The sequence below is a fragment of the Pipra filicauda genome, unplaced genomic scaffold (assembly GCF_003945595.2).
Source record: "Pipra filicauda isolate LSUMZ 115617 unplaced genomic scaffold, ASM394559v2 scaffold130_size2058158_pilon, whole genome shotgun sequence".
Classification (NCBI taxonomy): domain Eukaryota; kingdom Metazoa; phylum Chordata; class Aves; order Passeriformes; family Pipridae; genus Pipra; species Pipra filicauda.
Genome location: NW_024103774.1, coordinates 1,731,629 through 2,019,986, shown reverse-complemented (window position 1 = coordinate 2,019,986; position 288,358 = coordinate 1,731,629). Strand labels below are relative to the sequence as shown.

General features: G+C 39.6%; 6 protein-coding genes across 10 annotated transcripts; all 6 read left to right on the top strand.

Moving 5' to 3' along the window:
* Positions 1 to 27,224: 27,224 nt before the first annotated feature.
* Positions 27,225 to 40,744, top strand: LOC113999652 (myosin-7). Of its 2 annotated transcripts, none has more exons than XM_039378197.1 (39): positions 27,225 to 27,611; positions 28,040 to 28,183; positions 28,622 to 28,778; positions 28,911 to 28,938; positions 29,176 to 29,287; positions 29,610 to 29,702; positions 29,798 to 29,861; positions 30,075 to 30,173; positions 30,266 to 30,369; positions 30,454 to 30,592; positions 30,677 to 30,795; positions 30,907 to 31,056; positions 31,238 to 31,408; positions 31,552 to 31,861; positions 31,942 to 32,009; positions 32,146 to 32,233; positions 32,347 to 32,464; positions 32,552 to 32,675; positions 32,868 to 33,004; positions 33,085 to 33,211; positions 33,325 to 33,453; positions 33,525 to 33,767; positions 34,091 to 34,267; positions 34,382 to 34,527; positions 34,623 to 34,713; positions 35,384 to 35,773; positions 35,863 to 35,989; positions 36,092 to 36,210; positions 36,553 to 36,749; positions 36,957 to 37,140; positions 37,377 to 37,542; positions 37,632 to 37,756; positions 37,839 to 38,147; positions 38,282 to 38,485; positions 38,678 to 38,803; positions 38,892 to 39,167; positions 39,610 to 39,705; positions 40,398 to 40,532; positions 40,636 to 40,744. In XM_039378197.1, exons 1-39 carry the CDS (start codon positions 27,411 to 27,413, stop codon positions 40,651 to 40,653), a joined length of 5,811 nt encoding a protein of 1,936 aa, XP_039234131.1. In that variant the 5' UTR covers positions 27,225 to 27,410; the 3' UTR covers positions 40,654 to 40,744. The 2 variants fall into 2 exon arrangements, with proteins under 2 accessions (XP_039234131.1, XP_027599051.1); XM_027743250.2 differs by having other exon boundaries at positions 40,633 to 40,744.
* A 3,266-nt stretch (positions 40,745 to 44,010) lies between these two features.
* Positions 44,011 to 57,930, top strand: LOC113999653 (myosin-6). Of its 3 annotated transcripts, none has more exons than XM_039378194.1 (38): positions 44,011 to 44,211; positions 44,693 to 44,836; positions 45,394 to 45,550; positions 45,719 to 45,746; positions 45,842 to 45,962; positions 46,030 to 46,122; positions 46,224 to 46,287; positions 46,841 to 46,939; positions 47,087 to 47,190; positions 47,768 to 47,906; positions 47,992 to 48,260; positions 48,559 to 48,729; positions 48,873 to 49,182; positions 49,289 to 49,362; positions 49,499 to 49,586; positions 49,671 to 49,788; positions 49,876 to 49,999; positions 50,209 to 50,345; positions 50,433 to 50,559; positions 50,673 to 50,801; positions 50,890 to 51,132; positions 51,363 to 51,539; positions 51,641 to 51,786; positions 51,869 to 51,959; positions 52,234 to 52,623; positions 52,713 to 52,839; positions 52,942 to 53,060; positions 53,477 to 53,673; positions 53,884 to 54,067; positions 54,142 to 54,307; positions 54,385 to 54,509; positions 54,592 to 54,900; positions 54,980 to 55,183; positions 55,390 to 55,515; positions 55,604 to 55,879; positions 56,285 to 56,380; positions 56,859 to 56,987; positions 57,821 to 57,930. In XM_039378194.1, exons 1-38 carry the CDS (start codon positions 44,011 to 44,013, stop codon positions 57,923 to 57,925), a joined length of 5,907 nt encoding a protein of 1,968 aa, XP_039234128.1. In that variant the 3' UTR covers positions 57,926 to 57,930. The 3 variants fall into 3 exon arrangements, with proteins under 3 accessions (XP_039234128.1, XP_027599053.1, XP_027599052.1); XM_027743252.2 differs by lacking the exon at positions 57,821 to 57,930 and adding an exon at positions 57,081 to 57,190 and having other exon boundaries at positions 45,842 to 45,950; positions 49,301 to 49,362; positions 56,859 to 56,993; XM_027743251.2 differs by lacking the exon at positions 57,821 to 57,930 and adding an exon at positions 57,081 to 57,190 and having other exon boundaries at positions 45,842 to 45,950; positions 56,859 to 56,993.
* A 17-nt stretch (positions 57,931 to 57,947) lies between these two features.
* On the top strand, positions 57,948 to 70,528 carry CUNH7orf57 (chromosome unknown C7orf57 homolog). Its single transcript, XM_039378196.1, is given in 8 exon segments — positions 57,948 to 58,470; positions 59,029 to 59,208; positions 59,995 to 60,103; positions 60,233 to 60,395; positions 65,614 to 65,714; positions 66,804 to 66,940; positions 67,939 to 67,953; positions 69,105 to 70,528. Coding segments are annotated over 7 exon segments (765 nt in total). The 5' UTR covers positions 57,948 to 58,470; positions 59,029 to 59,042; the 3' UTR covers positions 69,179 to 70,528.
* Positions 70,529 to 74,301: 3,773 nt separating this feature from the next.
* UPP1 (uridine phosphorylase 1) lies at positions 74,302 to 86,069 on the top strand. Of its 2 annotated transcripts, none has more exons than XM_027743257.2 (8): positions 74,302 to 74,491; positions 77,161 to 77,225; positions 80,101 to 80,218; positions 80,724 to 80,882; positions 81,924 to 82,038; positions 82,499 to 82,708; positions 83,786 to 83,932; positions 85,396 to 86,069. In XM_027743257.2, exons 2-8 carry the CDS (start codon positions 77,173 to 77,175, stop codon positions 85,533 to 85,535), a joined length of 942 nt encoding a protein of 313 aa, XP_027599058.1. In that variant the 5' UTR covers positions 74,302 to 74,491; positions 77,161 to 77,172; the 3' UTR covers positions 85,536 to 86,069. The 2 variants fall into 2 exon arrangements, with proteins under 2 accessions (XP_027599058.1, XP_027599056.1); XM_027743255.2 differs by lacking the exon at positions 74,302 to 74,491 and adding an exon at positions 74,536 to 74,629.
* A 9,851-nt stretch (positions 86,070 to 95,920) lies between these two features.
* LOC120322560 (ATP-binding cassette sub-family A member 13-like) lies at positions 95,921 to 101,512 on the top strand. The gene is made up of 5 exons (XM_039378183.1): positions 95,921 to 96,078; positions 96,470 to 96,527; positions 97,908 to 98,001; positions 98,903 to 99,026; positions 101,416 to 101,512. Exons 1-5 carry the CDS (start codon positions 95,921 to 95,923, stop codon positions 101,432 to 101,434), a joined length of 453 nt encoding a protein of 150 aa, XP_039234117.1. The 3' UTR covers positions 101,435 to 101,512.
* A 5,644-nt stretch (positions 101,513 to 107,156) lies between these two features.
* On the top strand, positions 107,157 to 268,575 carry ABCA13 (ATP binding cassette subfamily A member 13). Its single transcript, XM_027743247.2, has 53 exons — positions 107,157 to 107,244; positions 108,098 to 108,126; positions 109,739 to 109,902; positions 111,476 to 111,591; positions 112,625 to 112,758; positions 114,546 to 114,710; positions 115,719 to 115,921; positions 117,876 to 122,582; positions 123,787 to 123,893; positions 125,657 to 125,775; positions 127,071 to 127,243; positions 128,382 to 128,458; positions 128,996 to 129,117; positions 131,706 to 131,900; positions 133,737 to 133,901; positions 141,672 to 141,849; positions 144,027 to 144,166; positions 148,753 to 148,866; positions 149,481 to 149,571; positions 153,774 to 153,950; positions 156,001 to 156,301; positions 157,141 to 157,255; positions 158,499 to 158,828; positions 161,350 to 161,419; positions 162,459 to 162,593; positions 163,944 to 164,081; positions 166,846 to 167,032; positions 167,944 to 168,162; positions 170,427 to 170,623; positions 171,403 to 171,560; positions 171,953 to 172,183; positions 176,595 to 176,685; positions 190,608 to 190,854; positions 191,775 to 191,864; positions 192,483 to 192,555; positions 194,117 to 194,235; positions 195,202 to 195,289; positions 201,252 to 201,360; positions 212,489 to 212,543; positions 213,170 to 213,347; positions 217,233 to 217,348; positions 221,276 to 221,432; positions 222,391 to 222,644; positions 222,925 to 223,117; positions 224,398 to 224,507; positions 234,427 to 234,577; positions 247,357 to 247,491; positions 250,009 to 250,112; positions 252,717 to 252,809; positions 264,485 to 264,590; positions 265,480 to 265,617; positions 267,114 to 267,235; positions 268,168 to 268,575. The coding sequence occupies exons 1-52, from the start codon at positions 107,202 to 107,204 to the stop codon at positions 267,201 to 267,203; spliced, it is 11,997 nt and encodes a 3,998-aa protein (XP_027599048.2). The 5' UTR covers positions 107,157 to 107,201; the 3' UTR covers positions 267,204 to 267,235; positions 268,168 to 268,575.
* Positions 268,576 to 288,358: the final 19,783 nt, after the last annotated feature.

Here is a 288,358-nt window from a genome sequence, read left to right as displayed (position 1 = left end):
GCAGAATACATTGGGGTGTCATCCATCTTGAACACATCTCAGACTTTTTTGCTGCCTGGAAGCCCCTGAGTAATAACCAGCAAAAGTTTTTTGAAAACCATTTGGTCAAACCTTGGGTTTTGGCCCTGCTAATAGTTTTGCATCTGTGCAGCCCCCAGTGGGCATGAAGTTAATTGCAGAACACGTTATTGCCTACATCATCCTCACCTAAAATTATAAATATGCAGACCTCTAGCCTGTGTAGCTTAACTGCATGCCCACCGTATCTGCATGTGTTTGCTATAGGAACCAGAGAGGGAAAAAAATGGATTCTAAACAAGAAGCCTGGACAGGGACTTTTTACAAGGGTATGTAGTGATAGGACAAGGTGTAATGACTTTAAATGGAAAGAGAGTGGGTTTAGATTACATATTAGGAAGAAATTCTTCACTGTGAGTGTGGTGAGGCACTGGAACAGATTGCCCAGAGAGGCTGTAGGTGCTCTATCCCTGGAAGTGTTCAAGGTCAAATTGGATGGGCTTTGAGTGACCTGGTTTAGTGGAAGGTGCCCCTGCCCATGACAAGGGAGTTGGAACTGGATATCTTCAAGATCCTTTCCTACCCAAACCATTCTGTGATTCTGTGATATGGGATTCAGGACAATCCTCCTTCCTGCTTTGTGAGGGCAGGGACCCTGGGTGTTCCTCCTGCCCCAGGTGGTGTTGCCGGACCGAGGTGGTTCACTCTTTATAAGTGCACCTCATTGCAAGGTTGGGTGCAAGTTCTCAATACAGACCCAGACAGCCCCCACAGCCCCAAAACCTTTCACATAAGTTCCCTCATGTACTCTGTCCCTCACAGTGCTATCTGCAAGTTTTGTCTGCTTCTCACTCTGATACTTATTAAGCCCATCTCACTTTCAGCAGTTTACCATATTCAGTTCAACTACTTCAGCTCAGGCCAGGGCTCTGGCATTTGCACACATACTTCAGGAGGAAAGGTCCAGATGACTGAACTGATTTAAAATGTAGTCATTGGCAGACAGATAACCCCAATTCCTCCATTTGAAGTGCAAAGTATCAATCACATCACAGTCCTGTAAACTTTCACATATATCCTTCCCCACACCACTGCACCCTGCCAAAGACCTAGCAAGGACTCCTGAAAAGCTGACATATCCTAATGGATATTCTCCCTTCTTAAGATCCAGGATGTCTTGAATTCATCACATTTATGTCACACACATTCCAGGCAGAGCTCTTTTTGACCTTAGGTTTACTAATCAAACAGAAACTCTCATTTCCCCTTCTTTAGCCCTGTCCCCAGCCATGATTCTGCAGACTCAGTCTAGGGTATAAATACTAATGAGTGGCATATATCAAAATCATGTGGACACAGGCTAAAAATCCAAAGTTAATATCAAGATGACTTGATTATGCAAACAGTTATCTAATAGAAATAATCACAGGTTGAAAAAAAAATGCTTTGAACCAAAGAAGTTCCAGATAAATTCCTGGTCTGCTTGAGAGAAAGCTCTCAGTAAGGATAGAAATTTCCACACCTTCTCCATAGGTCTGTTGATCTCAGATAAAAGAAAAAAAAAGAAAGAATGTAAATTAAGGAAAGAATTATCATATCCATTATACTTTGAATATAAACTTCAGATTCACAATTCTACCAGAAGCTAGAGGGACATCCCAACCTGAGTTCAGTTAGCTGTCTATAAGCTCTATAGACTACTGCTTTGGTGAAGGACTTTCCCTTTCAAATATTAGAGATTAAGAAGTTCTAAACATGCCCTGGAGAATATAGTTATCAGACATATTACAACCAACTAGAGAGATGAGGAATTCTTCACTGCAGAAGTCAGTATGTTTGAATGTACATGCTACAGTCAATATACTCTGTTGAAGTGTTGCACTGAAATATATTGACAGGAACATGGTGGGAAAATTTAGAACCCCAAATGCTCACCCACAAAAACTACTTGTTTTCATGTTCAAGCTATTAGCAGGCATTAAAATATCTCAGTAAGCAAGGATTTTGTGGTTTATTGAAAGTAATTAACATATGGAATACAAAAGTTTTCTAATGACTGAAGATATGAGTTTCAAAAGCATAGATTTTCTGGAATGGTATTAAATTAGGGTTGTGGATGAGAAGAAAGAAGTGCTAGTTATGTGGACAGTTGCTACTTTTGGTAAGGATTTTCTGAGATCAGAGGAAGCAAAATAATCAATCTTTAGAATCCCTTGAGAAGTGTGATCATGTAAGTCCTCAAAATGTTCTCTCGTACAATTATCATTGAAAGGAAAGGAGACCTATCAAACTGTGAAACACCTTATGTTAGTCTGGCAAAATTACTCTAATAAATGTTAATCAGAAAATGTAATGAAATTCTGCACAGCACTGCCTAATTTTATTGCAAGGCATTGATGTAGGCATCGGTTCCCCTACTGGCCAGTCAAAGACCATAAAGTGATGATGATCCACGCTAATAATAACACAGAGATCATTAAGAGGCAGCACGGTTTTAATACAAATGGGGAATAATGTAATACTTGCCTATAGCATGTCTTCCAAGAGAAAAAAAAGAGCACCCACTCATCATCATGCGAGGTATCTCTTGCATTATAATGTTAGCACTGACAATCTCATTCTAGAAACACACCCATTTGGTAGGTTCATATTCCTTATTTCCTCTATAACTAAAAGCAGGATTCTCTCATGATACGTATGTTATCCTCTCCTTCTGGTCAACATAGGTATTTCCCAACACCTGACCTTAAAGAATGTGCCCACCAGATAGTCTCTTTAAGCTACACAAAAACTAAACTTAGTTGGGGTTTAGGTTGGAGGTTTGGTCCAAAATGACTTCTGACCTGTTCAGATTAATTTATTCTTTTGGCATTATTATACTTCTCTCTTTTTTCTCCCTTCCTTTTTCCTCCTATGTAATAGCCTGCTCTTATGATGTATTTTGAAAGAACCTCTGTACCCAATTATCTGTCTAAATAAACCAAACCCTGCTCCTCTGAACGGCTTACTATCTGTTCTCTGTTTTGTGGGACATAATGTATGGTAATATCACTTTGCTATTTTATCATAAAATTTGAATAATTTTCCGAATTCCACTTGGAATTCAGAAATTAGAGTGGCTGAATCCAGCATGTATTCCCAGCAATCACGCACACACACACATACGCAGAGAGTATGTACTTCTGTACATACATACATGGCTGCCAAACAAATCAGCACAAACACTCAGCACACACACAAACACAAATGGCACCAACAGCCTCATGCTCCTGCCCTCTCTGGCTGAGCAGGAGAGTCTCTTAGTGGGATATACATAGAGACAGACTGTGTGTGATTTAAGCCAAACTCTACAATTAGATTTTAATTTTTACTTTCATTCATAACAAGATGACTTGATTCTGATGTCTGCTTTGGATAGAGTGAGGAGACAAGGGCTATGGAGGGGACTTTTGTTTCTTTGTGTCATCCTAGACTTGCACGTGACATTACAGAGATCAAATGGAGAAGTCAGAGTATTGTGCAGGTTTAGGTTCTCACCGAACAAAGGAGGAGGAAGAACCCTTTCCACGTTAAGCCTGTAAGAACCATGCTATCACTGGGTGTTAACTAATGGCATGGAGTAACAACTGAATAAGCTCTGCAATGAACTGTAATTTATAAAGCAATTTTAAATACTGTATACTTCCCATTATAAAGTGAAACAGAAACGTGCAGTGAAATTTAGGAAAAATTTGCTTAACAGCTGGTTCACACATCAATTTTTCTATGTAGTAGTGGTCTGAAGTGACTTTTTGTTAGCTTATTTATTTCTGTAGAACAGGGAGAAAAAAATCACAGTGTACAAAATATATTCATATCAAGTTATCTCAGATTTTTTCCTTGTGATACTCATTTTTCTCTGAGCAGTCTTGAATGTTCAGAATACCAGGTAGGACAGATTTGTTTAAACTTAGAAGCTACTAGAATTGTAGTAGTTAAATTCTGCTTACAATTGAAAGAGGCAGTAGGGACTGTCTTTTGGGTATGAGAGGATGCAGTAGGAACAGACAGAGGACAAATAGCCTCCTTTCAGTATCTAAAATGCTCAAGGCAGAATATTCTGCTCCTGATGGATAGTTGACTTCATTTCAAAAATGCATTGTTTAAACTTTGAGTCTGGTAGGGAGATTTTTTTAAAATAGAAGGGGCTTCCAATTTCTACTCATTCATTATGAAACCCTATCAAAATCTGAAATCTAGACTACTTTCTGAGAATTGTTGCAGCATCTAAAAGGCATTCTTAGAGTTCACACAAAATCCAGCATAAGCTATTCCTAACTGTAACTTGTTACAGGAGAGTGAACACTAATAACAGCAACATGAAAGCACTTGGACAGAGCACGTGGGGCAAAAGAAAAGAGCCTGGAGGGAAAATGCAACTCTCCATCTTGCATACACTCTGAATAGTATCTTTTCACAAGAAAATTCAGGTAGACTGTTTTCAAACAACAAAATTGCTTTGCAGTGCTTAGTCAGAAAAAATGCTTCCTCTCTTGTGCTTCTCCTACTTATCTTCCACTATGAGCCACAGCCACCTCTTCCATATTACCTTCCATCTTCCATGAGGCCAAGATGCATTTGGGATCTACCATATTGCCACAAGTCATTGAAGATTCTGTCCTTGAATTTGTTGTCTCCTTGGCTGTCTTGTGCTCAGGGGCCAAATGGAGGCATTTAGCATTTAGCATTTCAATCATCCTGAATTTTTCAGCACTTCAGGACAAATGAGCATTCAATGACATCAAGTAAAAAGGGCGGATGACAGGAGAACCCTGCTCAGAAAGGAGAAATCTTGACATATGACATATGACATTCAGTAACTGGACATTCAGTAACAATAACAGCAATCTTTTGTGCAAACAATGAGAAAAGGATAGGGAAGAAACAATCAAAGAGATGTGAGTATTTCACGTATGGATCAGTAAATACCTATATTTATGAAGCCATTTAACTGGTTACATTTTCAGACTGTACCCAACTCTATTTTTAAGGAAGCCAAGGTATAACAACTATTTTGCAACTGGAAGGACAAACTACAAGCTTTTCTGTAACCTTTCAGGAACGAAAAGGGTCTGGGAGCTTGAGCTCTTAAGGAAAGGCAGTCAAAGCATTTGACATTGTGTTTTCATAACAGATGATTTTAAGATGATTTTAAGAACATTTTCCGTCTTACTGCCAAGACCTACCAAATATAAGTGATTTAAAAAATTGACAGAGATACTGTTCTTCCCCACCTTTTATAATTTAAAAAGCAGAACTCTGTACATAGGTTTACAGTATCTGGTTGGGCAAGAATTTTCCCCTTGAGATGTCACACTAAAGATGGCACACATCAACGTTACTATACATTTTCCATACTCTTAACCCACAGCTCAAAACTGTTTACAGTACAAAAATGAACTGAAGAGGGCAGTCCAGTCACAATCTTCATAATTTCCAATGTGACCAGTTTAGCAGTTCAGAATGCCAATGGAGGAAGGAGAAGCAGAAATGTTATTTCTCTCTCTGCCTTTGATTTTTTTTACAGCTCAAATAAAACGTAGACCAAAATGAGAAAAAAGTTTTTATGTATGACTAGTTCAGTGATCAATTCAAAGGATATATAGGCAACTGGCTTCTATCCTTGCTCCAGTGAACGACTTCATATTTCATGACAAAATATCTAGATGGGTATGATGTGCTGCTGATGAGGACTTAATGGACCTCTGTCCAAAATCAAGAAAAAAAGGCGTCTAAAACTGTGTGTTCTGTAACCAAACTCAGGTCTTCTAACAGCGGCGTATTGCAGACTGACAGCAACCCCCCTCAGACTGGTTTTTATAAAGGTGGGAGGCTTAGGCACTATCTCTGAACCAATTTTCTTGTGTTGAGTCACCTGTATGAATTAACAAGATGAATCCCAAAGGTGTATTGGCATTCCTCCAGTTTTGCACAGCCCATACACAAGTGATCCTGCACATGCCTGCCAACAAATGTATAGAGAGCGAGGAAGATCCATTTGTTTTATTGAATACTACTTTGAATACTAAGGCAGTCAGATATACAAATCCACTTATATATAAATCTAGACTTCACTTCCAGAAACATAAACTTAGAACATGTTACCTAGTACTTGTTTCATGAACTTGAGAGGAAGAGATTTCACTGACATGATGTTAAGTGTCTCTGATGTGTTTGCTCCAAGATAGCTTTATTTAAGAATAATTCACTAGAATAGGGCACTCACTCATGTCTTATATCTTCCTGATGTACTTTATTCAAGCAGAGGCTTGGCTGTGTAAGCTATTTTAATTAACACTTTAAGCTAAGCCTTCACCATCTGCTCTCCTGTATAATTACAAATGTAGAGGGAATCTCATTCTCAGTAGTATCATTAAAATTCAAGATAATAAAGAAAATACATAAATGCATGCCATTTTATTCATTCCAAGGGCACTCATTTGCTTTGTTCCTTTTTACTGGTTTTGGCTCATCTAGGACTCAAAGGATGGAGCAGCACTAAATGATACCCAAATATTTCCTTGACTGAGCCCTTGGGACTGCCTTTGAAATAATGGATGACTCACATGAGCTTCTGAATCACAGAAGAGAAACTTTTACTGTACCAATATTGTACCAGACCAATGAAAATTTGCTTTAAAGAAATTTCATAGAATTTTGCTATATTAAGTTCCCTAACTTTATCTGTTATAGGGCAAAAGGGTATTCATCAAGAACATAAAAATGAAAACAGGAGTCATACTAGCAAAAGATGTAAAAAATTAATGACAGAAGTAAAGAAGTTTCCTTGAAGTATAGTAGTACATAAAGTACTTATAATTTCCATTCTCCAGATACTTGGAAACCTGCTTAGTTACGGTTTCCTGTGTCCTGCACTGACCCAGCAATGTGCAGAGCAATCTAACCATCCTTTCCATCAGCATGGTCAGCAGGAAGAATGCTCTCAATCAGCTGACCCAAAAGTGTCCCAGTGCAGTACCAAACAGCCATGAGCACTTGTCATCAGCAAGGACAAAGCTAAGGCAACAGCCAACAAACTGCTGGAACTGTGGGGAAAGAGCTCTTTCAGTGGCACTGAACAAGAATATTTTGTATAATAAACAAGGAAACTCTTAGTGTTAGTTCCCAGTATATTCAGGAAAAGTTTAGCTCTTGAACTGTCTTTACTGAAAAAGAGGAGTGTATGAAAGAAGTGATTCTATAATCAGTTTCTTTGCTAATGGAAGGAAACCCAGCACAGGACTGTGTGTACTTGTTAGGCTCTTGGCTCCCCAAAGTCCATCTGAAAGACCCTTTCTCCAACTTCTACACCCAAAGAGACCGTCTAGATACTTTTTCTACTGTTCAAGTACAAAGACAGATAAGGTTCCTTTGCAGAAAGGGCATAATTGATATTTTGAATGAAAATAGTTATACTGGCTATTGAATTACTAGTACTATTTTTAGATGTAAACAAAGAAGATGTCATTCTATAAATTACTGAACAGCTGTTAAATAGTAACATTAGAACTCACAGAGGTTTTAACTTACCCAGAACTAGAGTCTTATTTGTTCCCAAATGCAGATTTTGTTCCAAAAGAATATTTTTGAAATTAATTCAGGTACAAAATTATTCAAATAATATATTAATCTTAGATTTAAAGCTCATAATCCCAGAAGTTTCTTCATTATTTCAACATTCCATTTTTAGCTAGACTTTTATCTGTAGTTATTTTATCTTGGTAGTTAATATTAAGTTAATATTAAGTATTCTTAATTTATAATGTCTCTAATACTTAGACTCAGCTGAAATATTTCAGCTTCTTTGTTGGCCCATATTTCCATTAGAATTGATCATTCCTGATATAGATACATTCCATTAATCGAACTAGAAATGAGACCTATCAAATGTCAGTAATAACTTAGATATGATCTATTATGTCATTAGTCACAGAGAGTGATTTCTAGTCAGTTACTCAATATTTATTTGTATTTTTTCACAGAATCACAGAATATGCTGAGTTGCAAGGGACCCTCAAGGATCATCAAGTCCAGCTCCTGGCCCTGCACAGGACCATCCCCAAGAGTCACACCATGTGCCTGAGAGTATCGTCCAAATGCTTCTTGAACTCTGGCAGGCTTGGTGCTGTGACAATTTCAGTGTGCTAGGGTAAGTAGCAAAATACGTGGAGCCATTCTAAATTTCATTGCAACATTTAAAGATAAGAGATGAATACCGCTTCTGATTTTCTGCCTTTTAATTTGAGGATCTCCTTCATATAAAACACATTGAAGTTACATGAAACTTAACTCTGAAATTCTTCTGCTCACAGCAGGGCTTGGGGCAAGATGAATTTCAGAAGTACCCTCCAAATGTCTGGTTTCACCACTTATATGAGTGGAATCATTCTGATATGATACTCAAAGTTTTGCAGATATAATACATCAACACCAGCAGCAGCAGACAGGCCTCAGGTCTTGCTCCTGCCCACCCAGCTGCCTTGATAGAAACTAGTTGCCATCCAGGAGTATTATCTTAAGATAGCTTAAAATGATCCAGAAGGAGCTCAGGACCATCACTTTGTTCTCACTGGTACAAAATCTTTTGCCTATTCTTCTGTTCCACCAGGTTGTTATGCTGGTCGAGAAGTTCATAAAACAATAATTCTTGGAAGGGATGTCTGGAGGTCATCTATTTCTCCACTGCTAGCCTCCCCAAGTTGGGTCAGCTTAGATCAAGTTGCTCAGGATCTTCTCCAGTTATGTTTTGAATATTTTCAAAATTGGAAATTCCACATCCCCTTTGAGCAACCTGTTCCAACTGTGTATCTGTTTTTGACAGATGCAGCTGATGTAACCCAATCACTACTTTGCACAGGAGGTGGTCTTTCAATACAATTCTAGTTTATTGTAAAACACTTGTACAGTACTACAGATGAATGACCATTTCATAAGTCTGAGGTTCAATCTTTCAGACTTTGCCATATATATCATGATTATTCCTTCAAGCCAAAGCAGGAACAGCACTGCCTAAATATGAGCAACAGAACATGCATGTTTATTCAACATCTCAACACAGCCATTTCCTTAGCTCCTGTCCATGGATCTAAACTATGCTGATGTATCAGAGGCCCTCCTTAATTAAGGCTCCAGGGCTGTGTGGAAAAGGTAAAGTACAGATTTTCATTTTTTGGAGTCAGTGCAATCATTTTATTGAAAATATTTTACTTGAACATGATAAAAGAAAAGCAGGATCTGAAGAATTTCTAAAAACCTTCCCAATTGTGAGTCACCACAGAGAATTTACTGGCATCTTTTTGTTCTCCATTTTTTTTACCAGCTCTTACAGGATGCTATTTTAGAAGCAGTTGGACATTTTACAATGTGTTTTATTTCCCCTTCTTGTTTGCCTGGGAGTACACAAACATTTTGAAGATAATACAGGGATGCTGTATACTCAGATCTTTAATGTTACTAAATGATGCATTCCATACTCTGAAGGTTACAAAAAGGCAACAAAATGAGACTATGGCTATAGGAGTTTGGATTTAGATGCAATAAACCTCCCTAGGAATATAAACTGCCAAACTTGCATACGTGTAATTACTGTGCATTGCATGAGGGCAATTAGACACTTCACCAAATAGCCCCAAATCAAGCACATTGACCAGGAAACTGAAGTTAATGATAGAATGAACAACTTATCTTTCTCCATGAATAGCATAAGGCACCTGACTGGTTGCAGAAGAGCAATGCATTTTTTTCCCCATTTTTTTTTCCAGAGGATTTACTGAAAATGCCAGCACTGCTCCTGCACACCTCTTCCGTAGCTGCAGTTAGAGCATTGATTCAGTGGGTCTGAAACAAACAAGGCTGAAGGCCTGCAACTTCCTCCCAAGGTCATTTGCCCATTAGTGGGACTTCTCGTTTCTGATCTCTGCTAAAGCAGAAATAAAATTATCTTAGAGATCCGCAGAATCAGTGCTATTCTTACTTGTTGTTCTCTTGTCTCCATGAATTTGGCATTATTGTCTGGTAGAATCATAGACTCATAGAATATGCTGAGTTGGAAATGACCCATCAGGATCGTCGAGTTCAACTCCTGGCCTTGTACAGGACACCCCAAGAATCACACTATGTGCCTAAGAGTGTTGTCCAAATGCTTTTTGAACTCAGACTTAGTGATGTGACCACTTCCCTGGGGAGCCTGTTCCAGTGCCCAACCACCCTCTGGGTGAAAAACCTTTTCCTGTAATTTAATCTAACCTCCCCTGACTCAGCTTTGTGCCATTCCCTTGGGTCCTGTCACTGGTCATGAGAGTGAAGAGATCAGTACCTGACCCTCTGCTTCTCCTTGTGAGGATGTTGAGGACTGCAAGAAGGCCTCCTCTCAGTTTCCTCTTCTCCAGGCTGAACAGACCAAGTGACCTCAGCCATTCCTCATACGGCTTCTCCTCAAGGCCTTTCACCATCTTCATTAACCTCCTTTAGATGGTCTCTTAGAGTTTAATATCTTTTTTTATATTGTGGTGCCCAAAACCGCACACAATATTCAAGGTGAAGCCACACCAGTGAAGAGCAGAGCAGGACAATCCCATCCCTCAACCAGCTGGTGATGCTTTGCCTGATGCCCCCCAGGACACGGTTGGCCCTCCTGGTTGCTTTGAAGATTACACAGGGTAATCTATATGTAGCTACTTTTACGGACAAAGTGAACCCTCAACAGACAAAATGAGTGTGCAAGCCACAGCTTCATAAGAGAGGGATGGACACTGACATCTCTGTCCAAGGGAAAACTGGGCATAGCTTGGGACTTCACTGCTGTTAGGTCCAGTTTCAACATCCCAGTTCAGGAAAGATATACTTTAGCACATGCAGAACTTCAGTTGTAGCATATATAGAACTTACAAGTGTCTCTGGGAGATGACTAGTGAATTTCAAATGTTTTCAAGTTCAGTTAGCAACTGAGCAGATGTTTTCTCATCTGTAATTTTGAACCCTGACACCTGAGATTTATCCTTATATTGTACCTGGCACTGAGGGCCTTTCCTCTATGTTCTCATTATTGCAATTACCGCTGGAGCTGATGATAGTTACCCTTTTCTTATCGCCAAATTCAGTTCCTGTTAGCAGCCCTTTAATTAGTTCTCATGTTCAGTAGACCAGTCATCAGAGAAAGGAGAAAGGAGCTCATAAAATTTCATTTTTGCCCATGCTTACTCCTACTGAAAATTATGACTCAGTGAGAGAAGAGGAGGCCAATATGTAGCACTGAATGATTCATTACAAATATTTCAGAACTCTGACAGCAGTTATCATTAAAGCTTTTATAAATGTGTTTCCTGGATAGAATCCCATGATCCAGATCTTCTGGTGTGGGCAGGCTCAGTTTCACCAAAAAAAGAGTGGGCAACAGCAGCTTCAAGAAAGCTTTATAGTCTTCCTAATTCCTACCTTACTTTGAGATAATTTTGAGAAATTTTGGATTTATGTCCATTTCCCCCAAGCTTTTGCAGTTGGCAACTAAAGACCGTATGTGTTTTGTAAATGCAACCCAAACACAATTCCCGGGGAACTTGTTAGTTGGGTGTTGGTCGAAAAACTGAACAGTTCCAGACAACTAAGAGAAGGTAGTTTATTTTTTATTAGACTAACTTACATAGACAGAAAAAATAGGAAAATGTTAGTATACAGAAACTGTGTGTATTGAACAGAAGGCACAGGTTTTAAAGCTGAAGAGAAAGCTGAGTTCTTGCTCTTGCTCAAACCAAAAATAAATATATCCTTATACCTGATAATTTTGCTATGTCAGCTGAAACTTTTGTGCTTGAATCTTTTAACCAAAGAGCAGTAGACCTTCTCCAGATGATTTCATTTGTACAAATGAAAATCTGCAGCAGCTGAAACAAAGGAGTGATGGAGTACCTTCATTTAAAGAAAAAAATGAAGCAGAATGCAATTAATCTTGGGTCACAAAAAGTGTAGTTGAGGTATAATCTGAATACTGACAAGCATTGTAGTGTTCCAGGTACCATCTGCAACTTCTTTACAGATAACAAAGTGCTTACAAGCAGCTGCTGCCAGGGAGCTCACCCAGCAAAAGCTGCCTCTGCTCTGTGTTAGCTTAATTTCAACATCCACACTACTCAACAAAGTTGTCTTCAAAAACGTGGTCACGGTGGAGGGGTCCCAACTGTTCAGTCCTCCCACTCTGGGCCATCACAGCTGAGCGTTGCCTAATCCTTCATCACCAATACTGTTCAGTGTGATCTTCCTCATGCCCAGGTGTGCCTTTGGAGAAAAAACCCTGTGACACAGCCTGTAGGCGTTCCACCACAGGCTTCCAACACCTTAGCAAGTTGTATTGCTATGACTTCTACCTGCAAGTTGGTGGCCTTTTGACATTCAGAGCTGTGGAACCCTTTGCTCAGCTGCTCAGATAATACTTCCCCTTGCACTCCTCATGCTGCCACTTTCATGCTGTCACCCTCATGCTGTCGCTCTAATGCTGCTGTGGGCAAGGCCTTGTGTCTGTAAAACCTAATAACATTGTTATGGTGGGTTCTCATGGAAAATGGTTGCCACCAGTGTGAGAATTACCCCTTCTTCCCCACTTTTCCTACTCCTTGACTATAGTTTCAGTTTACAATATAGGGGAAATACTACCTGGGGTGATGAATGGAACAGGTCACCTTTTTTCTGTGTTTTCCATTTCTTTTGCACTTCTTAGCACAGATTGTTGTTGTTCATCCTGTCCTGACCAGGCTGCTGTCCTATGCCATCCTTCATTTCTCTTTCAAAAGGCTGGGGGGGGGGGGAACCTTGCCTCTGTGAAGGCAATGTGTTTATAGTCTATTAAAAGACTTTTCTTTGAATAAAGACACAGTCCTCCTGCCCTGTCAGCATTTCTGACTTGTCCAGGACGATCTGAAAAAAGTGTCTGACCACAATGTGGTCAGATATGTGGTCACATTTTGCAATGTGAGAGGTGCTTATGATGTGGGGCCTAATTATTTCCAAACCTTTTTTCGAAAGTGGCATAGACTTTTGTGACCAGCACCCTCTGTAGTATGGTTGGCATAACTAACACATTTTTATAGAATCAAGAGCCATGCTCTGTGATCAAGATGGTCAAGTATCAGTCACCTTTTCCCTCCTTATCAGGCCTTCAAAGTCCTGTGCACCAGCCAGATTTCTTCTTCCCCTCCCTACTGACCTCAGGATTCCTGGAACAGCAATGCCTTATGGTGGGACCACACTCAGCATGTACACAGGGTTCGCATGGGGAGGGATATTTCTGAAATGGGGGTGGCTGTACCTGAGCAAGGAAGGAGAGCTGGTGTGGAGTGCTGTGCTGCTGCGTCTTACTTTGGAGTCTTCTGTCCCCTGATGTGTCCTGGTCACAAAATCTATAATAGGCAAAGCTGTGGTGGAGGTTGCTCCCCCAGAGAAGTCACCCCTGACTGGGGCACTTTGCCAAGTGAAACTTTGTGATGGGAACAGATGGACCTTACAGTTATTATATGGACTTTACTATTATTATGTGGTTTCACTGCATTCACACTACACAGTGCACAGCCTGGACATGCCCAGGCTTGCCATGAGTTTGCCTGCTCCCTGCTTCCCCCACTCCTCCCCCTTTTGCCTGTGTCCCTATCCTGGTTTGTCGCCCCGCTTGTCTGTCTCATGCTCCGCCCTATGTTCTGGCCCTTTCTCCTCCCGAGCTGATAAAAGACTGCGTGCACGCGTGAATAAAGGATTCTACTTGCACCCTCCCTTGTGTCCCGGACCCGTGCTCTGCCACGGTCCCATTCCCCCTTCGGACCGCGGCAAAACTTCACCAATTTTTTACATGTTTGATAGACTAACACTTATTCTGTAACTCTGAGGCTCCCTTTAAGAGCAGAACTGAACTCACGCACAATCACACAGCCCTAGAAACCTCACCATCAATGGCAATGAGGGCGGCTGTTTCCTCAAGTCTGTAGGTGGCTCCTTTTGAGCTGTCAACCATTTCTTGCATGAGAAGACACTGGAAAGAATTACGTTGCTGCTTCACTTGCCCCAGGTGTGTAATTTTTTCACCATAATGCAGGTAATGAGATCAGCATGACTCTCAGGGATGGTATGAGAGCATGGCAGGCCTCTTGGCATCATTCTGAAGGGCTACATCAGAGGCAGCATGCTGAAATGCTGTGGCCTTCCTTTTGTGGAGAATGGGAAATTTCCAGTGACAATTTCCAAGTGGTAGGAAGGGAAATACTGTAACATTAGTAAAGAGTTATTGTCAGTTACAGTTAACACAGAATGTAGACCAAAGTCAAATCATAGAATCACAGAACCATAGAATGGCTTGGGTTGAAGGGACCTCTAGTTCTGACCCCAATACCGGGGCAGGGTACCTTCCACTAGACCAGATTGCTCAAAGCCCCCTCCAACCTGGCCTTGAACACTTCTGGTAATGCCAGTTAATAGGTTCCAAGGTCACTCTTTCATATGGTTTAGATTATTCACATCAGAACAGCCATAGGGCTGTTGCAGAGGTACCGATCCAGGGCTCCCTTCCAGCTGTGTCCAGTATGGCTGTACTGTTTACTCCGGCAATGAATAATAGGAAGAAAAACTGGCTCAGGAGCAATCGTTCTGGCACAAACCCCAGTGATACTCTAGAATTAACTCTAAGAAAAAAAAATGCTTGTTGCAAATAAGCAATGGGATGAAGTTCAATAAAGCCAAGTGCCGGGTCCTGCACTTTGGCCACAACAACCCCATGCAGCGCTACAGGCTGGGCACAGAGTGGCTGGAAAGCAGCCAGGCAGAAAGGGACCTGGGGGTACTAATTGACAGGAAGCTCAACATGAGCCAACAGTGTCCCCAGGTGGCCAAGAAGGTCAATGGGATCTTGTCCTGTATCAAAAATAGCGTGGCCAGCAGGAGCAGGGAAGTGATCCTTCCCCTGTACTCTGCGTTGGTGAGGCCACACCTTGAGTATTGTGTTCAGTGCTGGGCCCCTCAGTTCAGAAAGGATATTGAGGTGCTGGAGCGGGTCCAGAGAAGAGCAACAAGGCTGGTGAAGGGACTGGAGCATAAGTCCTATGGGGAGAGGCTGAGGGAGCTGGGGTTGTTTAGCGTGGAGAAGAGGAGGCTCAGAGGTGACCTCATCACCGTCTATAACTACCTGAAGGGAAGTTCTAGCCAGGTGGGGGTTGGTCTCTTCTCTCGGGCACTCAGCAATAGGACAAGGGGGCACGGGCTTAAGCTACGCCAGGGGAAATTTAAGTTGGATATCAGGAGAAAATTCTTTACAGAGAGAGTAATCAGGCATTGGAATGGGCTGCCCAGAGAGGTGGTGGATTCACCATCCCTGGAGATCTTTAAACGCAGATTGGACGTGGCACTGAGTGCCATGATCTAGTAAATGGACTGGATTTGGACCAAGGGTTGGACTCGATGATCTCGGAGGTCTTTTCCAACCCAATCGATTCTATGATTCTATGATTCTAAGGTGATAAGTTATATAATTTCTCTCAGAAAAATTATTCTACACAGAAAACTGACATGCTTTCATTCACCTAACTGTAAAAAAACCCCATTTTTTAAAGAAGAGAAACATTAATTATGAATGGCTTAGGCTATTGCAGAAAAAAAAGATATACACTTATGGGAAGTGAAGAGTTTGCTTTTATGCAGTGTTTCTATTGAGATGAAGTATGCTGGTTAGCATACGACTAACTCATTCTTTTGGTAGGGAAAAAAAGTGTAGAAATTATATACCTTATTACCATACAATATGTCTGTGATCATGACTTTTAAAGCTGGCATAAAATAGAAAAGAGGCCTTTCTTAATCATCACTTGGTGTTAATACAAAGACACCATAAGGAGAAGATGAAACAAACCATTTAAGTTAATATACTCTTGTCAAGCAAGAAGCAGTATGATGGCATGACTCCAGTCTCTCAGAGGAAGGAATTTTTTTGTTCAGTGAAAGCTGATACCTCAGTGAGCCACCCAGCACAAAAATAGGAAATGAAGTTAAGAAATGCAAAGCTCTTCCATTCCTCTCATCTTTTCTCCCTGCATCAATAAATTATGATCTTTAATTTTATGGGAGTATAGAGAGGAGAAAACAAGCCATAGCTTGTCATCAGAGCTTGACAAAACTAGAAATAAGTTTTCTTTTGCTGTCAACGTACAATGACAATTTTCACAGTACTATTTCAGGTATCAACTCCCTTGTAAATACTTCTGTCCTATTATAGCTATGCAATACTTCGGGGTCAGAAAGCAATTGAATGAAAACCTATCCCTTGCTAAAGGAACAAACAGTCAGTGGAGTGCCAGCAATGTCACGTAGCAGATTCTGGATGCCATGCATGCCACAGTTCATTTGGATCTCTCAAATTTAAAGGACAATGCACTCTGTGTACTACTCTGTATTTCATTACCTCATTAGGTAAAAATCAAACAAGGGCTCAGTCCTCTCTCAGCAGACTGGTCTAGTTGATAACTCCCTAATTCGTACCTTCATTAATTCACAAATTCATTAGCTGACAAAGGCAGTAACTCACGAATTCACACTCTCAGCCAGTGTACATGTTGCTCTCACTTTAGCTTAATTGTTCTGCTACCACTGAACAGGATTTAGCGTGAGCTGTTTCATAGGCCAAAACCTGGGCAGGAGTCAAGTGGTCACCCACACTCCACCACTTGGTACAGGCTACAAGTCTAGTAAGTCCCACAGTGCAGGGAGGTACTGTTACTCTTCCTGCCTCACTGTGAGTGAAGGTAGAGGAAAGGTTTGAGCGCTTCCATGGGAAAGTTTAGCATCACAGTTTATTATTAGGCAACATGCTTTCAGTGTGGAGATGTTAGCACTAGATCTGGATGTATAAACATGTTAATGGAAAACAAATAAAATATAGAAAAACAATACAATGATCCTGAGTTGCAACCTAAGATGCAATAAGCCAGTTGCAGATGGTGCATAATCCATAAAAACGTCTAGCAGTTTGTTCAATTCCTGTTACAATCTTGACAGTCTGGTCAGTATCATGCCTGATAGCAAAAGTCATCTGCTTTTGATAAGAAATTGCTTTCTTATACTTGTTGATTAAAATTTCTGCTTCTTCAGTTTGAGAATGAACTGTGTCCCATAATGGTCCTAAGGGTCCTGTCCAAGTTGTAAGCCAATATTCCATCAGCAAAAAAATTAATTAGATTTTTAGCTTCTCTGAAGTTATTTTGTCATTACAGAGACCATCACAGATCAAACCAAATACATATACAACCCAGTTTTCACTGAAGTACAACTATGCAGTTACCACACAGTTAGCCTAAATAGCAGGCACCTGAAAACACATCACTCATACAAAGGCCTTGAATTACTAAATGTTCAGGGCAGTACTGTTTGTGGTTTCCTCGTTCTACATCCATGATTAGGTTACCTTTGTTATCCATGCATTTGGTCCCTTGAACTAGCAGTCATATTAGGTACAATAATGGGGAGTGGGTTGTATTGGTAAATGAGTTCCTTTTGGCTTTCCCTATTTATAGTGCAGTGATAAACAGATCCACCCAACAGACTACTTTTGCCTGCTATCCTTAACTTTTCATGAACGGAGTTTATGATACTTGCACCAATCCAAATAACTGCATCCCGAAACATCACAGGATTCCCACTGTGGATCCAATGGGCTTGCAGTTCATATTCATTTATAATAAAGGTTTGCATGGTAACACCAGCAATGGCACTGCTGGTATTTAAAACCAATTTTTGAACACCAGCATACATTTCCCTGAAAATCTTCTGGAGTTTTGTCCAAGAGTTTAGGCTAATTATCAAGGTGTCAATACTTGCATCCTTTCAATTTATTATATCCCCAAGTCATGGAAGAGTTCACCATCATCCAGAGATGTGCTTGATTTTCACACAGTGTATCATTTATCAAACAGTATCCCAGAATTCCCAGTGCAAGGGTCAGGGTTGTTTGATGTATCCTGACTTTATACATTTCAACATTCTCTCTGGTGATAAAACCTTACCACAGGGAATCTTAACAAAGGTCAAGGGAATATTTGGTCTACCTGCTAGAGGGACACTTTCCATAGCATGCATGTCAAATGGCATCTTTCACTCATTTGTCCAGGATGCCAGTGGTTCCTATGGAGTGAGTAAGAAAACTTATTACTTGGATTGTATCCAAGCCTCCACAATGATAAATTTCACTCCCATAGTAGTTTCCATTGCTGTTTCCTATGTTCCATTCTCTCAAAAGCACTGCAAAGTAACCCAGAGTTTCCCAGCTGATGGATGTTGAATTCTCACCTGATCCCTGGATGCCACACTGAGGTGTTCAAAGCATCCTGCTGGTGCTGGTTCAGTACAGAAGATTGTTCAAAACTTTTAAACAGTGGGCTACCAGTTGCTGTCTGTCAGGATTTTAAGAATTGCATGGCCACTTCCACAATTAGTGCCACCATTGTGCCATTTGATTTTTTAAGCAGTGTGCTTTATCTTTCTCCTATAACATAACTTGGAGTCGCTGCAAAGTCCACTTAACTCCATGGACAAGACACCATTCCTGTAACTAACTTATTTTAAAAATGTGCCCTGTTACCTGATTGTACCTGTTGTGACATTGACTGTGGATGCAGCCCATGCGAGGTAAACATTATCCAAACTGCTCACTACTTCAGTTGTGATAGTAATAACTTTCCACCCCACGGAGGTACATGTTTGAGTATGACACAGTCTACTTGCCCAATATTTCCAAAGGACTTTTCCTTCCTTAAGGTTTGCTTGTTGTTGACCTTGGACAATAGAAACCTTATTTTCAACATCAAATTTACTAGTTGTCACTATATGAGCTGCTTGTTTCTTAGTAATCAGACACCCTCATCTTCTGGCATGCTGATGCAGAAGAAATGCCTTGAGTGCCGAATGGTTACATGAACACCATCATTTTCTGGTGGGCTGCTATATGACCTGTAGTAATAGGATCACAGCTGGCAATACCTTATATTTGCTGCCAATATTTGTTTCCCTATATATTGAGATATGAGGATAGTTTACCCAATTTCCTAACCATTGTGTAGTACTAGCCCATACAGCATAGGAATCGGTGTATATGGCCTGTTCACCATTTCTGAGACTTAATACAAGAGCACAGAGCTCTGCTAATTGAAAAAAAAACACAACCTTTTATTTGCTCAGTTACTACAGGTTCTTCAGCTCTAAATACAGCAGCAGCCATTCCTTACCATTCACACTATGTTTAGTTCCTTTCAGTAAACCAGACATCATCTGGGTGACTGGAGTTGAATTCAGGGACATCCTGGACAGAAGTGCGAGGAGGCTCCATGTATGTATCAAGGCCAGTCTTCGCAAACGAAGATTTGGGAAAGGTCTCTACCCACGTTTGTTACAAGTGCGCTGCTGATACAGGGCTTTGCAAATGCGGGTAAGGCCTTGGATTTTTTAGGTGAGACACAGTATGCACTGAACTGAGCCCACCCTTTAATCCTAAGGTTCATCTGCCGGGGCCGAGCGAGCTTGGACGGTGGCAGTGAGGTCCTCAGGACGTAGGTTTGTTTTGAGTAACCTTCTCTTAGATGGATGGCCTTACAGGGCTGACAAGTTCCATCTGCCCGGGTTTAGAGTTGTCCTTCTCTTCTGTGTGTTCCGGGGCTCCCCTCTCATCTCCCACGATGGCACTGTCCACACAGGCGAAGCTCCCATTTTCTCGCTCCTTTCTGCGCCTGGGGCCGGGCTGCCGCACACACACCCAGGGCCGGCCCGGGCCCACGCCGCAGGCTCCATGTATTCCATGGGCATTCCTTTATGCAGCACATTTTCAGTAACTTTACTCTCCTTAGCTAAGCCAGCTATAGTTTCACAATGATAGACATACAGTCCTCACCTCTCTACAGGGGTCTTACATGCCACATCCAAAGGTACTGGTTTACCTGCAAGCATAGCTTTAAGAACAGGTATTGGCAGTGTAATTTTATGTTCCTTCCCTGGGTCAAAGGTTCAGTCACCGCCAGTCCTTTGCAAGCTAAGCTGGTAACAGCTTTTCAAAAGTGAAATGATAGTGCTTATCACTGCCACATGCACACATATACTGCCCAACAGTGACCTCGTGTGGCAATGGAAATGTCTCCAGTTCTTTAGACAGTACAGCAATGGTCAGGTTGATTAAAATGAGCACTAAGGGAGTAAATGTATATAGTGGAGTACCTGCCAGGTGGAAGCAAATAGGACCCTATCTGCTTCTGGTACATATCATAGAATCATAGAACCAGAGAATATCAGGCTGGAAGGGACCTCAAGAATCATCTGGTCCAACCTTTCTTGGCAAAAGCACAGTACAGACAAGAGGGCTCAGGCACTCTGTCCATCTTAAGTGTCCAATGTTGGAGAATCCACCACTTTCCTAGAGAGATGATTCCAATTGTTCTCACTGGGAAAAATTTTCCTCTTGGGGTGAACCAGAATCTCCCCAGGAGTAACTTGTACCCATTATCCCTCATCTTTTCCATGTGATTCCTTGTAAAAACAGACTCTTCATCTTCTTTGTGGCCATCCTTTAGATACTAGACCATGGTGATAAAGTGTCCTCTAAGCCTTTTTTTCACAAGGCTTCTCTCACACACTTCTCTCAGACTTTCCTCATATGTCAGGCTTCCCAGACCTTGGGCCATCTTTGTGGCCCTTCTCCAAACTCTCTCCAACCCATTTTTGCATATTGGGGACCAAAATTGAACACAGTATTCCAGATGTGGCCTGATGAGTGCTGAATAGAATGGGATAATGACTGTCTCTGCTGGTGATGTCCTTCTTGATGTAATCCAGCATCCCGTTGGCTTTCTCTGCTGCAGCAGCACACTATTCACTCAGATTGAGCTGCTTGTCCACCAGAAACCCCAGATCTCTTTCCACAGAGCTGCTCCCTGTTTGGGTAGATTCTAGCCTGTGCTGCACTTCTGGATTATGTTTTCCCAGACGCAAGACCTTACACTTGTCCTTGTTAAACTTCATAAGGTTCTTGGTAGCCCATTTTCCCAGCCTACCCAGGTGTTCCTCCAGGGCATCTCCTTTCCAAAGGGTCCACTTCCCCATTCAGTTTGGTGTCATTGGCAAAATTCAATGGGGTAAAGAAATGCTTCTGGAGGGGAGACACACAATCCCTGTGGCTTGCTGGCTGTTGAACTGTAAGGGCACAGGCTGAACCTTCTCTCGAGAGGGAGTAAAGAACAACATTAGCACAAGTACCAATGAGATGGTGGACAGGAGGAATGGGCATTCATTTTGTCCCTTCCACTTCCAAAGAATTCCTCTCCACTCCCACAGATCTGAGGTCTGGACACAGCTTTTGTTGCAGCTCCTTATCTGGCTCTGGAGCCAGAGCCCTTTGTGCCTAACAAAATGGTGCCAAATGCTGCCCTTCCAGGTGGCCCCTGGTGCACTTGGCGAAAACTCTACAACCAACTCAAGCTTGTGCAGGACCAAGCTGATCCTCTAGCCAGGAATGCCATGTTCAAGACCTGCAGTCCTGGCTGCTGCTCTTGAATCTGCTGCTGAACTGCACAGGTACGGCCAGCTTCAACATCCTTTTCCTCCTTGCTGTGCTGTAGGAAAACAAAGGCTCTCAAGACAGAGACCCTGGTGCTGTTTGTCAGTCTGTTCTCTTTTGATGTTTCTCTCTACAGCTCACACCTGGGGGTGTGCTTTAGGAGATCCCCAGGGCTCTGTTCTGCCTTGGCCCACTTCCCCTGCTTTGGCCAGAGGAGCCCAGCCAAGAGCAGAAAGCTGCTGGCAGGGGTATTCCAGTGCCTCAGAGGAAGTGGGTGTGGGGCAACAAAGGGGGGGCTATCCTCCCCAGGAGGGCTAAGCCTTCTCTGAAGCTGAAGGAGAAGCAATGGCCAACCTCACCTGCCCCAGGGAGTTGAGGAGCTTCTGCAGGACCAGGAGCATGTTGCAGGGAGAGGAATGTCCATTTTCTGCAGCATCTGTAGCACCACCCTGACTACAGAAAGGGGAGTGGGCACCCTGAGGCCTGACCCTGTCTTAGACTGAGTTCCAAGCATAATGAGAGCTTTGGCATGTGTCTGATAGGTGTTTACCACGTGGGACAACTTGGTGGAGAAAACCTCCAGAGGACAGCAGCGTGTGCTGGGCCTGTGTATACTCCTGTGTTCAACCCCTCCAACAGCAGGGGATGTTAGGGTTTCTTCAGGTCAAGGCTGGTTCTGCCAGCATAACTCCAGAGCACACAGTGCTGCTCATTCACAGCCTGTGGCCAGGGCTGGGTATAGTGGCCACCCTAAACGTTCAGGTGAAGGTCAGCTGGACCCAGCACCAGTGTCTCCACAGCCCGTGGTGTTGCACAGCTGGCAGAGAACTGCGTCAGCTCCAGGAAGAGTCTTGTCACCTGTGATGGAGCTGTGAGGCGTGCTCCCCCTGCCACAACCTGACCTTTATTTCCCAGTGAGAAGGGGGAGTAAACCAGTGACACGAGTGGCAGTTGTTTGTCATGGACACATCTGGTGGTGATGGCTGTATCTACCCAAAGTGGATTCAAGGGAGATAGAGAACAACACCATGGCCAGCGGCCAATCTGAACAACACACCGCCCTAACCACAGTGCCGCTCCAGGTCTGACTGCACCAAGGCTGGAAGAAAAAACATTTGTAGTCGGTGTGCATATATGACCATGAGTCATCCTATTCCATAAATAGTGGGCAGCCCTGGGCCTGTTGAGCTCTCCTGCACAGCGGTGGGCTGCATGCCAGGATCTTCCCTTGAGTAGGGACAGCTCTAAAGGGGACTCCTCAAGGTCAAAGAAATTTTGTCTGTCCTCTCTGCAGTAAACACTCAAGTGTACTGAGTGTTTTTTTGTTAAGTCACTGTCACGCTTGCCATTGAACTTTGTTAACTCATTCTTGTATCAATAAAATCCATTGTCCCTTCTTTGGAGAGTGAAGTATAGGACTCCATCCATGATGGCAGCATAAAGGCCATTGCCAAGCGTGCCCTCCAGGAAGCTGAGGTCCCAGGCATTACTGGAGGTGTAAGGAAGGGCACACTGCAGAAGGCTTGACACAGAGATTTCTCTCCTCCCTCGATCGTGTATTGTCCTCTAGTTCCCTGTCACAGCCATCCAAAAGGCTGGTGCTGCTAGAATAGGCCCTGTGTATGGCCACACTTCCTTTTCCTGTTGTCTCACACTTCCTGGTAGGGGAAGAGAGTACCTGTGGCAGGAATTAGAGTTGCCTTAGTCATACCTTTCTCTCCATCCAGGTCTTGGGCCCTCCTCAAGGGTGTAATGTAAAGAAAGAACTGTCTCAGCAGTCTGTATTTACACCTGCTACTGCAGATCTGGTCTCTGCAGCAGTGCTCTGTCAGGAGCCTCATGGCAGAGAGGAAAAAGCCATTCATCTCATCTTCTTGTTTCAGAAGGAGGCCTCTGGGTTCCAGAACTACCTCAGGCCGCAGGTGCTGGGCCATTGAGGAACCCGAGCCATGGTTCCTGCCTGTATCGAGTCAGGTCCCATAGGGATCCTGCCAAAGAAGGGGGGAAGGGGTCAGATCAGTTTTATCTGGCAATAAATCCTATTCATTTTCCCCACATTGAGTGTGAGCCTTTTGTGCCTGGGATGCAAACAGGCAGGGGAGCACGGCTGGGGTGGGTGGGAGGTGGCTCTGATGGCAGCTGGCAGCACTTGGAGGGAAGCACGTATGGAAGGCAGGATGGCAGATGGGGCAGCACAGAAACAGCTTGGTATGATGGTCAGGAACACAAATAGTCAAAGGGAAGAGATGAGAGTGCTCTTGGCACCAAAGAGAAGCACCAGGAAAGGAAGCTCATTACAGAGGAAGGTCATTACAGAGTGGGTGGGGGCGAGAGGGGGTTGGAAGCCCAGAGAGGTTTTGTCTGGAGAGACACGAAAAGCCCAATTGTCAAAAGTAAAGTCAAGGGAAGTTCCAGCTCCGTCAGTCAAAACCAAGCTCAATTCAAGCACTCTTCAGCCAAGGGAGAAGCAGTGGCTGACCTTGCCTGTCCCAGGAGATTGAGGAGCTTCTGCAAGACCAGGGAAGGAAATAGCTGGGAGCAAAGTGCCTGGGCAGCACAGCCCTTGGGTTATGGGGACTTTGTTCTGCTTCCCACCCCTGTCTTCCAGCTAATGGTCCTGGGTATCCTGGGAACAACTGGTCTTACTATTGAGACAGGCCAAGGAAGTATGAAGTAACTCAGCCTTTTTCTCATCCTTGTCACTATGTTTTCCCCCCATCTAATAAAGAATTGGAGTGAATTATGAAAAATTTGGAGAAAATAAGAAAATCTGTGGAAATACTGGGGAAAATCAGGGGGAATTAGGGTGAAAGAGAGGAAATAAAGGGAAAAATCAGGGAAATTGGGGAAAATTAAGGGATATTGGGGCAAATTATTGGTGGAATAAGAGGAAATTTGGGTAAAGTAGTACAAATGATGGGAAAAAGATAAAAAATTGGGTAAATTAGGAAATAAATTTCAGTTAGGGGGAATTAGAAACATATTCAGGGAAAATAAGGAGAAACTGGGGATTTTGGGGAAAATTAGAGCGAATTGGGGCTAATTTGGGGAAATAAGATACTTTAGGGGAATCAGAAAATGTATAAAAATTTAGGGAAGCGTAGGAGAAATAACAGAAAAATTAGGGAAACTGGGGCAAACTGAGGGAGAATAAGGGGAAATTTAGGTGAAAAAAGGGCAGAGTAAGAAAAATCTGGGGAAATCTGGGGATAATTAGGAGAAATTAGGGGAAATTGAGGGAAAGTTAGCAAAATAGGGGAAATTAGAGGGAAGTTGGGTTAAACAAATTTGGTGGAAACTTGAGGAAATCAGAGGGAAACAGGAAATTTAGGAAAATCAGGGGGAAGACAAGGAAATTTGGGGCAAATTGCAGGAAAAATGAGGAAATTTGGAGAAACCTCAGGGGACACCAAGGAAATTTGTGGCAGATTGGGAGACATTTAGGAAAATCAAAGGAAAACGAGGAAATCTGGGGAAAAATCAAAAAACTTTGGGGGAAATTGGGAAAATTAGGGGAAATTCAGACACCTGAGTCCCCTATATGGGGTCTAATGGCATCTATGGGGCCTGGATGTCTGGGTCCCCCTAGCTATTCTTAGGTGAGTTATGGGGGTCGAGAGGGGGGAAGGGGGACCTATAGGGCCAGGCCCATATATGGTTATGAGGTGAAGGTGCCCCACAGCCCCATTGGCGTCACAAACTGATCAGATGTCAGGGGTTGGGGGGGGCATGTCCCAAAAATATCCCATTGTGGGGGGAGGGGGAGGGAACAAAGGGATGGGAGGAGGGGCCCAGATTCTTGAGTTCCCTCGAGGGGGAAGGGGGGTCACACCTGTCCTTTGTCTGTCTGTCCCCTCCTCCACCCAGGGGGGACTCAGGCATCTGGGCAAGCCTTTTGGTTTGCCTCATTCATCCCATAATAAACCACGGCGGGGGGGGGCTACAGGGGGCCCCTACAGGGCTGAGAGGGGGGTGTCCTATGGGTTTGGGGAAGCCCTATGGTGATTCTGTGGGGCTGGAAGTGGATGTTATGGGGGAAGCTATAAGGATTCTATAGGGGAACATATAGGGGTCCTATGGGGCTGGGAGTGGGTCCTATAGGACCATGGAACTGGGGGCGGGGGTGTCCAATAGGACTGAGAGTGAGCCCTATGAGGCTGGAGGGAATTACAGGGGTCAAATGGAGAGAAATATGGGAACCCTGAGGAGAGTCCTATGGACTTCTTATAGTGCTAAAGAGGTGTCCTGTGGGACTGGGGGAGACCTATGGAGCTGAAAGTGTGTCCTGTGAGGTAAGGGGGAACTGTGGGGATGAGATATGTAGGGGTGAGATACGTGGGGGCTTCTGTGGGGCTGGAGGAGCTCTATAGGTCCAAAGGGGTCACTGGACCCTTTGGGGCAGTGAGGGTCCTATAGGATGACAAAGCAGAGGGGGGGCCCTATGGAAGTGGGGAGTGCCCTGTAGATCCATAGGGGTCACCGTGTCCCCATGGGGCAGTAGGGTGGCCTTGAGGTCACCTGTCTGTCCATGCCCGCCCTCCCCCCTTCCCAGTGACGCAGCTGGGGGGGGAGGGGGGATATAAGGGGGATCCCCCAGCCAGTGCCTGCAGATCCAGGGGCAGGTGGGGCAGGGGGCACCGGGAGCACTGTGAGGGTCTGGGAGGGGGCTATAGGGGGACTGGTGTCAATTGTAAGGGACTGGGAAAGAACTGGGCCAATGTGGGAACTGGGAGGGACTGGGAGGAAACTGGGAGGGTCTATGGGGGAACTGGGAGGGACTGGGAGGGTCTATAGGAGAACTGGGAGGGTCTATGGGGAAACTGGGAGGGACTGGGATGATACTGGGAGGGTCTATAGGGGAACTGGGAGGGACTGGGAGGATCTATGGGGAAACTGGGAGGGTCTATGGGGGAACTGGGAGGGACAGGGATGATACTGGGACAGTCTGTAGGGGAACTGGGAGGGACTGGGATGATGCTGGGAGGGTCTATGGGATAACCAGGAGGGACTGAAATGATATTGGGGGAGGGTACTGGATAAATCCTAGGGGGATATTGAAACTCACTAGGCAGTACTGGGGTGGGGGGCTGGGGGGGTGAGTGGGATGGTGTGTGCTGGTGTACTGGAGAATTATTGGTGGGGCTTGGGGGGATGCTGGGATATACTGGGACATACTAAGACATACTGAGGGGGAGTTGCTGTGTTCTGGACCAGGACCAGAGCCCCCCTGAGTCTGCACTATCATCCCCTGACTCGGAGACCACTGAGAGAGGTGGGACTGGGCACTGGGAGCACTGGAAGGAACTGAGGGGTGTCTGGGGGAACTGGGAGGGACTGGGAGGGATGGAGAAGTACTGGGGCATACTGGGAGGTGCTGGGGTGGGGTAAAGGGTAGGCAGTGTGAGGCACTGGGGAAACTCAGCTTAACTGAAAGGAACTGGGAGCACTAGGGTGGGTACTGGGACTGCCAAGGAGGAATTGGGATGGAGATAGGGACAACTGGGAGGAACTGGGAGCACTAGAAAGTAACTGGGAGCAGTGGAGAAGAATGGGGGAGGATGAGACCACCAAGGACGGACCTCAGATGCGGCTGACTGGGAGGACTGGGAGCTCTGTAGAGGAACTGGGAGCACTGGGGAGGAACAGAGGAATCAGATCAACCATTAGGAACTGGGGCATCTGGAGAACAGTGGATGATGAAACAAGGAAGGAGTTGGGATGGGGTCTACTGGGAGGAACTGGCAGCACTGGGAGGGTCTGACCCCTTCTGCCCCACACAGCCTCACCCAGCGCCACCATGCCTGACGTGGAGATGGCTGAATTTGGGGAGGCCGCCCCCTATCTCCGCAAGTCGGAGAAGGAGAGAGTGGCCGCCCAGACCCGCCCCTTTGACCTGAAGAAGGACATCTTTGTTCCTGATGAGAAGGAGGAATACGTTAAGGCCACCATTGTCAGCCGTGAGGGCTCCAAGATCACTGCTGAGACCGAGCATGGCAAGGTGGGGGGACCCCAGCCACACACGGGACATCAGGACCTCAAAATAGTAACTCCATCCCACATGGGACACAAAGAACCCAACTCACCTTCACTAGAACCCAAGAAACATCTAGACCTCAACATACCTTTACCAGCACCCACTGGATTCTCAGACCCCACAATATCTTCTCTAGAACCCAGGAAATATCTAGACCCTGACCCCCCTTCCCCAGCACCCACTGGACACCTAGACTCCCTCCTACCCTCTCCATCAACCAAGGGACACCCAGACCCCAAACCATCTTCTCTATCACTTGAGGGACACCTACACCTTCTCCAGCTCCCAAGGCAATACCCAGATGCCCAGGTCCCAGCCCTATGGGAGGAAAAACCTGGGGCAACTCCTTGTCCTGTCCTCCCAACCCATGGTGTTCTCCTTACCTTGAGCAGACAGTGACAGTCAAGGAGGACCAGATCATGCAGCAGAACCCTCCCAAGTTCGACAAGATCGAGGACATGGCCATGCTGACCTTCCTCCATGAGCCTGCCGTCCTCTACAACCTCAAGGACCGCTACGCCTCTTGGATGATCTATGTGAGTTGGGAGCCCATGAGGTTCTCCAGACCCCATCTGGAACTTGGACAACCCTTCTCTAGACCCCTTGGGCCAAATAGACCTAGGATACCCTTTCTCCAGATCTCATGGGCCACCCATAAATGGGATGGCCCTTTTTCACACCTCTTGAGGCACCCAGACCAAGATGTCCCAAACCCTTTGGGACACTTGAAACCAGGATGTCCCTTCTCCAGATTCTGTGGGCCATTCAGAACTGGGATATCCTCTCTCCAGGCTTCTTGGGTCACTCAGACCCAAGATGTCCCATCTCCAGATCACATGGGCCACCTAAACCCAAGACATCCCTTCTCCAGACCCCTTGGGCCACCTATATACAAGATATCACTTCTGCAGACCCCTTGGACCACCTGGTGGGGTGGCACCTCCAGGCTCTGACCCACCTACTTCTTTCTCCAGACCTACTCAGGACTCTTCTGCGTGACAGTCAACCCCTACAAGTGGTTGCCCGTCTACAATGCTGAGGTGGTGGCTGCCTACCGGGGAAAGAAGCGGAGTGAAGCTCCACCCCACATCTTCTCCATCTCTGACAATGCCTACCAGAACATGCTGACAGGTAGGGACTTCCTGCAGGGACCCCAAGACCGTATCCACTGATCCTTTTTGGGGAGCAGAAGATGTGGGGCAGATGTGGGGCAGAGCCAAGGTGGACTTCAGAACCTCATGCTTCTTCTCCTTGTTCCACCAGATCGGGAGAACCAGTCCATCCTCATCACGTAAGTGACCTCATATCTAAACACATTCTTAGCCCTGCTCACCTGGCACATAGCCCCTCTCCTTCTCCCTCTGAAGCCATGCCCACTGGCACGGCCAACCCTTTCTCACCACCTGGGCTTGCCTGTGGATATCCATCGTCCACCTACTGCAAGTGCCACTCCCCTAGTGAGTCCCCACCCCTAGCACCATAGCCCTGCCCACAGCACTCAGCCCTTGCTTTCCTTGGCTGCCCTCAGCGGAGAATCTGGGGCGGGGAAGACAGTGAACACCAAGAGGGTCATCCAGTACTTCGCCGTCATTGCTGCCATCGGTGACCGTGGCAAGAAGGAGACAGGGGCCCCAGGCAAGGTGAGGACACTGGATGGGGAATGACAATGTCTGGCCAACATTCTGCTGCCTCTCTATCCAACCAACAACACAATGTATCACCCAACCAATCACCCTACCAACCACCCAAACAATCCAACCAACCATCCAGCCAAGCAACCATCTATCCAACCTTCCATTCATCTGCCCCAGTTCAATCCCTCCACCCATGGCATCAACCCACCTCCCTGCCTATGCAAACCTACATGGACCTCTGTGTTCTCCCATCCATCCATCTCAACCTCACAACCCCAGCTCCTGCCCCTCCCTGTGACAGTCCACCCACATTGTCCTACTCTACCAGGGCACTCTGGAAGACCAGATCATCCAGGCCAACCCTGCCTTGGAGGCCTTTGGCAACGCCAAGACTGTTCGCAATGACAACTCATCGCGATTCGTGAGTGTTGGGCTGAAGCCTATGGAGTAGGGTCTGTGGGTTAGGGTTATCTGGGAAAAGGTGGCCACCTCCACCTCCTGCCACTGCTTTCCCAGGGGAAGTTCATCCGGATCCATTTTGGAGCCACTGGGAAATTAGCATCAGCTGACATCGAGACCTGTGAGTAGGTTGTGGGCTTCATGAGAGGACATCTGGTTGTCCATCACCCATCCATCCATCCATCCATTCCTCCACCCACATGCCCATCCTTCTCGTCATCCTACCATCCATCTACACTTCCATCTCCTCAAACCTCCATCCATCCATTCATCCATCTGACCCTCCATCTCCTCATCCCAACTTCCACTCATCTTCTCTCCATTCCCATCTCAGACCTTCTGGAGAAATCCCGCGTCATCTTCCAGCTGAAGGCTGAAAGAAACTACCACATCTACTACCAGATCCTCTCCAATAAGAAGCCAGAGCTGCTAGGTAAGCCATGCTCCCACCCCACCTACAAACACCTGACCCCAACTCCTTTCTGAAGGACTCCTGCCTGTCCCAACCCCACCTTCTCCTTGCAGATATGATGCTGGTGACCAACAACCCCTACGACTATGCCTTCATCTCCCAAGGAGAGACCACAGTGCCATCCATTGATGATGGAGAAGAGCTCCTGGCTACAGATGTGAGATGAGGGGCCACTAGGCAGTGTGTGTGTGTGTTTCTGTGTGGGCTGAAGAAGACCTTCATCCACATTTTTGCCCCACAGAGCGCTTTCGATGTCTTGGGCTTCACCCAAGAGGAGAAGAACTCCATCTACAAACTGACGGGTGCCATTATGCACTTTGGCAACATGAAGTTCAAGCAGAAGCAACGGGAAGAGCAGGCAGAACCAGATGGCACTGAAGGTTGGGTCCAATCAAGGTCAAGGTGGGAACTAGGGTGAACCCCATGGTCCTTCCAGGTTCATGTTTTCTCCTCTGCATCCTCAGAGGCGGACAAGTCAGCTTACCTAATGGGGCTGAACTCAGCTGATCTTCTCAAGGGGTTGTGCCACCCTCGGGTCAAGGTGGGCAATGAGTACGTCACCAAGGGGCAGAATGTCCAGCAGGTGAGTAGGACATCCCCAAAACCTCCTCCCTTTGGGGTGGCATGGTGCCATCTCCAGCAAGGAGGAGAGCACTGAGAGCCCCCTCTCACCGGTGGAACATTCCTCTTCCAGGTGATTTACGCTGTTGGGGCCTTGGCCAAGGCTGTGTATGAGAAGATGTTCAACTGGATGGTGACCAGGATCAACAACTCGCTGGAGACCAAGCAGCCACGGCAGTACTTCATCGGTGTGCTGGACATCGCTGGCTTCGAGATCTTTGATGTGAGCCTTGGTTGACCCTGTTGTGTTGACCCCATCGGGTGTTGAGTTAATCCTATTGGATGGTCAGGTGGCCCTGTTTTCACTGGTTGTTCTGTTAAGTTCATTGGGTCTCAGGTTGACCCCGCAAATCTTATTAGGTGTTCTGTTGACCCCATTGGTCATCTCCTCTCTCCTTCCCCAGTTCAACAGCTTTGAGCAGCTCTGCATTAACTTCACCAATGAGAAGTTGCAGCAGTTCTTCAACCACCACATGTTCGTGCTGGAGCAGGAGGAGTACAAGAAGGAGGGGATTGAGTGGGAGTTCATTGACTTCGGCATGGACCTCCAGGCCTGCATTGACCTCATTGAGAAGGTGCCACCTCCCCCCAGGGCTTCTGGGGCTGAAGGGGCTGCTGGGGAAGGGCCCTTCCAGTTGGAGCTTGCCAGGGACCCCAAAGTTGGGCAGTTGGGTTGTGCTTGGTGTTCACTATGACCAACAAGGTCTTCTCTTCCCAGCCCATGGGGATCATGTCCATCCTGGAGGAGGAATGCATGTTCCCCAAGGCCACGGACATGACCTTCAAGGCTAAGCTCTTTGATAATCACTTGGGCAAGTCGGCCAACTTTGGGAAGCCACGCAATGTCAAAGGAAAGCAAGAGGCCCACTTTGCCCTCATCCACTACGCTGGCACGGTAGACTACAATATCATTGGATGGCTGCAGAAGAACAAAGACCCTCTCAATGAGACAGTGGTGGGGCTCTACCAGAAATCAGCCCTGAAGCTCTTGGCCAACCTCTTCGCCAACTATGCTGGAGCTGATGCACGTAAGGGGCACCCCCTTCCTGAACATCTGGGGCTCTCCCCACCCTGCCCATCACCTATCTCATAACTTCTTCTCCAACAGCCATGGAGAAGGGGAAAGGAGCCAAGAAGAAAGGTTCCTCCTTTCAGACTGTCTCTGCACTGCATCGGGTAAGAGTTCAGGGGTTAGTGGTAGAACCTAGGGTATTTGGGCATTGAAATCATGTCCGAGGGCAGGTAGTGATTCTTGCTGGGACAGGTTGGAGGGGTCTTCCTTTTCTTCATTATCTCCTCCTCCATCCTCCAGGAGAACCTCAACAAGTTGATGACCAACCTGCGGTCCACCCACCCTCATTTTGTCCGCTGCATCATCCCCAATGAGACCAAGTCTCCTGGTGAGCCAATTCATGAGGGTTTATCCAGGGAACAGTGGTGGTCCCTGGCCAAAGGTGGTGGAAAGCAGTGCTGTGGGGCAGGCCTTGACTCACCCGTCATGATGACCCACCAGGTGTGATGAACAACCCCCTGGTAATGCACCAGCTCCGCTGTAACGGGGTGCTGGAGGGCATCCGCATCTGCCGCAAGGGCTTCCCAAACCGCATCCTCTATGGGGACTTCCGCCAGAGGTAGGCACAGAGGAGGAGATGTGGGGAGGGGGTTGACAACTCCACTGGGTCTGATCTCAGGATTTTCCTGTCCTCTCTGACTACTAGGTATCGCATCCTGAACCCTGCTGCCATCCCTGAGGGGCAGTTCATCGACAGCCGCAAGGGTGCTGAGAAGCTCCTGGGATCCCTTGATATTGACCACAACCAATACAAGTTTGGGCACACCAAGGTGAGGTCACATGGTCTCCATTCCCTGTGGTCCCATCATCCACAAGGCCTCCATGGTGGGACCAGGTTGACTCCATGGTCCCACCATCTACTTGTTCACCTGCACATCTGAGCTCACCCCATCCACCCTACCACCCATTCCTCCACCAAGCCTCCAGACCCCAACAGCACTTAGCTTCATCTCCCCTCGTAGGTCTTCTTCAAGGCCGGGCTGCTGGGGCTACTTGAGGAAATGCGGGATGAGCGCTTGGCCAGGATCATGACCCGCTTGCAGGCCCAAGTTCGTGGTTTCCTCTCCCGTCAGGAGTTCAAGAAGATCCTGGAGCGGAGGTGGGTAGAGATCGAAATGGTGTTGAGTCTAGGTTGAGCTGAAGTTCCTGGTGACCTGCATCCTGCTGTGCCTTCTCCAGGGACTCACTGCTGGTGATCCAGTGGAACATCAGGGCTTTCATGGGGGTGAAAAACTGGCCTTGGATGAAGCTCTACTTCAAGATCAAGCCCTTGTTGAAGAGCGCTGAGACTGAGAAGGAGATGCAGGTAAGACAAAGCCATAGGTGGGGCAGGTGGATGGGTGGATGGGGAGAGGGAAGGGTATGTGGGGACATAGAGGAAGCAATGAGACTTACAGGTGACCTTCGTGCCTCCTGCAGAACATGAAGGAAGAGTTTGGGCGGCTGAAGGAGGCCCTGGAGAAGTCAGAGGCCCGGAGGAAGGAGCTGGAGGAGAAGATGGTCTCCATGCTGCAGGAGAAGAATGACCTTCAGCTCCAAGTGCAGGCTGTAAGTGACCTAGATGCCTCAGCCCCTCCCTCCTTTTTCCTTCACCCTCCCACCAATCTTCCCTCTTCCAGGAGCAAGATAATCTCGCTGATGCTGAGGAACGTTGTGACCAGCTGATCAAGAACAAGATCCAGCTGGAGGCCAAGGTGAAGGAGATGACAGAGCGAATGGAGGATGAGGAAGAGATGAATGCTGAGCTGACGGCTAAGAAGAGGAAGCTGGAGGATGAGTGCTCAGAGCTGAAGAAGGACATTGATGACCTGGAGTTGTCTTTGGCCAAGGTGGAGAAGGAGAAACACGCCACAGAGAACAAGGTAAGGGTGGGGAGAGATCTTGATTTCAAACTGTGAGGACTTGAGATGTCTCGAGCCAAAGTGAATACGTTTTGAGAAGACCCAAGGGTGGTTGGATTGAGTTGCCAAAACCCAAAGCTGTTTAGGCTGCTAAAATTCAAGGGTGGTTGAGTTGGGTCATGAAGACCCAAAACTGCTTTGGTCAGGTTGTGACAACCCAAGGCTGGTTGTGTTCTCCTGTGTCCCCTGACTTAGGCCCAGCTCAACCAAGAGCAAGAACAACCTCCTGTCTCTTGTCCTACCTCTGGTACCAAACCGGAGGCTTGATATTTCTCTTCCTGCAGGTCAAGAACCTCACAGAGGAGATGGCCGGGCTGGATGAGATTATTGTCAAGCTAACAAAGGAGAAGAAGGCTCTGCAAGAATCTCACCAGCAAGCGCTGGATGACCTGCAGGCGGAGGAAGACAAGGTCAACACCCTGACGAAGGCCAAAGTCAAGCTGGAACAGCAAGTGGATGATGTGAGTGTGGGTCAGTCCTGCCACGGGCACATAGCTGGTGCCTTGGGGTGTGAAGGTCCTTCTGGGGTTGGTGTTTGTGGGGGGCTGATGGGTGTATCTCTGCCTCACTCACAGCTGGAGAGCTCACTGGAGCAGGAGAAGAAGATCCGGATGGACCTGGAACGGGCCAAAAGGAAGCTGGAAGGTGACTTGAAGCTGGCTCAGGAGAATATTATGGACCTGGAGAATGACAAGCAGCAACTGGATGAGAGGCTGAAAAAGTAGGGGCCCATCCACCTGCTTGTGCTTTACCTATAATGACCCTCTCTGCTGAGCAGGCAGGAATATGATTGCCTGGCATTTCTCCCCACACCAGGAAGGACTTTGAGCTCAATGCACTCAATGCAAGAATTGAGGATGAACAAGCAATTGCAGCCCAGCTCCAGAAGAAGCTCAAAGAGCTTCAGGTGAGGTGGACTTCAGCTTGGGGTTCAACTAGGAGGAGGAACTGGTTCTCCTCATTTATTTCACACCTTTTTGAGAAGGACCTAGACCAGCATGCCACAAACCTGGGGCCTGAAGCCCATGGCTTGTCCCTTGGCCTAGAACCTCCCTGTCACTTATCATCTCGAAATGACTCATGGGCTCCTGGGCAGGTTGGCTTTGGGGTAGCTTAAGCTGAACCAGTGGGTGTGGAGTACTCAAGGTAGTGGGGGCACCTTGGGTAGGATCGTCTGAGCTGAGCAGACCATCTGTTTTGGATCATGTTATCTCTGATGTCCTTAGAGAAGGTTGTGTGGAGCTGTCTGATCCAGGCAGCTCTAGGGTTGGTTGAGCTAAATGTCTTCAAGACCAGTGAGTTGAAGAATCTCAAGGTAATTTGAGAAGGTGGAGTGTCTTCAGATAAGGTTGGGTTGATCTGGAGAACTCGAATCTTGACTGGGTTGCAGAGAACTGAATGAGATCAAGTCTGGTTGAGATGAAGGATCTCCAGTTGTCTGGGTTGAGCTGAAGAGTCCACATGTGGTTGGATTGACTTGAATTGACTTAAAGACTCTCCAGCTGGATTGGTTGAATTGAGTGGAGGAGCTGGGTGAAACCAAGTCTGCTGACAGCATGTCCATCCCCTGAGCACAGGCACGGATTGAGGAGCTGGAGGAGGAGCTGGAAGCAGAGCGAACAGGCAGGGCCAAGGTGGAGAAGCTGCGCTCAGACCTGTCACGGGAGTTGGAGGAGATCAGTGAGCGTCTGGAGGAGGCAGGTGGTGCCACATCAGTGCAGATTGAGCTCAACAAGAAGCGGGAGGCAGAATTCCAGAAGATGCGGAGGGACCTGGAGGAGGCCACACTGCAGCATGAGGCCACGGCTGCTGCGCTGCGCAAGAAGCACGCCGACAGCGTGGCCGAGCTCAGCGAGCAGATTGACAACCTACAGCGTGTCAAGCAGAAGCTGGAGAAGGAGAAGAGTGAGCTCAAGCTGGAGTTAGATGATGTTGGCTCCAACATGGAGCAGCTGATCAAGGCCAAGGTAGGAAATAGGTCTCCAGCCATTAAAGAACAACTCTTCCATTGCCCTCTCAAGGTTCTCTTTCAATCTTCTGCCCTTCCTGTCTCCAGGCCAACCTGGAGAAGATGTGCCGTACCATGGAAGATCAGATGAATGAGCACCGGACCAAGTCCGAGGAGGCTCAACGCATGGTCAATGACCTCACCACTCAACGAGCGAAGCTCCAAACAGAAAATGGTGAGGGGCTTGTTCTTCCCTAACCCAATTGACTATCCCTTGCCCAGTGAGGTGGCTTTGTGGTGTGTCCAGCGAGTCACTGTCCACCATTCCACCCCACAGGTGAGCTCTCCAGGCAGCTGGAGGAAAAGGAAGCCTTTATCAACCAGATGACGCGAGGGAAACTCACCTACACCCAGCAGCTGGAGGACCTCAAGAGGCAGCTAGAGGAAGAGGCCAAGGTAGGGCTTTGTTCAGGAGGTCAGTGGGGCTAAAAAACACCTCCAGTGTCAAGGGTGAAGTTGATTTGGGACTCAGAGGGGCAGTTGGAGAAAATGAGTTGAGGGTCTTCAGGGAGTTCAGTAGGGTTGGTGGGTGTCAAGGAGGTTGGGTTGGATTGGTAGTAAGGATGTTGGTTGGGTTGGTCTAGAGGAGGTTGGGACAGGTTGGATTGGTCTACGGGAGTTCTGGTCAGCTTGCAGTGATGAAAACAAAATCTTGCTGAGTTGGAGAACTCTAAGCTCAAGTTGATGTGGACCCAATGGTTCACCTTTTCTTCACTTGCTCTTTCTCCACCCTCCCAGGCCAAGAATGCACTGGCCCACGCCCTCCAGTCGGCCCGGCATGACTGTGACCTGCTGCGGGAGCAGTATGAGGAGGAGACAGAGGCCAAGGCTGAGCTCCAGCGCTCGCTCTCCAAAGCCAACTCTGAGGTGGCACAATGGAGGACCAAGTATGAGACAGATGCCATCCAGCGCACCGAGGAACTCGAGGAAGCCAAGTAAGTCATCCCCCCATGAAGGGAGCTTCTAGGGGGCAGGGGAGAGCAGAGACTCTTCCACTGGAGAAGGATCTGGAGAATGTAGAGGGACTTGGAGATAGCAGAGGAGATCCAGAGCAGAGCCTTGGCCAACTGATGGGTGGAAGAAGGTTTGAGTTGGTGCACTTGGTCCATGGGTCACCACAGCCAGGTTGTCCCCCGGGACAGGAAGAAGCTGGCCCAACGGCTGCAGGAGGCTGAAGAGGCGGTGGAGGCAGTCAATGCCAAGTGTTCCTCTCTAGAGAAGACCAAGCACCGGCTGCAGAATGAGATTGAAGATCTCATGGCTGACCTTGAGCGGTCGAATGCAGCAGCTGCTGCCTTGGACAAGAAGCAAAGGAACTTTGACAAGGTGGGAGAACCAAGAAATGGTGGAAGGAGAATGGTGGGAAGAGGGTGGAGAGATGTGGGTCCCACCAATCACAGAAAGGCAGGAGAAAAAGTCCAGAAGAAAGGTGAACAACTGTCAAGGTCTAGGTTTCAGCAGAGCTTCAAGTCCCTACCAAAAGAGTGTTGGGGAGAGGAGGAGGACAATGAAAAGAGTTTTTTGTGGGCAAAGCAGCTTCTGAGCAGGTTATGTCCCTATAGATCTTGTCTGAGTGGAAGCAGAAGTTTGAAGAGTCACAGATGGAGCTGGAGGCATCGCAGAAAGAGGCCAGATCCCTCAGCACTGAGCTCTTCAAACTGAAGAATGCCTACGAGGAGTCACTTGATCACCTGGAGACCTTAAAGAGGGAAAACAAGAACCTCCAAGGTGAGACCATGGTCCTTTGTCTACCCACCATGATGTTATGATGTTTTCCACTACTTTCCACATATTCTGATGTGTTCTCACCTGAGCAGAGGAGATTTCGGACCTCACGGAGCAGCTGGGTGGCAGCCACAAGACCATCCATGAGTTGGAGAAGGTCCGGAAGCAGCTGGATGCTGAGAAGCTGGAACTTCAAGCAGCGCTGGAGGAGGCTGAGGTGAGCCAAATCACATCCCCATGAATCTCCATGTTGTTCTGGTCTTCTTTGTGGTTCTCAGTTTTCCCTCTGTCTCTTCCAGGCCTCTCTGGAGCATGAAGAGGGAAAGATCCTGAGGGCCCAACTGGAGTTCAACCAAGTCAAGGCAGACTACGAGCGCAAGCTGGCCGAGAAGGACGAGGAGATGGAGCAGGCCAAGCGCAACCATCTGCGGGTGGTGGACTCGCTGCAGACCTCACTGGATGCTGAGACCCGGAGTCGCAATGAGGCCCTGCGGCTGAAGAAGAAGATGGAGGGTGACCTCAATGAGATGGAGATCCAGCTCAGCCATGCCAACCGCATAGCTGCTGAGGCCCAGAAGCAAGTCAAGACATTGCAGGGCTACCTCAAGGTACCAATAAAACTTCTGTTTCATAAGAATGTTGAGATGTAGTAGATTACACCACCCCACAGTAGAAGAAGAGTGGACCTTCAGCCCCTTCCCCCCCATCCACATTCACCCTGTTCCCCTATGCCATCTTGTAGGACACTCAACTGCAGCTAGATGACGTAGTCAGGGCCAATGAGGACCTGAAGGAGAACATTGCCATCGTGGAGAGGAGGAACAACCTCCTTCAGTCAGAACTGGAGGAGCTGCGGGCGGTGGTGGAGCAGACTGAGAGAGCCCGCAAATTGGCTGAGCAGGAGCTGATTGAGGCCAGCGAGAGGGTCCAGCTTCTCCACTCACAGGTGAGACCTCATGCACTTTCAAGGAAAGAGGTCACCTGCATCCACAGGTGTGGGATTCTAATGAGTTGAGTTACCAAGATGTCCAGATCCTTGAAGCCTCCAGAGTTGGCAGGGGTGGGGGCATTAAGTACTGAAGAAGGATGGGTCAGCAGTTCCACAGACACCTCATGAGATCCTCTTCTCCATCTCCAGAACACCAGCCTCATCAACCAAAAGAAGAAGATGGAGGCTGACATCTCCCAGCTGCAGACGGAGGTGGAAGAGGCCATCCAGGAGTGCAGAAATGCTGAGGAGAAGGCCAAGAAGGCCATCACTGACGTGAGTGCCGTGGTGGGAACGACAGCTAGGATATCTTCCAGTGGAGGGTAATGAACCTCCTTTTCTGCATGCTTCTCTCCTTGAGTAGGCAGCCATGATGGCAGAGGAGCTGAAGAAGGAGCAGGACACCAGCGCCCACCTGGAGCGGATGAAGAAGAACATGGAGCAGACCATCAAGGACCTGCAGATGAGGTTGGATGAGGCCGAGCAGTTGGCCCTCAAAGGGGGCAAGAAGCAGCTGCAGAAGCTGGAGGCCCGTGTGAGGGAGCTGGAGAATGAGCTGGAGGGTGAGCAGAAGCGCCATGCCGAGAGTGTCAAGGGTCTCCGCAAGTCCGAGCGTCGTGTCAAGGAGCTCAGCTACCAGGTGGGTTGCCTGAGGTGGCCCTGGATGTTATCTACTGGCCCTGTGTCCACAGGGCCTTATGTCTGATGCTGTATGTGACTTGCAACATGGCTGACCTGGTAGCCAGAGAAACACAGGTGAACTAGACCACCCACTGCCTCTATGTCCAATACTGTAGTGGGACCCAGAACATGGTAGGCCTGGTGGTCATGAGCCACCCAGTCCACCCCCCAGCATCCATGGGGTCTTTGCATGACCCAGAATCTCAGGTGAAACCTTATCAAGGACAAAAAAGACACCTTCACCCAAGAGGATATCCCACCTTCTGCCCCACAGCTGAGGCCACCAGGGAGCCTCCACTTCCCAAGATCATCTCTAACTGTCTCCTGACCCTCGTGGCTCTGGTGATGATCCCAAGCATGGATGGGGTCAGGTCCTGATTCACACGTGTCTCACCCCACAGACAGAGGAGGACCGCAAGAACTTGGTCCGGCTCCAGGACCTGGTGGACAAGCTCCAGCTGAAGGTCAAGGCCTACAAGCGACAGGCGGAGGAGGCGGTGAGCAGTGGAGGGCAGCTTTGGGACCACTCTCCAGGAGGGACCAGTGTGGGGTTGGGGTGTGAGACAGGATGTAGGGAGTAGCAGGGAACCTTAGTGTCATTAAGGAGTGGGGTGTCAGGGGCTGAGGAAGGTGGGCAAAGGGAGAGGTGGGGGGGGTGGAATGGCTGTGGGACAGGTGACTAGAAAGTTGAGTGGATGTTTGGATGGATGGAAGGTTGGATAGATGATGGTGGGTTGAATGGCTGGCTGGCTGGAAGGTGGAGTGATTGCATAGATGAAAGGTTGGACAGGTGGGTGGAAGGTTGGTTGGGTGGATGGAAGGTCGAATGGTGGAAGGATGGATGAAATGTTGGCTGGCTGACTGAATGGATGTACAGAAGGAAGGCTGAACGGTGGAATGTTAGATGGATGGATGGATGGATGGATGGATGGATGGATGGATGAAAGGATGAAAGGATGAAAGGAAGGAAGGTAGGTTTAGTGGGTGGAAGGTTGCACGGATGGGATATTAGAGGGTTGGTTGGTTGAGTAGATGGTTGGGTAGCTGGAGATGGAATTGCTGAAGGGACAGGTGGGTCCATGGTAGGCCAGATGGAGCAATAAGAAAGTCAGATGGAGGGACAGCTGGCAGGGTGGCAGGAGGCCACATGGAATTGAGGTGGAGCCCCACTGATGCCCCTGTCTCCCAGGAGGAACAAGCCAACTCCAACCTGGCCAAGTTCCGCAAGGCACAGCATGAGCTGGACGAGGCAGAGGAGCGTGCCGACATCGCTGAGTCCCAGGTCAACAAGTTGCGGGCCAAGAGCCGTGACATTGGAGCCAAGGTGGGACCTCTCCCTGCCCCACAGCTGCCCCATGGCTGCCACATGGCTGCCCCCACAAATCCCTCATGTTTACACTCCAATTTTTTTCCTTCTCTATCAGAAGGGACTCAACGAGGAGTGAAGCTCTGGATTCCCAGCTGTATTCCCTGGACCTCTAAATGCCCCACCCCTGCTCCCAGCCCCCTAACCTTGGTCAGCCAATAAAAAGCATTGAGCAGCAGCAGTTTGTGTGGGGCTGGGTTTGTGTTGGGCTGGGTTTGTGTGGGGAGGGTGGAGTTGTCTCATGACATGGCACCCAGAAGGTGGATGCAGCCCACTAGTGTGCAACATAGCACACCCCACAGCATGATGCAACCAGACGCACAGTGCAACATGATGTGACTGATGGGGTGCACCTTAACCTCAACCTGCCCCACAGTGTAACTCGGCCTGCCCCATGGTGCTCCGCAACCTCAACCTGCCCCACACCAACCCATGTCCATGTGGGAAGAGACATGTCCAGGGGCAGATGTGGGGCTGGGGAGGGAGGGGCCCAGGAGGTGGGGGGAAGCATCTGAGTCCCCCACATATGGAGCAGAGCCTGAGTGAACCCCTCAAGGATGTCTTGGCTCCTGCGGCTGCAGCTTCTCCTGCTGCAGGTGCTGATGTCCCTCCAACTTGGCATCAGTGTTCCCCTGGCCACCAGCTGCTCTGTCCCACTGCACACCATGTCCCACCATCCCCCATGCCCTGCTGAGACTCTGTCCCGTGTCCCTCCATCCCTCTGTCCTTTCCATCCATCATCCCACAACCTCCTGGCCCACCAGCCCTGTCTATCTCCCACGGTCCCTCCACCTCCTCTATGGCCTCCTAGTCCCTCCAGGTTCTCAATGTCCCACCAGGTCCCGCTGTCCCTCTCTCCCCTGCCTGTTCCTCCCCTTCTCAAATCCTCTGTCCCACTGCCCTCCCCCTCTCCTCCCCCCGCCCTGCCTTCCCCGTCCATCTGTCGCCCCATCCCTCCTCCAGTCCTGGTGGCGCCGCGTGATGGACCCCAGGGGACCCTGGCGTCCGGGCGGCTCCCCTCCCCCGCCAAACTCGGGCCAAGGAGGAGGAGGCGTGTCTCTATGGGGCTTTATGTGGAGTCTGTGGGGCTCTATAGGGACTCTGTGGGGCTCTGTGGAGACTCTCTGCAGCTCTGTGGGGTTCCTGTGGGGCTCTATAGGAGATCTATAGGGCAGAGGAAAGGATCTGTGGGGCAGGGAAGGGGATCTGTGGGGCACAATGGGGAGGTGGGGACCTTCCCACCCGTAGGAATGTGTCACCTCGCAGGGACTCTTGTCACCTCCTCGATAACAAAGTGGACATCGTGTTCGAGGACTGTTGCCAGCCCCCCCCCCCCACCCCCCAGACCCCTGCCGGCCCAACGGTGCCTCACAGGGGGGGACGAGATAACAATCTGCCCCCCCCTCCCTGCCGTGTCCAGATATAGACCTGGCAGGGTTGAGCTGTCACCACCCCATGGGTGACAGGACATTGGCCAGGGACCCAGGCATCCAGGCCCCATAGACACCCCCTACACAAAGGACCTGGGCATCCTAGCCCCACAGATCCCCTCCATGCACAAGGGACCCAGGGGTCTGGGCTCCATAGATCCCCCCCAACAGGTGACCGGGAGTCTGGGCCCCATAGAATCACCACATCCCCCACCAAGGGACCCAGGCATCCAGTCCCCATAGATCACCCACACACACAAGGGACCCAGGCACCTGGGCTCCATAGTTTCCCCCCACACAGAAGGTACCCATGTGTTTGGGCTCCATAGACACCTCCTACGCAAGGGACCCAGGCATTCATGCCCCATAGATCACCCCACATTCCCCCCGCCCCACAAGGGATCCGGGCAGCCCTTGCTCTTCCTTAATAGCTCTGACCCATAGATCATCCTGTGGGGTGAATGTGGGGTCCTGGTCGTCTCGGTCACTGGAGAGATACCACTGTGGGGCTGGGGAAGGGGGGGAGCTGCCCCCTCCCTCTCCCTTATCAGCCACCCCCTCCCCAGGAATGCTCCTCCCCTCCCCACCCCATTATGGCCTATAAAGGCTGTGGGGCTGCGGGGCTGGCATAGGTGTTGGCGTGGGATAGAGAGCGAGCTGGTGTGGGGCACAGAAGGGATGTGGGATGTGGATATGAGGGGTTGAAGGGGGGTATGGGGAGCTATGGGGTGCACAGGATGGCTATGGGGCACATGGGGATCTATGGGGCACAGGAATCTCTGGGGGCTATGGGGCACAGGGGGGCTATGTGGCACACGGGGTTTCTCTGGGGCGCGGGGATATGTGGGATACATGCGGGGTTATGGGGCACAGACTATCTAAGAAGCACCAAGAGGAACTGTGAGGCACAGAGATCTATGGGGGCACAGGGATCTATGGGACACCAGTGGTCTACGGGGCACCCAGGGGGCCTATGCGGAACACAGCAGAGCTATGGGACACATGGGATCGTCTATGTGGCAAAGGGATCTATGGGGCATAAACAGGTCTATGGGGCAAAGAGTGTCTATAGGGGCTATGGGGTTCAGGGATCTATGGAGTGCAGCCCCTCACTCTCTGCATGTCCCTCCAGCTCCTTTCATCGTACCTGCTAGATCCACGGACTCCAGGTGAGGGTGGTGTCCTGGCGCAGTATGGGGATTGGCACTTTGGGGCGGTGTTGCTATAGGGTGCATGTGTCCCTATAGGGTCTGTGCATCACTGCAGGGGGTCCATGCATTGCTATGGGGTTCTGCATGGGGGGCTGTGCATGACTGTAGAGCTCCCTGTATTGTTATAGGGGTCCCTGCACTGCTATGTGTCTCCATGCATCACCATAGGGATCCCTGAATCACTACAGGGCTCTGTGCGTGGCTATAGGAGTCTGTGCCTTGCTATGGGTGTCCGTGCATCACTACAGGGGTTGGTGGGTGGCTGTGGAGACCCCTGCATCACTATAGGAGTCTGTACATGCGGGGTGCATGGGTACTGGGGTCCTTGCATGACTGTAGGGGTCTGCCCATAGCTATAGGGGGTCTGTGCACTGCCATAGGGCTCAATACATGGGGAGATGCATGGCTACAGGGTTCTGTGCATGGGGCCATACACCACTATGACGGTCTGTACTTTGCTATTGGGGTCCCTGCATGGCTACAGGGGTTCCTGAATTACTACAGTGGTCTGTGCATGGGGCAGTGTGTGACTATATGGGTCTGCAGTGGGCTACATGGCTCACTGCACATCTGTAGGGTCCAACCCATGGGGCTGTGCACAGCCATAGGGCTTTGTGTCTGGCTATAGTGTCTGCCACAGCTATAGAGATCTGGGCACAGGTATGGGAGTCCATGCATGGCAATGGGGCTGTGGTCAATGGGGTTGTGTGGGGCCACAGGGTGGGGGGTGAGACCCCACAGCCAGAGTCCCACAGCCCCTCAGGTGATGTGAGGCCCCTGTCTGTGTGGGGCAGGATGGGAGATGCAGTGCTGGCGGCACTGGGGGCGGCAGCTCCCTTCCTGCGGCCAGGGGAGCGGGAGCGGCTGGCATCGCAGACCAGGCCCTTCGACCCTCGCAGCGAGTGCTTCGTCCCCCACCCCCGTGAGGAGTTTGTGCGGGGGCGGGTGATGGGGCGCCAAGGCGGGGAGGTCACCGTCCAGACCGAGCTGGGAGAGGTGGGCAACTGAGAGGGTAGAGGAGGGTGAGGGCAGGGGGACAAGGGGTCACAGGGAACAAAGGGTTAATCGGGGTGAGGGGATAATGAAGTTAAAGATGGGAGGGTTTGATGGGGGTGTAGGCATGAGGGGTGATTGGTGGTGGGGGATGAAAGGGGGTTGGGCTTCATGGAGGGTGAGGGGTTGGTGGGAAGCTGGGGGGCGAAGGGTTAAGGAGGGAGGGGTTAATGGGGTGAAGTTAATGGGGAATGGGTTAAAGGAGGGAGAGGGGTTGAAGGTTTTTGGGGGTGTAAAGCGAGGAGGGGGAGACTAGGCCCATTGAAGACCTTCCAACTCATGAGAGGTGCCCCAAAACCCATAGAAGATTCCCCCACAACCCATGGAAGACCCCTCACGCACAGAGCATCCCCAACCTACAGGGTGCCCCCAAACCATGGGACATCCCACAACTCCGACCCCCTTGTCCTCCCATTCCCCCTAGACGATGACGGTCAAGGATGCCGACGTCCACCAGCAGAATCCTCCCAAGTTCGACAAGATCGAGGACATGGCCATGCTGACCTTCCTCCATGAGCCTGCCGTCCTCTACAACCTCAAGGAGCGCTATGCCTCTTGGTTGATCTATGTGAGTCCTCCCACAAGCACCTGGGGCACCTGGGAACTGGGCATGGTCTTCCCCACAGCCTAAGGTGTGGATGGAAGCTAGTGACCCTTCCCTAAAACTCTTGGGGTACCTAGAATCAGGTGGGCTTTCCAAAGAGCCTATGGGCCACCTAGAACCTGGTGGTGTATCTTCTCCATGGACTTTGGGACACCAAGAACCTGGTGAACCTTCTCCAGCCCCCTTGGGCCACCCAGACCCAAGATGTTGCACTCCTGAACCATTTTGGCCACCTAGACCTGAGATGTCCCATCCCCTGATCTAGATCCAAGATATCCCTTCAATAGCCCCCTCGATGTGACACACAAGATGTCCCACCCCTGGATCCTTTGGTCCACACAAGATGTCCCATCTCTGGATATTGTGGGCCACCCAGACCCAAGATGTCCCATCTCCATCCCCTTTTGGCCCCCCAAAATCATGATGCCCCTTCCCCACATCCCTTGGGCCACCTAGACCTAGGATGTCCTCATCTGGTGGGGTGGCACCTCCAGGCTCTGACCCACCTGACCCTTCTCCAGACCTACTCAGGACTCTTCTGCGTGACGGTCAACCCCTACAAGTGGTTGCCTGTTTACAACGCTGAGGTGGTGGCTGCCTATCGGGGAAAGAAGCGGAGTGAAGCTCCACCCCACATCTTCTCCATCTCTGACAATGCCTACCAGAACATGCTGACAGGTAGGGACCTCCTCTGGGGACCTCAAACTAGAAGACCCCACCCCAAACACTGGATCCTGACCTAGACCTCGCCCTCACCTGGAAGGATGGAGAACCTCAATCCCAACCCCAAGACCCCAAAGATGCCTCCTAACTTCTTCCCACCTGACTCCTTTCATCTCTTGGCAGATCGAGAGAACCAGTCCATCCTCATCACGTAAGTCTGTCCCCGCCTGATGCTGCCCCATAGTGTTGAGGTGTGATAAAGGAGCCACCATGATATTCTCCAACATCTCACTGTTGCCACCCTAGTGGAGAATCTGGGGCGGGGAAAACAGTCAACACCAAGAGGGTCATCCAGTACTTTGCCAGCATTGCTGCCATCGGCGACCGCAAGAAGGAGGCAACCAACAGCAGCAAGGTGGGGCCTCAGGTCACGCACCCCCAGCATTGAGTGTCCTCCAATGGCATGCACACCCAGGATTGTTCCATCCCACCAGGGCACCCTGGAGGACCAGATCATCCAGGCCAACCCTGCCTTGGAGGCCTTTGGCAATGCCAAGACCCTCCGCAATGACAACTCATCTCGATTCGTGAGTGTTGGGGGTGGGATCTATGGGGCAGAGTCTGTGGGATGGGGTCTATAGTGTGGGGTCTGCTGGGAGGCTTCCACCTCCTGCCACTGCTTTTCCAGGGGAAGTTCATCCGAATCCATTTTGGGGCCACCGGGAAGTTGGCATCAGCTGACATTGAGACCTGTGAGTGGGTTGAGAGGCTCCATGAAAGAATGTCGGCAGTCCTTCATCCATCCCTCCATGGACTCATCTATTCATGGATTTATTCATCCATGCTAGGACTTATCCATCTATGGACTCATCCATCCATCCATGAACTCCATCTGTCCATTCATCCATCCCTCACTCCATCCAGTCAGCTCTCCATCTCCAACTCTTCAACCCACCATCCATCGGATCCTCTGTCTCCCATTTTTTTGTCCTTCCATCTTGTGTCTCCCTCTCTCCTTCCTTCCCTCCCTCTCCACATGTCCCTTGATGGATGCCCTCTCTTGATGGATTCGTAAGACACTGTCCTGTTGTCCATCCATCCATCTATCTTCTCATCCCACCATCCATCTGACCTTTCACCTCCACCTCCTCATCCCTCTGTCTCCTCATCCTACCATCCAGCCATCCCTTCTCCATCTCCTCATTCTATCATCCATCTCTCCATGTCTCCATCCATCTCTCCATGTCTCAATCCATCACCTCCTAATCCCAACCTCTACTGTCTTTCTCTCCATTCCCACCCCAGATCTCCTGGAAAAGTCCCGTGTAATTTTCCAACTGAAGGCTGAGAGGAACTACCACATCTTCTACCAGATCCTCTCCAACAAGAAGCCAGAGCTGCTGGGTGAGTTGGGCGCTTGGCCTTGGTCTTCTCCTTCCTCCCCTCCTAAATTTCTCTGCTCCTTCTTGGGGCAATTGAGGGTGATTTGGGGCTGTTTGGCCACTGGAAGTGCTTAATTTTTTGTCTCCATCCTGGGCCACCACGGAGCAGAGATGCTTCTCATCACCAACAACCCCTATGACTACAGTTATGTCTCCCAAGGAGAGGTGACTGTGGCCTCCATTGATGACTCTGAAGAGCTATTGGCAACTGATGTAAGTGGTGGGGCGGGCAGGTGGACATCCCCTGGCTGAGGAGAAGGCGAAGCGCCAGGTGGATGGTTGAGATGGTAGAAGAGGGATGGATGGAGGAGAGGAGGGATGTAGGGATAAGAGGTGGAGGATGGGAAGGGTGGAGGGCAAGGGAGATGGTGGGTTGGTCACATGGGATGATGCAGGATGAGGGACAGAAGGTAGGAGAGGAGAGTGGTGTGGGTGGAGGAGGTTGTGGGTGGAGATAAAAACAGGTGGGAGAGTCCTTGGGTGGACAGATGAGTCCACAGGTGGACAAGTCCTCAAATGGATGGATAAGCCCATGAATGGATGGATGGAGTTCATGGTGGATGAATGAGTCCATGGATGGATGAGTCTGTGGATGGGTGGGTGGATGGATGGATGCAGTACTCAGATGGGTGGATGGATGAGTCCATGGATGGATGAGTCCTTGGATGGACAGACTGACAAGTTGGAAGGGCAGAGGGACACACAAATGCTGGCCAGCAGACGGCTGTGACCTCAGCTGGATAGAGTGGGTGGCAAGGCCCTCTCCAACCTGCCTCCACCCGCCTACCAGAGCGCTTTTGATGTCTTGGGCTTCACTGCCGAGGAGAAGGCTGGTGTCTACAAACTGACAGGTGCCATTATGCACTTTGGCAACATGAAGTTCAAGCAGAAGCAAAGGGAAGAGCAGGCAGAACCAGACGGCACTGAAGGTGAAGCAGGTGGGGGGAATGACATAGGTTTTGGGGTCTCCAAGTGAGGTGGGACCTGACAGCATGTTTTCTTCACACTCTGCAGATGCCGACAAGTCAGCCTACCTGATGGGGCTGAACTCAGCTGATCTTCTCAAGGGGTTGTGTCACCCCCGTGTGAAGGTGGGCAATGAGTACGTCACCAAGGGGCAGAATGTCCAGCAGGTGTACTACTCCATCGGGGCTTTGGCCAAGGCTGTGTATGAGAAGATGTTCAACTGGATGGTGGTGAGGATCAACAACTCTCTGGACACCAAGCAGCCACGGCAGTACTTCATTGGTGTGCTGGACATTGCTGGCTTCGAGATTTTTGATGTGAGGACTGAGGGGGTGGCAGGGCAGTGGCATTGCTCCTCTTGGGGTTTGGGTTGATCCAACTGGGTGTTGAGCCGATCTTCTAAAGCTTCAGGGGGAACTCCAGTGGAGACTTACCCTCTTTGGGCCTTGTTTTGACCCTGCTGGGTGTTGAGTTGACTTCATTGATACTACTGGGCATTGTGTTGATCCTGTTGGGTCTCAGGTTGACCCACTAATCTTGGGTGTTCTATTGACCCTGTTGGGTGTTGAGCTGACCCAGCTGACCCCATTGGTCATCTCCTCTTTCCTTCCCCAGTTCAACAGCTTTGAGCAGCTCTGCATTAACTTCACCAATGAGAAGTTGCAGCAGTTCTTCAACCACCACATGTTCGTGCTGGAGCAGGAGGAGTACAAGAAGGAGGGGATTGAGTGGGAGTTCATTGACTTCGGCATGGACCTCCAGGCCTGCATTGACCTCATTGAGAAGGTGCCACCTCCCCCCAGGGCTTCTGGGGCTGAAGGAGCTGCTGGGGAAGGGCCCTTCCAGTTGGAGCTTGCCAGGGACCCCAAAGTTGGGCAGTTGGGTTGTGCTTGGTGTTCACTATGACCAACAAGGTCTTCTCTTCCCAGCCCATGGGGATCATGTCCATCCTGGAGGAGGAATGCATGTTCCCCAAGGCCTCGGATATGACCTTCAAGGCTAAGCTCTTTGATAATCACTTGGGCAAGTCGGCCAACTTTGGGAAGCCACGCAATGTCAAAGGGAAGCCAGAGGCCCACTTCTCCCTCATCCACTACGCTGGCACGGTAGACTACAATATCATTGGATGGCTGGAGAAGAACAAGGATCCTCTCAATGAGACAGTGGTGGGGCTCTACCAGAAATCAGCCCTGAAGCTCTTGGCCAACCTCTTCTCCAACTATGCTGGGGCAGACGCTGGTGGGTGGATGGATGGTTGGGTGATGGAGGGATAGGTGGACAGAGAAGACCATTGTCCATCAGAGTTGCCCTGTTTCCTGTCTCACCCCACCCTTCTTCTCCCCAGGTGGTGATGGAGGGAAGGGGAAAGGAGCCAAGAAGAAAGGTTCCTCCTTTCAGACTGTCTCAGCCCTGCACCGGGTGAGGAATCTACATAGTGGACCCAATGTGGGGCAACACAAGGACAAGCTCCCACATGGTGGATCACCCCTCCAGCACTCCAGCTTCTCCCCTGCTCTCCCATTGGTCAGCCTCTTCTCTCCTCCCTTCTCACCAGGAGAACCTTAACAAGCTGATGGCCAACCTTAAGACCACCCACCCTCATTTTGTTCGCTGCATCATCCCCAATGAGCGGAAGGAACCAGGTGAACAAAGAGTGGGGCTGAGGGCAGGGAAAGGGGTGGTAGGTATGGCTTGTGGCTGACCTCACCTCTCTAACCCATCACCAGGTGTGATGGACAACCCCCTGGTAATGCACCAGCTCCGCTGTAACGGGGTGCTGGAGGGCATCCGCATCTGCCGCAAGGGCTTCCCAAACCGCATCCTCTATGGGGACTTCCGCCAGCGGTAGGCACAGAGGAGAAGATGTGGGGAGGGGATGCACAACCCCACTAGGGCTGATCTCAGGGTTTTCCTCTCCTCTCTGACCACCAGGTACCGCATCCTGAACCCCGCTGCTATCCCCGAGGGGCAGTTCATCGACAGCCGCAAGGGTGCTGAGAAGCTCCTGGGATCCATCGACATTGACCACAACCAGTATAAGTTTGGACACACCAAGGTGAGATCTCATGGTCCTTCCATGGTTCCATGACCCATGAGGTCACATGGACCCATGGTCCCACCATCGATGTGTCTACCTGCCCGTCCACCCCACCATCCATCCCTCTGTCCACTCATCAACTCATCAACCCATCCATCTGTCTACCAACTCTTCCACCAACCCTTCCCAACCAACCCACCCTCTCACTTGCCTCATTCCTCCACCAGGTCTTCTTCAAGGCTGGGCTGCTGGGGCTCCTGGAGGAGATGAGGGATGAGCGTCTCTCCCGCATCATCACCCGCATCCAGGCTCAGGCCCGAGGTCAGCTCATGCGCATTGAGTTCAAGAAGATCCTGGAGCGTCGGTGAGAGGGGAAGGGTCTCTCTCCTTGAGGAGGAAACTGGCGGGTCACCAGGCTTGTGGTGTAGTGGCATCGGTCTCCCCATTCTAGGGACTCACTGCTGGTGATCCAGTGGAACATCAGGGCCTTCATGGGGGTGAAGAACTGGCCTTGGATGAAGCTCTACTTCAAGATCAAGCCCTTGTTGAAGAGCGCTGAAACAGAGAAGGAGATGCAGGTGGGAGGAGGTGGTGAGGCAGGCGGGTTGAGACCCAACATGCATTGGGTGGGGTTGATGGATGGAGGGGATTGGATATGCTATTGGTCTCCTGGGCTTTGTGCCTCCTTCAGAACATGAAGGAGGAGTTTGGGCGGCTGAAGGAGGCTCTGGAGAAGTCAGAGACCCGGCGGAAGGAGTTGGAGGAGAAGATGGTCTCCATGCTGCAGGAGAAGAATGACCTTCAGCTCCAAGTGCAGGCTGTGAGTGAGGCTGCCCCCCAAAACCATGTCAGGTGTGTGACTACCACCCTCCCATGGCCATTCTACTTCACCTGCCACTCCAATACAGGAGCAGGACAACCTCAATGACGCTGAAGAGCGCTGTGACCAGCTGATCAAGAACAAAATCCAGCTGGAGGCCAAGGTGAAGGAGCTGACAGAGCGACTGGAGGATGAGGAAGAGATGAATGCAGAACTGACAGCTAAAAAGAGGAAGCTGGAGGATGAGTGCTCAGAGCTGAAAAAGGACATTGATGACCTAGAGCTGACTCTGGCCAAGGTGGAGAAGGAGAAACATGCCACAGAAAACAAGGTAAGGTGGGGAGGGGCCTTGACTTCAAGCTGTGGGGATTTGAGTCAACTCAGCCTGGTTGTGTTCAGTTGAGGAGACCCAAGGCTAGTTGATCTGGGCTACATCAAGACTCAGAGTTCTTTGGGTTCTCCACCACTGAAGCGGTCTCATTAGCCAAGGACAACAGCAAGGTCCCCCAGCTCTTATTTTACTCTTGGTACCAAGCTGGAGGCCTGATGTTTCTTCTGCAGGTCAAGAACCTCACAGAGGAGATGGCTGGGCTGGATGAGACCATTGCCAAGTTAACAAAGGAGAAGAAGGCACTGCAAGAATCTCACCAGCAAACACTCGATGACCTGCAGGCGGAGGAAGACAAGGTCAACACCCTGACGAAGGCCAAACTCAAGATGGAACAGCAAGTGGATGATGTGAGTGTGGGCTGCTCCCAACATGGGTACTGCTGAAGAGGTTACTGGGGAAGAGATGATGAAAAACTGAGGTCTCTCCCCATTTCCATGTTTCCACGCAGCTTGAAGGCTCCCTGGAACAGGAGAAAAAGATCCGGATGGACCTGGAACGCGCCAAAAGGAAGCTGGAAGGCGACTTGAAGCTGACCCAGGAGAACATCATGGACCTGGAGAATGACAAGCAGCAGCTGGAGGAGAAGCTCAAGAAGTAAGGCTGGACCTCCTTCCCCAGCTTAAACTGGTCAGGGGGAGAAGGCAAGGACCTCACTGCTAACTGTCTTCATCTGCAGGAAAGAGTTTGAGATCAACCAGCAGAACAGCAAGGTTGAGGATGAGCAGGCACTGGCCCTGCAGCTCCAGAAGAAGCTGAAAGAGCTGCAGGTGAGGGATCTATTCTCTGCTTAGTTGCGTTGGGCTGGAGAGCCTCCAACTGGTTGTGTTGAGGTGAAGAGTCTACATCTGGTTGGGTAGAGGTAAGGAGCTCCCAGCTGGTTGATCTGAGTTAAGTTTACAAGTCTCCAGCTGGTTGGGTTGAGTTGAAGACTTTTCAGCTTGTTGGGTTGAGTTGAGTTAAAGGCACTTCAGCTGGATTGGTTGAGTGGAGAAGCCAGGTGGAACCAAGTCTGCTGACAGCATGTCCATCCCCTGAGCACAGGCACGGATTGAGGAGCTGGAGGAGGAGCTGGAAGCAGAACGAACGGGTAGGGCCAAGGTGGAGAAGCTGCGCTCAGACCTGTCACGGGAGTTGGAGGAGATCAGTGAGCGTCTGGAGGAGGCAGGTGGTGCCACATCAGTGCAGATTGAGCTCAACAAGAAGCGGGAGGCAGAATTCCAGAAGATGCGGAGGGACCTGGAGGAGGCCACACTGCAGCATGAGGCCACGGCTGCTGCGCTGCGCAAGAAGCACGCCGACAGCGTGGCCGAGCTCAGCGAGCAGATTGACAACCTACAGCGTGTCAAGCAGAAGCTGGAGAAGGAGAAGAGTGAGCTCAAGCTGGAGCTGGATGACCTCAGCTCCAACATGGAACAGCTGATCAAGGCCAAGGTAGAAGGAGGCCAAGGTGGACACCTCATCTCCACCATGGGCATCATCCTCCTGCTTCATCACTCCCCTCCATCCTTTCCTCCTCCAAGGTGGGTATGGAGAAGGTCTCTCGCACCATGGAGGACCAGGCAGCTGAACACCGGGCCAAGCTGGAGGAGACCCAACGAGTCCTCAATGATACCAGCACCCAACGGGCTAAGCTCCAGACCGAGAATGGTGGGAACTCTGACCCACCACACCACCCATCCCACATCTTCAGCCCCTGACTTGCATCTTCACTCCCTTCCACACACCTGAAAACCTCCCCTACCTCTGCAGGAGAGCTGTCCCGCCAACTGGAGGAGAAGGAGGCCCTTGTCTCCCAACTAACCAGGGGCAAGCAGTCATACACCCAGCAGCTGGAGGACCTGAAGAGGCAGCTGGAGGAGGAGATGAAGGTGAGGTTCGTGGGGTGGCTGAGAGGGTCTCCAGGAGGGTGACAAGACAAGGTGTCCTTCACCCTCATGGTGGTAGCACCAAAAAAAAGCAAGTTCAGGCTGGTTCAGTTGGGTGGTTCCATCTATGGTTCCATGGTTGAGTTGGGTTACATTTGTTCTAATAGCTGATAGGGTGGACTGAGCATGCCAGTTGTGAGGCACCTGGGTTGGTCTATGGGTGGTTGGGTGCCACTGGACCAGGTAAAGTTGAACTGGGCCAAACTAGAGATACCCATCTTTAGATCTCTATGGGCCTAGAGGTGCTGAATTTGGTTGGGATGGTCTAGAGAAGGTTGGGCTGAGAAAAACCACTGCTTACACAGTTTGAGGACCTAGATGTAGCTTAAGCTCACTTTCTCCTCACTTCTCTCTCCCAGGCCAAGAATGCACTGGCCCACACCCTCCAGTCGGCCCGGCATGACTGTGATCTGCTGCGGGAGCAGTATGAGGAGGAGACAGAAGCCAAGGCTGAGCTCCAGCGCTCGCTCTCCAAAGCCAACTCTGAGGTGGCACAATGGAGGACCAAGTATGAGACAGATGCCATCCAGCGCACCGAGGAACTCGAGGAAGCCAAGTAAGTCATCCCCCCATGAAGGGAGCTTCTAGGGGGCAGGGGAGAGCAGAGACTCTTCCACTGGAGAAGAAGGATCTGGAGAATGTAGAGGGACTTGGAGATAGCAGAGGAGATCCAGAGCAGAGCCTTGGCCAACTGATGGGTGGAAGAAGGTTTGAGTTGGTGCACTTGGTCCATGGGTCACCACAGCCAGGTTGTCCCCCGGGACAGGAAGAAGCTGGCCCAACGGCTGCAGGAGGCTGAGGAGGCGGTGGAGGCAGTCAATGCCAAGTGTTCCTCTCTAGAGAAGACCAAGCACCGGCTGCAGAATGAGATTGAGGACCTGATGGCAGATGTGGAGCGGTCGAATGCAGCAGCTGCTGCCTTGGACAAGAAGCAGAGGAACTTCGACAAGGTGAGAGGACATGGTGGTGAGACACAGCAGATGGGGGACATGGGGACAGAGGGTGACCACTTGCTTGGGCCCAGATATTGGCTGAGTGGAAGCAGAAGTTCGAAGAGTCACAGATGGAGCTGGAGGCATCGCAGAAAGAGGCCAGATCCCTTAGCACTGAGCTCTTCAAACTGAAGAATGCCTACGAGGAGTCGCTTGAGCACCTGGAGACCTTCAAAAGGGAGAACAAGAACCTCCAAGGTAAGACCATGGTCCTCCCCATGCCCAACTTGTTCTCCAACATCTTTACAAAGTCTGACGGGATCTCACCTGAGCAGAGGAGATTTCGGACCTCACGGAGCAGCTGGGTGGCAGCCACAAGACCATCCATGAGTTGGAGAAGGTCCGGAAGCAGCTGGATGCTGAGAAGCTGGAACTTCAAGCAGCGCTAGAAGAGGCTGAGGTGTGACAAGCCACGTTGCTGTGCATCCCCATGTTCTCCTGGTCTCCTTTGAGGTTCTCAATTTTCCCTCTGTCCCTTCCAGGCCTCTCTGGAGCATGAAGAGGGAAAGATCCTGAGGGCCCAACTGGAGTTCAACCAAGTCAAGGCAGACTACGAGCGCAAGCTGGCCGAGAAGGACGAGGAGATGGAGCAGGCCAAGCGCAACCATCTGCGGGTGGTGGACTCGCTGCAGACCTCACTGGATGCTGAGACCCGGAGTCGCAATGAGGCCCTGCGGCTGAAGAAGAAGATGGAGGGTGACCTCAATGAGATGGAGATCCAGCTCAGCCATGCCAACCGTGTGGCTGCTGAAGCCCAGTCCCACTTGAAGGCAGCCCAGGCTCATCTCAAGGTGGGATCACTGACCTCTAAGGAGATCCTCCCAGACCCTTGGAACTGCTGGCTGACATCCATCCCATTTGTCCCAACAGGACACCCAACTGCAGTTGGATGATGTGGTCAGGGCCAATGAGGACCTGAAGGAGAACATTGCCATCGTGGAAAGGAGGAACAACCTCCTCCAGTCTGAGCTGGAGGAGCTGCAGGCAGTGGTGGAGCAGACTGAGAGAGCCCGCAAATTGGCCGAGCAGGAGCTGATTGAGGCCAGCGAGAGGGTCCAGCTTCTCCACTCACAGGTGAGACCTCATGCACTTTCAAGGAAAGAGGTCACCTGCATCCACAGGTGTGGGATTCTAATGAGTTGAGTTACCAAGATGTCCAGATCCTTGAAGCCTCCAGAGTTTGCACGAGGGGGGGAATGGCCTCTATGTCCTGGGGGGCTTAAGAAAGATGGGTCAGCAGTTCCACAGACACCTCATGAGATCCTCTTCTCCATCTCCAGAACACCAGCCTCATCAACCAAAAGAAGAAGATGGAGGCTGACATCTCCCAGCTGCAGACGGAGGTGGAAGAGGCCATCCAGGAGTGCAGAAATGCTGAGGAGAAGGCCAAGAAGGCCATCACTGATGTGAGTGCCGTGGTGGGAATGACAGCTAGGATATCTTCCAGTGGAGGGTAATGAACCTCCTTTTCTGCTTGCTTCTCTCCTTGAGTAGGCAGCCATGATGGCAGAGGAGCTGAAGAAGGAGCAGGACACCAGCGCCCACCTGGAGCGGATGAAGAAGAACATGGAGCAGACCATCAAGGACCTGCAGATGAGGTTGGATGAGGCCGAGCAGTTGGCCCTCAAGGGGGGCAAGAAGCAGCTGCAGAAGCTGGAGGCCCGTGTGAGGGAGCTGGAGAATGAGCTGGAGGGTGAGCAGAAGCGCAACGCTGAGAGCATTAAGGGTCTCCGCAAGTCTGAGCGTCGTGTCAAGGAGCTCAGCTACCAGGTAGGGTACCTGGGCTGGCCCTTTGTCCACAGGGCCTTATGTCTGATGCTGTACATGACATATAACACGGCTGACCTGGTAGCCAGAGAGACACTGGGGAACTAGACCACCCACTGCCTCTATGTCCAATACTGTGGTGCGACCCAGAACATGGTAGGCCCAGAGGCTACAAGCCACCCAAGCCACTTCCCACTGTTCCAGTATAAATGGGGTCTTTGCATGACCCAGAACCTCAGGTGGGACCTCATCAGGGCAAAAAAGACACCTTCACCCAGGGAGACATCATACCTTCTGTCCCACAGCTGAGGCCACTCACAGATCTAGAGGGGCTCCACTCCCCAAGATTATCTCTGTCTCCTGACCCTCACTGCTTTGGCAGTGACACATACATGTCTCACCCCACAGACAGAGGAGGACCGCAAGAATATGGTCCGGCTCCAGGACCTGGTGGACAAGCTCCAGCTGAAGGTCAAGGCCTACAAGCGACAGGCAGAGGAGGCGGTGAGCAGTGGGGGGGCAGCTTTGGGACCACCCCCAGGAGGGAATGGCATCAGGTTGAGGTGAGGAACAGGATGTAGGGAGTAGCAGGTGACCTCAGAATGAGGTGGTCAAGAGGTGTGGTGTCAGGGGTTGAGGAAGGTGGGTGGTAATGGGATGGAGAGACCATGGTGGGACATGTGAAGGTTGGAATAATGGACGGATGGAAAGAAGATTGGAAAAAAGGTGAGACAGAAGGATGACTGACTGGATGGCTGGAGAAGTGGTTGGAAGTTTAAGCAGGTTGGATGGATGGATGGAAGGATGAATGGATGGTTGAGTAGATGGTTGGATGGCTGGAAGATGGGATTGCTGGAGGGACAGGTGGGTCCATTGTGGACCAGATGGAGCAATTAGAATTTTGGATGGACAGAGAGCAGAGGGGGTGGCAGGAGGACAGATGAAGCTGTGGGGCAGCCCTGCTGACGCCCCTGTCTCCCAGGAGGAACAGGCCAACACCAACCTGGCCAAGTTCCGCAAGGCACAGCATGAGCTGGACGAGGCAGAGGAGCGTGCCGACATCGCTGAGTCCCAGGTCAACAAGTTGCGGGCCAAGAGCCGTGACATTGGAGCCAAGGTGGGACTTCCCCTTGCCCCACAGCTGCCCCACGGCCATCTGACCACTGCTCCATGCTCACACTCCCTTTTTCTCCTTCTCTATCAGAAAGGACTCAATGAGGAGTGAAGCTCTGGACTCCCAACCATCCCATCTGAACTCCCAGCTGTCCCCTGTAGACTCCCAAGAGCCCCACCCCTGCTTCTAGCCCCCCAAGCTTGGTCAACCAATAAAAAGCATTAAGCAGCAGCAGTTTGTGTGGGGATGGGTTTGTTTGTGAAGGGTGAGATTGCCACACGGCACAGAAGATACATGGAACATACACAAGTTAACCAACCAGTGTGCAACCTGGCACGCCCCACAGCATGATGCAAATAGCCCTGAGCAACAACAAGCCTTTGAACTAATCAAACAGGAAACAGTTCATGTAGTAACCCTTGGGCCAGTCCAGGCAGGGCAAGACTTAAAAAATGTGCTCTCTACTGCAGCCGGGGAGAATGGTCCTACCTGGAGCCTCTGGCAGAAAGTACCAGCAGACACTTGGGGTCTCCCCCTAGGTTTCTGGAGTTGGGGATACAGAGGATCTGAAGTCCACTCTACTCCAACTTAAAAAGAGATATTGGTAGCTTATGAAGGGGTTTGAGCTGCTTTGGAAGCGATTTGTACTGAAGCATAGGTCCTGGCATCCCGGTTACTCGTGTTGGGTTGGCCGTTCTAAGGGAGAGTCTCCTCTACACAGCTGCAACCGATGCTACACGCAGTAAGTGGGTCGGACTGATCAGAGACAGAGCTCCAATAGGAAACCCCCAGTCGTCCAGGAATCCTGGAAGCGATCACGAACTGTCCAGAAAGCAAAGACTAAACAGTATAGAATGGTAAAGGGCATGGAAAAGGGGATGGGTTTTGTACGGGTTTCAGCTGGGATGGAGTTAATTTCTTTTTCTTCCCAGTAGCGGCGCGATCCGGGTGGGCGCCTCTCGCGTCGTCTCCGGGCTCCTACCGCCGCGAGTAGCGGGCATCGCACCGCCCTCGGCCGCCCGTGGAGGGAGGGAGGAAGGAAGAGAGGAAAGAAGGGAGGAAGGAAGGGAGGGAGGAAGGGCCCTCATCTCGGCGGGGTCCGACTCCTCCCGCGACTCACCCTCGGGGCCCGTCCCGCCCGTTCCCTGGGGGACGTCGGTCCCCGGTCGGGTAACCGCGGTTCGGTCTCTGAGCTGCGGTAGCGGGGGGACCCTGGGCAGCACCAGCGGGAGAGCGCCGGGGCGACGGGGTGGCGTAGCCTTAGACAGACCTGCCGTGGGGCCGGCAGCGGGCGCCGGCTGGTGCCTCCGCGCCCCTGACGCCGGCGAGAGGCAGCGCTTTGGGTTGTTGTTGTTCGTTGGGGCTGAGTTTGGGCACAGGCAACGCGTGTGTGTGCCCAGAGGCTGCTCAGCGGGCTGCAGCCTGGAAGCGGTCGCCTTACACCGACGGAACGGCATCAGCTGCACCTGGAATAGCTTCGGTAAGTGTCTGTTAACCTTCCATGGCACAGTGCCTTCGACTGGCTTTTTCTTGTTTGCTTTCTGTCCGTTTTACCATTATGAAGGATTTATTTGTATTTTCTTTTGCTCACTAGAAGTTGAGAAAGTAATGTATGGAGACGAAGGGTGTTGAGTGTTGGTTTTTAAAATGATTTTTATTTGAGGATCGGGTTTGGTTGTTTTACACATAAAGACCTGCAAACGGACAGGTGCTGTTTTTGTTAATGCATGAAAAGGAAAGGAAACCAAAGGCTTTAGTGTTTCTTGCTGTCTCCAGTGCCTCTTGCTGCTTTTGGTGCCCTTGGAAATAGTTTTCTGATTGAAGTGAATTAGAACATTTTACAGGAAAACTTGAATGCTGTTTCAAAACTGAAACAAAAATGCTATATCCCCTGGAATAAGCAAGCCTGGTCTTTTGTCTCCAAGCTGAAATGTAGCACCTCATTCATGTTCCAGGTGGGCTCAATTTGTCAGTTGCCTGAAAAAGGGATGCTAGTAGTTAACTTTTACTATAAATATTTTCTTTTCCATTATCACAGGACGGTAATACCCCATGCCACCAAAACAACCAGAGAAGAGCCCACTTCCCCCAATATCCCAGAGGCTCAGTGACCTTTCAAAAGCTCCCCATGAAGTGCCACCTTCTGGGTGCCTCAAGAAGTGGATCAAAGACACTGATTCAGCTTATGTGAGGCTGGCAAAGCAAGGAGGCCAACCTGGTGAGCATCTGTCTTGCTTCTTTGGTCTTCCTTAATTTTCTTTGGCTTTGCTTGAGTGTCGTATAAAGTACTTGTAGATGCTACAGAAGGATCCTCTGGACTTTTGAAATTAACCTGTGGAAAAAATGAGCGAATGAAAGTGTAGAGGTCACCTTGTCAAGGCATCCTTGCTGTCTGTTGTGTATGGGTACCCTTTAGCAAAACATACGGTCTTGACCTGTGTTTGGTCTAAATGGATGATGATGGTCTGGCTGCATTTGAGTGAGGTCTCTGCAATTTATGCTTGGGCTACTTAAATAGTGGCCTAGTGAAAATAATTTCACAAAGAAACATAATCAGAAAATGTAGTAGAGGTTAATAAAGCATTTTTTTGTAATTACTTCATTTTGTTACAGTGCTGTACATATTCTGTTCTTGTACCAGGGTGATGTGTGGGTTTATTAATTCCTTTTTTATTGAAGAAGGAAGCTTGAGGAACTTGAGCAGATGCACATTCAGAGAAACAAATCCAGAAATATGAATTAACTGAGCAGCAGAAACATGTCAAAGCATTTAGAGCAAGACAAACAAGGTACAGTTGGAACACAGTGCTACAAGGTTCTGTCTGTATTATCAAGGGACACAGTGCTGCAAGGTTCTGACTGTATTATCAAGGGACACAAATGCTCCTTACTGAAGAAAGCAAGCATTTCTTCCTGACAAAACAGCAACCTGAAAACAAAGGTAATGCTTCTGCAACCAGAGAAGAAGTCAGAAAAGTAGCGACTTTTGTCTTTTTCTCTCCAGACCTACTGAAGCACTACACTCCCGTGATAATGAAGTCCCCTTCAGCAGCATATGCTGCACCCGACTGGTACTTACACCACACCAGTCCCCCAGCGATGGATGAGCCATGGTAAGCCTGCTGAAGCCCCACATAGCATCTTGGGTTCTGTCTTCACTTATTAACATTTCAGAATACTTCTGTACTAAAGTGCAAGATTTGTATCCCTGGCGCAAACAGGTGTTAAATCTTTGCCTGCAGGAGCTCTGTTTCCTCTCTACCAGAATATATGATTCACAGAGAATTTAAGGCTGATGACCATCGTGGTAACACTTATGAGGCAAGAAGAGGGCCTTTTGATTTTGATACAAAAAGTGTTTGGCAGCGGGATGCTGAGGACAAAGAAAATGCAGAGAAAAAGAAGGTAGGATCGAGAGGCACTCTATGACGATGCTTTGTAGAGCTTGTGAACATAGCTCTGTCTGGGCCTGTTGCTTCTTCTAGAAGGGAAGCTGTAATCCACACAAGTTTCTGTATTCCAGAAGCAATTTTTGTATTGCTGTTAGAGAATGAGAAGAAAGCCATGTTTCTCTTAAATGCTGCAGATGTAGCATAAGAACCAGAAACACGGTGTCCAATCACATATGGTGCATATACTTCAGTATGAATGAAAGCCACTAGTTAGTTTCTATCTTCTTATGCCTTATTGCCCCTGCAATTCATTCTTGGTGAAGAGACTTCTTGTTAAGTAATCTTGAGTGAAGAAGAAAGAAGAAGGAGATAAGAACAGAAGATTGTTCTGAAAAAGGAGTTTGGTTTAGTTTAAAATGCAAGAGAGTGCCCAAAGATACTGCACTAGCTGTCTTTGAATGAAAGATGTATCCAAGACAAAGCAGGCATAGCTATGTCCAGAACAAACATTTCTGTGCTGATATTTGTATTTTGTCCTGGAAACCTCTCTGCCATCCTCCCTCTTTCATCCTCCCTGCCCCTGTCTATTTTAGATGCTGAAGCCTTGTTTTTTAAATATCCTCCATAATCTTGGTTACCACATTTCCATAGGTCTTTGGAGTATACATGGAAAGGCATTTGATGTACTTGGACACTAGTACCTCTCTTCTTGAACAGAAGGGCAGATTTTGCACATTTTAGGAAAAAAAAGTCCTGAGCCTTTGCTGAGATGAGTAATTAGTGCAAGTTCAGAATGATGACTTGTGTAAATGGGACCACCTCATTACTGAATAGGCTCAAGAATGTTTACTTAATCTGTGTCAATAGGCAAACAAGCAATGTATGTTTAAACTGTAATTTGCCTGATTCTTGTTGGTGAAGCTTTTTTTCAGTCATAGATTTAAGGCACTGAAAATAAAAACTTGGCCTGCTGCAGAGCCTCTTAAAGGATTGAATTAGGACAGACAGGAAGTGCTGTCCCTCACTCCCTTACTTAAGAACCAATTATCTTAAGTGTTTTAAGGGTCAAACTCAACTTTGATAACAGTAAGAGTAATTAAAATCCATGTGGTGACTTGTAAGTGAGACTGAGGTCCATTTCAGTTTGGATGGAGCTTGACTGAGATCCAGTTTTATTCACTCATGCGATTGAAAGCTCCCGTGTGTTTTATTTGTCACTAAATACAAAGTGAGTATATGTTGTATATTCAGCTCAGATTCCAAATCTGCCGAGGCCTTGATATATAATTTACACTATTCTTCCAAAAGCTGAAGTTGAGTTTTGTCTAAAGTTCTAAATCTACCAAATGTTTCTGTTTAAGGTTAGGTGCCTGAGAATCAGATTCTGTGTTGCTAGGTTTAGCTCTACCTTCACACCACCATCTCTGATATGGCTGTCCTTCACAGAATCTTTGTTGTACCCTGAAAAGTGTATTGTGTATCTTGAAACATCACATGGTGCTTCTTTCACATCTATTTCTTGTATATCCTCTTTTGGGAGGTTTCTATCCTGTACTCTTAGAGTACCTTCCCAAAGAGTCTTCCAAGTGAGGCAATGAAACAAGCCCTCCCAAACAGTCTCAATTTTAGTTTTTTCACTGTGCATCTTCTAAGAGATGTATTCCAAAACAACACAGGCAAATTTTTAAGGAATATTCAATTTATTTATTTGACTACATGATGATAGTGCAGCAGCAAACTAACTCAAATATTGAGATTGAATGTATTGAAAACGTTTCTCAGTCCAGTCTGACTAAGTATTTATTCAAAAGAGAGATACATGATGCAGTCATGGAGTTAAATCCCAAAGGATGCCCCTAGGGACAAATGCAAAACCATTTTAACCTCTAAAGGTACCTCTTCAGCTGGAAGAAGAAAACAATGGAAACACTGTTCCCAAGTGGGTCCCTGCTCTGGAGATTTAAACCTTTATGATGCTTTGTTATGAAGTATTAATATCTCCAGTGTTCCTCATGGTTGTTGCTGTGTAGAGGACTGGAGATCAGGGGGACTATTACATGGTTTCTCCCTGCCTCAGGATGGATCTTGTAGTTCCTCCTTAACACCTTAATCACAGTGGTAATTTTCATTCTGCTGGGAATTTTGCAAAGCAGCAAAGATGTGCTAGTGCATGAAGGACTTAGCCTTTGTGCTCGTGGCAAAGTGATGGACTTCTGACCCAGGAAGAAGCAGCCCATGGGAATCTCATGGAGTTTAATAAGACCAAGTGTAAGGTCCTGCATCTGAGTTGGGGCAACCCTGGTATCAACACAGGCTGGGGGATGAACAGATTGAGAGCCGCCCTGCTGAGAAGGACTTGGGAGTGCTGCTGGATGAGAGGCTGGACATGACCCAACAATGTGTGCTCACAGCCCAGAAAGTCAATTGTATCCTGGGCTGCATCAAAAGCAGCACAGCCAGCAAGTCAAGGGAGGTGATTCTGCCCCTCTACTCCGCTCTGGTGAGATCCCACCTGGAGCACTGCATCCAGCTCTGGAAGGACAGGAAGGACATCGACCTCTTGGAGTGAGTCCAGAGGAGCCCATCAACATAATTAGAGGAATGGAGCACCTTTCCTATGAGGACAGGCTGAAAGAATTGTGATTGTTCAGCCTGGAAAAGAGAAGGGTTCAGGGTGACCTAATTGCGTCCTTCTAGTACCTGAAGGATGAAAGAAAGACGGAGAGGGACTTTTACAAGAGCATGCAGTGACAGGACAAGGGGCAATGGCTTCAAACTGAAAGAAAATAGGTTTAGATTAGATTTTGGGAAGAAATTCTTTATTATGAGGGTGGTGAGGCACTGGAATAGGTTACCCAAAGAAGTTGTGTATGCCCAGTCCTTGGAAGTGTTCAAGGCCAGGCTGGATGGAGCTCTGAGCAACCTGGTCTAGTGAAAAGTCTCCCTGCCTATGGCTGAGGGTGTTTGGAATTAGATGATTTTTAAGGTCCCTTCCAACCCAAACCATTCTGTGATTCTGTGGTCCTTTTGCCTGTGCATCATCTGTCCCAGCTGGGTTGGGTTGAAAATGCTGTGACCTTAAGAAGGAAGGAGGCCTGTATATGGGTGGGAGATCAGTTGGAGGTGGTATCAGGGTTTGCATTTGCATTGCTGCAGGAAATCTCCCTGCAGCACTGGTAAGATTACTACTTCATCTATGAAGGAGGTGTTTCAGGCACTTGCCTGAAATGTCTGTGTATATATGCATACATATATAGGTGTGTGTGTGCTGTAGCAAAAGGATCGCTCATCTGGGGTCAGGATTTTACCTCAGGGAGAGATTTGAAATCTAATCTAGAATTTTGTCCTTGATCACAGGGAAGCCAGGATTTCATCTGTGAGCTTTTACCTTTCCATGCTGGCTGCAGGTATCCATTGTTCTTCATATACCAGCCAGGCACAATACATACTACATTTCATGTTTCTTGAATCTGAGACTAATAAATGTGTATGTATAATAAACACAGTAATTTTTAAAGTATGTTGTTGCTATCTCTTCGTAAAGGAAGAAAACACTTTAAACCAAGAACATGTAAAAAAAGTAATTAACTCTTTAATTACTAGACTTCCTTTCCTAGTGCTTCTCTTCAGTGCTAAGAGGAAAGTCTCATCTCTTTTCCATCTGCTATTTGTATATCCTGACTCTCAAACTGAGTTATGTTTCTGTGATGCCCTGTGTGCCATTCTGCCTTCAGTATGTGACAAATGTCACCTGAGATTGTTTTTGGTTGTTTTGTTGAAACTGTGGGTAATTGTGTCCAGGATCTGAAACTTCCATTGCGTGCCAGGTCTGAAATGGTTCAGTCTAATGATAACAGAAGACAGCACTAGCAATTTTGCACAATAGGATAGCATTTTTATAATGTAAAGCACAAATAGGCTGCTTCAGCAGAGAATAGTGTTAATGGACTTGAAAATCAGTTCTAAGCAGCTGCTGCATTTTTTAACCTCTAGGCTGGACAACAGACCCCTCCCTTTTTATCTCATGTAGCTGCGCCTGATGTCACTGCATGCTCTTGCTAGTATCATCTCTTCTTTGACAAATATCCCAGTTTTTCATTTCTTTAAGCTTCAACATAACGTCGTTCAGGCTGAAATCTAGTAGCCCATCCACTTAGTCTTTATCAGATTCCGAAACTTCTTCTAGAGAAACTCTGACTCCACTGAAGTCTGTAGGGGTATCAGCACTGACTTTACACATGTATTTGCACTGATGTCCTTGTTCAGAATCAGTGGAACTGTCTGTCCTAGCTTCACTTCCTTCGGATACTAAGAAAACTTGCACTCTCTGAACGTTTGGATCTGCTGTTTTTTTAGAGGCTTCTTAATTAGTTCATTGATTAGATGTATTCAAATACAATTATACTTTTCTTTGCATTTTCCGTACTCAGTGTGCACAGGCTCCCTGAGGGAAGTAAGTTGACCCTTTAGAAGCTGTTGATTTTGAACTAAGATAAAAATAAACAGCTTTGATATGTGTTGCTAATGTTTCTCCATTTCTTTTCGGTTTTCCCACTTTCAGTTCTAGAATATGTGAAGTCTTTTCACTGGCTTTCTAGATGTCATCTTATCTTTCTGTCTTTTCAATCAAGACTGAGTTTCTTTAACTGTCATTGGCAATCGAAAGATGATAAAAGTAAAATACACTTTTCTGTTGTAGGCTTTCCCCAATATATGTGCATTTGTTTGAATTTCAAACCTCTAATTAATGTACCAAAAGAGTTTTCTTATTATATGGGATGTTTTATGCTTTTTATTAATTTAAAAAAAAATTAGTAATTAAGCTGGAAGTTAGTTGCTGGTCCCCCTGCCATTAGTAAAACCGGGCTGTTTTCATACACTGCATACAGAGAAATGGACCAAAATGAGAGGTTGCAATGGGTAAGTTTGAATTTGAAGCTTAATTTTGTGTGGAAATGTACTGTAAGGGAAAGGGTTGTGTAGAGCACATTATGGAGAGAACAAACAGCTAATCTTGTAGAACAACTAACTAAGGGATTGCTTTATCTTCTGCTGTTCCTCTATTCTCCGTTACTATTACTTATGGAAATAATATAGGTAAGACATTGAAATATGAAGATGTTTAGAGGCTGTTAATATCACCCTCACTTTTAAATGCTGTACTATCATACAATCTTCTTGGTTATTTTTTTCATAACTCCTTTTGTTAAGCTAAGATTTCTCTAACACAGGTGAAGCTCCCAGCTATAAACCCTAAATATCCAAGCAGAATGCCAAATGTTTCTACAAGCAAGGAATTTAGTGGGGCAAATAAGCTTTCCTTTCCACCTGTGTAAGTAGTACACTTATGAAATTCATTAAACACCTAAGCCTGCAACTCTTTATGTATGCAAGTAATATTACTTCTCATGAAATTGCAGAGATTAGTGGATATGTGTACAGACATTGTGGATCCTTGCTGCTACTAAATTTGCCATCATATGTGGTGCTAAAATAGTTTAAAAGCAACTAAAATAATAGTACTTTAACTAATATAGGAAAGTTATTCAATGTAACTTTGCTTTAGGAAAACGAAGCATACAGTTGCATGTCTTTATGTAGCACACTTTTATGGTATTCTAAATTGTCTGCGTTTTTTTTCACAATACCAGTGAACAGATGAAAACAATAATGCACGTTGTTAGTTTTGTAAGCACAGGTTACAGACACAAGTAGGACTGACATATTAAGGAAAGACATAAACCGCAGTCTATGCAAGGTCAGACACAGCAAAAATACTGTCATGAACTCATAGAAGAGCTGTTTTAAGCAAACTATTCTATCATATGTGATGTGATGTAATCAAATCATCAACTGTGTGTGCAGCTGAACTGTTTCTGCATACTTTGTCTTAGAAATTTATTACTTGGTCATCAGTAATCCCAGTATGTTTTAGAACTATGTTATTGATGCAAAATCAGTAATTAAACCATCAAATGAATTTAAGAGCAAATCTGTGACAAAATTCCACCTTTGTGCAGCACAGAGTGAGTACTGTCAGCCTTTTTACTTACACATTCTTTGTGGGATTTCCCTTTTGCATGTCTTTGTCTCTACAACCAGTATTATACATGTAAAATTCCAATAAAATAGATAGGTCTTCTCATGTAAAGTTATACAGCACTTAATCAGGCACAGTTGTATGGTTTTTTTGTTTGGTTGGTTGGTTTTGGTTTTTTTCTTAGATGATTACACGTAGACTATATGTTTTTTGTTATTTAGATACAAATGATAAGGCTATAAATGGTTATAAATTTTGAAATAATGTTATAATTAGAAATAAATTATAAGGCCTTTTCTGTGCAAAATAAATTTTTTCCACCTAATTACCACTTTTGTTTACTTATGCTTTTGTTTTCCTTTAATATACTTGTACTTACAGGCCTGCTCAGAGAAAAATTTAAGCAGTAAACTTTAGCAAATTAATTAACAATGGTTATGGGACTGACTGGTTTCAGCAGTGTACTGGATGGGAAAAAAAGATTCGAGAACCATCAGAAAATAGCGAACAGTCCAAAGGTAACATTGAAAGCTATTTCTTTTAAAATGGGTTGGGCTCTCAAGGTAACAGCAGAGGGCAGCCTGAATAATTTGTGCGGTTCTCTGGATGTGGTGAGACGCACTGAATTGCTGTGCTTACTTTACAATACCTTATGACCAGCTAAAGAAAGAGTGCTCCTGTTTGTAGTCAGCGAAGGCAGGTGCTTTCATGGAGTTTTTTCATCTCTATAATTGCAGTTTGCTCTGTTCCAATCCAGGGGTTTCTGTGTACTGATACAGGGGATTCTGTGTGATGTGTTTCTGTAAAATGCTGCAGGGACAAAGCCATCCTGGATAAATTTAAGCAGACTGTAAAATATTTGTTGCCTGTTTGTTATGAATATTCTTTTGCCCCTAATATTTTTCTGGAAACTTCTGTCACAAGTATCATTAATACTCGTGTTTAAGAAATAGATCACTGTTCATAAAAATTTGTCAAAATAAATATATGCACATTGTTGAAGAGAGTGGAATTGCAACAGTTTAAGAGAAAAAAGTTATCCAATACTTACCTATGATTTCAAACCTTACTTTGTCAAGCACAGTGATAATAGCTATGAAAGACATCACTTGAAGACACATATATAAAGGTTATGTATATAAAGGTTAAAGGGGAGGAAAATTCCCATTACTTCTGTCAAAGACCTTTTACTTACACTTTTTACACTGACTTGGTAACCATGGTTGCTATATCACTTTTGTATAGCAATCTTTTGAAATGCTATTGAACATACACATCGCATGCACCAGATTTTTTTTTTATTTTATTAGTATCAGGGATTCATTTTATATACAGTGGGAATTATCATGATTCCCTTGATTCCCTTGACCTTGATATTTTAATGTGTGAAAGTCTTAGAGGCCAAGTATTTTAATATCTCTGACATTTTATATCTTTCTAAATTCATCTTTGTGTCTTCTATTAATATATTTACAGTATTTTTTTTTGTTTATTTGTTTTTTATTTTTGTGTGCAGAACCTCTTCCTCCAGGTGAATATCAGAATAAAGCAGGCAAACAGAGAACTAGAAGTTGTGTGGTTTTGTTCAGAATAAAAACTGCTATAAAACTAAGGGATGAAGCCAGATCTCGGTCTGGACCTGAAGGAGGGAGCATAACCTGAGAAGCCACTCTTCAAAGTCAACTTACCTATCTAAACTCTGATCACGCAGAGGATGCTGCTTTGGGAGGCACAGTGACCCAACAATTCAACTGTGGAGTCTAAAAGTGCTCTTCCTCAGCCTGAAAGAGAGCCTCGAATATTATTTTCTTTTTCAGATTCTCTTTAACTTTCTTGTGCACTGACATTTTTCTTTCCCGTTACTGTGAGGAAAATGAAAGGATTTTGGATTTCAAAATCTCAAAGTCATTAATTTGGTGACAGTTGATTTCTTTAATGTGTGCCTCTAATGAGACATTTGCAATATAAAGAAAGCTGAAGATTTTTCAGAGTAATCATGACATTGATTTGGTTATACCACTTATGCATAGAGAAAAAAATTATGGGTACACCATAAAGGCTGCTGAAAAGTCAGTGTGCTGCACAGATTGATATATAGATACATATTATTTTTTAGTTCCTTTTTCCAGTTTTTAGATAACATTACACCTGCTTTGCATTACCCTCCTTTGCAATCATAGCTATTCCAGTTGATTCTGTATTTCAGTGTAAAAGGAGATATTTTTTAACGCTTTTAACAGTTTTGTGCAGACATGTACCTTGATTCAGTTTTGACCTTGTCCTTTTCATTCTTTTAGGTGATAGCTGAAGGTAGACTTGTATTTTTTTCCCTCTTGTGTACTTTTGTCTGCTCATCCAAAACAATTGTCAGCATGAGCACCTTGCAACTCCCTTTTGAGACAGAGCTTTCTCTGTTTTCACTTACACAGAATAAGTCCTAGACACATCAGGCAGGAGATACAACCCATTCTATACGTAAATCTATAACCCCTTTGTGTTAGGTTATAGATTTGCATCATACTGCAAATTTCACAGGTAGCTTGTCTATCTTGTTAATTCAAAATTAAAACTACTGTAATTTCCATGCATTTTGGTGTGAGGGAGAAAAAAAAGTTTTAGTTGACTTTTTTATTCTTATGGTTGAAGTTATTCTGTGAACATTAATCTTTTTTTCTATTTCAGATTCAGAGCCATCTCAGTCTGAGCCACCACCTGCAAGCAACTTAAAGCCACCATTTCAGGGATGTAATAAGTAACTTGAAAGACTGTTAGGGAAAGTAAACCCTTGTATGGCCTATGTAGTGCACTATTTACATGTCTGTTAGATTACTTTTGTGGTTGAACTCATCCCTGATTGAGAAGTTCATTTCGTTTATAAGATGGATGAACTTCATTGTGCTTGATTACAGCAAATTTTAAAGTACAAGCAACAGCTGTTAGTGCTTATTCCTAGACTTTTTGTTAATATAATAAACAAAGCAAAACTGCATTTTTGTCCTCCACAACTCGGGCTGCTTTGCTGATGTCAAATAAGATTACCATATTGCTGCTGACTTGAACAGACACAGGTGTGCTATCGATGTTTAAAAATCATCAAGTTTCTTTAGTATACTTATGATTTATGCCACAAAGAAAGGTGAAGGGCAACTGTGTGGTATGGGATGAAATGTAAATAGAAAGAACTGAACTGGTATGGATACTTGCAGTAAAAAAGTCAAAGCTTCATTGGAAAGACTGCTTCTTAATCCCCAAAATGCATTTTTTTAGTCCAGGTACTCAGCTTTCTATGACAATTCTGTTGCTATGCCTGCTGCAGAACTAGATGATCATAGTGTTCAAACACATAATTAAGTTAAGACCTGATGGCATTTTTTGTTATAGTCTTGTTATATAGAAGCTGAATCATTGGTTAACAGTGATGTGGATTCAGCAAATATGGTATCTGCACTTTCAGCTGTTAAATAAAAAAATTATTTATCCTGAAGTCTTGACTGCAACAAAAATATTATATGCTAGATCTCCATGTTTATTCACACTAGTAAAAGTTTGTACTTTGAAATAACAATGTATAGAAGTTGTATTTGAATATTCTGAAAAAGTTAAGACACACTGGTATTTTAACACTTGCTTTTTTATCTACTTGGATTAGGATATATCCCTGAAATCTTATTAATAATTAAATATTTATTATAAAGTCCATTAGAAAGGATGCAATTTTATTTTCATATTTTTTGCTAGTACTGCGAAAAGTGGAATTTTTAATAAACCGATAATTTTCCGAATTTCCTCTTCAGAGTACATTCAGTACATTTGACACCCTTGAATCCAAGGGCTGAAGATTCCAAAATGTATTACGAAATATACATTTCTTCGAACAGAATGTTTAGAGGATTTGGCTTAATATTGCTTTTCTTTAGAACTTTGATGTGAAAGTTGATTGGAAATAGGTAAAACTATTGCTAATCTGAACCCTCGAAATTTTCAGCAAACATAGGTGGAAGTTTTGCTGTTGATGTTGCTAGATCCAGCACTCAAGTCCATCTTTACTGTTCATTTGGAATTCAACTGTCCAAGTTGTATTTACAAAAATAAAAGGCTAAAACATATGCAAATGCCTAAATGTATGGTTATTGGCTAGTCAGAAAATTTTTCTGAAGATAGTAAAGCTTACATCAAGCTGTAACTGGGGGGGGGTGTTTGGAATTACTTCCCTTGTGTCTATTTTCACTTACAATTTGTGTTGTGGATTACATCCAGATATATTGAAACCATTGATTCTGCTGTGACAATAGAGCTTTTGGGGAAGTCTCCTTTTCTAGGCTAGAGTATCAGGGGTTGCCAGACCCAGAGCTCATAGCATTCAAACCTGACCAATTGTGGTGGGTTGATCCTGGCTGGATGCCATGTTCCCACCCAGCCTCTCTATCACTCCCCTTTCTCAGATGGACAAAATAAGATCTCTAGGTTGAGATAAGGCATTTTACTACAGCAAAAGTGAAAGTTTGTGCATGCAAGCAAAAGGGGGAAAAAATTAATTTTATTCTCCAGTTCACATCAGCAAGTGATGTCTGGCCACTTCCCAGGAAGCAGAGCTCCAGCACATGTAGCGGCTGCTCCAGAAGGCAAGTGTTGTAAATAAAGAATGCTTCTACTTCCTCCTCCTTGTCTTAGCTTTCATATCCAAGCTGACATCATATGGCCATTTTGGGTCAGCTGACCTGGTTGTGTCCCCTCCTAAGGTCTTGCCTTTGTGATTCTATGATTCTTAGAAGTTTGCTAATGTACCATTAATGTATATTCAGCTTTCCTTAGTCAACCTAAGGAGATTTTGACCTGAATTGTTGGTCGACTGAGTCTGGATGGATCACAGTGTGAATACCACGGGTTAGAATATTAACAGCCTGAGATTTTTCTTCATAAGAACAGGGGGACAATCCTGGAATACATGTTTGTGAGTTTAGAATAATGGAGAGCTGCAGCAGAATCATAACCTTCCTGTTCTCCAAGGGACATGAAATCAAAGTGGTGTAACAAATTAAGCTCCAGCTGAACACAAGGATGGAAGTGAGTTCACCTTATCGCAGTAATCACGTTGTTCGATTTACTTCTGAGTCAATGCAGTCATGCAGCTGGCAGTTTTCAAAGTCATCAGCAGTTCCATGTAGAAGCAGTGGAAAGTTCTGGTTTTCCATGTTTGTTTTTCAGAGAAACACCAAAGTCAAAAGCTGGGTGTTTATTACAAAATCTAGTCTTGTTGTTTTAAATGCTGAAACATTTGTTTCTTTGTGTTGTGCTCCACCTCTGCCCTGAATGCCTCTAAGTAGTAAAAGAGAGAATTTTTTTTGGAATACTGATTGCTTTGCAAGCCCAAAGATAAAAGTGCAGTTACATTTTATTAATTGCACCCAAGTATAATGAGTATGTGAATGGTTTTAAAAGAGAATTCCAGATAAAGATTTAACAATAACTTGGCAGTTTAGCAACTGCAGAGTAATTTTCCTTTTATATACTACCATTTCAGTGTAATGAAGTCTAATGGCTGTTTTCATTTTAATGAGTCCTGATATATACCTAATATATAAATCTTACTGCTACTGTCTTTTTAGAGTAAAATATAAACATATTTCAGAGATCAAGGGTATGTATGCATTAACTTTGCAATACAAACAAAAATTCAATTGACTCGTGCTTCTCAAGCATGTCATATTCCATTGTCTTCAGCATATCTATTTCTTAAATACTTGTATCCGTGCTGAATACGCAGACTTAGTTGTAAAAGATGTAGGATGAAGCCCAATTTATTTTTGTAAACAAATAGCTTAATATTCTGCTTTTGCTGTTCTCTGCAGATAATTTTTCAGAATGTAATTACATATTATGCTACAGTCTGGGAAAAAAAAAGCTAGAAATAGAAGTACAAAAGTTCAGTCTTGGCACATTTTTTCCTCCTATTAATAGTTTTAATGATACAAAACATCCAGTGACTGAGGAATCAAAATGCAGTGAATAAAACAGCTGCACTGAATTATTTGACAAATTGACTATAAAAATGGTATATGGTAGGCAGAAAGGAGAATATGTTTGATAATTAAAGGACAGACAGCCTTACTTTCCAAAGATGCAAATTTTCATCATGCAATATATAAAAATCTGAGGCCAATTACATATTGTTGTTATAACCCCAGCACGTAGCTGTGTATTTTTCACCCTTCTAAAACAACATTAACATATTGTATTTGTACTTAGGAGGTATCTTTCCCACTAAATCTAAATAGAATGAAAACCTAAACACTACAAAAACCAGGAGACTAAAAGGACATTTAAAGTTTTCTAGAGGTGACTGAGAGCAAAGGTTACTATCAATTATTAGACTCATCGAAATGCATAATTTATTGAATGTTTCACACAAGATAACTATAGTAACCTGATTATTTACAAAAGAAGCCATTTACATTGTTTATTCTCTTGATATATAGCTAAATGGAAAACGTCCTTAAAGCTAAAGCAGATTTTTCAGTGGACCCTGAGATGAAAGGGTAGGTAATATTCCTGTTTAAAGGAAAGGTTTCTTCCACAAAATTAAAACACTCTTCTAAGGTGCTTGTCCATTACCATAGCTTGAAAGTCTTGACATATATTCAAGGAACGGGAAAATGGAAGATGGATTAGAAGGCTTTGCTTCTGTTTTACCCACTGGAAATATAAACAAGTTGAACAGGTTATGTTTTTCTGACTTTGTTCAGCAATTCCTCTTGCATGTTGTTCATGCCTAGAAATGCATCTGTGTGCAGGGGATTTCTCTCTTTTGTATTCCCATACGAAGTCCTTTGGTGTGAGACAGAATATTAAATTTTACTCTAAACGCGCCGTATGTGATTTTGCAATAAATACATCCCAGCAATGCCTTGTGCCCAATGTTTTTACCATCCTCAGGCACAGAAGATTCTGCACCAAGCAGGTTTTAGTTGCTCTGTATCCCAAGAATTCCCTACTGTGACAAACTACAGAGTGGTTGTGGTATAAAAAAATATTTTTAAAATTGTGTTGTAGAATTGTGGGGTTTGTGTCTTCAGTTACTGTATGAATAAATTAAATTTACACTTACAGTGTGATTTATGATTTTTTTTTTTTTTTTTTTCTATGTTAACCTTTGATCAACCCTGAAGTGGTCAGGCAGCTGGACTAAATGGTCACTGTGTTAGCTAAAATAGAGAAACCTCTGAGATTCAGTTTGTGAATTTTAGCAGGTAGGCATTCTTTATTATGATGTACTGCATGATCACAGCACGCTGGGTGCCCTGGGAATCAGCTCACCGAAGTGCACACAAAGGTAGCTCCACTGCAGCTTATATGTCAGCATTACTTGCTTATTCATTCTTTGTTCCCCGTATTCCTGTTACATATTCATGACAGTTCTAAGACTTATTAGCATATATACGTATCCTTATAATGTCTCTGAGGGGCTTCATTGGGGGTCTCTGGTGGTCATCTATGTCTGGAGGCCCCAAAGTTCTAAGCAACTGCCTTATGAACTTCTTTAAGACAATACCCTTGGTTATAAAGTAACTTGGTGCTGTTTGGCTGGCTGCCTCAGTTCCCTTCTTCGCTGTTTCCTTACTTTGCTTGGTTAGTCCTTTTAAATCATTTGGCTCAGCTATTTGCAGTTTCTAGGGCACATTCCGCTGCAAAAGCTATTAGTTCTTGTGACAACTCAAAACTCAGCTATGAGTTGTAGGTCCCTTCCAACTCAATAGTCAGTTCCAAGCAGCCGAAGCCATCCCTGCCGTGAAAGCGGCCAGCGCGGTTACAGCCGGTACGTACCGACACACGGGGAGACACAGGCACCGACGCCCGCACAGCCCGACCCCACTCCACCATCCCTGGCGTGCCCACACCTGCGTGCATATCTGTATCTCTGGGATAAGGTCCTTCCGAACCCCCGTGCCCTGGCAGCAGCTCTCCTGGCGGCAGAGCTGCACTCTTCCCGCACACCGGCTGCGTTGCTCCCGCTCGCTGTGCCCGCCCCGGAACACGACGGTTCCCGCACAGTCGGGCCGCCCTCCCGCACGGTGAGCAGGGGGTTAACCGGGCCCTGGGTGGGGCGGTGCCGCCGCCAGCGGGAGGTGGCTCAGCCGAGTGCCCCGCACCTCTCCCGGCAGCAGCGAGCGGCTCTCCTCGTTTCCCAGCAGCGGCTCCCGTCGCCCCCGGTGAGAGCCACGTCCCGCTGGGCGCCGCGCAGTTGGAGCGGCGGGGTGGGGGTGCTCGGGGTGTCTCTCAACCTTCGGGGGGGCGGTGGCGGGGAGCGCGTGGGAAAGGGCGGAGTGGCGGGCGCAGGGGTCGGTCCCGGCGAGCGCTGTTTTCGGCAGTGTCCGGGCGGACGGGGCCGGTTGCCTTGTCTGCGGGGCCGGGGCAGCGCTCCGGCAGCAGCGAGAAGCGGCGGGGCGGCCTCCGGAGGGGACCCGCGGGGTAAAATCAGTTTTGCAGAGACTTCATCTTTTCCTGATGATGGATCAACACCGAACCAGAGCTTTTCCGTACAGAAGCTGTTGGCTGTTGACTTTCTTCAAAAATGACGGGTGTGGGGAGGATGTGAAAGATGGCAATTGTAATGAATCCTGCATGGTTTTAAAACACCAGTCTGAGGATTTAGAGGTTTAGATGAGATGAGAATTCTTCACTCTTGAGGATACTAGGAATTTTCAGTATGAGGGTGGTGAGACACTGGAGTAGGTTGCCCAGAGAAGTTGTGTGATGCCCCGTCCCTGGAAGTGTTCAAGTCCAGGCTGGATGGAGCTCTGAGCACTCTGGTTTAGTGAAAGGTGTCCCTGCCCGTGGAGGAGGGGTTGGAACTAGATGATCTTTAGGGTGCCTTCTGACCCAAACCATCCTATGATGTGCATACATGTTAAAGCAGACCATGCCCTTTCTTGAGCTGAATCAGGAGCATATTGTCGAATGTCAGTTTTAACTTAGGCTGAGGCAGACTACAGAAACTTTTGACGTGGCTGTAAAAGTTTCCATCTGTTCAGACAGTGTGAGAGTTTTGTGGCTTTACATTAACTCGCTGCTTGTCAGCTACTACCTGATTACTGGCAAGGTCTGCCATGGGAAAGCTGCTTTATGTTTGCTCCTTACTTTCCATTCTTGCCAAGGCACCTGCAGCCAAGTGCTGTTGGAGAGGGTATGCTGGACCTTTGGACCATCAGAACTTTGTTCTCAGTTTTTTGAAGTATATCATTATTTGAGGGATCACAGAACAAAGAACACTGTTAAAAATCACATGGATGCTAAATACTGTGAACAACAGCTGAATTAATATCCTCGGTTTGTTTGCAACCCTATGTCATCCCAGTACATAAAAATCACTTTGCTGTTTCTTCTTCTCGACTTCCAACTCCTCTATATAACTTCCAACTCCTCTTTAGTAGGGCTCATGGCACTGTAGTTTTCTTGGAAGAAATGATGCATTTTTCCTGTAATTTCCTGTAGTAGCTGACTCTAATCATACCACCGTAAGGATGGGTAATTGATTCTGAATGCGACTTTTATGCTCAACCTCCTTGAGCACAGGTGGTTGTACACAGTTAGTATATCTAGTACATGTGAAGTTTAGGTCTGTTTAATAAAGCTTAATATTTTAAATGAAGAAAACTAATTGTCTATATAATTTTTAATACATTTCCATTATTCAGTGGCTTTTAACAGGCAAGCCTGTGGTTTATTTTGTTTGTTTTTTTACTTCTCTCAAAATTCACATATGATGTAATTCTGTTGCAAGACCAATTTCTTTCTGTTTCCTTGTGATCCTGGCATTTTTAAGGATTACAGGTCCTACCTCTATTATAATCTCTGTGCTGTCACACCCTTCTTAGGGAAGGATAGAGCAAAACTTTGTGATTCAGTACTTCCCAGAAGGGCATTCCCAGAAAGTATCAACTTCGGCACGTAGCCTTAGTCACTTCTGAAAATAATAACAAATGAGTCGTTCTATAATTATAATTCTGTCTTTGTATCAGCACCAAAGCCTTAGTGATGCATTTGCCTGTTTAAATATAAAGAAGAATGCAGAAAGGAGAAGGTTTTGGGTATAGGTTAGGGCAATGGATCAGCAAAAGAGATTTTCAGGATGGATGATAAGCTGAAGCGCTGTGCCTTTTTGGAGTCATGTTTTACTTTGGTGTTCCTTGCCTTTATGCTGTGGCAGACAAAAGGGTTCTTAAGGTCAGTAGGAAGAGTTTAATGAAGAGGATATTATGAGTAAGATGCTTCCTGGACTTGGGTTTCGGGCGTCTGACAGTTAGAGCTGAACTCTGTAGACTTTCTGGAGCCAGACGTGGAAGGGGGCTGAAGCTGGTTCAGAAGTTCCTGTTGCTGTGGGAGGTACGGAAAAAAGAGGGTTAGTTAGCAATGAGACTTGCCTCTCTCTGTCCCATGAGCCTGCTGCTGCTTATAGCACAGAACAGAGGCAGTTGTGAGGTGGGGGTTATGTTAGCAAGGGATTAGTTTAGGCTTGAGGGTTTTGAAAGTGGTGATGAATTATGGTGATGCTCAGCCATAAAAATTGTAGATACTCTTTTTGCTACAGTTATAAAAGCTGTAGTGTGGCTGGATTATTTGGGGGATTTAATATTCATGAGAGTTATAGATACAGAAGGTTTCTTTCACTATTAATGCTTCTAGGTTTACAGATGGGACTATTCTGATGTGCTTATATCTATTTTTTTTAATACAATTCTAGGTATAAACACACATGGCTCCTGGTGCCTCAAATGAGAAGAAAACTGATGATGAACAGGCTTCAAAGTAAGACTCAGAAATTAATTACTTTGTCCAAGTTTACACTTAACCTTCCTCCCCAAACTCATTACACACTCATTAAGTTAAGGTACGATGCAAATATTGATTATAACATCAAGTATCCAATAGGAGCTGTTTTGACAAATGGACGCTTTATTGCTTTACCACACCTACACAGAGCAAGCCATTTTCCTTTATCTGAACAGTGATTTTTTCCAAGCCTGAGTGATGTTTTTATTTATTAATTTATTTTAATCCGGTGAGCTACTGAAATATTGACTTTGGTTGCTGCATATGGCCAGACCTACCTGCTTCAAGAGTTGAAACAAATATTTCAATGTGTTTCTCTAATCCTTACTGTAAGCTTATTTTACTAATACCGTACATGCGTGTTTAGTCTTCAGATACTTGTATTTTGCTTAAAACCTCAGAAGTTGTAGATGCTTTACAATAGCTGGAGGGAAATAAATTTTCTTCTCCTGAGATTTTCATGCCAAAGATTTTTATCAAGCAAACTTTGCCTCTACTGTAAATCCATGGCATTGGTCCTATGTACACATAAAAATATGCTTGTTTTTATTGCCCATTTTACCTTAGGGTCCAAGTCTACAATTGGATGTGCAGATAAGCTGTGCAAATTGGTAATGGCCCAGCGCTGCAGTGAGGGGGGGGCTCGGAGAGTGTTGTTGGTGGAGTGTGAGATGAAAAAGGTGGAATATAGCCATGGCTGAGGAAGGAGGCTGTGTTTTGCCAGGCATGAGGATAGTGGTGTTGGCACACACCACATGAGTTTCCCTGTAGTTTCAATAGAGGCCTCGCCTTTTCCCAGTTTATTTCCTGAAGAGAAGCTTTTATTGCTGGTGTTCTCATAAAGAAGGAAATATTTTTTTTGCTTGCCTGAGAACAAATTGTAAAGTGATTTCAAATCATATCCTATTTGTATGTAAAAGCCATTCCAATGAACATCAACACAGCTGGATATTGGATCTGCATTAGTGAGTGACCCAGTAAATAAGGGTAGGGAGTCCCACAAAAATGAACAGGAATAATTCAGGGAAGGCAGCCTGGGAATTCTGCTCACATGAGCTGGCAGACTCCAAGGCTGTCTTTGCCTTCCTGATGAGCCATAAACCTGCTCTTTAGTTCTTCCAGAGTCAAACAGGTCTCTTGGAAGGAAGAACAAAGGCAGCCAGTCTTTGGTTCCACCTCAGGCAGGATTTGTATGAAGAGAGGCAAATGGGGCCTATCAGAGATGGAAACAAATTCCTACTGAAGGGGTGAATGGACCAGCTGCCTGAGTGGGCAGCTCCTTCAGTTGCTGAAGGTGGTTGTCTGTGGTGGGCAAGAACAGATAGAGTGGGTTGGGATGACACCTCTTTCCTTGGTTGTGCAGTTGTTACTGGATAGTTAGTGATATTGGAAGGAGAATGCCAAGAACAGAAGCAATTGCTGTACTCAGAATGTTTGGGTTGTAACTATTTGCTTTCTGAGGAATAGTTCAGTGACCTCATCTTGGCCACTGTAGGCTTTCTAAGGTAACCCATACATCCTGCGCAGGACTGGCAGATAGGACCTACATAGGACCTACAGGAAGGTTTTTCTAGGGAGGCATTAGAAGGCAGACAAGATAACCTAAACCATCAAAAATAGCACTAAATGCCTCTGTTCAGAGTTGTTCCTGCAAAGTCTTAATGCTTTTTTGCATAAAATTCAGGTGAACGTTTTGTTTGTCTCCTCTGACAAAGCAGTTTGAATTTGCTGAGCCGTGTTGTGCCTGAAGTGAGCCTCCATTAAGCCATTAATTAAGCTAACCCATCTTCTTGTGTCTGAAAGCTATTTACTACTTGATTCCATCTCTCAGAAATTACTTTGAAGTACTGGCCAGGGTTCTGCTTAAGCTTGTGATTATTGACTAGTCTTTCCTACCTGTTTCAATTGAACTTAAAACATCAAGCACAGAAGGCAGTTTATGAATCATGCAGCTTGTTTAGGTAGTCCACTGTTGAATTTTCCACGAAGGTGATCCCATGTGCCAAGTAGTTCAGGTTTCCCTCTTTGGCCTGTCATTTCCTGGCTCTTCAGACAGATCAATTTTTATTTTTCTTTTAAGCTGTATCACTTCCTTACAAGAAGCAACTTAAGAAGAAATTAATTCTTTTTACCTCTTCCTCTCTTTTCCCTTTTTGTTGATTTTTTTTTCCCCTCCTATCGTTTTTTCTTTGCTTCAGATTTCCATTTTCCTCTTTCCTCTCCTATTTCAGATTCTCTGTACCCTTATCAGTCTCATGCTGTAGGATATTTTTCCTCCTGTGTTTATGACACAGGGAGACAAACTGACAGAAAACCACTTCATGCCTGTCTATAAAGCCCAAATTATCCCCTCCTTCTCAGGTAGCTGGTGGTGGTGGTGGGGAGTTTCAGTCAAAACAGGTTGTTTACTTTTCAGCTTTGCTATAGATTGTCTTTGTAGTAGTCTATTGAATCTTTGAGTCTTTGTAGTCTATTGAATATTCCCTGGTCCTGCTCCTGTTGTTTTGTTCACCATAAAGACCCACTGTGGTTCACAGCTTTAATATTGTTTAAGGTGAATGTTGCACAGTTGCAAATGCATCCTAGCAGCTGGACTTTTCTTCAGCAATTTCATTCTGTGCAATGAATGGAATATTAAATGTCATATGTGATTTATTACAGGATGTATGGCAGTTACCAAATTTTGGATTTCCTTAACGCAATGCATGAGGAACCAAAATTACGTAGTGCGGGCATACATATGGGTGTGGTATTTCCCAACTCTGACTGGTTGACTTTGAAGAATTGGCATCTGTTCAACATGTGGGTTTGTATACACTCTATATGTTTCACAATGCTGCTGTCTTGGCAGAGAGAATTTTATTCATCTGTGCAACCCTCACCTGGAGAAAATGAAAGAAGACATCCTGTACCATTTTGCTCTTGGGACTGGTACCCATGATTTTCCGGCACTGTTTGGAGATGTAAAGGTAAGATGCTTTGCTCTGTGCAGCAAGCCTTATCTTTTCTGCAGAAAATGAAAGAGTAGCTGTCTTCAAAATAGGACTAAATGTGTCAGCGTACCACTGATTGAGGAGTGAATGCAAAGTGGAAAAGTTTTTGTGGGTTCTTGTCACTTTCTGTATCTAAAAAAGTTGGAGATAATAGTTTTTGACTGTCTCTTTCCATTCAGTAAAAAGGCAAATGCTGTAGGCTCTATTCAGTTAGAACTCCTGTTTATTGGGTCTTCATGCCAATATTTGTCTTTTACTAGTTTAAACAGGATGAAGGCACTTGAGTGCTATGTAGACAGGTGAGGGTTTTTTCCATGATTTTTCTTCATGATGTTTTAGAATGATTACGAGAAGAACTATATCTGGGGGTAACTTAGTGTTTACTGAAAGTGTTTGCATATACTCATGTTGTTCTTTGGATGTTCTTTGACTTACTGAATTACGCAACTGGTTTTGCTTTGTTGAATACTGTCCACCGCAGTTTGTGTGTGTTGGAGGAAGCCCTTCACGGATGAAAGCTTTTATTGCCTACATAGCGGAGGAGCTGGGGCTTGGAAGCACCGGTTGTGACTACCCCAACATCTGCGCGGGCACTGACCGCTACGCCATGTACAAAGTGGGACCTGTTCTGTCTGTCAGTGTAAGTACCTCATGTCCTCTGATACGGGACACAGTTCAGCGATGCTGTTCAAAGTAGAAAATATGAATGCACGTTTCTTTTAAACACTTAATAGACTGAGTAAGGCTGTTAAGTTTGTATCAGCCATGATCAAAATAATGTAGCCAGCTAATTAAGACGTCCTTTTCAGCCCTTTCTCATAAGAGGGAAAGCCTCCAGCACCTTCCTTCCTTCTTGCATCCTTTTTTCTCAGTGAACCTCTGAGGTGTTGCAGGAATGGTGTTATCGATTTTTTAAGAAGACTTACTGTTTCCTCATCCCTGTTCTGTACCCTGTGTAATGGGGGAAAAATGTCACTTGAGATATGTGGGGTACTGGAGAAAATGGCTATATCACATCCAGAGCTGCATCTCTACAATGGCACTGTCAAATATGCTACTGTAGCTTAAGACTAGCATGTCGTGGGACTGGTGCTGCCAACTCATATATGCATTTTAAAACTTCATACCTTTAATTTGTAAATACAATTACATATTTCAATTGCAATTGCAAGACTGTAATATTGCTCTGCACCCTTTCTTTCGATCTGTAATTATCATAGTGTTGTGCAAGTTAAGGTGGACTTCTATTTGCTGAACATTGAGACTAAACCATGATGTCTTTTTTGTGAAAATAATTTAGCTTAACTATTCACTAGCACTTCAGGTTGGTGAAAAAGTCAGAGTGGGGTTTTTCTTGTGTTTAGGAAATGTTCCATGATGAAGTGCATTAGTCAGTGATTGGGAAAGGGCACTGATTGTGCTTTTGAAAATGTAAATGTTTTATAAGTCATGATTTTTAGAAATATTGTATTTCATCCACAATCTACCAAAGCCAGTGGGAGTCTCTCTGTTTATCTGTAATAGCCTCTCAGTAGGCCCAGAGACTGGGGATTTTGTGGGAGTGAGTTAGGTGGCATTTGGAAAAAAATACCAGAAAGGAGAAAATGTTCAGCTCCTTTTTCCATATATATTTTGCATTATCTATATGAGTGTGGAGTATGAATTTCTGCTTTTTTTTCAGCATGGTATGGGCATTCCTTCTATTTCAATCATGTTGCATGAGCTGATCAAATTGTTGTATCATGCCAAGTGTTCCAACATAACCATCATTCGCATTGGCACCTCTGGTGGAATAGGTATTTTCCCTCTTGATTTCTGTTTTATTTCTGTAAACATAAGTATCTTTGTAGGAAAGTTGGGCATCTCTCTTTGTGTAAGTGATTGATGGTCAGAACAGTTTTCCACAGCAGATGAATAATTTTTCTTCTGTAATTTTGAAAGTAAAGGCAAAACCTGCTTTTTGATAGAGAAGATGCACTTAAGAGATCTGGATGTGAGAAGGACCTTCTTGTCCTCTATGTAAATATGATATAAGAAAGAACATGTAGTGAAAAAGAAAAAATTCAATTATTTCAGAAATTATTTGTAATAATAAATGGAAGCAGATAGGCATGGGCAGAAAATTCTCCTGATGAATTCAGGGGTAAAATTACCACCTATAAAAGAAGCAGCATTGAGTCAAGATATATGTTTTATGTGTGTGGAAACAAAGTGTTAACTGCATTGTGAAGTTGTATCTATTTCTTTTTACTGCAGGTCTGGAGCCAGGCTCAGTGGTTATAACTAGGCAGTCTGTAGATGCCACCTTCAAACCTCAGTTGGAACAGGTTGTTCTGGGAAAGACAGTAATTCGCAGTACTAACCTAGATGAACAGCTGGCTAAGGAGCTGATGCAGTGCAGTAAAGAAATCGGTCAGTTCAACACAGTCATTGGGAACACCATGTGCACTTTGGATTTCTATGAAGGTAAGGCTGGTGACAGACTAACAGAAAATTATTGGTAAGAAGCAAGAGATAAATATTGGATAATATATTAACATTAAGCTTCCAGTTCACTGAACAGAACGCATTCCTTACTGTGGGTTGTCTCACCAATCGTAATGAACCAGTTCTTCATCTACATAAAATTAAGCATTGTACTTACCAGTTTGCTGTATTAAACTTTTAATTTTGTGGAGATGCTCCTCCAGCTTTAATAGATTCTCTGAAGTACATATAGTCTACTATACACTTCTCATGTACTTGTCAGGTATATTTGTCACAAATAGAGGAATGAGAATTATTTGTGACTGGTTTGGGGTTGGTTTTCTTTGATTAAATACCTAAAGTAAATATTTTCTAAAAGAATTGTTGTAACTTGTTTCATTTTGAGCAAAGCAGTGATCAGACAATTGAAGACAATATTTTACCGAGTTGTGTCAGTGCTTCTTCGTAGGAGGCACAAACCTCCAAGGCTTACTTTGGATAAACATACAGACATTCAGGTGTTTTTCTGATCTCCTAAATCTAGATATTTATAAATGGCACCTGATCCCACTTTCTCAAAAAATTATAATAATATTGCCTAGTTAGCTTAAGAGACTCTTCATCTCTTACCTTAGAGAGTCTGTAACTAATAAAGTATTCATCCTTTCAAAGGATGAATGAAAAAACATTTTCAAACCTGGCAGTTTTTCTAGATAGTGATTAAACATATTAAAAATGCAGCACTTCCATACAACTTAAGATTTGTTGCTGAATTCTGATGCTTGCTGCACATATGCTGCACATAAACAGTTTCCTGTTTATGAATTTGAGAATTTAAGCTGAAGAAGACCAGTTAAATTGCCATGATTCACATTATAAAAAATACAACTATTATGTGGAACCTCTAGCAATAGCTAAGAATCATTTTTTCCTATTTGTCTTGTGCGCAAAAATAAAGAGTAGTAGTAGTAGAAGCTGAACACTGCATAGGGGAAACTGTAATAACTGGGTGTTTTCGAAACTGAATTTGCTCTGTGACTTCATCACTCTGAAATTTTCCACAAAATTAATTTCTAGGACAGGGCAGGTTGGATGGTGCAATCTGCTTATATGATGAAGAAGAAAAACTCCAATATTTGAAGAAAGCTTATGATTCTGGTGTCAGAAACATTGAGATGGAGTCTTCCGTATTTGCTGCAATGTGTAATCTCAGCGGTGTCAAAGGTAAACCAACTTAGTCACTTTATCCAACCTACAGGAATTTTTCTGCAGGGAGTTTGTGGTTAAAAACTGCAAATGAAATGTTAATGTACCTTCTGCATATAAAAAAAAACCCCAATGGTTCTGCTTATAATTTTGTTGCTGCGATTGCTTGATTTGTATCAGATGTGTCACAACTTATCAAGCTTCTTCACATAGTTTTTACAGAGTTTGCTACTGAAATTCACTATTCCAGCCCCTGGCAACCATGTAAATCATTTAAATGCCTAATTACCCCTATCATTCATTTGTTATCTTCAGTTAGCTTTTGAAGTTCACAGAGAACAACTGGTTAGTTTAAGCAATCAGGTGATTCTCATATATATAGAACTATACTAACTTTCTATACTTTCATATCAAGTTGAAAATATAAGTATTCTGTGTAGATGTAAGAGTTTGATTCTTAAACAGTTCAGGAGTTTTAGTAGCATCATGAATAAACCATTCCCAATCATAAAATGAATTTTCAAATATTTTACACAAGCTAACTAATTTTCATCAAAGATCAGGGGAAAAAAAAGCAATTACAAATAATGTCATAGAGTGTCTTTCTTCTTACTGTCTAAACTGTCTTCTCTCAGTTTCCTTAGCAAGGGATTTGCCAATTTAAAACAGTGATGTTTCTCAAAGTTCTTAAACTTAAGGAGGATGAAATGAAGAAGTATAAACAAAAAGACCAACAATTATATCAAACATCCTTAGTTCTTACTGATTTGAGTGATTAAAAACCCAACCAGTGGTATCCCTGAGCCATTAGGGAGCCTGGTCCTTTTTGCTGTCTCTGCCTTGTAGGTCTGTAATGTGTATTTACTGCTCGTGCTCTGCAAATTCCCCCTGTCAGAAACCCCAAACAGAGCACAGTGATAGGGTTGAGTGATAGAGCTCAGCTGGAGTGAAAGGAGGGATTTTGCCTTTGGGGCTGAAAGGCAGCAGATGAACCTGAGATGGTCCATGGGGTCCTCATGTGCTTGCAGTGCTCCCTGTCTATGAATGTGGAAGGGGCTTATCTGCTGCTTCCTGAGGGATGGCACCTACAGCACAGGCACTTCGGCTGGGGTTAAGGGAGATGGCTGTAACTACATCTGCTAGAACAGTGTGTCTAGTCACTTCCTAGCAGTCAAGTCCTGGGTACTTGTGAAATATCCTTCTTATCCAGAAAAACATAAGAATCATGATATAACAATAAGTGTCTTACAGCTGCCTGAGAGCTCTGGCTTCATTAATGTAGCAATCTCTTAAGCTATTTCTAACTTATATCCCTCACAGCATGCTAGTACACTAGCATCTTATGGTACTGCACACCCTTTTTTGGGGTTTGTTTTCTCTTGTAATTCTTGTCTTCTAGCTGTTCGTTCAAATGCTTATGCTTTTGGACTGTACGAGTTCCAGAATATTATTCCTAACTAATCCTGTCTTTTAATTTCTAGCTGCTGTAGTGTGTGTCACTCTTCTGAATCGACTCGAAGGAGATCAAATCAGCAGCTCACATGATGTCCTTGTGGAGTATCAGCAGAGGCCGCAGAAGTTAGTGGGATATTTCATTAAGAAATGTCTTGGGAAAGCATGAAATATCCATCTTTGTTTTCAAGAAGGAGAAGGCCTTTGTACAGATGAACTCACGGTTACAACTTCTGTGCATTACAAGTCTTTTGCCTCAGGATGACTTACAGCATTCCGTGTGTCTTGGAAGTTAATCATTTATGTCACTGTTCTTTGGGAACTGAATGTGCTGAATGGACTTCAGTTAAGCTTTGCTTAGTTATGTGTTGCTGGATATAAAACTCACTTTTCCATGAATTGGAAAGTGGATCTGTTGTAAAGGACAAGCCAGCTATAATATATAAAAAGGCTTTATTTATCCCTGCTGTAAAAGAAAAAACTAGGAAAGAAATCAAACTTTATTGCCAAATACTTGCAAACCACCAAATTAACTTAAAAATGTTAATCCCTTCCTCATTGTTATAAAAATTATGTAAGTTATAATTGTCTTTGTTGCTTCACTTGTAAAGAAAACTTAAAGTGAATGCAGTTTATTTTTTTTGCAAACTTTGACAAATAAACAATACTATTTTCCTATATTAAAATTAAATGAAATTGCAAAGTGTTGGGACTGAATTTTCTAAGCCTCAAGGACTTGACACTGAGCTGTTGAATATCTGTACTTCTTAGATGTTCATCCAACCATACTTTAACTATACAATTAAATTAATATCCAGGAAACATTTATGCATTGAAGAACTTGCAATCTTTTGCTGAAGCAAGGCTCCTTCTGCTTATGAAGAGGAATCGGCATTCAGGTGTACGGCATGTTCACAGGCCTGTATTATGGTAGCTTTTTCTTTTCTTTTTTAATTGTTTTTCATCTCCATGTTTTCAGGACAAAACATTCACTGTTGCAATGGTTTCTAGTTCTTCTGAAGAACTGGAGAATATCTATTGACTGTACATACCATCAAAACCCCTTCTGCAGTTGCAGTTTTTTCCATTATTATTGGCCTAAGCGTTTGGAATTTTTTTAGAAATCATACTCATTGCTACTTTGCTGCTCTGATTAGAATATAAATATGTGGTCAGCTAAAGAAAATGTGTTGGAGTTTTTTATTTTCTTCTTTCTACTGGCGTGGGGTGTTCAGTCCTAGAAAAGGCCACAGGTCAAAAGGGTCTGAATAAGCTCTCAGAACAGCTGTTGCTGATCCAGCAAAATGAGATTTGCTTTTTGAGGATTGTAGTCTGCACGCTATTAACAAGCACAAGAGTTAGAACTATGAGGGTGTGATGTTTGTAGTCGGCACGTTCAGCAAGTGACAGAGACTGGAAGCAATGTGATGGAAACATTCAAAAAGGAAGGGTAACTCTCGTGAACAGAAAACTGCCAATGAATATCAACCTCCTTAAATTTGATGAATATTCAGCTGGAGAACAGATTAGTAACTTTTTAAATGTTACTGATTTAATCTTCTTTTAATTTTAAAACCACACTTTCTCATTTAGGATGAGTATGTACAGTGCATGTAAGTTTTCACAGGAAACCTTTTTTCCCTAAGCTTAAAGGAAGGAGATAGGTGGAAATGGCTCCACATTTTGTTTAAACTGTTTATGCCTTGTTTTAAAAAAATTATAATAATTAACAAAAAAAAAAATCTGTGTTTAACCATACCTAGTGCTTACCTAGTCATTGACAAAGCTTGTGAGGTCCTTTGGGAAACCTGCAATGAAGCACATCTTTTCTCTGCAACGTCCTGTTCTCAAAACAGTAATGAGATAAAAAGGACATCACTGGAAACAGCGTGCTGCACTCTAGTGTGAAGAAAAGCTTATACCAAATTGACCAGTATGGGTTTGGAGGAGAAAGTTTGCTGTTGTACAAGAAATAGTTACTAAGAAGCACCTAAAGAGAAGTAAAAATGCTTTACCTAGAAAACAAACACCTAATGTGGCTCTTTGGCTGGGGAAGCATATTACTGCAGTTGTCTTGGGAGTATGAATCTGAAATGGTGTGATTGTCTTTTTAAAAGAAGGACAACAAGAATCTAGAAACAGGTTAAAAAGAGGTTCTTGAGTCATTTTAACAGCATGTGCTGTCAATTGAAACTACAAAGCTTTTGTGTTTACAGTCATATAAAGTAAGCACTTCTATCTTGAGGACTAATACAAAAACTCTTATGTGCTGCGTGCTGATGGTCTTGTGGCCTGGCTGAGCTGGAGCTAAGGGTCAGGCATTCATGGGGTGATGCAACTACTGTATTAAATCAATGCCCAAGACCCTGGCAGAAGTCCCTTGAAGATGATCCATTCACCTTTTGCCAATATGTCCTTTCTCCTTCTCACTGTTCCTTAGGACACTGTACATTTTTTTCTGCTAAAATATTTTTCTTCTGTGCTTCCTACCAAGTGGAATAAAGGGGTTTATGACAGCTTAAAATTAGAATTCAAAAGAGACCAAGTATCCTCCTGTTTCCTGTGATCACCGTCCTCTGATGCTGTTATCCTAATGCAAGAAGGGGCTCTACAAACACATCTGAAATAAATAAAATACCTCTCCTAGCTTCAGAGGAAACTTGCCAGAATGTTACCCTGATAAGAACAATTGTATTTCCCCTTGTGACTGCAACTGGACAGGGAGATAAAGAAATGAGTCAGCTGTGTGCATCCGGCTGTGAAGTTACATTCCTGTAGGTTTTACAGAGACATCCATAGAGAGTTATATAATAGTTACAGGTTTTATAAGCAATTCAGTTATTTAATATTAGCCATTCACATTCTTTCTGTAGAACATAAATCAGGATTTAAAGTGGTGATATTTTAAAAAACGTATGTGATATTACATATATGTTCAATATTACATAGTGCAGTGTCTTGTGGTAGGTTTAAAAATCCTTCAAACACCAGAAACCTCTGTTTCAAATCAAGAGCCTGATATGGTTCTATGTGCCACCCTGTCCCTACCAATACACTACAGAATCAATTTAATCCAGGGATCAGAAGGAATAAAAGCAAAGAAAGGTAGAAGGTATGAATAGGGTGGAAGAGTGAAGGGAGAAAACAGTGTTTTCTACCAATGGTTTGTTCCGTGATTTATGGTGTTCTGACCCATTCCTACCATTTTGTTAAAGAAATGCCTCAGGCTACAATGAAGACATGCTATAATGCAGTGGTTTCACATTTGCAAGAGACTGAGAAAGTGCAGTAATTCAGTTAGTGACTTGAAGGAGTAGATTTTTACTTCTGGCATTTTACTTTTGCATTTTTCTTTAATGGAAGGTATGAGAAATCCTGTAAAGGAACATTTTGGAATGACCTATGTCCAGAATGGTTAGACTACAAATTTTCTTATCTGTCCTTTAAAAGCCCAAGCAAAATAATTCAGTACTTTCAGTATTTCTTGAAAATATATTTTTTTTTTTTTTTTTAACATTATTCCTTGAAAAGAAATTTCAGTGAATTGTGTTACGGAACTGGGTTTTCATCTCAAGTCTGGATCTCAATATATATTCCTAAATAAAATGCTTATATGGTTGAATCAGGGATGTTTTTCATTTCCATTGACAAGTGACAGGTGAATGCTTTCAGACCTGCCCATGAGCAGCCAGCTATATTCTGACTGCAGTGCACAGCAGTGCAAGCAGCAAACTGGGCTTTGGGAACTGAATCTGCATGCAACAACTGAGTAGAAAAAAACACAGCAGTGTGATTTGATGACACTGTTACAGTTTGATACAAGATGCAGAGGTTTGGTTTCCCTGAAAGTTCATCAGTCTTTGAGTGACTAAAATGCATGTTTTATCTTTAAAATAATTACCATTAAATATTATACTCTTGAGTATGGATTAAATTACAGTTCAAAAAATCTTCTGCTTGAAGAGAAAGGAGATCACTGAACAGAGCAACGTTAAATCTGAAACTCCATGGTACAATAATGGAAGAAAGAGTAATGCTGACAGGGACAGTGCTTTTGCTCAGGCTACAAACAAAGTGAAGCAGCAGCAAAAGACAGAGTCTGTTTTCACAACACAGAAACCTGATTCTAGATGCTTCTTGTTGGTGCTGAGCTTATAACTATGAGAAAAATTTTCAATTTAATGGCATAGTATTTGTATGTCATTTTACAAGAGTAAAATTCCTAGTGCTTCCCAGAAGCTCAAACAAACCACCATCCTCCTTGAGAGATTGGGTCTGTTTAGTCGGTTAATGTATAGCTCCATTTTAATCAGCCCTATTATTTAACCTTGCCCACAACTAACATTTTTCATCATGCCCTAACTTTGCACCCAGGAAGTGTCTCCAAGGAAAGATGCTACTATTGATGTCAACCTGCAGACACTTTGTCTGGGACACAGGTCTGGGAGTACTACAAGTAGTACTCCTATTAATGTTAGAGTAAAAGCCTTGTGATCACTCAATAAACCTTGTTAAAGAAATGGTGGGTGGTGATAGGAAAATAGGCTAGTTTGCCAGATTTCCATCCATATTCTCACAAGATTTGACTGCATTCCTGTCTACCAGACAGTATTTTTGGCTCCTGGGCTTTAACCTATTTAACAGATGAAATTATGTTTCTTTGAATGCGCTTCCCAGCCTACTCTAATTACATTGTATTAAAACTGCAGGCTAGACGTGGAGTGTTGATGGTATGCTATTATGATGCAGTCAAGTTTTAAAATCAGAGCTGAATGCTTGCAGGAGGTTTTCTGCCTTTTCTGCACCAGTGGTTTTGAATAACTTGCATATTATAAGAGTAAAGTTTTAAGTTAAAACTGAGACAAAGCCTGCCAAAGCTAAGCAAAAGCAGAAAAGGGCAGGTCATTCTGTCTTTTCCTTACTGTAGGATCCAATTCTAACCCTGTTTGGTTTTTTTTTCATTCCGTAAGGAGTGGAGCACATGATGAAATCCCTTTCTAATTTGCCCTGCAATATTCAAGATGCTGCTGTTGATTACAGACACTCTGTTAATAAGCTCTGAAAACATACAGTTAATATAGCTATTAGCTGTTCCTTATAATGAAATAATTATATAGTTAATATAGCTATTTAAGGCTGGTACTTGCACAGGATACTGCTTGATGCTGTACTGATGAAACCTAGGGCATTCAAATGAGCTTCCAGGGTGGCAGCAATACAGGTGACACATCTCTCCAAAAATATTCCGAACCGATTTACTTTTCCTGCCTATGTGCATTATTTTTATTATTAACATGTTTTCTGTGCCAAGAGTTTGGTTTGGTGAGGGAGTGAGGCAGGTGGTGATCATTTGATTCAATAATTGTCATATTTCTATGACATTGAAAATAATGCAATCAAGCTCATACAACTTTTAGAAGTAATGTCTCAGAATGTCAGTGCAGGGATTGTTCTTGGTGGAATGTTCATGGGGTACCTTTTACTTTCCTAAATTTTGTTCTAGAAAAAACGAGTCTGCTACTGGAGGACACCATACTAGGCAAGAAGGAATTTCTATAGGAAAGGACTATGAGATAGGAGGACAAATGAAGTCAACAGAACTGAATGGTGAAAGGTGTTTGTCTGTTGAGTGCTTTATATAGTAAAATGAGGAGTCAGTAGTTCATTAGTACTGGACACTAATTCCATACAAAATAATTGTTTCCTGTATCCATGAAAAGCTGTTTAGCATTTAAAAATAGAATACCACATTTATGAGTATGTAATTATATAGAGCGTAATAAATTTTACAGATCACACAGTCAGATGAGCAGAGATTTTGCAGAATGACTTGTTCAAAACCATTTGGCAAACGGTTCATGTGAGCTGTTTTGGCTCACACAGTCAGGAACTCTCTTCCATATCAGTTGCTTTGTTAAGTAACTTTTTGTAATTCATTATGTTGAGTAGTTTATAATTTTCTTCAAATCACATGCTATAGATTCTTCTTCCCAGCTTTCCATAAAGACTGTGTAAAACCACACAAATTAAAACACACATTTCAATTTCAGTTATTGAAAAATATTTGTTTAAAAATGCATACTTCAACTGTGTGCAGAATTTTCATCCGAGCTATCTCAGAATTTTGCCTTTGATCCTAGTGAGAAAAATTACTGTCCATACTCTGAAATAGCAGAGATTTTAGTATTACTTGACTAAAAGCAGAAGTGCCTTCCAGGTGTGAAGTGGAACTCCTTGGTGAGGTATTAATTAATCCTGCCTCAGAGGTACAGATATGCTTAACAACAGTCAGGTAAACACTAAACTACTTAGTTTTTTAGTATGTTCTGAGGACTTTCACATTTCTGTTTAAAGCTAAATGATTACTTCAGTATTTTTTCAGTCTCAGAGTAAAGAGAATAAAAGGAAATCCCACCATATTTGAGGAATAAAGGTGTTTAACTAGCTGTGTTCTGCCATGGCTGCATCTGTGATTTCTGCTTTGCTAGGAGATGATTTTGACCAATATGTAAAAATTTATGAATTCATGACACCTACTTAGTCTGTTTTTTCTCTACTCCTTGAACCCATTGCAAAGGTAAAAATTAAAACAGTAGCTTGCACCATTTCAAATACAAAGATTTTAACAGACTAATCAGTCAGTTTACCATGAAGTGGAGTAACAAAACTTCTCAATGTGCTCTGGAGGGCCAAAAACTGCTGCTGGGTGACCCAAACCCAGAGCTTGGGAAAGGCAAGCTAAGGCACTGGACACTAGCTGATCCTCATCCTATATGGAAACTGGCATAACTCAATAGACCTGCAGATGTGCAGTTGTTCATTGCAGAATATCAGGCTTATTCACTTTTTAAATTGCTGCCTTGGCTTATGGAAGTTGAATTACTCTGTGGTGTCTCTGTATCCAAAACCTTTTTACATTTTGGGGGGATTTTACTCTTAATGTGGAAAAACAGCTGTGAATGTAAGATGTGTCTTTCATTCAATAGTAATACATTTTGCAAAAAGTGTAATGATGCAATTTACTTGTCAATAATGACAAATAAAAAATATTTGTTCAGGCATCATGCTGTCCTATGTCTGTGTGATTCATGATTCAGATTCTAGGCAGTCTGAATTACCTTCTATAATGGCTGTGTTAGGTGTCTCTATTGACCACAGAGAGAACTTTTGGGCATCAGATTCTACCTCAGGCAATTCATTTGGGTAGACCAAAACATACAGAAAGTTTAGTGCTCTGTTCACAATGGCACTCCTGATGGGTAAGGTAGCCATCCTCTGCACCATCAAACTCCTGCTGTGTCTCCCAGTGGCCCTGCTACCACAGATCTGCATAGGCTCCCCTCCTGAAGATCCCCTCACACAGCTCCAGGAATAGCTTCCTCTTTGCTAAAGGAACTGCTGCTATAAAACTGATTTTCATCCTGGGTGGCATCTGGAAGTTTAACATAGTTTTCTGACTTGTCAGAATATTCTGCCTCTATGTAGGTTTTGTATAGTGGAGAATGTCAAACATACATCCTTTACAAGAAAAAATTCAACAGTCATATGATGATGCAATGGGTCCACTACAGTGCTAGATGTGTACTCATAAGGGTGTTCAAGAAGCATACTGACATTTTTAGGACTATGTGGTTAAACAGTGTACTTATTTTTCTACTGTTCTTTTTTTTTTCAAAATCTAAGCATATGCAAACAAAGTGACATAAACACTGAAGTGACAGAAAGTCGCCCAACTTTAGAAAAAGACAAATGTATGTTACATATTCTTTTTTTCCCCCTGTCATTTGCATTTATTTTATTCCAGAAAAGTCGAAACAAGTGCCGAATGTATGCTGGAGTAAAGCCCCCCAAGGGCATTTATACAAACCCGTCCCCTTACTGTTCATTGCACTGAGAAGCAAACGGAAAGATGAGATTCCTCAACGAATGAAAAACAAGAGGCAGAAACATAATCTCATCTTTTCTCAGGAAGCAGGCAAATCTCTTGCACTATTCTCTAGTGCTGGAATTAATCAGCTTCTGAATAATACGGAACTTTTTGGACTGCTTTGTGAGATGATTCTGAGTTAGAAAGTCCCTAAGAAGCCACTCAGCAAGTGGATGAAGGAAAGAAAAGAGAATATGGGGCACATTGTACACCAATTCAAGGCTCTGTTTTGGAAAAATTGGCTCTGCCGTGTGAGGCAACCGGTGAGTGCTTAAAAATGATTAAAAAAGGAATATTTTAAATCTTTTAGTATCTGTTGGAAAAAGCGTATCTTTCAATTTTCCCTTTTTACTGCAGATTGCTACGGACAGGGTGGCTGCAAGTGGTTCTTGTTTTGCCTTTGGTCATCTAATTGTTGAAAATACAAGTACAACAACGGGTTGTTTTAGTTCTAAAATGGCTGAATACAGCAATGCACTCCACTTTGCAAATGTGATAGAAAATCTCATAGAAGTTTCTAAGAGCCACAGCTTATCTTTTAATTAACATTAGATACTAGCAGTGCTGGTAGTAGTGGCAAGGGTGAAAATCAATTTTCTTCACCTTACAGGTACTCATTGGTAATATAAGAAAGCTTGCATGACTGTGATCAAAATCTAGATACAGGGAATGTGCATTAAAATTGCATATACTTCTAAATTTCCTTTTTTGTCCACTCTACAAGGCTTAATTGAACCTTTCAAATTCCAATATGCTGAAGAATGTGACAGCCACTTCTACGGCAAAGTTAAAATGATACCTAAATATGACATGTCATTCACCTTTACTGTGATTGAAATGATTTTTTTAATTTAAGATAGAAGGAAGTGAATTTTCTCAAGTGAAGCAACATTTTTTGGGGAAAAAAAAGAGTCACTTCAATTAATAGTTTGACATTGATTTCACTTGTCTGTGATGATCTAGGGCTTTACAATGAAGCATGTTGGCTGTTTGGATAAGATTATCTCAATTAAATAAACACACAGTTTTTAGTTCCAGAAATATTTATGCTAAATAAAATTGTGATTTAGAGAAAATTTCTTCACCAAATTATTACAAGTGATGTCTTTTAATATAAAAGACTTTTTTGGGGGAAGGATGCTGTTGATCATATTCTTCTTCATTTCTAAACACTTCTGTATGTTCAATCAGTGTGCATCAATTGGCTCCTCAGTATCTCCTGCTCTCCTCCATGTGGATCTATTTGTCTTCTTCTGTGTAGTTTTCCCTCATGTAAGTTTTAAGTTTGCCTAATTGGTAGCTTTCCTGAATAGAGAGCTCACTGAGATGTAGACTTCTCCAAACCAAGAATTGCAAACCCAAAGCAAACTTAATTCTACCTGTTGAGAGCCAAGACCTGCCCTGGGGGAACTTGCAAACCCTCCTTATGTGCCTGTTGTGCAATCATTGAGCTGTGAAGGTGTTCCATCTGCAGTTACCTGAGGAGAAATCCAGGTGGATCATCCACCTGTGCAAAGGGCAGGTCAGACCCTTGTGAATCTGAAAAGTAGAGAAAGATCTGATGTGCTTCAGCTCTGTTTCATATCATGTAGAACTGCCTGTATAAAGCAATAGTCTCCTCATGGTTATTTATCAATAGTTAGGGCTAGAAGAAAAATGAGCTCTGTTGAATTAACAATGTGTCATAAATATCATGTGGCATTAGTTGATATTACACAGTGAAAAATGAAGGGTGTGTGACTGATATAAGCGTTCTATAAGGAACAGGTGTTTTGAATGAAATTCATATTGGCATAAGCACCTCCTATTAACATGGTTCAAAGACAGCACAAGTTATTATGTATATTTGGGCATCAGCTGGAGCTTGAAATTGCAGTTGTGCTGAAGACACGGTCTCATTTCTGTTTCAGAAACTTTTGCTTCAGAATTACAGATTTTAGAAGCTCAGGAGATACACACTACCAGGCAAATGTACTACTTTAGTTTTCTATCTATGCATTTCTTAACTATTGTTTAAATAGTTATAATAAATAATAAATGATCTATTACCATCCAAATTTGTATCTAGGTAAAGGATGAAAGGTGGTTCCTAAATTCTCTTGTTCTGATACCCTAATTTAGAGGACCCTTGGAATTTAAAATCAGGCTGTGAAATCCTTGGAGTGTGTAGTCACTGATATGGTTATTAGAACAAAACAGAAACATAGCCTACTCTAAAACTATGCCTTTTTTAAAAAAGTTATTATTAGTAGTAGTTTTCATTTTGGATTAATGTTAAGCATGGCAGAAAATGCAGGTATAATTCTTGTTCTTTATCTGCCCCTACACCGAGAGTCATCTTTGCCCTCCTTCTGTCTTTTATAGTTTACACTCCTTTATTTCTTCCACACTTTAAGAGTTATAAACATCCCCTGAGAGTTGCTGACCAATGAGTGTCCTCTGTTTTGTGCACGTATGTTTTTGCATCCCTGCAAAAAAACCTAAAACAAAACAAAAAACCACATACACACACAAACCTCCAAAACCCTGAGTGAACAATTACAAAGTTGTCTGCTTTTATCAGCTAGGCCCTAAGGCTCCATTACAAAACCTCACTATTCCTCCCAGGTACAGCTCCTCAGAATAACATGAGCTCTCAGACTCCAGTTCCTCCCAGTACCTGGGCAAAGCAGCTGTGCAAGGACTGCAATCCTGTAATCTCACAAATGCCTTTCTTTGGACATTCTGTGGATGCTTTTCTCATTCAAGCACAAATATATCTTATACAGTGGCATTACTTTCCCACGTATGCCACAAATAACTTACTCATTGAGATCAATTTTGCATGCTTAATGTCTGCAGCATGCTGATGATTCATTGAGTCCTCCAACCTGTTGTTGTTGCCTCTGCAGCTGCCTTCTTTGTTCTTATATTTATCCCAAATTCCTGTCAGCAGACGCAGCAGTCTCTGTCCTAGCTGTCCCATCCTCCTATTGGCTCTGCCAGAGATGGCAGGGCTGTGTTTGATGCTGAATGCTGTCACTACAGGCTGGCTTCCTGGCTCAGCCATAGCCCTGGCTCACCTGGTGATCCAGGCTCCCAGCGGAGCTTGTTGTCCTGCCCGGGCACAGCAGGGCAGGCCCTCCCTGACAAGAGCCCTGCTGTCCCAGCATCCCCTCTGGCTCCCTGCCCTTCAGGGAGCAGCTGCCTGGTGCTCTGTCCTGGCTGCCATCTGGGATTGCCCTGAGCCCTGAGGTGAGCTTCCTGAGGGAGCCCAGCCTGTGGCTGTCCAGGGCCTCCCCCTATAAGCTCCCCCCAGCTCTGGTCTCCCACTGCCCTGATCCCCCACCCGAACTTCTCATGGGACCTTCCTGCAGCCCTGGCTGTGGTGGTGTGTGCCCCCAGGGGCAGCCTGCTCCCTTTCCAGCCCCTCCTGGGCAGCCTGGTGACATTCCCTCCAAATCTCTTCTGCAGTGCCCCTTTCCTCAGCTGCTGCACCTGGCTCCATTCCCCACAGACAGCCCATGGATACCCTACAGCCATGGTTCTGTTCCACAGCAAGGGATGAACATGCCAAGGAGGGGAGGATGCCACTGAGGCCCTGCAGCTCTGCTAAGCTTTAGCGGCCGTAAGCAGCCTCACCAGGGCCCAGGATCCAGACAAAGTGAGGTTTCTGTGCCTTCTGCACCCACCTGGGTGAAGTCAGAGGAACACTGCTTTCCAGCTCAGCCCTTGCGCTTGGCCACTGTCTTTCTGGCTTGACCATGGCTCTGCCATGACACTGACTGAGGATCTGGACTCTGGTGGAGGCTGGCTGCAATGGCGGGGCCTGCCCTGCTCCCCTTGGGAGTTCCTGGGGTGGGTCCCTTGCCCCACTGGCTGGTGTTGCCATGCACGGATCCCTGCCCCTTGGGGAGCAGTCAGCTCTTGCTGATCCCTAAAAATTTTTAAGCACCAGCCTTGCTTTTCTTTTGTTGTCTTCTTGCCCCATGTTCAGCAGAGAAGTCCTTCTCCACAAGGAAGACTCTGACACTGGATTTTGTTCTTAAGCATTATGTTACTGTTCTCAGGCATTTTTCCAACATACCCAAGTTCAGGAATCACTTCCTCCATGGGATTTGGTTTAACTCTGGCAGTTTAGAAATAAAATCCTCAGTATGCTTCAGGGAAGTTAACAGCTACTAATGGGAGATCTTCAGCCTGGCTGTCATTTCGACTGTGTTTCTGTTACTGAGTTTGCTGTTTGCACTTTCCTAACACTGTTATCAGTGAGTCTAGAAGTCTTTTAAAACTTGGCTAAATGGCAGTTTCTTCGTTTCTGTTGCTGAAAATAGAGACAACTGGTCTCTGTGCTTTTTATTTCTGTTCAGTCTATTTGGGCGTTTGTGTCCTACTAACACTATAAATAGAAGAGAAAACTACTTTTTCATTCTGTGACCAAGTGTATTTCACAAAGTTATAAGGATTTTAAATAGAAGTATCTATTATTAATTTACTTCAATGATCTTACTTTCCCTTAAGTAGTTGTAAAAGAGATATTTAATTTTTTTATTATTAAAAGATATAAAATTTTTAGTGATTTGTTCCCAAATCCTGCTTTCTATAGGCTTATGATGTTTTGATTTGCCTTTTCAGGTCCTATCTCTCGCTGAAATACTGTGGCCATGTGTGCTGTTCTTGATTCTAGCTGCAATCCGCTTCCAGGAGCCCCCAAAATACAAGGAAAACTGTATGTTTTGTTTCACTTGTGTTCTATTTTGGTTGCCTCTACTTGTAAAAAGATTTAGCAAATACTAATGATATCCTAAAATGGGGGACTTAAATGTAGTGGAGTCACTGGAAAGAGTCCTAAAGTGGGGTTCAATCTTGTCTAGCTGTGGACCTGAGCAAGCTGTTTTTAGGTGGGAGAGATACAAAGTTTAAGCTCTGATTTTTCAGAACAGTTTTAGAGATCAATTTTGGATATAAGGTGGATTACTTGGGTTTTAGTTGTATTTATTTCTTTCAATTGAGTAATGGATTTTAGATGACTGGTTCAGAGGTAGATAATTCTCCAGTAGATATTAACAATTAGACAAGATAAATCATCTTTAGCTACATTAAAAATCAATTTGGTAAAACAATTCTAGATCTGTACAGTGAAATGGCTGGAGAGAACATAGCCTGTATGTTCTTTATGGAGAGATGTGGATAATTCCAGAGGTGTGGAAAAGCTGCTGTTTAGACCGTCTTGATGGATATATGTTCAGACATTGCTGAATACCAGTTCCTTCATCTTATGAAAGCCTGTGAGAAGATACTGTTTTGTGAAGAAGTCTATATTCTTTTCCAAGTCACACATGATTTTGGGCTAGCAAGTACCTGATATTGCAATAGTGTTACTACCAGGAAATTCAGCTTTTCAAAGATCGCTCTTAAATGTCATATATACCCTGTTGTCACAGTCTGACATAGAGGTTACTCTGTGGTTTCTGTGGTGACAGAGTTTTTCTTAAATGGGACACCTACCATTGATACAACTTCATCACTCAGGTGACAAAGATGCTATTTAGGAGAAGGGAACACAGTGTGGTGGTACAGTCTGCAACTGCCATGTCACTGGCCTTGATTCTGCCTCTGCTTGGTTTTAGGTTACTTAGAAGCTCGTGATTTACCAGGTCGGGGCCTTTATCCTTTCATGCGAACCCTTTTCTGTAACGTTGGTTCAAGATGCAAGAATACTAGTTACAGAGCACAGGAAAACAACCACTTTCGGTAAGTTACATGAATTCGACAGAGTTGTAGGTATCACAGTGCGTCCTTTTCTGCAGCAAAGGTTGTTCCCGCCTCATAGACAGGGAAAATAGGAACATTGTTACTCTGTGCTAAAAATTTCCTTCAGTGTCTTAATGCAAAAGATGTGAGGCGTTAGATGGTCTTACTGAATAATGAACACTGTTTTGGGGTAAAATTGTAGCGGTACCTTGTCATATTCTTGCCCTTCACTGCTGCCGTAGGAAAGCGTACTTTTATCCTTCCTTAGAAAGTCCTTTATTACATGAGCACCAAAAGTATATCATATGTGGATTTAAACTTTGGATAGTTTGGGAGCATACATGGTGGGAGAAGTGAACACAGAAAAGCAAAACAAGGACAACTTTCAAGCAATACTCACAAAGAACCAAAAAGGAACAGCAGAAGCTCTGTAATAAAAAAGAACTTGAAAAAAGTTATCCATATCCTCGAACGAGGATCCCAGAATGCAGAAAAAAAAAGAAATTAATTTGAATTTGGAATTTTTCTTTAAGAAGAAATTTATTCAGTGATTTTATTCACTTCAGAAATGTCGAAAAACATTAAAATACAAAGACATTTAGGCAAATTTTCTGAAGGATGTAGTCACAAACAAACTTTTAAAATATATAACAATAAAGTTAATTTAGGGTGAGCTAATCAGAATATGTGCATTTTTATATGTATATTATTCTTAGAAAATTGAGAATATCTGCCAAAAGATCTTGGAGGTCTGAGCCAGGTAAGCATGTGAGACCATTAAATATTTATGGTTTAATATTGTAGAGGTTTATGGGTAGCAATAAATTCAGCATGCAGCAAGTTGGAAAGCTTCAGTATCACAGTAATAGGCCATAATACTTATAGGTTGATCTCAATGATGTGTTCTAGTTATTTGTTTATGTAGAGAACTGTTGATTTAGCATAAGACTGTGCAAAATAAATCCTGCTTATGGGCAAACACCTTTTGCATAAAGCAATAATTTGTTAGTAGAATTGAAATCTTAACAGTTTAAGCCACAAATCACCATTAGTCAAGATGTGTTACTACACAAAATACTTTCGGACAGAAATACCAGTGTTATGGTAATACCCCTTGCCAAAAATTTTCCTAATAATAATAGTAATACATTTAAAATTGTTACACGACCACTAGTTTCTAGTTCTTTCCCTGGGGTTATGCTCACCTTTCCACTGCAGCTCTGGATCATAATGTCGGTGGCCGCAGCTGGGTGGTGATGTGGTTGTTACGGCAAGTCTGTAGCCCTTTGCTTGGAGGAATGTGGTGTTGATGGTTTCTTTTTCCCTCTAGGGTGTATTTGGGGTCACTTATGTTTTCTGATGTGCTTTTATACCTTGCTTGTTCTCCATTTGTTTTCATCTCTATGATACATCTAAATTTATGTGGTACACCTGAATGTATGGTATCTTTTACATTTGTTAGCTACCTTGGCTTTTTTAACTTCATAAGTATAAATTTGTGTTGTCCAGTTACAGTTCTGCATTTTAAATGAACACTGGTGAATTGTTTATAGTCATGGGGTTCTCAGAACCAGCCTGTGCCCCTTTTCTTATCATCCCAGACTTGTATTCCAGTACAGTGCATCCCATGTCCCCGCTTCTCAAGGCGTTTGCTATTATACTGAGCCTGTGTTCTTCTGCACTGTTTTGTTAATCATAAATATCTCATTCTGCACTAAATGGTCACTTGTTACTTCTATCTGTGTAAAACTATAGTGGCACTATACAATGACGAATGAAAGTAAAGCAAATAGCCGTAGTCATATGGCCAGAAAAAAAAACAAAAACAAAAGGTAAAACTAATCCAAGTCAAAAACAAAACTGAAGGCTTATTAAGACAAGTTTAGACAAAGCAAAGGTGGCAAAACTCTGTGCTATGGTCTTGCAAACTCAGTACTAAGCCTAGAGCCTGTTACTTGTAGTGGCAGCACTATATTACTGGGTTATGGAGTTACAAAAATTGTTGGCTTTTTAAAAAATAGTTTCTTGAAAGGATACTTTTTATTTATATCAGTGGTCCAGATGCCATCTAAGTGTGTTAAACCTCTGGAAACTGTGAACTATATTGACTGCTCTGCATGATTATTTACACTGCTTTGACTGAACTGCCCAAATTATATTTCAGCTCAAAAGAGAAGCAGGAAAGAATTTCCTGGGGGCAGTCTTAGACCTACTTAAGAATTTGGGAAATTACTCAGTGGCTTTCAATTTTTCAGCTGAAAAATAAAATGCATGCATGTATCCATATTTATACACTCAATAAGCTACACTGAGTAGCATATAGCCTAGGTAAGGAAAAAGGCTAAAAAGGTAGGATGAAGTTCATTCTGAGGTCAGTCTGTTCCACCAGGTCCATCAGTATAAATTAAATCAACCTCAGGGCTGCTCTGACTTATGCTGGCTGCCGACAGCCTTAGGAAAACAGACTGTCAGCTTGATCAGCCGAATCCTACAATGCCTCTGTTGACTGGAAAGATGGGATGGCATAGAAACAGTAATATCAATTATCTTCCCTTTGAGGATTTCTATCAAACAATAAATTTTATATAGGACCTTTTTTGTGTCAACAATGTTGTGTTTATTAAGGGTAAATCAGACTGTGCATAGTTTGCGTGGACGCTTAAGCCATTTGTTTTCACAATGTGTACCACATTGGTGCTATCAATTTGAAATGCAGTAGTTGTCTTTGGGAGAAAGTAGTTCTGTGACTACTGTTGGAACCTCCAAGGAAGCCATAAACCACCAAAATAACTATTTGTCAGTGAGAAACCTGAGCAGGGCTGCTCCAAGAGGGTGGCTGAGGCCAGGGGTGAAAGTCATCGTGGTGCAGGCCATGCCCTCATTGTGCCTTCAAGAAACAGCCTGTGATGTGGTGAAAAGATGAGCCAGGTGAAGGCTACAACTACCTCATTAACTTTGATTTGCAGAAAGTTCTGCCACCTCCTCTGATACCTCAGAAGGCATCCATTTTTCAACAGTTCCGTGGCTTTGCTCTTTGCTCCTCTCTTAAGCCGCTGAAAAGGCTGCTGACTGGCAGCTCACCGATGTGATTCCCTAGCTTGATACATCCAGTGGTACCTCAGAGCAGAGGAGTAAGGAACTATTAGGAGCTGTCATGGCAAAGGACTTTTTTCCCCTGCTCTTTCCAGAATGTTCGACTCCCCACCTCATCTTAGTGGAGCACAGCATAAAACGGAGAAAATGCAAATAAGATAAAAGCCATGCAGCACAGAATCCTATGGCTGTACACCCACATTTCTGTGCATGTGCATGGAAACATAATGTCTTCCTAGTACTCTGAATTCCACTGCAAATCTTGAGGAATGTGGTGGGGCTTTGTCCCTGCATCAAGAACTCCTAGATCTATGTTAGACTTCTCAATACCCAAAAGAAGATTAAGCTCATGCTTTCTCAGACTTAGAAGTACAAAGATCATGAAAACAAGACTCTAAAATATTATTTCTAAGCAATCTAGAATTAATTTTATTTCTCTTTATTTAACTACAAGTAGCAGCAGCCTGAGCAGGCTCACCCAGCAGGTGTGGTGGAGCCCTGGGTCTGTCTCTGGCTCTTCTGCTGGATGGGCCACTCATAACTATATGGTAGCTCTATCTCTTTTTGCACCAGACTGGGCTCCTGGGCTCATCCTGCTGTGTTGGGGCTGTCTCTGGAGTCTGTAACACTCCCAGGTCTGCCTGCTGGCTGCAATCCTGGGGAAGGGTGCCCTGTTGGTGAGGGCATGAACTCTTCTAGAGTTGCCTCAGCTTGGCCCCCCATCCTGAAGCAGCCCTGCTTACACCAGTCCCTTTCTTCTTACTGGTCTAAAACTTTAATTTGATCAATACCCAGTCTTCTGTGGTTCTTCAGTGGAGTAGCATTAGAAGACCTCATGTACGAGAACCAGTGTGGGAAAACAAAATCAAGGAAAGTCTAAGCATCAGTGATAGTATTCACGTAAGACTTGCTTAAAGGGTCAGATTTTTACTTAATGATGTGTATCTTCCAATGAGAAAATAAATAATTCTGCAAGATAGCTGTATGTCTGCAGCAACTTATTAGAATAGTAGCTCTATGTGGTCTGGGCCAGCTTTTGTAGTCTTGCGCTGTGTAACTGCAAAACAGAAACAGAAGAAAATTTTGTGATCTTTCTTAAAGACTGTCAGAGAGTTAGGGAGAAAAGGAAACTTAAACATGAATTTTCTCTGTTTTATAGCCAATTAAGAAGAACACTTTTTTTTTGTTTCTTTATATATTTTTGTCCACTGCATTTTACAAAGGTTGTAACTGTATGCAACATGGAGGGGAAAGATCTTTCTGTGACAGACATGCAGTTTGTCATTGTCCAGCGTGTGTATTGGTGTTGATGGAGATGTCATGTCTCCAGGCTGTTCTGAGATGGTGCAGAATGGCACAGCTGGGGCTTTGCAATTTGAGAGGAATTTTTAATGTGGTGACAGGGATGAGGTTGAGACAAGAGTTTGCTGAGAGGCTTATGAAAATCATCAGTCTAAATGGCATTTCATATCATAGCTGAGATTTCAGATAATCTCTGAAAAGTTCTTATTGTCATCCTGAGTAACTTAGTAATTTGGACAGAATTAGCATTTCTGAGTCATGGCTTTTGGAAATGACAGTTGCTCTTACATGCTCAAAGAGATTGCAGAGTCTTTTTGCTCTTTTGCAGAATTTTGTCATGTTCAAAACTTGTACCAATGTATGTCTTTAGTTTGATTTCTGTACTCATGAAATTTGCGGAAATGCACAATTAAGGGACGAGTTAGAATGGACGATAACGAAATTATATATATACACACACATTTTCTCCTAACATCTCACTTCTAACTATGTATGTCCTCTTATACAAATTACGGGCTTCCTCCTTTTGTTCTTTTTGTCATCCCTTGCTTCTCCTCTTTATCATTCCTAGCAACTGCTGCTAGGAACTTCCTGGGAACTGCTGCTTGACTTCCTTTACACATGGACACACAAGGGAGTAAATGTCGCCTTCTGCTCCAGAAAGCACACATTGAAGACTCTTTGGGAGAGCAGCAGTACAACAATTAAGTATTTTTGTTGACACAGTCTCTGAAAATTGTTTGCCTTGACAGCCCCTGCATCTGGTCTTGAAGTCTAATTTCTTACCTTTCTGGCAAGATGGTGAAATAAAAATCTCTGTAATATTCTCATCTGTTTCATAAAACTGAGCCTGATAACCGATATCATGCCCTTTGCCAATTCCCCTTCCAAAGGAGTTGTGGTCATCTCCAAGGGTAACCAGAGGAAGAGCTGTGGATGACTGCAAAAGAGGGGCATGGCAGCTGCTGACATCGCTGCTGCCCTGTAAATCCCCATGAAGCTAATAGCTCACTAACAGCTGCTCTTGTCCTGCTGAGGGGCTTGTGCTTGGGAGTGTGGTGTTTCGATGGGTCTTTTAGCCTGCACGTCCTCTTCTGTAATAGCCGGTTCTTATGCCTGGGGTTTGGTCCTTCTGCCATACCCTAGATATCTACAGCCCCCTACTGTTTCCTAGATCCCTCTCCACTTTCACCATCAACTTGCTTTTCCCTGCATTTCACCCTGTAACTCGTCAGAGCCACCAAGTGCTGCCACCTGTTTTTTTTCATGTTCCTAGACTGTGTATCTTCCTCAGTCTGATTTCCTCTGCCCCATGTACTCCATGGGACCTCTCACAGGGCAGTAGCTTGTTTTGCTAGTCCTCAAGCCTGGGAACACCGAAAGGACAGCCCAGCTGACTGTCGGTTCAGCCGGTGTGTCTGTTGTGTTCTGCTATGTCTCAAACAGGTGGCTAAAGCACATAAAATTAGATGCCAAGAGGATGGGGTTTTTTGTTTCCCTGATCTTTATCAAACCAAGAATTGCAGATCCAATGTGCAGCAGAGTCAGTGATTGAAGAAGGGAGGTGGGGGAAGGGAGTTTTTAACTCCCCTGTCACTGCTGCTGAAAGGGAGGCCGGCAGCACCAGCAACCCTGGAGACAGCACTGAGTTCAGCTGTGTGTTCCTATGTAAGGTGGCCTTTTCCCCCCAGAGCATTGTTGTTTGCAATGCTTCTAAAACAGGGAGATTTGTAGATAGGGATACAAGGCTTGTGTCTAGCTTGGAGGGAGAACAATGTGGTTTGAAATACTGCTGTTATGCTTCACTTCTCTGAATACTTTATTTTAGATGACCTTGTTAAGAGAGTTTAGTTGTCAATTTTAAGTTCAGCAAGTATAAAAAACCCACACAAACAGACTGCAACACACCTCCTCCTGCCCCAAACCCCACAAAAAAACCTCAACCAAAACTTGTGGAAAATTCTGTGGAAACTGAGCTAGAGTTCTGGTTTTTTAAAGTTCTGACTGGTGGTTGTTGTTATTCTGATCAAGTGCTGGCCACCTGCTCATGCTCAAAAAGTAGAGTGGTAGGAAATTTTCAGTATACAGTTAATGTTCCAGCTCTTTGCTAAACATCAGTGTTCTTAACTGTCTAAAATTTCAGGCAGTGGGATTGTTCGTAATATTGGAATTTATATGGTAGTTTTTGAAAGCAATAGCTAAAGTGCAGCTTTTAATCACCATAACAGCCACTTTCTGAACTGAAGAAATCTGCTTTTTAAAACTCAATTTAAAAGGGAAAAAAATGTAGTAAAGAATTGTTCTGCCTTTAATCCACTGAAATTTGAGGATGCTGAAACTATTTTCCAAAACCCTACTGGCTGTCAGTCAAGTTGGGATAAAAATAAGCTGTACTGAAACAATCAAGAACTTGATTGTTTTAAGATTAATTTTTCTTTGTATTCCTTAGTCTAAAGTTACAGACACTTCTGTGGGTGTCTGATCAAATGAAGATCAAGAAAAGAAAGAAAGAGAAATGAGAGAATCAGAAAGTTGTTGCTGATAGTTTGCTTTGGTTTGTGAATCTATCTCATTAGGCTTTTCTTTCAGTAAGTAAAAGTTGTGCTGAAAGCAAATGTTGACATACAAGCTTTACAAGAAAGGAATGTAAGTCATTATTATATTTTTGTAAGTGGAGTAGGACAAGAGGCAATGGGCAGAAACTGAGGCACAAGAAGTTCCACCTGAATATGAGGAAGAACTCTTTTACTCTGTGGGTAATCAAGTGCTGGAGCAGACTGCCCAGAGATGCTGTGGAGTCTCCCTCACTGGAGATATTCACGAACTGACTGGACACAATCCTGTGCCATGTGCATGAGCAGGGAGGTTGGACCAGATGACCCACTGTGGTCCTTTCCAACCTTACCCATTCTGTGTAATAGTACTTCTAATGAAAAATAGCAATATTTTTGCTAGACAGGATTTAACTCTTGAAATTATTTGAATTTCCTATTAGAGAATACAGAATTCAACTCCCTAGTAAGTGGCTAAATATAATTATTCCATTGTTTATGGTGTCTTAGGACAGTCTAAGTAATTTTGTCCCGTAAAGAGGTGTTTAAATGACTCTGACGTCTGATTTCATTTGAAAGTATTGTTAGAAAGTTGTTGTGCTATGAAGTTAGCCACCAGATAGTAGTGTGGCAGAGATAACATTTACCAGGACTATGGCTGTAAGCTAAAATCAGGGAAAAGCCAACAGTGAGAATAAGATACTGTTTTTATAGCTTGCTGTATATATTTGAAAAAAAACAAATTGTTGTCTTAGATGCAATAGGAAAGCTTGAACTTTCTCATCAGAGAACCATCACCTGGAAGCGTGACAAACTAGAGAAGAAAAGTTGAGCGTGTTCAGAAACATTAAAGACTTGTTTGTATGTGTCTGTCCTTGGCTGCTGTCAGAATTGGATTACTGGCATAAGTGAGCTCAGCAATTTTTCATTGCCCTCTTTCCTGAGGTTTTGAGACTCACTACAGCAACTTGCATGCTAATGAATCAAACTAAATAGAAGTTGTATAAATGCATAAGAGTTTAAAAAATCAGAATACTGCTGTGATTGTATACACATTTATCAGCTACTTGCTTTCAGTTTGTGATTATCTCACCTATCCCTCTTCTTTCTGTCAAAAACTACTGCAAGCACTCAAAGTGGTCCAGAGAAAGTCACTGGACCTGATCTAGACTTCATGAGAGAGATAGAAGAACTTGCAAAGGAATTTATTGATACTACAGAGAAAACCATGGCTTTAGAAAAACTGTGGGAAGCAAACTCAAGGTTTTCAGGTAAGGTGTAATCCTTCTAAAAATTAATTTCTTTTCCTATCAGGTAAACTGTCAAAAAAAAAAAAAGAATACTGTTATATTAAAAATAAAATTAGCAAACTAATTAGCTGGTCTGAACCCCCCCACACTTTTATCATTGACATAATTGTGGTCATCAAAATTATCAGAAAAAAAAAGTTAACTTTCTAAAATTGTGCCCTTGTACTACTTGAAAGTTAAGAAAATAGTGTGAGGGGAAAGGCTTAAAAATAAGGATTAATAATCCGAGTACAAGGTTACTTGGTCTAACTGTATTGAAAAGTAGTTTATTAGGCTATATTTCTATTATACTAAATAGTATAGGGATGGAGAACCTCAGTAGCTCTCACCTGGTGATCCTCGGTGACCTTCAGTCTTGTATTGAAACAGTGAAACTGGAAATACCAGGGTACGATGCTCTTGTTCTATTCCCACCCATACTGTGCAGCATCGCTGCTGTAGCAGGCGGGCATTTAAGGCCCAACACTATCTTGCCTTTCTGGCTGGTTTTCAAGCAGTTAGATTTAGGTGAAATGGTAATTTTCATGCCTGGCTGTCTGGCAGCTAGTACATCCACCTAGAGCTGATGTGACGATTTCGTCTCACTGAAAAGTGAATGGTAAGCAATGTCTTTTAAATTGTTTTTGTGATAATAGTATAAGTATTGGGAAGCACAGAAAATCCAATGGATCACTACCTTTCTGGGATATTAGTTGCTTCACATGCCTTTACTTCTGTAGAAATACCCTTTTTGCACTGCTTGCTGTTGCTTATAATATTGATTCTTCTGAAGTTAATAATGCCTCTCTGTAAAGGAAAATATTTGATTTTACAGGACTCCATAACATCACCACTTTTCTTTCTGTAAGTATTTTTACAATCTATTTCTAAATTACAGTTCTGGGTTTTGAGGTATCTTTATTATAATGGTTAGAAATTTGTGTCCTGTCAAATTTAAGTAAACTATCCTTAAAAGAAATTGACATATGGCTGAAGGAAACAATAACATCTTGAAATTTGATAGAGGTTTGGTGGATTCTAAATTACTGGTTTAAGCCAGTCTAGGTTGTTAGTAGCTAAAATCCACAACTATTTGAAGACTAACCATTCATTAGGAGCAATTTAAAAGTGCATTTGCCAGACCATGTACAGCTGTATAAAATAATTTTACAAAATGTCTTGCAAGGAACTCTTATCCTAAATAAGAAACATTATTATTTAAGAAACAAACAAGCAAAACCAACCAAAAAAAGCACAACAATAGAAATCCAACCCAAAACGTAAAAAAGGACTGAGTGAGATTGAAGAGATGAGGCTCTTGCTTGGATGGGATTACTTTGAATTCAGGTTTGTGATCCAATAAATAGGGCAAGCAGACTCAAGCTGGGGATGAAGAAGGAGAGACGTAGCATAATTCCTTCCAGAATCTCTTTGGCAGTTAATGTGAAATGAATTTGGTCTTTGTGCTGTCCCTAATGCATTAGGCCTTCACCCTTGCATTCTCAACAACTAAAGGAAGGCTGAATGGACGCTGTAATAGATCTTCATTACTGTCAATTGTCTACCTTTTTGTAGACCACTGGTTTCCTTTAAAAATATTTTAAATTTTTTTTCCCATATTTAATTGACTATAACAGCTACTTCATGAAACCTGGATTTCCAGTTTATGACTTGAAATTAGATGGCATTTTTATAGTAACATTTTTAATTGCTCATAAGATACTTGACTGAAAGGAGACATATCAATATCAAATTTCATTTTGGGAATATAAAACAGAGAGCATGTATTCCTCAACATTAAGAAAATATTTAGTTAACAGCAGCCAATCACTACTAGTAACAGAGTTTGTATGCACAAGCTTCTTTTTTGTATAAACTATGTTCATGCCACCATTATCCAAATAAGCCCTATTGAAATATTAATTTAGATAAGCAAAGACATCATAGTAAACAAGTGTGATAAACCCTGTTTTGCAGAGCCATCTTATTGTGTAGTCCTATAAAAGAAGGATTTTTATCTCAGTTAATCTTTAATTTTTATAAATCATTATTTGAGACCCCTGCAAACCCTGCAAGGATGGCTTGTCCTGGGCAGTCCCCCGGTCTTCATATCCTAGACTTAGAAATTCATTACAGGGCTAAAGAGTTCCTTGTGCTTGAGATCTAAAAGACAATCCTTCTCATTGGGGAAGAGTTACTTCTGAAAAGAAAGAGATTCCTTAGCTGTTCTCCCAGGTCCATTTTTCCATCAGAGCAAAGAAACACATTTGAAACATAGCTGCCATAAGTTCAAAGTACGACCAAAATGATGTGGTATATTACCAAAGCTAGAGGTATGTTTCCACTCAGGAAAAATATTTGAATGGTTTAAAATTCAAGAGGGTTGGGGAAATAACAGGCACTCGTTTTTTTGATTTTTTTTTCCTGTTAATGGAAGTGTTGCATGTAATTGTTTTTTTTTTTTTTTCACCTTAAGATGGATTTGAATGAAGCAGAGAAAATGATTTCTAGAGCAGAAAATCTGTACAAGCAACCATATTTCTGGAACTTTCTGCATTCACTCCCTCGTCTTGAACTGAACAGCTTTTTTACAGAAGATGAGTTAGCCTCCATAGCAGAGTTTCTAAAGATTATTCAAAAGTAAGTACTTCGACGTTCTTGAAGGTCCTCTGTTTTAAAATTTTATTGGCAATTCTTGTTCTTCTCACTGGCTACTTAATAAAATAAACAACTTCCAGCATCTGAGTATTCATGAGATAAAACAGGAACTTGATTGTAGGTTTATGGTTACTTCTTTTCTTCTTCAGCAACAGTATGCACAGACTACAGTAACCACTGACTGCTGTGCTGAGTGAAGTTATGAATCTGTAAATACAATCTCGGTAGAAAATTCTCTACCCTGAGCCTCTAGCATGGAGAGAGTGACAAGAGGACAAAAGTGAAGGGTGTTCACGGTTATGATGTTTGTCTTCCCATGTAACTGCTAGGCATGTGGAGACCCTGATTCCCAGAAAACATCTGGCTGTTGATGAAAAGTGGAGAATGAATTTTTGGTTTTGTGTCACTTGCATGCACAGCTTTTGCATTACTTATTAAACTATTTCTAGGTTGACCCATGAGTCTTTATGCCTTCCTTTTATTTTCTTCCTGTCCTATGGGAGAAGGGAGTAAATGAACAGCTGTGTAGGTGCTTGGCTATGTGAGCGATTAATATAAGGCAACTCCGATGTTTACATATGGGTCTTTGTGCCTTGTTCATTTGGGGTTTTTTAAGACTCTGGTGCCCTTCAATGACCAAATTTTCCATCACTAATGCAATTTGGAAAGCAAGCCACAAACCCCAATGCTTACTTTGTGACTAGTTTTGTATTGCTATCTTACATTCTTATCTAAGGCAGGATTTAGCCAGCAGGAAGGTTCCTAAATTTGTATCTCCCATGTTCTGAGCTGCACCATGCTTGCTATGTCTCTCAGAGGTACATAGAAGAGACTTTTCACACTTATGTGACCATGTTATTTTTTTTCTTTTTTTTTTTTTCCTTTCTTGAATATGTTGGAAACTGCTGATCCACTCTGGAAAACTGGATTCTTATTTGCATAATGAGAAAGGATAAGTCTGTAGGAAATAACTGGTAAATTTGACATAAACTTTAAGCAGTAAATTACAGCTACAGCTACATTAACAAAGAATGTGTTTCACAAATAAGTTGACTGAGGCTGGAACTTGTAAGAAATTCACTAGATATACTTTTATCAATGCATTCTGTTATTGTGCTTTGTTTAACTTCTTGTGAGTATAAATGTTCTGTTGCTTTAAAAATACTTTTTGTTTCCTTGCAGATTGACTGGAAGTAAAATCTAAGTATTCTGTGCTGATCTTGCCTTGTTGTGGGGATAACTGGGAGACTGTGGTGGTTTTGCTCTTATTTTTCCTCACATACTAACATGTTTTCTCTCTCTCTCTCTTTTTTTTAGAGGACATTAGTCTCTTAGGAGACATTTCTTTGATGAAAGTTGAGAGAAACTCTAACTGTAAAATCTCAACTTGTGTTTTGTTCATGAAAAGTCTAATTTGATAAAACAACAGTGTTTTTTCAACAGTAAAAAAAGTGTTTCATTTTTCACTTGCTTGAAGGCCATCTCTTTCTAGCAAGTCCTTTCAGGATTTTGGTTGTATAGAGAGATTGATTTTTGTTTTATTTTTCTCTTTCAGTACCTTAGCATCATTGAAGGATTTAACAATGATGCCGTTAGGCCAAGATTTCTATGAAGTGGTGAAAATAGCACTGAATTTAACTGTTGCATCAGTACAAGATAGGAGCTTAGAAGGTAAGAAATTTGCTGAAGATTTTCTTTGAAGTATCTAGTTAGCATGCTGGGAATATGCAAAATTAGTAACTGTCAGATCCTCTGCTCAGTTTCTGGTGTCTAAGAACTGAATAGCTCATTTCTTTATTGATCTACTTTTAAAGTGCTAATAACTAAATTTTATCAGACTCTGGCAAGTGTTTGATAAACAAAGCACATTAGTCTAATACATCATGTTTAGAATGGCCTTTCAGTGGTGAATTTCAGAGAAAAAATAAATCAATACAAAGGACAATTTCTTTCATTTGATAGAGAGATAGCATCTTGTTTTGGACATGCATGTTAAGCATTATGACTGGCTTACTTTAAACTTCATTCTTCTGTTCTCATAACTTCTGCTCTCAGCTGAAGGGCTACATATCTCCATCTGCTGCTTCACTATGGGAGATGAGTTTAATTGGAGAAGGTAGGCTGGCCCCAGGACAACTCCTCAAGAAAAGGTCAGGAACAAGTTTCACTGGCAAACTGGAGCACACAATTAGATTCTAGGTGCAGCTGTGTTCTCAGCACTGAAGGTCAGGCTAAGAGTAATATGCTATCTAAATCCCACTTCACCTGCCAAAACAAAGGCTGAAGTGGTATAAGGGTGATGTGCTGGAGCCCTTGCACAGAGGATGAACTTGAATTCTCTGGGACTTCTGGTATTACCCTGGTGCTCTCCTTCTTGGCAAAGATTCATATCCAGTCCATACACATTTGCATGACTATGTGCAGTTTAGAATGGCACCATGCCGGGTCTGCTGGCAATCACTGTGCAAGGACATCTCACCATCATCATATCAACTATTGAAATACCATCAGATTAAGTGACCTTACCACTAGTGCAATCACGGATTTTATCCTAGTGAAATTGGTGTTCAGATACATGCTTTCTGCCCCCAAGCCACTGAAAAGCTGGGAACGTGGTACTTGAATCTCATCAAGTATGAATCATCAAGAAACAACATGAACAAAAAGAAGGAATTATGTAAATATAAGGTTTCCTTTCTTTCAGGTTTTCAATACAATCTTTCTTTTGGAGATGTTTTGTGGAATCCACTTGCGGTGAAAGCAGAACTTGAATCCAGGTTTGGTTTTGACAGTCCTCATGTTGAGAAGCTGCTAAGTTATACAGCACAATTAACAAAGGTAAATTGGTTGAAAATTTTGGTGTCTTCTCTTTAATATTTTGTTTTATTTGTACCCTAAAGGGGTTTTACGTGCCTTTCAGAAACTGTGGTCGTATCTTAGATTTGTGAAGCAGCTACAAGACTGTTAAGTATTCTGGCTTCATTCCCATCAAAAGAAATGTATTTAGCTTCAGCTGAAATTTTTGCACATGAAGATGCTGATAGGTCTAGTTGTTTACATTAATTAATTTATACTTCTCTAAAGTCACAGCTGAGTATGGCAGAGTCCCAGGTTTATTACCCAATCCTGTAGAGAATTCTGAGGGTTGCTCCACTAAGCTTTCAAACCAAATTCTAGATTTGAATCTACCAGGATTACCTTGGCTAGTTGCATTTTTCATCTGGTTTGCTGAACAAAGAATACCTGTGTCTTCTGTGTGTAAATTAAAGCATATCAAAAATCTTTTCTTCTCAGTTGTGCAGTCTTGATATGAATATACTTGACTGAATTGTCTCAGTGGGGCTTAATCAAGAAGCTTTATCTGCTTATTGCTCAGTGGACCTTAATCAAATATACTGGTTGCGTATCAACTTAGAAGAAAATCTCTTTCCTCAGAGAGGAGTTTCTAACCTATCTTCTAGACTAAAGTGAACTGTTGTGGTAGTCTGGTTTTTGAACTGCAGAAATCTTGAAACTTCTTTTGCAATTCTACTTAAGTCCGCAGTTTTTTCTAGTAAAACATGTTAATATTTATGTGAAATCTGTTTGTTCTTTGCAAGATAGAGCTTAGAGTTATATTCCAAAAGAGCTTATTGTAAAAATAGTAGATTTAAACAAAAGAATAAATTATAAAAATTCCTTGACTTTTGAATGGCCTTTAAATGAAATATCAGTAATGGTTTATTTGATCAACTGAACTGAATTCAACTGCAGCTTGGTAGCCATGATTGACTGTGAAATTCCAGGCTACTCACTTACTAGCTATTTAAGCTAATATCTTAATATTTTGTCCTTGTGTTAGAGCATTGAAGACCATCAAAAAGTATGAAGGGAAAGGTGGAAGTCTGTATAATGTCTGTTTTGAGCACTTCAATTCTGCATCTACTGCCCCATTTTGTTTGGTGTCAAAACATCCGTGAAAATTTTTATAAATTCTCTGGTCAAAATTGAAAGGAGTTAGGATGAAGTACCTCAGAATGACAATGATAATAATAATTAAAATGTATGGAACTATTTTTGTATGCTTTAATAATATTTATATGATTGGGAATAATAAATATTTCATCACAGAATTTAAAAATCAGTCCATGGGGAAAAAATTCTGCTCTCTTGGCCACTCTGTTGAAACACGCCAACCTCAATTTAAAACTACTCTGCTGCATGTAGTCTTTGGTTGAGGTGTATCGTTGTACTAAATGCTTTTTATATCCATAATTTTTATATTTGTAAAGTTGTTCCAATATAGTTATTCTACTGTCGGTGTACTGTATCGTGGTCAAGTTAGTTCAGCACCAGTCTGCAAATTACTGTAGAAGTAGCAACACTGGTGTAGCTACACGGTGAAAATTCCTTGCATATAAAAGTCCCCTCATTCTGCCTATTTTATGGGGCCACTGATATTTTGTACAACAATTTGCTGCATGTGGAGTACTTTGAAGTATATGCCTCCAGAATATGAGGGGGCTTTGTTCTCACTGAAGAAGGCTATGTGATATTCTTATTTTTGCTAGATAAGTAAACTGATAGCAGAGATAACACTCAGCAGCTCTCTTGAGATACTCATTAATTTCATATGTCCCTGCCAGATTCCCACAGGAGAGACACTGGAGCAGTTTGTATGCTCTGCTCTGTCCAGTGTGCCAGAAGATGAAGCAAACAAAGAGAATAATGGACAGGGCTGCATTTCTGCACGGCATGAGGCCAAACTGTATCTTGTTCATGCTGTCAGTAAGCTCAGACTTTATACACAGGTACATTTTAATAAGATAATAGATTGAATCTGTAATTTTTGCATGTAGGCTGTCAGCAGTAACTTAGTTAAAAGATCTGTTATTTTCATGAATTCTTATCATCTTGCTGATAAGATGAAGTAATCCTTATAAAGAATCATTACAGTGGAAGTATAATCTATCACCGTGTGTCCACTTAATCAAATTTTCTCATTAACTGAGATTCAGATTTGCAATCTTACAGGGAATATAGTGAAATATACTGCACTGCAGAGACCTGTCAGACGGAAGATCTGTCCCACCTGAGACTGAATGTTGGGCAAAACTAAAAGATGACTGGAGGTCTCCACTTATAATTAATGAATGATTAATTTATTTTTAATTCCCCTTGACTAGCTCTGGCAATAGCGGCAAAAGAAGGTTGAAAGAGATGAAAGCAAACCTCCACTACAGCATTCTGATCTAGCAGAACAGCTTGGCATACAGTCTCTATAATGACATGCGTGTAGTTGCATGGAGGAAAAGATAAAACACCCAGATGTTTCCTAAGGAAAACACCTAGTTGCCTTAACATTGATATTTGTTTTTATACTAAAATATGGGGCTTTTTTCCATCTCTTTGTGAGATGGACCCCAAAAAATGTTAGGGTTGCTGGCTTCCATTGTGTTGGCAGTATAGGCAGAATTCTGGTATAGGAAGCCTGAGACTGTGGAGGTCAGCTTTTGATTGGTTTCAGTCTCAGGCCATCTTTTTACAGTTCTTGGGTCTTTGGACAGGGACACCAATACATAGGAGGTTAGTTCTCTGTATGAACAAGCATTGCCAATTTGCAGGTCAGTCAAAACTGTACTGAAAATCAACCTTCGTAAGGTCAGTCATTTCAGAGTCTAGAGGGTTGTTAGGGAGAAATTTTACTGTCACTGTTAATTGTGTGATTTTTTTAAAAGACATGCAAATTCTGTGTACTGTATGAATAGGAAAGCTTTGACTCTGTAACTAGGTGTTCTATTTTGCATTCAATCTGCCAGATAATTGAGCAATGGCTTAGCAGCAGCAGTCTCCCTCAGAATCTCCTTTTGGAACTTAGAAGACTCATAGCTGATTTAGTATCTCAGTTTCTAGATGAAAGGGAAGCCAGGAAACTTTTTTCAGTCATAAATACCCTGATCCAGCAATGGAATGAGAAATCAGATGCCTACTTTTCAGAAGGATATACTGCATCTCATGATTGGTAAGTTATACTTATCTTTCTGCAACTTGTTTTATGAAGTTCAGATCAACCTGAATATTCATTTTCACATTGCATTTAATTAATTTCTGTTTTGTGGTGTTATTTTTTATTCTGCAATTCAAAACCTCATATACAGTCAAATAATTGTGCTGATGCTTACACATTCTGAAAAAAGAAATTAAGTCTGTGCTTCAGAGTATAGCTACTTACAGGTTCAGCAGAGGACCTGGCTACTACACGATCAGGACTCACAGGAATCAGCATTTGGGCATTTTGAATTAGGACCTGAATTCTTTATCTTGTTCTGCAAACAAAGTTTAATTCCCATAAAGAGTTGCTGTGACTCAGTAATGCTTCTTATGTACAGCAAGTCCAGTGCATCTGAAACATTTTGGATTTTTATTGTAGAAGTCAAACTCATGTTAATTGTGCAGAAGATCTTGTAGCAGAAGCCTGCTACAGAATTTTAAACACTTAGCATTAATTGTATGTATGTAGTTTCCAATCTCATCTAGGGCACCCTGAGGCTATGGTTTCTTTTGATGTTTTTAAACTTTTCTTACTATTCCAAGTTCTCCATTTGGTTTATCACTCAAGGCAAATGTAAGCAGTTTATATGAAGATATGGCTGTAAGTTCTATACTTAGAATGATACGTTTTGTCAAGCTATTAAAATATTCCTGATGCGGAAGGTTCTACAGAGGACTTGAGCTGTATATGAAAGGAGTTAACGTTTTTCAGAATTGGCAAGCCTCAAGAAAGGTATACAGCACAGCACAGGATCTGATACTTTCCTCTTTCTAAATGCACACTGGATGACTTGCATTGCTTCTGGGAGCTATAATGTTGGCCTCAATTTGCCATTGCTTGTAATAACTCTACTTGTTCATATAAAGTACTACCACTGGAGGACATATGATTCATGCTATACAAATCAACATCTGAGGATAAATCTGAAAGATACATTCCATTGTATACTGATAAGAGAGAGATTGCAGTCAAGTTATTCAATAATTTAGTAGTGCATTTTGGAATTTGGTTCTTATTTATAGAAGGAAACTGCTGTTGTAATGAAACTACAAAGTAGATGATATAGTGACTGCACAAGAAAAAAACCATATTTTTTCAGCAGTTTTACCTTTTTGTTTGCACTGCACAATGTTTTTGTGCTTTACCTCTTTGACTGCAGAGTCCTGAATCTGGAGAGAAAGAAAATATATTTAAGGATAAGGTATCTTTAACTTTGAGACCCTTGCATTGGAAGGCTGTTTTTCACTGTGCACCTCCTCTTGACCAATCTTACAGAGCTAGTAAATGGTTTTTCTTTTGATAAATACACAGACATAATGGAGATGTCCATTGGAGCATTCTAATTTTCACTATGATTTCATGTTTGGGGGGTTTTTTGGTAGGTATTAAAATAGCATTCTTCAGGTATCAGCCAGTCAGTAGGAATATTTTAGCATTCAATAATTATGGGAAAACAAAAATTCTTCAGAATTCATAGAAAATCAGAGGTTTTGATCAAATACATTGATATATTCCTTTCTGTAAAATAATTAGTCTGTGGAACATAAGAGCTTTGCTCTTTTCAGCAGCTGAAAATGTGACATACTCGAAGGTGTTTGACTCTTTGTGGCTCACAAGCTTGATTATAATTACTGGTAAATGCACATTTCCTTAACCTAACTGCCTACATTCAGGTTTTGATTTGAATGAAGTTGTGAGTTTTCAGTGAGTTTTTTTCACGTTTTTGAAAACCAAAGCAATTGTCAATTTGTGCTATTTCAGATTTTGTGGTGGTTAATTTGTGACTGCTATTTAAATTATATTTGGAATTTCTTCAAGTTAAATAAAGAGACCTAGATTCAAAAATTATAAATTATATATATAACCAATTCCTGTCTGTCTATTAGGTAACTAACAAGAAAAAAACTTATGATTAATTTTTCAGGACTTTGACATCTTTCAAAGAGTTTTTGAAGAGAGAAGAAAACTTAAGGATTTCTGGTGAAAAGGAAACAGATCATCTTTTTCGTCTTGTAGAAGTCATAGAAGAAATTATAATGTTTGATTTCTCAGCTTCTTCAAACCAGTCTCTAATTGAAAACGCCTTGAATAATATAATAATATGGATGAAAAATTTTACTCAGGGGGAGGAATCTGTCACCAGTTTCTCACTTGCAGTTGCTGAACTCCATAATGAGCTACAAAAAGAATTCCAGCCTCTTCAGAGTTTCTGGTCAAAAAAGAAGACAGAAGTTTTGTGGCATATAGTTGAAATTTTCTTCTCTGAACTTGGTTCTAGGCTTTCTCATATGAGTCAAGTGGAAGAGGAGGAGGTAATTGAGAACTTATCTAGAATTATATCTTCCATTGCAGAAAATAAAATCCATAGTAGAAGTATGGTGTCGCTACAAAATATCCTGACTGACTGGTCAGAGTTTAATGTTACTGCTTTGAACCATTTAAAACATTTAAGTGAAAACTTCCTAAGAAATCTCTATGAAGTTGGATCATTGTCTAGTGATCATGTCAATGTGTCTTTCACCACAATTCCTGGATTGAGTAATACCTCCTCTTTATTTCTCTCAAATGCAACTTTTATGTCTAAGATACAAGAATTAGGAGATATTGTGCATGATTTCCTCAAAAACATCCAAAAGTTAAACAATACTAATGTGGCCTCACTTGTTCCAATAATTTTCTCTCTGTATCAGAATGATGAGCTGGTCTTAAATATTCATAACAATAGCACTCTGTTAACATTTCTTTATGAGACTTCAAAAAATATGTTATCTTTTCAAGTATGGCATGATTTCCAAAATAAGGATCTAGTTTTTGATTTTCTGTCCGAAACTTTTGACCTTCTCTGGAACCTCACCAGTAAGTCTCTGTGTGAAAAGTTACTATTATTTTACAACTACACAGAGTTTCAGGCCCAGTTTGTTGCACAGAACGGAAAAAAAGAGATGCAAGTGGTCTATGGCACTCTGAGCAGCCTTAAAATTTTATTTATAGATGAAGAGCTCCAAACAGCGACCTTTTGTTATTTGGCTGAGTTTCTTGATATCTCTCAAGAATGCCTGGTCAATAATGGGTGCACTGATTTTTATCTAGCAAATATTACTTCTGCAGATCATTCAGCAGAGGTTTATGACTTACTTCTGCTTCCATTGGACAGTGTCCTGTCTAATCTAACAAACTTGGGAGATAACATCAGTGTGCCTTCTGCTTTGCACTGCACTTTTGCATGGCTTCAAATGTGGACAGAGATTTTTGAAGAAGCATCTAAAATCTTAAATTTGAATTCAACCTTTTTTGTGTGTCTAAGAAATGATTTGGCAAATCTCTCCCAAAGTCTTCTAAATGCAACTCATGACCAGCTATGCAATAATACAGCTATGGATATTCTTGAGTCTACAAGACAAGCAATGAAGATATTGAAAGTTGTATTTCAAGAAGGTGGCAATTTAAATGACTGGAAAGATTTTGAGGCTTTCCTTGCTAGTCTTCAAAATGTATTTAACAATGCATTTGATGTCACAAGCTTGCTTAAAGGCAACAGTTTAGAAAGTGTTTTAGAAATGATGGGAGTTGTGATAACTGAATTGCAGAAATCTATACTGAAGGTTGTTAATGGAGAGTTTTTGAATTCTTGGCTTGATATTTTCATCTCAGGAGAATCTGAGGGTGAAGATAGGGGTGTTGGTGTATTTTCCATTGGAAATTCCCTTTCTACTATTCTCAAGCTCTCACAAAAGGAACTTGAAATTATTCTTACTGAGATAAATGACACAACTGCTTTTTTTAAAAGTGTACCTCGAGACAAATATATAGTTTGTATCAGCATTTTCCAGAATATTACCAAATTAATTTTGAACAGTGGTCTGAAAAACGTAAGCTATTTGCAAACAAATTTTTCACCTCATCTTAATTCCTTTCTAAACTTCTATAGTACAGTGGATGAAGCAGAGGATTGTAACAGATGGATACATGGATTAAGTAATCTCAGTGAAAAATACAAGTCATCTTCCCACCTTGAAAGTGCAAAACATATTTTATTTCTTCTGCAATCTCTGGGAAACACTGAGACAGATGCTAAGCTAATGAATGTGATGGACTTTGTTAATTTCATTTTTAATTTGATACTTCCTGAATGTTCCCTATCCGGTTCTGATGTTATTTGTGTAAATGTTTATTTCAATGTCATAACACAACCTTTAAAATTTATTCTCCCTGATTTTTATGTAAAAGATGAAATTAGTAGACTTGAATTTATTTTTAGACTTTTAAATAAATCTGGGGGGCAAATGGAAATGGTTATCAGGGATTTAGTGGGGCGCTCATTGTATATGTCAAATAAGACCAATTTTAGTCAGTCAATCCATGGATTTAACAGTACTTCGAGAATGCTCCTTAATCCTTTTCATCGCATTCAGCGTTTATCAGTGGAACTTTTGTCAGAAATTCAAACTCTTCTGAAAAATAGAACTTCTGAAGTTGAAGAAAACAGCTCCTCTCATTCAGACATTGAGATTGAACCTTTCTTACATGAGAAAAATATCAATTTGGTGATGGAGTTCTTTCAAAATGTGATTAGAAAACTTGACTCAAACTTGCAGAGTGAACACAAAACATTTCCGCAGAAACTGATAGAAACAGCAGCTCTAAATATTGAACTGGTAAGAAAGGCACTTAAAATTTTCAAGTCTCTCACTTTTACTGACTTTCCATTAAGAGATGAAAAGGACTTTCTAAAGCATATGGTAGCCTTGGTGCAAAACATGAGAAACATGGATGTTGAGTTCCTGACAAGTAGATTCAAACAAGTCCAGAGGAATATAGATAGTTTCTTTAAAAATATCAAACCTTTTTATATTGAGAACTCTGAGTTAGGAACTTTAACAGACTGGTGGGATGCATTTGAGAACATTTCCTGTCATTTGAACCTGACTGGCTTATGGCAAATAACACAATTTTTTGAACAGGATGAACTCTATGATGTAGAAGATGTGTTCAACCTCTTCTTTGATGTCATCAGCCTTATGGAAAGATTAGCCCATGAAAACACTACAGAAGCACTACCTGAAATATATGCTTTCATACTGACTCAGGAAGAAAAAATGCCAATGTTTACTGATGAGGAGTTCTCTAATCAAGTAGAAGGTCTTCTAATGTTATTGGAGACACTGACAGACATATCTGACAAACCTGCAGAGGTCTCTGATTGTTTTTCTGCAGCATTCTGCTGGACTCTGACAACAACAGCACCTCAGAATGATCCCACTGTCAAACCTTGTGACTTTGTGCATAGCAATTCTACTCTTAGTTATAATGCAGTCATTGAAGTCATTAAGGAGCTTAAACTCATCACTCTGGAGGACAGTTTCTCTTGCTCTAGGGAAGACTTTCTGATGGATATTTCTCTCAATCTGACTTGCTTTTTTCATCAGATCAAAGAATGGAACTCTATTCTTTTGAAGTTTTCTGAGCTCCATCATGTAAATTGCTCAGTTCTCAAAGAGCTGCTAGATTTTTGGAACGACCTATCCCTTTATGCTGTGCCACTGCATGTGAATAATACATATACAATCAATTGTTCCTCCACACCAAAGAGCCAAGTAGCTTTACAAATCATTGAAATACTGGGCAGTGTTTCAGTGGTAGAAATGGAGATGGCCAAAGATCTTCTGGAACATCTTTATAGTGGCCTAAGTTGGAACAGACATTCAAGAACATCACTTAAGGGTGTTCTTACTAATGTTAAGAATATGACCAGTGACGTTTCTCGACTCCTGAATACAGATGCTGTCATTTCTTTTCTTTCTGTAATTCAGCCTCTAATGACACTGTCATCTGTTGGAAACCAGACATACTCAATGCTCATGGTAATATCTGCTTTAAATGAAAATAGCAATATATCTGATAACTTTGAGAACTTCTGGTTTCCTGTAGTTACAAGCATAGAAAATTTATTGGTGAATTTTAGCATTAAAGAGTTACTTGTGGTGGCAGACCAAGGGTTTCAATTACTAAAGTTAGCGACTGGACGGTCCTCTTCAGTGGCTCCTGATGTTTTAATACAGTGGTTTAAGACATCATCTGTAGATGCTATATTAAGAAATTTTGAAGATATGCAAGGCATTGTGAAGAGCTTTCTATGCGAGTGTAACAATAAAAATTATACTAAAATAATACATGCTCTAATTCTCCTTATGACTAATGAAAGTTCATCAAATGACCTACTGCTGGCTGTCAAAGACATTATTCACTTTCTGGAACTTTTCCAAAATAAGTCTAAGGAAGACTACACTGGTATGTTGTTTGGTGATGGTCATCTCAGTGGAGAAAAACTGAATCATAGTCACTCTGCTACTTCAGTTTTGTTAAATGGTCTCCTTCATATGATTGCTGATCTTGCTGTTATAAAAGAAGAAGCCTCGCATACAAACAATATTGAGCTTCAGATAGTTGACTTCATTGACTCATTTTTTTATAACGCACAATATGGAGAAGCTTCTACTCAGTCCCAAAACAGAACTCTGGAGATCATGCAAGAGATTTTGCAAGTGATATTTCAGTCTACTGCAGAGCATGACAGGAACAAAATAAGACTATTACTAAAGGATTTGGATAAGGATTTAATGGCAGAAATGAGGTGAGAGTTTTCTACGTGCTCATTTTCACAAGTGCACTAAAGACAGAAGGGCTCTCTGTTTATGAACAGCTTAGTCAAAACTTTTATTAAGTTAACTACTGTTTCATTTCTGATTTTTGCCAACTTATATTGTTGAGGCCAGTGGTACTGAGTATCAAATTATATTGTGTGAACCACATTATCGATGTGGTTAGTCATCTATATTGTTATTTAAATTGGTTTCTTTAGAATTATTATAAAAGCAAATATTTGAAGATACTTGTATTTTAAAATTCTTACAGATCTGAATATTGAACCCACAGTTATTGGTGGGCAACAGCCATTTTTGGCTATGGTACTAAACATTAAGGAATGGTTGGAACTAATGCTTTGTGGTGTGTGAGTTCTTTTTTTTTTTTCCTATATCCAAATGTATGTATGTGAAATTTCTTCAGCTTAAATTTGTTGATGTCTTATGCTATGGTTATAGTGTAAGTTGTTCAGTTTAACAAATGCAGTTTCTGAAAAAATCTTGAACCCAAATCATTTTTTGTCTGATTACTCAGATCAAATGCAATCCAGCAGCAGAGGAAACTCTTCTTCAGGAAAATGTTTACTGACATTTATATGAAAGTGCTCTTTGATTGGAGTTGCTGCATTTGAACAATACTGAATGAGCCCACAAGATGATTGCTCCACACAGCTCTAGGGTGTCTTGCTGGTGGAGCTACTGGTCTACTGACATAGACCAGCTGAGAAATGGCATACTGAAGTTGATGCATGGCTCTAATGCGGTATTGGGACCTTTATGGTTGATTTTATGCAAATATGTGAAACCAGTGGTCAACAGGGCCAGGTATTAGCCAAATCTGTTGAAAAATCAAAAGCAAATAGTAGAAAAGTGGTTTATTTTCCCCACATGATGATTATCAGAGTTTTGTATATTCTGCTCTTTGCCTTTAAGTCAGCGTATTCTGTGAGTTCTCAGTATTTCTGAAGCTATTACAATTTTTCTTACTTTGCAAAGGTACTTTCTAGCACTCCTAAGGTATTTTTTTAATGTGGAAATATTATGTTCTGTTTTTGAAATAGTTTGGACAAATGTGATAGTATTGAAACCCTTAAGTGGTTCATTGAACTGTGCAATTGTGCACAGTCACCTGTTGAAAATTTTCTGTGGTACTCTTGTTATGAAAATAATATTTTCTTATTAATGTTTCTACAGAGCATCTAAAATCTGCAAGATTCTTCAGGAACATTTATACCCTGATAGTGTTCTACTATTGCAGAAATTGCAGTTTACCATTTTGAGTATTCTCAAAATCTTTTCAGGTTGGTTACCCAGTAGTGACTCCGTAGGTCACCATATGTGTTAGTGCTGTAAAGTTAAGGCTTTACTTTAAGCAAACTTGTGTACAAATAAGTTAATTTGGGTGATACCATGAAAGGTAAGCATATTGATGCCTGGAAATTAAACCAACAAAGGCACATGACAAAAATTGATGCAGATCAAACAAAGGGATGATTTCTTTCTGGAGCGTGCATGCTGATTCAAATCTCTGTGGAGGCAGGAGGTCTTGCTGCTCCTCTTCAGCTAGTGAGCAGAGTCAAGTCACAGGTTTTTTTTTTAATGAGCCAGAGTTGCTGCAAGGCAGCATGTAGCTGACAGTAAGGAAAAATGGGGCAAGTATTTAAAGGAAGTAACACCTCCCACTTCTGGCCATGTTGAACCAGTGAATTGGCTACCTGTAGCTGAATGACTTTATCTTCAACATATTGTTCAATTTTAACGTTTTATTCCTTATGTATAGACCCCAAGTCGTGCACTTTAAGAAAGGTTCTATATTGACCTGAGAATTGTTTCATATCATGTTTTCTTTGGAAAACAAAAGCCTGTGCTTTTCAAACATCACATTTTAACTAGCCATGCCCAGAATTGCTTGTAATGTTTTATGCCCAATTAATTTCCAAAAAACCCATAAAATGTGATTATGTGATTGTCACCCAGTTCTGACTGTCTTCTCCACTCTCCTGTGACCGATGTAGTTTCAAAGAGTAAAACAGTGTGATGTTGTGTGTTGTGAATAGGTGATACTGAAAGTACTTGGGTTCTGTATCTGACCTCTGAAGAACAGCCTATTGAGAGAACCGAGATTCAGCAACTACATTCTTGTATTTTTTATTTCAATACTCTGGTCATTAGAGTGTTTCATAATGTTTCATTTGTTACAGAAAACTTTGAAACCTAATGAGAAAAGATGAAAACTACTTGACTTGGTTTGATTTGCTGAGTTATACTGTATTTCTTCTATGAGCAAGATCAAGATTTCCTTGTTTTGGAAGCAGTGGGGAATGTTTATTATTCTTCCTACTTGACTTATGAACCAAACATAAGGGAAAAGACCCCAACCCACACGGCTGAAAAAACTAACTCAATCCTGGTTATAAATCAGAATTCAGCAGTCAAACCAAATTCCGTCACTGCTATCCCACTTACAAACCCACTACAGATAGGGGAATGGAGCTTTTTTCCAGGGACATGGGGGCTGCAATATTGGGTAGAAACTGCCTCCATGGATGATCAGGTGATAAATTTCCCTATAGGGATTCATTATCCCTAGATATGGAAAATGTCCAAGTAATGCTGTTTCCCTCTCCTTGCAGTTAGGGTTTGAAAGTTACTGTGCACTGAAGGGTTAGTAACATCCTGATGTCTCCATGTGGAAACAGGATCAGGGGAGCCTGACTGAGGAGAAGGTGGATGCGTTTGATATACTCAGTTTCTCACAGTTATGCTCACGAAGACCAAATATGAAATTTTTCTTCTCTAGTTCTGTAGCAAGTATTGATGTTCTTATTATTGACCAGGAAAGTGTAATGGAGAAGAGTAATTGAAATTGAATCAAATCAGCCTTTCTTGCCCTCTGCAATGATACCTAAATTTAGCTAGACCTATTTCTTTATGTCTTTAACTCATCAGATTTTCTTTGCTTTTAAAAACTTTGTTGTCCTTTATTATTTGGCTAACTTTTAATTTGAGTCCAGCATTTTTATGAGGTTTTTAACTGATTAAACCTGGACATTTTCTCTTACAGAAGAACCAGTTGTCTTTGGCAACATTTTCTGTGTCATTACAAAGTGTAAAGATGGATTAACAAGTCACTTGCTCCCTGCTATCATTGAAGGGATCACTGTGGTTCAAGATCATTATCAGGTTTGAGTGGTTCCCACACCTACCAGTGTGCTTTACAACATGCATTAAACTCTGGAAACTAATGGGAGTTTCCTTTTTTCCCACACTCTGAATGACGAGTCCCCTTGGTGACTATAGAAAGCTGAGGTTTATATGGGTATAGCTCTGATGATTTTGATAGTGATATTCAGGAGAAATTCCTTAAGTAAACAATGGTGAACTTTGCAAGCTGTAAGTATGACTAAAATTATTAGAATTCCTACAACTAGAATAACTGGATTGTCAATCAATATCAAACAGCAGCTCATTTTTAATATTTCTTTAAATTATGTCATACTGATGATTTAGTGAATTAGAGTACATTTATAGTTTTAAATCTTCACAGGAACAGTTGTGAAATCAAACTAGATATGAATACACTTCTAAGGCAGATTAATTCCAGATAAAATAGTAGTTGTGATTACCAGTTGGGGTCAGTCTGTTTTTCTTTAACAGTACAGAAATTACCAGCTGGAGAAAGTAATATTTGACATATAGAAACTCATCCAAAGCTGGAAGCAGGCTTTTTGATAGCACACACATACCCAATACTGAAGTCATGCTTTTTAGTATAGAATTTACCTCCTTTTTATGAAATAGCTCTGCTACTTTATTCACCTGGACACTTTGCTGATATGAACACCAACGTTTTAAAACAAACAGATGACAAGAGGTATAATTAATATGTCAAAGTGGAATTTTGAGGACCAAATGCATTTCTGTAGTCGCTACCATTCTATGACCTACTCCTGCAAATATTAAAACAGCCTTGCAAAATCAAAAACATGCATATTCCGGTGAAAATATAAAAGTGCATATTAGACAGAGCATAATGCATGAAAAATTTTGGATATGAGTATCCAGATATTTTGGTTTGTTGAATGGAAACTGATGTTCAAAACAATTTTTTGGGAAAAAGATAAAAATTGTCAACCTAAAATAAATAAATAAAAAAAAAGAAAAAAGAAAGAAAAGCTTATTTCATTTTGAAATAAATTTGAAATTAAAATGTTTGCATTTATAGTAGCGGATGAATCTCCTTGACAGGCTAGTTCAAATTCCCAATTTGGCTGTTTCCAAAACTCAAATATTTGAAAATTCCTTGGTTCTTGAAAACTTCTCACCCACTTTCAATTACTCATACAATCAGTAAGAGAGTATTACTTTACCCTTATTCTCATTTGAAAATCTGTATCATCTAGTTGCCAAGAGCTGCTACTTCAAGCAATAACACAATCTCATGAATTTACTAACTGTATGACCACTGCGTTTTGCAGGATGTTGAAAGATTGTGGCCTACTTTCAACAAGGGGGATTGCAAGAGTATGGCATATATAAACCAAAAACTTTCCCATACTTTGGAGACCTTCCAGGAAGCCTTGCAGAATACCAGAAATGACAGCTGTGAATGTCAGCTAATGTTGGGGAACATACAGAGACAACTGCAAATGTAAAACTTTTTACATTTTGGTACCCCAAACAGTTCTGTATTTTTAGCAATGTTATTCTGTACACATCTGTGTTCTAAATTATGTAATTGCGGGAGAAATATTGTCATTTTAAGCTTTGTTCATTTGACTGAAAATTGAGTGGATAAAATGTACAAATTATTTAAGTAAATTAGAAAAATTCTGAATATTTCTAAAAACCCTTAAATTTTTGCTGAGCACTTGCAGAAAATCTTGCTGCTTCATCAGGTAAATGCTTTGAATAGCAACTAAGAAAGTTTTCAGTTTCCTATGACTTGAGTTAGGTCAAAATTTTGATATCTAAATTTTTTGTTTAAAGCTGTTTTGATATGGCTTGTCCTCTCAGTAGCTGGATATCTTTTTGCAAAATAGAAAGCATTCACATCAGTTCAGCAGTTCAAACAGTCAGAAACGTGGGATGGTGTTTGTAAACTGATGGGATTAAACTCCAAATAACATCTGATATTTTCTATTCACTTGAAGAAAAATAGTAAACGAATAAAACTGCTACTACAGACAATTTCAAACTTGCTATCACCTAGAACCGGTCATTGTTATAATTGTTGCTATACTAGTTTGGCTGTTGGGTTGTTTTCATAAAGAGCTTGAATTGTGTCTGTGAATTACAGTAATAATACAAAAGAACTTGAGCTTAGATGCTGCTCTAAGCCATGCACTAATGTCCAGTTTTTGAAGAATAAATAATATCTGATGTGTGCATACTCCTTCTTACTTAAATTATAATTAGATAGACTTTATTCATCCTGAACTTCAGTGATTTGTATCTCTAGATTTTAAAAATGTGTGTTCAGTAAGAAACCTGGAGGTGAGACATTGCTAAATCTGTCCTTCTACATAAACTACTGTTTGCTAAAGCACTTAGCCATTATGGGAAGACCCTACATTTGCAGTCTCATCTAGTCACAGAATATAAATAATCCCTGCACCATATAAATACAGTGTGAGAAGGTTTGTAGAGGTGCTAGTGTGTGCACATAGAGAATAATGTGACCTTTTTGCCTCATTTAGTGTCCGTTTCACTATTCATGTTAGTCTTCATGCATAGAAATACCAATGACTTTGTTCTGATAACTTGTGAAATTAAGCCTATCATTTCAGGTTGGCTGAAAATTTGGAGCTACAATTGTCAGAAAATCCAGCAGCTGCTCTTCTCAGCAATTTAAATCTTTTGAATGGTGGGTTCCAGTTTTCTTCACTTTTTTGTAAACTACTGTTATGTAATTTTGTAGGACAATAACTGTTTCTTTATTCTTCAAAATTCAAAGGTACACTGCCTATGTAGACCACTGACGTAATGCGATGTATTTTCATTGTACACATACACTCATACATGCACCTTGAGTTGGCACAGGACAGCATAGTACATTCAGCTAGAACATTTCCAGTAAGATGTAGGGATTAATTAGAAAGAAGAGAGGACTTAAATTAGTGTAAGGAGAAAACCAGAGTGGACTAAAAGCTGTTATACTAATTTCAGACATTTTTGTAGTACAGGGATGTGGGATAACAAGTGCTTTTGTAGAATAACGCAAACAGATGCAGAAGCCCTTTAAGTCTGCCAGAAGAGTGACCTTTAATTTGAAGTGAATTACATGATATGAAGTTTTTGTCCTTTATCACTGTTCACAGTAAATTGAATGAAAAGGATACAATCTGTGAGAAATCTAATCAAGCAGATTTGTACTTTTGGCACTATTTCCCTTTTCTTCCAGATGTGAAAGTCAAAGAGTATGTGCAGAATCTTACTCAGCTGAGGCTAGACATTGGTTCTTCTGTCAATATTTCAGAAGAAACTGTCAATACCATCTTGGAAGCCAGTGTCTCTCATTCAAAGGTAAAAGATAAAAAAAAGGTGTCAGATTAATAGGTCAACCTGTAGCCTGATGCGCCAGCTGAAACAAAACAAGCCATATTGTTTGTGTGGAATCTTATATTTTCACTTATAATTTCTATGTGGAATATCTATGTGAATTTTAGGACTTAAAAATAATAATGTGACGCATTAAGAGATCAATTTATATTAGCACTTGTCTTCTGGTCCAAATGGCAGTGCTTCATTACCTTCAGCAGTGTTTTACCCCCTTGTACTGATACAGAAATTGAGCTTTGCTGTCTTGGTATTGTAGAAAAGATGGGGATTTCTGAAGATATCATTTGGTATCTTACCATCTCTACTCCTTGCAGTAGGGGGTTGTCTTCTGCATTTTTTTTTTATTTCTTTGTGTGTTCCTCACTCTTCTTACACTATATTACCAGTATCTTACTTTACTTTCACTTTATCTGTTGTCTCTTGAGTATTGTAAGTTTTCTGAGTGTAAGACTTTGTGTTATCGTTGCTGTTTTCTGTGATCCCTGTGATCAGTAGAAATCATGAAAAATGCCACCTACTTAACAGATTCTCTCTCTGGTTAGTGTTTGCGTGACTGGTAAGAGTTGTGGGTGCATTTGGTGTAAACTCTTCAGGTCAATCAAGTAGCCACCGGGTGTCAGTGATGCTCCACTTGCAGAAACAGTCACAAGTCTTTTCATGAAAAGTGCAGCTATTAAAAAGGCAGTTCAGACCATCATAACTACTTATAGATGATTTGTTCTTCTGCTTCTCTGGCATTGTGACTGCCTTTATTGTTAGCTTGTTATTGTGATACCAGTAAATGATAATGAGAGAAGTCATCTGAAAGCAATTCAGTTAAATGGGATTCGGTGCACCTTTGATCCTTTGAAATAATAATGCTAATTGACTGAAATGTCAAATTACTTTCCATCCTTACTTTTTGCCAGTCATATAGAGCTTAGATATATGCACGTCTCACATTCACATATTTATATAGAATTTTTTTTTGCTTAAGTATTTAAATCCTCCCCCAGTCCAACTGGAGCATTAAAATGTCTGTGTTTCCTACTGATTATGCAAGCTGCACAAGTACTTTTTAAAGCCATAATTTAGGCATGCCTGTTATGTTTATGGTCTATATAGCCACTGTCTGATAGCCCTAATGATAGCTGCAGGCCCATTGTAGTCCTGTATTTCTGTGATTGTATACTGTACTGTGCTTGCCTCTGTAATGGTAAGAGTAAGCCTGAGAATTATTTCTGCTTATTGCATTTACCCGTAATTTGTGCCACGATATTGTATGCTGGCCATGCTCATTGACATATGATTAAGTGATTTGAAATAGCTCAACACCTATAAGCTGAAGACTATAAGCATTCATTTACTGACTATAAGAGTTTGGATTAGGTCTGGTACTCACAAAGCTGGAAGGAAGTTCAGAGAAACTTGCCCTAGTGAATAAAACCCAGAATGGGTTACAGCTGCACCGAAATGGTGATATTCATGTGGGGCACGAGGAAATAAATTTCAAATTGTGTCATGCTCAATTTTCCTTCACAGAAAGAAGTCCAGATCAGTATATTCATATACCATTCCTTGTATGCACACACAAAAAGTGAATATTTAAATATATAGGAAATCCTGTAGAATCACAAGGGCAAAATTCTGTTCTGGAAAAAAATTTGAAAAGTCAAATTATGAGTTGGAAAACAAAATATTTATAGGAATTAAAGAGTTAAATCGCATATCCTGACCAATTTTGGCTCCTAATTGGATTTTCTTGCAGATTCTCTCCCTTGCTGGGTACTGTTACCAGCAACAGATGCATTCAGTGGAGGCAGTAGGGGTGGGTTCTAGGCAGGACAATGGAGCCCTATATGTTGACTCTTATAGTCTCCTACAAAAACTTGTAAGTTTTCTGGGCTTGTCAAGATTGGGTAGCTAAGAACTCCTGAGATATCTGGACTACAAGCACTTGTCTTTTGATGCGACATTTTTGTAGGAAGAAACAAACCATCATTATCCAAGGTTTTACTCCAGTCTCACCTGAGGTCTGCTTAGTCATTTATTTGTCCCTTCACCCACTATGAAATGACATTTTAAAGGACTGTTTAAGTGAGAAATGTGAGCTGACTCAGAGTGAACACTGTGCCATATAGGCATCACCAAGTGTTAATCTTGTGTGTCCTTTGAAATAAGGAAGTACCACATTGTTTGATTTTAGTGATTCATAACACTTGGATTTTGATCTTTAGATGTTGCTGTAACAAAGGTGTATATCTGCTAGAAGGAGTGTGTTCAACATTGTAAATATGCCTGCTTATGGAATGAATGCTCATAGAATGAATGATCTATCTGTGAACAAATGAAAGTAAATCTTTATAAGAAATATATTTCATCTTTTTATATGTACGTAGAGTATAAAGTAAGAACACACCAATCTGATATAAAGCTGTATAGTGTATTATTTCAGGTCTGTTGGTGACTGCAAATAGTCATGTTACTGTGACAAAAATTTTCACCTTATTGACTATAAAAAAAGATGGTGCAGTTCAGGGAGAAAAAAATGTAATACACATACATTCTGATAGTTTTTTTACAGTGCCTTTGTGGTAGCTTTAACTAGAAGATGTGATGAAGAAGTACTTAGCCTGCTGCTAAAGCTGCCTGAAAACAGTAAAACTTCCCTGGTAGTGGAAGAATTATGTTCCTTACCAGCACTGGACTTGTATACCATGTTTGTGCTGATTATACAGAATTTAAACTTACGTCACATCATTTACAAGGTAAGATGGAAAAAACCCATTTGATTCCTATGTTTTTCTTCTGAAGGTGGTGTAAAGAACACAGGTAGATAGATTGATAATTCGATTATTTCTTCAGATGTTCTTTCTCTGTGGAATTAAACAGTGGACATATGGCGTTTTTTGTCTTCATTTAGCTCCACAGAACAAACACAGTTGAAGAATGGGGTTGATAGATGCTACTGCATTCCATTTCATGCTTCCTCAGAAAGATTATCGCTTGGGAGTTAGTTATGAAAGCTTTACAGAAAATATAGGAAGTCAAAGACATAGTTTTATTACTCTTTAGCAGAGTTTGCACTTCATGCAATTAGTCACTTCTTTATGTGTAAGTGTGGGAGACTGAGCTGGCATCATGGGAATTATAACCATAAAAGCTCAAATCACAAGAATGACAAAATTATTTTTAGGAAGAATTCACAGCACTAAGTATGCAAAACTCTGTAGCATGTCTGTATTATATGTAGATAATATGTAGAAGTGTAGATAATCTGCAATCTGGTGTGGGTATTCAGTGAGATAATGTTTTTACTTATAAGAGCAAAATTATTGAGTGTGATTTCTGATAGTTAAAAAACATTAATTTCAGTTATTATGGGGTAATTTATTGACAGAACATAAAGTGTTGTAAGTATGAATAGCTGAAATAAAGTTATAGCATCAGGAGAAAGAATATTTTGTTCTAAAGCCAGGTTATATTCTGGATGCTGCATGCTCGGTAAAACAGGTCAACTACAGACTTTTAAAATCAAGACCACTTCCCAGAATAGGTAAAGATACCAGAGATAAAAGGAAAGATTTCTACTTTCTGAATTATCTGCAAACCTAGAGGGAAAAAAAAAAGAAGAAAAGAAACCAGCGCTTATTCTGATGGGTATTTGTACTAAGCCCTATTGAAACAAGGAATTCCTAGCAAAGAATAAACAATGTTGTCAGCTCATCCTAAATTATAATGGAAGTTCTGCTAATTTGTTGGCTGAATAAGATTTTTCTACAGTTTCTCCTTCTTCTTTTTTTTAAACTGTGTAAAAGCAGGTGAAGGCTGAGATGAAAATTAGGCACAGACATTATAATAGCAAGTCCAATAAAGGTGCATAAAGTAATCAGAAGACGCAACTGAAAGCATGTGATGAGATGATAGTATTTTTAGTATTTTGCATAGACAGGTAACAATGAATTGTTTTGTGCTAAATAAACCTCAAAAGCAAAGGGAATAGAGAGAAAATCCATAATGCCAAAATTTGCATGATGGAAACAGCAAACAGCCAATTGAACTTAGGTCAAGTACGGAATGAAGTGCATGCAATCATTTTGGGTATGAAAAATGCAAAGGCAGGAGAAGTGCGAAATGAAAGTTAGTTGCTTTAGGAGTCATATTACACAATAAAAGTGGTTACTAGACTTAATTTAACTTACAAATTATTTTTGAACCATTAAATTCCTGCATTGGACATCTTTAACCTGGTAAGAGAAAAGTTCTCATTTACACTGAATTCCAAGGGGACAGAATGTTGCAGATCCCATTAGCATCTTGGGTTGGAGAGCTCTCTTCAGCCTGGCAAGTGTAAACATGTTCTCTGAATTTTAATTCATGATTTGTCATAGGCCACTTCTAACATTACCAGGGAACTTTTCTTCAGCTTAATTTGAGAGTGACTGGGGAGTTATAATAAAAGGAGTTTCGTTAAACATGGTTTGTAGGAATATTATATAGTCAGTTTTAGAAAAAAGGTAAATAATTTTGAATGTTTCATTGAAAGGTTAAAATTTGTTCCTAACGGGAATTTATGGTTGTGATTTTTTTCCTTCTTGTCCAAGATCCAGATACCACCTGAGATAGGCAATGTGCTAAATATGCTACTGGATGTGGTTTCTAGTATCAGCTCACTTCTTGATAAAGTCCACCATGTCATGGAAAAGCTTCCAGTGTTCCTCCAAGGAATTAAAAATATTGGTGTGCTTGACATCTCTGCACTGCAGCAGGTATGTGTATGATTTCAATATACCAAATTAATTCCCATTATGAGGTGCTTACTTAGGGATATATGCTTAGTAAGGAGGCACACTAATAGAAATGGTATCCTAGAAAGTTGGGAACTTAGAGAAGAGAGTCCACAGACCCTAGGAAGATTCACTTGGTCTCTTTCAAGCACTCTGGTAATTCTGAGACTATTGATGTGTTGTTTCTGTCATCTCTTTTTCTGTTAACTTATGAGATCATAGGCTAAGTTACTACAGTGTTGGTCTACCGATTAACAACACTGTATTATCTGTGATTTGGAGATAGCCACGCCTTTTCTGCTAATGCTGTATTTTTTTTATGAGGAGACCATTATAAGTTTATAAGAAATAACTTTGCTTTTTTAAAGGATAAGATTTTAAGATAGCACGTGCAGTTCTTTTATTTGCCATGTGTTTCTGTTTGAGTCATGTGAGGGGTTTGTGTGATAGTTCTGCTCAACATTCAAAAAAAGGGACATGAGGTGTGAGTGAGGATATTTTCTTTGTCTCTGCTTTTAAGGGCAGTTGCTGTATGCACACCTACACAGCTAGCAAAGTGGTGAGCCTAGTATTAAATAAATCAGAAAAAGGATTTCTATTTCTAAGCAGGTTCCATAGGAAGACCTGCTGACCCCTATGACATTACCTTATGGGTTTACTATCCTGTGTGGAAACTTGAAGATTGAATCTGGTTCTAAAATTGCAAACCTCTAAAAGATCCCTCAGTGGTAAACCAAGCAATCTTGTTTATTACTACAGTACAGAGTAAACACTGCCTTAAGGACTATTTTCCTTAGTGATATGAATCTTTTTGAAGATCTTCTAATCTGTGTGATAGAGACATGTTGAAAAATGTTTTTCTAGTGCATATTAGTTTTAGTTTTGAGCCTCTCTTTCTGGGGCAACTCTTTGGCTGTTACACTGAATGGCGACTTTCATCGGATCTTTTCTGCTTTCCTGAAACTAGTTCTGTTTGTGTCAGACTTTCTTTCCAACAAATGAAATATTCCTTTTAGACTGAAATTCCAAAGTTGCTTATTTGATAGAAGAATGTTCTCAAAAGGTTTTAAAAAAATTTGCAAAGAAACAAATGGAACAGCAGAGGGCCATCTACTCACAGTTGTAAACTTTGCTTCATGGCCATCCCCACTATCCTGTAATATACCATAGATTTAACCTTGGAATTTTTGTCTGGTTTTAGATCTTACCTTTTTTGATCACTCTTTTTGACAAAATCTTTATTTTGTAACATCTTGTTAAATCCCTTTGTCTTGAGAAATTGCTGGTTTTTTTGGTTGTTGAGGTTGTTTGGTTGTTGTTTAATAATTTGTTGAGGATTAAAATAATCAGTGTCTATTTCTTTTACTAATAAATTAGATGTTTGATTTCAAGGGCTCTTCTGTCTCTGTAATTTTTTTTTCCTTTTTTGGACTAGTAAAAGTTGTTTAGGTATCCTTTCTTTTTCAGATTTTACTGGATTTTTTTCTACTTTCCAGTAATACTATTAATTATTTTTTGCCTCTTTTCTATGGTGGCCAAACTTGTGCCACTGTGTTCTACTAAAGTGCAGATATTGCTTATACACTTCCCTCCTTAAATGTTTTCTTCTATTTCCAAAGAGTCCATCTTTCCAGATTTTTGTTTCATGATAACAAAGACCAAAGTAGTTCAGTGACCTAGAAAGATTACCAAATAAAGAATGTGTTTTTAAAGTAAAAATATGTCAACCTTCAGCACAGAGCAAGACAGATTGACAATTTTGAAGTTAGTTTAAAAAAATTAGTTACTTCTGTAGTAAAAGATATAATAAAGTGATTGTCAGTTATGCATGTGGATTCCTGTCTGAAAGAAAAAACAAAAATGAAGAAATAACTTTAATATATATGTGAAATATGAAGTTGAATTGATATTTTACACATGGTCTAATAAAAATGATGTAAAAACGTTCTATCTGCCAGTCAGTAGTAATTGGAATATGGAGCCAAATTCTACTGTTAACAACCTTGAGTGAATGGATAACTCCCTGAGGAAAAACACTGATGATTTCAATCATGATTTTTGCTTTTTTATTTACTGTTTCAAATTATTCACTTATATTTCCATGCCTAATTTTTGTGATGCTTGTCACTCATGTCAACAAGCTGGAGGGGACTTCTTGAATTGCTGAATGCTGTCAGTTGTGAGAGGTGGCCTCACTCTGTAATCCTTCCACTAACATGAATATATTCTCTGTTTAACCTATCATTGCTGAGAAGTCTGGACTTCAGCAAAGCCTTTGACACCACCTCCAATAGCATTCTCCTGGAAAAGCTGGCAGCCCACAGCTTGGACAGGGGCACTCTCTGCTGGGTTAAGAACTGGTTGGAGGGCCGGGCCCAGAGAGTGGTGGTGAACGGTGCTGCATCCAGTTGGTGGCCGGTCACTAGTGGTGTCCCCCAGGATCAGTGTGGGGCCCAGTTCTATTTAATCTATATTGATGGTTTAGATTAAGGGATTGAGTCTACCATTAGCAAATTTGCAGATGACACTAAGTTGGGGGAGAGTGTTGATCAGCTGGAAGGGCTCTGCAGAGGGACCTGGACAGGGACAACTGGAGAGTTGGGCTGATTCCAACAGGATAAAGTTCAACAAGGCCACAACAACCCCCTGCAGCGCTACAGGCTGGGGGCAGAGTAGCTGGAGAGCAATCAGGCAGAAAGGCATCTGGGAGTTTGGATTGACAGGAAGCTGAATATGAGCCAGCAGTGTGCCCAGGTGGCCAAGAAGGCCAATGGCATCCTGGCCTGGATCAGGAACAGTGTGGCCAGCAGGACCAGGGAAGTGATTCTTCCCTTGTACTCAGTGCTGGTGAGGCCACACCTGGAGTACTGTGTCCAGTTCTGGGCCCCTCAGTTCAGGAAGGATATTGAGGTGCTGGAACAGGTCCAGAGAAGAGCAATGATGTTGGTCAAGGGACTCGAGCACAAGTCCTATGAGGAGAGGCTGAGGGAGCTGGGGTTGTTCAGCCTGGAGAAGAGGAGGCTCAGGGGAGACCTCATCACTCTCTACAACTCCCTGAATGGAGGTTGTAGCCAGGTGGGGGTTGGTCTCTTCTCCCAGGCAACTATCAGTAAGACAAGAGGGCATGGTCTTAAGCTGTGCCAGGGCAGGTTTAGGTTGGATATTAGGAAGAAATTCTTTACAGAGAGGGTAATTAGGCAATGGAATGGGCTGCCCAGGGAGGTGGTGGGTGGTAGTGGATCAAGAATTGGACTTGATGATCTCAGAGGTCTTTTCCAACCCAGCTGATTCTATGATTCTATGATTCTCTTGAGGTTATAAATGTATAAGATTCTGACTTAAGTTTATTCATTGCTAGTGTGTTTATTCTTGTGTCAAAAATGTTCTGTAGTATTTTTAACTTCTCTGACTTGCCCATATGTTTGTGGAAGGCCTGTCACAGTACTTTTCTGTTTTGATAGGTTAAATAGACTTATTTTAGTATTTGTTTTGTTTGTTTTAGTTTTTTTCTTTTATTACAGGCTCTCAGTTGTCTCAGACAAACTAGCATCATTTCTTCATGCTGGGTTAAGGCTAAACTTGACTATTTGGAAGAAGTAATGTATACAGTGTTTGAGGGGAATTATGACTGATGACTCTTGTAGTTCTACTCGTTCATGTCTATACCTACTAAAATGACTTTCCTAATCTTGCATTCCACTTTTTCATGACTTCAGGTGATAACTAATGTTTTGCACTGGTAATCTTTGTATGCAATTTACCTTAAATTAATAATTGGTTTCTTGCTGCATTGCAATCTGATCTCTCCTGAAATGCCTTCTGGTATTAAATGATAGGCAGTAATTTTTTTTCTTTCAGGGCTAAATAACTTATCACAGCGGACCCATTTTGGGTCTCACAGGAATAACACTAATAACTTCTCTGTGATCCAGTGTTTTATTTCCTGTTACCAGGCTTTCTGCAATACCTTTTTAGCACCACTTTTTACCCACCCTATAGCTATTGCATTAATGCTGATTAATATTTTTTAGAACAAGAATATTAATTGATATTAGAGATAGCATATGTCTTTTTGGGGGGAAAAGGACCTGGCCTCCCATATAAATATGCTGTGTTGGTCAGGAGTGATAATTTGAGAATGTGTTAAATTCTACTCCTTAAATACTGTTTGTCTTTAATGATCTTCACTTTAAAACTTAGTGCATATCTTGCCCTGTTGAACATCAGAATCAGATATCCATTATTTCCCAGAGCATTATGCCACTCCTTCCTGAGTATAAATGATTTTTCTACTTTTCAAATAGTGCCATCTAAATTTGATAAGCTTCTGAAAAACCGTTTAATCAAATCATCAATTTTGCTGTTTAACTTGTGATTCTGCCAATTTCAGGACAATAAAGACTTTGTTCTCTTTATGTTTTTTCCCAGAATTAAGAATATCTATTTGTAGTGGTTTGAACCTTGTTTTCCCCAGAGGCTAAGAGAAGTGGTAGACCCCAAGGGGTGGAAACCCCTGGAAGTTTTGAAGTTCTGCCCAATGGACGCTCCTGCAGAAATGTAAACATACCACAACCAGACCGGAAAAGATGAGTTGTAGTTTTGGTTGTAGAAGAGGTGGCCATGTTGTAGAGCCACGAGGAAGGGGCTCTGAGCCCCTTGGGCCCTCTGGGGCCTCCCAGCCCCTGGCTGGGGCTACAGGGACCTGGAACAGCATAAAGCTGGGCTAGGTGCCTGTAGTTATGCCGGGAGATGTTTTCTCCATGGGCGCAGAGCAGCAGCCGACGCTGACCAGAGAAACGGTGACAGAGAGCCAGAGATAAGGACCTGAACTGGAGGAGCAGCAGAAGCAACATGCAGCACCGCAGAGAAGACTCCTGGAAGGAGAGTCGAGGAAAGGAGAGCCAGCAGCCTGAGAGCTACAGAGTTCTTGGGGGTAAGACCGTACCACACTCCCCCAAAACTCCCTTGAGACCCCTCTTGGAGAAGAGGGACATGGACTCCTATTTTAGAGAGCAGTTTTGGACATGCAGCACCGGAGAGAGAGAGAAGCTGAGAAGCTCAGAGCGTCCCGGAGCTGGATCGGGATGGCCAGATGAAATGCAGGGGGAGTTGACCTTGGCTCCCCCCCCTCACACTGCTGCCACGGTGGCAGCCTGAGAGACAGGGCACAGAGGCCCTGCAAGAGATACCAGACTGTCACGAAGACCCCCCTGTGTCTTCGTGATATGACGTGGTGAAACGACCTTGTCTGGGGTTACGAAGCCCACGGAAGACCCCTCGGTTGTGAGGCGATGGGGCCGAGAGAGAGGCTTGGATACCTCCCTCGTGGATGCTGGCAGAAAAGCCAGCCACAGCTGCTGCATGCATGAGAAGAAACCTGCTGCCTTAGAAGATGCTGCTGTTCAGAGACTGGAAGGGATCTGTCCTTCTTTCCCTCCTGGACTTTTATTTGGAGGGGAAAAGAGATCTGATCCATTGTAAATATAAATGTCATGGTAGAGATAGTCTGTGATCATGTGTATAATGTGATATGGTATTTATTTGTACAGTCATTGTAATATATTTCCCTTTTCCCCACTTTGAGTCTGGTGTGTTTTGTCTGGAAAAACCCATCTCACGTTAGGTTGAGATGTGGGAGGGGGAATGGAGCTAGGGAATTGGATTTTGAGACTATCTCAAACCATGACACTATTTGTCTGCATTTGATTCCTTTAGTCCTTCTGATTCATCAAATTTTGAATTATCTTCAACCTCCTCGTAGTTTTCCAGGAAAATTGTATTAGTTTTTCCCTTTTTAATGTAATGCTTCTGAATGTATTTTCGTTTTATGTGCAAACTGTAGCCCAATTTGACTTTCAGGTTCTTTTGTTGCATAGCTGATATTTGTATTCCATATGAATTTGTTTTTATTCATAATATTTTTTTAGGTATATGGCTGTTTAGTTAGTTCAGAAGCCTCTGTTCTATGAGGTTTTTGCCTCCATTTGACAATCCAGTTCCAGATACCTTTTGATCTTCAATACTAGCTTTCCTCTTCCATGAATTTGTTAGAGTGACTTGCTTGTCAGTAGGAACCAGTAGGAAGCTGGTTGTTTGGATTCATCAGTCTTGATTGCAGTCCTACTTTATGTAGTTTAAAGTAGAACAACTGGATCAAAGATAACTTTTTTTGGTGAACATCCATTCCATATAGTTCTCCTATTTCTTCAAAGCCAAATTTTAGGAAACATATCTTTCTGAGTCAGTGGATATTTAGCTGAAAGACAGTAAGTAGATTCAGCCTGTTAGTGGCAGCTTACTGCATAAATATTCATTATTTGAATTCCAAGTCATTTTGATTGGAACTGGAATTAATTAGCAAGTTTGTGCTCTTTGACTGAAATAAGCCTCATTTATCCCTCTAGCTCAAATAATCACTAATAAACATTCAAAACCACTTTTATACAGCATTGTGCATAAAGTTTATTTCTCCAGTGAAATCCATGCCAGCAGATTCATTCAAGGGCTGTAGATGATGGTTTTATGAAATCTGGATGCCATTTATTTACTATGCTCTGTGCTGAAATTGTGTGCTAAAAGTAAGATTTTGGGAGCAGCTAACTCTAAGTTTCAAACAACACTTACTAATATTCCTCCAGGATTACTAAAGAAGCACCTGGCACTTCAGTAAATGCATTGATCAGGATAAACTGTTTCTAACGGCTCAATCTCTAAACTGTCTGTGATTAAATCTTTATGTAAAGTGCTGTACTACTTTGAAAATTGACTCTTCTGTTTAAAAAAATCCAATGATAAAATGCTAATTTATTTCAGTGTTGAATGTGTGTGTTTGACATATCACAATGTTTTTTCTGTTTGCCAGTTATGGAGTCTTCAAATGATGTCTGATAGTCTAGTTATGTCTTTCCTGACACGCATCTGCAAAAATAATGGGTATGAGGTGAGCCAGTGCACCCCTCAGTTATACTCTAGCAGCATGCTGCCTTGCAGTTGTATCCTCTTAGAACTGTGTGCCTGTACAGCCTTCCACAGATACCAGTTAAAACTGAGCACATTACTTGAAAAGTGAAGCTGCACAGAGGATGAGGCTGTTGATATTTTTTTTTTTTTTAATGTGGTGAATGATGGTGCTTAAGCCATAAGAGCAGTCAGATTGCTCTCTTTCCTCATTAGATGTATGCTAGTTATGAGCAAATGGCAATAATAAATGCTGGTATGACTCAAGATGTGCAAAAACTAGAAGCACATGTAACAAGTTAAAAGATGTACTTGAAAAATAGGCTTTTAGGGCATGTGCGCTTGAATACTTTTTTTTCTTCTTAGCAACTGTCTTCACTGCAAACATTCATTGCAAAATGGATTTGGTTGTTTCTGCTGCCTTAGCGACACAGGAGTAATCTGCCAGAAGAGCACACTCTGTGAAAACTAACAATGGAATCAGGGTATCTGTAGCCCAGTTGTCTTGATATTTTCATTCCTTTTCTGCCTAACTGATATATAGAATTTTTCAAAGTTTAATGTATTACTGTCTTTCATTGAGTATCCTGATAATTAAAACTACTTTACCTTTCACCATGATAAAGGTGATCAGAAGAACAGAAGAGCACAGCAGGTCCTCATTCTTAAAAGCAGTTTCAACAGCCTAATTTTGTCAATCTCCTTGGGTGCCAATATTGACAGAACACCAGAGCTACTCCCTGAAGCTACTAAAAGCTAGTTTGATACATTTGTATTTCTGTTCATTTGTTCTAGTTTTTGCAAGGTGGGCAGTTCAGAAGTTCAGCTGTTGGATCCCTGGAGTCTGTAATCAAGGCAGTCTGTAAAGAAGAATCTTCATTTTTCAGCAATGCAAACCTGTTCATTGACATGCCCAGAGACATGGGACTCTTGGAAGACTATATGGCAAAATATGGCATTCCTGAAGATTCAAGTAAGAAAAAATATGAATCACAAGTTGCAGTATGCACTCAGAGTTTAGAGAAGTTTTTCCCTCTTAAACAGAAATATTTATATACCAGCTGACATCTTAGTTGACACTGTCATCTTGAACACAAGGCATTGATCAATAGAAGTTTTATGGCTATGAGATAATTGTGGATGAGACAAAAATGATTCTGGTTGTTTTCTATCTTTGCAAATAATAAATAGGAATATTCCTGTCTTTGAGACATATTTATTACAATTTTTAAAGCAGTTGTTATTAAAAATATGTCTTTGAGATACAAGACTGAGAATGCATTACTCCTTGCTTCTCCTCTGTGAACGCAAACTCTCTATGCAGTAAAATATGCAAACCTTCTGGATAAAATGAGTTTTTTAGTAGCTGATATTTCTATTCTCTTTGTCAAGTGCTCAGAAAAATCTCTTGGCTCTTAAGTAATTTCACCTTTGCTCTCTTTCCTGAGTACACATTTGACTTACCCTGATTAATTTTAATATTGTTAATAACCTTGTTAGTGCCTCAGTGACTCTGTGCAAGAGAAGAATACAGTGACAGAGTGTCACTAGGGAAGATTCTGTTGTCTGTTGGTTTCTACAGCTAGAAATTGCCCCTGGCTGGGCTGGGACCCTTGGGAGGTAGTCAGAGCTCTGCCCTGGCCTTCTCACTTATGTGTGTGGGATATAGTGGTAAGAAAGCAGCTCTGCTTTTTTTTCCTCTCTGAAGAATGAATTTAGCAGGATGGCTGATTAGACAGACTGTTTAGAGCTTAGTCTCTTTCAAAGCTCTGTAGGTCAGAAGCACTGTTTCTTGATGATATTTTTTTCGCAAGGTGTCACAGCTCTGGAGTGTTGCGAGACCTTTTATCATAGGACCCTGAAATATCTTTAAAACATCAGTTAGTTTCAGCTTCCTATAAGTGAATTAATACTGTTGCCTATATTTTGCAAATTTGCAAATGAGGCAATGGAAAATGAAAATTAAAAAAAAATTGAGGCCACAGAAATTTGATTCATACTCCTCCACAGTGATTAACTTGTATGTGTTTCGTGTATACCACACACTTCCTAATGACTTCCTGAAAATGACAGCAAACTCATATCGGCAAATCTTTTGTGCCTTTAGCATATTGATGTTTCTGACTGGCCAACTTGCAGTCTCTTAATCCTTTGCTGTTATTTAGCAATGACTGTGTTTACTAATGATTGTTTCATTCAAGAAAGTAAAAATTTGGGCAAAGAACTGACTGTTCCTAATCTAACATTTCTGACACTTCTTTCTTTAACTTTTGTCAGGAGTTTAAAAGTTTTTGGCCTAGTTTTTTATTATGTAGAATGATTTGTCTTCCTTGAGGAGTTAATGACATTATTTATTTATTTATTCATAGTACTAGAAAAGACACATTTCTAAATCCACTCATAATAAATAATAAAACCCTCAAAACACATGAACTGGGCATAAAAATCTAAATGCTTCTCATAGAAAACTCCTTGCCTTTACATGAGTATGAATGCAGTGGTGGATCTTGGAAACTATTCCTTACATCCTAGTTTTGAAGGATGTATTGATAGCCCCATGTGATGTAGGAATATGTCTTTTTAATTAAGGAATGGAAAAGTGAATTGATAGATTTTTCAAATCAAGAAGTTAAGTGTCATGAGAATTTTTTTCTGATCTTTTTGGTAGGTTCTTCTGATATTATACAAATAGAAAAATCTGTATTTGTGAAGGAATTTTTGTATTCCTACTTCTTTCTTATGTAGGAATACAGAGCTGCAGAACAACGAAGGTTGTGGAGGGGGGTTCCCTCTGCATTCATTTTGTGGGAAGAGGTTTTGCATATGTCCTTCTGCTCTAAATGCACTAATGTAACTTGTAGTATAGATAGGGTTCACAGGTTGCTTTTCACAAATGTGAGGAGCTCTTTGGATTCTGATTATTTTTTTCATATTTAGCATTCAGAGTTCTGCATCCTCAACACTATCATAGACTGTGGTTAAACAATTTCTATTCAGAGACCTATACTGATTGCTTAGTGGCAGTTGAATAGTGTTTAGCATGGTGCTGTGGCAGACTCAAAATATGACTCTAGCTTTTGTTTGAATAAAAAAAAACCACAGGCACCTGTGTTGTCTGTCTTAAATGCAAGTTTGTCTTTCTTTTCCCAGCTCCTTTTTGCTTGAAGCTTTATCAAGAGATTTTGCAGTCTCCTAATGGGGCTTTACTATGGACTTTCCTGAAACCTTTGTTACATGGGAAGTTACTATACAATTCAAATATCAACATGATTGACCTGGTGATAGAGAAGGTGAGTATCAAAAAATCCTACCATTTCTGTTTATTGATTTTTGTCTTTGTAATTCATTTTAAAGGTCCGGTTCTTTCAGGGTAGGTAGTTGCAGTCGTATAATTGCCCTTCAGAAAATTAGATCCACCTTGCCCCCTGAGGTCTCACCTGTTTCCCACTTTAAGCTTAATGCTTCCCTTAACTTTTATTCTACTTGTTATAGTGGTTTCACCTCAGTGTGAAAAGCAGAATTTTTTTCAAAGTCCTTTAAACCTTGTATAGAAAGGTTAAAAAGAACACATTAGGAGAACTGTCATGTGAATCATGCTGAATCAAGGTGTAGGATTCATGTATTCTAAAGCAGATTTTGCCTTCAACATTTTCTTGTGAAAATGCCCCAGGAACAAAAGCCTGTTCTGAGGGAGTCACTGAGCTGCATTTCTAAACAAAACCCCAAGATACCTACAGTGCATCCTTCCTGATTATATTTCTAACACCAGTAGCATGAATGACCAGTCGTAGCTGAGGTGCTGTATGTGTGGATGCTGATGAGTTGGTATCATTCAACAGTTTTATTGTCTCTGCAGTTCTGGTATGGTCGGTGCTCTGTCTGGAGCGTGATTATTGATAATAACATGTTTCTTCATAACTAGCTTAGAAGCATCTCTGTAAAAGAAAGGTTGACTTTTTTAAGTATGCGTTAGATTTCTGTGCAAATTTTGCATTGACCTTCCAAAGATATGATTTTTATCCTGCAATATTAGTTTTTCAAAAACAGCAATTTGTCTTAATTTAAAATCTGGAAAAAAATAATTGCTGTTTTTAAGTGATGACTTTAAATGTGATGGTAACTATATTCTCCGTAAATGGACAACTTTGTGGTATTCTGAGTTGTGCTTTAAAAAGATAATAAAAAATCTAAGTCAAAAAGCCCATTCTAGATAGCAGATACTAGGTAACTTTATAGTTTCTGTTCTGAATTGAAAAAAAAGATTTAGCCATTTCATATTTTGTAGTTAAATAACTTAATTTGGGGAACAGGCTATTGGTTTGGACCTCAGCATAATTAATTTAAAAATTTTAGTCAGTTAAAAATGAAGTTGCTCTTGATGTTCATACATGGAAATTCTATTAAGAATGAATTGTAAGTGATAAAATTACAGAATTTTTTGAATACTTAATTATATTCTATGTTACAAAGACATTTAGAATAATGCACTTAATATATTTCCACATTATTTTGCCAATAATTATGCCAAACCTCCATTCTTAAAAGCATCTGTAAGAAAGATAAATATCTTGACATACAGTATGTTCCCCTAGATATCTTTGAGTGAAATCTGGACTGAGTAATACAGTTCAGAAAGAAGTTTGTATGTGGGTTTGTTTTTTGGGTTGGTTGGTTGGGGTTTTTTTGTGGGGGGTTAGTGCTCTGGAACAATACAAAGATTCTGGTAGACACCTGTAGCACAAGCTCTCCTTCTCATTATATATTCTTAGGCTCACAAAAGTTCCATCAGCTTATTCAGATATCTGTGTAAATACACACCTGTCCCTTTCCCCAATCCTTTAACAAGCAGTTATGAATGTGTACCTGTTTATCTGTAAATATGAATATAATGGGAAAGTTTCTTCAACAACTTTTTCTTTGGTTTTATTACAGAAGTCTATCAGCTACTGCTTGAACAGAAAGAAAATTTAAATGCAAAATATTGTCTCAGGTGTCTCAAATATAGCTACTAAAAACCAACCCTGTAGACCTTACACAGCCTCATCTCCTACTGAAATTGGAATAGAAGCTTTAATTTCCTTTAGAGTGCGTGACCACATGACAGCTATTTACTAGAATAAAAAAGTAGAGGATTAAAGCTTCAAAGAACATTGATGTTTGTATACTAGGATATATTCTGTAATTTTTCCACATGAACTATTTCGTTCCAAGACCATATAATTGATCAGTCTTCCATAAATTGTGGGGTTATTGCTTTTTATCTTCAGAGAAATCAACAGTTCTATTGTTTAGAATAATAGTGACTGTCAGAGACACAGGATGTGGTGCTGACTGAGGGCAAAACAGTTCTGTGCCAGCTGGCATCCAGGAGTTCAAAGGCTACATGTGATGTTTTTGATCTTTACTTTCACAACTAAACTTTTTGCCATCGATGAACTGATCTTATGGAAGTATTTCTTATTTCAGAATTTCTTAAAGGTGATCTTATATTCAGGCAATCACATTAGAAGAACTCTGCTATTTCCCAAAACTTTGGGGTCAGTCTTGCCAGGACTTTACTGCTGTAATTGTACAGATGTACAAATGTACACTTGCTTTCTGGGTTATATAATCTCTTAGTATTCATTGTGCCTGTGTTCAGTTGTTCTGCATCAACCGCCTCTTCCTCACTTCCTTGTTCTTCCACTTCAATCTCAGACAACTTCTATTTCAAAATTCTGTGTTTTTATCTCCCAACTGTATTTATTTATATTCTCTATTTACTAGTGCTCTTTATTGTAATTTATTACTAGTATAAAAAAATTTAAACTTATTTAGATTTCAGAATTATTAGTTTGCAGTCCTCTCTTAGCATCTTTATACATTTGCATTGTTATTTTCCACTTCCCTGATAACAAGGGAATTTTAATCAGGAGGTTACACTACAGTGAGTACTTCAATTATTTAATCCTTGAGTGCTTTTGGAATTCTTGGCTGGACATTATCTTGTTCCGGAAACTACCTATTGTTCATTTTGTTAAATTGTATAATCTTTTTTTATACTGCTGCTTTAATTTGAAACAGATTCTCCAAAATGTTCCACATGTAGAAGGCTTTTGACACAAGGCACTTCCCAAAGGCCTACTGTGGTGAATGAATAAGCAAAAACATTGTTAAACTAACACCTTCTTTTTTTATTCTCTAGACTTCTTTTATTTGTTTCTTATTTGGATGTAACCTTCTTTTTAAAGGAAGTTTTCTAATAGCTTCCTGCTTTGTAGTGTGTGTGTATGTATGCATAAGGTCTTTCTCAAATCTTTTTTTGATAGGCAATAGGTTTTTGTTCAGTTTCTTGGATACTGCCTTAGTCTCCATAGCTCCTGTACACAACTTACCACTTTGGTCTTTTAATTTCTTTCAAATGAGTGCCTGCATTATATAAAGGTCATCTTTTCCAAAAATCCATGCTGCTGCAGTAATTTGGGACATTTTATTGTTTGTATAAGGAGGTTGAATACAAGCACATTATAGTTACTGTAGCCCTTTGAAAGCAATTTCAGCACAAAAATTAATCCTTTGTGCTGTTCAGAATCAAGTCAAGAAGAACCGAGCCCAGATCTTACAAGCTGCTTGATATAAAAATCTCTAGTGATGTCTGAAAATTTGATCTCCTTGTATTATGGTGTGACCTGTGCTTGTTCTGTCCTGAGGAGATAGTAGACACCCATATTGACTGTTTTTCACCCTTGGAACCTTGCTGGTCTTCATCTTGTCACCGTTGTGCCTGGTCTGGGATTTCAGTCCATGAGGTTTCTGTGTTGCTTCTGGTCAGAAGAACTTGTTTAGTTCATTTGACACCAGATTTAGTTTAACATTCGGGATCACTTTCACTTTAATCCTAATGAATGATGGCTCTTTCAAGTGAAATGGGGATTCTCATAGAAGTTAGATGCATAATGTTTTTTGGGAAAACAAAATTACATGTAAGGCCTCTTTGAGGCCTTCTGTGCTAAAAAGAAGAAGAAAGAGCCACAACAAATTGTTTTCTCATGTTGTGCTAAGAGTGGGATTTTGAAAAAGGCACTTAAAATACAATGTAGAAATTGTATACTTTCAATAGGAATTATTGTAAAAAGTGTGGTCCCAAATTGGAGTTTACAACTCACTGCAGACACTCTTTGCTGGGAAATGTCACAATTTCTACCATAACAACAGAGCTGGATTGTTCTTAAATGCGCTTCTGTGACTGATAACACCAATTTAAACAAACAGATACTGCAATATTTTCTGATCTTGAGTACACTTGGATCTGTTTAAAACAGGGTGGAAAAAAATTGCTGGTTGTTTGCTAAGAGAGAAATTGCAGCCTATGTTTGACTGGGCCAGAAAATATTTGGCTTTACTCAAGACGTTCCCTGCGGGAGTATGTTGAAATAGACTGATTTTATGTTTCTAGTTGAATTTATGGTCCAGACCATGCTTCCAGCTTTCATTTTTATTATATATTCTGGTGAATAGTTTGAATAAAAGACCTGCAACTGCAAAGGCTTCCTTTCGAATATGTCCTGACTGTATTTCTTTCTCTGTCTTTCTGAAGCACCATGATACTCTGTATGAAAGAGACATTATAAAAATAAAGAGGTCTTTATGATACGTCAGGTGGGAGACAGGAAAACACAGTGCAGGAAAACCTTTCTTTGATTTGCTTGGTATTGCGAAAAAATACTTTCGATTTCTTAAGGAGAAAAAAAGAAAACATGGATGTTCTTACTGCTGACTATCAAAGTGAAATGAAAAGGAATTGCAGAGGCTCTGAAGCATGGCAGTTTTTTCTGTTTCTTAAGATTTACTGTGCACATTTTTAGCTTCATTTGTTTCCATGTATTCTTTTTCCCAGGCTAATTTCACTTTTGGTTTTGTGGAACACTTGAAGACTTATTCTGAGACATGGCTTAGGATGTCTGAGATTTTTAAAACCAGTGGAAATGTCCTCACAGTCTCACGACTGCAGGTTGGTGAACTGTGGAGAAGTTTCTATTTTTCAACTTTTTGCTGTGTGATCTATACAGTATTTCTAAACATGTAATACTGTCCATATATGACTTCAGATTTAAAAAGAGCTGAGAAAGATGCAGACTAGCTTTAGGTTATGAGCCTACAGTCTGATGCTGAGAAAATTCTGAGGTGAAAATACTTAAAAGCGATGTTACCTCACTATTTCCAATATCACTACAGTATCACTGAACAATAAGGGAAATAAAATATTTTTTGAACCTCCTTGCATTTCCCAGCAAAATGTGGAACTGATGAAAAAACTGATGGGGGAAATATTGACTTAAAAAAAAAAACATTCTTGTTACTGGGATTTTTTCATTCTACATATTTGTCTTCCCCTGTCACCTCCTCTTCCCCCTTTTCTCCCCTCCCCTATTCCTCCAATTATTTGAACTGTGTGTGGAGTTAACCTGTTAAGAGGGTAAGATTAAAGCCATGGAGAGGCTAAATGACTTCTCCAGTGTTATGCAGGAAATCTTGGTAATGGAATTGAACATAAATGCATATTTATACTTTGTATTTCCTTAGAGCAGATAAACCTGATGTAACAGCTATCACTTTTTATTTTAGGAAGCATTGCAAAGCAATTTCATAAAGCACTTCATAGAAAGTAATTTGGATATTGACATGGAAAAACTGCTAAAAAAAATGCAAACATATGGTACGTACATAAAAGTGCATGTACTGATTAGCCTTATCAGACTTGAACTTCAACTTAGAACTACATTAAGTTGAAATTGAATGTTCTACCTACTTCAATGATACTAAAGTAATGTAATAAGAGATTTTACTCCCTTGAGTTAGTCTCAAATCTTTCTAATTGTCTTTTTTCTTTTGCGTGGATAATTTGAATTTCAAAATATTGAAACAATATTGGTAACAAATCAGAATGTGGGCTCTGTGTCCCCCTTAAGTGAGAGACTCGAATTTGAATCTGCTCTCTCTCAGAATGATTTTCTTAACCAGTGAACTACTGCCTAGTCTGTGCACACCTCACCCTCATGGTGAAGATGGATCATAATACAAGCCCACAGAATCATTTCCACTATTGGAAAGATAGAAGGGAGGAAAGAATAAGTCTCTTAAGCTCAGGGCCTGCTGGAAATTTAGCTGTCTCAATACATTTGTTGAGTAACAGAGGAATTTTGTTTGGGTGCAACTCTGGGAACTACATGATAGGTTATGGACAAACAATACTTCATTAAATAGATATTATGATCTCTGTAGTCATCAGATCCACCATCACCACTGCAGACAACATCATGGAAATCTCTGCCTGTGTTTCTCAAGATGTAGCTTTTTAACAGAATTAAGGACATTTGATAAATGGTTAATAGTCTTGGATGCTCAATACAGAATATGATTTAAGTAAAGTAGTTTATGAAAGTAGAATTTCTTTATTTTAAGGGAATATAGTTGATAAAATTGACATCATATAAAAAGTGAAAGTAAATATGGGCTATAGATCACAAGAGCATTTATGCCTTTGTGAAACTCCTCTCTCCTCTTCTGCATTTACACTTTGATTACACTTCTTTTTACAGATTCACTTTGTCATTTTACTTCTTGAAAAATGACTATGCAGTCCTATTTTTATGTTAGCTTGTGTATTTTTTGTTTATTTTATTAGTCCAAAATTCTGTATAACTGTTACTGTAAATCTCTATTCTTATGTTTGTTTTTTAAAATTTCATTAATCTTACATTGTATCAGCTATTTAGACCTGTAATTACCTTACTTGATCCAATTAAAGCCTTAAATGTATCCATATATGTTACTGGTTGTACCACTCACAATCTGTTCTTTTTCCATCCAAAGCTCAAGTTTTCTAAAATCACCTATCTGTGTGATTATGTATTTTGTCTTCTAACTAAAGAAAATATTCCCTTGTTTGATCACACCTACTCTCACATTCAGATGACTTCTAGTTATTCTCAAATCCAAGAGATTTGCTTTGCTTGTGTTTGTATCTTTTCTTCTCTACAATGCTATAAAAATTGTTAACAGACTTAGTGACAAGTTATTCACCTCGCTATTCCTGCTGGAAAGTGTTGTGTACAGAGTGGATAGACACAGAACTCTTCCAACCTCTCTAAAAAATCATCATGCTGTAAGACCCTACAAAGTTATCAATTTCTAAAGCTGTTTTACGCAGTCGTTGAGTCAGATTTACTCACCTGGATCAAAGTAAGTATTAAGCTGAGTGCTGAAAAGATTATGGTTTTCTTTATAAACCCTTTGTTACTTTCTAAGCTAGGTGTGTGTGGGCAAGGCGACTCTTTTCCTCTATACTTGCTTTCCAGCCCAGCGATTTGCAATCATTTCCTACCAATTATATATAAACCCTGTCCCATTACAGCTTGTGAGTTCCTTGCTGGGCACAGTCCTTACAAACCTCTCAGGAGGCACTGGGAGGCAGTTGTGCTGCAGGCTCCTCTTTTAAATTCTTGCTTGCTGAGTCTCTCTCTTGTCCATCTTCTGTTATTTCTCCCAAATGTGTTTTTTTGCTATTATGGAATCTCCCTTACACAGGGCTACATGTGACTCATAGTGTAACAGCCTGGGTGATAAAAAAACAACTAAAAACAAAACAGCCAGCTTTCCTTCATGCTACCCCTCTACTGTCTTCATTGTAATGAAGTTTTATGTGTATTTAGAAAGCTGGAAACAAACAGCTCTAATGTCATCACTGAAAACTGTACCACCACCCAAATTTCCTGATACCTAGAAACTTTCTTCCAGTTTCTGACCTCAATTTATTTATGCCTGATTTATTCTAATTTATTCTTCTATCATTTTTTAATCTTAAATAGCACTTGTATGAGTGGATTTACAAAAATCAGGGACAGGTTAAACAAGCTGAGTGGAAGATGAAGGCTGACTTGGTTTGTAACAAAGGATGAAGATAACAGCAAACACAGATTCACCAAGCTTTTTATTCATAATTGCTACATTTATAAATGGAAAAATACAAGATTGGCAACTCTGTAGATCTCAATTCTAAACCTTTCCTGTGGATTGTATCTGTTCATATATATGTCTTATTTCTGTGATGGAATACAGAAGTTCATGCACGTTGCGAAAGAAAATATATTCTTCCAGAAAACTTAAAGTATGACATACTCCAAGGAAACAGCAAGCTAGAAGATGTTTCTTATGCTAAAATATTCAATAACTTAATTAACAAGAGAAGCTTTTTTTAGTTAATTGTTGATTTCTAATTAAGGTCTTGTGTGTGTATATTTCACAGAATGATAGAGTGGTTTGGGTAGGAAGGGGCTTTAAAGATCATCTAGTTCCAACTCTTCTGCCATGGGGCCACCTTCCACTAGGCTGGGTTGCTCACTTTAGGGATGAAGCTGCAAATACAGCTTCTCTGGGCAACCTGTTCCAGTGTCTCACCACCCTCACAGTAAAGAATTTCCTCCTAATATCCCATCTAAACCTATCCTCTTTCACTTTAAAGCCATTCCTTCTTGTCCTGTGCCGTTTTAAAAAGTCTCTTTCCAGTATTTCTGTAGGCCCCTTTCAGGTACTGGAAGGCCACAAAAAGGTCTGGAAGGCTTCTATAAGGTCTCCCTGGAGCCTTCTCTTCTCCAGGCTGAACAACCCCAATACTCTTAGTTTGTCTTTATAGGGGAGAATATGTGTAGGGCTATATATGATAACATAAAGATATATATGAAAGCTTAACCCTACCACTAGGGCTTAATGTTAGGAATATTCTGTTCTTTCTAATGCCATAAAAAAGTAGCATCAAAAGTGTTTCCTTTACTGTCTTCCTCAAGGATAGTCATAAATAAGACATATAGGATCTATATTTGGTACTGGTTTCTCTCAACCTATGAATTCACCCTGTCATTGTTTGCCTATCTTATGAATTCTAGACTGTCAGTTCCTCTACTTTTTCTCCGTGTGCTCCTTATCCTTTCTCACTGTTAATCATGTCTCTTCTTCAGATTGCTTCATAGATTTTTTTACTTATCTGCCTTCCTATTGTAATATTTCCTGTGCTGATGCTAAATAATATCTATGCTCCAGAATTTGTCTGTCACCACTGTTATCAAATGATGTCATCACCTACCCTTTTTAAAGCCTATATCCTCAAGTGAACCTTGAAAATTTGTGTTGGATGTTTTACAACATTATTTTTTCCCTGAGAAATTCAAATGTTTTCATTAAATCGAGATGAGTTAAGGTTGTTTCTAGATCCTGCTGTCCTTCTATTTATTTTCTCAAATATAAGGATATAGCACTATCCCTACATTCTATACCAATGGATGAAGATTTGAATTTCTCCAAAGGTTCAGTTTTTTTGGAAATGAGGCTTTGCTGGAGGTATACATTCATCCTGGATCCATAGATAAAATCAAAGTAAAAATACAGGGGTTGTAGGCTTTTTTTCAGATGTTTTTAAATGTGGGGCTCCAGTCAAAATACTTATGCTCTATATTTAAAGTTCTTGAAATATTCACAGTGTCAGGTAGAAACGAATCGGCCAATACATTATTAAACGACAGATTAGTCTTTACTGTGATGTTTGAAGTACAGCAATTCCCTTTATATTTGTGGGAGGAGTTATGGAGACAAGAAAATGTTAGAAGTCCTGCAGCTTCAAAGGCCTGATGTCTTTCTAAAACTTTGCTCTAGTTTGTTACATTTTTGTTCCTTTGAAATTGAAGGAAAATGTAGCTCAGGCTTGTAAAAGCCACTGAAACATGAATGGCACTTCCACAAGCTCACACTAAAATTCCTATGCTTTTTAAAACAAAGGGTATTTACTCTTACAGGATGTGCAAGTGACGACACACCTTCTGTTCCAATCATTAAAACTAAGGAGTCCAATTTGTTTCCTCATTTTAGAAACCATGATGAACAAGATGCTTAACAGCTCAGCAAGTAAACAGATTGACCTGTTGTCACAGCTTGTAGTAAATATCTCTTCCTGTGTGTTACTGGACCGTTTCCAGCCTTTTGACTCTGTGGAAAAATTGCAGGAGAAGGCTCATGAACTCATGCAGCAAAATAATCTTTTGGCTAGTAAGTCCGTTATGTAAAAGGCATATTGACAGAATAGTTCAGAGTTTGTAGTTGTTGTCTATGTTTATCGATAAGATAGGTTAAGCTTATGCAGTTTCAAAATGTGTATTGAAACACATATAATACAGGCAAAATAAAGTAATATATACTGTAAAGAAAAACTATATTGTTTTAACTGTGGAATAGCCAAATGAATACTTGTAGCCTGTTATTTATAACAAAATATTTAAAAGAATGGTCATAAATGTTTAAAGTAGAAAAAACTGAAAAAATGTAGAATGCTGAGGAAACTGACTACTTATTATGACAAAATCATCTAGTTAATCTAGTTTACATCCTTTCAAAATTTAATTATTATATTCTTGACTTTGTAAAAAGGAGGAAAGAAATGGGTTTTGGTAAGGTTTATTCTTAAAGCAACATCTCAGAGAAATTCTCTTGTTTATTCAGAGTAAATAAATTCTTAAGAAATGGGTATATTTTTTGTTTTCCTTGGGATTACGCTCTCTATCCTTTCCCCACGTTATATGCTTAGAGAATCAATTAATTGTACAAAAAAGTTTAAAAGGCAAGTGTGTTTTTCTTAATACACACACTTTCTCATCTCTCAGAAAATGCTGTAAGTTGCATGTAGCCTTTCCAAAAAAGAGACCCATTTAAGTCCACATGAAGTGTGCCACATTTTCCCACTGTTGTTTTGGTTTTTATTGTCTCCTTGGACTCCTGTAAGTATACAACAGAAGGCATAAGAAACAAGTTGTAGAGACTGAAACTACTCAATCTGGAATCCTATGCTTTTTCTGTAACCTGCACAGTACCCCCCATTTACAGAATGTCAGTGGCTATACTCCATCAATATGAGACTAACAGGTCATACCATGAGATAAGGAGAATTGCTAAAGAGTACTTTATATGAGCAAAATTGTTTGTCCCTTCAAGGGTTGAAATGAACAGATAAATCTTGGCGCTCAGAAAATTGAATTGTCAAGTTCTAGATCAATTTTTTTCTTCCACTTACCTGGAGAAAGGTCATATGGTACCATAAGCCAAGACATTTCTTGAGATTTTTTTTTTTTTTTCGGTACTCTGGCCTTATAATCACTTCAAACTATTAGAGAGAGAAAGGGACCTAATGTGTCCAACATGTCAATGTTACATGCTCAGACGTAGGCATACATTCCTTTCCAAAGCAAGATATTAAACTAGAGTGGAATTTTCCTTGCTCCATTTGTAGTCTTCAGAGCCTTCATTGCCTCATGGAATGTCTTAGGAAATCAACTGTTTGCATAAATGGGAAAATGAGATTGACCAGTTGAAAGAAATAAGCTTTGCAGCCGACTATTTTATATCTTAGTCTCTTTCAGAAAATCAGATGGTAGGTAAGACACCTTTCCCCTTTCCTAAGGAAAAATAGGGCAACATTTCACATTCGTCAAAAAGTCCTAAAAAGTCTGAGTCATCCAGACTGAAAATACAACCATTTCCATATATGTGGCTTCATCTTTACATCTTGTATTAAGCTTTCATCTGCCTTTTTTTTTTCTTTATACAGAGCTAGAGAAAATAAACATAAAAATTCTGCTGCGCTAAAGTAGAAGTTTTGTAATTGAGTTGAAAATTAATATCAGGGTAAATTTTAGTGAGTTGGTACTGTTTAATTTTTCACCCACTTCCAGAGGTTGCTATCTTTTGATGGACAAATTTTATGGCTGCTACTTTCACTGTGGAATTGAGAACAATTCCCAAAAAAGAGTTAAGTCTGGATGCAAAGAGAAATTGCAGTTTAAAAAGGAAAATCACAGAATAAATTTTCTCAGATAAAAATGATTGTTTCAAACTCATGTATCATGTGAATAATTTTTTACATTTCAAATTCATGAACGCAAAAAATGAAAACTACCATTATTGTGTTGGATGTCAAGAAAGTTTAGAGACCTCCCCTGACAGGTGAATGTATCCCATATTGTATGGTAATTAGCCATGAGTTAGCTATAGAAATAGCATAGATCATATAAGCTTGGTTATGAAGCTTCCTTTCTTCCTGTGCCAGGTATCATCTTTGATACACCGAAGAACAAGAGGCAAGATTCTAGTGATGGCCTTCCAAGACACATTTCATACACAATTAGAACCAGTGTTCTCTATAGCATGAGAACAGATTTGATTAAAAACCCAACATGGAAATCCCATCCCCAGAAGTTACCAGCTGATGGGTTTAAATACAACCATGTCTTTATTCCTCTTCAAGACATGATTGAAAGGGCAATTATTTCAGCACAGACTGGGATAGATACCTCAGAGACAGCCATTCAGGTGCAAGCCATGCCTTACCCTTGTCATACCAGTGATCTGTAAGTAAACTGTCATCTTTTTAATTCAATGCATTATCCTTATTAGACCAGTGCTAGAGAACTTCAGAACCTATTAGGTTCCCACTTTTTAGTGGGTGAATGTATATCTTGGCACAGGGTTGAACCAGTATATCCAATACTACTCCAGTATTACAGCATAGCAAATGTTGTCCAACAGCTGTGTTTAATATAACATGTTATCTAACATCTGCCTGGTAAATGACCCCTTACAAGCTGTTTCCGGGTATACTGTGGAGTAGTCTGCTGGACAGAGGCTGTGTCAATATACTGTGCAACTAACTTAGAGTATTCTAAGAGATCCCTTTTCTATCCTTAGTTGTCCTGTACACAAACTGTAAATTGGTCCCTCGTGTGTGTTGAAATACAGTGTGAAGTTGATGAAGGAAAAGTGTAGGGTTGTTGTTTGTAAAAGCATGAAAACATCCTGACTATTAGATTTTAAAATTAGTCAGTGGTAATAAATCTATTAAAGTGGAGTAAAAGTTGACTGAGTCATGTTATTCCTTACTGTCCAAATATGTTACTTTGCCATAGACACAAATCTGAATTCTGTCGGACTTCAAATGGAATCCTAAAGAGTAATTATATAGTTGTATTTTTGGAAATACTAATATAATAATGTAGTACCAATATGTATATTTAGCCCGTTACATAAAAAATAAGTGGTTCTAACCAGAACAGGAATAAGTGTTAGAGTTCATATCAGATCTTATTTTGTGCATACATTGAGAATAGTCCCAATATTAACCTAGTAACATTCCGCTAGAAAATATTTTACCTTTGAGGGCTGACAATTCTGCATCTATGTTTTCTCATAGATTCTTGAACAATATAGGGTTTTTCTTCCCACTTATGATGATGCTAACATGGATGGTTTCAGTTGCTGGTATGGTTCGCAAGTTGGTTTATGAAAGAGAAATTCATCTTGAAGAGGTAAGAGGCAGATTAATCTCTGAAAAGAAAGTTCATTTATTATGGTGCACTGAAATGCAAAAGTTACGAAGACCTTTTAAGTACTCATAATGTTGTACTCAGATGGTTTGTTTTCATTTGTTTTCATTTGTTTCCTCCGGGCAGAAGGTTCTAATTCTAGCTTCTAACTCAGATTCACAACATTGTTTGAGCACTAGCATGCAAATATTATCCCTGAGACAAAAAAACAAAAAGCAAAAGAACCATAAAAGTTGAAGCTGGAAATTGTTATTTGGAAAAGGTCCTTGTGAATAGAACGGGGTTTTTTTGGATTCTTTTTCATGTTTTGCTCTATGGTCTGTAATGATAACACTAACTTAACCAATTTAAAAATTTGTCATGCATTGTCATGCATCAGAAATATTAGGAAAGACAACACATAAGAAAAGGGACAATTATTTGCTTATATCAGCAGCTAGTCTTTACAGGTGCTAATCATATGGAAGGACAGGGGGGTTTGTGGTACATTTTCTATGTAAAAATATAATTTTACATAGAATTTAAGAATTATGCTGGTCTCAGTGATCAGCAGAATCACTGCTTGAGTAAACTTTTTAATTTGGGGAATTACAGGAAACTTATCTAATTTCTCTACTCTTTGTATTGTAAGATAGATTTTTTTAATGCTTCAAAATATTAAATTATTTTCATATCATATCATAAAGTTAATTTTGATCCTCTTAGGAAAAATGTTTCAGAGGTTGTATTAGATTGTATCCAAGAGCGTTTTTTAAAAAAAGATGGGTGATACTAAATTATTATTTGCCAGGTATCGTTATTATGTCAATATGTAAAGGTTTACAGACATATCTGTATGGTACTTTTAGTAGAGCAAGAGGCTGCAAAAAAACCCATTTGTTTATACAATGCTGTGCATATACTCCGAATTTTTAGTGTATAAATGGCAAACTCACTGGAGGAGCCAGTAATCTGACATCTGGTCCTGCAACCTTTGCAAAAGAGAGTTGTGCTGAGCATTATAATCTCTTGTGTTTTGTATGTAATCCTGGAGAATGCCCTGCTCAATACTGTGTTTGATCCTGGAGATAGCACAGGAAAAGGGAAAAGAAACAAGCAATTTCAGGAGAAGATGACTTCCTTTGGGGAGGTGCTAGTGTCTTGGTGGCAATATTTTGTTTAAAAAAGAAAAAAAAAAGAAAATTTGTTTCCTAACTTTAACTCTCTTTGCTGTGTTGTCTTGCAGTATATGAAGACAATGGGTGTACATCCAGCCATTCATTTCTTTGCTTGGTTTCTTGAGAATGTCATTGTACTCACAATAAGCAGCTGTGCTCTGGCCATCATTTTAAAAGCAAGTGGTATCTTTGCTTATAGCAATGGCTTCCTTATCTTCCTTTTTCTCCTGGAATTTGGAGTCACAGTTATTATGCTAAGCTATTTCTTGGGAGTGTTTTTTAGCAGTGCCGATACAGCAGCTCTGTGTGCCAGCCTTGTCTATATGATCAGTTTTTTACCCTACATAGTTTTGTTGGTCTTGCAGAACCAGCTGAGTTTCATCAGCAAGATTATAATGGTAAATATTTGTTTTCCTTTTCTAATTTTTCTCCTCCAACCTTGCTGTGGATTTCCGTAGTTTAGAAACTTTAGATTATAATTCACTTATTTTTTCCTAGGTTTCTGTTTGCTTTTGTGTTCACTAGAAATAAATCACATTAATAACTATCCAATTAAGAAAATATTTAGAATGTAGAAAGGAACCAAAAATAAATTGTCAGGGAAATTTTGTAAACCTACAGAAAGTATCAGGAAGTTGCATTCCTCATGCCCATGAGTTCTCTTAATATTTTGACCTCAAAATATTTGTAATGTTAGATCAGCTGATGACATGCCAATTCTGAAAGTCATTTTTTGTTTGGAGGAAAACTAGTGATTGATTCTCTGTTGAGTAAAATTGGAGATTAGATCAGAAATTTGTCTAGCTATACAGTCTGAGGTATATGATTCTTTGACGTAGGTTCTTCAGGGTCCTTTCCTGTTTTGTGTATGCCACAGGCTGTTTCATGTCTTTGTACTGTCTTAACATACTGTATCCCCGAATGTGACATCAAATATCATCATCATACATTGCAAACCATTTTTCACACATAGCTTGACTCTTTCAGAATAACTCATGTATCAAATTAAACTAGTGGAATAATTCATACACTATTAAAAAAAAAAAGCTCACTTTTTCAGTGTCAACCAGTCAGATAAAATATACAAGTTCTTTGCATACAAGTAAACATGGATGTAAGACTGCAGAATTCAGGCATAAATAGGCAAAGTGGATTTTTTGTTTTCTGTTGCTTTTTTTTGTGTGCATCAGAGAACTTGCACACCTTAAAATCAGTTATTTCGAAACAATGTTTCAGATATCCTGCTGTTACGACCAGCCCCAGAAGGAAAGGGTAACCCTTGTTCTTGTTAATAAATCCCTTGGGGTGGATCAGAGTCAAACAGCATTGAATAATCAGTGTTTATAAATAAATATATATAGGGTTTATTTTAGAACAATTTTGTTTCAAAGGTAAACAGGTAAACAAATTGTTGCCATTTTGGGTGTTATCATCTATAGTAATACAGCAATATTAAAGCATAGCAATTTTAAAGCATAAAAATAACACTTAAGGAAATGTATAAGGGAGAGAAAGGGAAAGAAAGGATAAGAGTCCTAAGATATGTATATATAGTCACCACCCGCTGGATCCAGCAATGAAACTTCGTAGTTGCGGCTTCCATGTCTGTTGGTTGAAGTGGTGATTATAGTTCTGTCTAAGTTATGGTCTTGATTTGTTGGGACTGGGGGAAGGCCCCCCCAAAACTCAAAGATTATAGACTTCAAACTCAGGAACTCCTTGTGGGAAGGTGGGAACTCTTTGTACCTCTCCTGGGGCAGTGGTTTTTCAATGGATAATGTCACGGGACATGTCACGAGTCTTCAAGCCTTTGATGCTTCCCAGAGGGGTCTTCACAGCAGAGTCATCATATAAGGGAGGACATTGGCATGATAAGAAGGATTATCCCACTTTGCAGGATTTGCAGGAAATCCAGGGTTGTAGCTTCAGGTGTGCATGCCCTTCTGCACCTGGGATAGTTATCTAACTTATCTAACCTGAAGGTCCTTTCACAGTGGGCATGTTCACGGAGGGGCAGGCTTTGCTGGGTGAACAGCTGCTTCTTTTCAGTTTGCTACAGTGGCCAAAAGTGTTTTGGTGATTTTACAACGTTTAAGCCATTAACCATTTCAGTCTCTGACACTTGCCTTTGCTGAAAATCAGAGACAGAAGCATGTGAAAAAAGCAGTAATTACTAACAGAAGAGAGGGCCCATCATGTGGTGAAACCCTGGAAACGTAAGAGACAGGAACTCAGGTGATGGGAATTAGCACAAAATTCTCTGTACAAATACATAAACCATACCAGTGATGATTTTGATTTTTTTTTCCTAAGAAACAGCCTATATCATACTTCTTTCTTTAGAGAGCTGTCAGGATGGGTTCCGTCACACTTTCTTGCTATACTACATCACTAACTTGCTATTTTCCATTCCATACTTTCGTGATCCAGCACAACTGCATTTCTTCTTGAAATTCAAATGTTATTTCCTTGCACAAAAATGCTGTCTCAGCATATAGTACCTAATGTGCATGTTCTTTTTGCTTTTGTCTTTTCTTGAGTTCTGGTCTTGCAAAATTGAGTAGGACCACTGCTCTTATCACAAAAAGTAAATTCCTTTGCATACTTTTACATCATAAGTTTTCAGTACGTGGTAGATTTATGATAGTCTAGGTCCTGTTATAAAATTAAATAACACTTCTCAATATTAATAACTGGGTCAGTGCAGCCCTTTAAGGTGGAGCAAATACTACTGAAGTTTGTGGGGGAGTGTTGTTAAAACATAAAAAGAAATAGCTATCATTAGCCTAAGTGAAAAGAAAAAAAAGTTTGTTTATTTTATGCTTGCTTTCATTATCACAATTTATTTTATTTCATGGAACTTGTTGATAACATGTTTTTATTTGATGTTCACATCCTCTTTCTCCTCTGGTATTGTAGTGTCTTCTTTCTACAACTGCCTTTGGGCAAGGAATATTTTTCATTACACACTTTGAGGGCCAAGAAATAGGTAAGCTCTCCAGAAGAAGAAGCATTGTAATTATTTCAAAAAATAACGTTGGAAATGTTTTTCACTTTGTTTTGAAAAAAATCTCTAATGAGTTAATAGGATAAATGAAGTCCAGGTATGTAAATGGATGTAATCCTTTTTTTTTTTACTAATATGGCAAGATCAGTATTAATAACAGTGGATGTTTTAAACTACTAGGTATTGAAAAAGTACCATAGTGGTACAAGAGTTGGTAAGAGTGGAAGAGATAGTTTCAGAAAACATTACTTAAAATTGTAACCAGACACTTTGTCAAAAGGACTCATCTTTACTGAAGGAATGGCAAAATGTGTTTTGGGAAAAAGTACTTTTTTTAACAATCATAGAAAAAGAAATGTAGAAGCAATATCATGACCAACTTTACTGCAAAAAAAAAGTAGCATTTTCGGTAAAAAAATACAATGCTTTCAATAAATCTACAACTTGGTTACTTTTGTTTTCCATTTAGCAATATGGTAGCTTTCTGTAGTACTAGTGTTTTGCACCTTCTTTCTTCCTTTCATGTCCTCTGCAATATAATAAATTTATGATGCAATTACTCAGTGAGTTTGCTCATGGTTATCTCTAAATGCAGTCGATGCACACAAATGCTTCTAAGTTAGAATTCACAGATTTAAATTTTCAGATTTAGCATTATAGAAATGGCATTAAACTTTGTGTAATCCTTTTCTTTATATCAGCAGAATGGCTTAAAGCCTGATTCATTTGTCAGTGCCCCATCTTGTCAGTGTTGCAGTTCTTTTTCTTTTGCCAAATAAACAGCCCTTTCTAGAACAACTTCCCTGCATTTTCCCAACAGCAGTTTCACCTGCTGTTCTAAACAGAGGCATGTAGAGGCATAGCAATTCATTTCTATTCATTAGGATTACTGTTATTAACTATGATTTGTTTTGTACTAGTGCTTAAATACCCAGAAGTGTGTGGTGTTGATGTATTTGTGATCTTTAATGCTGTACTGATTTAGCTTTGACCTTTAAAAAATTGTTATTATTACTCCCAGGAATTCAGTGGAATAATATGCACCAGTCAATGGCACAAGGAGGATGCATGACCTTTGGATGGATGTGCTGGATGATGTTCTTTGACTCCATTTTGTATTCTATAGGTGGCTGGTATTTCAGCAATATTATTCCTGGTAAGATCTTGGACTTGTTCTTATTTTGTGTTTTTGAAGAAGTTATTGAATAAAATAGATAGAATAGGCTTTCCTCATTTTATGCAACTAAAACAAAAGTCTTTTTCTGAGTTAGGGTTTTGATGTGACAAACTGTCTGACTGCCTTTAGGGACTGGGAAATAAAGTTTTCTAAGATACACAAATATTGAGTAATGCTAATACATGGAATATAATTTGTAGCAAGGCATGAAATATGTTTTATTTGCTCATAGGGATGACTAATATCTGATAGAATTAGAAATTTATTGGAAATTCACAGTAACAGAGCTCAGTCTAATAGCAAAACTTCCTGTGAAAATGACAAGTTTTCTGAGTCAGTACTTAGGCTGAAACATGAGGCATGTTTTCAGATCGTAAAGGCTTCAGACAGCCGGGTAATTGTATCTTGCTCCCAGTCAGTCCACAGTCCAATGCATAAAGAAAACTAACTTTCAAGTATATTTTCAGAAGGCAGTGGTTTGGGTTTTTAATTTTTTTTCCCTTAACCAAGTTTTATGAGTATTATTGAATTGGTCGATGTATTTTCAATCATAGCCTCATGCCTCACTAGCTGTTTAAATTTACCTTTCCTCTGATTTGGATATGTCACCTTTTCTTCCAGTCACTTTGTATTTGTTTAAAAAAAAAATAAATTTTGCCTTGAAAGATAGGGCTGGGTGGAATATACAACTGAATTTAAAAAAACTTTATCTTAAATTGACACCTGCCCTTTGGTGTCAGTGAAATGTAACTCTAAACACACAGAGTGTGTACTGTGTGATGGGTAAGTGATGCCTGGAAAGATTGGGCAATGCCAAAGTTTAGGTTGTGTATAGAAGCATGTTTTTGCCCTTTCTGTTTGTGTGCCACTATAAATGTTTCTTATGGCAGCTGATTTGTTTACATTGTGTTGATAGTAATTTCAGAGTAATATTTATTGGCTGATGCTATGGATTATGTTTATAACAAAAAATAAGATTCTTTACCTTGGCAGGCCATTTGGTACACTTTCTTTCCTGTAGGTTAGATAATGTTAGGCTGTGCCTACATACTGTTAAGTCTATGATCCTGTTACACTTTGAAGCTGATTTGGAGACAGGGTAAAGCACAGTATCACTGAAGTTTGATTATTCTAGGGCAGTACCTGGTGTTATGAACAAATGACTTTTTTTGCACTTTATTATAAAGTTTGTTGAGTGCAGCCAAGGATTTGAGCTAATTAAATGGTCTAACCAGGTCTTTGTAAGTAGCGATAGGACATTAGTAGCCTATAAACAGATACAAAATGACTATAAATTTTTCAACAGTTTATATCATAATTCTAATCTAGGAAAATTTGGATCAAAACACCGATGGTACTTTCCCTTTACTGTTTCCTACTGGAAGAACCTGTGTGGTGCAGAGAGGAGGAAGAGACATTATCTGAATTCTAATATGTTTTTCTTCAATGAAAACTTCCAAGAAAAAGGTCTGTAGTAATAGTATTTTAATAATGTTGGGTTTTTTTCTGAAAGGTGGGCTGATTGTGATCAATCTGCTTTTATCATTGCTTGGCCCTATATTATGTGTTTTGATCTTGTCACTTTCTCTCTTTCATTATATAGTATATACTATGAACGTTATATACTAACTTATATTGTGCTGTCACCTGTAATGCTTGATTCATTCAGTGAAAACTGTTGTGTACGAATATTTAAGAAAACTCTTTAAAGCTGTAAAACAAGTATCTCTTTTGTTCATTGTGTCCCAGTGTATTGCCTCTCTGCTTGGTTAGGAGCTTTTGGAGTTCAGTGAAGCCTTTTGTACTCTTACTGAATCTGAAGAGTGTTGGGCTTTATTAACTTTTTTTAAAACTGGCTTCTTATTTCAGTGAAAAAATTAATTTGTTCATTTTTTCCCTTCTATTTCTTATTTTTTCTCTTCTGTAATCACTGTTCTTTCTGTCTCTGCTTCTTAGCCTTTTGTTTGAAAAGCAACTGTTATAACTAATTTTTATCTGCTTCCAGATACTTTCACTTCTCTTCTGTGTGTTTACTTGCTTACAATTAATTTAGGCAGGTTTTTTTGTTTGTTTGTGGTTTTTTGTTTGTTTGTTTTATTGTTTGGGGTTTTTTTTCCCCTCTGCCTCTCAGTTCTCTGTGAGGACATTTAATTTAGATTTTTGGAATGAAGGAATAAGTCACTCTCACCTATATTCCATCTTGCACCTTAGAATAACATTGTGGGTTGTGCTTCTTTGAAAGTTAAAATAGCTTGGAAATGATCCATTTGTCTGTAGCACAGGTGAAGAAGCTTAACAACTCAGCAGTTTTACATACTGGTATCTCCTGGAGAAGGGCAGACTTCAGAATGTCTTGAGGTTCATTTAAACACTTGTGGGAAAACTATTTGTATGAATTTTGCTGGAATTTCTGCAATTTGGAACAACTCCATTTTGTTGAGATGATTGCCTTTGGTCCTTACCTGAAACAAAGATTTCCAGTATTTCTCTCTGATTTCACCACATTGCCTAAGCTTGGTGTATTGCTTCTCCTCTGTTTGACTGATTCATGTCATGTGGCTGATAGCGAATCCCCTTTCTGGGAATGCTAAAGCAAAGGAGCTTGCTGTCTTCCATAAGAATTGGGTGTCACTGTACCAAATATGGGGTAAATGCATTCATGGAGAATTTTCTTGGAACTTGCTCCCTGGTGATTTCTGCACTTGTTCCGTACAACCCAGGTAAGGGGTGGTTCCATGGGGGTGGAGAGCACTTAGGAAATCAGAGGTGTGTCAGGGAATGGCTGGCATGTAAGTCCTACCAGTTGGAAATACAACTAGAGCAGGGCTGGCAGAGGCCTGGGTGCTGAGTATCTACTTGGAACTCTTCTTCGGAGAAGTCCTAAGGTGATCAGTTTAGTGGTTGCAAGTAACTTGAAGCTCTTCCTCTGAGTCTTACCTAAGATACATCGCCTGAGGCTCACTCTGCACTTCAATGTTTTTTTGTTAAGATCCAGGATGCAAATTTAGGAAACAGTGGAAAGGGCATAAAGAATGTTTGTTGATGGTTTTAGTCTGCAGACCGAAAGACAGAGAAGGTAACTGGGAGAGGTTCGTGGGTAGGAAGACCTCAGAAATGTCACAATAGCTGGTAGTGCCTTTCTTGAAGTGACCTCAAGTTTAGAAAGAACTTTTGCCAGAAGCTTAAAATTGATTGTGAAAAGAGCAAAGCAGCTTTTTCATTCACAACATAAACAAACCTATCGTTGAAAAAATTATATAATTTTTTATTTATAATTTGATTTATGTAATTTGGTTCTTATATAAAACATAATTCTCTGTTATTGCAATGTTTACATTTTATTTATTTAAAAGTATTAAATACAATGTAAATATAAACAATAAATATTTTATGTAAATGTATATTTCATATATATTGAAAAGGATAATTCTCTCTTCTCATAATTCTCATCCATAGCAGTTTCTTTTTTTTGGGCATTCTACTTTGGCTTGCCCTTTTTAAAAAGAAAAAAATAAATTCCACTAACAGATTTCTCAGTTGTAATGAGTCGATAATACATGTTAATAATGTATTTCTGGGGCTGCTGATTGACTGTGCCTCTGTTTGGAAACCCTTCCTCCTGACAAAGAAGGGAAAGTAACTTTATTAGAGTCATATGGTCATCTCGGTTTCCTCAATTGGTTAACACAGTCAGAAAACTGCTGGATATCTACTTGCTTTGAGCACCTTGAATCATGTTTAGACTAGGCTGCTGCTCTGAATCACTTTCCAGAGATCTGCTTTGCTTTGTCGACTGAGGAGAATTGAGAAGATTAACTGGCTATGCCTGTGAAATGTATGTCAATGTTGTTTGCCTGAAACTGAACAGCATATGTGAAGTAGCTCACACAGTTAGAATTTTCTCATACTTAGGGGCATAAAACAATTATTCAAATAATGTTATTCAAATATGTTAGTTTTTTCTGCTAGAAATAAAATATAGCCACTGTTTTATGACCTTATGGAGGCATAACTTGGCATAACTACAAATAGGCCAAATTCTTAGCAAATATTAACTGACCTTGTATCTTTGATTTCAGTGGAGCTTGTGTCAGTTCAGACCATCTGAACATCTGTTCCAGGCCTTGGTAAATGGCAACAGGGATTAAATTAGTTTGTTATTCCCTTTGTACACACGCACATATGTTTAGATTCAGCAACCCTGCTTGTTTTGCTGCCCTTTCCCACACAGAACCAGCACCTCAAAATTGGAAAGGCCCTTGCACTGAAGGAGCCACCATTGGTGTTGTGCTGCTGTCTCTCACCAAAGAGCACATGGATGGCCAGAAGGCGGCTGTTAAAGATCTCAGCCTCACTTTCCACAGAGGGCAGATAACAGCGCTCTTGGGACCTAATGGAGCTGGCAAGACAACAGTTATGTAAGTCTGACATTTAATGCTATTACTCTTCCCTCTGATCTCTGCTACACTTTTTCACTTCAAAATGTTGTGAATTCTTTGCTATGCCTTTCCCCCACCCCAAATAAATATTTGATAAACTCCCCAAAGCACATGGAAAGTGAAGGCTGTATATCTATGACACAGGCAATGTAATGAGTAGAGAACTGAGTCTTCTGTGTCACTTAAACCATAATGTAACAGTTCAGGAGCAGCTTAAGTAGGAGCTGGGAATGTCTGGCTGCGGAGTTGAGCACACCTTGGGGGAGTATTCTTTTCTGGCATTCTATATGTACTCATCACATAGAGAGTGCAGAGTTTTATGGGGTTTTGTGCTTTGCCCCTAGAGGCTGTAAGGGTCTTCTTTTTTTCTTGGCAGTTGACCAGAAATGAAAATAATGAAATGAAAATGACCTTTAAAAATGTCTCAAGTAAGAAGTCTACATTTCTACATTTATGTTAGCTATGATCAGCTTTTGTCAAACTAGCCATGCAGCGTGGGACCTAATTGAGAAATACTCTTCACAGAATACCCTTGTGAAAAGAGAAACAATCACCTGTTATTTTTGTTTGGGAAAAAAATGGATTTTGTTCTGGAAGGAACAATGGATTTTGTTCTAGAAAATGAAGGACTGTTGAGACCATAAAAAACAAAATAAAGAAAAAACCAAACAACCAACCAAAAAAAACCCCCAAAAAACCTCCCTCCCCAAAAACCCCCAAAACCAAAACAATAAAATTGAAACCCAAAACATTAGTGATGTATCTATAACTGTACTCAACTGAGTTGGTGTTGCTCTAAGGATGCCAGGACACGCCTCAGGAAATCCAAGTAATGAGCTATGTAATACAATCATTGCATATTATCTTGAGGAATAATTTTTTTTTCTTAGATCACTGTTAACCGGTCTGTATCCACCGAGCTCTGGTACCATTATTATTGATGGAAAGGACATACGTACTGATTTGGCTGCCATCAGGACAGAGCTGGGTGTTTGCCCCCAGTATGATGTGCTGTTTAACACACTTACGGTGCGAGAGCATCTACTGCTTTACGGATCAGTGAAGGCACCCAGATGGACGAAAGAACAGTTGAATGAGCAAGTCAGTGGGTAAGTTTTTCTTTCATTTGTTGAAATATGCCAAGTAAATCAGTAATGGCTATTGCAAACCACTCAAATAAAAAAGTGCAAATGCAAAAACTATGAGCAAAAGCTAATGGAAACCTCAGGGATTTGTGAACTTTTAATCACATTTCGTGTTCTGAAGTCATGCCTTGAAAGTATATTTCCTAGTGTCTAACCCTTACTTGAATATATTTGTAGTGGAACTGCCAATGTTTAAAGACCTGGTATACAGGACCATCAAATAATGATGTTTTGACTGGAGTGAATGGTTAGGATTGTAGCAGCTGCAGTGGTTCCTGCCTCATACTGTTTGCCTTGCCTCCCCCCTTGCTGGAGAGGAGGGTAGAAAGTAAACTGCTGTGCTTGCCCCAAATTTTTACATAAATCAACACTGGCTTTATATATTTATTATCCTGTATTCCCTCACCTGCAGTGGAAGGAAGGTTAGAAAACAAGAAAAGGTAGGCAAAGGCAGTCTTCATTACAATCTTTCTAAATAGACCATGTTTTCCATTGCCAAATCCAGCCTTGAAATGTTTTTAGTAAATCAAGAGGTTTAAAACCAAACAATCCAATAGAAAAACCAAATCAGAGCTCTTACATTACCTCAGAGGATTTGTCACTTCTCAGGTTGAAAATTTTTGCTAGTGTTTTTGTGCTAATACTTCTTTGATATAGGACTAAATCTTATTTTTGCATCATGTATATTAAACTACTTGTAAACTGTACAAGCTGAGATCTTGTTCACTAGTAGCAAACTGCATTTTCTCTACCTCAGGAATGAAATGGAGCTTTTCTAACAGTGTGGCAGTGCAGATATTTTCTTTTTTACCTCCTAATTCATGATAGACTCTGTGAAGTGCTGTGAAGCTTCCATGCTTCAACGCAAATAAACGCCAAGTTGATGGGACTCCTTAAGTGTACAATTAGGCATGTGCAGAGGCATTTGTGGCAAAGTAGCTTTCCTTTTTGGTAGCTGTCATAAAAACCTGTTATTTTAAAATTTTGATCTGGACAAACTCTGATGTGGGACACTACGTTCTCTCTAGAAAAAATAGAAACAATTCTTTAGAATAACAGAGAAAAACCAAACCCAGTACTTGCAAAATAATATTCTGTATTTTATGGTACTTAGACTGCTGAATTGTAATTTCAGCAGCAGTCTGTCATACTAACGGCACATAAGAACACTCAGGACTCTGCAGGCCTTGCTACTAAGAAAAATTGCATTATTTTTAAAGGCAACAAGTGCTTTAAAAGACTTCAGAGAAACTAGAAAAGCGACAAAAGAATGAAACAAAATTCTCCTTTTATTAGCAAAAGAAGCAGACTTCTAAAGAGATTAATTTTCCTCAATATATATCTATAGAACAATTATAGAAACCTGTTGTCTTAAAGATGAGAAAATCTCTAAGGGTAAATGGCATGGCTTACAGATATGCATATTCACTCAAATGATTCAGGAGATTAGTTTAGCACTGTTGAGCCTTTTATGTCTTGTTTGCCAGGCTGATAGCAGCTGAAAGCTCTTAGGTCAGTGACTAGATGTTCAGAGTGATGAACAATAAATTAATGGTGTTATAGTGCTGCCTTTATTTAGAATATTTCCACACAGATGCCAGATCATCATCAGAGGGCAAGGGCTGAAGTGGTAACGTCTTGTAAGGTATCTCCCAGTCCTTAACAGAGGAATTAGATTAGGTTAGATTAGGTAGTTTTATCTACCTAGGGATCACTAATCTGTTTATTTCACAGAAACGTATCTTCTAAGAGAAAAAGAAAAAAAACTGCAGTGTTACCTTATTTACCTCAAATAACTACACATTTCCTAAAAACTCAGGCATTCTCTATGGTTCTTGATGTAGTTGCAAAATCTGAAGCGCTGCTTGAGTTATGAAACTAACAGTCTTTACTGTCATTTAAAGGGGCTATAATCTGGAGTTTGCTAAAGTTTTTGGACAAATTGGTACTTATTTTATTTGCCTTAATTTAAAAATTGTTGGTTCTTATCTTACAAAATACTTATCCAGAATTTTTGCATCAGATGATGATGAGCATTTATGCTTTGTAGGTAAAGAGATATTTGTTTTCCTATTTGTTTTTGACACCGAAGTGTATAATCAATCAGACATAGTGATTTTATCGCTTTCCATTTGGAGTGACTTTTCAGTAATTCTTCTCTAAGTGGACATGATGTGACCAGAAAAAACTTTCTCAAAATTAGTCTTGTTTCTGTGCTTGTATTTCAGAGCTCTGGAAGATGTGAATTTATCCCAACATCAGTACAAACCTGTTGGAGAGCTTTCTGGGGGAATGAAAAGGAGACTGTCAATTGCCATCTCCTTTATTGGAAACTCAAAGACAGTTGTTCTAGATGAGCCCACCAGTGGAGTAGATCCATGTTCTCGCCGTGGTATCTGGGATGTTCTTCTGAAGTACAAAGCTGGTACAAAGTTTATGCACATAATTTGCTTCCTATTTTCCTTTCTGGAATTTTGTCTCAATTTAAACTGGATAGTCAAAATATAACCGAAATATTATCAGAAATTAGATACATTAATTTCTGAGGAAACACTTAATTGAATTTGAAAACTTTAAGGCAGCCAAATGAGATTACAAGAATTATTTGTTATCACACAGAAAGATGCCCAATCTAAAAGAAGATTGAACCTAGTTCTAAGACCTGTCCTGAAGTTTTTCCCCTCTCTCCAACTTCTCAAAATTACTTTCTGGTTTCCATTTCCCATCTTGCATATATCTGTATGCACTTCCATTTTGCATATATCGGTATATAGTGCATATATACTTCTAATGAAAATAGACTCATCATAAGTCTGCCACATTAATTTTTTAGGTACCAAAAAGTCAAAAATTGATTGTGGGAAGCAAACTCTTCAGCTAGTGAGCACTCAGTTGGCTGTAATAATTAACAGTGAATGATCCATTGAAACAGACACTGACGTTATGTCGTTTTAAGGGATTTCTTATGCTCTTAAAACAGCTGGAGCTTTTAATGTCTTGATACTGCTTGCTATGTATAATACAGGGCAAAGGATGTTTAGAGCTGAATCTAACTCAAATTGTAAATCTGACTGCAGGTTTTGTTTGTGTCCTGTTTTGAAAACTCCTAAACACGTTCCCTTAACGTTAAAGACCCTTGTGAAAGCAAGAGGTGTTTCTCTAGAAACCAGGTTTTGTAAACATGTACCAATCTTTCTGATGTAGGTGTCACACTGATCTTTACCACTCACCACCTCGATGAGGCAGAGGTGCTCAGTGATCACATTGCCATTCTGCAGCATGGCCAGCTGAGGTGCTGTGGTTCTCCCTCTCATCTGAGAGAAACATACGGCCAGGGACACAGTCTAACGCTCATAAAAAAGGTATATTAAAAATGTAGTATACAGAATTTAACCGTGCCTGCCAAGTAACAGCTGTGCATATTCTAAGGGAGGTGTATGTCTCTGCTGGGAAGTAATACATGATATAGATTATTAGAGAGCCAGCAAAACCTGTTTTTATTGGCTTTCTTGGTTGTTTTGGGTGGGTGTTATTATTATTTAGATGAACATAATAACATCTTTGAAAATTATGAATATCAGTAATTAGCTGAAAAGGGTTTTGTCTCACTGTTCTTCATTCATGGGAAATAGTCTCTGCATCCCAAGTGTGACACAGTTTCCTCAGTGGAAATTTTCCTGCATGAATTCTACTATCAAGTCCAATAATTCTGGTAATATTTTTTATGCACAACTATCTTTTTTTCCCCTCATAGCCCTCTATGTTTGAAATCCAGGATCCTAAGCATATTGTTCGGGTCACATCTCTGGTACAGACCCATATTCCAGAAGCCTTCTTGAAAGAGAACAGTGGGACTGAGCTGACCTATGTGATTCCAGAAAGGGCAGATAAGGCCTCTTTTAAAGGTCTTTTTCAAGCTTTAGATCAAAGCCTTCAGCATCTACATGTGACTGGCTATGGCATTTCTGACACAACTTTGGAAGAGGTACTTGTAGTTTTTCTGTGTAATCATATTTTCTTGCTTAGAGAATTTTGTGATAGCTTCCAGCTACTCTTGATTGTATCTTTCATATTCTACAACAATTTCTTGTGAGAAGCATGTTTTCTAAAAAAAAAAAGCAAGCAGTAAGCACAAAAAACCAAAAAACCCAAATCAAGCAAAATCTATACTTTATAGTTTTGCTTTGCTATTAATTTCAGCACCGACTCTACTATGACATATTTCTTATTTCAAGAATCTGATTTGAAGACTGATGTAACCTGTGTAACTCTTAAATGTTTGTTTCTGCATTAACCTAAAGGAAATTTCAAGTGTCATTGATTTAGTGAGAAAAACTGTTGTCCTAAACCTGTAGCATCAGTTCAGTTCAGGTGGCTCTTTGGGTAGAAAAAACATTGCTGAGAATAGTTTCTGGTTTACAAGTTTTAAAGCTTAGGACTTAGCCAAACTGTGGTGAAATATCCAAAGAATATTTTCTGTGTATACTGAGAGATAGAGACTTTCATATATGTATACATACTTACATATTATACACATGTATGTGTGTGTTTGTGTACCAAATGCACAGAGGAAGAGACTCTGTTATACATCTTTATCACTTCTGAATTTACCCCTGTGTAAATTACCACATCAGTGTGAGGTTGTTTCCCTTGGACTGTATTTATCCCATCATCTGTAACTTCTAAATATCAAGATTCCCTAAACAACCACTGTTCAAGTACTCTATTACAGATCTGTAAAAAAAAATCACTTATTCATGTGATGATAGGAGATTAATGTCAGTTTTCATAGTTTACAAGTTTAATAAACATTTTACATAATGCTATGAAGTAAAATACATTCCTGCTATACAATTCTATGGGGAAAGTCAAAAGTTTATCGAAAAGTTGGTTTTTTCTTATATAGGGTGATTAACATGCAGTATGAAAGAATGCTGTTCACTGCCAAACTTTATAGATTTGGAGACAATGTAGATACTGAGAATACTTTTGGATTACATCTTCATGCAATAACATAGGACTTTCCAGAACTGACACGTATAAAGTAAATATGAAATTGTCATTGATATGAGGAAGCTTCCAAGTGTGCTCAATCTATTGCTCAGTTGAGAACTTGCTTTCAGCTCTCTTGTGAAGGGGACATTTAAAAACTGCTTTAAATGTTGTATTAGATATTAATGTATCACTCTTCAGCTTGAAGATTTAATGAATTAGTTTGGGTTGATTTCTGTCATCTTTGCATCTCATCATTAGTTGTTGTTACAACCTCAATTCTCCATTCCCTTATCAAAAGCCTCTTTGCGTTGGGAACTAAATGGATGGCATATAATAGCACTATTCATTCTATTCAAGGAATTCAATCTGGAAAAAAAGAACCCTGACTTCAAAGGAAGAAATATGTTATAAATTTTATTTTATCCTTTCTTTTTGTTCTTTTATGCACTCACCATTATTCTTTTTCAGTCTAAGGGACACTCACACTCTCTAAAAATCATACTCTCCGAGGGAAACTGGACTTCCATTCATATTTCAAAGGATCAGTTCTGACACTTTCAAATCTTACTAGTATTATATTTGCTTCATTTTAGGCTTTAGATATCTTTTCCAACCATTTGTATCTGTGTATTTTATAATGTTTGTAATCCAAAATGTTAACAGAACCAAAAGAAGGATAGAGGGGTGGATAATTAAATTAAGTGCACATTAAGAGCTGTCTGGAGGATGCTGTTTCACTTTCTGGCAGCTCTGGAGATTTCGAAGGTTATTGCTTTCTTGCTTTTCTTTGAGGAGAGAACAAAATGATTGAATATCTTCACAAAATAAGATGCGTTAAAATTTGTTAACTGAGTACTACTTTAATTTCTTTTCTTTGAAATGACTTCAGAGTTTACCTCAAAACTTTCCAGGGAAAGCCATATAGCTCCTTGAAATATTTCTGCCCTGCTGAGGACTTTGGCGTGCTGGTGGATGAGAGGCTGGACATGATCCATCAATGTGTGCCTGCAGCCCAGAAAGCCAGTTGTACCCTTGGGCTGCATCAAAAGCAGCATAGGCAGGAGGTCGAGGGAGGGGATTCTGCCGCTCTACTCTTCTCCTGTCAGACCCACCTAGGGTACTGTATCCAGCTCTGGGGTCCTCAGCACAGGAAGGACATCAGCGTGTTGGAGCGAGTCCAGAGGAGGCACACCAAGATGATTAGGGGGATGGAGCACCTCTCCTGCGAGGAAAGCCTGAGAGAGTTGGATTTGTTCAGCCTGCAGAGAAGAGTTTGAGGTGACCGAACTGTGGCCTTCCACTACCTGAAGGGAGCCTACAAGAAAGAAGGAGAGGGACTTTTTACAAGAGCATATAGTGACAGAACAAGGGGGAATGTCTTCTAACTGAAAGAGAGTAGGTTTAGATTGGATATTAGGAAGAAATTCTATTCTGTGCTGGTGGTGAGGCACTGGAATGGGTTGCCTAGAAAAGTTGTGGATGCCCTATCCTAGGAAATGTTCAAGGCTAGGCTGGATGGAGCTCTGAGCAACCTGGTCTAGTGAAAGCTATACTTGTCCATGGTAGTGGTGTTGAAATTATATGGTCTTTAAGGTCCCTTCCAATCCAGGCTATTCAGTGATTCATATTCTGTGATTCGGTTGGTTCAGTTTGGTTTGGTTTGCTTGACAGAATTGGTCTGCAGAGCCATCAGCAAATGGCTCCAAGGCAACAAATTAGAATGTGGCTTTAGGTTGTCAGGACCTGCCTCCAGGGTCTAATACAGAAATGTTGGTCCAGAAATTTCTGGCCTTGCAGTTGTTAATGGCCAAAAGTGTGCCCTGAAAGTTCGCAAGTAACAAACACAATCAATAACCACTGTTAAATGGCAATTATATTGACTAAGCAAAATATGGTTTATGTAACAGTCAGACCTTAGCAAGCGAAGAAATATCTTTCAACAGCTATAAAGTACTTCACATTGACTGGTTTTTATTGTCTATTGTGTGAGCTCCTTGGAAACAAGGAGTATTTTGTTATAGCTGATATCAGGTTCTTTTGTGGGAAGAAATAAATGGTTTCTTAATGATTTCTGAAAGTTGCACTGTGGGTATAATCTAAGTCTTGCAGCTCAACTCAAACAGAGAGAAAAAGCAAGACTTTCATCAAGACAAAGAAAAACTTGGTTGTGCTTTTGCTGTTCAATTGGAGATGCTCACGGTACCTGTACTTTCTGTTAATTTTTCTTTTCTTTCTTTTCATATGAAATTTTTAGTTCACTATTTAAATTGTAGTTCAGGTTAAGATGAGAAAGGTTTAATTTTGTTTTTCATTTGAGCTTACAAGAAGTGGGGGTGTGTGAATAAGGCTCACTCTGAAAGCTGTTCTAAGTTTCTGCAAGGCTAAGGGACTGAAAATGAAATGTCTGTCTATGCAGTTCAAAGGGCTTTAAGTGGACAGAACTGTGAAATAGGATTAGGCAAGAAATAGTAGCTAGAACACAAATCTGTTTGGCAAAGTATATATACCATTTAAATAGATCTCATGATTATAAAGTTGGTGAATTCTGCTGGGTTTTTATAATGTCAACTATGACTACCTTCTGATGTGTGTTCCCCTGCTTAGGAAGATTCAATCCATTGAATTTTAATATAGTGCAGATTTTTAGATTGTTGCTTTCATAAAAAAACAATTTCAGTTTTATCCATGGTGATTTTAGGTAACAGGATTGTATCATCTTCACCCAGTTTGGGGTATGCATGCTTATTGTTTTGCTACAAAACACACATTGTTGACCAATCCTCTCTATAGTATTAGTTTTACAGGACTTTGTTCATGTTAGCTGTGCCCGATGATTGTATTGTCCTTTAAATGTCTTTCAATAACATTATTGCCCATGTGCTTGTGAGTGTCCCTAGACACTACGTCTTCCCCAGGTTCTGTAGATTCTCACTTCTGTAGGATTTTGTACATTAGATTTAGTTGTACTATCATAATTAGAACTCTACGGTAGGAGTTCTGGTTGTGCCCACAGATTTCTAGCTGGAGCATCAGAAGAGAGTTGAAGCTGTTGATACGTCCTTGGTAAAAACTGCAGTAACTGAGTTCTAAGACGTACCACAGATTAGGAGCATAAAAAGTCAATCAAGGGCAGACAGCCTATTGAAAAATCTTTGCAGATAATAGTGCGTATGGGTCAGCAATTCTTTGCCTAGGTGCTTTTGTATCTATAGGCATTTATTTCATTCCCCTTATCCCCAGGATCTCCAGCTTGACTAATTTTATAGTTGTATTCCATCAGGGTGGCTAGAGCAGTCACTACGAGTTTCTGACAGTCTGGATGGTTTGGGATATATATATATATAGGGAAAATAGTTTTTAGAAAATGGATTCTAAATTACTTTTTTCTTGTTTCATGAAAGGTGTTTCTGAAGCTTCTGCAAGACTCAGAGAGGATGCCCTACATTCCACAGGCAGCACACCAGGACCATAAAAATGGTATTGAATCAGTCTGTAAGTAAAAAATTACTTCTGAAGCAACTGCATTTAAAAAGATCACAAATGCAAATATAAACATGCACGACTTTCCTAAAGTTGAGGAATGCACAAGCAAAGGGAGAATACTGCCTGCTACCATATGGTAGTTCCATTTTTGTGTGTGTGACCTGCCTTGGGTAGTAGGTTTTTTATACATCTGCTGTGATTTACCTCTATCACTTCACAGTCATCTTCCTACCCTTCTGTGTACACATGAACACTAGTATTTCTTCACTACATCAGCATTAACTTACGGCTTCATACCAGTCCCTGGCAATTAATTACTCTCTTTGTTTCATGCTGACAATGGATAAACATTGCTGAGACATACCACAGATATAAAATCTATAAGCTACTAGAAAGGTGCATTTGTGTTCATCTGCGTGCAAATGAAAAAAAAAAAAAAAAGAGCTGGTTCCCGTATAGCAGAAGATCATTTGTCCTCTCCAGTGGCGTGCTATTTTAGGTTCCCATATGTGTTTGTTTTAAAACAAATTCCTTCATTCTATTTTCCTGCCCTGCAAGCCTGGGAGGAGGTCCTTGCTAACATTTCTGAAAACTCAGGAAGTTTGTTCTTCTTTAAAAACTCTTCTATAAGTCACTAATGTGATGCCATTGCTCAGCACAAGACTCATGTTCTCTTATGTCAGTACCCATCAAGCTGCTGAATACTTTCTTATCGTTCATGGGGTTTTCGTGCTTCTGTACTCATCATATTTCTTTCCACTTGAAGATCAATGTCTAGATTATAGTTTTCTTTTGTTAGATGTCACACATTCTGTTCTATATGCAGTCCTTTTTGTTTTCTTTCTAGAGAACACAGGCACAGGCATAGAGAAATCCTGTTCTGTGGACCTTCAATGTTGCAGTAACAGAAATAACAATTTTGAGCCAAGCTTGCATTATTTATTAAGATAAATTCAATTGGATCTGCCAGTAATAAGTAATCATTGCCAAGAATCATGGCCTAAGGTGACACCTTTTCTCACAAAGTGCAAATTTGACTGGATGACTTTTTTGGAGAGTCTTTTCGCTGGGCTACTTCAGTCCCTGTTGAATCAGTGAAGATATAACTGCATCAAACTAAAACAAAACCTCACTAAGCAAATGAAATTGCCACTCCTGTCAGTGGCGAGAATGAGACTTACATTCAAAATAATTTTGAATATTCCTTTCTTTTATAACAGTTTCTTGTTTATTTCTTCTAGGTACAGCTAGGACATCTGAACTAATTTCAAATTAAAACAGTCTGTCTTCTCCTCATTGAATTTTCATTAAAGAGTAAGATTTACAGTTCCTAAAGTAATGAAGACAGAGTATATTCTACCTAAGAACTTGATATACTTCCAGTCTGTATTTCAAAACACATAAAATGGTATTTGTTTAAGTTATTACATTAATAAAGAACCCAGTAATCAGAGACTGTATTTTTTCAGTCTGATAAATTATACCAAGAAAATGTGATGATAATGCCATTTTTTTTGGGATGGAGTACTGAAAAATTGTCATTCATTGCAGATGAGTGTCATTCATCATTAAGGACAGTTGTGAAGTATAGGCATAAGGGATCTGGGAAATGGTCATGAAGAGTATCCGTCATTGTCAAACTAACCAGAATACTCCATGGGCAATAGCTTGACCTGTATAACTTTGTCTTTGAAAGCAGATTCAAAGGCAGTCAAACTTTCTGTTGTCAAAGTAGTCAAATGAATTTTCAAAACCCCCTAGAGCAAACAGCTGGGATTATTGAGGAGATCAGAGGATGCTGCTATTTTATTTGTAAAGGAATTTGGACCTGAGAGATGCTTTGACAAAGCACATATCTGAGCACAAGTGGGGGTGTTAGCTATCCTTTACTGTTGCTGAGCCCTTGAGATTTCAGCATTGTGTAAAAACCAAAACATTATCTCTTGTCTCCCAGTCTAGGAGATGTAGTCAAGAGGCATGTATGTTCTTCTTAATGAAACCGCAGAAACAGGCAAGAGACATCATTTCAGCAAAATATGACAGTATCTCACTGAAGTCAGAGCTTTGATAATTTCTAGTTATATTTTACAGTGTCTTTATGTATTGTGTCTGACTGGAATTAATTAAATTCCTTCATAGCAGCAGTAAACATAACCTTGCTGATGAAAAAAAAAGACAACTGTGAAAAGGTGATAAGACCAGTCCTAAAGACAGTTAGATCACTTGAAAAGTTGAATCCATTCTAAATAAAGTCTGTTTTAATGAAGCCAAATCATGGGCAAATCTGTGTAATGGGGAGTAATATCCTGGAAAACACTGACTCTGAGTTATCTACTAATCTTGGTGGAGAAGCACTTTAAGACAGCTAAGATGATTTATATTTGAGTTTAATGTACAAAAGGACACAAAGAGGTCATTTTGACTATCAGTTCAAAATTGATGAGACCAATGATACACTACTCTCTACAATTTTTTGGACATATTTTTAAGTTTGAATGTCTTTAAGGAGAAACTGAGAACTTGGAAAGTGAACAGAGAAGAATTAATATTGTAGGTTGGCAGTGAAGTCCTTATAAAGACACCATCAGGGCTCAGTTAGAATAGTTTATCAAAAAGAAGATAGAGAAGTGGTTTGTTTAAAGAGCCTAATTTTTTTTTAGTGCATGTAGAATGCTGCCTGTTAAGGTATAGATCTAACTTTTATACAGGCAGAGGTCATAAACGGGATAAAGGAAGAAGTAAGTAAACAAATAACTGGAATCTCAAGGCAGGTACTTCTCCTAGAGGTTAATTAATAATTAGAGTTAGTCTACCCAGGGAAGTGTGTTGCGTCTCCTGGGGCCTTTGCAGAAAATATGCTACAGTAAAGTGTGTTGTTGATTTCTGCACATGGGTAGCAGAGTAGAATTTGGTGTCTGTGGATAGGTGGTCAAGTGGTTTCTTCTATTCTTACAGAGTATTTTTTAATCTAGTATAACAAATTGAGCTCCCTGTAACTGCAAAATAAGTGTTGTCAGAGTTTTTGTTATAGTGTACTTGAAGTTATATTTTAGCATCAGCTTTTAAACAGAACCCCCTTCTTTCAATTCCCTGTAAAATTTGCATAAAAAGACCTAAAATTATTTCAATGCTCCACCTTGCGAAGTATAACAATTTCTGAGAAGAAAACTGTGGACATAAAGCATCAGTGTCTCTCTTCAGAAATGGCTGCTGACATGAAGACTGATGTTAAAATTTTCAAACTTTTGCTACCTACTGATAAGGATAAGATGCATCATACATTTCAGTCTTCTGGTAGTCTAACAGTATAGATAACACTACCACTTAAATTCAGCACCAAACCCTGAAAAAGAAGTGTCAAAATAGCTGACCTAAAAATCTTGGCTACATTAAATTTTCCTTCAGCTTTTTTTACTAATGTTTTAATTAGTTTCTTGAAGGAAATCTCATGATTCAAGTATATATTGAAAACCTAATTTTGCCCCTTCAAAAATTTAGCTTTATATTCCTCAACCTCAAATCTTGCTTCCTTCAGTCTTTCAGGATTATCTCAAGCATCGAGATACAGAGCATCTTTATAATATTACCTATTAGTTGTCACAAAAAGATACCTGATCTCAAAAATGAGACAATTTAACTTGTTTAAGGTTTATATAAATTTGTTTTCTCAGTAAGTGTGTAATTCTTTTTATCCTTCTGAAAATAAATGGTCAGTTTCTTCCACTTTCTTCAAATGTATTTCACTCTTTTCACCCACTATTTTCTTCTCTCATCCAAATATTTTCCCTATCAGTTGTTTTCTTGATGATTGCTGCTTGGTCCTTTTCCACTTTTCATCCACAGTATGGACATCTTGGATTCTCTGTTAGACAGACTCAGACATCAGAGGACAGTTAGAAAAACAATGGAATACAGCTGTTTTCTAGTAAAGGGTGCTACTCTTACAATGCCAAGAAGCTCATCCATGTCCTGTTCTCCACCTCCTTGTTCTCATATTTATCTGCTTACTTCTGACACATGAAAGAAGTGAACCCTGCCTGCCTTCCTCACAGAGGCCTCTTGTTACCTTCAGCTCTAGAGAAGAAAACAGTCAGTAAAGCACCTGACAAAAGAGGGGGCTACATTGAAAAAACCCCTGCATTTCTGCAATGGCTAAAGCATCAGAGAACAGGACAATAGTCTCTTCTAAACTTTGTATTTTGAAAGTCATATTTTTGCTCATGAAAGTGTTCTATTGTTGTAATTGAGCTGGTTTCAAAAAGTGATTTTCTGTGACTTAGTAGTTCCTTTCCTGTAATTTGGTGGTTTTGCTTGTTCTTAAAACATCTCATTTTGAGTGGAAGATATACTTGAAGCAGTACATTGTGCTATAGATATACCTTCAGGCTTCAATTAGTTAGAAACTGGAAAGAGTCAGTAAGCTTTAGACCACTGAAAATGACTGAGGAAAGGTGCATTTTCCCATCTTATAATGGAAGACATGATGCCTCTTCTATCCTGCCTAGAAGAAACAGAATCTTCAGAGAGACTTTATTTAAGTTGTGGGTCACCACAACTGGTATGCATGGAACTTCTGATGATGATGACTATATATTGAATTTCTACATATCTCAAAGGCCTTCTAAGCAGAAAATTTTATTTGATATTAATGTCTCTGAACTCTTACTGCCTAATGTAGATGAATATGAGAATATTTTGAACTTGCTTTTTTTCCAACAATCTGCTTCCTTGCCTTTGTCATAATCTAGAATGTTTTTATGTTAGTTATTAATAGTGCTTGCTTCAGAAATGAAACAGCTTGGAAGCTCAACCACTTTGCTCAGATATTTCTGAGCTCAGATATTTGTGAGATAAAGAATACAGATGTAGGTGCATTTGGAATGCTTTATGTATCCAAAGGTAATGTCAGAATGTGAACACCCTCAACATCTTGAAAAATAAGTGATCAAATAATCTCATTTGAGTAACTCTTATGTCTTGCCTATAAGCTCTTCTTTGATTTGTTCTTGACAGCAAATTTCTTCATACAGAGTTTGTTTTCCCTCAGACTTCCTAGTGCTCCCTTCCGTGTGTGTCTCTCCCTCTCCAACCTTTCCTTTGCACTCCAGGACTTCCTGTTATTTTCTTTCAGTTCTTGTATTTTGTTGAGGCAGTTACAACAGCTGTAGACTGAAAAAAGATATTGACAACCTATACGATCTTTCACGGTATTTTTAAAATCTTGTCTTTTAATGAAATATCCAGAAGTCTCGTTCTCCATTCCAAAGGACTGTTTGTCTTCCATTTCATGTTATAATGATTCCTTAATAATTTAAAAGAACTCTTCCTCAGAGGATGAATGAAATCTGGCAGACACTATTCCTGTGTTCATTTACTGCTTTTGAGAATGATCTGAAAGCATTATTTTGCAGGTATTCCATTTTTTTTTCACATTTGCAACATCTTCAAAAATCTGTATTCAGTATATGGTTTATGAGATCATCTATTCTCTGAAAAACAACTGAAGTTTAAACAGCAATGGGTTGCCTGGTATAACACTAATGTGACTTTTGCTGAACCTGTAATAATACTTTTTTCCTAGCTTATGCAGTGAACTTCTTTTTTGTTTATGCTCTTTCTGCTGCTCAGCTGTAGGAGTTTTCCAAAGATAGCATTTACACCTCATGTTCTGGATAAATTAATTATTTCTCTCCCAACATATGGGGCCCATGTGCTGGAGAAAATATTCACTTTTAGGTAATTAATACAAAGTCACACGTAGGATGACTGTAGCAAATGTGGATAGAGCCTTCCCAACTGTAGCAAATGTGGATAGAACCTTCCCAAATCTTTGTTCGCGAAGCCTAGCCATGAGGTTTTATATGCAAAGTAAATTTTGCTGTTCTCTTGCCTTGCTTTAGCTTACAGGTCGAGTACCTATTTTATAGGGTTTTTTCGAGGTGTGTCTGGGTCTGCGTATGTTTACATATTTTTACAGATGTAAATAGCATGTGTGTATTTACACACATGTACATAAACCTCTTTATAACCTAGTTTTGCTTTATTAGTGCTGTTGCACCAGCAAATACAGATACTTTAGCTTCAATTTTGTAAGTAACGTAAATGACAATTTTTTTTAAGAAATGCTTATCAAGGGTGAGGATACTTACTTTTCATTCTGAAATGGAACATAGCTTAGGGAAGGGGCTTCAAGGAATCTTCTTAACACCTTGCTTTGTTTAATGAGTAAATACCATATGAATGTAGAAGGTGCGTTACACATCTTAGTTGTGCTAGTAAGACTCTCTTTGAGACTGGTGCTTCTGCTTGAATCTAGATTTTCACCTGTCTGGTGAGTACTCAAAAGTATCTCCTTTTGTGAAATTGTTCTCTCTGCTCTGTAGCTAAAATATTTCTTTTGTGTTACAAAATCCCACAAAGACTTTATCAATATTCACACATCTGTTTTCTCAATACTAGCAACATTCTGCAGGACTACATAGTTTTCATTTCTCAAAACTAACAAAAAAGCTGGTATAGGAGTTACAGGGACAACATCCAAAGTAGATTCAGTATGAAGGGCAGTATACTGAGCAACCAGCACTTAGGACTGCACTTCTTTTTGCCAGCCCTTCATACAACAAACTTATGCCAGTCACAAGGTGATACCTTGATAAGACTTGTATTACACTGTTGCTGGTTAATTCCTGATTTGAAATATAAGTGGGACTTCATGATGAGTAGACGTGTTGTTGGACTTTTGTATAGATGGGAATTTTTAGCCATATATTTTTTTTTCTCTTTCTCTCTGTCTCTTGATCTATTCTGCAGTTTATTTAGGTTACAATATCCATTGGAAGCATTAGAAAAAATGAAGCAGTTGGCTCTGTTAATCAAGATCCCTGAAGCTGTTTAATACCACTATTTATGAGATACAGAATGCCTGAGGAAAGAGATTATTCATCAAACGCATTTTTCAATTGCTTGCTATAGTTGCAGGTTTGAATAAAACATGCCTCCTGCAGAACTTTCAGTTTTGAATTGTTTCCCTGCACAAACTTTGATGTGATTTTATTATTAATAGAATAACTCCAGTAGAGGTAGCATCAAAATACTCTTGATTATTATTAGTCTAAAAATATTCTTTATTACGGGAACTGCAATATTTTAGACAAAGTACTTTGTTTGTGTTAAGGTAATACTTGCACAAATTCTAAAAATTACAGTGGCTCAGAATGTCCTTGTCTATCAGGGTGAAATCTGTGCCCTGCTGAAAGGGTTTGCTCCATTTACTCTCTGAGTTTTCTCTGAGTGATTCCAGGAGGCTTGTTCCAGAGTGCTGTATACAGTGTCTCCAAAGGCCACTCACTCCAAACTGAGCAGCTGCATGACAGAAGTCATCTGCAGTACAAAACTGGACAGCTGCTACTTACAAGTCCCCTTTCCGAGAAGCAAGTTACCAGTGGGAAGTACTTGAGAACACCTGGTTTGAATCTATAGTTCTTTTGACCCTTGCTACATGTAATCTGTCTAGTTTGAAAATGCTTCCTTGCATTGTCTCACATGTAATGTTATGGGCTGTGATAGAGAGAACATTTAGATTTTATTGTTGTCCTGCTCTTTCCCTCATTTTTCACCAAACACAGGAAAAGCGCTGTGGACTGTAACCCTATTGTCTGCATTGGATTCAATCTTTAAATGTCGTAACCTGAATCTACAGGTTGAATTCAGTGGGTTGAAATCTAACAGCTTTCTGAGTATTGATTTACACTTCTAGAAAGAAAAGGAACCAACCTCAGTAAGTGTGCTGCTTATTGTAATGAGAGGGTTTATTTTAGTGCAGGAGATGTATGATGGTTGTTTGCCTGTGCATACACAAATGTATTCTTTCTCTTGGCCAAGTCTGAGATCAGCATATACATATATACGAAATCAGTTGGGATTTTTTTTTTGCAATTCTGATAGACTGTGCTTCTCCTCTACTTTTATACTTTTAAAGAATACAGACAGAAGATGCAAATAGGCTTCCATTTTGTAGCCACCATTTCGTGACTATTTTTAATTCTTCCTTCACTTGCCCCCTCCTATATGTAGCAATTCATTGCAGGTGCATCCCTGCAGGGGAGATAGTACTACAATAAAAGGATATCTGTTTGGAAAATTATCTCCTGGGAAATTAAATTAGCATAGTTGTAAATGTTGCAAGTTAATAATGCAGAAGCTTAGAATCAAAAACTTAGGGTTCCCAACACTGCAGCAATTTTCCTTTCCAAGGCATGATACGAATCTGTCCACCTGGCTGAATATTTACCTTTTTTTTTTGTTTGTTTCCAAAGAATATACCCATCTCATAATGATGAAGGTGCCCTGGCCATAGCAGAGTTCACCACACAAATCTTGGTGTTTAGTTCCAGCTTCTTTTTCAGTTTAAGTTGGCAAAAATCCCAGCTAAAATGTAGAGATGAGATATAAATCAGGGCAAAGTGGAAGAAAACATGGAAATGTAACAACAGAGATTGTTTTATGCATCACAGCTGTAGAAATATTTGAAACCCTCTATTTATGAATTATGGGAACAGTGCATTCAGCAATGTATCCTCTTCCATCAGGCCCAGACTAGGTTAGGTGGCCATTCATCTGATCAGCTTGGGTGTCAGCGTAACAACCCTATTTGGTTCTCCATGGTGTCTGTAGAGTCATGGGTAGGAAGGCAGCACCATTTTTTCCTATTTCTTTATGGTCATGCAGTATTTGTGTGCTTATGACTGAAGAAGGCAAGAAAACAGACTATTTTGTAATAGAAAATTAATTTCCTTCATTGAAAGTTATTACAGTGGTTTTATAACCTAGAAATGTTACATTCTGAAAAAAATATATGCTCAGTCAAGTGTCTGTTATGGCTACATGCCTACCCACTTCCATACTAGTAAAAACAACAAGGGGTGTTTTGACATCAGCTAACACTTCAGCAGCAGCAAGGTTGTTTTTTCCTAGCCGCTGCAGTAGCTATTATAGTTTATTATACTAGCCACAGTACCTTGGAAACCCAATCTAAAGTTGAGCCCTGTTGTTTCAGGCACCCTACAGACTAATAGTAAGGATAAAAAACCCAAATCCTCACTACCTTTGACAGCTTGCAGTCTAGTTTTAAGGTTGAATGCAATGAGTAGATAAAACAGACAAATAGATTAGGGAAGGTAAGGTTATAAAACAGGTCCATAAATTAAAAGCAGAAGTCTTGGTTCACTGTCTTTCTAACTATTTTATTTACTTGCTAAATGCCATTTGGACTTTCTTGCTTCCCCAAATTTACACTTAAAATGTGACTGTGGTGCACATCTGTTCTAAAATTCTTATTTACTACCACTCATGAGATGCCATTGCATGATGTGGCATTTATATTTTTAGAATATTTTCTGTTATTTTGATATAAGTGATGACAAAGCTTAATGGCTTTTTGCACTGGTATGAGACTGAGTATTATTGAATTAAGTAGACAGGTAAAACAGTCAGGAAAATCTGCATATGCTTCAGTACTATCTATATGTGAATTCAAGTGTCTGGCTTACCTTCTTTATGTCTTATTTGGGCATTTCAGATACCTAAATTGATACTTCATTAATAGAATTATAATGTCTGCTGTAAGTAGTTGTGAATGTCTGTGAACATGTAAAGGAAGGGAAAATTAGATTCTAATTCTTTTAGTTTTAATCAAGTTTATATCATTTTTAAGAAACATTTGCCTTGCATTCAGTGGTGCTCATTTATTTTTCTATTGTTCATACCTATAGTATGTTCTAATTTTGAGAAAATGCAAGTTCTTGAATTAAAGGATGATATTCATAATGTGAACGAGGCTATGTTATGCCTGGAAAGAAAGTAAAGACCTTGATTTAGATTTTTTTCTTACACTAAAAATCTGTTCTATTTTGTAGATCTTTGCAGCAGCATACTCTGATGTTGAATGGCTGTAGAAAAAGTAGATTCAGATATGGAGTCTGAACAAGTTCACCTAGTAAACTGTATAAAATCCTCCTGTAAACAAAATCAATATTATGGTAATTTTTATAAAGAGTAGACAAATGTATAAGAAGAGGAAGGACACTTTCATACCTTCTAATGGAATGTTGTGCACAAATTGATGGGCTAGCACTGACTCTATGTCAGTATAGCATATGCTGAAGTGCAGAAAGATGTCAGATCACTACCTCGTCTTAGAACTACTTGTTGGCGCAAAACTTCTGGAAAGCTAATAAATATGTATTACATCCTAATGTAACCAGTTTCATGTGAGCTAGCTCAGCTGTTTCACCAGAGTATTTCAGTTCCAGGATTATCTTCCCAAAATTTAGACTTCCTCTAAATGACATGTCTAAATGCCAAAATGACAGAAGTAGAATTGAAAATATTTACTCCCAGCTGCTAACATGACCATTGCATAGCCCATTTTTCCTAATGCACCATGAAAAAAAAGATTATAATTACATTCTCCATGAGAATGGAGAACAGGACCATCTAATACCCAGTTAGAGACTTTTACAATAACTGGTTCTGCTCCTAATTCTAGAGCAGTCTATACGTAAGGATTTTTAAAGTCTCGGTTTCCAGATTTTAGGACTTGTTCTGTTTCCCTGCCTGATATTAACCTATATGAATCAGAAAACAGCAAAAATCTCTTCCATAATACAAAGGAGAGTCTGGATGAGTTAGGAAGTACAACTTAATTGTGAACATAATTGCACTTCTAGTGGATAATTGCAATCGTAAGTCAAGCAAGACAGCTTCTAAAAGTTGGGTCAGATTTTTAATTCTATGATCTAAATTATTAATGAGGATATTTTCATAAGCTTTCTGCATAAAAATTGACTTCATAACAGAGAGGTCAGCTGGTCTTGTCTTCTCACCTTTGTGATTATCAGTGATAATCAGAAACTGTTTTCCAATAAATGTATGCTGGTTTTATGCATCCTGACATACACACCAAATGTAGGTAGTGAAATACTTACAAGCTTTATGAAGCAAAAATTAATTCTGTAGGTTCTAGTTGAAAGAGTGATTGGGAATGTTAAAAACCTTGGGAATGTTAAAAACCATATTGAGTCAATTATGAAAAATCCAGTGCTACTTTTCACAGTGTGGCTGCAGTCAGGGAAAAATGGTGTAATGCATAAAGAAAACAAACGGGTCAGTACAAGAATGCATAATGCTATCAAATCAGTAGAGTTTCCACATTGGATAGACATCAGTATTGAATGCAATATATCTTGAGACTGATACGGTAGTAATATAAGAGGACTTGAGACAAGTGGTGAGGTTGATTAGAACTGTAAAGATTTTTATAAGAGGAGACTGAAAGGTTGAGATTATTTATGCAGAAGATGGATTGGAAACTTCTATAACCTGTCTCCTAAAGCAAGATTTAAGAGCCCATCCAGTGTCATAAAATAGAATAAATTCAAAACAGATAAACAAGACTTTTGGTTTTTACCTGAAACAGAAAGATATGACAGAATTCAAGGTCACAAAGATGGAAATTTAAGATAATTCGGGAAGACATTTGTCACCTTTTTCAATCAGATTTTTAAACAACAAACATATGAGGTTTTAGAAAAGACAAATCACTTTTAAAAAAAGAAGGGCCAGAAACAAACATATACTTCCACTGTAATAGTTTATTGCAACATATTGGGACGTGTCTTGGCTTGTTTGCATTATGAATTTTGAGTAAAAGTCAGGATACTGGACAAAATGGGCAATTATTTATATTCATGATGACAGTTTCCCTTCAGATTGCAATCTGAATTAATTTGTTATAATTTCTCTCTCCTCTGTTTGTCAAGAAAAAAGAATGAATGGCAGTTCTGATTTCCCTTTCTGCCCCCAGCAAGTAGCTGTCATAGTTGTCTTTCAGAGATTCAAGGGGTCAAATATTTGGAAGCATCTTTCCTTTACATTTCATGCTCATGTTCTATGAACAGGTCTGGGACTACAGAAAGTATCTCATTCTGTGCTTCTTTTCTGGCATTTTGCTACTTTGATAAATAAGATTTGGTATACTTTACAATTTCAGGAATGCTCAGTTGGAAACACTGGATGTGTTTTATTCTCAAAGCTCTCATATCTTGAAAATCGTTTTGCCTCCAAGTTGTCTCAGTTTCTCTCTGACAACTGTGTGGAGTCTTACCATACTAATGTGAAGAACTTACTACATTCATAAGAAGTTTGCTTCAAAAAAATACTTCTTTTAATAAGAGTGTCTCCTCCTACTAGTCCAACTTACAGAACAAACAAGTTCCAAGCCTAAAATGTAACCCTTCTTGATTATGGTACTTGAATGTTGAACCAGAATTTGAATTCTGTAGCTGCTTTTTATCTCCACAGAGATTCAAAATCTTAAATCCCATTTGTGTTAGCTGTCAAATTAGCAAGATACGGCCATGGTTAGAACTGCTTAAAGAGAGTTCCTGTTCTATGGGATTTTCTGGGGAAAAAAAAGGAAACATAATTCGGTTGCAGAATTAAAAGAATAAATACTGCTCTTACTTCATTCACTTGAACCATTCTGGTATTCATGCTGAGCTCTCAGGTGACACAGTTCAAACTTACCATGCTTATTCCCAGATATTTTTTATTTTTCATATCCTGGATTTTATTTTCTGGAGAATTTGAGCTGTAACCTTCCCAGAGACTGAGGATGATTAACCTGTATTTACCTGGAGAAATGAATACAGAATTTTAGCAGTTTTGATCAATGTCCATGGTTAGAAATTCAGGTTTCTTTCTGATTAATATTTTATCCTGTTTGACCCTGTTTGGCTAAAAGTTCTCTGTTAAAACAATATAAAGGGTCTGGGATTAAAATTCAAGTAAATCGGCAAAAAAAGTGTGCGAAGGGAAGGAGAATTAATTTGAGGTTACTTGAGAGTGGTTGTTCCAACATGGAACATGGCAATGCTGGTTAGAGTGGTCTCAATACATATAGAAGGGAAGGTAGTAAGAGGCAAATCACAAAGGCTCATAAACTATAGCATGACTTTGAACACTATGATAAAGAGGCTATTCAGTCTTGCTACTGTGCAGATACTTGTGCTAGTAAATCTACCAGACAGTTATGCTGTGAGGAAGGAAAGAAGCTGAAGGACATTCAGTCGGGCAAGGTCATAAGCAAGAGAATTTGGTAATAACCTGCACATATCTAGAAGGCTTTAGGGACTAAAATGGAGGCAAACTGATTGGTGTGATTCACGATTGTCTAACAAAGAATGATAAAATGAAATTAAGGGAGTGTCTATCAGGAAAGTGATTGACTGGTGAGATTGTAATAAGCTGTGGACACACTCCCATGAGAACGTGAAGGACAGCCCATGAGCTGGAATTGTGAAAACTGTATTGACTAACAAGAAAATTTTATCAGTCCAATATGACCAAAGAAATAGAAGGAATGCTTTTATGAGAATACATGGTCATCTGTTGTACTCCGTTACATACTCCGAAGATGACTACTGAAATTTCTGTGGAAAAGGTGCTACTGATTCAGATCAGGGTGTATCAAGACCTTAGAGCTAATACAGGCCATGTTTGTCAGAGTAATTTGTCTGGGAGCAAAGGTGGCAATGCACAAGGAACGGTTGTGCCAGTGCAAGGACCAGAGGTCCTAGGGAAAATAGGTGTTCAGTCCGCTTTTAGCTGTGTACAAGGAGCTGTAGAGATGTGTTCACTGAATATCTGTTTTCCCTTATAGGAATAGTTAATGAGTTATACTTGGGGGTGGGGGGTGATGGGGATATAGTATTCATTCCAGGATAACATTGTTGGTTTATGTAATTTTGTTTTATTCTATCAAAAAGACTGTTGTGTTCTATATTTGAAAATGTAGAACAGGAAAGTTTAATTTGATTTTCCTTGTCTGTCAAAAGGTTGCTTTATTGCCTTTTCTTCTTTTTTTGTCTCAGATATCTCACTTACAAGGGCTGCAAGTGTGTGTGGAGCCCATCTTGTTCTCCCACAGAGTGTTGCTCTTCTGATGAAGAGGTTTCACCACATTAGGCGTGACTGGAGAGGAAGCCTCTCAAATGTGCTGCTGCCTGTCCTCTTTGTTGCACTGGCAATGGCCTTGTTTAGTGTGAAGCCGCTGGCTATTGATTATCCTTCTCTCAAGATGACACCAAACCTTTATGACAATGCAGAATCCTTCTTCAGGTAAGGGGCTTATCTGTCACCTTCAGTGTCCAGGGTTCTGTGACCTTGAGTTCTCATATTTTAAAGACTATTTGTATTCTAGAAAGAATGATAGGTTACTTTTTACAATAGTTGTGTGGGTTTTTTTCAGGTGTTTACTTACACTTCTCCTAAATCTTCGTTCCTGAAGCCTAGCCATGACTTACACTTTTATAGTTTATTGCAATAGAAAGACATAATTAGAAAAGCTTTGTGCAAAGGATTTTCTGTAGGAAAGGGCAAAGACTTTGGACAAGTTTGAACTCAAATCAATACCAGCCATGACCATTTATATGTAAATGCATGTGTGTATTTGTACAAGCCTTTGCATGCTTCATTATAACTAGTTGCTTAGATCTAAAGCTATTTTCTCAAAGTAATTCTTAGGTTTGAAAATATCACACAGTATCAGCAAAGCCTGATGCCCTTTTTACTCAACCTAGTTTCTATATGTTCAGCTTTGAAACCAACTAGATTATTTATTTATTTATTTATTTTTAAGGTATAGTATCTATAGCTCAGCTCTGAACTAATCTATATTGAGTGCATATCACAAGTACATCACTTTTTCTACTGGGCAAATATACAGATAAACATAATATGATACCGTTTGCATTTAAACAAATGAATGAAACATAAAAGCACTTAAACCATGCTAGCTGTTAGGAATGCATGTTTATAAAGAGAAAGATGGTTATGGGGAGACCTTATTTGTTTAGCCATAATTGTTATTGGATTTTCTTTACATGTTCACATACAGTGTTTTGAAATTATATAATTCTGGTATGTTTCCTATGCATGGATTTTATAATAGAGTTAGACGTATTGACATGCCTTTATTTCTTTTTCTTTTTTTTTCCCCTTCTCCTCTATTCCTTACCCCCACGGCCCACTTTGAACAGCACTGAAGATGATAACTTAGAAAACCTTTCTCAAGTTCTACTGGGTTATTTCTCTGATTGGAACCACACGTGCATGCATTCACAACAACGGTACTTGTGAATAACGTAACTACTTCCTTAATTGTAAATATTGTAAATTCAATATTTTTTTTCTGTGCAATGTGGATTACCTTAAACTTTTCTTGGCAGCATGGGGTTAATGACAAATCTGTTCTGACGAAGTAACCAGTATCCAGGTACAGAGTACAAGTAGGTTTCATTGCTAAAGATCTGATCCCAATAGCTTAAAAGTCAGTGACAGCTTTCTGATTAATTTCAGGAGGATTTTGATCAAGTCTAGTGTCCATAAGAAGGAAGATTAGACAATAAGGAGAATATCTTTTAGGGAGTATTCTAGATTTCCAAATTTAGGAATACAGTGTTGACCATGCTTTAGTTATTGCTACAAATACAAGGCATGCAGCTCATTTGATGCTTATATAATATTTTAAGTGAATCCACTTTGATACAAATGAAATATTTTTAGTAAATCCACTTTGATACAAATGAGTACAATTTACATCACTTAGATACAGCTACCACTGTGATAAAATACTAAGGAGGTTTTCAGGATGCCAGATCTGCTCATTACTCTGTGGGTTTCTTCTGTTAAGTAATCTATTCCTTTCATTTAATGGTTGTTCTTTTTTTTATATTTATTTGCATTAGAAAAAATAATTCATGTTGGCAGATGGAAAATATGCCACCCCAGGACTCATGTGGATGTGTAGCTGGACAGGAGGTAGGTCATTTTATATTTACTTATGCATGTAAAAAATATGTAAGTGGATATTATTTCTAATCCTTGGCTGCTGAGAAGGGCTAGAGAAAGGAACGAAGCAATAAAGCCTCAGAGCCCTGCTTTGTTATGATAGGAGATTTCCCTCTATTTCATCTAATGTTTGAGCTACATGTTCTGAAGCCTTCAGGGAAAGAGCTCACACAATTTTCTTGTTTATATATATATGTATCTGAAAAAACAGGATCAGAGATGGCTGAACTATTTTCAGAAGATGCAACTTCACTTTAAGTACATTATAAGACATTGCAAAAAAACAAAAACTCGTAAAACAAGGTTAAAACATAACACTTCCATAATATAAGGAAGACTACGTACTTCCCAAGGGAAATGAGGGTGATCCTATCTGCTTGAATGCACCAGGCAATTTATACATGAATGAGATTAATATTTAGAATTAAGTTTTGTATTGGATTTTGTATTTCAAAGTAAAACAGCCTTCAAGAAAAGAAAGGATTTTTAAAAAAGTATAATAAATTTCTTACCTTCTTGACTGGTGAGTTTTCCTCCTGACTTGTTCTGAGTTGAGTAATGAACAAGAACGTTAAACTGTGTCTGAGGTGACAAATGTATTTCTCTGAATGGGACCATCCTATCAAATAACTTCTTTCTCTCATAAAGATATAACTATTTAGAGTAAGAGTTGTGTATGAACTATAGCAATAGAGTTTTGAGAAAAGTGGAAGAAGGAAACTAATTTTTTGCTTTTCTGGACAAGGAATAACTTTGCCTCTAATACTAATGAGATGTATACTTAACATGCAAGAAGATTGAATAAAATAAGAATGGGAACTCACATAGGGAGAGGCCTATTAACCATGAAAGCTCAAAGGAGGGAAGTCACTTGAGATTGGAGGCAGAACCTGTAGCTAGGATATATGGAAGAGCAATCTCTGAGAGTGAATTTTTAATTTCTGTAGGGTTGAGATGTCAAATAAGCATTAAAACCTTTTGGTTGATATACATAATACGCTTTATAAGGCTTCCAAGATAACTGATCATATTATCTGCCTCCTTTTCTTTGGTTTTGAGAGTATCCCACTGAATCATTAGAAGACATCTTCCTTTATTCTTTTCTGCAGTCCATCAATGAAATTTTTAGAAACATATAACACTAATTATAATTTTACTTTCATCTCATACTTACCTGGGGCCTTTTTTATGTTTCTTCTCAGGCACAACAAATAAGTAGCAGTCTTGCCTTTTCCATTGCTGTAAACCTTTCTAAACACATACAAGTTTTGATGTTTTCAAAACAAAACTGATTGACAGGGTTGTAAGAGAAATCAAAGGTAGATCTAACATATAGGCGACACAGTCATTTGAGATGCCTTATAAACATAAAACTATACATAATTTATTGAAAAGCTGTCAACACTGAGAAAGGCAAATCCAGTTGAAAAGAAATTCTGTAAAATCTACACAAAAATCAAAAATTATGACCAAATGTAGTGCCACTGATTTTTAAGAGTGCTTTACTTATTTTATATATACTGTTTTTCAGATGTGCCCAAGTTTCAATACCTCTGCTCCCTATGTAAAGAACAAGAAAGGACATATTTTATATGATCTTTCAGGACTCCCTGTGGAGGAGTATTTAGTGAGGTCTTCCAACAAAACAAGGTAACCTTAAAATATCTAGCCTTTGCTTATCCTTTGTGTATAAACCCCACAGTCCTTCCTGATCCAAAGCATAGACCTATATCACTGAGAATACAAGGGGTAGTTGCCTTTATCTGTTGGTTGTTATCAAGGCATAGAGTCAAACTACCTTTCAAGGTACGATGAAACTCCCTCCACGGTCAATTCTCAGAACTTCCTGCAGCAGTTACATAGTGATGGCCTCTAGGCATACTCTGGCTTTTCTTGCCACATAACAGACTTATTTCAACATCTCAGAGATGCATATCTAAATCAGGTGAACGATATAATTTCCATTCCTCAGAGACTCAATCAAATAGAGGTGGATATGCTCCATTTAATATTTTCTTTGAAGTAAAAACTACTGGTATGCCCCTGGCAATACTTCATATTCTGTGACAGCAGCCACAGGTTATCTACTGTATTTTGAAGTTTACTTATGTACCTTTACAGCTCAACCACTGCCTATGACGTAAGCACAAATACTAGACCACGTATAATTTTATCAAGGAGAAGAACGTGTTAGCCACTTTATGCACTAAAAAGGAGTGCATCTGATTTGATATAGAGTTAAACCTCTTAGGAGGAAAGATCTGAGCTAGAATATGAATGAAATAGGAAGAAATCGAGCTGAATAAGATACTTCTGGAAGTCAGTAATACCTCCCTTACTCACGATCCCTTCTGTTGCTCAGGGAATTCAGCTTTCAGAAAGCACGAATTCTTATCTAAGGAAATCCCTTTGTTGGAAATGAGACAATAATATTCACCTGATTCAAGAGTATATTGACCCCCTCCTTATTAACGGGGAAGGGGTTTGTGAGGGGTGAAGTTTTATTTTCAGTTGAAAAATAAAGCACTAATGTAGATATCCCCACTTTACCTTTGCAAGAAAAGACTGGGAAGCTTAACGCAGGTAACTTTTTGTTACTTTGTTTTCTACTACTAGATATGGTGGTTGGTCTTTTGGAGGGAGGAAAGCACTTGAACTTCAAGATACGAAACTGAATAAAACCAAATCTCAGCCTCTGGCTAAGGTAAGGTTTGCATGTATATGTGCACATCTGTATGTATGTATTGCTTACTTATTCAGGCTCCAGACTTCACAGCACTTAACAAATAATAAGTCATTACATACAATCCTTGCACTTAAAAACTGGGAGAAAGTCACTCTGTCTATGACAGCCTACTTCTGTGTTCATAATTCTTGAAGTATTCTCCTGTGTTCTGAGAAACACTTTTAAATGAGTCAAATGATCAAGCTTTTGTTGTTTGCTTGTTTGTTTGTTTGTTTTTCCAGTGAACTCATTTCAGAGTCTAACTTAGCTCACCTTTAAAACTTTTTTTAGGTAGTCAACCCAGATTTTTCTTTTTGTTTGTTTTCTATAAAAAGCTAATGTCATAATTGACAAAAGTACATTGAACATCATGAAAATGAGTTGTTATTGATGCTTTTTCCATGCCTGTAAGGAATACTTTGCTACATTTCTCTCTCCTCCTGAGAGTAAAGATGTCTTCTAGGAGTAGCTACTTCTGCATAACAAATATGCTACCCTTTTCCAAGGAAAACAGAATCTCCTTCATTGATAAGTACCTGTTAGCCTCCAGGTGTCATCCCAAGCTTTCACAGTATGGAGATACTGTAGCTCTACACTGCATGCCAAAAGGCCTCAAGAAAAAACTCTTTATCTCAATTGTACTTAGAGTAATCCTTCTTTTCTGACTTTTGAGATCCGCTCAAATGCAGATGCGTTAAGAGTAGAGGAACAGCAGTCTTGCAGGAATATTGATGCGTATAGGTGAGGGGTTTCTACTTTTTTATTCAAGGTAAACAAGATTTGTTAAGAGGAAGCTGTGGAGTTTCCAGGTTCCAGATTAGAATATGAAAGAAAGATTCTTCTGCCCTTAATATGTTTTATGGGAATATAGATTGTATATGCTCTTATGAAAAAAAAAACAGTACCATGTAAATAACCTCTATCCCAAAATCCATTTTGGGACAAAGAGTTGAAACAACATACAGATATTTTCCAATCCAACATCATTTTACATTTAGTTTTGCAAAATCACTACCTGTTTCCAATGTCTTTACCATGTAATTTTGTAAAAAATCTCCCCGTTTTACACACATACCCTAACATATATATATATATTTTCATTTTGATCATTTGTAATCTCTCTTCTACCCCCATATTTCTTATAACTTTGAACTCCAGTTCCATCAATCCTTCATTAAAAATTTGAAGTTTTACAGGTTGTTGGTAAATTGTGTTTTTCTGACTGCTGTTTTTTCCCTATGTATCTTTGATCATTTTAGACACTTGTTTTGACATGCTTGCCCTATGGTTCTTGTCAGGGTCCTTTTTTTTTTTTTTTTTTATGTATTTGGCATAGAGCTCCACCTACCATCAGGACAGGGATAAATTATAGTTACACTCTTAGTAAGTAACCTTCATATTTCAGATCCAAAGAAAATAGTGGAGTAAATTTATAAAGGGCAATGTGTTATCTAAAATACCTCTTGGAAGTGTCTTTCAAATGATACAATGTCAAACTATTGTATTAACCTTTCAGTAATTAATGACCAGACTTTTACTTTGACCTTTCAGGCTTGTTCATGAGACAGTAAATGTACCATTTACATAGACTGGTACGAAAGAAAATGAGAAATTTACATTTGAAGATAATTACTGTAAAATTCACTTCATTTTAGAAAATTTCTGAATATACATTGTTTTCCTCTACTCAAAAAACCAACAATTTTTCCTGTTCAAATTATAAACACTTATTCAATACCTATTTTACTGTACCTAACCATACCATGCTGCATATACTACATACATGCTACATGCATGCACACAAAGAATCTGTATATGTGCACACAATAAATGTAGCTGATTAAAACCATTGATTATTGACATTTTTTGATGGTCAGTGCTATGTAGCAAAAGCACAACCCCTCAAATTTTTTGTATTTTCATGACTACATAGTCTTTGGTTTCCTTTGGTAATATGGGCAAAAATTATTCATTAATGATTTCAGTCGCTATTTTTTATAACATAACAAAATATAGGAAGAACATGTGTTAATTTTAAATACTCCTGAAAGGCTATTTGTACTGTTCATGTGGCATTCTGAAGAGTGTATTTTTCCAGTCCCAAATGTTAGGACTTGAGGCTTTACTGTACAGTAATTGAATAAGTGTCCAGAGGAAGTTACATCTCTCCTGTCTAATATCCGTCCTGAATCTGGTTCAGCAATGGTTAGGGATTTCTCTGCTCCTTCTCATCCTTTTTTCTTGATATGCCATTTGTTGGTTGAAATGTCAGTCTAGCTTTATGCTGGAATATTAACGGCAAGTAAAATGTTATATAATGATGTAAAACACAACTTCACAGAACTTCTATCTGATGTGGTGAGGGGTTGTGTTTTTCCTTGGGAAGGAATTTTCTCAGCCATGGATAGAATAGGGAATAGTGAAAACAAAAATTAATTACCTTGATGTATATATTTTTTCATTGCTCAGCTCCTTTCTGCCTTCTGTAAATAATTAATCACCTGTGTGGTACACAAGAAATATGAAAGATATTTCAGCTGAAATGAATATATTTCCATTTTTTTATATTTTACCTTTGCGAACAATTTTGAATAAGATGCAAATCTTTAGAAGAAAGAGCTTAAATGTATCTTCTGATGGAGTGAACAACCTCAAATATCTCTTTTGCCACATTATAATAAATTAAATATCCAGCTTCAATTTGGTTATTTCCTGGTGGTTTGATTCAGTTACATAATGCAGCTTGAAGGAAGAATTCTAATTAACATGTTGGATATTGAAATGTATTGTTGCACACAATGCTCTATTGTGTTTTTTGAATATTCATTTGAATATTGGCTGCATTATTATAAGTTGTTCTCTGAATACTCAAGACCTTTCCCCTGCTTCAATTAAATGAGGATGTGTTGTCATAGTTTTGCTTTAATGTTTTCTTAATTGTCTTTCTTTTCAATACAATGAACACAATTGCAGTGGAGTTTCATTATATGCGTACATATAGCTTTCTATTTGGCATAAATCTTTTTTAAAAGGATAGAAAGACATGGATATGTGGGGGTGTGAAAAAGACTGGTTACCCTTGGTCACTTGTTTGTGTGTCTTTGCTCTGGTTGCTATTTGCACAGGAGATTCTGCAGTGCAAAGATTTTCAGTTTTTCTCAGGACACTTAAGTTTTCTTTCACTACATTTTTTTTAAAGAACTCTCCTTTTCATTAATGAATGGGAGATCTATTTTGTGTAATAATTTGAGGGAACTGAACTGGAGAAGAACAAAGGAGTTTTGTATGACTTTGCAAAGGGGGAAAAACTTTGGGGTTTCTTTTTTCTTTTCTTTAAATGTGGGGACATAAGAGTTTGAGACATTTGAGTGCCATTATATGGTACCTGCAGGATGACCAGGGGACCAAGCCCAGCCAAATGGATTTACAAAAGACAGGTCCTACTTGACCAACTTGACTTCCTTTTATGAAAAAGTGACCTGCTTAGTAGGTGAGGGAAAGGCTGTGTGTGTAGTCTATCTAGGCTTCAGAAAAGTGTTTGAACATCGTCTCCCACAGCATCCTCCTAGAAAAAGTGGCTGCTCACGGCTTGAATGGGTGGAGTGGCTTGAGATCCATTTGGCAGAAAGGGACTTGGGGGTGCAGTTGACCTCCATCTCAACATGAGCCAGCAGTGTGCCCAGGTGGCCAAGAAGGCCAACGGCATCTTGGCCTGTATCAAGAATAGCGATCATCCACCTGTACTTGGCATTGGTGAGGCCACACCTTGAGTGCTGTGTCCAGTTCTGGGTCCCTCACTTTAAAAAGGTTATTGAGATGCTGGAGTGTGTCCAGTGAAGGGCAGCAAGGCTCGTGAAAGGCCTAGAAAACATGTCCTATGAGAAATAACTGAGAGAGCTGGGTTTGTTTAGTCTCAAGAAGAGGAGGCCTGGGGGAACTTCGTCGCTCTCTACACTACCTGAAAAGAAGTTGTAGTGAGGTGGGGGGCTGGTCTCTTCCACCATGCCTGCAGTGAGAAGACTAGAGGAAATGGCCCTAAGCTGATAGAGAGGAGACTCAGACTAGACATTAGGAACAATTTTTTCACTGTTAGGGTGGTCAGGCATTGACATAGGTTCCCCAAGAAGGCAGTGGAGGTATTTAAGAGGAGTCTGGATCTGGTCCTGGGTGATGTAGTTTAGTGTTAGTGTTAGGTCTTAAAGGTCTCTTTCAAGCCCAATGATATTATAATTTTATGATTGTAAGATGCTGTTGAGATTTCAAGCAGTTATGAAGACAACATAAAGAAGAGTAGAAAATGTGAAAGGTAATGCAAGCAAGAGCAGTGGCAGATCAAAGCTGCTAAATTTTTTAATAATGACTAATAACACTTCTGGCAAAGAAGATTCAAGGGTGAGAGACGGGAGAAATGACAGTGGAGCTCAGAGTGGTGCTTTGAAGCATGATCTAGGATAGACGTCAGAAAATAGAATGGAGAATTGGAGCATTGTAAACCTTACCTCATAAAAATGTGGAGATCCATGCAAGTCAAGAGAATAAATCAGAGGACAATAATTATTAAGAAAGGCAAACCCGACTGAAGATTAGACAGACTTCACTAGGAAATATAGAGGAGAAGATGTAAGAAAAAAAAGCAAAATCTCAAACTAGTGTCCAAGTAGGGGTGGTAGTTGAATAGCATAAGGAAAAAAAAAGGCAGAATTATCTGCAAGTAAACGAGAAGAGCATCAGAGTGATGATAAAAGAATCTTTATGGAAGTTTCCAAGATGTAACTGTGTAGATAGTAATTTTAGAAAGGATCTGAGGAAACTCAAATCCTAGAATAGGAGTGTTAAGGTAATGAAGACCGATATTAAATCCAGTTCACTTTGCAGTAAGACTCGGAATTGAGACACACAGTGAGAATTGCCCAGCATCAACTTAGGATGTTAAAAATGTAGAGAACAAATAGCTGATATCAGACGGAAAGGTTAAAAGTTCTTCAACTGTATAAACAAAAAGAGGAGATGAAAGGTTGCTCTGCTGTGAAGAATGGATATTAATCAGATAGTTTTAAACATCACTAAAACTGAAAATAAACATACATTATGATTAACAGTAATGGGGACATAAATAGAATTGATTTCTAACTGCAAAGGAAAGTTCAAACCTTAGTTCAAACCTTTGGGACATATCAAGCTCTCAGCAATTATTCTAGCACATGGAAGTGTGAATTAAGAGTATAATTGTCAAGTCAGGATGGTTCTGCATGATTTGAGATAAAGTATATATTACAAAAGAATTGTTTTCCTGTGTTCCTCAGAGATACTGGCTTGCCTTATCTGCCTTAAAATTTGTCTGTATAAATTTCCTCCATGCTTAACAAACCACTGATACTTGCTTATTGAAGGTGGAGGCAGCTTTGTCCCTTATGGCATACTTTCGTACTCACTTTGTAAACGGTGCCTTCTTGATTCTTTCCTTTCCTCATTTTCTGGGATATTCTGTTTCTAGATGTTCTATATTGTGTGTCATGTGCAGATATTATTTAGATAATTCAATTTCAATGATTTTTCCACATTTAGCACTGGTTTTATTCATCGTTTTTGTATTTACAATTAAACAGGCAAGTGTTATTTTCACATTGCTCGTTCTCTATTTTTTCACTCAAATGTACGTAAAGGAAGGGGGACACAGTGTTCCACGAAATCAAAGAATCTCAATTTGTAATAAACATTGTGTGGTGTACAGCTCCAACAATAGAAAAGAAACTGTGGTACCCTGTTGAAAGATCTGTGCAAATTAACTCGTTCTGTTCTGCCTAGTTCACTTTCTTGTATAAATAGATGTCATAACAGGAGAATTAGATATATTTATCCAATTCTTAAAGGTATGTGAGCTTTCTGATCAGCATTCAAATTCAACTTATTTTTGATTTACAATTTCCATTCTTGCTTCCAGGTGTGGTATAACCAAAAAGGTTTCCATTTGCTGCCATCCTACTTAAATGAACTAAATAACTTCATTCTGTGGATGAACTTACCTCCTAATGTGGATTGGAGAGAGTATGGTAATAGTTTTTCTTTGTATTTTTTCATATGTTTTGAAAGGTAGGACCAAACTAAAATAATTTTACGAATGAAAATTTTTCACAGTATAAAGTGGGATTGCAGAGTCCCATTTCTTGAAAGGATTGGAAAGTGGAAATTTTAATTACACAGAAAGTTTGTTTGTGTAAAGAATATAGTAGACAGTAAGATAAAATTTGAATTTAAAGCTCATTATGCCATATGAGTTTTTTACAAAGACATTTCTGTGGAACAAGTGTAAATCGGTTTGCTACTCTTGAGATGTTAGTACCTGTGAAACTGCTGCTAGGGCTTGCTTAAATTGGATGATTAACACGTAATAGAGTATGGATTTAAAACTTCTTTGACACTTTATCTCCCAATATAAAGATCTTGGGTAAATCTAGATTATCCTGTAAATTTACACTGCAATATCATATTTCATAGACATCCTGTTACTCAAGGAACAAGAGAGGCTGCTATATCTTATTATTGTACATAACAAAAGAGCCATTAATATATTTGACATATACATTCTCTGATTCAGATATGCCTGAACTTTATAAGAACTAGTTAAAATAAAAATTTTATGAACTGACTTTTAAAAAAATGACTGCAGCTAAAGACTCAGCTGCTAACACAAGTGAACTTTTAGGATGTTGAAATCTAGTTTGAAATCTGGGTTGGACAATTCAGGTTAACTTCTGTTCATTTCATTTCCCTTCATTCTTAATATTCTGTTAAAGAGGAATTTGATTTAGAGAAATTTAAAAATAACTTGTGTCCAATTTTTAAGAGTTTTTGAAAAGGTAGGATGGCTGTCTGTAATGGTAAAATGATTTTCAGTGTGTTTATAATAAAGAAAGAAGAAAGAAAAGAAAACAAAATCAGTGAAAATAGGGAAGGAATCTCCAGCATCTGAATATAGAAATTCATTAAGAAAACTTTCCGGAATGTCAATGAAAAAAAGAGTAATTGCTTGCTTTCAAGATGGCTGCGGTTTTATTTTTCAAAATGAATTATGAGAACGGATCAAAGGTAATGTGTTTCCACAGAAAGTTTGAATGAAGTGAAATCAGGTATTTTAATGAGTATCTTTGACAGAAATCAATTTTTAATCAACTTTTCCTTCACTTCATGCATAGTACTGATGCCTAGCTTTTTTAATGTAGCATTAGGTATCCCATTCTGTGACCTATATATTTAAGTACCGTTACTGTTATATCTATCATGGAGAAGCATGGTTTGCCATCCTTATTACAGTCAGAGAAAATTATAGTTGTCCCAAGGACTGCAGAAGATTTTTATGTTGTTAGACAACACAGAAACACAGTAAGCAAAACAGTGCTTAAGAAATATTTGAAATCTTGAACTGGCATCTATACTACTATGGGTTCATTATATGATCGTGTGGCAGAATATGTTAGTTGTCTGTGGAAGTAGAGTTGAAGAACTAGAGAGCAGTTTGTTTATGTGTATATCTATTGGAGAAGTGCAATAAAAATGGATTGATCATGCCTTTGATTCATAATGCAGAGGGACCTGTCACAGAAATCCTAGGAAGAGAGGTCAAATTACCTACCTATCTATCTGTGTGTATGTGTATGTTTGTGTACATATATTTATATACATGTGTGTGTACACACACCCGTATATATAGATGTATTTTTTGTGCAGAGAGAAATACATTTGCATATTTTATTTCTAACAAAACCTCAACAGTTTATAAGTGCCATATGGGGCACTTAAGCTCAGTTCACTTTGCCTTTTAGCTATCATTTATTTAAGGATACTGCTCTGATGGAGAAGAACTATTAATATGCTTTTGTTAGTAAGATTGTTATATGTAGTCCTGAAAATTAGAAGTCAGAAGACCACATACTGTGTCTCAACACTGAAATCTATTGTTATTTATTTATTTTTTTCTTCTTCCAAACTCTGTTTATATGCAAGGTCAGTTCCAGAATATTGTTGGAAATTGCTGTAAGGTAGCTTGTTAGGATGTCACAGAAAAGTAGCTTTGTAGTTCTGACTCACATTAATACTAAGTTGTCTCACAGAATACCTTTTTCCTGTCAACAGAACCAGAGCTTCTGAATTACTTTTAAGTAAAACATAAAAATAATTTGACCACTGAAAAGGGACTGTTAGGACATGGTCTTTTCTTCCGTCACAGAAAAATAAAGCTTACTTTGCTGCGAGAAGCTTGCTACAATAGAGTAGAGCATTGCCATGGATGTAAACACAGTAGTAACAATGAAGCTATGATATTAAAACAACCTTGAAAGAGGTCAACAACTTGTTTAAATACTCACACAAATACTAAGGAACTCTTTCACTTAGCAGTTATATCCCGTCTGTATTTCTTGAACATGAACCCAGAAGGCATTCTCCCAAGATCTCTGGAGAAGGGAAGAGTCATTATAGACCATGTTCTATATAGCAATTCTGTCATTATAGCAGTTCTACCTGCTTTGCCAAGGGGGATAAATGCAGTAACTTTCGCAGGAGATCAGTAGCACTGGTCCAAGTTTGTGATAGCTTTTGATAATAAGGAGCTGAGAAGAAGGCTAAATACTTTTGTCTAATATCTTTTCTGCAGTGAGGAGGAACATAGACAAGATTTTGTATGAAAATTTGAAGGAAGAGGTTTTACCCCAAAATACAGAGGACATATGCTGTCTTGCACTGATTTATATCCGTAGGGATTTGTATCTGTTCAAAAAATGGTGAAAAAATTTTGATTATTGTTTTTGTTTTGTCAGTCAAAGTTACTGAGTCTTGATCATACTGAGCATGCAGAGCAGGAAGTGATAGTTATTTGGTGATAAAAAATACTTCCTTTTTCCTATTGTGTAATCTAATCTTCAAATCCTTTAAATGTAGGTGAAGAGATTTCTCTTCTCTCCCCACCCCTATATGGGACCATTGGGAAACTTCTCTGTGAGGCTGCTTGGAAAACTACAATGTTTGCTTCTTGTAACATTCATGTAAAGATTGATATGGTTGTTGAAGAAAATGTGTGCACCAGCTGGAGGTGCATTTACTAGATGGAGCAAGAGAAGTTAGCCAGATTGATTCATGTTAGTTTATGACAGCTAATGGATCAGACATTTCTTTGGAACAGCAATTCAGGAATACTTCTTGTATGGAAATATCTCATTTTCTCTACTATGTGGATAGCCACCTCTAGCTTCATCATCAAGTCTGTGATTCTGTTGTGGGAAAAAGAAAATCAAACTCATCTGTTTTGCTGGAAAGGAAACTAAATGCATTTTGTTTTGTAGTGGGTTATAAATTCAGTGGCAGATCATGAAAATGAACATGTTCATAAATTTTAAAAAAGTGAGAAAGACTCTTCAGCAGAAAAGGTAAGATGTACTGGCTTTTTTGTCAAAACTCTTCACCTGTATCTGGTCTTCAAGTTTAAACAAATGGTATTATTTAATCTCTTTCTGAAATGCTGCATTCTTACAATAAGGTAAAGGAACAGTGAAATAAGAGGAATATAAAACTAAAAGGCAATATTTTTTGCTTTAATCCTAGGACAGAAATTTTGATCAAGTAAGACTATGTTATTTTTCACACCTAACTGTATACAGTTGAGTCAGTGTTTATACAGTTTATCGTACTGGAGTATAGGGGAAGGACTATACCTCTTAGAGTAAGGCAGTATAAAGAAAAAAGGAGTGGTAGCCATCTATAATGGTGTCTGTAAAGTACAGTGGTCAAAAAAATGTTCTTACTTCATTACTTAAAGAACAGAAATGTCTCAATATAGCTACCTCATCTCAGTATTCCTATTGAAGTCATCACTTTTTTTTAGAAACCTTTCATGGTAAGACACATTGTAAGCTTCATATAGCACCCTCATTTCTTTCAGATTCAATTCTTCAAAAGAGCTGAAGGGATCAAGAGACCCATTTTCAGCTGAGTTTTGTTGGAAAGTGCCTATATAGTTTCCTGAATGCTTTGCAAATTATACCTTTAAACCTCTTTTCAAAGAAGACTGTGAAGTGGCCTTTGGGTGCAACCTTCTTAACCATGTCTGGTTAGTGGGGGGAAAGTAAAATAGAAACCCTTAATGGTGGTGCTGCCTGTGAAATTCTTCATAAAATATAAATTGTAATTTTCAGTAAATAGTAATGTCTGATTTTATACAAATAGAAATATTGTCATAAATATTAAATTCCCACAAATAATATCTTGTAAAAAAGCATATATATATATATATATATACTATCTCCATTTTCGTTATACATGCTATTATATTTTATTCTAATCTGAAATAAAATGTCTGGCATGAAGAAACTTAGCTTGATCTTCTATTCAATTCTGTAGTGATCATGATATTTAGAAGTAGTAGCACAGATCCAAGTTGATCTATATACTCAAGACTCAGCATGACAGAAGAGACCGTTTACAAAGACGTGCCAAGAGACAGGTTCAGACACACCCAAAACAGTGCAGAACCACAAAATGTACATGACTAATTTATGGTGATAGCATACAAGCTTGAAGACCTTTGAGATTTTTCCCTCTAGATCTCTCTAACCTCTACTGAAAAATTACTACTGGGCTCCTATCACTTTTACTGAAAAACCACAGGTTTTGTAACATGTTTATGCAGAAAATTTCACCCAGGTGGGGTGGACTGGACTACCAATGCCTACTGCTCTTTATATACAGGATGGAAACATCCAAGTCTCTAAGGTTATGCCAAATTGTATGTGCCTTTTTTTTTCTGAAAAATGGTCAAATGGTTTAGATGTGAAATAGAAGATCTAGAGCAGTTTGTCTTGAAGGTACTGTTTGCAGATAGTTAATGAGATTTTGGTATGGGGAAAGCTGTCTTGGGTTATGTAGCTCCTGAATGGCAACAGGGCAGGATGTTGTTCATATCAAGCATGTCTAATGTGGATGCCTTTTTTCCTGTGAACTTTTCTATCCAGAATGGAAAAGTACAGTATTCTATTCCAGAGAATGTTCTAAAGGCTTCTAAAATTTTATGAAGAACTTATTTCACTAGGTTAGGAATGCTTTTTTAACACATTAGAGTCTAAAATTAGTTTAATCAAGAGCAATGAAAGGAAAGGAAGAGGATCATTCAGCCTGAAAGGGAGAATACTAAGGGGAAATCATAGAGAAGCTGAAGAGGGTACAATTAATTATTTATTGCCTTTTCTACTATTAAGTATGTAGCACGGGGCTCCTAGTGACATTTCTGATGTAAGTACACTCCCCCCCCCGCCAGGCCCCAAGTGGGTTATTCCTGAAATTTATAGTTAAACTGACTATTTCCTGCTCTTTTTTCTGCAGTAATGGGGCTTGCAGGACTGGTAAAAATGCCCTTGTTCTTGGTTGTGTGAAGTTAAATCTTTCATTGAGCAATACAAGACAGGACAACTGAGCTTTTTACTTTAATGAAAGAAAAAAAGCAAAGAGGAAGAAAAAAAGAAAAAAAAATACACTAAAATTAACTGTAGGCAAAACAACTGAGAAAAGAAAGGAAAAGAAATTTCGTAGCTGAAAGGCAGCTAAGAAAATATATTGCCAAAATAACTTGCTGCTTGTGCTCGCTGTTGGGATTTACATGTGAATTCATTCCTTTTCAGAACTATACATGCACATATATATCAACTAATATGAATACAGACATGTTTCTTTCTTTGAGACGTCCTCCTTTTCACCTGCTCTAATCAAGGAATTAGTGCCTCTCATTTTGGAAAATCTTCATTTTTATATTGGAGAAGGTTAAAAGGTCTAAGAAAGTCTTACATCATGGTGTTCACATACTCTCTGAATACATTAAAGCCCAAATATACTATAAGATTCTTCAGATTCACAATTTTTCTAGTTCTTGAATTGCTTATCACAGTTTAGAAAAGGTTGGAATAGGTATCTATCACAGTTTTTCACCTGTGCCCATAAAGAAGCCTAAATGATCACTGTAAAAGTAATGTGGCCAATTGCATACTGAGGACATAGACAAAGGAAGTTGTAGGACATCAGAGAAAATTGTGGTCATGATTAAATCAGGAGAATATAATGGCAATCTGTATATGTGGAAGAAATAACTCTTTTACTGAGAAATTTATGAAAAGAAGGAGACAGAGTTAGTGCTGAACCATATCATGTTTGTTGTTATTGACTGTCTTGCTTTTCCCTTATGAATACTGATCTGGTAAAATTTGCCCAAAGGGCTGTTCACACAAAGCTTGCAAGTACAATTCTTAAAAAAACCTTTGCATAAACACCAGAAGTGTATTTTTAGTAGGAACTTTATAATTTAGAACTTCTTGGTTTATATGTCATTTATGGTTTTTAAGTCTTCAGAGATGGTGGTTAGTTTTCAACTTAATGAGTCTAATTATAGCAGCTTTACATAGTAAAAAGGCATATAAAGGCAAGAAAATATCAATTAGCACATTTTACATCATGTTAACAGCTGTATTGGGACAGAGATATATGTAAAGAAAGATGGTCTAGGTGGGTAGAAGAAATTTAGGAAAGGATAGGTTATAAAAGTACATGGAAGGGAGTTTTTTAATTAAAAAAATACACATACTAGGAAATACAATATATTATTAATTGTGTTGGTTTATTCTGCTATTGGAAGGTAGTTCATAACCTACTTCTTAAGTTCAAGGGAACTTTTTTCTTCTGTGAATTACAAACCAGTTTATTGGTTTTATTTAACCGTCTATTTTTTAACAAGGGGGTGTAGGGAAGAAAGCATTATACTAAAAAGTAGCAAATTCAGAAACCCTCATGCTCCAGACTAATTGATACAGTTTAAAATAATGAATGAAAGGCAAGTATTATATGTAATGCATTGATAGAATTTTGAATTCTAAATACAACTGAACTTAGTTTAGCATAGTCATACTTTGGTTACTTGTAATTCAGCAACCCTGGAAATTTAATTTCAGTTGTGTGTGTAAATTTAAAAAAAAATGCAGTCCTTTGTTTCTACTACATAGTTTGAGTGGAAATTAACTGTAGAAAATGGTTGCTACTTTTAAGACGTGATTAGTCTTTGTGACTCCTCCATTCAGTTCAATTTGCCTTTTGATAGGTATTGTGTGATACAGTACTGCAGCAAACGTATGACTATTTAATGTCATGGGGGTTTATTTCCCTCTGCAATTATCTCTTTTTGACAGTGTCTGTTTATTCTGTACTAGAGAGTTATAGCAGTGCATTTCTGTGTATGGTCTTTTGTTTAATACCAATGCAATAATCTGGAAGTTTTGTTACTTTCCTCTTGAGATCTGCGCCCTTCACAGGGACAGGCCGTGGTGATTTCAGGAGAGAAATTACTTTCAGAGACATTAAATATTCCTGGGCAGAAATTATTCCTTGTAAAATATTTTATGTATTTTTGTCATTGTTACGTATTGTATGTTTCATTAATTCCCTGTGGGTCTTTTAGAAAAGTTTCAGTAGTGCAGATGATCTTCTTCTATTAAATTCATTGACTAGGTTCCCTAAACATACAAGTGGGCAAACCTAAGTTTATGAGCATAAATACACTTGCACAGAAAATAGCACAGGCTATTCATGGCTCTGTTTCTCCTAGTGCATTTTTTTCCCACTGAATACAGCAGATAGTTAATAGCAATAGAGCAATTGGATATGATTCAGATGAGCCCTGATTAGTTAATGGAATATAGTGAAGAACCTTCCTGAATTTGTGTTAAACTCCCCAAGTTCTGGACACTTTATGGACAATAATTTTCTACCACAGACCCTGTGAGAGGTTTACCTGTCCCATAATTTTGGGAAAAGTGATGTGAATCAGTAGGGCCTGTAGGTCTCCCAGGCTTGGCAATTCCTGATCATGAACATTTTAAGATTTGCAATTTCTAAAAATGCTACCCCTTAAGCAATTTTGCTGTAATATTTCTGGCATCTGAATCTTAGAGTAAGACAGTTTGGTCAGAACATTCAAATTCTTGATTACAAAGGCAAGACCTTGACAAATGTGAGAAGATCCTCTGTAACCAGAACTTGGCTCATAGCCAAGTTTTATGGCTTTAGTTTTTTGGCTCCTCATGAAAGAGAAGGCCTGGAAGACATGATTTTGCTCTTTGCCAATTTAGCTGAGCAGTACTAAGTAAAATAAATATATTTCATCTTGCTAACTTCTTATTTTAGTGCCTCTGAAATGATCATTTTCCAAAAGCTTTCTGACAATGTAAAGTCATGAACACTAAGTAAGTTTGCCGATGACACTAAATTGGGAAGAGCTGTCGACTCCTTTGAGGGCAGAGAGGCCTCAACAAATTAGAGAGCTGGGCAATCACCAACAATATGAAGTTTAACAAGGGCAAGTGCAGGATTCTGCACCTGGGACAGGGTAACCCTGGTTGTGTGTACAGTCTGAGGAATGAGAGGCTGGAGAGCAGTGCTGTGGAAAGGGAGCTGGGAGTCCTGTTCGATGGCAAGGTGAATATGAGTCAGCAGTGCCCTGGCAGCCAGGAGGGCCAACTGTGTCCTGGGGGGCATCAGGCAAAGCATCGCCAGCCGGTCGAGGGAGGGGATTGTCCTGCTCTGCTCTGCACTGGTGTGGCCTCACCTTGAATATTGTGCGCAGTTTTGGGCACCATGATACAAGAAAGATATTAAGCTATTAGAGAGTGTCCAAAGGAGGGCAACAAAGATAGTGAAGGGCCTGGAGAGGAAGCTGTATGAAGAGCGGCTGAGGGCACTTGGTCTCTTCAGCCTGGAGGAGAGGAGACTGAGGGGAGACCTCATCACAGTCTACAACTTCCTCGTGAAGGGAAGAGGAGGCAACCAGTGACAGAGCTTGAGGAAATGGTCTGAAACTGAGTCAGGGGACATCTAGGTTAGGTATTAGGAAATGGTTTTTCACCGAGAGGGTGGTTGGACACTGGAACAGGCTCCTCAGGGAAGTGGTCACAGCACCAAGCCGGACAGGGTTCAAGAAGCATTTGAACAATGCTCTCAGGAGCATGGTGTGAGTCTTGGGCTGTCCTGCACAGGGAGACGAGTTGGACTCTATGATCCTGATATGATTCTATGATTATTTCTTCTAATGTGCACATTTTTATTCAACCATCAGAAAAGCTTAGAAAAACTTTCTGGGAACTAAGCTTTTTTCTATCATGCTACTTTTCCTTTACATAAATGGAATTTCAGCTAATACTTGGTTTCAGTGGGAAAAAATAATTTTCTTTGATATGCCAGTTTTGCTTCAGAACAAATAGCAGCAATTGCTTAAAAAATTAATGGTGTAAAAGAAAAACAAAGGAAAACTTTGAACATCCCCTCTAGGCAAATGACATGAAAGACTTCTACAAATAGCAGATGTATCTACTAGTGATGAATCAAACCTTAATGGCTTGAATCTTCTTCTGTTTTTCCAACTACCATTGGGCTTCAGAGTACAGTGTTTAGCTGTTATTTGAAAAATCTTCACCTTGTACTAGCTTTCTGACATTAGTGTGCAAGTTAATCATCATCCTCTGCTGTTCAGCTTTTTACCATGCAGTGATTTAGTGATGTTTAGATTACTTTGGCTTGAAGATGAGGAATGAAATATTAAAGGGGTAAAAATAAATGTGTAGTTAGTCAAATTGCACCTGTTACTAGAATGAAGACATTTTTTGTCTTTATATAGCTGGACTCTAGCAAAATATGACAAAGTCTGTTCAATTAAGTGGTGCCCTGCAGAGTCCATCTAAGGCTACCAACAATTTGTTTCTTTACCAAAGATACTGGAAAGATTGTAATTGCTGTTAGGATGGAGGTTTCTTTTTAATTTGGAACAGTATAGATTTATTTAGGCACTCTAATCAAATAGTGCTGGTGTTGTGACTTAACCTAAGCCACACACACTCAGCCACTCACTCACTTTCCCCCAGTTTGGATGGGGGAGAGAATATTAGAAGTGAGAAAATTGATGGGTTGATATAAAGGTAATTAAATAGGTAAAGCAAAAACCACGCACATAAGCAAAGCAAAACACGGAATTCACTCATCTCTTCCCATGGGCTGGCAGGTGTTCAGCTATCCCCAGGAGAGCAGGATTCCATCATGACTGACACTGGCTTGGGGCTAATGCCATCACTCTGAATATCCCCCTATTCCTCCTTTTCCCCCCATTTTATATGCTGAGCATGATGCTATATGGAATGTCCCTTTGGTCAGTTGGGATCAGCTATCCTGGCTGTGTCCCCTTCCAACTCCCTGTGTACCCCCGTCCCCTCTCTGATGGGTTGGGGTGAGGAGCAGAAAAGGCCTTAGCTCTTTGTAAGTGCTGCTCAGCAATAGCCAAAACATCCCTGTGTTACCAACACTGTTTCCAGCAAAAATCCAAAACATACCCCCAATACCAGATACTGTGAAGAAAATTAACTCCACCCCACCCAAAATCAGCACAGGTGGCACACTTGTCAGACACACATGCAGAAATAAGTCACAAACAGGATCAAGACCAGGTTAACAGCAGCCTTCACACTGTGTTTCACCTTTCTCCTCTACCCCCCCCCTCAGCTTTTCTTCTGTTCCTTGAAAAGAAAAAAGCAAAAATATATAGCTCATTTTGCTAGATTGCTACATGGTAGTACTTGGTTGCACCAACTACTAAAATAAACCTAAGAATGCATTGCCTACTTAGTATTTTTCTTGGTCTCCCGAACTGGGTATGCTTTTAATTTAAAAGTTTACAGTTTTTATCTGAGGTGTGCTTTTTAGGTTTTTTTGTGTGTGTGAACTAAATAATTTTTCTTTGCAAATCTAAAAATTGCTGAAACAATCTGATCTATAATGTAAACCAAGTGTATAAATTGCCTATCTTGCTCCAGAAGATTAGGTATATGAACAAATTCTCCTTTAGATTTTGTCTTCGATCTCCTATGTGATGTATATTCTGCAGCAATATATGACATTGTGAATCATGAATCAGTTTTTGATGGATGCAAACCCTGGAAATCACTCAACAGGAGGCAGTATTTGTTTTTGCAGCTTGGTGCTTGACCTCCTGTTGACTACTAAGTATTTAGCTTTTTCATTCATACATATAAAAGGTGTTAAAAGTGTACTCCAGAATTTGAAGTCCTGACATAGCATTTACTATTTAATGACTTATTTTTATTTTTGCAGGGATAACACTCTACAGCCAACCATATGGAGGAGCCTTGCTGGATGAGGACAAAATGTGAGCAAACTCTTAAAATGTATAACAGCAGCAATGAGCAGACAATTGAAACTATCAATTAAATCAGAATATATGTTGCATGGAATAGATGCTGTGACTTTATAGACACAATTCTGTTACACTGAGTGAAGTATTTTCTAGTACAGACTGTCAAGTCCACTGTTTATATCAAAAATGGTTGAATTATTTTGTAGAGAAAAGTACTGAATTTATGCTGACTGTGTCAGGACAGTTTTAAACAGGTTAACTGCTTCAAATGATTGTCAAGTGTTTAAATTTTAATTTTCTGTAGTAAAAGCTTTGTTTTATTCAGACTTTAAACACACACTCTGCTCTGTAACTCTTGTATAGTTTTGTAACTTATCTTGTGCCCTGTTCTCTAATTAGATGTTGACAGTGCACATACATTTTGTCCTTGCTCGCGGCAGGGGGGATGGAACAAATGATCTTTAAGGTCCCTTCCAAGCAAAACCATTCTGTGACTCTATCGTGTTTGCAAACACAATTAAAGGTCCTAATGTCTAGTGTTGTTTTGGTAAGAAGTTGGCCTAGAAAATGTTAGCATTTGAGGGTTTTTTTCCCCTTTGTGTTGTGTTTTAATTGTGCCATTTTCCTTTTTAACCTAGAATGGAGAATGTTCGTCAGTGTGGGGTAGCACTGTGTATTATGCTGGGGTTTTCTATCCTTACCGCATCCATTGGAAGTACCATAGTGAAAGACAGAGTATCTGGCACAAAACGCTTGCAGCACATCACAGGCCTGGGTTACAAAACTTATTGGCTTGCTAACTTCTGCTGTGATATGGTATGTATTGGGGGGGCAGCATGTGTTCAGGTGTAAATTTTTAACTAGTTTGTCATAAATGAGCAAAAGGAGATATGATCACAAGATACGTGAATAAGATTTGAATTGTGCTGAGTAAGAGCTCTTGGCTGTCATGCTAACAAGCATTGGGACACCTTTCCTACTTTAATACAGGGCAGGGATTACATTCTTTGCTTCCCAAAGCTGAATTGTACAGTATTTGCTAGCTTTAGGCATGTACGCTATTTTACAAATAAATGTAAGTTGGCTAATCAACCTAGACAGAGAGAATCTTCCACACAGCAGCTCATAGCAGGAGTTTTTGTGCTTTTGGCAAAATCTTTCAGACTGGTGGAGAAAACCGAGGATAGTAGTCAGCTGTTTTAAGGGATGATTATATTGTCTGTTGTTGCGGATAACATGAGAGGTACTTATAATCGGCATCTTTTATTTCTGGCAAGCATTGGAACAGGCTGCCCAAGGAAGTGGTCGAGTTACCATCCTTGGAGGTATTTAAAAGATATGTAGAAGAGGCACTTAGGGACATGGTTTAGTGGTGGACTTGGAAATGCTGGATTAATGATTGGACTTGATGTTCTTAAGGTCCTTTCCAAATTAAATGATTCTATGGTACCCAGAGGTTTTTGGAACACTCTGTTTTCATTCAGATTATTCTAATTCTGAAACATTAGATCTTCACCCATCCATGCTTGAAATCAGAATTTTCACACTTGAGCAATCTTGAGGTAAGAGCACATTTCTTCAAATGTTATTTACTTGATCAGTCAATCTTGGTATTCTTTTTTTCTGATGTTTCAGATAAAAGGACTTGGTTAAAACCTCAGTCCTTCATCATTCAGTTTCTCCTTGTGCAGCAAAGTCAACTCCTCATTATTTTCTGCCAATCTCTCAAAACCTTCTCACAAATTCAAACAGTACTGCATGATCAATCATGATCTGGGAAAGAACAGACACTGCTTTAAATGCTAATTATGCTGCAGATCATTTAGGGACACTGAACACATGAATATATGAACTGTCAAATTTTAAATCCCTCTACATATTTTAAGTATTACAGGCTGTCTCCTGTATTATGGGTAGCACAATCTTTACTAGGCCTGCAGAAGTATTTGATTTATGAAATTGCTCTCATGAGAATCAGGGTGTTCTTACTGTATTTATATAGGTGAATGGTATTCATTACTGTGTTCAACAAATGGAAAATGTGTAAGTGCTAAGAAAATTTACAGACAAATAGAGAGATTTTTTTCAGATTAAGCATGTGTCACTAGAGGGGCAAAATTAAAGTTTTGGGTTTTTTTGTTGTACATGCCCAACTTCTGTAATACACCATGCTTTCAGGGTAAGACTTCTAACAGAATTTGGTTTAAAGTTCTTTATTTCTAGACAAAAGTCCCAGGTCTGTTGAAACATACTTTGTGACTTCTCTACCATATTTTTTAAACAGCTTCAGGATAACTGAAACATAAATCTGTGGAGTGATATATTATGATATTTGTATATGGCATTTAAAAGGTACACTGTGAATTAGATGAGGACATTGCATCCGTCTACATTTTATTCCATTGCTCTTCTCTTAAAAAAAATGTCTGTCTTCCCAGTAGCAAAGAGGTAATGGCCTCTGGTTTAATTTGGAACAGGTTTTTATTGTACCTCAGTATGAAAGTCCAATTTTAACAGTAAGGGTGTTGTTCTTCTACACTGAATATTTAGCTAGACATTGATTTGTTTCCTCTGTTGCAGTTGCATCTCAGAATCTAAGTTATATTAGGATAATGCTGAATATTATATAAGCAGAAATGCAGGCAGTCATTGCCCTAATGAGCTCAGATTCAATGCACAGAGCAGGCAGACACTGAGAACAGAACTGAGCACAGATTTTCACATCTTGACATTGTTAGTTGCAAGCAGAATCCCTCTCTCTTGTATAGTTTGGCATGAACCCCCTGTACCAATCCCATCCTGTCCTGTTCCGCCCCCCCAAGTATTTGGTTACCAATATGTCAAGAGACTAAACGAACTGCTTTCCCTGTTGTCTAATGGCTGTAACTCTTCTACATACTGTGTCCATTCCCAATAAAAGTGGTCATTTGCTTCATCAGCATACATTGTCCTTCATCCTAAGTGCAATCACACAACACCTCCAGGATGGAAAAGGGATCATACCCAGCCAGCTTGGGTTTAGGAAGGGCAGGTCCTGCCTAACCAACCTGATCTCCTTTTATGACCAAGTGACCCGCCTGGTGGATGAGGGGAAGGCTGTGGATGTCATCTATCAACTTCAGCAAAGCCTTTGACACTGCCTCCCACAACATTCTCCTGAAAAAGCTGGCAGCCCATGGCTTGGACAGGGGTACTTTCTGCTGGATTAGGAACTGGCTGGAGGGCCAGGCCTAGAGGGTGGTGGTGAACGGTGCTGCATCCAGTTGGTGGCCGGTCAGCAGTGGTGTCCCCCAGGGATCAGTGTTGGGCCCAGTTCTGTTTAATATCTTTATCAATGATGTAGATGAGGGAATTGAGTCCGCCATTAGCAAATTTGCAGATGACACCAAGTTGGTGGGGGGAGTGTTAATCTGCTGGAAGGCAGGAGGGCTCTGCAGAGGGACCTGGATAGGTTGGAGAGTTGGGCTGATTCCAACGGGATGAGGTTCAATAAGACCAAGTGCCGCGTTCTGCACTTTGGCCACAACAACCCCCTGCAGCGCTACAGGCTGGGGGCAGAGTGGCTGGAGAGCAGCCAGGCAGAAAGGGACCTGGGAGTTTGGATTGACAGGAAGCTGAACGTGAGCCAGCAGTGTGCCCAGGTGGCCAAGAAGGCCAATGGCATCCTGGCCTGGATCAGGAAGCGTGTGGCCAACAGGCCCAGAGAAGTGATTCGTCCCTTGTACTCAGTGCTGGTGAGGCCACGCCTGGAGTACTGTGTGCAGTTCTGGGCCCCTCAGTTCAGGAAGGACATTGAGGTGCTGGAGCAGGTCCAGAGAAGAGCAACAAGTCTGGTGAAGGGACTTGAGCACAAGTCCTATGAGAAAACACTGAGGGAACTGGGGTTGTTCAGCCTGGAGAAGAGGAGGCTCAGGAGAGACCTCATCACTCTCTACAACTACCTGAAAGGAGGTTGTAGCTGGGTGGGTGTCGGTCTCTTCTCCCAGGCAACCAGCAGTAGAACGAGAGGGCATGGTCTTAAGCTCTGCCAGGGGAAGTTTAGGTTGGATATTAGGAAGAAATTTTTTACAGAGGGAGTAATCAGACGTTGGAATGGGCTGCCCAGGGAGGTGGTGGATTTACCATCCCTGGAGTTTTTAATATGCGACTGGATGTGGTACTTAGTGCCATGGTCTAGTAAGCACGACAATATTGGATCAAGAGTTGGACTTTATGATCTCGGATGTCTTTTCCAACCCAGTTGATTCTATGATTCTATGATTAAAGTCCCTTTTAAAATTGTATCCTTACTATTATCCTGTGACTGAAGCACTAATCAGTGAAACTGCTGTTTCTGAAACCAAGCCTCTGTATTCAGAGTATAATTTGATGTTTTGGAGCAATAGCCCCACACGGACTCATTATGTAGAAGAGTTAGCTTGTTAAATGGATGTACTGGAAAGGTCAATAGAAATAGAATTAAGGGGAATATTCTGTAGTTGGATTTTATCTTGTCAGGCTGTTTCATGTGCAGGGGGCAGTTTCACAGCAAGTCTATGGACTATGAAATCTCCGATCTCTTCTGCCTATTCCTTCCTAATTTATAGAGTAATTATATTGCAAATATGGAAAAGTTGATTTGTATAGCCCTTCTATGCAAATTAAGTGAAACCAGTAAGAGATGCTCACCTGCTCAATGTTTTTTCTTCCTTTTGTTGCTAGCTATTTTACATGGTTCCAGTCACCCTGTGTGTTGGTGTTATTAGTGCCTTCCAGCTATCAGCCTTCACTTTCCGGAAGAACTTGGTAGCCACTGTTCTCCTGCTGATACTCTTTGGGTATGTGATTGGAAATGCTACCGTGGAATTATAACTTCTAAGAAACAAACAGAAATCTTTAAACATAGTTTGCGCCTGCTGCTGGATGCATGGTTTTCTGTCTTTAGAAATAATTATGATTCAACAAAATATAGTGAGAAAACAAGCTGAAACAAGAGTTTGAAAGTTAAACTCAAAAAGTGGAGGGAGATTTGCTCGCAAGTTAAAAAAAAAAGCATTAAAAAATAAACGTACTAGAAATGTCTCAGAGAATACTCGGCCTTTATAACAGTCATTTACTATTAGAAATTGATTGTATATTATCTTCCAGAAAATGTGGGAATAATAACATAGGTCAGAATTTCAGTGCTTAGCTTTGAAGAATATCATCAAGAAGGTAAGAAATGGCTGTCTTTTATTACAGTTCTAACCATTTTCTGTAATTCAACATAGCTCCTGGAGTTTATATTTCCAATGAGAAGTCCTATGTGAAGTACCAGGCTGGTTGGAGCTTTGTCTCCAAATAGTACTGTGAGACTGGAAAGTTATACCATACTACCCACTTGCTTAGTTTCACATAAAAAAAAAAAAAAGACTTCTAAAAAGTGAAAATAACTCATTAAAGAGGGGATTGATATATCTATTAACACAAGGTTGTTGAGCCCTGGGTTCAATCAAACTAATGGTCTTTATTTTTTCCTACATACAGTCCAAAGTGATGTGAGAAATGCTGAGGGTTACTAGTTACAGGAAAAGGCTTCTGAGAAGTTCCTTCCTTATCTCAAGCAACTAGTTGTGACTATCCTTATTGGGGAAATGCTAATCTTACAAGACAGATGTTTAGATAATGAAGTATAACAAGTTCATGAGAGAATGATAGGGAAAGATAGTAGAAAGGACCTTCTGCAAGATCATGACATATTCTATCCCAGGAAGAGTCTCAGATAAATACTTCAAAAAACATCCTGATTTACTGTATTGCATCTTAAAACTGTTTTCAAGGTTTTGTGCCTCCAGTAACTCATTCTTTGGAAAACTGTTTTGGTATCCTCAAAACTGGATCTATTCTTTGAAATTCCAACCTGTGTTTATTCAGAACCATACTTCATAATTCTCCTTCATCAAACATCTTTTGCAAGCCCAAACAAGCCAAACCCTCTCTCGTAAAAGGCCTTCCAAATTCCCTGGATAATTCTATTTATAATTTTTCCTTATAACTCTAGTTTGAGCTCATTTCCTGGGCATGAATGGCCAGACTAGTATGAAATATTCTAGAGGTCATGATCAGAGGTCATGATCTTGTAAATAACTTGTATGAAACATCTAAGGTTAATATTTTTCTCCTCTCTGTATCGATCTCAGGTACCACTCTCACTTCCTTTGTTCTGCACTTTGATAAAGTGATTCCTTCAAATTACAGGCAAAAATTCTAATCAGCCTTATTGCAAAAAATTTACACTATTAAATCTCATCTTTTTCTTTTATTATCATTACAACTGTTGAATTCTTCTGGTGATCCAGTTGCTGTCACCCTAGTGAAGAATAAGCATCTATAGAAATCTTAGTCAAGCAGTAAGTGAAACATACAATACCGACGGAGATCTACTGAAAGCATGATGTTTTCTGTGCTGTTATATAGGCTTTGGTCCTGCCCACAGGGTACTACCAAGTGCCAATTATGCTGGCATTGTTTTAACCAAAATGTTGAGTTAAAGTTCGGATATTTCAGGAGAAATAAGCATTGACTGAAAAGCTGGACTGTCCTTTTTTGTTGACCGCTGATGTTCCTTAATCAGCCCAGTATAATCCCTCCTGTACTGATCAGCTTTGGCTGACATAACAGATACTGCAGTGATTTTTAACAAGAAGGTCTATGTATTCAATGTGTATTAACATGAATTAAAAATACAATAGCTGTCAGTTGTAAGTTTAACACATCTCAAGGACAATGATAAAATTCAGTTTCCAGTCTTCCTCTTCTACCCTTTACTTAGCCTAAAGACACAGTAAAGGTGATGAAGCCCATTGTGGTAGTTTTATCCTTCCCCAGTACTGCTCATGTAACTCTCATTCATCTACATGCCATCATGCATTGTTTTCCCTTTTACAATGTCTCTTCAATGTAAATTTGTGCAGAAGTTTTGATCTAGAATAAAGATAAAAATAGCTCTGTTATATAAAATACGTAAATGGTGTACCAGAAGGGGGTATGCTTGAAAGAGTAATCAGAAGCTTCCTAGTGTTCTACCTTAACAGTGATTTTCTTTAAAAATATAATGATCTCTTAAATAAACTGCATTTTTTTCTCTTTTAGATGATAGCAGATGTGTTTTATAGTCCAAACGCTTAAGCACTTTTGTCTAAAACGTTCTCTCTTTGATATTACAAAATAATAAATTGCAATTGAAGCTGAAGGAAAAGAGGATAGAAATGTAGGTGTGACTGGCAGCTACTTTGAAGGCTGCATTTGAACATTATATAACTTTAGTATTCTGCAAGTCTTACTCATTTCCTAGCAGCTATAAGCAAACAAATCAAATTTTGCTTTAATTTACAGCAGAGTAACAGCACTTTAAATCATGTCTCTTTCCTGAGCTGTTTCCAAGGATGGACTTGTATTTATGATATTGTAATTCAGAGCAACACTGAGAACAGTGATTTTGGTATGTGCATGAAGTGAACAAAAGATTGTGTTATTAAGACTGGCAACAGGACACTGAAAAGTATAGTGTAACCTTGAATACTTACAATATTCATTTGAGATCCAAACATTGAGTAATTTAACCTTTATTGTCCTGTAAACTGAGGATAACATCATTATTACTTCCCAGTTTGTTTCTTAAGGGAAAGGATTTTGACATTCTCCAATGCAAAAAGTTCATCTATAAAGTACAGAACACTGAATTCAAAAGGATCTTTCATGGCTTGTAATATAAAATGCTGTTTAATACAATGAAGAAGTCCATTCACAGATTTTTGGCTAGTTACTCTTGCATTGAGCTCACTATTAAAACAGTTATATTAATATTATATAAGAAGTATTTACATATACACTACATATATACTTATCATCATGCAATGTTATGCAATGGTACCTATACTCCTGCAGTCTATATACTGCTGGTTTGATAGATATGTCTTGTGCTATGTTGAATGGAAAATAAATTTCCTTTACATGACATGCATGCTCATCAGATTGCCTGGGCATTGTTTTAGTCTTTATAAAAGTCTCTTTATAAAAAATATAAATACTTCCTTTTGGATAGGCGTGATTTGACTTGTCAGAGAGAGAGAGGGTGTCTTCTCTCCTCATTTAAAGATTTGCATTGAAGGTAATGTAGCCATGGACATGCTGTCATATCCTCATTGTGCTATATTAACTGATAACCTGGTTTAGGTAATAGCATGGTCTGTAGGATATTTCAGTTCTCAGACATCACTGGCACAGTTCCAGTTCAAGGATTATTGTTTTTTTCTTCTTTTTTCCACCCTCTTTCTTTGCTCACTCCCTTCTTCCTCTTTCATTCTTTTTTTCTTTTTATGAAAGCTTCTAAGGAAACCTGACTGCTCAGGATTCATGGTTTAAGTATTTGATTTTAATTCTATCTCTATGTTAACGTACATGGGTTTGCAGTCATTCAGAAATCAGGATTGTGAGCTGTCTGAAATAGTAAAAGTAAATATCTGCAGTTGATATATGCAAAAATGGATCATATCTGCCCATCACATGGCAGTGTATATCTATGGAACCATAAGGTACTTTGATAAAGAAGATATATCCAAAGTTTGTCCTTTTTTTTTTTTTATCCATTGTTCAGAAGACTTGTTTGTATATCTTAAAAATAAGGAGTAAAAATTGTGGTTTTTTCTAGTGCGATAACTGACTTTTTTTTGGGAGGTAAGACAAAAAAATAAATTTTTTGACAATTTTTTTTCTTTAACTTTCAGATACGCAACTTTACCATGGATGTATCTTGTATCCAGATTTTTCTCAAGTTCAGATGTAGCTTTTATTTCTTATGTCTCCTTAAATTTTGTGTTTGGCCTGTGTACCATGCTGGTGACTCTCTTACCTCGTCTGTTAGCTATAATTTCCAAAGTGCAGGTCAGTATAAAATCCTTGATTTAACTTTTTCATAATTGAGACGTATGCACACACATACATGCATGGGTTTTTTTTGAGTTTGTATATATGTATGTTTACACATATGTACAGATAAGATTTTTCCAGCAGAAAAACATACTTTTTTTTAAACATTTATGATTTTTCTCTTCTGGTATACACTGCATTGCTTGTTACCATCTTGAATTTTGACTTCTCTATAACCAAAAAAAGCATACTGTAATAATGGGAAAATGTTTTTAATTGAAACTTTGACATTTTCTAGACCATTAAGTTGTAATTGGCACATAACGGGAGCTGTTCTGGTCCATTAAATAGATTATAAGCCTTGTAAAATGTGTTTGAATAATATTGACACAAGAGATAAGCCGCATATTCCTAGGATCAGTAATGCCCTGTATAAATAGTAATATGCATTCTCATTCCATATATGTAAATTTTCATTAGTTGTAATGGTATTTAAACAACTTGATGGAGAGGAGAACCCAAATGTGTATGAATCTTCATGCATGTACAGATCAAAAACTTGATGTTTGAAGTCAGATCTGGATTATGTGTCACTCAAGTTTGTCAGCAGATTTGTTGTTCATTTGGGTTTAAGTTGGTGATTTATATTTGATAGTATTCAAATACTAAAATTTTAAGAAAATAGAATGATCATGGCCACATGTTTTGATACTGTCTGTGAACCTCAACTAAGTTTAGAAACCCATCTCCCCAGGCGGTCTAAAATACAATAAGATATGAACCCTGCCCAGAAAATGGTTCACAGTATGCATTTTAGAAATCAGTTCACCTTGAGTGAGATTGAGATTTGAATGCTGTATCCAGTGTGCTTATTGTGCTGTTGGAAAAAACTAAATTTCTGGTTTTTTTGGTTGGTTTTCTTTTTTTTTTTTTTTGTTTTCTCTCCACCCATCCTTACTGCATCTTAATACAGAGTTTTCAGAACATCTACAATATCCTCAAATGGGCATTCATCATATTCCCACAATTCTGCTTAGGCCAAGGCTTAATAGAGCTTTCGTACAATCAGATCAAGTTTGACCTCACCAGTAACTTTGGAATAGATTCATATGTGAGCCCATTTGAGATGGATTTCCTGGGCTGGATTTTTGTGGAAATGGCTCTTCAGGGAACACTGCTACTTCTTTTACGTCTTTTCCTTCATTGGGATCTCCTCCAGAAGCAAAGGTGTGTTACCATTATTATTCTACTGTAGTGGAGATGGAACTGATTTTTACAGAAAGAAAATGGTGGGTTCCTTTGAACACCTGAAGGTGAATAATTTTGATAACATAGTGTACCTAAATTAATGGAAACTACAAAAAAAATACTTATAATAGTTGTTTCGCTCAAATTCTGATGAGAATTAATCACAAAGCTGTAAGGGATTGTAACCAGGGAACTAAGAGTTATTCAGAGTGCAGCAGTGACCAGTTTTCTATATGTGATTTATTATCATCTGTTTTAGGGGTCATTGTTCAATTAACAACATGGTCAGCCCATCAGAAGATGTTGATGTAGAAATGGAGCGACAGCGACTCTTTGGTGGAAGAACTGGTAATGATGTGCTACTTCTGTACAACCTCAGGAAATGTTATGGAGGTTTCAGTAAAAAGAACACAGCTGTGGAAAACATAAGCTTGGGAATACCAAAGGGAGAGGTAAAGAGGTCTTTTTGTTCCCTTGTGTAAAGTAACACTTCATTCTGAGCAATTGTTTGAACATCCTCAGTGTGTCTACTGTGAAAGATCTGTAGATAACAGTAGAACAACTTCAATTGGAGTAATTTCTGAAAATCAATTACTGGAGAAAAGTAGAAACTCTGATGGTGTTTAAGAAGCAACTGTTTGCTTATTTTTTGGGTTACAAATTCATCCGAGTCTTAATTTTTTCTTCTTGTCTTTATTAAGTTACTGTGTTATCAGCTAACACAAAAAATGAGTAGGTAGCACAACACCCCAATGTTCAAAGAGAAAGCAAAGAATATCTAATTCCGTTGTAAACTGTGGACTGAATCCTAAATTTGTTTCCATGCTGAAATCATCACGCTATATTTTAATATAGCATATAACATGCTAATACACTATTTTAATAAAATCAAATTTAGCATTAAACAGCATTTGAGTTTGTGTTTTGGGGGGTTTTCCATTATGTTCATCCTTATGGGAATTACAGATAATAATTTCAGAACTACTGAGCAGTTTCTTAGTTGCTAATAGCAAATTAGAAGATATGAGTAATTAGAGTATGACAGCCCAGGTCCAGTGACATCTGACTAGTTATTGATCAACTGTTGGGTAACTGAGCTAACCAGGAGGATATTAAAGCCTATCTATCAATAAGAAAGTTTATGAAACAAGTATTTCAAAAGTTATGAAGGGCTATGTGTAGACTTAATATGAATCCTGTGACAGCTGAAGCATAAATTCGTTGCAGATAGGGGCCTTAAATAAGCGTTCAGAGTGTGTCTCTTGGCTGTCTTGTATTTATTTACTTGTACTGAGTGAAGCACCTCATGAGAAGCTGAGAATTATTAACTCTATGGGCTGGTGATCAGGGCTCTCAAATAGGACCCGAGATCCTCAGGTACAAATGTAGTATTTACAAATAATATGGATAAATAATGCATTTAGTTACTGGGCAGGGTTTTAAGTGGAGGGCTATAATCCTAAATAAGTCACTTTTAGATATTAGGGGGTAATCAAAATATTATATATATGGGTTTTTTTTAAACTGATTTTCTGTGGGAAAGGGAGTTTACACATATGCTATATCTTTGTGCAGTATCTTACAGACATATGATATGAACTGAGAAAAGGGGAAACTGTTGAAGAATTAATATTACTTACTTTTTTCAGCATAGCAGATTAATTGCTCCTGCTCCTTGTTTTTGTTGGGTTTGTTTTGTTGGGTTTTTTTCCTATTTTTTTATCTCTGATAGTGTTTTGGACTCCTCGGAACAAATGGAGCTGGAAAAAGCACAACATTTAAGATGCTGACTGGAGATATCATCCCATCTGCAGGACGTGCTGTTATTCGGACTCCTACTGGGTAAATAACAAGAGTTTGATCAGAATAGTGCTAATTGATAATGCCAATGATTAAAGACTCAGCACATCTTCAGTCCTTTATACTGTACTCTAAGGACCTGTTTTGTTCCCTTTTAAATGTCTATTGCTTTGTTAAGTCTCTGCAGAAAAGCATTTTAGCATTATTTAATTCTGTTTGAATGCTCTGTTAATTGAGAACAAACTTGCATGGTAGCAAAAGAGTAGACTCTAAGAAGCCTTAACACACATCCTTTTAAAACTGTAAAAAAAAAAATCTTAACATACAGTATATTCAGATGCATGGACATATATCCCCCACGGTAGTGCTGCCCCGAAAGGTTTCCAGGCTTAGTCTGATGAGCAGTGCTTCAAGTGGGTACTTTTAAAATGTTTTCTTACACTTATGCACTTCAGAGACTGTAATTAATTACTTGATCAATATGCTATGTAATTAGGATAAGAAGCAGTGTTGGTGAGATTGAGGCTAACTTTGATGGAGTGATAAATGAATAATGGACTTTGGGTTAGATGTAACCAATATTTATCATTTTTCCCAACAAAATTGGAAGGGAAGTAAAGTTATTTTTTTTGGTCAGTAGTAAAATGTACATGTATATCTAAAAATGTATTTTGGGCTAGTTCAGTTTTAAAACTTCTCTTTTCCTAGATGATGTACATTTCAAAATATGTTTTTGGACAAGGAGAGGTCAAGGGTTTAAGAAATTTTTAAAAGAAGAATTTTTCAATTTCTAAAATGACAAGTTACTTTTGTTTAGAAATTCAGTGTTTTCATAGGTCAGTATTTTCTCACTTCTCTATGAAAATAATGATCAGCAAATTTAACTTCAAAGAGTAAATAGTTTCAGTCATTGCAAACTTCCATTTTATGAAAGTTTTACACTTATTTTGAAATGGACAGCATCACCACTACCAAACATAATTTTACTTCACTGTGTTTTGTCATGATCTTTTACAGCAAATCATCAAAAAATTGTTAATCATAAAGCAGGAATGATTTAGAAAAAAAAAAGGGATTTTAGGAAAATTATTCTTAGAAAAAGAAATTATGTGAGTGAACCTTTACAAGGATTAGAGAGAATTTTAGATGGTTGTTTTCATTCATAATTTCCCAGAACAGAAGACAGAACTTTTCAGATATGAAGCAACAACAACTATAACAAAAGTGATTAAAAATTAGATAAAAATCAATATTTGATATTCTTTGGCACTGGTGGAAGGCTTTATACTGGGATATGATGGAGGTCTGAGGAGGATTTGAGATTTAGAAAAATAAAATTATCTGTAATAATTTCTTTTTATAAAATGTTGCCATCATGGCAGTATTTAAGCTCCCAGGTTTTGTTTAGATTTTGAGAAGTATTTTACTGTAGATTTTAATGGGATTTGTGGTTGGTCCCACATGTGCATTTATGAATCGCATATGGCTTTTTCTGTACAACATGGTACCAGGTCTGTATTTGGGCAAATGATGTGATCTGGTGTGACAATTCTAAAATTTTAACATCCACTTGAAAGCAGGTATAAAGTTATAAGAATATAATTCATCATCACATATATTGGCACTTACACTGCTGACTGTTTGCATAATTTATTTTGTTAGAACCCGTAAGATTATTTAAAAAAAAAAACACCTTATAAAACAATTTAACAATGCTTGTATTCCTCTTATCAGTCTTGTTATTTACCTGTGACTAAACAGATAAAAATCCTTCTGAGGTCAACTTTAATGTGCTACTGGCACTTGACAATAGGTTAAACACTCTCCCTGGACATTATGTGTGCCAGTTTCATTTTTCCATACTGTTTTTATAAATCCAACATGAAATCATATATTAAGATACAATGTTATTTACCATATACTAAAATATAGGTAATGGAATTTGACACATTTAGAAGGCCTGAGAGAAAGCCTAAGACAGTTGCATTTCAGTGTACAAAATATCCTTGACAACATTAATTATGACTCTGTATTATGGTGGTGTCAATCAAGTTTATGGATTATTTTTTTTTGTTTGAAGTGGCTGAAGTGAGTGTAAAACCCATATTCCCAAGTTTTCAAAATTTAGCACTAACTCAAAAAGGCAAGAGCAAGAGCTGTTGTTACACAGTAGCTAAACTTGAGGAAACAAGCAACTTTGAGGCTATGAGAAGAAATTTATGTCACTCCTGACTTTATTCCTTGCAGCATATTTTGTTAAGTGCTGTTGAACAGATCGTGGTCACTGTGTTGCTGTACAACTGAAATTCACTAGTGGACAAGTTTGTTGGCTCTCCCATAGCTGAGATGGTAACCACAAGGTCTGGAGTACCCTTCTTCAGCAGTTGAATGACTGAAGCTACTCATCCCAGGGACTTTTAGGTGGACTATTCACATTTAGGCCTCAGATAAATGAAAGAAGGGGAATGTTACAGTAAGAAGTCTTCTCCTTTTCTTACTCTTGTAGTGTACTCAAAAGTCTGATGTTCTTGGCACAGAGGGGACAGTGAGCTGAAGAAAGCAGTTGTTGGTCACAGCTACAGAAAATTTGCTGGTCAGCAGATCTGGACTTCTTAGTTTAAAATTTACATCATGAAGGAGTTTCCATAAAGACATTACCTCTGACGGGTATTTCTGATGAATAATTGGGCAGCAGCTTAGATCTAGATCCCCACTCTTTTGGGTTTGAATGGAAAGAACACAACTTTTGTCCCGTGTGATCCTGAGAGGATCAGATACTGTAATCTAATGGATCCTTCCAAGAATCATAGAATGGTTTGGGTTGGAAGGCACCCTAAAGATCATCTAGTTCCAAGCCCCTTGCCATGGGCAGGGACACCTTCCACTAGACCAGCTTAATCAAAACCCTATCCAACCTGGCCTTAAACACTTACAGGGATGGGGCTCCACAACTTTTCTGGACAACCCGTTTAAGTACCTCACCACCCTCACAGTAAAGAATTTCTTCCTATCTAAACTAAACCTACCTTCATGATCAAATAAGTAAATGAGTATGCAAAATTATTATTATAAATATTGGAGACTTGACTGGTTTAAATCCATGCAGAAAATCTTTGATTCATAACAGTTCCCATTTCCTTGAATAACTATGCTTGAAAGTTCCTCGTTTAAAAACCAACCAACCAACCAACCAACATATAAACAGAAAACCCAAACAAACCCATATGTACCTTTTCCTGATTGCTGTTGTAACCACTTAACTGAATTTTAAATTAAGTCAGAAGTGTCTTTTTGAGGCAGGTGCACTGAAAACAGCCTTGAATTTCATTTATTTATTGAATTTTTTATTTAACAGCTATTGCTCCTTTGAACAACATGATGACTAGAAATGGAGGATGAGCTTAGTCAAAGGTACATGTTGAATGCAAGGTAGAATTTTTGGAAAGTCAACCTAAAACTTTGGAAGTGCATGGGATTGCATAGAAAGAGCCTTGCACACTGAAAATCAATTTGAGTTGAGAAGTCCTGCTAGGTTCTCAAAGAAAATTGAAAAAATATACTTTTTAGAAGCAACTGTCTTTTAAGAGCAGATTCACAACATCTGCAAGTACTTTTAAAAGATTTATTGGCCTCTAGGTTGGTTGTTTGCTGGGTGTTTAATACCACTAAAATAACCCAAGGAGCATTTTCCTAAAATCTGCGAGAAAACTGTCTCTAAGCTTTTTCATAACAAAAACTTAGTAAAATACATAAAAGCTAGATGTTATGTAACAGTTTTCAGTATCACTAGGTTCATAAGACAGGGTGTTATTAAGTGGGAATGTTTATTAAACACTAGAGCCAGCTTCATCTTTTCTGCAAATCAGTGTTTCCTGGCATTCTTCTTGATGGGGACAGGCTTTAGCGGAAGGGAAGGCTTCTGATCTGCTTTCATCATGATTTTCTCTTTCTGATACATTACAAATTAAGTAGACATTTTAAATGCACTATGTGTCTAAATTTTGTATTTCATTATTTATGTGGCAAATGCACATTTACATTGTACAAACTGAGCAGTATATCAAAAAACTGTTTGTTTGGTTGGTTTTTTTTAATTTTCATATCCCTCTGGATAAATGGTGAGAATCTTTTTAGGCAACTTACAACATTTGCAAACCCATTCTGGCTGCAACTGTTATGAGACAAAGTCTCATAACATAGTCTAGTAAGAGAAATAAAAGGAATTTATCACTCACCACAACCAATCTTGTGGAGATAGTGCCATTCACAGGGGATTTTGTCTTTTTTATTATTTTGTGTACCTCATTAACATTGCCATTTTCAGTGCAAATGAAACATAAAAATAATTAACATCTCACGAGCGTGCCTCCACATTAGGGATATTTGCAACCTCAATATTAAAGAGTTCCAAAGGAACAAGCAGCATTGAAACAGTTACTTTAGAAGATGTGGAAATAAAGTACTGATAGCAAAGTACCAGCAGTATCTTTTGTAAAAGGCAGAAATATTAAAAACAAAAGTGAAAATTACTAGAAAGGAGAGTATTTTAATAAAATTTGTTTCCTTGCATCTACAAATTATGGTGTTATAAGGCATTAGGAGTCTTACTGGCTTTTGAACAACATACAAAAGAGTTGTGAAGCTTAGATATGTGTAAAAGTAACTGCATGGTTTGCTTGACATTTAGAAGGGTTTTTTGTGTTCTCTGTAGCACAGCTGTTCTTTTTTAAGAGTACAAGTGGACTCAAATTAGCTTATGCTTAGCTCTTCTGTCATAACTAGATTGCCACCAATGTGGGAACTGGCTAAATGAAAGGTAGCATATAAAACTGTAAACATTTTTGTAGCTACATTTTCTGTCAAATAGCTTGAAGAAGTAAGGTCTGCATTAAATATGTACAAAGAAAAGCTGACACTTAACAAAGTAGCAAAACAAAGGAGAACAAAGTGAGTCTTCATAGTCTTTGAATGTCTGCTGGGCTGATGTATCAGCAGATTCTGTACATCTGTTCCACTTTTCTGTGTGTGTGAGTACACGCTGGCCATTCTTTGTTTTCTTCCCCTTTCTATACTTTTGTTTAAACCTTCTTCAGTGTCATAAAACCTCCCTCAATTGAGGAGCACTAAACACAGCTTTGAACAGAAATTGTCAAAACCCTTTCAAGTGCCATGTCAAGGTCAATGTAAAATAATGAACAATGTGACTAGTGGTTTATCTGCCTTTTTGGTGCTCTCTATTACGCAGTCTTTGCTATTGTACTTTCCCGCATAGGGTTGACTTTAAGTTCGTACTTAAAATGTAGTGGGGTGCATATGTGAAAAAATGAAAAAAAATGGATAAACAAGATGTCATCTTGTTCATAAGTTGCCCCACTGAGAATGGGAGCGTTTGGCAGTCTTCCTCATGTAATTAATTTATCTCCCATGAATTTCCATCTTCCTACCACACAGAGATCTTCCATGACAGCAACTCCCCATCCTATTTGAACTAAGTGTCAGCCATCTCAGCTGCTGGATTACAAAGTCATAGGACCAAAGAATGGCTCTCCAAAGAGGGAAAAGTAAAATATTTCTTTATAGCTAGAACTTGGACTCTTTTGATAGGTATGATATTCAGCTTGATAAATAATTAAAAATGTGATTCAAATAGCTTAACTTGAAAGGCAGAATAAATTTACATTGATATAATGGCTGAGATGGCTGTTTTTACACTGTATATCAGTATAATTAGTTTAATTATAATGAAGCTATAGTTACATTAATTATATTTTAACCTTGATTTTTTATAATGTTAATTGAGCATTAGTATGCACTGAATTGAATATGCAGTTAAAAGGACAATGTAATGTCTAAGTACTTTTGCAATTTGTAAATTTATATTTCATTTTGACTAATTAATGGAATTTATCTCTCTGCAGAAGCCACTGTAAGTGCCATATATATCACTGCCTTTAACTGCATTCAAAAACTGTAGAAAAAGCATACAAAAGTGAAGCAAAGTACACAGTGGAGTCAATAGTGAAACAATGTTTTCAAAAAACAGCCGTAAGGCTGATATCAAGGTTACTTAGTTGTTTCTAGGAACTCAAAACCGAAGTTCACCTTTGAACTACAGTCCACAAACTCCTATATATGACGTTGCTGGTAACCACTGTAACAAACAAGAAGGAAATCTAGTCTCTGCAATAACCAGCCTAGCCTTCTGGAAACAAGAGGTCCAGTTTATTCAGAAGGCAACATTCTCTCTCATTCCAGTGTTTTGGTTTCTTTTCAGTGCCAGCAAAGCCTTCCTGACTGGAATGCCCCACACCTTCAGGGCTGCAATCAGATTGCAGGAATTCCTTTAATTGTATGGAAGAAATGGACTAATGTAAAAAGCCTTGAAATGATCTGTGGAGGAATTTTGAATCAAAATTTTTATTCAATCAGATTTCAGTTTATTATCCCTAGTACCTTGTCAAGTCAAGTTTCTTTCATCAATAGTACAAAACTGTAAGATGAGCACTCCAAACTGGGGGAAGTCTTCTTGAGTCCTGGACTTTTTTCCAGGATAATTTGCACCAAAATGTCATAATTCTCACCAAAGTACTTAGAAAGATATGGAATACAAAATCTTCCATGCTTCAAGTGCTAGACTGTTATTTTTCTTGAGGATGCCAGATATTCTGTTGACCTTTTTCAAAGGGGTTCTAGAAATGCAATTTTGCAACTTTAAAATGATCTTTAAAACATAAAGATTTCTGGACATGTTCTGTTCGTGTCATCTGTTGCAGCTGTTCCACCTTAAAGGAAAAATTAAATAGCAAGTGAAACTATTGATTGAACATAACAAGGTAGTCTAAAAATGAAGGAGAAACTTGTGTTCCATGTTAGTTTTATGTCGTACCTTGATCAAGAGATGTAACCAAAGTTACTAACTGAATTTAAAATAACAATTATGTAGTGTTTTTATAATGATACAGAAAGTTCTCTATTAGTGTAAAAGACTGATTTCCTGCCTATAGTTTTTAGATATTACACTGAAATTCATTGTGTCTACTATGGTATGGACAAAAAGCCTAAGAGGGGTTGGAATCTGTACTTATATGTTCTTTCTATTTATAAAATGAGCTGATTTTTTCTTCCTGCATGTTTTGATTTTAATGTGAATAGCCTAATGAGAAATTCTGGCATGCTGATAATAAAAGGACAGAAAACAAACAGGTGTTTTTCTCTAGCTTGAGAAAACAAAATCATAATTTTGCTGCATGTTAATCTATATTTCAGAAAATATTAAAATTGTATTTCTAATTTGATTTTTATAACAGCATATATGAAAATGTCAAGGAATAAAAGGGTTATAATTACTTTAATGAATGGAATCAGAAATTAAAAAAAAAAAGAAAAGGGAAAAGCGTTTACAATATATCATTTACTCAAAAGGTTTTCTGGTATCATGCCATCATTAATTATATTAAAACTTATCATGTGTTTTTCCTTCCTCTATTATTTATATACATATATATATACATATATATAAATATATATTATTTGTGTATTCAGAAACCTGACTAAACAAAACTGAAGGATGGCGTCCAGCATTTTAACTAGGAAATCTACTCAGTGATATTGCTGGGGGAAAAATAGGCATTATAGTGTACATTCAAAAAAACCCTCTGAATAAGAGACTTTTTTTTTCCTTCTGGTCAGATCGACAGATGCAGATGTGGGGGGGGCGGGGATGGAAAGGTCCTTGAGTTCTTTAGTGAACACACTAGAATCTCTGTGTTAATGGAAACTTTAAGAGTTCAAGGTCAGCACTAATGGATAAAGTTGCAAAATAAGGACCAAACAGAGTAAAAATATTAAATGATGTATTCTCACTGTGCCCTTCCTTTATGGAAGCTAATGGTCAGCGGGTGGGATATTGTTCACCTAAGACTGGGTGCTTTATGGAGGCACAACACTAAAATCATATATGTACAATTACTACTGGGGACACTATTTTTATTTCCTAATGCAAACTGAGTAAATATGGTCTAATACAGTTCTAGCTAAAGAACATTAGATGTCTGGCTTTTTTTGCAGCTGTCCATACTTAACTTTTTGTTCTTCATGGTAGGGACCCACATCAGACTACATGTGTCTTTCCAGCTACAGAGTTCATGCTAAGTAAATGTCCCTGAAATTATCTCTGAGTGTGATTTGTTCTCTTGTGGCTGAACTTGGCATATTACCAAAAGCCCAGCCTCTTGTTTCTCAAAAGACAGCAGCTGTACCAAAAGAAAACCTTGTGAGTGTGCATGAATCTTCCTAGTAAAACAAACCTCAGACACAGCATCTAGATAACATTTCACTGTGGATAGTTTTCACTATCTTAGAGTCCATTAAATAAGGAATCTATTGCTTCTGACTGGCTATGCAAATAGATTGCCATTAATCAATCCATATCTTACATAAAGATTACCTTAGAAAAATGATTTAATTTGATTTAGGTATGGCTGAATACTGAGCCAGTAAAAATTCTATGTATACTTCATTCAAAATAACCTATAAGTTATTTTTATATTACAGATATATTATTTTATATTATAATATAATATTCTATATAATATATAATATACATATAATATTTTATATTATGGATATAAATTAATAAGGAAGTACACTTCTGGTTTCCTCTTTTCCCTATCATCCTTCTATTTTTTGCTAATTCTTTGTTTAGAGAGGTCTCTACAAGCACTTACAGTCCTTGGACCATCCACACCAACAAAGATACTAAGATTTTTTATCTTTGCCATTAAAAGCAAAGGACCATTCTAATTAGTCCACAGCAAGGCTTGTCATAATTATGTTAATTTATCTTTTAATAGTATTAAAATATAGTTTGATGCTGAGGTTCCTTATGTAAAATGCAGAATTTTTGTTTTCTTTTTCTCTCCAGACTTCTGAATCTTGTTAACAAGAGATACATATTTATATTTTCACTAGTGCTGGTATTTGTATATCCTGCAGTTAATACATTTGCTTTGTGTTTAACTGATTAATCATATATTTAGTTCTCTTAATCAGATTATGTAGAAAACCACTAAGGGGAAAAACAATCTGTTACTCAGAACCTTTTGAAGACTTTTTTCTTTCAAAGCTCAGATTTTTTTATTGTTAAGTATCTTCATCTTGACAGGTTTTTCTGTACATGTAAATCAACATCATTGAGTGTTAAATTAGATGTTGGAATAAATAGGATAGATTTAGTGTCATTATGGGTAATGAGACACCCTTGCAATCAAGCTTGCTTCTTTGCAATGAATGTAATTTCAAGTAATGCTGTAGAGCTACAAAGTGAAGTCCAAAGTCTCTTAAATCAGGATAATTTTATACTTTCTCCTATATTATCTTTTAAGCTACTAGGCCTTAATATCCTGTGTTTTGTTTTAGTCTTGTAGTTTAGAGAATGCATGCATGTGTACATGTGGGCACAGACACACAAAGAATACACAGCAACATTTCCCTCTCTTTCAAGTCCTGCCCCTTCAGTACTGAATGTAATCAGTATGAATATAAAATTGAATATGATATAGTATCAAACAGGAACACAATGTGGTTTGAAATATATCTCCTTAGAGAAGATTCTACCAAAGAGATAAAGGAGGTAAACCTGGTGAGGATTAATTGTTATAGAGCTGTCTTCCTTCTGTGTTGATCTCTTGACCTTGACGCACACACACGCACGCACACACGCACACACGTGCACACTGTTACAGTGATGACTCTGAAGAGGTGGCTGTCCTATCCCAAAAAGGACAAAAAGCAGGCCCCTTGCCTGTGGGTGGTACTGTAGGAAGCAGTCATGGCGAAGGGTGAAGAGACTCAAACTCATTTACCTATGGACTTGAGCCTATGTGTTTGTCTTGTATCCCAAGGGTGAAAGCCAGGGCCATGGCTTTTTTCAAGCAACATTCAAGTCTATTTCTTTAAACAGGTCTGAAATGGATATACTGTCTGCTAGCTCTGAGGGCATTCTCATTGGCTATTGTCCACAGCAAGATGCCCTGGATGAACTTCTAACGGGTTGGGAGCATCTTTATTATTACTGCACACTGCGTGGAATTCCAAAGCAGCATATTCATAAGGTAACTATCCATAACAGATTTGCAGATGGAGCTGAAGACACATTGAGCTGTGGGTTTATAAAACAATTGTACTTTTTTTAGCAGGAGAGACTATCTAATATTTCATTTTAACAATTTTAGTAATGAGGTTTTTCATTACTGCTATTTTATTTAAGTAATGTGGAATTTTTCTTACTTTTATGCCAATTCAAAACACAATAACATCACTATAGATAGTAAAATGACATTAATGCAAGTAAAATCTTGGGCATAAAACCTTAAAGAAAATAAATTTATGAATGGTTCAACACTTTCACTATCACACTTGAAGAACTGGGAGAGTACACCATATATTTTGAGTCATGTACCTCCAAAAAACTCTTTTCTTCAGAGATGCGATTAAACTCACAAGGAATTAAAAATTGTTGAATGATTCTGTAAAAATAAATGAAACATCTGGGTACTGAGATGGGAGCTGTCAGCACTCTGCTATTTTAAATTTCACAAGATGGTAGCTGCATTCAAGCTGCATGCTGAGAGCGGTCCCTTAAATGCTCCAGCTGCCATAATAGGCCTGGGGCTGTCCAAGGAGAAGAGGCCAAAGCCGTGTCTGAAATGCTTTAAGAGCTTACTAAAACAGATGTTGACAATATCTGAGAATATCACTGAGAGATTTTGAGTTTACAGATACAGGTGTTGCCGTGCTGACAAGCAAACTGTGATCTTTTTCCGGAATGAGGCAACCAGTCAACCAATAACAGAAATTAACTACAGATATATTGTAGAATGGGGGGGAGGTGTTTCTGTATCAGCAGATGGAAGTTTACAATCTGACCTGACTTGAACAGCTCAGTCTTTTCTGATTAATTGCATCTCTATTAGCATGAGAAAACTGGAATATGATATGAAATGGTATGTCTCAATTCCTGTTCTATAGATGGGTCCCATGTAGTAGCAACAGCTCTAGCACTGCCCTGATAACCTCCTGCATGCTGCCTGCTGTCTTCCTTTCATTTTTCCAGAAGCAAAATTGTATGAATTTAAATATCTTTTTTTTTTTTTTTTTTACCCACCTAGCATTTTCCTGGCTCTTGCCTTAGGGTCTGATAAGTGATTTACAATCAATTCCTTGATTGCATGTGAGTGAGGGTTGCCTTCTCGTTCTCTGCAGCCTTTTTTTTTCCTCAACAGATAGACATCATTCCAGAAAAAGGTATGATTCCTGCATGGGACATTGAGTATTCAGAAACAGCTGCCATTGTGTCCTAATAATAGCATCAGGAAAGGCAATACTTTGAACTTTTGTTTAAAAATTCTTAAGCTGATCATTTGGGTTTTTCTGGATGAGAGCCTGGGGAAAATAAGAGATTCTTGGAAGCCTTTGATCCCTGTCTTGGGCAGTATCCTGGCTGGACTTTTAACTGACTTTTTTAACAGTACATTTATTGCAGGCTGCATAGAAATAATCATATAGTCTTTTGGTTAGTTGTTTGCTTTTCCTGACTTCTTTGTGGTAGTTTTTACTTTCTATTACTAGCAGAGTACTGAAAACTTGAATATGTTTCCCTTGATCTAAAAGAAATATATTAAGTGATAATTGTTATTTCACTAAACTCCTCAACTACAATTATCTGTTTTCTTCGTGAACTGACAGTTTCTCTCTAACAGTTAGGCTAAACCCCTATCATCAGCAACATCTATTGTCATGACACTTTAACAGACAGAAAAATGGCAACATCTCCTCTAGAGCTTTGTAGTCATTCAAAAGGAAGAAGTAAATATCCAGACATCTTATTGATCTATGTTACTGACTTCTTTTGGTCCTAGGTGTAATTTAAAACAGGAATCAAAGTTTAATCATGTTCTTAAAATGTTATAAACATGGCTTTTAAGCTTTTCTGTCATAATTTGCCAGGAGAGGTGTCTTTGAGTGAGAGCTAAGTAGGCCTTAGCACAGAAGGCTGTGCTACCTTCCTGGCTCCTGGAGTCACAGACTCTTAGCTATTGTTTTATTATAGTACTCATGGGTGTGAGGAAAGAGCTGTTCAGGTGGCACTGGCAGACACGTCCTTATTAGTAATACCTCATCTGCACACAACTGGAAACAGGCTTTGGGAAGTGTAAACTGAGCCGTGCATTAAAATGGACTGTTAGTTCTTGAATCCTACACTGTCTGCAGCCCTGCCAACATCAGGAGAGTGTGTCTGTGTGTGCATCTGCACATGGATCCTGCTGTCATTGCTTGATTTGTGACTCCTTCAGGTCATCTGGCCTCCAAGCAGCAACTGTTTTGGAGAATGAAAAGCAAGATCAGGAGCTATGTGGAAACTTGAGAATGGAGAGAAATCTGTGGTGTGCTTATGGACCTGGATTTCATGGCAAACTGTTCCATGCAGCACCAAACTTTTCTTGAATGACTGGGAAGGTTTCCAGGTTGTGATATAAAGGGCAGTAACAAGAGATTTTTATGCTGTGCATGCAGGGTGTCCTGCTGCTTGTGTGTGTGTAATTGAATGCTACTGCAAATGCTGTTTCCTGTCTGCATTCCGTGAGGGGCCAGGAGGGTAACCTGGCTTTGTATGCTTTCTCTGTAGACAGTGTGAGAATAGTGCTCTCTCTGAAATATCTGGTATTCATGAATTCCATTTCAAATGCAGAAATATTAGGAATAATTTGTGTACCTAAGAGCTTCCCCTTTGTGATCAGATCCAACTATTCTCTGGGCAATTAGTAGACAGCCACTGCAATGTCAGTTCTCAAGACCATTTGGGGAAGAGTTCTTCAAGTGGTGTACTAAGTCGTGTACATGTCACGCTTCAAATGTATGAAAATGAGTCATTTAGACATAAGTTATGCTACTGTGGAGGACTGAGAGAAGAAAAATGTTAATCATCTGATTATCCTGGACCTTACATGATCTGGATGTAGGCTTAGACTATTCTTTATAGGCAGCCTTCTGTTCCTTAATATCACATTTGTGATAGAGAGATCATTCTTCCTTTCAGTTGTCTTAATTTTCTGTCTGCATAGATTGCAGTGCAGACTTTGTTGCCATATGCTCATGATCAAGGCATCAAAGACTGAAAATAATATTTATCTGTTCTTGTTTACCTTCATCCAAAACTGAAATGTAGCTATCTCAGAGGAAATGTTTTTGTCAGTGGGCCCTGTGGACTGTATGGCACTGCTGTCAAGTGTTCAGCAGCTGCTGTGCTTCAATTCAGAAATGGCTGGTGCCTGGAGAAAGTGGGCCTATTAGTTGCCTATAAAAAAAATAAGGCCTGATAATGCTTTGGAATAGCAGCTGTATGGAAACGAAAGCTGTTATTTTCTCATCATTCCCTCCTGTCTATGATACAGTGCTCCAAGCTTGCCTTAGTGTTTACCAGTGAGTGTTCATGCTAATATGCACAGATATATATTCCAGAGAGTACATTGGTTTGATATGGAAAGAAAAATAAATTTACTTTGTTTTTTAATAAATTGGTGAGCAGGCAGGTGACTTACAGGATGTGTTGCTGTTGAAGTTGTCTATTGAAACACTGAAAGGACCAAATCTTTTGCTAGACAGATTTATCAGCAGCAGGAATTAAGTGCCTGATGTAAAGTTGAGTGCACTTAATGTTCCAAAACAGTAATTAAATCAATGGGAAAGGAGGAGAAAAACGGGTCATTTACTATCAATATTAAGTTTCACATGTAATGTGAAGTTTTGCTATACTTCACAAATCTGCTCTGCAAGTTTCTTTTTGCTGAAAAATTTGGAAAAGTTAGCGTAAGATTTTGGGCTGTTTAGACACCTACTGATTTAACATAGTACTTTTAATTCTTATTTTTATTTCTTTAATATATTAACTTTCTATATCTCAAATTGTTCAAAAAGATATCACACAGCTTGTTAAAAATTAAAATTATTAGCACAATATTAAATGACATCTCTCATTAGCGTTACAATTTGTGTTGCAAATCTTAAAAGAAGCTTCAAGAGGCCTTCTGAGGCAACTTCTTTGAATGTCAGTATGCTTTCTCTTTACATTAAGTCTCCAGGTAGATTTTTGTACTGATTACATGTTATATTCTGTAGGTGCTGGAAATGGGAGCTTGTGAATTCATTTACTCTTTGCACGTTTGCTTTTTTTTGGACCCAAGCAGAATTAGTGTGTACAGTTTTATGAGATTCTGGGATAAAGAATTATTTTCCTCCAGAAGTTTGACCATGAATGTAAGAAACAATTCTGAGCTTAATCTGAAATCAAATAAATACTGTTTGGTGTGGAATTGATGAATGATTTCTATTTAGGATGTTCAAACTACACTCAGTTCCTGACACTTTGAATTACTGCTTTGGACATGTATAGTTATTTTTCAGTTGACTCTAGAATTCAATCCATGTTTATTATCATTTGTACAGAATATGGTACACATTTTTAGTATTGGGTCAGGTTTGCGTTATGAGGATTTCTTAAAAAAAATAGCAAGCAGTTATGCATTGTATTTATTGTGTGAGAAATGATGCAAAACAAATACAACGATGGATACAGCCTTCTGAGTGAAGATAGATGTGCTATAATGTTTCTAGTCTTTGAATAGATTGAGTCTTCATTAACTCCAAGTTATTCTGGATAAAACAGACTGAAAACTTCCCGTACTACTTAGTTTTTTACTTGAATATTAGAGGTAATTTTCAAAGAGAGTGGAAAGCCATTAGCATTAGCCAACCATGGCTAGGCTTCGTGAACGAAGATTTGAGGAGGGCTCTACCCACGTTTGTTTAGCCACCAGCCACAAGCGCGCTAGTGGTTAAAAAGGCCAATACGAGACAGGCACATCCGGTTGCAAAAGACACAGCAAAAGACTCCTTAGGCGGTATATTCTGCAAGGCACGAGTCTTTCTGTGTTGTCTTTTCTCCTTGAGAGTGATCCTGCGTGCTTTCTCAAAAGCATCAGCAGCGTTATAAATAGTTTGTCTCCAGACCTCTCAACTGGAGGCCAGAGTAGACCAGTTATGTTGGTCAATACGACCAAGGCTGAGATGTTGTTTCAGGGAGTCCTTGTATCTTCTCTTTGGGGCTCCTCTCTTGCGGCAGCCGGTGGCAAGTTCACCATAAAGCAAGATCTTAGGGAGGCGGTGGTCCTTCATCCTGGAGACGTGCCCTGCCCAACGGAGCTGTGTTCTCAGCAACATGGCCTCAATACTTGTGACTGCTGCTTGTTCTAGAACTGATGTGTTAGTCACATAATCTCACCAGTGGATGTTTAGGATTGTACGGGGGCAGCAGCGTTGATGGAAGCGTTCTAGGAGACGCAGGTGGTGGTGGTAGATGACCCATGATTCAGATCCATATAAGAGAGTAGACAGCACTATGGCTCTGTAAACACTGATCTTTGTACTTTTCTTCAAGTGTTTATTTTGCCAAACTCTTTTATGAAGCTTTCTGAAGGCACTATATGCCTTTGATAACCTGTTGTCTATCTCTCCGTCAATCTTACCATCCGAGGAGATGAGGCTACCTAGGTAATTAAACTGCTGGACTGATTTGAGTTCTGATTGTCCAATGGTGATATGGGGATGATGGAAGACTTCCTGAGGTGCTGATTGATACAGAACTTCTGTCTTCTTTAAGCTGACTTCCAACCCAAAGAGTTCAGCAACCTCTGCGAAGCAGGATGTTAAACGCTGCAGGGCTGCTTCTGTGTGATCGACAAGGGCGGCGTCATCAGCATAAAGCAGCTCCCAGACAAGACGGTTTAAGGTGTTGGTGTGGGCCTTCAGTCGCCTTAGGTCGAAAAGGCTTCCATCAGTACGGTATCAAATGTAGATACCGTCCTGATCATCGAGGTCTGCCATGGCCCTTTGGAGCATCATGCTGAAAAAGATTGTGAATAGGGTTGGTGCGAGAACGCAGCCTTGTTTCACACCATTAGTTATTAGAAAGGGTTCAGAAAGTGCATTGCCATATCTGACTTGGCCATGTTGATCCTCATGAAGTGAGATGATCATTTTAAGGAACTTGGGGGAACAACCTAAGCGTTCCAAAATCTGCCACAGACCTTTTCTGCTCACAGTATCGAAAGCCTTGGTGAGATCAACAAAGAGACCTTTACATAGAGACCTTTGTTCTGTTCCCTACACTTCTCTTGCAGCTGTCTGAGAACAAACACCATGTCTGTGGCTCTGAAACCACATTGGCTTTCAGGTAGAATTCCTTCTGCTATACAGTCTGATTTAATTCCTTTCTTCTTCTATAGGGTGATGATGACTGCATCACGAAGGTCTGATGGTAGTTTACCTAGTTCCCAACAGTGCAGTACAAACTCATGAAATTTAGCATGAAGTGCAAGGCCCCCATGTTTCCAGACTTCAGGTGGAATTCCATCAACCCCAGCTGCCTTGCCGATTTTCACCTGCTGTATGGCCTTGAGGGTTTCTCCTAAAGTGGGGGCAGTATCCAATTCATACTTCACCGGTTGTTGTGTGATGGACTGAATTGCTGAGTCTTGGACTACATGGCTAGTACTGAAAAGAGTCTGAAAGTGTTCAGACCATCGATTCAGAATGGAGGTTTTATCTGTTAGAAGCGTTTGACCATCAGCACTAAGTAGAGGACTTTGGGTTTGGTATGTGGCCTGTATGCTGTTTTCAGGGCTTCATAGAATCCTCTGTGACCACCTGTGTCTGTGTTTTTTCAGCTAGACTGATCCACCACTTGTTCTGGATGTCATGGAGTTTCTGTTGGAGCTTGCTGCATGTAAGGTGAAAGGCTGTTTTTCTTACTTGACAGGATGGCAGTGCAAGGTGTGCTTGGTGGGCGGTTCTCTTCTTCCTCAATAATTCCTGGATTTCTTGATTATTTTCATCGAACCAGTCCTTGTTCTTCTTGAGGGAGAACCCTAAGGTTTCTTCAGAGGACTGCAAGATGCTGGTTTTAATATGGTACCAAAGTGTTACAGGAGAGGTACCTGTTGATTCTGTGGAATGGTTATTGAGCCTGGTTTGAAGATTGGCCTGGAATTTGTTTCTCACTGTGACTGATTGGAGATTGTTAACTTGGAGTCTCCTCCTTGGGATACTGCCCCTTTTAGGTTTGAATTTAAGATTGAGGTTAAGTTTGCAGCACACCAGTTGATGGTCTGTTTGGCATTCTGCACTGGGCATCATGTGTGTGATGCACTGCACTGGGTGTGGTGGACATCGCGGACATCTCTCCGTCGCACTGAGACATAATCGATGAGGTGCCAATGCTTAGATCTGGGATGCATCCATGTTGTCTTCAGACTATTTTTCTGCTGAAAGATAGTATTAGTGGTGGTGAGCTGTTGATCCACCCAGAATTCTAGCAGAAGTCGACCATTATCGTTGCAGCTTCCAACACCATGCTTGCCTAATATTCCTTTCCAGGCTTCAAAGTTCTTACCTACTCTGGAGTTGAAATCACCAAGGATAATGATCTTATCATCTGCAGGAACCTTCTGGGTAAGGCGGTGCAGGTCGGTGTAAAATTTATCTTTTTCAACAGGGTCAACTTGGAGAGTTGGGGCATATATACTAAAGAGGACAATGTGTTGCTTGTTGTGTAGTGGAAGGCGTAGAGTGATAATGTGGTTGGAATGACCTGTCGGCAGATTTTCAAGTTTAGGAACAATAGAGTTTTTGATCATGAAGCTGACTCCTGAGAGATACTTTTCGGTTCTGGGCTTGCCTGACCAAAAGAGTGCGTAACCGGCACCATGTTCTCTGAGGCTGCCTTCCTCGTGAAGGCGAACTACACTGAGAGAAGCAATGTTGATGTTGAGACATGACAGTTCATGGGCAATTAGGGCAGAACAATGCTCTGGACATCCACTATCCCCTGAATCAAGAGTGGTTCTGATGTTCCAGCATGCTAGAGCTAATTTGGGTACACCTTTGGAGGCAGGTGTATATGCCTTTGTCTTTTGATCTTTGTGTGACTGCATTTGTAGAAGATGTCGCTACAGGGCTTTGCAAATGTGAGTAAGGCCTTCAAACCTGCGCAATGGATTTTTTAGGTGAGACGCAGTATGGGTGGAACTGAACCCGCCCTTTAATTCTAAAGTTCATCTGCTGGGGCTGAAAGAGCTTGGACGGTGGCAGCGAGGTCCTCAGGATGTAGGTTTATTTAGAGTGACCTTCTCTTAGACGAATGGCCTTACAGGGCTAATCAAGATCCATCTGCCCGGGTTTAGAGTTGTCCACCTCCTCTGTGTGCTCCAGGGCTCCCCCTCTCATCTCCCACGAGGGCACAGTCCACGCAGGCAAAGCTCCCCCTCTCTTGCTGCTTTCCGTGCCCGGGGCTGGGCCCAAGCGCCCAGGGCAGGACCATGCCACACGCATGCGTTCCCATTAGCATTAGTGGTTACATAATTTTCATCACTTATTGCTTTTCAGTGGAATGGACATGCCCTTAGTTCCCTACTGGATAGAAGGCACCATGCCTACTTTAACCTTTACTCCCACAGATATGGCCTTACAGGGCTAATCAAGATCCATCTGCCCGGGTTTAGAGTTGTCCACCTCCTCTGTGTGCTCCAGGGCTCCCCCTCTCATCTCCCACGAGGGCACAGAACGCTTCCATCAACGCTGCCTCCGCACAATCCTAAACATCCACTGGTCAGATTATGTGACCAATACATCTGTTCTAGAGCGAGCAGCTGTCACAAGTATTGTGGCCATGTTACTGAGAACACAGCTGCAATGGGCAGGACACATCTCCAGGATGAAGGACCACCGCCTCCCTAAGATCCTGCTCTATGGTGAACTTGCCACTGGCTGCCGCATGAGAGGAGCCCCGAAGAAAAGATGCAAGGACCCCCTGAAACAACATCTCAGCCTTGGCCATATTGATCACCACAACTGGTCTACTCTGGCCTCAAATCAGGAGGCCTGGAGACACACCATCTATAACACAGCTGTCTCCTTCGAGAACACACGCAGGATCACCCTCGAGGAAAAAAGGCAACACAGAAAGAACCATGTATTGCAGAATACACCATCTAAGGAGTCTTTCTGCTGTGCCTTTTGCAATCGGATTTGTCTGTCACATATTGGCCTCATAAGCCACCAGCGTGCCTGTAGCAAATGTGGATAGAGCCTTCCCAAATCTTCATTCGCGAAGCCTAGCCATGATGACTAGCATGTGTGCAAAAAGTCAGTTACCTTAAAACTTCTTCTGAAATGAATGTAGTCTTTAGGAACTCCAGAATGTATTCGAGGGTTTTGTTTAGATGTTATAGATTGACTATACCAAAGCTAGGTGAACTAACCCAAACTAATTTTGAAAAAACCTTTTGTTAAAGATTTTATAATTGATGAGAGAAAAGTAAATAATTTTAAGGAATATTGTAAAATAGGAATAGTTAGCTGATAGATATAAAGTCTGTTATAGTCTTCATTGAGGGTGGAGGGAGGAAGGGAGGAAAGACTTTAAATACATTACTACAACCATGACTAGATGTGAAATATCTTTATGGTTCAAATGAGCTCACAATGCATATAACTCTGTGTCTTTTAATTTGGCCTCAATGTTGCCAACTTGCTAAATAAATTGATGTATCTCCTCATTCTTCACTGCTGAAAGTAATTGAAACCATAAATAGAACACCATGATGAATATGACAAGGAGGGGTAGAAAGTGCTTGTGTATATATCTCACAGTCACTAAAGGAAGGAAACCATTAGAATTGTAAATCTCTGGTATAATTGTGTGTATCTGTATCTGAAGATTGGTCACATGTTCAATTCTGACTTTCATTTAAAATAGTTTAAGAGGTATTTTTGTATTTATTTTACAAGATACTATGATACAAACAACTGGTTATACAGAAAAATGGAGATGTGCAGGCTCCTCTACAATATACCTAATATATAATATTTCTAATTTCATTCAAATCAGTGTTTCATTGTTGTTTAGATCATATTGATGAAGCTGAGACATTACTGAAAATCTTATGATATGTATTAAAGAAAAGAGAAAATTTTTGAGGTCATCTCTTGAAAGAAGAATAAACTCTATATTCTAATATTTGCTGAAACATACTCTACAATGCTCCTTTGAAGAGGGTAGCAGGAATAAGAGGGAAATAGCAGGGAAAAAAATTAGGAATCAGGAAGCTGACCATTCCTTCTACCTTTAGGTTGCTATTGTGATTCAGCCCCAAATCTGTTTTAATTTGATATGTTTTGCACCAAAAATGCATATCTAGATATCAAGCCAGATTGTGGTGTGCACTGTGATAATCTGCAAGGTTCATCTTGTAAGCTCTACACATTTAAAGCAGCAGCAATGTGGGTACTATGAAATGATTCCCACCCCTTTCTTTTTACCTTAAGGAGACCTTGCCTTGAAAAATTCCTGTAGCAGAAGACTTGCTAGTCTTTCTCTCCTTGTACTAAACAGGAGATGGTGTAGTCATGTGTTTCTGCACTAAATGCTTGAGTACATACCAGAGAGGTGAGGATTCTATGTGTAGAATTGTAAATCTTGCAAAGTCAGTTCTTTTTAATGTTGCTCCCTATAAGGAGCATTATGTTCATGCCTGACACATGATTGAGTCTCCCTGGGGGCTACAGACTACAATAAGAGCCATCTAACTTGAATGTTTTTTTCTTCTCTCTCTCGCACTATTCCTTGACCTTCTAAATTCTTCCCCATGAGGCATTCATTGTTGCTTTAAAAGAATGGCATTTTGTTTGACTTAGAGTTTTGATAATATTTCAGAGCAGTCTTAGAAATAGTGGTTCTGGTCATATCTAAAGGGTAGTTTTTACTACATTTCAGCTGTGACACATAGGCCTCTTTTGCTTATTGTTTACTAATAATAGGTGTTAATTTTGGTGTAAACATGAAATGACGTATTCTTTTCACTTTCTGATCCTAATTTTTTATAAGCTCTTCTGTGTAATTCTGTGATTGTTGGTGTATGTGTAGGAGGATAATCCTTCTGTCAGTAGCATTCATGCATTCTCAGTGATAGCAAAGTCAGTTTAGCGGAAAGGATAAGCTGTCTCCCATATGCTTTAGAGGACATCACTTTATGGGTTGTTTTGGTGTATAAGGAGATGTGTATTTGGAAGTGAAAAAAACGCACAAAACAAAAGAAAGCTCAACTGTTATATCTTAGAATATAGTTTAGGTGACTGATCATTTATAAAGCCACAGAATATCTGAATTTGCAGCACTTCTACTGATATACAAAAATAGACTGTAACTGGAAATAAGTCACTGTGAACTAACCCTAAAATAGCAGAAGACTTGAACTTTTCAGTATAAAATTACCTGTGGGTTGTTTAACAGTTGTTAAGACAGTTTTTTTAAAATTTTTCTTCATTTAATGTAGTCAGAGCAATATTTATGAAATGTAGCTTTTATATGAGAACATGCATTGCCGTCGGGTTCCACATTCAGGTACACCAAACACAAGTGACTATAAATACCAGTGTGAGGATCATCACTAGAATACTGCACATTCTTGCCACTGCAGTGTTGTTCCTGCGTAGAGAGAACTTTCTCTCAGAAGTGTCTTATTTTTATAACTAGCACTTCAAAAATCTTGCTCAAATGGTCACAAATATCTTGATCATTTCCAAAGGAGTTTGCATAAAACTGTCTAATAAAAATATTATTATGCTCATGGCAATTTGTTTGCGGTGAATAGTGAATATTAATTCACAATATTGTTTATTGAATTGTTTTTTTCTATTGGATTTTCTGAAGTAATTGGAGACTGTCCATCTGATGTGACTAATCCTTGCAATCCTTCCTTGCTTTCTACTGAAGGCAATGCAGAGGGTGCAAAGGGAACGAACCACTGGGGTGCTCTGGCAGCTGATTTCGGGCAATAGAGCACCATGCAACTATTTGTTTTACAAGAATCTCCCAGCTATCCATACATACAGGTTGAAGACATACCTGCTCTGTTACAAAGTTGATCACCTCTTGATGATACAGCCCCCCAGACACATGCCATTAAATACTTGCTGCTTTCTTTGCAGGAGGGATTTGGCACTAAGGAGTAGAAAAGTTGCTGCTGTGATCCTCATGTTTTTGCAGGTCTCCCTGGATGGTCCAGCAGTGATAGCTGATATAGATGGACTAAGGTTATTGCTACATTTAAAATTCTCTAGCACCTGTATTTGAGGGACCCTTGTCTGTTAGAACTGTGTCTGACAGGCAAAGAAGAAATGCTGTAGGGGATGGCATGAACGTTGTCTCCAGATGTGCTCGTCTGCTTGCTCAAATCACACATTCTTTAAGTAATTAAACCCAAACCAGCTAGGGTCAACTTACCCCTCTCAGTTATTACAAAGATATGTTAATTTAACCCTGTTACCTTTTGTGTCTAAGAATCTGTAAATCCTTCATCTGTGCCTTGCTTTTCTGACATTTTCATCTTTTTCTGTGGCCAATGGAGAATTTTGTCTCTTGAATTTTCAGTCTTTAAGATGTTTGATCAAATAAATACTGGAGAATGAGTGAAATGAGAGAAATTTTAGATCATTGACCTATTGACACAAACTGAATGCAAATGACTGTTCCAAGAAATGACAAAGCCAGATTTTCTGTATGAGAAAATCCTTATCCTTTTTGGAGAACTAAGGGGTCCCAGAGAAGCTTTTTGTATGTGTTTAAGATTCAAAATAATAATATGCAGCAAGTGGGGATTAATAAGGAAACAACATGTACATTTGCTTTATGTTTATGAACAGAATATTGTTTTAGTCTAAGCACAAATGCTACCTGACCTGACTCATCTTCGTTGGCCTTCAAATTTCTGAACCACAGGTTGCAGAGGACCTTGTTAACCGGTTACACCTCAATGCCCATGCTGACAAACTGGTGAGAACATACAGTGCTGGCACAAAGAGGAAGCTCTCTACTGCTGTGGCTTTAGTTGGTAAACCCCAAATACTTTTACTGGTGAGTAAAGGTAACACTGTGCCTATGATAAATGGGTTACATTGAATTTTGTTCTCTTGTATGTTGCTTTAATGAAAATCAGGTAGTTTCCTGATCAGTCAGGGAGTAATTGATACATGGAGGTACAACTGCACTCTTTGTTCTATTCTATGAATACCTTTAATTTTATTCTCTAGTGCTCACAAAAATTGAAAGTGAAATTGTTTTGTTTTTTTGTTTTTTTTTCCCTTGGCTTAATTGGATGAGCAGGGAAAAAAAACCCTAAACATAAATAAATTGTAGCATCCCATGGCCCAGACACATATTCAATTTTTTTAAGATTTACCCAGGTAGAAGGAGAAAAAATAATGTAATGTAAAATATATTAATGGTTTATGTATTCTCTATTTTGTACATAACATGAGAAAAATACATATGAGCAAATCTATTGGCCTCTTAAAGGAGGAAGACTCTTTTTTTAATTAGTAATTTGGAGCTAGTATAATAAATTATCTACTCATCTTTTTCAGAATATTCCTATTTCTTGCTAGGTCATCTTTCATAAGTCTGGCTAGTTCTTACATTTTTGTTGGATTCAGAAGTCACACAATCAAACTAATACTCCTGCATTATATTAATTTGAATTACTTACCACATGTTGTTTTGGTGCTTGCATAGTACTGCTCATTTAGGCCTGAAACTGGCCCCTCCAGTTTAAATAATGCCTTTTGTGTTGAAGATCAGGAATCTAAAATAGATCTGCAGAGAACTGCATCAATATGCTACCACATACTCCTTCTTATCATTGCCTATTGTTTCACTAGAGAATATTGAACATCCCTTTCTTAAGCCTTGGCTGAGAAGAGCTAAACCCATTCAACAGTGGAATAAACCTTTCAAAACAGTCAGGGGCAAGAAAAGCTGCTCCTCAGAGTTGAGAAACCAGTGCTTCCAGTAACAGATCATAGGCTAAGTCGAACCAGACAAAACTGATCTCTTGGAGTTCGTGTTTCAGAAGATCAGACACATTTTGCTGCTACTGACTATCATTGCCTCACTTCTAAGCTGAATTATTTTATTTACATTTTATGCTTAAACTGACCTTGGTTCAGTTAGTAAAAGGAGGAGATAATCTTAAATCAGTGCTTTTCCTGATCTTAGAAAATGCTCCAACTGTTTTTGTGTGTCTTTATGATAGTATACTACTGCAAGTATACATTTCAGCCTCCTTGCTGCAGGGCACAGACTATTGCATATAGAACAACAAGAGGAAAGAAAAATATCTAAACATGTCAAATGCTTTAAAACATTGGGATGGCTTTAGAAAGCTAGTAGATTTTTAAGGAGGTATTCAGTATTTTAAAAAGATTTTTTTTTTATTTTGTCTGAAAGCACTATAAACACCACTATAAACTACTGAATCTACTTCTAGATTGCTTCCAGGATCATGGCTATTAATTTGAGTAAAAGTGTGGGTTGCTTTATGTTTATTGCTTTTTACATTTTCTTTATTAGCAACCCACAGACAATGGGAGACTAAACTGAATTTTTTCACCTCTGCCACTGGTAGCCAAGCACCAAAATCAGCATCAAACTGGATGTTTTGTTTGCTTTGTTCCTTGAAAACTTTGTTTCCAGGTTTCAGCTTGAAATCCTTGCAACAAATACATTGACCAAGGCCATACCACCCTAATAGGTGCTGACACCCCTCATGGAATTCCATAGGTTAAAGATCAACTGTAAGAATTTATTTCTCCCTAGTTTTGTAGTGACAGAGACTAGATTTGACAAGCAGATATCATTCCTTTTGCTGCTATGGGTGAATGAGGTAAAAATTTAATTTAGTGAGGAAAGAAGGATTAGATAGGAAGGGGAAATATAGTTTTTCTAGCATCACTTTCTCCATGAAAGCCATCCGAGAGGGAAATGGGTTTGATAGACAGTTTGCACTGAGTTAATGTTCCTTAATCCTATGAATTCTCTCCACCATGGGTGAGAATTCCTCTCAAAGGGACTGTGGGAATAACTGGTGGGGAATGCCAAATCCAAACATACTAGCAACACCTGGATATGGGATGGACAGTGCAGCCAGCTAGGAGCTACAGGATTTCTCCACTTGTTTGCAATCATGGGAGATGTGCATGTAGCAGAGAAACAGTCAACAAATCCTCCAAGAAAGTGAGAAAAAAATACCTGCAAGTGTCTCCTGTCAAAAAGAGTACATGTATATAGATTACTAAACATATATATATTTATAAATAATTTATAAAGGTATCTTTAATATATAATATATATATAAACATCATTTATATGTCTACTTCTTTACTTAAAAGTGCCTTCCATAAATGCAGAAATTAAACTGTATATGTTAAAGCAAACCATTGATCAGGGTGTCAGTTAGGAAACCTTCCGAAAATGTAACATTTGAAGAGAAAAATATATGATTTTATTATGAGTTCTGTTAATTCTTCATGCTGTGCAGGACCCACTGTATGTTTTTCCCATGCTGCTGTGTTGTCATTTTCATTTTTCCCATAGGATGAGCCCAGCTCTGGGATGGATCCCTGCTCTAAACGCCACCTTTGGAAAACCATCCTGAAGGAAGTTCAGGATGGCTGTGCAGCTGTGCTGACATCTCACAGGTAAAACCCTTACCTGAGCTGCCAGCATATTCTTGTTCTGTCTCCTCACCCAGTGTCAACTGAGGATATTCTTCATATTCTGAAGATATGCTTACCCTCATGTGAAATAGAGAATATGTCTTGGAATTTTATGGCAATTCCTTCCTGCTTGTGAAAGCTGAGCCTGTGTAAATCCCAAATATTTTCTATATTTGATTTTTAAGGAAGAGAATGTGGGTTAAGGGGCTGCAGGCTCAGAAAAATGATGCAATTAATTCTTCCTTTTCTATGCTCTTTCTATTCAGTGCTGTGGTGTCTTTTCTTGCTTGGAACATTAGGTTATTTTTTTGCAGCTGCCTACCTTAAAAGTCCTTACAAAGGGAGGTGGGAGTGAAAAACCTTATGATTGTATTAAGTTTCTGTTTTGCATCACTGTATGAAAAGAGTATGCCATGGTATCCTAAAGAGGGATGTGTCAGCTCCTCTCTTGTGCTACTCTCTCTATGCACTCTGGAAATGGCAGGAGTGACCCCATCCTCTTAGACGAGTCCATCTACATTAAATATCTTGTCAGTTCTCTGATATGGTCTGGTTTAACAGAGGAAACATCAATACTGTTTTGTAACATCTGTAGTAAAATGCAATAAATTGATGTTCCCTTTGGGAATATATATAGTATGTATAACTATATATAAAATGTCTTTAAATGAGGGAGAGATCATGAAAACATTTGCCAACAGGACAGAGCTTACAAATCAAAACAGCAATGTAACATTTTGTTCAAATGAGATTTGAAGCATAGATGAATTAATAAAGGAATGCAGGAAAACGTGCCTCAATATTTTATATTTTCAAATTTTTTCAGATGTTCTTAAAATGTATCTGTTGTCCCAGTACATTATTGATGGAAAAGTGCTCCAAAAAGATTGTAGTATATTATTTATGGAAGGTGAATTTTGAAAATCACATAGTTGTATTTGATGCCCAAGTGCTTACCAGCTCACTCATAGTTGTATTTGATGCCCAAGTGCTTACCAGCTCACTCATTTAGGGAATATGAGTTATGCGTTGTGAATTCACTTGAGTGATTTTCAAGAGTGTGCTTTGATTTTTCAGTCCAGGTTAGGAATCTGTACTTGCAAACACCAACTAAACTGAAGAGACTTGTGGTCTCATTACTAATATGCTGTAAATAAACAAGCAAAATCTATCAAATTGTTACTAACTACACATATAGCTCTACAAATGAATGACCTGAGGAGGATATAAGTACAATGACAGTGTACACACTGTTGTCCCAGGGTGGAAGAAAGAGAAATTATTCTATACTAATACTATTTGCTGAAGGCCATTGGAGATTTATTTGAGATTATTTACTTGTATAAGTACAGAAATTTTTCTTATGAAGTGAACCTTCATGCATATCAGAAAACATATCTGTAAGGTATAGACATGGTTTCCTGTGTAAAAATTAGTTTTTGAGGACTATTTACTTTTCAGAGAGAATTTTTTACTAAAATTTCAGAGACAAACCTTTTGTTTCAATGGGGGAGGAGTGAGGTTATATCAACAGTCCCTACAACCCTATTATTATGCCATTTTACCACAGATAGGGAGTGTTATGCCAAGGGGAGCATTAGAAATTAATCAGTGAATTTCCTGATTTGTCGGAAGATGTGTTAGCAAACCCTCTCTCCCCATGTCTCTCAAATATAGCAGTTTGGTAGTTCTCACCACAGCCCTGTGCTATTTTAAGGGAATTGTTTCTGGGGATTATTTAATTGCCAGTGCTTGTTCAGCCAAAGCACTTTGATTTGGACTGGACCATGGCTGAGGCACACAAGACATCTCTTGCTTAGCAGTCTCAGAAGGGTTGGGTAGGACACATCATGAATTTCAAGTACGTCAACAATCTTTCACTCCTCTTTGGAATGATGAGTACGACCCAGCCGATGCCCTGATGTGCTGCTTTGGAAGAACTGCTCACACAATTCTGTATAATATGTAGAGTGGCAGACCATCTGCCCTTAGATTTACAAGTCAAAGTTATTATCATCCGAAGCAGTCACATCTAGAGGAGGATCCTGTTTTTCTGTTCAACTGCATTTCCATGTCCTAAATTCTGTTTGGATAGTAGTGTTTTGGATCTTCTTCTACCCTGTAATCAGACTAAGGGTAACTCCTTTTCAAGGGTATGTACTGCACCAAAGGCAGTCTGTGGAAGCTTACTTCTTCTATCCTTTAGCTTAGAATAACCACAGACAGGTATCACAGGGAATAACAGCATTCATGGCTCTCGCACTCATGGCATTTCTGAGACTGCTTATCAGGCATTTGTGTACAGTACTGATGCCTTTGCGTTGTTGCCAGAACTGTCTAATTAGTTATGGACTAAAAACATAAATGGTGGATTAGGGATCTCTTCTAGCTGTCATGTGGTAGTAACTTTTGGTATGTACTGACTAGGGTTACAGCTTTGATTGTCGCCCTTTAAAGTCAAAGGTTTTGTGTAGTCATTTTTGCAGCTGTCTGGATCCCTTCCACTTTAACTAAAGTTAGATATAAATAATGTTCTCTGTTTTCACTATTATTTATTTAATTTTCTTTTTTCACTTCATTTTGTAGTATGGAAGAATGTGAAGCTCTCTGCACACGGCTTGCTATTATGGTCAATGGAAGTTTCAAGTGTCTTGGTTCTCCCCAGCATATTAAAAACAGGTATTATATGTCAATATCAAACCCTCTACATCTGCATTCAATGTAAGAACTGACTAGACACTTTAGTAGTGCTAAGGCATAAACACTTACGACTGCTAAGCACATCTTCCTTTTCCTGCCATCGCTGAAGTTAAAAAAGAGCCAATTAGGATATCTTAGCAAGCTAAGTTGACATATGGCATTGCTAAAATGCTTTGTAGTCTGCATTGGTAATTGAAAGAGATAGATCTAAAGAGACAGTATCTAAAACGAAGCACTTCTGCACGCAACCTAAGGAATACGTTGTGAGAATTCAACACGGCCATAAAATACAATTTGACTCCTTCTGAGGATTTCTTGTAACAGGAAGAAACACTTTTAACAGGTCAGCAGCCCATAAGAGCATCTATTGCTTCCTACCAAATTCACTGACAATTGCAGATATTTATGCTATTTTATGCGTCCTTTTCCTGGTGTGCATAAGCCTCTTTTCTCTTTGAACTCTATTCATGAGTTAATTTAATACCTGTTAATGTTTCATTTAGAGGATGGGCTCAAACGAACATAAAGGAAAGAGGATCAGAAGCTAAGGGGAAAGTTGCTGCAACTTATAGCTAGAACATTTACATTCCGTAATAAGTGTAATTGTTAGGACATCCAGACAGTCAGCTGTGTAAGATGATACAGCTCATTTACAAGCAGCAAAGCTACGCTGCTTTGTACTAGCTCAGCACTTCGCACTCAAGTGCAGATGCATTTGTCAATGGCAATAAGCTCTACAGAAATATTTTGGAATTGCTGTCTGCCTTGTTTATAGGGTAGATAACTTCTTGTCCCTTGATGGCACTTTTGGCTTTCTGCCCTTCCTTTTGGGTAGAACCATAGGCCCTTGTTTCACAGTTGCATTGGCATGATGGACCTGATTCACATTTACTTTAATAAGCTCTCTCCTTTCAAGTTTTTTTCATCAAGACAAACTTTCATCTAAAGACATTGCAAACTGGATGGTGAAAAAATGAGGTCTGCATCTGTATTTCTGATGGTTCTGTGTGATCATAGCCTTCTTTTCATGTTTGTATACCTTTTCAGGGAGTAGTTGCCACAATTTCTGGAGGCATGAGAAGTTAAGTGCTCTTCAGCAGTCTCTGCTTCTTTTGCATCTAGGTCTTTGCCTTTGCCATCCTACCTCTTCCCAAGTTTCATAGCATAGAGCTGGAGCAGACTAGAGAGAGTGCAGGCATCCTTTATTCCTTTTGTAATATGATAGACAGATGTCTGTAGAGGACAGTGCAGATCTTGGACAGGTGAAACTGCTTTTTGAAGATGTGTGTGCCCCCTATAAGAAAAAATAGTATTACTTAGGCACTTCAGCTGAGTGTACAAAGTTAGCTGGGAAAAATGTGTTTCTCCTTTTTATGTTTCAGATCCTCTGGAGTGAGTACCTGTCTCTGTCTTTTCAGCTTGACTTTGAGAGGGCAAAATAAGATATTTCACAAAGGCTACCTTCCTCTTTATCTTCTCAGTGACTTTTTCATTGTTTTGCCACTTCTGATGTTTCCTTTAGAGCATCTTTTCATTTGCCTTCTTAAGGAAACAAGACATCATAAGCATACTCATAAGTATGCACCATATTCATATAAATAGGACAGTTATTTCTCAATTTTCTGCACTGCCTTTGTAGATGCACCTCTTTCAGATCACAGTTAGCATATCAATGCAGAAGTATCATGCTGGAAGTGCCTTCATATTAATTTTGAAGTTATTGAGACATTCACAGATTTACTCTTCAAGAATCAAGGCAGTATGGGTGCCTCTTTTGAATTTTCTAAAGCAAGGTCATAATAAGAATATTTCACAGTCATATTTGTAGCAACTATTTGTTTAGAATCATTGTAACTTTATTAAAACCACTCCTTCTCTATGTTAAGAATTTTTCATACTATCAGCAGATGACTGTTCTTTACTGTATGTCAGTGACATTCATGTGGGGTAATATGTGCACTGAAGACCAATATTGCTCAGACTTTTCACAGAAACTGTGCAGCTCAAACTGCACTAAGACTTTTCATTTAAGGCAGGACTAAAATCCCTTTAACTCCCAGTTTATTAATTGATCTGGTCTCCAAATTTTCCACACTTATTTTTTAGGAATCCATTGAATTTTTTAAAACTTTAGAACACTTTATTAGTAAAAAAATAGCTACTAACTTTATCAAAGGATTTATTTAAAATCATGCAGTTGTCTGAATTTGCTCTGGCTGCCTAATTAATTTTGTTGGCTGGTAGGAACAAAGCCACTGTAGAGAGTACAGTTTTGAAACCTCATATACACAAAAATGTTAAAGATTGCCTTTTTTTGTTCGTTTGTTTGTTGGTTGGTTGGTTGTTTTGTTTTATTTGTTTGGGTTTTTTTCCCCCCCTCTTATTTTTTATTAAGAACACAGTAAAGATGTTTCCATGTTTTCTTTGGAAAATTTTGACAAGTGCTGGGGAGAAGCCAAAACCTGTTCCTCTACTCCTCTTATTTTGTTGCTTCCAAACTTCCCTTCAACACTTGCCAATATGACCCTTCATCATAAACCCCAGGCTATCACACGCTTAACATATAAAAGTAACTGAGATTCAAAAACATTGTACCTTCTCTGCTATTAATGTTTCAGACTTATTTGAAGACAATTTACAGATATGCTACTGTATACCTTATGGAGGATTTCTGCATCTACATGAGATGGGAAAGGGGTAGAGAAGCAGAATTTTTTTACTTATTACTCCAAAGAAAACCACTGAAATAATTAAGCTTTAAATTATTTTAATATTTTCATTTTCTCACTTTGCAGTCCACTTGTGAACATCCCGAAAAACTTCCAGGAGTTTGGAGAATATTGGGTTACTCCTTCCTTCCCATTTTCCTTGCCTCCCTACGTTTTAATATCACTACCATTCTCACTGCCATACAGAGCAAAACATCGTTTCTTCTAAAGCGATAAGGATTACTAAATCTAATCTCCTATTAGGAAACACCTGAAGAAGACTGCTTTCCTTGACAGCCACCTCCACTCATATATTCTCTAATGTTTTCCTGGTGTTTCAGTGTTTCCTGCAATTAGCACTGTCTAGTATATTTGTCCCATGTGCCATCTCACAGTAAAAACCCCATCACTTTTTACATTTTGTTTAAAACAAGTGCGTCATGAAGCAGTACAAGTGAAGGAGAGCATAAGCATAACTGATTTTGTTGCATCTGATTTAATCTACATTACGCATATCCTAAAAATTTGGGGTTTGGATGGTGTATTTGTGTGCTATGTATGCAAATGAGTTAGGTTAGTACCTATCTTGCCTGCTAAAATCAATATGTATATTACTAAGGTAAATTAAATGGGATCAGAGTTGTAGATTATTGTGGGGTTTTCTGTTAGATTTTACAGCTTGTTTTTTAAATATGTTCTTGTATATAAGCAGCTCTTGATATCCTTGATATCTCTCTTCAGTTTGTTTCTATAAATCAAATTGAACAAGTATTTTAAAATCAATTACTAGTGACCTGATCTACCTTTGAAGATTGCAAGAAGGAAAGAAGTCTAAACACTGTATGAACACTTAAAGCAAATAAAACTTTCATACAGCTTTCATTTATGATAGAATGAGTCCTGTATTGTAAGAAATAACAATAGAAGCCTATTTTGATATTACATATGATTATATTAGTACATCTCAAGAATTTTTTTCCTCTTCTAAATGTAGATATGTCCACTAAATGACATTCTTTCTTCCCCTCTTGGTGAATTCTGTCTGTCTTAATGGAAATAGTTTTATTTGTTTATTCTTTAATACCATTCCAGCATGTAAAGTGCAGATTATGATCATCTTTTTGGTGGATATGTGATGAAGGCTTAATGGGTCTTCTTTAGGGCCCTGCTAAATTTGCTTCTTTGCTCTGGTGGGAAGTTCAAGGATTCAATTCTCTCTCTCTGGCTACGCTTTCAGCCCTTGGCAGATGGGAAAGATCATAATCTTGGGCTGAGTACAGCGTTGTCAGATGGCAGTACAAAATTCTGCTATGAAGGGTATGGGTGAACTCCAGGAAGATGGTAATGTGAGACATAAAAGCTTCTTAGGGATACAAAAAGTGACTCTACCTCTAATGTGTAAGACTTGTCCATATTTTCCAGCCCTTGTTCAAGCCTTTTACAAAATGCTCATCCAAAAATATCTTCTTGATACAAATATAGGTGTTTGTCTTTTTGCTCCCAACTGTTGAGCCCTAATTATATTTATGTGTGTTTAAATGGATTTAAGGTACCCTCAGATATTTCTCAGTAGAATAATAAGAATTGGACTCCTTTAGAAAGGTATTTTGTTGTCAGTGGAAAATTTCAAAATAATGTCAAGAAAGGTGGTAACTACAAGAACAAACTGAGTGGCAATTTCCAAAAAGTTAGCATCTTAGTTCTAGTCATAGTTTGTCTGAGATTGATGTGTGAACAGTTGTGCCCATTAAAGCCTAATTTCAGATGACTCCTGCCAAATGAGTCAATTACTCTAAATTGTGAATGGATTACATTTAAATGCTCTCTCCAGTATTCTCCATTATACTTAATGCTTTTTTAAAAATTCAGAGAAGCATTTTCATGTTAGATACAGCTGGCCAATTCTCTGGGAACAACATTTTGAATACTATACTTCATTCTAGGGCCATCTGGACAGACTTCTCATATTTGAAAAACCCATACCAATTTGTCAGGTGCTGGACACACATCAAGTCTTTGCTCAAATTTTATCAGCAAGCCATCTGATTAAATTAGACAACAATTAATCCATTTGTTATAGCTGGGTTAGAATGGAAAATATGTTGGCAGACTATTTATATTTTATCTTTTTTTTTTAAAGGTTGATTGAGAATATTTTGTTGCTTTACTCAAACTCACACATGTAGATTTCTTAAATGGAAAAGAGAGGATTAAATTTAAAGATCTCGTCAGTGTTTCAGCCTTCAGTGGACACAGTGTTATCATATTAACTGCTATACTAGCAGCAAGTTTCTTACATGCTATAAAATATAGACATTAATATAATGGTTATTATTCTTAACTAGAAAACACATTCCTTTTGTACATGAAAAATCTATTAAGGCAGTGGATCTGTAATCATGCAGTATAGCTATTAGTTTATCTTTCCAGAGGAAAGTTTGAAGAAAAGAGTTCTTAAAGTTTTGAAAACACACAGATCGAGAGTTCAAAAATAAGTAATATCTTTTCACTCTCATAAAACTTAGTGCAACGTTAATTCAGCCCCACTGCACATGTGCATTACAATGCATTTTTTTGTCATTTTAGACTATTTTTTTCCACAGGATGCTGCATTGTATCTCCGTACTTTTTCATTTAAAGGGTTAGAGTAGTCCATCTGAGCAGTGTATGATTAAATATTTTCCACTTGTTCAACATTGCATCCAAAGTACAATGCCTGTTAAATTCAGCTCTAGCTGTTAGTGTTTCAGAAAGCACTATGAATTCCTCCTGCCCACTGGAGCCCTAGGTCTCAAGATGGGCCTCTAACAAGACAGGAAACAGCCATGAAAAATGTGGTCTAAGTGAGTTATCACAGACCACACAGGTGTGTGGGGATCAAAGAATAGAAATCAGTTCCCCAGGACATACCAGAACTAGGAAGCACTTTCTTTCCTTTTTCTTTCCTTTTCTCATCAATCTGCTATCTTATTTGCAACATTTTCTAGGTGTTACAGTAAATAAAGCCACTTGTCTCAGTGGGTACATCCACTATAGCTTGTAAGGCATTCATGATAGGGAATTCATGATTAGGTTTTAGGTGATCATGTATTTAAAGTTTATTACATAAGGTAAATATGTGGTTTAAATTTTAATTTCACAGCTCATCTGCATGATAACACTTTTTAACTTGAGAATTTGACTTTGAGGTGTTGATAAGGTCCTTTTAATAGAATTTTAGTGTGTAATATCCTGATTGTTATGTTATTAAAAAGCAGTACACCCAAACCCAGTGGTAGCAACCCATTAATAATGTTACTTACTCCTTTTTTTCACTGTTGAGCCCCAGAAGGTGCTTTGAAGAAATATTTTGGGCTCTTTATAGGCTGCACCATCAGCTTTGCACAGAACTAGAGTGTTGCTGCTCCTCTTTCTCTGGGAATATAATATGTAAATAATGCAAGAGTAACAAATCCCTGGTACTTGCTTATATTTGCAGATATACATATATAAATATATGTATATTTTTATGCATATATAAAAACTCATATGCAGAGAGATTTTGTGTGCGCATGTATAAACAATTAACATGATTTTTTGAGGGTTTTGCCACATATTTGGAAATCATAGCTAAGAACTTCGAAGCCTACATTTAGAGAGCAAAGTTGTATCCTGCACTGCTCATAACCTGGGGCAGTCACTGTTATGGCCATGATATTATTGAATACAAAAATTACCTTTAGATGGTTTGATATGAAAGCCGGGGGTGTATGTGAATAAATAGTGCATGTATAATATACCAGAACAAGTTTACTCATTGTTTTAATAACTGTTTTCATGTTCCTATCGTTATCCTGGAAAAATAATGATCACTTAAAAAATGATGAAACAAAATCTATGACTAGTAGGTAGAAGAGAGATTTTATAATTTATTTATGTCTGTTTGTTTGTTGCAACTAATCAAGTTTGTCTGTTCAGCAATGCTGAGATTCTGAATAACTGTAGAAGGAAATCGTATTTTGCATGTGACAGTGTATTTGCATTTGATTTTAGCTATTTTTTAAAAAAACCCATGAGTATTTAAAAATTAATAACATTTTTTCATTCCTATGTATTGCCTTCATCTGCTACTTAATAGATGAAATAATTAAATAGATTATGTGATATAAGATTATCTTAAATTGTGATGTGTTCGTTTTGATAATTTCATTTAAATTTTTGTTTATTTTTCAATGTTTTTCAAAGTGTTTTATTTTCAATGTTGTTCAAGCTTAGTTCTGTTTGTAAACTGTGCTTGTGTCTAAGGCTGTAGGAGGAATAATCTGGATCTGCATCCTGTGCTTCAGCAATCATACTGGCATAACCAAGTTATCTTGTCTAGATGGGGCCTATTCCAACCTAAACAATATAATGATTCCGTTCTCTTAGGGAAAGTAGGACTATATCTGTCTGCAAATGAATGCAAACCAAAGCAGAGGGGCAAACAGCACAGTAGCAAATTATTCCCTCTTTGGGAATTTATGGTATATATTTTAAAAGATGCAGTTTCTTGGAGACATTAAGTGCCAGTGTTCTCTTTACTACTTTTTTGTTATCCAATAACGTAATTTTGAAGTAATCTTTTGATCAAACTAGTACATACACAAAGTATGCACATTATATTTCCACCAGTAAACTTTCTGGGAGCTGTAATTTTTGGATGTATATATATAGCACAACATTCTCCAGGAAATATACTCTTTGATTAGTGGAAAAAAAGCATATGGGTGATTAGATACTTTTCTTATTCATCATAGTTTAGGATATAGGACCATGTTCTTGATTTCCTGAGGTTGCGTTCAGCAATTTTGACTGGGGGAAAGAAGAGTTGGTAAATTGGATTTGGGAAGAGTGGGATTTGATGAGCTGGTCATTCTGGACCTGCTGTAAGTTAAAACAGTGGTTTCTAGGTTTGGTTTTGTTAATTTGTAGACAAGCTAACTCCTAGGGCTTTTAAATGAAACCACAGATTTTTTTTTTGATTTTTTTTTCCAAATAGAAGTCCACTGATAATGTACTTTCTTTTTTATCCTTCATAAAAAAAGGATTTCATGGGTCAAGCTTCAAAAAAACATTGTGTTAGCCCCCCTAGGGACCCTTTTGCGACCAGACCAGTTTAGGCTTATCTGTATGGCTAAAAGGCTTTGTGTTTCAGCAACATCTCTTCTTGTCCCCATTCAAGCCTCTGAACCAGGATCTCCCAGAAATGGGCAGAAGGGAATATTGAAAATTTGCTCTGCCCCAAGTGGCAGCTCTCCTTGATATTTATGAGAATTTTCAGACTTTAGGCAACTAAATCTATTTCCATTCCCTTTGCAAGGCCAGAAAGAGCACCAAGGAAGCATCTAGGAGTCTTCCTCATCAGTATAGATCTGACTACACTTTATTCCATGACTGTGGCTTGTGTAGACACATATCTGACGTAAATTTACATAATCTATTTTTGTACTGCTGGCAGTATGGCTGTGGAACTTTATCACAGGCTGCAAAACCCTTCTGAGAACTGAGGAACCTTTTGGGTGACTTGCACAGGCTGACTTCCTCTTTGTGATATTTATATCAAAACAACCCTAAGGTCAGATCAAAGACCTATCTAGCACACTATTCTCTCTCTGACAGCAGCCAGGAGGAAAGAGTACAAAAACAAGATAAGCACATGCAGTTACTTTTCCACATTGCTCAATCACCTTCAGCAACTTCTTTCTTAGAGGCTTCCTAAGCTAGAGGTGCTTTTAGTGCATCCCTATCATGAATTTCTCTAGTCTCCTATTCAACTCATGTCAAGTTCTGGCATCCAGCATATCCCGTGTTGATGAGTGTGCAGTTTCCCTAGGTACTGTAAGGAAAATTACTTCATCTTACTGATTTGGCATTGTGTTTCCTATAATTTAATTTGATGTTCCCTGCTCTTGCATGAGAAACATAGGAGAGTGAAGAATTCTTTCTTAGTTACACTGCTTAGTCATGATTCTGAGCTTGTTAAAAACACCTTTCAACCACCTGTCATCTTTCTTTGATGCTGAAAAGTTTTAGCCTATTTACTAATTCCTGGTATGGAAATTGTTCCATTCGTTGTTGCCATTTTATGTTCCTTTAGTTCCCTTGTTATCTGAGTGGCTCAGGTATCTTGAGGACCTATGTAAATTAAAAGTGTATTTTTGTAGTCCATGCTAAGCTCATACTTCTGCAGCTGATGCTTCTGCAGCTGATGCTGTTGTTAAACACCTAAGTTAAATAGTTTACAACCGATTTGGGAATTTAGATTTTAGTTTCAGTCTCATGGTGGCCTTTCAGCAGGTAAAACTGGGAGTCAATAAGTAATACTCCCAGACCCACCAATAATGGGAAAGTCAAGCGTGAACAACTGGTTTGACTGAGGAAAAAGAGGAAGGATTGAGAGAGGAAAAATATTTTATTTTGTCAGAATATGTGTTTTTGTGTGTGTGTTTGTACACAAGTGCAGGTGTTGTTAAAGTAATGTGGGAGTGGAAAATATCTTTGTCGAATAGCTTTGAAAAGGCGATGATTATTTTGCAGCAGATGGCTGCTGAATGAGTGTCCTGGCTCAACTCATGCCATTTTAATGATGTTTTCCTCCTTATTCTTGAACTATCAGATGCTAAAAGTTTGACCCTAACAGTGCTAATCAAACCAGATTGTACTTTTCTCTGTAATTCCACTTCAGGTTTCTGAACTAATTATATTGTCTGAATATAATAAAACAGAGCAAAAAAAAAATGGTCAACTCAATTTCCATTGCCTCAGTGTGCTACCAAAAGCAGCTTGCTGATTATAGCAGGGGGAAATGTTTACTGCTGATCAACTTAGTTTATATGGGGAGCTCTTGTATTAAAATGAATTATAAAATCTAGATATAGAAGCATCATAGTTTGACGAGCCAAAAGAGGAAAATCCTTTAAAGCTTTTTATCATCGCCATGCTGGTGTTTATGTCATTCACAATTTAGAACTAAACCAAAGTTCCACAGACTTCTCTGTCTTTGTTAATCAGAATTTTGATTCATTTTCTTTGGAGACTTCATTGCATACAGCAATTTCATTTTATGAGACTGTTGAATGTGTCCATAAGCCAGCATTTTTCAAACTATAATTCAATGGTGGCTGTATAGAAATGCCAGAAAACTGATCAGAATCAATGATCTCTTGTAAAATGTTGCCTCAGGTTAGCTGTCAACTAAATTGAATACCCTTGTCAACCATATCAATCTTTGTAACAACTTTTTTTATCGTCACATGTATTTTTTCAGGGATGATGTTATGCATTTAAAACATGTAATTAAAGATCTATTTATGTCTTAGTAAATCATTGCAAAGCAAATCTACCAGACACTGCTTTGGATTCCACCTTATTCTGGATCTCTTTGATGTAACAACACTGTTCATCTGTCAGACTACACTGTCCAGTAGATATTTCGTACCCTGCAGCTTGGACCCAATACAATTTGATTTGTGTAGCATCCTTCAGGAACCAACAGACAGGACACTGTGTCAGGAATGCTCCTTCTTAATCAATTTCAAGCAGTTCAGTGGTTGCATTTGACTGCAATAAAAAATAAACAAAAAAACCCCAACCAAAGGTTAAAAAACCCTACACTAATTTATTTGTAATGGGGCTTTTTATACAGCGCAAGTTTTTATGCAGAAACTGCCATTGTCGTACCTGAAATGTAGCAACTACTGTTTTATTCTACACAAAAAATTAGGATTGATGCCTGAAATTTTCGGAAAAGATATTTTGAACTCATGTAAAATTCTTAATACAATAAAATCTGCAGTATAGTCTTTTTCATCATGGAAACTTGCAGTGCTCTGAAATAAATGAAGACTTTATTGCTTTATAAGAACAGAGGTTCTGATCCGACACAATAAAAGTTAAAGCACTTACACTGCTAGATATTTTTTATAGCTGAGGAACATGTAGCGTTTCGTGTGAAATATTTTGCTGGGAGCCACTCAGGCACTGGTTAAACTGGACATATATAGCAGAATAGTTCTTTCTATCTTTTATTACCTTTTGGTCGATAATCTGTAGCTTTTTCTTTTTATATATAGGAATAGGGCACAATCATATAGCGTGCTGTGATACATCCTTCTGCTTTGATCATGTGAAAATGTGCCTCACACAGGTCAGACCCAATTAACCCAGCTGCTGCCCTGAATCACAAGTTGTACACAGAAAAGACATGGGAGAGGAGGGTTTTGGCACAAGGGATTCTTACAGAGGGTACTCACTAGAAACCAAACAACTGGAGTAAAGGATTTGGCTAAAGTAATCACAAAGCTGGAGAATGAAAAAAAAGAAGTCATCCTGGAGTGACAGATGTGGGAGTGTTGAGAAAGAGAAGTTCATTTCCTAAACTATTCTGAGAGATTGCATGGCCATAAAGCCAAAGAAAATTTGTTAACTTTTCCGCCTCCCTAAATATCCCTATACTTGCCTTTGCCTCTCTGTAAAACATAGTTGCAGTCATGTTGATGAAATCTGATTTTGAATGTGCAGTTTTGTTAACAGATATGAAAAACAGAACTACATACCCATTTTTCTCATTAGAAAAGTTTTTTTTGTTTGTTTTCTTCTGTATATGTGATTGGTAATCATAACTTTTTGCTGACGACTCAAAGCGGTACAGCAATTAAAACATAGTTAATATAAATTCAGGTGTATTGGACAGTGAAATATCTCATAGTAACTAAAATGTAGGCATAACACTTTTTTTGTTTCACTTATTAATTTAACAATTTTTCATTGAAATTCTACTATTCAATAGTGTAATGCTAAAATCACAATAATGCAGTAGGCATACATGATGTCATTTGACATAATCATAGGAAAATCAATAAAACTAAATGTTCTTCCTGTCCTCACAGTGTAGACAAATGAACTTATGTTTTTGTGTCTCATTCTCAGGTTTGGAGACGGTTATTCAGTCAAAGTTTGGCTTAGCAAAGAAACAAGCTATCGAAGAATTATTTTGGACTGCCTACAACTGCACTTTCCTGGAACACAGTTTAAGGTACACCTAAAACTCCCTGTTGCAGTATATGGCAGGATTAAGTTTGGGCTGGTAAGAACAGTATATCCATGTTTGGATATTTACATGATTGGTTATATTGATCTTCTTGGGAAAAGTACATATGAATATCCCTTTTATTTTTCTTTTAAGCATTTCACAAAAATCTGAGTTGTGATACTGGTTAAATTAACTCCAAACAGGCATTTAGACAATGTAAAAAAAAAGGCCCTTTCTCTGAGTGAAAATTTCCTTTTGCTTTTATTATTGATGAAGTTGAACTCACATTTGTGTTCTCCTGAAGTAGGATTACAGTGTAGTTATTGAGAGTATTTGCTTTGATTGCTTTCTGAAATGGTCCAGAAATGATAAATCTCAGCCTTTATTGAGATTCTTTGACTTAATACAAAGCCTTACAGAAGATCTATAGCAACTACATTTCAAGAAAAACTCTGAAAGGCTATTAATTCTTATTTTTTATTTTAAACTTTAACTGTGTTTAGGACAAGAATCATGGAAAACAACAACTATCTTAGATACAAACGTGTTTGTGTATGTTTATAAATCTGTACTGTGCTCAGCCAGCTCTGTGCTCAGCCTTTTCCCAGACTGCATTGTAAGAGCAGTAGTCTGTTGGATGAAAAACCTGTAGCTTAAAATTGTCCTAAATTTTTATATCTTTTATGAGATTAACGAAGTGCCATCTCAGAACACGCACAAAATTTGTGCTTTGAGTATGAGCAGTTCTTTGTGCTACCAATGCATATGTTCTTTTTTAAAAGATCATATTTTCTCTGTTAATCTGCAATAAGAGCTCATTGTAGCTAGACCAATTATAAGCAATGATGTGCATTCACTTTTATCTGTTTTTATAATTTTTACTTGTTTTCAGGGGCAACATCTCAATCTGCTTGAGTACCACGTACCACGAAGTCAGGGATGTTTAGCAGAGCTCTTCAGAGTCCTAGAAAATCACAAAGTTTTTCTCCAAATCAAACACTATTCCATTAGCCAAACCACATTAGAGCAGGTATTTTATTATTTTTATTTCTTTTCTTCCCATGCCCCCCTCCCTGTCTCCCTTTTTTTTTTTTTGGTCTAAACATGCTGCATACAGCAGTTATTGATGTAGTAAAATAATCTGTTATTTGCTAGGATACCCAAATATATGCAATAAGCCAGCAGTTCCAAGCCATCTCAGGTCACACAGTAATTTTTGCTTTTATATTTCTTTTGCACTGGAGGTGAGCACAGTAATAGCATCACAGTAAGTCACATGTAGTGTGCACAAACATAATCTGTGCTCAGATACATTTAGATGTGTGGCATGAGAAAGCGGGACTGTGAACTGCCACCTCCACAATCCAAGAGCTGGGATCTTACCAGTGTCCTCGAAAAGGCTGAACCAATCTCTGTAAATCGTGGTATACCTTAAATTTTCAGTACATTTTCCTTTGAGGCTTTTAAGTGCACAAGCAGACAGAAGAGATTCCACACTAAAAACAGTGAAACCCCATTTTGATAAAGAGAAGAACACACTGATGGCAAGGATGGGTTTTCTGGGTGATCCTGATGTGTTACAGCATCTTCACATACAACTTCTTGGTATGCATACTACATGAGAGTCACATATAGTCAAAATACTGGTTTTCTACGATAGGTGGTGTGAACTTGTTCCTTTTTCCCACGCACAAATCATTACTGAAGTACTTTATTGAAGAACTTATCTGTACTGATCTACTAACTGCTTGTAAATTATCTATTCACTGAATGGGTGCATATACTGGCAATTACAGCCTGTTGATTGTTCAGGCTTTGTTCACTCAAGCTTACTTCCTCCATTATTCATGATGACGCATCACCTCAGTCACCCACCCTTGCTTTCTCTCCCGGACTAACTGAGTATCAGTTTTAAACAGGAAAATAGTCCTCCCCTGTAACAAACATGCACCCTGAGTTTGTTTGCATATGAATAGGATCATTTGAATAAAAAATAGCTCTTTCCCTCTACATTCCTTGCTGTCAAATAATTGTGTGATTAAAAAGGAAACAAGCCTTTCTATAGTAAGATCTGTTTAAAAAAAAAAAAACAACCACTACTCAAGGAGACACATTAGTTGTTCAATCATCACTGCAATTTTCAGAAGTGTGTTTTCACCTTGAAATATTTGGACCCTTATCTGTGATGGTTATTGACAGAAACAACAGATTTGGCTTCTTTAGCTATGTCATTTCAAAGGCAATTAAAATCACTGTTTCACACTAACTTGTGCAGCAATAAAAAATAATTTTCATATCTCAATAACACATTTTACCACTATTTTTATAATTTATCAATCCTTGTCTAGCTGGAGAGGTGAAGAGGGATTATTTCTAGTTTACAAAACATGGGTTCCCTCAACATAAGCAATTAATTAATAAGCAAAAGCTTAGGAAAGCAACTGAAAAATATCATCACCTATGTCCCCAAAGATTAAATTCGAGTACTATTATTTTGAAAATCCTACTTTTTCTCATGTCTTACAGGTATTCATTAATTTTGCTACACAGCAGCAAGGAGTCTCACATTCTTCACCAGGATCTCCTGTTGAGCATCATGACCACCTTGCACTCTAGGCTCAGAACAGGATAAAGCTTCAGCACCACATGTATGTGTGTGTATGTTTGTGTGTACATATACACACAAGTTACATGCAATAATTTTTCAGCTGTGAACAATTTGTGTAGGAGAAACAAATAATAGAAGCAGAGGTGAATTTGCATTTGAAGGCCAGAAGGAATGGTACCAGTTCTTGGTTAAACAAGAAACTGGTTATATGCAGACCAAAAATCTGCCAAAAGGTAAAAATTAACTGGAATTTTTAAATATAAATGGCCTAATTAATGCAGAGGAAAAAAATGATCTGAAATGTCAGTGCATAGTAGATTTTTTTTTGTGGTGACTGCATTGATTTGGGTACAGTACTCTCTTGCATGCACATTTAATATCTAATTTTTACATAAGTCAAGAAAAAACCATTGAATGATAGCAGTAGCTAGGCTGTCACCCAATATTTGTATTTAATAACACAAATCGAGAGCCTTTTGGCTTCCCTATTAATTCAGCTCTGTGTTGTGACAAGCTAAATTAGCCTTTTTATTGTATAAAGGATGCACTGTATTCCATAACGCTTTATGTTAAAGAGGTTATTAGTGTACTAGTCTGCCTCCCAGTTATCTTAAGTATATTTAACAAGTTTCTATAGATCATACTTGACAATGAGTTTTCCCTTATGCTTGTGGGTTGCTGCTGGAAGTATTCTCAAATATATTTTAATGACCTATTTTGTTTTTCTCATATTTTTTTTCAAAAAAAAAATGTCAAAAAGAGAAGAATGTTTAATGGGAATGTTAAAGGAAATAAGATAAACATTCAGACATTGATCAATAAACTTCTCAATAAATATATTATGATGCTGGATACTTCAGACAAGGGCACAGACTTCAACCTATACTTGTGTAAAAGAAGTGAACACTTAATGCATAAAAACTCCTTGCATGTTGTGCTATAAGAAAAAAAAATATAAAATTTTTTTTGTAGTAAATGGCTGCCTCATCCAAAACAAGCCTTTAAGTCTCCTGTGAAGTTAGCTGATGCCACTTTTATTGGACTACGCTGTCAAAGAGTTGAAATTGAAGAACCAGTGACTTAGAAGTTAATTGCTACAATACGATTTTCGGTGGGCAGGGGAGAAGAAAGTGTACTTGGAGATGGAAGAATTTGATTTTAAATGGCCAGTTTTGCAGTGCTACTGCTATAATTCCCTGCTATACAATGATGAAATATTAAAAAACACATATTTGTGTTTTAGGCTTTGCAAGCTCACTCAGATGACTGTTTATTGAGGCTTGATTTGTTGCTGTGGTTGTGGCCCATCATGCTTTTTAAAGTCAGAAATTCATTTTACCTATTTCTATAAAGATGAAATTAAACCCTTGAAAAATAAATAAAAACCTGAAGATTTACAGGCTTTGTCTGCATGTACATATGGGTCAGAGTTAGTGAGCATATGAAACTGCTTTATCACTAGAATGGCTTGGTATACACAGACTGCTGCATAACATCAGAACTCCGCCAGGCTCCTCAAGATCCAAAGCACCTAAGAACCATTAAGCCCCAACAGCCACCATCCTGGTAGAAACACCAGCACAATGGGATGACCATGTTTGATGTGGAAACAGTTATCTTTAATTTCTGCATGAGGCTGGGAGTGGAAAGTTTCTAAGGTCCTCTACTAGAACAAAAAAAGGGCCAACATTACAAAGCAGAGTGTAAGAGAAGTAGTGGAGGTGAAAGAAAAAAGAAAGCACATGCAGGAAACTTGGGCAGAAACAGGAGTACATCAGCATAGAAGTATCCTGCTTAATGTCAGCATCTCAGGGTGGGAGAAACTGTGTATACAAGGAACAGCCAAGGATCTCTGATTCCTAGTCTGAAACCACTCCACGGGAGAATATTTCTGCAGCTCTTGCTTAGTTGGGGAAAAAAAAAAAAAAGGGAAGGTATGGTAAGAACATGTGCATATGGGTTTGGGCTTTTTTCCCTTTATTTTTGTTGATATGTCTAGGTCTGTAGATTGATGATATTATGATTGATCGTCTTTGGTTTTTGATTGGTTTTTATAAATTAATATGTCAACCATCGCAAGTCCTCAAAAAAATAATGAGATATACACAAGAAGTTTGGGGTTTTGGGAAAGGAGATGGTGCCAGTTCTTGGTATGTAAGGCAGCTGAGCCAAAAGGTCTCATTTGTGTGAAATTCTGAAGAGTGCCTATTCCTGCTGAGAAAGTGTACCAGGGAGTTGAATTAATAAAACAGTCCTGCAGTTTGCTTAGACCAAGGGAAGCATAAAAGCATACAAGACTCATGGTGGTGAGGCTGAAAAATGGTAGCCTAGCTGAATGCTCAGATAGGGGAGCTTTTTTAAGACTTGACTGTGTAACACTAATTTTTTTCTGATTAAAATATGAAAGATTATATTAGTTTAATAGATTAATACAGTAAATAAGGTTTTCTTCAGAGTGATGGTTGAGTAGATTCAGTTAACAGTGTTTTTCTTTTTTTAAATTACTTCATATGCATCACAGGAGACCCAATTTCATTCAGGCAAGTAGCAAACAATGTCTGTCTACCAATCCTTAATGAGTGAAGAAGGTCAAAATCTAATTGAGTGCCAGTGTACTAGGTTCTGTCTCAGAGGATAGTTTCCCTTTCCTTGACTTGCAACATTCCTGTAAGTATGCAAATTTCAACAAAAGTATTTTGAAGATTTTTTTAATTTATTTATCAAAATAAATTACTAAACTAGGAGTCTGGACGGGAATGATCATTTATATGTTAATGATGCAAGAATCCTTGAATTCATGTCACACAGAAATATCTCTTCACATCTCTGGATTTGGAATGAAACACAACTGAGGACTCTAACCAATAACTTCTCTTGTGAGATTTTTGTTAGGAAAGTTTAATTTTGTTTCAACTGGAAATTTCTCTGGCTATGAAAGTGTGCCCTTCACCCTGCATGATAAACAAGATTTAAGCTCAAAATTACAACATGAACTGAATATCTGAAATGCCAAACACCAAAACGGGGGAGATTATATTCATATTTTTAAGGGATTATTCCATGGTCTAAGGCAAAAGAAGAGCTTACGCTAAACTTTCAGAAGATTGTCTCAGGCCCTATTTTAAATTTCATACAGTTACAGAATGATGTGAACAAAAATAAACTGTAGGTCTGAACCTTAAATCAAAACATCACAAATTCAGGTGAAGGTGATGGGGTAATTGTAGTAGTGGACAGGATGGAAAACCTCATGAATTGTCGTTTTGAATCTCTCTGCATATTAAATTTCTGTACAGAATTTTCTCCTGGAAAGAAAGAGCTTATTTCTCTGGTTTGGTTCAGCCATGAAGGGTAGTGGAAGATGTATAATGGGATTTCCAGCAGAGGAACTGGGCACCTTTTGAGCTTGCTTGTCCTTGTGAAATCTGAACCACTGGGTCTGAAATCTCATAAATTAGGGAGTTGAATTTGACTCTTACTGGAACTGTTGAACTCTTAGATCTGTCTAAATCCAATTTAGGTAAGAATATTGCTTTCCTGGCCTTTTTCTAGGAAGTAGTAAAGCTGACACTGCTTTGATTCAGTTTAATATGATCTAATCTTTTTATGTCAGCACTTTCAATTTTTCTTTTTCAAGAATACGGAGATCAAAGCTAGATCTCACTTGAAGTGATTGAGAGCTGACTAGCTCAGACAGCTTTCCTGAGACCCACAACAGCTAAAGAGAAAATGCTTCCCTGAGTTGTGAAGATAGATACTTACATTACTAATAAAACCGATGCTGTGGCAAGTGCAATGGAGGTGGGCAGCAGGTAGAGCAGAAATCACAGTTGTCTCATTCTTGCAAAGAAAGCAGCAGGCCAGGTACTGCTGAATGTTTTGACAGATGTATTCTTCATGCTGAATAATTATATGGATCACTGAAAGAAATCAAAACATCTTTCTTCTTTATTAAATTTTTGTATCACAATGAATATTGTTCCAGCAGTGCTGTCACACCTATTGCTATATGAAACTATGTGTGGGGATAAATTCTGATTCCTTTCACAACGACCCTGTAAAAGTCATGATCAGAGACTTTGCACTGTAGAGGTGTATGCACATCTTTAGCTTAGGCAGACCAAAGCACCAAGATTCATATTGGCTTTCCCATGAAGTACAAATGGAGAAAAAGGAAATATAAGCTATATAAGCAAAAGTCAATAGGTGAGATTTCCATGTGCTACTAATTTATTCCAGCTGTAGAACACCATACATACATTATTTTGCTGCCTGTGTGTGCCATGGGCAATTGAAAGAAGTGCCTCAGGATTCAGCTGGCTGTGAGGCAGGAAAAGCCAGGATCTTCTAATGTGCAGCAGTATAAGGTAAGATCAAACAGGAGTCCTTCCACCCTCATATTGAAGCAATAAATGCTAGTTAATAATTAAGTGTAATACATATAATTCAAGAAAAGTATCAAAATCACTTTTTTCTTTATCTTGTACTGACACAGAAATTGCAAACTCTATTCCATATATCATTTTGACTCCATTCTTATTTCCTGATCTACATACCTCACTATATGTAATAACTAGACCTCCCAAAAAAACCAGTGTTTCTCTCAGACTAAAATATTTGGGGAATGTGATTTAGCTTCTAAAAATTGTGAAAGCTCGTGTTGTTGGTTTGGTTTTTTTCTTTAATTTTATTCAGAGCTAATTCTTAAGACTAAAATTATAGCTGAGATCTTGAGTGAAGGAGCATGTGACATTTATGCTGAATCAAATGGAATATGCATGTAGTGACCTTGCTGAGGAGTTGTAGTCATCTAATACTTTGTAGCTAATGATAATTGTCTAATTATAAGAACCTGAAATTATTTTCTTAGAATTTTGTTATTATGAATAATTCTGTTAGCAATGTGTGAATACAAAATAGGTGGAATCTAGCTAAGAGAGTATTCTCAGTATGTGAAAGGTAAGAATAAAGGCATACACAGCATGTTGGAGTGTTGTCTTTCTGGGGTTTATTTTCCCTAAGTTAACTAAGTCATTAGAAGTGGCACTTCTAATTGTCAGTGGCCAGCTAGTCACTGAAAATTCTTATTGATGGCCCGGAGCTGAGACTATTTACATGCTGGTCACTTAGTAATCTCTTTTTACCTAACTTCATGTTTAAGATGAACTAGTAGAAAAGGTTAATGCATAAAATTGTATTTTGAAGTCATTGCAAGTTGTGCAATTAAAAACAGATTTTCTAGATGTCTAGCAACTGAGTAACATAGAAGTATTTCAGTATTTCCATATATAAAATTTTGCTTTAAATAAATTTTGAGAACAGTATTTGCAGAAATGTGATAGAAATTTAAGAGTTACTGTGTGCATATACTATATGGACTTATATCTTAAACCTAAGTGCAAATAAAGATGTCTGTAATTATATGTTTCTAATTATGAAATGGATAGATTTAGCTTGAAACCATTTGGACACTTCTAATTCTACCATTTTGTCATTCATCCAAGCTAATTCATGATAACCGTAAGAAAAACATAACTATTTCCATTTTTTAAATTCCACAACTTGAGAATTCTGACTGTTAAATTTGATTTATATTGTGATACTGTTCCTGAATTTGGAGGTGACTTTTTGCCTTAAAAGAATGAAGAAATGTGATCTGTTTTTTGTGAAAGAACTGACTACACAGCTATTATTAAAAGCTAACTAGATGCTACAGTTGTGTTATGAAAAAAGGTATAGTGGAAATGAATAGAGGGCAAAAAGACTAGCAACATCCAACTTTTCCAAACACTAACAAGCTCTCAATTATTCATTTGCATTTACAGTTCACTGAATTAGCTTCATGAGAACAATAAAACATGGGTTCTCTGAGGCACACTCTCAACAAGGGTGTCAGAAATGAAAAGTTTGAGAGGAGAAAGAATGAGAGTACCATGGCTTTGAGCTTGTTCAGTAAGCTGATTCAGCTTGGATTTTTCCCATCCTCTGTGCACTTTCTCCTTTCTTTGACTTCTGTGCCTCACACCTTCAGCTGAGAGTAGCAGGAGCACTGAGCTTCTGCTACCTGTCTGAACCCAGGGACGGAGTCTGACAGCAGATATCTAATGTTACTCTGTGTCTGAAGGGTGCATGTCTCTAGAAAGTGTGAAGAGCCCTCTTTTTAACCACTTCAAGGTATTGACTGTATGAAGAATTGAAAAGCTTCTTGTTGCGAGTCTTGCTCTCTTATTAATACCTTTGACTGCACATATATAGATGTAGCAAAGAAGCTGCCACAAGTTTCCAGGAAGGATGAGATTTTGTCTGCATCGAGGTTACATTTGCTAGGACTTTGCTTAAGATTATTATTCTTTTAGTAGGCTGTTATCTTTTACCCCACTGCTGTCAAGCAATAACTCACTTCATGGTTTTTTTGGTACTTTATGTTACACAGGTCTTCAAATATACTCCAGCTGAAATAGCCTCAGCATCTGAGGGAAATGTTTCCCTTGGTATCTGCTTTGCCATTTGTTCACTATACAGGTTGCCAGATCTTGGATGTGAAAATCTTCCCCTAAGTTGTTTTTGTAGGGAATACTGAAGAGCTGGGACTTTTTCTGTTTTACTTCTGCTAAATCATCATGGAATTTCCTCTAAATAGATTTACTGCTTTCAGACATCTTGCTTCTACTCTGCTCAATACCAGATCTCATACTTGATCTTAGTTGGCATCTTAAAATCATAGAATGGTTTGGGTTGGAAGCAACCTTAAAGATCACCTACTTCAAGCCCTGCTGTCATGGGCAGGGACACCTTCCACTAGATCAGGTTGCTCAAAGCCCCATCCAACCCATCCTTAAACACTTCTGGGGATGGGGCATCCAAAACTTCTCTGGGCAACCTGTTCCAGTGCCTCACTACCCTCACAGTAAAATCTAATCTAATCTTTCTATTTGAAACAATTCCCCCTTGGCCCATTACTACAGTTGCTGATGAAGAGTCCCTCTTCCTTGTAGGCCCTTTTAAGCCTCTTTTAGATACTGGAAGGCTGCTATGAGGTTTTCACATAACCTTCTCTTCTCCAGACTAAAGAGCCCCAACTTTCTCAGCTTGCCTTCATAGGGAAGGTGCTCTAGTTCCCTTATCAACTTTGTGCCCTTCATCTGGACTTGTTCCAACAATTCCATGTCTTCCATCAGAGAGTGCATCAGCAGGTGTCAGGTGAAAAACACCTTGTTCAGGAAGACCTGAAAGAAAACAGACACTTATGTATTATTTTCAAAAATATGCACGTGGAGGTCCATTTATTAGAGAATGTTCCCTAGTAGCTGTGTTCACAAGAACAGCAGCTGTTTACAAACTTTAGATATTATTCAAAAAAGAATGTTTTGAGTCTATTAGTGCCAACGTTCAATATTCAAGAGTAAGAGCGAGATTTAATCTATGTGCTGGATCAGTATTGAGGTTCAAATATGCTTCTTCAATAACTGCAGAAAATTGCAGAGGGCTTTTGGCAGCTAATTTTCATTGACACTTCTAGAAATTAGAGTTTTAGTTGGTTTCATGAGCTGAGGAAAAACGTCAGTTTGACTATCAGCCTTTCTTCATGTAATTTTGAAAATGGTTGAAAAATGTGGATGTCTCACAGAGAGATCCTTGTTGACATAATCAAGAGTCCAAATAGTAAATCTCAAAGTTCCAGTCAGCTTTTAGGGCTTTTTTGGTGAGTCCGAGCAGAATTGGGAAATCTTCTATTATTTTTTTCTGTTCAACGTTTGAATCTTCTGATGCTGGAATACGTAGTGCTGCAGTTGCCAGTCTGACTGGTGTCCTCGGGTCAGCCCTTTCCTTCGGAAATGAATGGGACATGCAGACGTACAAAACGCTGCAGGTGACCCCAGCTGCTGAAGTTTCTGCCTCTGTTGCCAAGCAGCATATAAAACAGTCATGACACTGATTTAGATCACAATAATATAAAGTGACATACAAGCAAATAGTATGTTTACATGTTGCCCTTTGGCATTAACGAAGCCCAGAGTGGGTGCAACAGTCTAAGTCAATTATATTATGAAGGCAAAGTCTGATGGCAAGAGCCATCTCAAAAGGACAATACCTACCCACAAAAGCCACTATGCTAGATGTAAAATAGACAGAGAAATGCCTGAGAACAATGGCAGTATACCAGCAAGCATGAAGAAACCAAGAACCTGTTGTTTCATCCAGTGTCTTCCAGCAGAAGCATTTATGTCAGCTAGTGGCATTACAAAGACAGTACTGTGACTGTTGAGGATACAACAGAGTTTTTTTCTCTATTATTTGATTTGGGGAAAGGAAAAATCCTTACATGGACTTCTAATATATTGTAATATGTTCTTATTAAAGGCATATCTGGTCTGCAATTATTGAAATTTATCTACTGAAAAGCATTGACAGTTATCTGTTACAAAGAATAACAAATAGTCTTTGATAAGAAACCAGTAAAATACAAGCCATTCTTCTCGTTTTTTTGTGTTATTCTCCTTCCTGCTATTTTTTGTCCTTTTTTTGTTTTGGTTTGGGTTTTTTAGGGGTGGTATATGTGTTTTGTTTTGTGTAGAATTTATTGCTTTTTATTTTCTTTTTCCATGTGGGAAAGTAGAATGTTGGGTGCAGAAGTGGATGAAGAAAATACCTTTGAAGTTTTTCAAGCCAGTTAAGCAGATCTTTTAAAAGGCTGTTAAGCCTATACCCTTTTTTTTAGTCTCCTAAATGACAATTAGTCCCTTAGATGCTTTTGAAAATGCTCTTCTTTTTTACCATAAAAATATGACCAACTACATATAAATACTTATTTTGGTGACAGATACATTAATGATTGTTGTAACTTATTTACTTACCTCTGTAGAGATTTTGTGTTTTCACCTTCTAAATGCAGATAAAGTATTTTCTAAATCTAAAAGTATTTTCTAAATCAAACATATTGTATTTCATTTTCTTACCAAAACACAATAAAACAAAATATGACATATTATGCAATAAGTAAAAGGAAATATATTTTAATCAGATATGAATAACAGATTAGAAGAATCTTTAATTCACTTTTATCTTGCTTTGATCTGAAACCAAACCATGAGCAGCCAGAAACATTAAAGACTTGAAGGAAAAAGGATGACTCATTTTCTTGATTCACATTGAATAGATTTTCTAAAGAAATGAATATGACTTTGTTTGTTGAGACAGAATTATGTGGACTGTTTAAAATGTTTGGAGACGATTTCTCAAAAAGTACAAAAGTATCAAAAAATCTGTCATTGTATCAGCATTAGACATGTAGCTAAAACTTTCTCCAGTATTCATTGTTATGTTATAGTTTTTCCTCCTACATAGATGTTGTTATAGCATAGAAGTTAAATCTTCCCCCCAAGACTTAGGCACATAGCATAGTGAAGTAGACAGAATTTCAGTTGAAGTTTGCAAGTGAAAAATGTTGTCCTCACGATGTATCATTAAAGAATATGACAGTCTATTGGACATGGGAACTTGAAATAATATTTATGTATTAAAACCAGTGTTCCCCATGGCAAACTTGATACAGTGATTTGTAGATATTAAAAAAAAAAAAAGAAGAAAAGGTTTTATTTGAATATCTTTCTGATTCACGATCAGAAGTCATACTGGAAAAACTACAAGTACTAGTTTTCTAGGTTCTGCCCATGTTTGTATCACAGAATAATGTTTTCTGCTGTAGATTCTGCAGATGCCTATACTGCAAGTACTTCTAATCCTCAGAAAGCTAATTAGCACATTCTTGTCTTGCTAACTTGGCATTTTGGACTTTAACTTGTTCCACTGAGGTGCCTGGGAGCAGCATTGTTTTAGGCTGATTGCAGTTACGGGCAGTCAGTATGTTGTGCTCTGTTCATGTTTCAAATACAAGCTTTGCAGCTTTTCTTTTTTTCAAAAAAAAAGGTTAACTTCTTAAAATGTAGAAACAGTGGTGTTTGGGGAATAGTATGAGTTTGCTACTTGCTGTCCTGTGCAAACATAGCAGTGATGCTTCTCATGTATAATCAAGTAGTTCAGGCATGTTGCCATCTATAGCAGGCTGTAGGGATGCAAGTGTTAATGGTGACAGCTAGTGGAAGTTGACTTTTCTGTTAAGCTTAGAAACTTTTCTCAAAACTGATAGTGGTTAGCTTTATGGGTCTACACCATGATGCAGACAAGTAGCTAAGTACAACATGCAGACACATTTTTTCTTGGCTTATAGGATTGTTTAATTGATGATCACAACTTGGGTCTATGACACAAATTTCAAAAAAGTGTTCAAAAACAGTTGTAGCAATGCATATATTTGTACTTCTTTTCTCAAATCCCAATATTGCTTCATCTGCAAAAGATAAGACTAATCTGAGCAATGGAAAGGACTTTACAATAATTTGGATTGCTTGGCATCATGCCAGGTGAAGGTTTACATTTCAAGCTATCACCATAATATATTCAGTCTTGGTCCTTTCTTATCAAGTCAATTTGGTTACATGTGATGGGAAAGGAAACAATGAGAAAAACATTCTGGTTAGGGCTAGGTAAAACTGTGCAGGATTTCTCGGAGCACTAGAGGGAGCAAGAAGGTAAAGTTCTTGAAAGAGCAGCTACCTCTTTGGGGGTTGAATCCTTAGAGAGGAAGTTTGCCCTACCAGGCAGGTAAATAAAGGAGGCTATTACACCATTAAAACACCCCAACAAAACACAAATCATAACCAAAACTAAAAGGATATCTTACATGGTTTTTTTGGAGATTTTTTGTTTGTGGTGGTTTTGTTGTTATTGCTGTTCCCCCCACATACACAAGCATTCTTTCCTCCCCCCCTCCCATTTTTTTTATTGTTTAAGGGGATGCTTTTGTTGTCATGTCTCTGATGGCTGAGTGTATGGTGATCTAGGCTAATGTTAAGAGGCTGGGTCTGATGAAAACAGAAGTCCTTGTTTCTCCTCATCAGAGACTCCTTTAGGCAAATGTTAACCTGCCAAGAGCATGTGCATTCCAAGGAGGATTTGCAAATGAACTAGTTGTTTTCCATGAACAATATTTTCCAACCTAAATCTTTCTATGCTAAGGAAAAAAAAAAAAGAAAAAGAAAAAAAATAGTATGCACTGAGTGCTATTGCATACAGGGGAATATTTTCTCTAATGTTCCCCTTGCCCACTGATATTAACTATCTCTGGAATATGATAATAAATTCTGGCGAGCACAGCATTTCATTGTGATTATTCACAGAAATGACCCTGAGCCTATAAATAGATGTTTTACCTAAGTGGATTAGCCTACTTGCATGTTCTTCTAAATAATAATCTGCCAGTAGCCTTGGAAAGTCAAAGACATTTGGAGGAATATTCTCATCTTAGTGTGTTGGATATTATTGGCTGACCCCTCCTGGGATTTGTAAACATTGCCAGTACAATGAATTTTAAATGCAACTCTACAATGCTGAAAAAGTCCGTTTTTCATGTGGCACCACAAACATTATGACAGTAAATAATTTAAATGCTCTCTTTCCTGTTTTCCTCCATATTTCTAGGAATCTTAAAGCAGTGTTTTGGATAAACGAAAAGCAGGACAATTTTGGAGCTGCTTAGTCTAGGACATCTGCCTACTCATGCACAGCCTGAGGCCAGTGTAGGGTGACACCAGCTCCTAAGTTTAGGGGGAGCTGGGGATGGACAGGTGGCCGCAACCCTTGCTAGAGGAATACTGTTAGAGGCAGTATCTGTAGCAGGCGGTACCCAGTACAGAGAACTGGACTTTCCCAGCTTGCTGAGAGATGCTTTGTTTGCACTCTACACCACTGTCAGCAAGAGAGAGACAGATTCCAATATGCAGTTGCTTCTTTTATGGGTGAAGTGGGGAGAAACTCACTGCATGCTTTCCTTTATCTGATACATTTACACAGTAGTCACTTCAAGACTTCCATGTTGAATGTATTGGCCCTGCTTTTGCAATATTTCTGCTAAATATACTAACAATATATCAGGCAGCAATGGCACCTCTCACCCACAGTTGGCATGAAAACCAGTGCATAGTGAGATGTGGAGCTTTCTTTAATAGTTCCCTATAGCATGCAGATAGCCCATTTTGCTTCAATATTTGTGCACTTGTAATTTTGTTGTAATATCATCTGCCTTGCAATTAAGTTCTCCCTTGAAGATTAAAAAAAGTGCCAACCCTTTGCATAAAGTTCAGTTTATTTTTTGACTATATTTGCTGATATCTTTGTTGTACCTCAGTTTTCTTTGCTGCTATTTTTACAGTAACCAAAAGTAAGTAAATTTACACCAAATCTCTGATTTTACTGTAACCCACCCCATGATGGGGTGAAGAGATGATATGCTGAGCTGTTTGCAGGCATGTGCTCAGTGACTCCTGCTGCAGAGTGAGAGCTACTGCAGTGACAGGATCATCCCTGTGAACAGAGTTCTTCCATTGAGCTGGAAATTCACTCTGCAGGACTCTTTCTGATGCTTACAACTTTGGTGGACATTCTTAAGCACTTTCCTCTGATAGCACTTAAATATTTATTTCTAAGTATCCTTATTTATGAAAACAAAAATTTATTTCAAAATCAAGTCTGAGGTATCTCTGGGAAGTAAGATATTAAGGTTTTTGATGCTTAATTTGAGGCGTAAACTATTTAGGAAGTAGAGGTGTTTGAGGAGGTAAGGCCAGAAGCAGTACTGTTATTACTTATAAAAAGTTTTGTACAGAAATATTTTCCTCCCCAGTGTACTCTAACAATACAAGATTGCCCCTAAATATTAACTTAGTGTTGTGGTTTGGAAGTGGTATTCTCCAACTTAGTGTTCCTACTGAAACCACTCTAAGCCATACACCACTCGCTCACTCTCCCCCTAGCCTCCCCTGCAGAGGTCTGGAGAGGATCATTGGAGGCACAAAAGGTAAAGATCACAGGTTGAGATAAGAACAATTTTCTGGAAGCAGCAATGAGATAATAAAATTAATAGTAGCAGTGCCAATACTAATGACAGAGTATACAAGAAAAGAATTACTAAACCCTGTGGAAACCCTGAAACTCTCCTACTGCTCCTTCCACCACCCTACCCCAACCTGGAAATGACTCCTTCCCCCGTTTCCCCCTAGCCATGCCCCTTCCTGACTACTGCAAAAATTAACCCTGTCCTGTCCAGAACCAGGACACTTAGTCACTACATTTCCCAGTTTAGCAAAATATCCTCCTGAAGACAACACTGAAAGGGATATTTAATCATAATACTTAAATCTCTTTGAGATAAATGCCTGAATTTGATGCATGCCTGAAATCTAACGTGCTTAAAATGTTTTCCCAAATGAGAAGGACCTTAATCCACCTTTGGATGGTTATCTAGCTGTATGCAAGACTCCAGAGGCATATACTGCCATCCTTTGTCTTCTTCTGAAGCCAAACTCTCTTCAGTGAAAGGCCAAAGCTGCCCCAGGTTCACAGGCTGTGGGCTGTTTTACAACTGTTTTGATCATCTCATCTGGCTTCTGAAGATCAGAGCTCAACTTTTCACACCAAGCCTGTTGAATATGTTGAATCAGAGCAGACCACAGGGAAAAGAAGCCACCTGAGTGGCCCACACTTAGGAGTGAATGAGCAGTCAAGCTGTTGGGTGAGCTCTCACTCTCTAATTACCTTCTGTGTTCACAGCACTAGCTTAACACAGACTGTGAATGTGTCTAACTGTTCTGCTATTTTACTTTTTCTTTGCTGTCTTCCACTCTTTCAAAGTCTTGATGTAGTTAAAATGATAAGAACTTTCCTTTTTAATATTTTTAGTTTCCCTTCTGTTTTCTGAGGGTTTCTGGAATTCCAACTATTCTTAGAGGCAACCTCTAGAAATACTTGTATACTGTATGCTGTTTTTCTATGAAACAGATCTTATCTTCCCTGCAGTTTTCCAAATGAAGTGTTTGAAATCATTGGACAAGAAGCCTTAAATGAAATAAGTCTCAATATTTGTATATTATCCAGGGTAATAATAAAAGACTCCCTACTTGAATATACTTACAGACTCTCATACTTTTTTCAAAGCCAGAGAATACATTTGCTTTATGCATTTTCATTATAATTTTAATTACATATTTTTTCACAAGTGTATGGGTTTTTTTAATTATCTATTTCTCATATAGGAAAAAGGAATCACATTTTACTTTCAGATGTTTTGATTATAAGAGAAAAACAGAAGACTTTTCAATTGTCCTGGTATGAACTCATAGCAGTTGCTAACTCTGGAGTAATTCTACATTTACATAATGTTGAAGGCTGGAAAAGTCTGAAAATAAAAGTTGTGCTAGGGAGAAATTTCTTTTTATTGAAATTCATGGAAATTAGGAAAGTTGCTCACATGCCCTCAATTTATTGCTCCCCTACTTGCACTAAGGAGCCACAGAAGCAATAAATGAAGTGGATCTATTGGGTAAATTACTTATGGTTTTGTGTAATCCTTTTATGCACTCAAAGAGCAATGATTAAATGAACAAGGCTTCTTAAAAATGGGCAACATTTTAGCTTATCATATTGATATTCCAGATAGGCTGCTGTTTTGATAATTACATATCTATTGTCAGTCTCCACTTGTATAAAAGCTGCAGGTGTTTAGCACTTATTAAAGTCAGGCAATTCATCTAAAACATGCTCAGCCATTTTACCTCTACATGATATTGAATAAAGTTTTGCAACAGACTTCAAAGATTCCAGCACAGTGTCCCTTCTTTCGAATTTTTGAAAGAGAAAGGAAAGGCTCTTGATTTCTTTTGTATGTATATAGGTAGCTATGGATAGGATTAGCTTAGTTCTGTTGAATATTTGTTGTCAGAAATGTTTCCTTCCTCTGGCACTTGCTTATGGCAAGCTGGCAAATGGATAGCTTCTTACTTAAAGAAGATCCTCACTTTAACAAGGTAAGTATTCTAGGTGCTGCCTTTTGTTGCTTGAGACAATAGTTGAGTATGTCTTTTAAAAATTTTACTTTTCTTGCTGCCTCACTTTGATATATGAAAGGAGTGAATGGAAGTGAGTGAGAAGCTGAGATATGCAGCGCACAGCACCCCAGAGAGACAGCACTGCTGCTCATTTAAAATGCAGGGCCCTTTATACTCAGCTCAGCTCATGGAAATTAAACATGTGGCTCATCTGTGCCAGGCCCAGGATAAAGTGGGTTGCAGTGCTTAAACTGTTCACAAAGTGTTGAGAGCACAATTTAAAGCACAGAACTGTCTTGGCTTTCAGATGCTGTGTCATCCATCACTGCAGATTTGCACTATTTGTCATAGAAAATAGTCAAGCTTTGGGTTTATTTGCCTTATACTTCAGGTATCTTCTACTCTCTTTTAAATTCTGAGCTCTGCCAGCACGCCCAAGCAGAATGAGATGTTCAAGGCCCAAGTGCAAATGCATGTACCCCAGTGAAAAGCTTCTTCAAAGTGGGGGTGAAGTGTTTCAGCTGCACAAAGAATAGCTTTGCCTCCACAGTTGGATCTCTCTGAGTGAGTCAGGTCTGGGTGCTGTGTTTTTCCTGTAGCTATGAAGACTTCTAAGCATAGGCAGGGACTTTGATATATTACACTTACTGTTGCTGTTGCGTAATAGCCTATTATTTACCTACTGCCAGCAAAAATCCTCAAAATTGCTAGTAATGTGTATTATATTTTGTGTTTGCTTTCTCTCATGATGGTACACTACACAATGGGAGCATTGATAAATATTCTGTAAACAATATGTACCAATTACCTTGACAATAAAAGGCAACTAGCAATTTATCCTGAACTCTGATTTTGACGTCAAAGAAGGTGCAGTCTGAAGAAGTGTTTTCACTAAAGAAAGTGTTTCATTTTGAGCAGGATCATTAATGGGTTATTTTCCCCACTTTTGCTAAAGGTGATTGCCAATACCTTTGATCTGTTAATGTTCATCACAAAGTTCCTCAAGCACATCAGATTAGTATGACATAACACTTAACCATCAGTGAAAAGTTTCAAAATTTCAGTTTACTTTAACAATTTTGAATGAAAATGACAACTTAGAATGTTAGGGTTTTTTTGAATACTTTCATGTATGATTTTAAAAAACAGTCTTCTTAAAAATGAAGAGATGTCTAGAACCATAAGTTTATAGTTATTTCAAGATAAAAGTTTGCTTTTCATTTAACTGATCATCAGTCTAGTTGTGATTGGGAAAGAGTGTCTTTTACAAATTTGCAGAAAGGAAGTTATAGAATACTGCTTGCAAATAGCTTAAAGCACATCAGTGTTCTTAGACTGATTTTGTGTATATTTTTACCATAGTTTGTAGTGGACAGCCCTCCATTATGAAGTGAAATCATACTTTCAGTTTTATTTCAGTAGTTTAGTTAATGAAACTGGAGTTCCCAATAGCTTCCCCTTTCTTCTCTCCAGTTATTACAATGAGAGTGGGAGGAGTTGCACTGAAGGCCTGTAACTAAAAGGGTAAATGCTAACAGACTCAGCACCCAGCGGATCAGAGAAAACCTGAAACACCTTGTTTCCCTAGTTGACCAGTGGCAATGCATATGCATCTGCTACAATTAAATGTGGGACTTAACTAAAGCTAAACTGAGCATCTTGAGTTTTGTTGATTAAGTACATGCTCATCTATCAGTTTGCTTCCTACCGATCATGCTCAGAAAAAAATTTTCAGATGGGCTGGAGTGCTGATTTTGGGAATCACTCCCTGATGATTCTGACAAGGGTCATCACAGTCTGAAGATACTAAATATATCCCAGGATTTCAGTCAACCTTAAAAAGGGTACTGTACCAGGGAGTGCCCAGGTTAGAAGAGCAGTTGCCTACTTGTCTCCTATAAGCTGTCTCTGGCTCACTACTGTTACTGTTAAGGACTTGCACAATTAGTGGATTTGGTGCATTTAGACACTAGCAGGTATGGGGTATGAAGAATTCAGGTCTACATAGGAGAGGTGAAAATGAATTTGCTCTGACTTATTTTTGCTTGCATGTGCTTAGAGTTTTAGAGATTAAAAAAAATAACTACATACCTTTAAAAGAGCTTCCTCATCAAGTTTGTAAAGATACATTGAATCCTCAGTTAATTAATTTGCAAAAGTTAAAGACAAGATTCTTTTTTGTAGCTCCACATGTGAATTAGCTGGACAAAGGACATGAGTTGTTCGTTTACTTTTATTACCCTTATTTCCTAGAAAAGTCATCCTCACACCTAGACATGTCTTGAAAAAAACACCTTTCTGGGATTAGTGGTGTTTTGAAACACTTCTGTGATATTGAGGGAATACTCAGATGGCTTCATTGGCCTCCAACTAAAACATGCTGCATTCTGAGTACCTACATACTCTATCCAGGCACCTACCTTTTCTCTTCAAATACTCAGATCTTAGACTCTGAACTGTGCCAAAGTTACTCACAGTGAATGGTGTGGAAATCCCCCATGATGTTTTATATTGCAACAGCTAACTGGCATCTGTGAAACTTTGCTGTCTGCTTAACGATGATGCTGTGTATATGATGGAGATATTTTTGCTGCATCTATAAAATCTTTATCAAGAACATGATACTAAAATAGTCGAGGAACAACTAAGTGAACAACATTGGTACAAAAACCACAGAAAACACCCTGATCTCAGAAATTATTAAATAAACAATTCTACTTTTAAAGGAGTATTTTTTTTCTTCTTGTCATCATAAAAAAAGAAACCTTAGAGGTGAAATTCTAACATTTTATAAGAGAATATTATTGATCATAATTTCAAGACAGAATAATTGAAAAAACTCAGAGAGGAATTGAAGAAAGGTGGAGTGGGAGCCTGAAAGAGCTTTTGGGGGTAAGCCATTATGATTTCAATTAAAAAAGATATCTGTTTCTATAGTAAACAGAATATCGTGGAGATTTTTTAGCAGGAGTTTCTATGCAGAAGTGGTTTGAGAAGGAAAAATAAACTTTGGAAAGACTGGAAATGAAACCATCTAAGCATATCAAAGGAAAAATGCAGTATAATATCAAAATGATCCAATTACATGAAGATACTTGCAAGATACAAAGTTGCTTTGCCTGTCAAAGTGTTTTTCACGTAGCTTGCCTCCATGATGGAACAAGATCATTAAGAAAAGAATAATTTTCTGTTCTCTCTGAAAAGTAACAATTCTGACAGGCATGGAGGCACTCTCTCGTGTCAGTATCAAGATGGTTATTGCAGTTCTGTATGAACAAAGTATTTTAAGAGAGACAGCAATCACAAGAATTCTATGAAGCCTGACTGATGCTGCATGAGTCCTTGCTGGATTAAGTCTGATAGTATCGTCTGTCTGTCTTCCAGTGTGTGAGACTGACTTGATCAGGGAAGACCTCCCAGGGCCATTCCTTTGCTTGGGACCTTCACTGGCTCCTGCACAGCCCAACTCTGCATGCACTGGGGTGCATTGGAAAGAGCATTTCCTGCAGGTTGAGGGAGGTGTCCTTCCCCTCTACTCAGCCCTAGTGAGGTTACATCTGGAGTGCCATGTCCAATTCTGGGCTCCTCAGTACAAGAGAGACATGGAGCTCCTGGAGCAAGTCCAGTAGAGGGCAAAAAAGATGATTAAGGGATGGGAGCATTTCTCTAATAAGGAAAGGCTGAGGGAGCTGGGCATGTTCACCTCCAGAAGAGACAACTGAGGGGGGACCTCATCAATGTCTATATATATCTGAAGGGAGAGAGTCAAGAGGAGGGAGCCAGGGTCTTATTGGTGATGCCAAGCAACAGGACAAGAGGCAACAGGCAGAAACTGATGTACGGGAAGTTCCATCTAAACATGAGGAAGAACTTTACTGTGCAGGTGACCATGTACTGAATCAGGCTGCCCAGAGAGGTTGTGGAGTCTCCCTCGCTGGAGATATTCAAGAACCGTCTGGATGCAATACTGTGCCACATGCTCTGGGATAACCCCGCTTAAGCAGGGAGGTTGGACCAGATGACCCACTGTGTTCCTTTCCAACCTGACCCATTCTCTGAATCTGTTTATCTTTCATGTTTGAAACAGTTTTATGGTTACAAAGCTGAGCACTGAGGAATTAAAGGAGGGTTTCTTTGTGACAGTAATTTCACTTACATGTGTGAATCGAGTTAACAGAGATCAAACCTCAACAAGGTAATGCTTGGAAGCACTGTTCAGGTATAATGCCTTAAAGCTCTTTTTTCTTATAGTAGCTTTGTGTGTAATTGATTAGCTGCCTGTTCTGTGCAGGGATCTTGCAAAATAGTTACTAAGGGATTACGTCATGAAATATTTGGAAAGACAGTTCCTACTATAACGAGAAACTCATTTTGTGATAAAATTACTGATTTGTGAATATCTGTAAGAGGACTCAATGTGTCAGTAAGAATAATTGCTGTTAAATTCTCTGTAATCCTCTGACTGTCAAGGGTGCATCCCTCGTGATAGAAGAAGGAAGGTTTGGGAGGAGGATGCCTTTCATGTGTGCAAGGGAGAAACTTTTGAAATGTGGTCTATGAAGACGAGACTTGTATGCCTGACTTCTAAAGAATGTCTGTTAAATGCCTTTTAGGTTACATTTTTACTGCTCCAGATTCACTTTATTTTGACATGCAGTTCCTCCCATCCTGCTGTGTCTATTCTTGTTTTTCTGCATTTATATTTCAGGACCTAATTTGTGTTGAAAAAGACCTCAGGACATCTCTAGTCCAATCTCCTGATCAAAGCAGAACCAGCTAGGTCAGGCCAGGTTACTTAAGACTGTTTCAGTTAGGATTTGAAAACCTGCAAGGATGAAGTATGAATAGCCTCTCTGGGCACCTTACTTTAACATCTGAGTGTCCTCACCACAAAAAAGCTGTGGTTTGAACCTTTCTTACTTAAATTTGTGCCTGATCTGCCTCTTCTTTGCAGTATGCACTGCCATCAAGAGCCTGGGTTGGTTTCCCCTGTAGATACTGGGGGACTGCTATCAAGTACCCTCCTCACTGAAGCCATCTCTTCCCCACAATAGATAAGTCCTGGTCAGTCATCCTCTCCCAGGTAAAGTGCTCCAGCTCCCAGCCATCTTGGGGGCTCTTCCCTGAATTTACCATTGCCTACCTCTCTTGTTCTGACTGAAGGCACCAAAACTGGATGCAATATCTAGCTGTGGATGAGTAAGAGGTATGATCCCTATCTGTGATTCCCTGCCTACACTGCTGTTCATACAGCCCAGAATGCAGCTGGCCATCTTTAGTGCCAGGGCACGCTGCTGGCCCATGAGCAGCTTGCCATTTGCCATGACCTCTAGGGTCTTTTCCACACAGCTGCTCCCCAGCAAGTTCATTGCCAGGCTCTGTCATTGCAGAGGGTCTTCTCTCCCTCATGTGGGGCTGGGCATTTGTTCCACAATGTTGAATTGCAAGGTGTTTCTGTTGGCCAACTCCTCCAGCCTCTCTGGGTTCCTCTTAATGACAGCTCTATCTCAAACATTTCATGTGGTCCCTCCATTATAGTGTCATCTCAAAACCTTATGAGAGTGTGCTCTATTGCCTCCTCCAGGTCATTAAGGACAGGTCCCAGGATAAATTCTTGTGATACTCCACTTATTTCTGGCCTTCAGGCAGCATATGATCCATTAACTATGACTCTCTAATCCTGATCATTTAAACATTTAACCCTTTTAGCAGCTATTTCAGTGGAAACAACTCAGAGCCAGAAACAAGAAATGGGTTTGTTTGTTAATAAACGCTCCTTCTGAGTTAATCATAGTTTAAGACTGAGGAGAGAATTTCTTATTTGGTTGGTTTTAGATAGAACCTGTAGGCCAAACAATTATAAAGAATGATGTCTTGCCCAGGGAGCTGCTTCACCCAGCTACTCTTTGAATTGAAGTTCATAAGAAGTCGAATGTGTTAGGAACTAACCATAAAGAACACTAGGGTTATTTCTTTCATCTTTGCTGTACTGCCTTGAGTGCACAATAGTTAAGATTATAGCTCTGTCTTGAAACTCAGTCTAGGGGTTTTGAACTCAGTAGGTAGGAGATGACTTGACCGTCAAACGTGGCCTGCCCTTCAAGATACCTTCAGCAGTAGTACTGAAGGTATTGTATACTTTTAGTTCTTCTTTTTTGTTGTCTTGGTTTATTGGCAATATATTCAGGAGATGGGCCCTCTTATGAGACGAACCCTCCTTTTCT

What these genes read in the sequence shown, in the direction of transcription:
- LOC113999652 (XM_027743250.2), top strand. Translation starts at nt 27,411, where the DNA reads ATGCCTGACGTGGAGATGGCTGAATTTGGGGAGGCCGCCCCCTATCTC. An exon ending in ACGCCTCTTGGATGATCTAT is followed by an intron (nt 28,184 to 28,621) that starts GTGAGTTGGGAG and finishes TTCTTTCTCCAG; the next exon opens with ACCTACTCAGGACTCTTCTG. An exon ending in AAGAAGATCCTGGAGCGGAG is followed by an intron (nt 33,005 to 33,084) that starts GTGGGTAGAGAT and finishes TGCCTTCTCCAG; the next exon opens with GGACTCACTGCTGGTGATCC.
- LOC113999653 (XM_039378194.1), top strand. Translation starts at nt 44,011, where the DNA reads ATGGGAGATGCAGTGCTGGCGGCACTGGGGGCGGCAGCTCCCTTCCTG. An exon ending in GCATTGACCTCATTGAGAAG is followed by an intron (nt 48,730 to 48,872) that starts GTGCCACCTCCC and finishes TTCTCTTCCCAG; the next exon opens with CCCATGGGGATCATGTCCAT. An exon ending in GAGGAACTCGAGGAAGCCAA is followed by an intron (nt 53,674 to 53,883) that starts GTAAGTCATCCC and finishes CCCCCGGGACAG; the next exon opens with GAAGAAGCTGGCCCAACGGC.
- UPP1 (XM_027743257.2), top strand. Translation starts at nt 77,173, where the DNA reads ATGGCTCCTGGTGCCTCAAATGAGAAGAAAACTGATGATGAACAGGCT. An exon ending in GACCTGTTCTGTCTGTCAGT is followed by an intron (nt 80,883 to 81,923) that starts GTAAGTACCTCA and finishes CTTTTTTTTCAG; the next exon opens with CATGGTATGGGCATTCCTTC. An exon ending in TGGCACCTCTGGTGGAATAG is followed by an intron (nt 82,039 to 82,498) that starts GTATTTTCCCTC and finishes TTTTTACTGCAG; the next exon opens with GTCTGGAGCCAGGCTCAGTG.
- LOC120322560 (XM_039378183.1), top strand. Translation starts at nt 95,921, where the DNA reads ATGAGCTCTCAGACTCCAGTTCCTCCCAGTACCTGGGCAAAGCAGCTG. An exon ending in CAGTGGCATTACTTTCCCAC is followed by an intron (nt 96,079 to 96,469) that starts GTATGCCACAAA and finishes CCTGCCCTTCAG; the next exon opens with GGAGCAGCTGCCTGGTGCTC. An exon ending in GGATTGCCCTGAGCCCTGAG is followed by an intron (nt 96,528 to 97,907) that starts GTGAGCTTCCTG and finishes TTGCCTTTTCAG; the next exon opens with GTCCTATCTCTCGCTGAAAT.
- ABCA13 (XM_027743247.2), top strand. Translation starts at nt 107,202, where the DNA reads ATGGCTTTAGAAAAACTGTGGGAAGCAAACTCAAGGTTTTCAG. An exon ending in CCAGTGTCTCTCATTCAAAG is followed by an intron (nt 129,118 to 131,705) that starts GTAAAAGATAAA and finishes ACATTCTGATAG; the next exon opens with TTTTTTTACAGTGCCTTTGT. An exon ending in TGAAAACTTCCAAGAAAAAG is followed by an intron (nt 164,082 to 166,845) that starts GTCTGTAGTAAT and finishes TTTCCCACACAG; the next exon opens with AACCAGCACCTCAAAATTGG.